This window comes from Poecilia reticulata, chromosome 11 (assembly GCF_904066995.2).
Source record: "Poecilia reticulata chromosome 11, P_reticulata-male-v2, whole genome shotgun sequence".
Taxonomy (NCBI): domain Eukaryota; kingdom Metazoa; phylum Chordata; class Actinopteri; order Cyprinodontiformes; family Poeciliidae; genus Poecilia; species Poecilia reticulata.
Genome location: NC_088840.1, coordinates 29,620,590 through 29,892,422, shown reverse-complemented (window position 1 = coordinate 29,892,422; position 271,833 = coordinate 29,620,590). Strand labels below are relative to the sequence as shown.

General features: G+C 47.6%; 21 protein-coding genes and 3 long non-coding RNA genes across 45 annotated transcripts; 12 read left to right on the top strand and 12 right to left on the bottom strand.

The window, feature by feature from the left end:
- The first annotated feature begins 5,941 nt into the window (after positions 1–5,941).
- Positions 5,942–29,291, top strand: LOC103473095 (uncharacterized). 7 transcript variants are annotated; one of them, XM_081612388.1, is made up of 18 exons: positions 5,943–6,308; positions 11,133–11,345; positions 13,533–13,601; positions 13,723–13,743; positions 15,250–15,413; positions 15,781–15,889; positions 16,730–16,834; positions 22,263–22,382; positions 23,358–23,479; positions 23,952–24,357; positions 24,974–25,235; positions 25,625–25,805; positions 26,750–26,854; positions 26,925–26,975; positions 27,052–27,106; positions 28,098–28,295; positions 28,376–28,405; positions 28,488–29,291. In XM_081612388.1, exons 1-17 carry the CDS (start codon positions 6,251–6,253, stop codon positions 28,384–28,386), a joined length of 2,250 nt encoding a protein of 749 aa, XP_081468514.1. In that variant the 5' UTR covers positions 5,943–6,250; the 3' UTR covers positions 28,387–28,405; positions 28,488–29,291. The 7 variants fall into 7 exon arrangements, with proteins under 7 accessions (XP_081468518.1, XP_081468519.1, XP_081468514.1 ...); XM_081612391.1 differs by having other exon boundaries at positions 5,944–6,308; positions 23,952–24,079; positions 24,149–24,357; positions 28,376–29,290; XM_081612387.1 differs by having other exon boundaries at positions 28,376–29,291.
- A 7,101-nt stretch (positions 29,292–36,392) lies between these two features.
- On the top strand, positions 36,393–48,549 carry thrap3b (thyroid hormone receptor associated protein 3b). 2 transcript variants are annotated; one of them, XM_081612301.1, is made up of 11 exons: positions 36,393–36,760; positions 39,469–39,614; positions 41,684–42,484; positions 42,561–43,160; positions 44,649–44,815; positions 44,903–45,014; positions 45,083–45,158; positions 45,578–45,753; positions 46,829–47,060; positions 47,124–47,270; positions 47,697–48,549. In XM_081612301.1, the coding sequence occupies exons 2-11, from the start codon at positions 39,493–39,495 to the stop codon at positions 47,925–47,927; spliced, it is 2,664 nt and encodes an 887-aa protein (XP_081468427.1). In that variant the 5' UTR covers positions 36,393–36,760; positions 39,469–39,492; the 3' UTR covers positions 47,928–48,549. The 2 variants fall into 2 exon arrangements, with proteins under 2 accessions (XP_081468427.1, XP_081468426.1); XM_081612300.1 differs by having other exon boundaries at positions 39,464–39,614.
- Positions 48,550–49,680: 1,131 nt separating this feature from the next.
- Positions 49,681–62,106, bottom strand: eva1bb (eva-1 homolog Bb (C. elegans)). The gene is made up of 3 exons (XM_081612302.1): positions 61,387–62,106; positions 58,160–58,256; positions 49,681–51,712 (listed from the first exon to the last, which is right to left on the bottom strand). The coding sequence occupies exons 2-3, from the start codon at positions 58,224–58,226 to the stop codon at positions 51,306–51,308; spliced, it is 474 nt and encodes a 157-aa protein (XP_081468428.1). The 5' UTR covers positions 58,227–58,256; positions 61,387–62,106; the 3' UTR covers positions 49,681–51,305.
- On the top strand, positions 58,845–60,467 carry LOC145553594 (uncharacterized). The gene has a single exon (XM_081612245.1). The coding sequence runs from the start codon at positions 58,845–58,847 to the stop codon at positions 60,081–60,083; it is 1,239 nt and encodes a 412-aa protein (XP_081468371.1). The 3' UTR covers positions 60,084–60,467.
- Positions 62,107–62,142: 36 nt separating the features above from the next.
- On the bottom strand, positions 62,143–65,672 carry lsm10 (LSM10, U7 small nuclear RNA associated). 2 transcript variants are annotated; one of them, XM_008423009.3, is made up of 2 exons: positions 65,535–65,672; positions 62,143–64,613 (listed from the first exon to the last, which is right to left on the bottom strand). In XM_008423009.3, the coding sequence occupies exon 2, from the start codon at positions 64,525–64,527 to the stop codon at positions 64,132–64,134; it is 396 nt and encodes a 131-aa protein (XP_008421231.1). In that variant the 5' UTR covers positions 64,528–64,613; positions 65,535–65,672; the 3' UTR covers positions 62,143–64,131. The 2 variants fall into 2 exon arrangements, with proteins under 2 accessions (XP_008421231.1, XP_008421232.1); XM_008423010.3 differs by having other exon boundaries at positions 62,143–64,588; positions 65,535–65,659.
- Positions 65,673–67,112: 1,440 nt separating this feature from the next.
- Positions 67,113–72,122, bottom strand: oscp1a (organic solute carrier partner 1a). Its single transcript, XM_008423004.2, has 11 exons — positions 71,783–72,122; positions 71,657–71,686; positions 70,762–70,916; positions 69,808–69,975; positions 69,646–69,726; positions 69,466–69,569; positions 68,254–68,382; positions 68,130–68,184; positions 67,908–68,053; positions 67,777–67,834; positions 67,113–67,375 (listed from the first exon to the last, which is right to left on the bottom strand). Exons 1-11 carry the CDS (start codon positions 71,892–71,894, stop codon positions 67,253–67,255), a joined length of 1,161 nt encoding a protein of 386 aa, XP_008421226.2. The 5' UTR covers positions 71,895–72,122; the 3' UTR covers positions 67,113–67,252.
- A 3,201-nt stretch (positions 72,123–75,323) lies between these two features.
- Positions 75,324–77,056, top strand: LOC103473094 (1-phosphatidylinositol phosphodiesterase-like; the record flags this gene model as incomplete). The annotated part of the gene is made up of 1 exon (XM_081612244.1): positions 75,324–77,056. A coding segment is annotated over exon 1 (705 nt), but the record flags the coding sequence as incomplete, so codon positions are not given.
- Positions 77,057–84,258: 7,202 nt separating this feature from the next.
- LOC103473093 (XK-related protein 8-like) lies at positions 84,259–89,447 on the bottom strand. Its single transcript, XM_017307610.2, has 3 exons — positions 86,985–89,447; positions 86,587–86,783; positions 84,259–86,336 (listed from the first exon to the last, which is right to left on the bottom strand). Exons 1-3 carry the CDS (start codon positions 87,404–87,406, stop codon positions 85,435–85,437), a joined length of 1,521 nt encoding a protein of 506 aa, XP_017163099.2. The 5' UTR covers positions 87,407–89,447; the 3' UTR covers positions 84,259–85,434.
- Positions 89,448–89,579: 132 nt separating this feature from the next.
- On the bottom strand, positions 89,580–101,635 carry eya3 (EYA transcriptional coactivator and phosphatase 3). 4 transcript variants are annotated; one of them, XR_014089651.1, is made up of 20 exons: positions 101,163–101,635; positions 99,047–99,141; positions 98,723–98,772; positions 98,558–98,667; positions 98,352–98,432; positions 98,232–98,283; positions 97,611–97,708; positions 97,388–97,525; positions 96,378–96,463; positions 95,733–95,913; positions 95,482–95,618; positions 95,327–95,410; positions 95,168–95,257; positions 94,876–94,934; positions 94,636–94,799; positions 93,169–93,283; positions 92,971–93,092; positions 92,791–92,891; positions 90,339–91,321; positions 89,580–90,070 (listed from the first exon to the last, which is right to left on the bottom strand). XR_014089651.1 is itself a non-coding variant. In XM_081612270.1 (19 exons), exons 2-19 carry the CDS (start codon positions 99,068–99,070, stop codon positions 91,241–91,243), a joined length of 1,773 nt encoding a protein of 590 aa, XP_081468396.1. In that variant the 5' UTR covers positions 99,071–99,144; positions 101,163–101,635; the 3' UTR covers positions 89,580–91,240. The 4 variants fall into 4 exon arrangements, 3 of the variants coding, with proteins under 3 accessions (XP_081468396.1, XP_081468395.1, XP_081468397.1); XM_081612270.1 differs by having other exon boundaries at positions 89,580–91,321; positions 99,047–99,144; XM_081612269.1 differs by having other exon boundaries at positions 89,580–91,321.
- Positions 101,636–103,083: 1,448 nt separating this feature from the next.
- LOC103473069 (serine/threonine-protein kinase Sgk1) lies at positions 103,084–110,406 on the bottom strand. Of its 2 annotated transcripts, none has more exons than XM_081612272.1 (13): positions 110,082–110,406; positions 108,266–108,341; positions 107,557–107,620; positions 107,034–107,074; positions 106,899–106,956; positions 106,741–106,824; positions 106,533–106,664; positions 106,308–106,420; positions 106,111–106,234; positions 105,219–105,314; positions 104,982–105,137; positions 104,820–104,909; positions 103,084–104,269 (listed from the first exon to the last, which is right to left on the bottom strand). In XM_081612272.1, exons 1-13 carry the CDS (start codon positions 110,107–110,109, stop codon positions 104,105–104,107), a joined length of 1,227 nt encoding a protein of 408 aa, XP_081468398.1. In that variant the 5' UTR covers positions 110,110–110,406; the 3' UTR covers positions 103,084–104,104. The 2 variants fall into 2 exon arrangements, with proteins under 2 accessions (XP_081468398.1, XP_008421224.1); XM_008423002.3 differs by lacking the exon at positions 110,082–110,406 and adding an exon at positions 108,699–108,925.
- A 6,932-nt stretch (positions 110,407–117,338) lies between these two features.
- LOC145553579 (uncharacterized) lies at positions 117,339–129,643 on the top strand. The gene is made up of 2 exons (XR_014089614.1): positions 117,339–117,606; positions 125,456–129,643. It is a non-coding gene; the product is annotated as an uncharacterized LOC145553579 (long non-coding RNA).
- Positions 129,644–134,591: 4,948 nt separating this feature from the next.
- On the top strand, positions 134,592–137,396 carry LOC103473068 (uncharacterized). The gene is made up of 2 exons (XR_534970.3): positions 134,592–136,179; positions 136,960–137,396. It is a non-coding gene; the product is annotated as an uncharacterized LOC103473068 (long non-coding RNA).
- A 506-nt stretch (positions 137,397–137,902) lies between these two features.
- Positions 137,903–139,395, bottom strand: smim13 (small integral membrane protein 13). Its single transcript, XM_008423001.3, has 2 exons — positions 139,257–139,395; positions 137,903–138,458 (listed from the first exon to the last, which is right to left on the bottom strand). Exons 1-2 carry the CDS (start codon positions 139,330–139,332, stop codon positions 138,283–138,285), a joined length of 252 nt encoding a protein of 83 aa, XP_008421223.1. The 5' UTR covers positions 139,333–139,395; the 3' UTR covers positions 137,903–138,282.
- Positions 139,396–139,528: 133 nt separating this feature from the next.
- Positions 139,529–154,972, top strand: zc3h12ab (zinc finger CCCH-type containing 12Ab). 4 transcript variants are annotated; one of them, XM_081612199.1, is made up of 7 exons: positions 139,529–139,664; positions 141,835–142,025; positions 142,726–143,123; positions 149,209–149,348; positions 151,751–151,985; positions 152,052–152,152; positions 152,595–154,972. In XM_081612199.1, the coding sequence occupies exons 3-7, from the start codon at positions 142,747–142,749 to the stop codon at positions 153,371–153,373; spliced, it is 1,632 nt and encodes a 543-aa protein (XP_081468325.1). In that variant the 5' UTR covers positions 139,529–139,664; positions 141,835–142,025; positions 142,726–142,746; the 3' UTR covers positions 153,374–154,972. The 4 variants fall into 4 exon arrangements, with proteins under 4 accessions (XP_081468325.1, XP_081468323.1, XP_081468324.1 ...); XM_081612197.1 differs by having other exon boundaries at positions 139,574–139,664; positions 139,793–142,025; XM_081612198.1 differs by having other exon boundaries at positions 139,574–139,664; positions 139,793–142,127.
- A 4,585-nt stretch (positions 154,973–159,557) lies between these two features.
- On the bottom strand, positions 159,558–173,909 carry LOC103473065 (XK-related protein 8-like). Its single transcript, XM_008422999.3, has 3 exons — positions 173,211–173,909; positions 163,575–163,759; positions 159,558–161,344 (listed from the first exon to the last, which is right to left on the bottom strand). The coding sequence occupies exons 1-3, from the start codon at positions 173,777–173,779 to the stop codon at positions 160,593–160,595; spliced, it is 1,506 nt and encodes a 501-aa protein (XP_008421221.3). The 5' UTR covers positions 173,780–173,909; the 3' UTR covers positions 159,558–160,592.
- Positions 173,910–174,092: 183 nt separating this feature from the next.
- Positions 174,093–178,448, bottom strand: xkr8.3 (XK related 8, tandem duplicate 3). Its single transcript, XM_008422998.3, has 3 exons — positions 177,841–178,448; positions 177,018–177,205; positions 174,093–175,815 (listed from the first exon to the last, which is right to left on the bottom strand). Exons 1-3 carry the CDS (start codon positions 178,167–178,169, stop codon positions 175,100–175,102), a joined length of 1,233 nt encoding a protein of 410 aa, XP_008421220.2. The 5' UTR covers positions 178,170–178,448; the 3' UTR covers positions 174,093–175,099.
- A 1,408-nt stretch (positions 178,449–179,856) lies between these two features.
- On the top strand, positions 179,857–186,027 carry srsf4 (serine and arginine rich splicing factor 4). Its single transcript, XM_008422997.3, has 6 exons — positions 179,857–180,060; positions 180,960–181,102; positions 182,338–182,447; positions 182,522–182,730; positions 182,810–182,887; positions 185,272–186,027. Exons 1-6 carry the CDS (start codon positions 179,954–179,956, stop codon positions 185,738–185,740), a joined length of 1,116 nt encoding a protein of 371 aa, XP_008421219.3. The 5' UTR covers positions 179,857–179,953; the 3' UTR covers positions 185,741–186,027.
- A 795-nt stretch (positions 186,028–186,822) lies between these two features.
- msto1 (misato mitochondrial distribution and morphology regulator 1) lies at positions 186,823–191,854 on the bottom strand. The gene is made up of 14 exons (XM_081612194.1): positions 191,669–191,854; positions 191,192–191,321; positions 191,037–191,109; positions 190,461–190,536; positions 190,324–190,381; positions 190,077–190,227; positions 189,851–189,965; positions 189,647–189,781; positions 189,423–189,575; positions 188,783–188,914; positions 188,524–188,708; positions 187,727–187,831; positions 187,542–187,654; positions 186,823–187,477 (listed from the first exon to the last, which is right to left on the bottom strand). Exons 1-14 carry the CDS (start codon positions 191,750–191,752, stop codon positions 187,230–187,232), a joined length of 1,758 nt encoding a protein of 585 aa, XP_081468320.1. The 5' UTR covers positions 191,753–191,854; the 3' UTR covers positions 186,823–187,229.
- A 3,368-nt stretch (positions 191,855–195,222) lies between these two features.
- Positions 195,223–205,222, top strand: LOC103473089 (dpy-19 like 4). Of its 3 annotated transcripts, none has more exons than XM_081612192.1 (19): positions 195,223–195,544; positions 195,625–195,723; positions 196,518–196,669; positions 196,734–196,824; positions 196,897–197,018; positions 197,419–197,564; positions 197,637–197,760; positions 197,833–197,967; positions 198,070–198,201; positions 198,279–198,389; positions 199,257–199,327; positions 199,406–199,564; positions 199,972–200,091; positions 200,357–200,477; positions 200,823–200,879; positions 201,465–201,547; positions 201,626–201,752; positions 202,604–202,762; positions 202,837–205,222. In XM_081612192.1, exons 1-19 carry the CDS (start codon positions 195,481–195,483, stop codon positions 202,993–202,995), a joined length of 2,232 nt encoding a protein of 743 aa, XP_081468318.1. In that variant the 5' UTR covers positions 195,223–195,480; the 3' UTR covers positions 202,996–205,222. The 3 variants fall into 3 exon arrangements, with proteins under 3 accessions (XP_081468318.1, XP_081468317.1, XP_081468319.1); XM_081612191.1 differs by having other exon boundaries at positions 195,224–195,544; positions 199,254–199,327; XM_081612193.1 differs by having other exon boundaries at positions 195,225–195,544; positions 196,545–196,669; positions 199,254–199,327.
- A 263-nt stretch (positions 205,223–205,485) lies between these two features.
- ints8 (integrator complex subunit 8) lies at positions 205,486–216,628 on the top strand. Of its 4 annotated transcripts, XM_081612190.1 has the most exons (29): positions 205,486–205,645; positions 207,043–207,196; positions 207,623–207,761; positions 207,837–208,014; positions 208,100–208,240; positions 208,571–208,642; positions 209,548–209,599; positions 209,661–209,843; positions 209,912–210,019; positions 210,087–210,239; positions 210,306–210,406; positions 210,633–210,774; positions 210,851–210,915; positions 211,160–211,332; positions 211,400–211,530; positions 211,609–211,719; positions 211,794–211,992; positions 212,503–212,624; positions 212,704–212,888; positions 212,960–212,993; positions 213,060–213,119; positions 213,196–213,257; positions 213,357–213,475; positions 214,120–214,223; positions 214,835–214,885; positions 214,964–215,037; positions 215,098–215,162; positions 215,233–215,276; positions 216,466–216,628. In XM_081612190.1, exons 3-29 carry the CDS (start codon positions 207,629–207,631, stop codon positions 216,580–216,582), a joined length of 2,979 nt encoding a protein of 992 aa, XP_081468316.1. In that variant the 5' UTR covers positions 205,486–205,645; positions 207,043–207,196; positions 207,623–207,628; the 3' UTR covers positions 216,583–216,628. The 4 variants fall into 4 exon arrangements, with proteins under 4 accessions (XP_081468316.1, XP_017163051.2, XP_017163054.1 ...); XM_017307562.2 differs by lacking the exon at positions 207,043–207,196; XM_017307565.2 differs by lacking the exon at positions 207,043–207,196 and having other exon boundaries at positions 207,620–207,761; positions 207,840–208,014.
- A 598-nt stretch (positions 216,629–217,226) lies between these two features.
- Positions 217,227–242,619, top strand: LOC103473059 (CD5 antigen-like). Its single transcript, XM_081612207.1, has 9 exons — positions 217,227–217,439; positions 217,726–217,916; positions 218,264–218,323; positions 226,018–226,299; positions 226,927–227,241; positions 240,571–240,885; positions 242,068–242,100; positions 242,209–242,340; positions 242,424–242,619. The coding sequence occupies exons 2-9, from the start codon at positions 217,865–217,867 to the stop codon at positions 242,462–242,464; spliced, it is 1,230 nt and encodes a 409-aa protein (XP_081468333.1). The 5' UTR covers positions 217,227–217,439; positions 217,726–217,864; the 3' UTR covers positions 242,465–242,619.
- Positions 218,432–233,328, bottom strand: LOC145553575 (uncharacterized). The gene is made up of 3 exons (XR_014089610.1): positions 233,254–233,328; positions 219,429–219,757; positions 218,432–218,631 (listed from the first exon to the last, which is right to left on the bottom strand). It is a non-coding gene; the product is annotated as an uncharacterized LOC145553575 (long non-coding RNA).
- Positions 242,620–244,830: 2,211 nt separating the features above from the next.
- LOC103473060 (T-cell differentiation antigen CD6-like) lies at positions 244,831–254,821 on the top strand. Its single transcript, XM_008422991.2, has 8 exons — positions 244,831–244,955; positions 246,397–246,587; positions 247,821–247,880; positions 253,240–253,521; positions 253,771–254,085; positions 254,339–254,371; positions 254,441–254,566; positions 254,663–254,821. The coding sequence occupies exons 2-8, from the start codon at positions 246,536–246,538 to the stop codon at positions 254,722–254,724; spliced, it is 930 nt and encodes a 309-aa protein (XP_008421213.2). The 5' UTR covers positions 244,831–244,955; positions 246,397–246,535; the 3' UTR covers positions 254,725–254,821.
- Positions 254,822–258,733: 3,912 nt separating this feature from the next.
- LOC103473058 (scavenger receptor cysteine-rich type 1 protein M130-like) lies at positions 258,734–266,906 on the bottom strand. 2 transcript variants are annotated; one of them, XM_081612205.1, is made up of 8 exons: positions 266,677–266,906; positions 266,204–266,390; positions 265,797–265,856; positions 263,236–263,517; positions 260,134–260,448; positions 259,265–259,297; positions 259,064–259,186; positions 258,734–258,967 (listed from the first exon to the last, which is right to left on the bottom strand). In XM_081612205.1, the coding sequence occupies exons 2-8, from the start codon at positions 266,253–266,255 to the stop codon at positions 258,885–258,887; spliced, it is 948 nt and encodes a 315-aa protein (XP_081468331.1). In that variant the 5' UTR covers positions 266,256–266,390; positions 266,677–266,906; the 3' UTR covers positions 258,734–258,884. The 2 variants fall into 2 exon arrangements, with proteins under 2 accessions (XP_081468331.1, XP_081468332.1); XM_081612206.1 differs by lacking the exons at positions 259,265–259,297; positions 266,677–266,906.
- Between the last annotated feature and the right edge of the window lie 4,927 nt (positions 266,907–271,833).

Below are 271,833 nucleotides of genomic sequence, written 5' to 3'. Positions count from 1 at the left end.
ATGACTTGTGGAGCTCGAGAACAACCAGGAAATGTTTTCCGCTGCATTCAGAAATATTCTCAATCTCCACGCGGATATGGAGCCAAAAGCAGCGAAAGTTTACCAGAAGGAAAACATCACGTCAAAGTGAAGCAGCATCAGAAACCCTGACTCCTCTTCCTCCTCCTTCATCAGATGAAGGTAGAGGAAACGCTGCCAGAGCTGGAGGTTCATGGACTGTTCTTCAGTCACACGTTCAGGAACATTTCAGCTTCAGAAAAAGGACTGAATTGACCTCGTGTTGTGACCCAGGCCAGCCTGAAGCCTCACACATTCCTGCAGCTCCTCCTGCCTCACATGACTTATAAATTACATTTTCCATTACGGGGATTCTTTGTTTGCGCCAACATTCCCTGTCCCCATGTTTTGCTTACAATTATTATTTGTAAAATGTGCCAAATATTTACAACAAAGTATTTTAATTATTATTATTCAAATTTAAATGAAAAGCCTTTTAAATATATATTTTGTTCTTTACACGTCTTTTTGGTGACCAACATGCTCATTTTCATTGTGTCCCCAGTGCAGCGTAATAAACTTCCTCATGAAGTTTAAACTATAATATATATCTTTATGTTTTTCTTCAATAAGTTGATTGACTGGACTAAATATTTTAATATGCAACTGAATCTGTTGAAACTATTTTCTCATTTGATATTTTCTTCATATTATGCATGTCCCAGTAACTTTTGCCTTCAAAAAGTCTAAATTCCATAAAAACCATTTCATGTAAGTGACATAAACTGGTTATGATGTAAATTCAACCATGGAAAACAAAGTAGCTTCAACTGTCACCATCTCTGTACTTTTTATGATCTTAAACATGTAAAACCTGTAAAGCTTAAAGTTCCACCCTGTTAGGAAAGATTGTGAAAAATGTTTATTCAGCAGAATTTAAAAAACCTAATGTTATATTTAGTCCTTAAAGGTTAGTTATCCTGTTGAAGGTTAACTAGCTAAATGTTGACCACATGAAGAGCTTCAGGTAGATTAGTTAGAAAAGTTCCACCCTGTTGGGTTCATGAACCAAATAAGGTGGAAATTAGGGTGAAAAGTAATAATTATAAGTCAAATAAAAACATTTCAGATGATGGAATCGAGCTGCAGTCTGAGGTTTTATCAGATGTCTTTGCTATTTGTCTGTTTTCATTTCACTAGTTTCCCCCATTGACTCCTGAGGGGAACAACGAGCTCCTGTCCTGGAAAATCCACTACAGGGATGTCACCTGTTTTCCCAAACAGAACCAGGACAAACACTCCACCTGTACTTTGACTGGGCCAATCCTGCAACTAATGATGAAAATCATCAGGTTTTAGAATCAAACACTTTGATTTTCCACCCTGTTATGGGACAATAACAGGGTGTGATGCTCCATTCCACATGTTTTTATTAAATATTGTTACAGAAACTTTAAGTTCTGTGAATTTTTCTGAGCCATGTTGGGAGTTGAAGACCAATAAATGCAAATATTGGTATAAGTTTTTAAAATTATCAATATTCTCAATGCTGTCAGTAATAATGATTAAAAAAACAGTTTTTTCTTTACAATACAGTCATAAATGATTCGTAACTTCATGATGTTACAATTTAAAAATAAAACATTGTAAATGGACCCCCTCTTTAAGAAAAGTCTTTTTTTTCTAAATGTAAATGTTTAATATTTGTGGTCTATAAATGTTAATAACAGGTTGAACACATTCAGAGACAATGGTGAAAAAAACACATGTAATTATTAATTTATCCAATCCTGAACTTGCCCTTTATTAATTTCTTATTGTTAAACATGTCAGTGTTGTTACAAAATATTTAAAACTTAAAACATTAATACTTTTTTTTTTCAAATGTCCTGAAGCCGAAATGTTGCTGCAACAAAAGAATCAGCCATTGATCAGCCATTGATCAGCCATTGATCAGCCATTGATCCTTTATTATGTATTAGTGTGAGAAAGAATCAGCTGCTGTGGAAGGTCAGCTGGTTTCTGACTGATGGTCATGTTGCAGCAGCTGCTGGTCCAGGAACAGCTGAGAGGAGAAACTCTGCCAACTGCTGCAGGGCAGGACGGGGTGTGTGTGTGTGTGTGTGTGTGTGTGTGTGTGTGTGTGTGTGTGTGTGTGTGTGTGTGTGTGTGTGTGTGTGTGTGTGTGTGTGTGTGTGTGTGTGTGTGTCATGTGACTGAGTGGAAACAGACCCAGGCTGTTTTGCACAATGAGTCTGGCTTCATTCCACCAGTCAGAGCTGCTTCAGATTTAAAGGCTCGCTGGCTAAGAGAGGGTGACATCTAGTGGTCACAGTGAGACATAGCAGCTACGCTTAACGTTGCTAACCTGAACTCATCCTGGCTTCACTGGCAACCAGCAGCCCGAAAATGTTCAGGTGCAAGTTTGTCCAAAAAAAAACTCAGAAGGTCTGGAAAACTGTTGATCATACAGGAAAAATGAGATTTTAGTAGAAATCTAAAGTTTACAGGTGCTAAATAAATATTTAGCCGAATAAATATTTAGCTTGCTAGCTAGCTACTTAGTTTGGAGCTAAATATTTAGTTGGTATACCTGATATTTAGCTTGATACTGTAATATCTATAAATAAATGAATACAGTGAAAATATAATTTGGAATGTTTTTTCTCTTTAACGGACTAAACAACCCAAATTATTGTTAATTTTTGATTGTAACTGCACTCCATAGGAGGCTGTATGATATGTGAATCATCATCCGCCTCATTCAGATCCAGTTTTTCCTTTTGCTCATTCCCTGCATGCTGCCTGATGTGATTCATCTCATCCACATATTTCCCGGTCTTTCCTCCTCTGACGCGGCGCTTCCCCTCCAGCACAGCTCGGGTTTAACAAGGGGGGCAGGGGGGGGGGGGCATCGGTTTATTTTGGGGGGACAAATGAATCTACGTAGCTGAACAGACCACAGCACCAGCAGCCTACAGGCTTGTTCAGCTTAAGGTGCTGTATTGATAAAGCTAGTCATCCTTTAGCTAACATCACCTGCATCCAGCAGCTTTTCGGTTAGTTTAGGGGGAAAAACTGTGAAAAGTTCTTTGCGTTTTGCTGCCATGATCCTAACACACCTGAGCATCTCCACACAGCAGCTGCTCTCCTTCACGGCGCACAGGTGTGAACCCAGCGCGAGCGTTGCGTTTTAAGGCGGCTGGGAAAGAAAAGTTACGACGTGTTAACAACGGATTAAACAGATTTAACTGCTGATAAACAGTGACAGAGGACACAGATATGGGAAGTGCGGAAGCCCCAAATGTATCTAATTGATATAGGAATAACAGAGAGTTGGCCATTCAGAGGTAAAACAACAAGCAGCTTCCAGTCCAGGGGGGCACGGCTGATTCTGTGGGCGGCCAAAGCCCCCCAAAACCCCCCAATGCCCGCCCATGCCGCCGGGCTGCTTCAGCAGCTGCTGAAGCACAGAATGGACGCAGGGACAGAAAACGTTACTCAGAAAGCAGCAGCAGCAGCAGCAGCAGCAGCAGCAGCATTTCCTCCCCGCAGCTCGCAGGCTGTGGGAGTTTTCCTGCTTCTGCTTCTTTGTCTGGCTGCAGCAGCTGCAGCAGCTGCAGCAGCTGGACTCCTGCTGCAGGCTGGAGAGCAGCTCACCGCAGAGACAGAGCTGCTCCCAGGCAGGAGAAGAGATGCTTCCTGCTGGAGCGGTGAGTCTGGACATGCATCACTGATCTGCATCACTCAGTGAAACCAGCAGCTGCAGCACAAACAGAACCACGTCTGTCCTCTGCATCATCAACACCAGCAGCTGCTGCAGTTAGTTCATTTTGATGAAAACAAATAAATATGACAAATGAAACTGAAATGTTGTTGGAGAAGCTGCAGCAGTTTGAGGTCAGATGATGTTATATTGGGTCAGAGTTCAGGGATCAACGTAACGTCCAGTGAATGTTCAGACAACGTCCACGGACGCCGTGCGGACATTTGCTATATTTCTGGAATTGATTCATGTACATTTGATATTAATTCATATTAAAAATGCAAATAAATTCCATCCATTTTCTAACACCTGGACCCTCAGAGGGTCAGGAGGAGCTGCTGCCTCTCCAGCTGACGTTCCAGGCGAGAGGTCACCTGGACAGGTCACCTGGACGGGTCACCTGGACAGGTCATCAGTCTGTCGCAGGGCAACACAGAGACACACACACACCTAGGGGCAATTTAGACAGACCAATTAACCTGACAGTCATGTTTTTGGACTGTGGGAGGAAACCGGAGTACCTGGAGAAAAGACTGGGAATCGAACCCAGAACCTTCTTGCTGCAAGGCAGCAGCTCTACCCACTGCACCACTGTGCAGCCCTGCAAATAAATTATTCAATTAATTTTAAGTAAGAAAACAAAAGTTTTATTGTCCAAAAGCCAGAAACTTGATTCCTTTAGAGCACAGGTGTCAGGGCTGCTGCCCTGCAACGTTTAGATGTGCCTCTGCTGCACCACCTGAATAAAATAATCAGGTCATTAGCAAGGCTCTGGAAAACGTATCTACACAACAAAGAGGTAATTAAGCCATTTCATTCCAGTGTTTTGTACCTGTGGCACAGGACAGCGGCCCTTCAGGAGTTTGACACCCCTGCTTTAGAGGAAGTTTGAATATTTGATCTGCAGCTAAAAATCCTTCTGACATCAGCAGAAATGATGATTATTTATAGATTAACGGATTAATAACTGGATGCAAAAGTCAAGTTAAGTTTATTTTATGGAGCATTTCAGCAACCAGGAGCTCAAAGTGCTTCACATCATAAAACGTCATCAAATACGAAACATTTTGCCTCCAGAATCAAACGAATATGAGCAAAATGTTCATAATTACATGTCATTTTTAACATGTTGTTTAACTTTACACACTTTTGTGATGTTATAATTATTATCTCTTCTCTGTGTTGGGTTGAGTTTGCGGCCTGCAGCCCGTCCGGCCTGCGCGGCTCGACTCGCCGCTTTCAGCTGCTCTGAATCATCTGGCGGACCGAACCATTCAGGGTCCGAACCGCAGCAGAACCTCCCGGCTCTGGGGCTCGACATGAGCAGAACCGCCGTCAGGAGAACCGGTTCGGTTCGTCAGGGTTCCCCAGAAGTGACCTGAGGTCCGCTTCGGCCAGAAAACCCGGTTCTGCTCAGGTTCCAGTTGGTTCCGTCCATTTGTCCGGCATGAAGGTTTTGGCTGCGATACGAAAAAAGTCAAGGCAGCGGCAGAGAGACAGAGAGCGGAAATGAGGTGTTCAAGCCTTCAAAATAAAATAAATGGAACAAGCGAAAATTAAAGTCAATCATAAGTTTTACTTAAAAACGGAATAAAATTTTAATTTAATTTAATTTAGAAAGTTCACTGTGAAGGGAAGGAGAAAACCCCTCAGTATTAACATGAGAGATCAACCAGCTTCTTATTTATTCAATTATTAACAACTCAGAGGAATATCGTGTTTGAGGTTTGGATTGGCCTCTTTTAAAAATTATTAGCATTAAAATATTATATTAATTCAAAGAACCATTTTGTTTCACATCATTTTAAAACATGCCAAAGATTATTAAACTTACTGACTTTTATTTATTTTTTTCAATTTTACTTTATCATTAATTACATTTTTCTTTTTAATTTAATCATATTTTTTAAATTTCTATATTAAATCATTTTTAGTGGTAATTAAACTCACAAAATTACATTTTGGGTCATTTATTGATATTGATTTAATTTAGTCTCATGTTTTTCTATTTTCATTTTGATCCACTTTATTATCTATTTTACTTTGTTTTACTATTTTATTTTTTATTGTATTTAATTTAATTTAGTTTGTTATTTTGATTTGCTTAATTTATTATTATTATTATTAGTAGTAATAGTAGCATTTGTTTTATTTTGAAGTGCGTGACCGGAAGTGTGACCTTCCTCTCGGGAACTTGACCTCCTCGGTTTTCAGTCTCTCCCTGAAGATTCCTCAGTGAAGACCTTCACACCGCAGAACCGAACCGAACCTCTGTGTTTCAGAACTGACCTCGCGGTTCCGGTTCGGAAACCAGATTTGAACACTTTTTATATTCCCGGCGTTGGTTCTGTTCGGATCCGATTCTTCCCCCCGAACCGTCCGTGGTTCCGTTCCTTCCTCTGCAGCTGGGTGTGTTAGGCAGAACTGGACCGGAGTTCGGCTGGTTCTGAGGAATGAACCCGTCTGGACCCGGACTGGACCGACACCATGGATTATAAAGAGCTGGGGGTTCGTCTGGAGGAGAAGCTGACCCTGACAGAGAAGAGTGAGTAACCAGAACCCGTCCTGGCCCGGTCCGGTCCGGTCCGCGGCACCGGTCCGGTTATCACGTCCATCACCTGCAGAGAGTCAGCCAATCAGATCAGTCCTTCCAGCTGCGCTGCAGCTGATTGGAAGCCGCCCAGGCAGGCCGGCAGCTCTGCTGGTTCTGCCCAGGGCGGTTCGGCAGGTCCAGAAGGAAAGTTCTGGTTCTGGTGGTCCATTTGAGGCAGATGATGGTTGCAGGTTTGGTTCTGATGTTGTGAAGAATCTCCAGATGTTTCTGCTGGGTTCTGAGGTGGAACCATCTCTGTGCGGGTCAGAACCTCCTGCTGCTGGTTCTCCAGAACCTCCTGCTGGTTCTCCAGAACCTCCTGCTGGTTCTTCTGGATGTGTGATGGAGGCGGAGGACTGGACCAGCTGCAGAGGAAGGTTCTGTTCGCTGCACCAGAGGATGGTACCGCCGGTACCGCCATGGGCCGGGTCAGAAGCCCGGTTTGAGTGGTTCTGCTGCAGAGGCGGTCCAACGTTTATCTTCTGGGTCGGGTTGGTTCTGACATCTGCTGGGTTCTGGTTCTGGTCCAGCAGCTCCAACCTGCGGCTCTTTGGTTCTTAGTAACTTTGGCTAAAAGTGATAAATAATAACAACAACATTATTATTATTATTATTATTATTATTATTATTATTTTTATTATTATTATTATTTTATTATTGTTGTTATATAATACAATAATATATAATAGATTATTATTTGTTATTATAATATGATATACATATAATTTATTATTATTATAATAATTTTTTATTGTTTATATTATTATTATTTTATTATTTTTTTGTTTATAATTAATATAATTATAAAGTGATTTCATGATTCATTCGGTTTCATTCCGCAGATTGAATGAAAACATTTATTAAATATTATTTTATTAAGAAAATGTTTCCATCACTGATCTGTGAGACTCCGGTTCTGGTTCTGGTTCTGGTTCTGGATCCGGTTCTGGTTCTGGTTCTGGATCCGGTTCTGGTTCTGGATCCGGTTCCGGTTCTGTTGGTCCAGTTGACGACCAGTGGAACCAGCAGTCCGCTGGGATTAGCACTTGGACTAGGACGTTTTCTTCCGACGGGCGGTTTGTTCTAGAGCTGAACTGATTATCGATTATATGCCAACTAATTTAGTTATTGATTAATCGCTTACAGACTAAGAGCAAATAATCTGACATTTTGCATCTGAGATGAGAACTTTGTCCAGAACCTGGTTCACTTTCTATAACATATCAGCTGCTATGTATTAATCATCATCAATATCATAGATCTGCAGATGATTATTTACCAAATGATCAATGTTCAGTAGATCAAGCTGTTATTGACTTTTATTTTTATATTTAAATAAATTAATTTGTTTGCATTTAACGTATAATCTGCAGAATGTAAAGTTAAAAATCTGATTAATCGATCAGTCAGAATAATTGATGACTAACGGATTTCGCTGCAGTTTGTTCGGTTCTGCTCAGCTGAGGACTGAGTTAGCTGGTTAGGCGGACCGAACCGGACCGGACCAGAACCTGAACCAGAACCAGACCGGACCTGTGAGGTGAAGTGGGATCACAGGAATGGGTTTTTTCCTGGCTCTGTAGCTCCGATCATTGACAGTTTTCCGGAGCCTCTGGAAGGTTCTGGGTGATCGGAAAGATCCGATCATCTGCAGCCGGTTCAGGAATCGTTCAGGAATCGTTCAGGAATCGTCCGCGATCAGCTGGAATCGCAGCAGATTCCTGAACGGCTGGATGTTCCGAGGAGAACAGGCCACAGGCGCCGGAACAGGGGGCCACAGGAGGCCCAGGAGGTCCAGGGGCCCACAGGAGGTCCAGGGGGCCCCGGGGGCTGGTGGGCCCGGGGGCCCAGGAGGTCCAGGGGCCCATTGGCCCCCCTCTGTACGGCCCTGTCCGTCTGCTGGACCCAGACATTTACAGACTGGACTCTGATAATCTGTGTTTATATGCAGACAGAACCTGCAGCACTGAGACCAAAAGGCTCCAGATCACAACAGCCACCCAACGGGTCGGGTCGGGTCGGGTCGGGTCGGGTCGGGTCGGGATCAGGAACCGCTGCATAATGTCTGAACCAGTCTTGACCAAAAATGAATAAGATTGTGTGTTTGTGCTGCATCCGGGCCGCGTGCAGCGTTTCCAGAACCGTTTTCTTTCCAACGCGCGTTGAGCCGCTAGCTTCACCGGCGGCGGCCATCTTGGCTCTGGTCAGGCTGAAAGCTGCCAGCCTCGGAGGAAGACGACCAGCGACTCTTCATCGTCTGTCTGTGACTCATGGAGCAGCTGATGTTTACCAGCAGAGGCTCCGCAGCGTCATCTGACCCGGTTCACCGCTCCGATCAGAACCTCTCATCACAAACTGGATTCTTCAGTTTCAAAACGTTTCAATGATGTAAAGCAGGAAGTGAAACTCAGGCAGCCGTTCATGTCCAAGTCGGAGGAAACCTGCTGCATCCAAGCATATGGGTGGAAAGTTGAGTGGAAGGAAGAAAATCAGTGAAGTGAAGACAGCCAGAAGCTGCTGAGAGTCTGGTTCTGTTCACTTTGGTTTGGATCAGTTCTGGGTTTCTCTGGGTTCTACCAGGTCTCTGGTCCAAACTCCACTGGTTCTGATCTGACTGGTTCTCCCTCGGTTCTGATGGATATAACAGACTCAAATGGTCTGGTTCTTCTGGTTCTGGTTCTGACCCAGAGCACCTTTCAGGTCCTCTGTCCTAAACATCTGCACCAGACCCAGAGCAGAACCAGAACAGAACCAGACCCAGAGCAGAACCAGACCCAGAGCAGAACCAGAACAGAACCAGAGCAGAACCAGACCCAGAGCAGAACCAGAGCAGAACCAGAACAGAACCAGACCCAGAGCAGAACCAGAACAGAACCAGACAGAACCAGAGCAGAACCAGACCCAGAGCAGAACCAGAACCAGACTGGTACTGCTGTTGGCGGACAGCCGGGTCCGTCAGAAGAACTTGTGTGAATCTGAACCCGGTCCAGTTGGGCTCAGCTGGACCAGGTTTGAGTTTGAATGGTTTTAGAATCTGAAGAGTTCAGGAAGTGATGTCACGATGAGGTCATGGAAAACAGGAAGTGAAACTCAAGATGGACGTCTTGATTTCCTCCATTTCCGTTTGGCCTCCTTCGGCAGGCGGTTGCCGTGGAGACCAGGGGAACGGAAGTGGACTGTAAAGGAATCAGTTCTGGCCCGGTTCTGGTTCTGTTTAGACTGGACCTAATCTCTAACTAACGACCCAGTTTCAGTTCAGTAGCAGATTTTTGTTTTCAGCTGATCCCGGCGGAGTCTGGACTTTGTTTTTCCTCTCTGAGATCAGGAAAGGTTCTGGTCGGGTTCTGCATGCCGTCTGCTTGTCCTCGGTTCTGCTGGCTGTGAGGAGGAGCATGCGGGCCGTGCTGCGACACAGACTGCAGCGTTGTGCTCCAGGAATGTGCTTCCTGTGCCGGGCGCCCCGCTGTCCCGCTGCGCTTCCGGCCCTGAAGGAGGCGGAGGAGGAGGAGCGGGGGAGGAGGAGCGGGGGTCCGCCGGGCTCCAGGGGTTTCCAGGACAAATCCTGGGATTTCAGGAGAAATCCAGGTTTCTCCAGGTCTTCCTGTGTTGTCATCCTGCAGCAGCAGCTGGTTTGTGGTGTTGAGGCGTCGGCTGCTCAGAAACATGCCACAGATTCCTGACCCAGATCCAACATGTCCGCACAGGAATGTTTTCCTGTCAGAACCCTGAAAACGGGCCGACCCGCTTCACTGGAACTCAGAACCTTTTCTGCTTTTAATGACCTGAAAATGATCTGATCCCAGTTTAGATCATAATAAATGAAGTGACGTCTCAGACTTCCTGCTGCAGACGCTCTGCGGTCGGGTCGCCGCCCTGAGGAGCCTCGGCTGCAGCCAGAACCTTTTATGGGCCACATTCTCTCCAGCTAATAATATCCTGCAGCAGGCGGAGGAGCTTTCTGGGAAATGGAGGCGTCATGATGGCAGCATCATGTGATGCTGCAGCCTGGAGGCGGAAATCTGAAATATCTTCCATCCTCATTCAGTTGTTGACTCTGCAGCAGCTGCAGCCTCCAGGAGGTTCATGAACCGGACCGGATCCAGAATTGATCAGAGGATCTGGACCTGACCTGAAACTCGGTTCCTCCCAGAAGGTTTTCAGATTCCTGCTGCAAACCAGAACCGCAGCCCGACGTCCATTTACTGAGGATTAATGGGTCATAAAATACATTCTGCAGTTTTTTATTTAACCACGAAACCCTTCAGAAGAATTAGGAGTCTCCAGCTAGCTCTGTGGCTAGCTCTGTGGCTAGCTCTGCGGCTAGCTCTGTGGCTAGCTCTGTGGCTAGCTCTGTGGCTAGCTCTGCGGCTAGCTCTGTGGCTAGCTCTGCGGCTAGCTCTGTGGCTACACAGCCTTTGACTGATGAAGCCTCTGGTGTCAACGTGTTTTGATGGGGCCCAGATGAAAATGTGCTTAGGGCCCCAAAAAGGCTTGGACCGGCCCTGCTGCAGAAATCAGCCGATTATCAGGAGCGGCTGACAAACCGAGCCACAGAACCCCATCAGAACCACATCAGAACATTAGAACCCCATCAGAACCACATCAGAACCACATCAGAACATCAGAACCCCATCAGAACCACATCAGTGTTTTCGTTCCTCTGCAGGATCTTCAGCTGCAGCTAATTAGGATTTAAATGCACCAACCCTGCAGTCGGGTCTCCTCTGCTTTCAGCGCATGTCAAGTTTGACCTCTGACCTGTCTTCTGTCCTGCAGCCCTGCCTCTGCTGTCAGATTCTCCGTCCCTCCAGAACAGAGACCAGAACCCAGAGAAAGACCTGCTGACCCCGGACGACTCGGCCGTGTCAGATCTGTCCCCTAACACAGACTCCAGGACGGAGACGCCGTCCAGGACGGAGACCTCCCTGAAGACGGACGGCCGACCTCTGACCCCGGCCTCCGGCAGCTGCAGCCCGCAGCCCAAGAAAGGTACGGCGATGGCTGCATGATCCTGGGAAGCTGCCCTCATTGTGGTTCAGCTTAAATAAAGAAGAACTTTGTTTATAAAACTAAAACTAGACAGAAGAACATGGGAAACGTTTCTCAGTGTTCTTAAAGACACACACACACACATACACACACACAGACACACGCACACACACAGACACACACACACACACACACACACACACACACACACACACACACACACACACACACAGACACACACACACACACAGACACACACACACAGAGACACACACAGACACACACACACACAGACACACACACACACACACACACACACACACACACACACACACACACACACACACACACACAGACAGACTTGCGTTCTCCTCAGGTGACAGAAACATCACCTCTGCTCTCGTCGTCGTTTCTGAATCTTTTCTCTTCATTTAACTTCCATAATTTTACGCCATGAATTGAAAACCTGGTTCTTGTTATTTATCTCATTTTTTCACTTCTTGCTCTTATTTTTTATAAAACAATAACAGAGATGATCAAACTGCTGCCTCATCCGTGTTGCCATGGAAACAACATCTTTATCTGCTGATAGTCACGTTTTCATCCCCAGACCTGCTTCATGCAGCGGCTACCGGGTCAAACCGGGTCGCTCAGCCAGAACCAGGGTCCATAATGAACTGGACCACTAAATATTTTTGATGGTTTGTGACATCTTCAGGGCGTTCAGCTGCAGACAGCGTGTCAGAACCGGAACCAGAACCGGAACCAGAACCAGAACCGTGCGATCCGCTCCCAGCTGCTGCAGCCGGACTGGGACCAGTCTGCCCCTCCCAGTACCTGCTGGTCTGTCAGCCGGTCGGCTGGATGTGGAGGCGATCTGGGTGGGATGCAGGTTGCCATGGAGACAGAGCAGAGAAGTGCTGCAGGGAGCTCTGATTGGTCGATGATGTTAGCACACATGTTCAGGAAGAGAAGAGAGGCCCAGGTCTGCTGAGCAGGTTCTGGTTCTGGTTCTGAACAAAAACATTTATTTGTCCCAGAGGGAAATGAAATGCTGTCGTCTGGATGGTGGGCAGGAAGGCTCTCCACTAGCAGTCAGTGTCGCAGTGTGTCTGAAGAGGCCTCTGACTGAGGACTGTTGCTGCCTCACATTCTAGCAGCTCAGCATCCAGGCAGCAAAGTCGATTCTCCACAGTCGCTTCCTGGATGAGTGGATCTGCTGATCCACCTCCTTTGCTGTTGCTGTATAAATCTGTCTGCTTAGAGGGACGTTGGCGTCGGGGACAACGTGGACAACGTGGACCTCTGAACGACGTGGTGCTGCGGCTGGGTGTTTGTTTGGACCTGAAGCTCATCATGACGGATGGAAGAGAACCCTCCTGGTCATCTCTGGGGTTTGGGGTCATAGGTCAGGTGTTACTGGAGCTTTTGAGATGATAATCAGCTGAAAACACCTTGTTGCCATGGCTACGCATCAGGGCCGTTCATGCAGAGGGAACAAAGTGGGTCCTGGTCCGCGGCATCCTGCAGGTTCAGGTTCTGTCCCTGGTGGCAGCAAGAACCTTTTCAGAAGGTCAAAGTTCATCTCAGGCCTCTGATGATCCATCAGCTGATCCAGGTGAAACCAGGGAGAGACTGAAACACGCAGGACGAGTCCAGGACCCACTTTGGGCTCCACTGGTCTAAACATTCAACCAGAGAATGATGAACTAAACGTCTGGAAACAGAACCATCCTGCTGCCACCAGGCGGCGCTGTTCTGGATCATTCCATCCTGCTGCCACCAGGCGGCGCTGTTCTGGATCATTTCAGCTCCATCCTGCTGCCACCAGGCGGCGCTGTTCTGGATCATTCCATCCTGCAGCCACCAGGCGGCGCTGTTCTGGATCATTCCATCCTGCTGCCACCAGGCGGCGCTGTTCTGGATCATTCCATCCTGCTGCCACCAGGCGGCGCTGTTCTGGATCATTCCATCCTGCTGCCACCAGGCGGCGCTGTTCTGGATCATTCCAGCTGCTGCCACCAGGCGGCGCTGTTCTGGATCATTCCATCCTGCTGCCACCAGGCGGCGCTGTTCTGGATCATTCCAGCTGCTGCCACCAGGCGGCGCTGTTTTGGATCGTTCCTGTTTTCCTTCTCCTGCTCATTCTCAGATTTTTAATTCGTCTTTTCATCGTTTTCCTTTCAGACTCCATGAACTCAGAGCAGCGGCAGAAACTGGCCAAGGAGCGCAGAGAGGAGCGCGCTCGCTACATCGGTAAGAACCGCCCGGTAACCACGGTAACCACGGTAACCGCCGACTCTCTGGTGCATGAAGCCGGGTTCAGTCAGGAACTCACTTCAGTTTCTCACGTTTGTCGTTGTTTCCCTGCTGTCAGAGCAACAGACCCAGCTGCAAGGTAAGCTGCTACGCTAGCATCCAACCGTCCATCCAACCGTCCATCCAACCGTCCATCCAACCGTCCATCCAACCGTCCATCCATCCATCCATCCAACCGTCCATCCAACCGTCCATCCAACCGTCCATCCATCCATCCATCCATCCATCCATCCATCCATCCAACCAACCATCCATCCATCATCCATCCATCCATCCATCCATCCATCCATCCATCCATCCATCCATCCATCCATCCAACCGTCCATCCATCCATCCATCCATCCAACCGTCCATCCATCCATCCATCCATCCATCCATCCAACCGTCCATCCAACCATCCATCCATCCAACCGTCCATCCATCCATCCATCCAACCGTCCATCCAACTGTCCATCCATCCATCCATCCATCCATCCATCCAACCATCCATCCATCCATCCATCCATCCAACCGTCCGTCCATCCATCCATCCAACCGTCCATCCGTCCATCCATCCAACCATCCATCCAACCGTCCGTCCATCAATCCATCCAACCGTCCGTCCAACCATCCATCCATCCAACCGTCCGTCCGTCCAACCATCCATCTATCCATCCATCCAACCATCCATCCATCCATCCAACCGTCCATCCATCCATCCATCCACCATCCATCCCCATCCATCCATCCCTCCATCCATCCATCCATCCATCCATCCAACCGTCCATCCATCCATCCATCCACCTCCATCCAACCGTCCATCCATCCATCCATCCATCCATCCATCCATCCATCCATCCACCCACCGTCCATCCAACCATCCATCCATCCATCCATCCATCCATCCAACCGTCCATCCAACCGTCCATCCAACCGTCCATCCAACCGTCCATCCATCCATCCATCCATCCCTCCTCCCCATCTGCTTCCCTCTTGTTTCTGTTTACAGTTCACTAAGTCTGACTCCAGCAGCAGCCAATCAGATCACGGTAAACCGAGGCCTTCAGCCAGACCAGATTGATTATTGATTGGTTGGCAGCTGCTCTGGGGTCCGCCCCCTGCCCTGATTGGCTGCTCTGGGGTCCGCCCCCTGCCCTGATTGGCTGCTCTGGGGTCAGTTGACCAATAATTAATTCGCTGTATTGATGTTAGATTGGCTTTTTTAAATAAAATGAAATGAAGGCAGATTGTTTTAGTGCAGAACCATCATCAGGCTGCAATGTTTCCTGTCAGTTACAACATGTTTTATTCTGAAAGGTCCACAGTTAGAAGCCACTTCCTTTCCTCTGTGTGTTAATCAGCAGCTGGATGGATTCATGACATCAGCTGCAGCTGATGATGGCTGTCAGTGAATCATGGTTTTGGTTCTGATTCTGCAGAATTTCCCTAAAAATGTAGAAACCCAACCAGATTATTTTAATGTGGATCAGCTGGGATCAGCTGGGATCAGCTGGGATCAGCTGGAATCAGCTGGGATCAGCTGGGATCAGACCCTCAGGTGGCTTCCTGGTTGTCATGACGGTGTGTCTGTGTGCCGACGCTGCAGCTGCCAAGAAGGCCCAGTGGCTGGAGAAGGAGGAGAAGGCGCGGCGGCTGAGGGAGAGCCAGCTGGAGGAGCGGCGCCGGAGGCTGGAGGAGCAGCGGCTGAAGGCGGAGAAACGCCGCGCAGTGCTGGAGGAGAAGCAGCGGCAGAAGCTGGAGAAGAACAAGGTGGAAGCTAACGGCTCATCAGGATCCAATAACCACCTCAACAAAATCAGCAACACTCTCAATTCAGAACCTTTTAACGATAAATTATTGAATCCGTGCACATCAGAACTCAATAAACATGTTTATAGATCGAATCTGTTCCTCAGATTGGAGCAAAGTTCACCTTTCCAGAGTTTCTCTGATCATTCATGGAGCTTTTATAGACGCCACATTAGCATTAGCTGCTACATGTTTAGCATTAGCTGCTATGTTAGGCTAGCATAGCTTTGCTGATAGGCTAACTCCTTTTAGCACAACTTAAACACAACAGAAACTAAAAAAGATTTAAACTGGCTGGCACATTAAACTGGGCTGCTGGTTTCCATAGGAACGGTACGAGGCGGCCATCAAGAGGTCGACGAAGAAGACGTGGGCGGAGATCCGGCAGCAGCGCTGGTCCTGGGCCGGCGGCCTCAACCAGACGTCCCGCAGAGAGAGTGAGTCTCAGAAACCTGCCGGTAACCTGGCGCCGCAGCCGATGCTGCAGCCGATGCTGATGCAGCAGCCGATGCTGCAGCCGATGCAGCAGCCGATGCTGATGCTGCAGCCGATGCTGATGCTGCAGCCGATGCTGATGCTGCAGCCGATGCTGCAACCGATGCTGCAGCCGATGCTGATGCTGCAGCCGATGCTGCAGCCGATGCAGATGCTGCAGCCGATGCTGATGCTGCAGCCGATGCTGATGCTGCAGCCGATGCTGCAACCGATGCTGATGCAGCAGCCGATGCTGCAGCCGATGCTGATGCTGCAGTCGATGCTGATGCAGCAGCCGATGCTGATGCTGCAGCCGATGCTGATGCAGCAGCCGATGCTGCAGCCGATGCAGCAGCCGATGCTGATGCTGCAGTCGATGCTGATGCAGCAGCCGATGCTGCAGCCGATGCTGATGCTGCAGCCGATGCAACCCCAGGAAACGGCGCATCATGAGGGCGGCGTGCCAGGCGCTGGTGGCCCACTGTTATTTCTCCTGCTAACTCTCAGAATCCCAGAATGCTTTTGGGCATCAGCTGGTTGAGTTTGAGTCCATCAGAGAGCGGAGACGCTGACCTTCACCAGCTGCTGTCCCTCAGAGACGAATTCAGATTCTGAATTTGGTGAAATCAGGTTTTTATTCCCAAACTTTCCCAAACTTTCCCAAACTTCCCTCCCAGCTTCCACAGCCGAGTCCAGATTGGCTGAAACACGGTGGGGGTTCCGGACCCCGGCTGGAGGTGGGCCGGGGGTTCTGGCCCCGCCCCATGTGATCAGCTGTCTGTGTTGCGTTCTCTCCGGTGCAGGCAGATGCTCGGCCTCCACGGTCAACCTGCCCCGACAGGCGGAGCCTGTCATTAACAACAGGCTGTCCAAGTCCTCTGCCACCCTGTGGAACTCCCCCAACAGAAGTAAGGACGAGTCGACGCCAGCATCCACCAGGCCTTCCTCCTCTCCTCCTCCTCATCCCCACCCTGACCCGGTCTCAGTGCTCGCTGTCGTCTGGTGGCCTGCCTGCCTGCCTGCCTGCCTGCCTGCGCTTGGTGACTGGTCATTTACCACCTGCTCCCTCCCGTCACGCTCTCGTGTGCATCGTGGGTTTTACTTTGAGTTGGTGGTTTGTCTTGATTTGAGTCCTTTGCATTTTTGATCACCTCTACATCTTGATTGGTGCGTCTGTCTCATGGGTCTATGAGGTCACATCCTGCTTGTCACTGATGGTGCTGCTGGGTGGTGTTGTGTTTACAGAGCACATTGTTTAAGATGGTAGATATCATCATATGTTCCTGTTAGTTGGGCATCGTGTTGTTTTGTGAAGCCTTTCCGTTATATTAAAGTTAATAACTCGGATTTTCTCCACTGTTCTCTGAGCAAAGCAAAGTTTGACCTTTTAAACAGCTGTGAACTTTTTAACTGAATCACTTTGAAAACAACAAGCTGCTTTTTTCCTGAGGTTTTATGGCTCTGCAGTTCTTTAAAGTAATGCTGACTGGTAATAATATCTTACATTGGCCATGTTTCTCATTCAGTTACACACTTCATATGAAATTAACACATAATTTGGAATTAAAACAAGAAACTTGGCTTTTGGAGGTTCCTTCTGGCTCCAACTAGAGCCAAGCTAAAGTAGTAGCAGGCTAAGTGGATATATACAATTCAGCCTTTGGCTCAAAGAAATGTTTTGAGCTTTAAAGAGCTCAGATTAAAGTATTTTAGATTTAACTGTTTAACCAAATCACTTTAAAAACAGGAACCTGCTCTTGAGTTTTCATGGCTCTGCGACACACGGGAGTAAATGAAAACCCGCCATCTTTAACAGGGCAACATGTTTATTTCAAACCACTGTTGTAACAAAGTTAAACATATTTTATACGGTGATTAGGGTTAAAACAAGAGAGCTGCCTGCTGTAAGTCAGCTGCTAGAAACAACCAGCTTTGAGCTACTGCAGCATGCTAACAGGCTAGCTCTGAAAGCTACGAGCTGGATGTGATCATCAATAGACGGTTGGTTGGTTGGTTGTAGTGCAGCTCCAGCAAACTGACATGGTGTCCTGAACCAGTGGAGCCACAGTGGGTCCTGGAGGCCCGGCGTCCTGCACGGCCCGGTTCTGTCTCACCTGGATCCAATGACGGCTCATTGGAGGAACTTTGACCTGCTGAGGAGGAAGTTACCGCCAGCAGGCAGGAAGTGGAACATGCAGGACCCGCTGCGGCTCCACTGACCTAAACTAACTTCTTACTATTGTCTATTTTATTTTAAATATTTTTGAAGTTGTATTTCAACAACTGCTAATTGAGGATGCTTTAAACTTCATAAAGTCTAAAAGGCCAAGATGCTAAACCAAATCTCTAGTTCGACTTGGAAAAGTAGTCAGATTTAAAACTGAATTGGAAAAAAAACACAACATATTTTTATTCTGCAATAAGAAGCTGCAAATTTACCATTAAAGCTTCTTCAATTTGGACCAAAGGGTTTGTTTTAGATATGAGAATGATCTAAAACAGTCACGATATAAAAACGTTTGGAATAAGCTCATTTAATTATGGTTAATATTACAGCTAAAATCCCATGTAATGAGGCACCTGGCATGGGACCATCGACCATTAGCTGCTTTTAATTAGGCTGCCTTGTTACCAGTTTTTACACGCAGATTTGTCTCATTTAGTCTCATTTGGACTGATTTCTTTGCCAGCTTAGGGAGCCGTTTGAACAGCACAAAGGTGCAGCTGGTTCTTCTCACGCCTTCAGTCTAAAAGCTGCTAAACTGTCATTAGGCTCATTAATTCAGCAGCTGAGTTGCTACATAAATTAGCATCGTTTTTTATTTCAGACTGTTTGGTTTCTGATCAGCGGGTTAACGTTAGCATATATAGCTAGCATAGTTAGTTCATTTCTCAAGGCCACACATTATCGATCAATTATCCCTAATTAATAATAATGATAAAGCTTATTATTCATTAGCTTAATCATCGCTAGCTAACTTCTCTAGCGTAGGACTTTGGTTTATTTATTCAGCTTCTCCAGCTCGTCTCCATAACTTCTCCTTCCGCCTCTCGTAACACGGAACGTCCGGCTACATTTCAAAATAAGAGCATCAACATAACTCGCCATTAGTTTTACCAGTAGCGATTTTCAGACGTTTGAAAACAGGGAGGGCTAAATGTTTATACCTTAATAAAATCCGTTTTGGTTACTGAAATAACGTGAAACTAACATAAGTAGTAAAAAACAAATAATTATAAAAATAATTATTTTTATAATTAAAAATAATTAAGCGGAAGAAAATGGATGGATAAAAATAATGTTACTTAACCGGGCCTTGCGACAAAGTATTGTACCCTCAAATCTTATTTTGTGGTTGAACGTTTTGAAGCGCTTCCTGCAGATGAGTGATTTCTGTCAGTGAACGTAATATTTCTGCTGCTGGAACTAAACAATCAGTGATGAAGATAAACTTCCTGTGAATACAGCAGAACCACAATCACATGAAAACACAGAGCCGTCAGTTCTGGACATAACCAGACAGGAGGATGGATGGATGAAGGATGGATGGATGGATGAAGGATGGATGGATGGATGAAGGATGGATGGATGATGGATGGATGAAGGATGGATGAAGGATGGATGGATGATGGATGATGGATGGATGGATGGATGGATGAAGGATGGATGGATGATGGATGGATGATGGATGGATGAAGGATGGATGATGGATGGATGAAGGATGGATGAAGGATGGATGGATGATGGATGGATGATGGATGGATGGATGGATGATGGATGGATGGATGAAGGATGGATGATGGATGGATGAAGGATGGATGATGGATGGATGAAGGATGGATGAAGGATGGATGGATGATGGATGGATGATGGATGGATGGATGGATGAAGGATGGATGAAGGATGGATGGATGATGGATGATGGATGATGGATGGATGATGGATGGATGATGGATGGATGAAGGATGGATGATGGATGGATGGAGGATGGATGATGGATGGATGGATGGATGGATGAAGGATGGATGGATGATGGATGGATGATGGATGGATGAAGGATGGATGGATGATGGATGGATGAAGGATGGATGGATGGATGATGGATGGATGGATGATGGATGGATGAAGGATGGATGATGGATGGATGAAGGATGGATGGATGGATGAAGGATGGATGAAGGATGGATGGATGATGGATGATGGATGGATGGATGGATGAAGGATGGAGGAAGGATGGATGGATGAAGGAAGGATGGATGAAGGATGGATGAAGGATGGATGATGGATGGATGGATGAAGGATGGATGAAGGATGGATGATGGATGGATGTGGATGGATGAAGGATGGATGAAGGATGGATGGATGATGGATGGATGGATGATGGATGGATGATGGATGGATGATGGATGGATGAAGGATGGATGGAGGATGGATGGATGATGGATGGATGAAGGATGGATGGATGATGGATGATGGATGGATGATGGATGGATGAGGATGGATGGATGAAGGATGGATGATGGATGGATGGATGATGGATGGATGGATGAAGGATGGATGGATGGATGATGGATGGATGATGGATGATGGATGGATGAAGGATGGATGAAGGATGGATGGATGATGGATGGATGATGGATGGATGATGGATGGATGGATGGGATGGATGGATGAAGGATGGATGGATGATGGATGGATGATGGATGGATGAAGGATGGATGGATGATGGATGGATGATGGATGGATGATGGATGGATGGATGATGGATGGATGAAGGATGGATGTCTCGCTCCAGAACGATAAACAGTCCTTCAGCATCTCAGCCTCGTCCTGCTGCATGGTGGGAGGAGGGGGGGGGGGTCTGTATCCTAGCAACAGGAGGTGTAGAGCTGACTCTGGTCCTGCTGGTTTCTGGCTCCTTCTGTCTCTCAGAGAGTTTAAAGGTGTTTCAGTTCAGATTGTATCTGCCCCAGAAACAACCCTGGATCAGACATGATGAACACAAAGGTCAAACTGCTTGAAGGATTCTTACCCAGAACTTCATCTCAGGTGTCAAACTTTATTTAACTGGAAGTTTATAAACCAACAAAGTAATTTAGACATTTAGAGTTTATCCAGATAAACTAATTTAGGAGAACCGAGGCGCTAACCGTGGTCAAAGAGACGACAGGAAGAAACCAGCTTCAGGGGGAGACGTTTCCCTGGTTTCTTCAACTGTTGGGATGATTGTGAAGGGATGAATGATTGTGAAGGGATGAATGATTGTGAAGGGATGAATGATTGTGAAGGGATGAATGATTGTGAAGGGATGAATGATTGTGAAGGGATGAATGATTGGAAGCTGTAGACTGACAGCAGAGATCCATCACCAACCTCATCATCCTGCTCAGTGGTTCATGTGTTCATCTATTTATAACACATGAAGGCAGCAGAAGCACATCAGCAGTGTGTGTTTCTGTGTGTGTGTGTGTGTGTGTGTCTGTGTGTGTTTCTGTGTGTGTGTGTGTGTTTCTGTGTGTGTTTCTGTGTGTGTTTCTGTGTGTGTGTGTGTGTGTGTGTGTTTCTGTGTGTGTGTGTGTGTGTGTGTGTGTTTCTGTGTGTGTTTCTGTGTGTGTTTCTGTGTGTGTGTGTGTTTCTGTGTGTGTTTCTCTGTGTGTGTTTCTGTGTGTGTTTCTGTGTGTTTCTCTGTGTGTGTTTCTGTGTGTGTGTGTTTCTGTGTGTGTGTGTGTTTCTGTGTGTGTTTCTGTGTGTGTGTGTGTGTTTCTCTGTGTGTCTGTGTGTGTGTGTGTTTCTGTGTGTGTGTGTTTCTCTGTGTGTGTGTGTGTTTCTGTGTGTTTCTCTGTGTGTGTTTCTGTGTGTGTGTTTCTGTGTGTGTGTGTGTGTGTGTTTCTCTGTGTGTGTTTGTGTGTGTGTGTTTCTCTGTGTGTGTTTGTGTGTGTGTGTTTCTGTGTGTTTCTGTGTGTTTCTGTGTGTTTCTCTGTGTGTGTTTGTGTGTGTGTTTCTCTGTGTGTGTGTGTTTGTGTGTGTGTGTTTGTGTGTGTGTGTCTCTGTGTGTGTGTGTGTTTCTGTGTGTTTCTCTGTGTGTGTTTCTGTGTGTGTGTTTCTGTGTGTGTGTGTGTGTGTGTGTTTCTCTGTGTGTGTTTGTGTGTGTGTGTTTCTCTGTGTGTGTTTGTGTGTGTGTGTTTCTGTGTGTGTGTTTCTGTGTGTTTCTGTGTGTGTTTCTCTGTGTGTGTTTGTGTGTGTGTGTGTGTTTCTCTGTGTGTTTCTGTGTGTGTGTGTTTCTCTGTGTGTGTGTGTGGCGCTGAGCAGTCAGTGACGGCGCCCTCTTGTGTCAGCCCGCAGCCTGCGCCTCAGCCCGTGGGAGAGCCGCATCGTGGAGCGGCTCATGACGCCGACGCTCTCCTTCCTGGCTCGCAGCCGCAGCGCCGCCACGCTGCTAAACAGCAGCGACTCCGGTGAGTATAGAGACGACGGGGTTCTGGTTCTGGTTCTGGTTCTGGTTTAAGACCTGCAGGTTATTCCTGTTTACATCAGAAAAGTAGATTTTAAACTAGAAATATTTCACAGTTTGGACTCATTTTAGTCAGAGGAAGAGCTGGGAGTGTGTGTATCAGTGTACCAGTGTGTGTCAGTGTGTGTCAGTGTGTATCAGTGTGTATCAGTGTGTGTCAGTGTGTGTCAGTGTGTGTCAGTGTGTGTCAGTGTGTATCAGTGTGTATCAGTGTGTGTCAGTGTGTATCAGTGTGTATCAGTGTGTATCAGTGTGTATCAGTGTGTATCAGTGTGTGTCAGTGTGTATCAGTGTGTATCAGTGTGTATCAGTGTGTGTCAGTGTGTATCAGTGTGTATCAGTGTGTATCAGTGTGTATCAGTGTGTATCAGTGTGTACCAGTGTGTACCAGTGTGTATCAGTGTGTATCAGTGTGTATCAGTGTGTGTCAGTGTGTGTCAGTGTGTGTCAGTGTGTGTCAGTGTGTATCAGTGTGTATCAGTGTGTGTCAGTGTGTGTCAGTGTGTGTCAGTGTGTATCAGTGTGTATCAGTGTGTATCAGTGTGTATCAGTGTGTATCAGTGTGTATCAGTGTGTATCAGTGTGTATCAGTGTGTGTCAGTGTGTCAGTGTGTATCAGTGTGTATCAGTGTGTATCAGTGTGTATCAGTGTGTATCAGTGTGTATCAGTGTGTACCAGTGTGTATCAGTGTGTATCAGTGTGTATCAGTGTGTATCAGTGTGTACCAGTGTGTATCAGTGTGTGTCAGTGTGTGTCAGTGTGTATCAGTGTGTATCAGTGTGTGTCAGTGTGTATCAGTGTGTATCAGTGTGTATCAGTGTGTATCAGTGTGTATCAGTGTGTACCAGTGTGTACCAGTGTGTCAGTGTGTATCACTGTGTGTATCACAGTGTGTGTGACCTTCCTGTTCCCCCCCAGCCTCCTTCAGCCCGTTCTCCCAGAGCTCCCAGCAGCCCCAGAGCTCCGCTGAGCGTTGGAGGGTTTCGTCCTGCAGCACGCCCGACATCACGCAGAGGCAGCGGCGACGCAACTCCACGCCGGTGAGCCGGGGGTCAGAGGTCATTTCTAACCTGTTGGAAGTTCCTGTTACTTGAATAATTAGAAGCTGCAACTTTCTGACAACTCAGAACGTGTTGTCAGCTGTTGCTATGGCGACACACAAATCGCCATTAAACCGATTGAGATCAATAATTTCTGTTCTGATTATTAATATTTTTTGAAGGACATTTTTGCTAACAGATTAAATAATCTATTTTATTTATGTTTGATTTTTATTTCAGTTTGATTTATTAGTTTTGCTTGTTTTATTTTGGATATATTTAAAATTGTTTCAGTGATGAGAGTTTATTTCAAAGTTACATTTTATTAGTCATATTTCACTGGAGAGTGAGAACCTGCATTATTAAATCATTATCAATATACGAACTGAAAATGATCTCAAAAAACCACATTTATTGTTAATCACAATAATGACTGGGTCAGTTCATCCGCGCTCGCTGCTGCCCCCTGCAGGTGGAGAAGAAGAAGAAGGAGAAGAAGGACAAGGAGAGAGAGAACGAGAAGGAGAAGAGCGCGCTCGCCAAGGAGAGAGTGCAGAAGAAGAGACAGATGACATCATCAGCGAGCGCCGGCGTCTCCAGGTCCAGACAGGAGGCCAGGTACCGACCGGATCCGGAACGTCTCCTTTCATCCTCCTCTCTGGTCCGTAGCGCCCCGCGGGCCAGGAACCGGCCCCCGTCTCCGGCCCCCAGGAGCCGCCCGCTGTCCCCTCTGGTGCCGGCCTCCAAGCCGCCCCCGGGCCAGAAGACGCCCTCAGCCGCCGCCAAGCCCCGCCCCAAACGGGCCCAGACGCCCGCCAGAGTGCAGCCGCAGGCTGTGGCCGCCGTTACCGTGGAAACCAGAGAGGAGGAGAAAAACAGTAGGTTGCCACGGCGATATACACTGTAAACACAGATACGTTAGCAGAACTCAAACTCAGAGTTTCTACACTTAAAATCACAAGTTTATTTAATTTTTATTAAACTTTCACATTTTTATTCCATTTTAAAAACATTTCAGAACAACCATTTAAAGTTTTTAGATATATAAATTCAAACATTTTCACCTTTCAACAGAACTCGAATAATAATGATAAAATGTTTCTATTGTTTTAAGAACAGAAATTAAAATATTCTGACTTTCATCAAAGCACAAAATGTAACGTAAAGTAAAAATGACGGTTATAAAGACTGAGAAGCTGAATGTTTTAAAAGAAAAGTGAAAATAAAACCTACAGTTTGAGTTGGATGGACTTAAAAACTAATATTTTACACTAACTCAACACTTTTAAGTTTGTAGAATATTTTTTAGAGAATATTGAGTTTCTGCTGTTGAATCTAATGGATTCAGTTGATGGTTCGGGTTTACAGTGTCAGGTGGGCTCAGAACAGCCAATCAGGGAGCTCCAGAGCCTCCCGTGTTTTTACAGGATCCAGTCGGACCCGACCAGAGAGGAGGAGTTTTCCTCCGACATCATTTCCTGTGTTTCTCCTCAGGCTGCAGCGCCGTTCCTGCCATCGTGGTTTCCTCCGCCCCGCTCACGCCTCCGTCCCTCAGCCCGCCCGTCGTAGCGTCGCAGCCCGCTGCTGCCGCCGTCGGGTCCGGGTCCGCCCCGGCTGCGGCGCCGCCCAGCAAGCCGTCGGCCGGCACCAACGACCCGGAGGAGGCGGCGCGCGCTCTGGCAGAGAAACGGCGTCAGGCCCGGGAGCAGCGGGAGCGGGAGGAGCAGGAACGGCTGGAGCAGGAGCGCCGCAACAGGTGAGGATGACATCAGCAGGTCTGGACTGACCCGGGTGGTGTTCATTTGTGGCTTCAGAAACTCTGACTAGGACAGGAAGGAAAACTATGTTAATGTTGCATGTCGTGTTTATCAGCTCATGCTACTTTCAAATAGTTAAAATAATATGAAACATTTAATAACTGCATTTAACATCCAGATATTTTTTAAAGTTTGCTGCTCCTGTACGGTTAAATTCATTCACTATGACAACTGATACAACGTAAGCTAATCCCAAATGGTGCTAATGCTAGTGATGGGGCCCGGATGAAAATCTGCCCAGGGCCCCAGAGCGGTTTGGGCCGGCCCTGCCAGAGCGGAGGTCAGGGTTCATTCCAGCGTTAGCCTGACGCCGCTCTCTGCTCCTCAGGCTCCTGCGGGAGGAAGCGGCGGCCCGCGACGCCGAGGAGAGGAGGCGGCGCGAAGAGGAGGCGCGCTTCATGGAGGAGCAGCAGCGCCTCCGGGATGAAGCTCAGCGCACCGAGGAAGAGGAGGAGGCGCAGAGGAAGGCCAAGGCCGAGCAGGAGGAGAACGAGAAGCTGCAGAGGCAGGTGGGTCACTGCCGAGGTGCTGCCCCCTGCTGGCTGTGGAAGCTACTGGAGGATGTTTTCCACCAAGAACCACTGAAGGAAACGACACAGAAACCTCTGAAGACACTGAGAGCAACTTCCTTCTTCACCAGATGGAAACAAGATGGAGGATTTTAGCGGCTGGAGGATTTCTCTTTAGGCTAAAGACCAGGAGACATTTCTGCTGCTAGCGCAGGATGTGGCGATCCAGATCCTGGAGGGCCGTTGTCCTGCGGCTCTTAATGTTGAACCTGCTTCAGTCAAACAGTGACTCTCCTCCTTAGAGCAGTCGGGTTCTCCAGGTCGTGCTAATGACCTCTTTATTTGACTCGGGTGTGTTGAAGCAGGTCACATCTAAAGGTTGCAGGACACGAGTTGCTCACCCTGTGCTAGCGCTAGGCTAGCATGTTGGTTTTGGTTGTATTTACCCAGAATGCCGAGGTTCGGAGGACCAGAGTTTGATTTCTCCATTTTAATCCGACTCCAGTCCATTTGCCCAGAAAGTCCGGTTTGGTTGGTGAGGTGTGAACGCTAGTCGACCTCTGACCTCTGACCTCTGGTCCTCCAAACCTCGGTCTGGGTTCGGTTGAAGTGAACTCTGGTTTGGTTTGAATGTGAGCGGTGGAGCGGAAACCGCTCCAAAAGCAGGAAGTGGACTACAGCGCAGGGCATTCTGGGTAAATGCAACCAAAGCTAACATGCTAGCCTAGCGCTAGCAGCAGAAACGGCTCCTGGTCTTTAGCCTAAAGAGAAATCCTCCAACCGCTAAAATCTGACGCCGGAGCATCAGGCGTTGATCAAGGATTTAAGGATTTCAGTTTATGTTTCTGAGCTGCAGGGGGTAAAAACACGGCAGACTCAGCCTCTGCTGCCCCCTGCTGGCTGCAGGCTGAGCTGGTCAGAGCGTTTGTGTCTCTGTCCTGCAGAGGGACGAGGCAGAGGCCAAGGCCCGCGAGGAGGCGGAGCGTCAGCGCGAGGAGAGGGAGAAGCACTTCCTGAAGGAGGAGCAGGAGCGGCTGGAGAGGAAGAAGGTGAGGGAAAGTTCATGTAGTCACGGCGCGGCGCTGTGAGCGCTGAGCTGATGTGATCTGGTGTTGGCAGCGCCTGGAGGAGATCATGAAGCGGACCCGCAGGAGCGACGCCGGAGAAAAGGTTGGTGTGATCCGCCCAGAGTCGCCGCTCGTTGTTGAGGCGTAAAAACACAACGCTGCTGTTGTTCCGTCCTCAGAAGGACGTCAGAGCGCCGCCGCAGGTCAACGGCTCCGAGCCCAACCAAGGTCACGGTAAGGTCGCTGCATGACACCGCGGTGCAGGAAGATTCCTCCTGTTTGGTTTCCGAAACAAAAAAAACAAAACTGAACTCAGCAAATTAACCTGGAAAAGATCAGCAGCTGGACGCAACAGAGCTGAAAGCAAACAGTATCTTACCTCCAACAAAACGACACAGAAACTGGTAAAGACTTTTCAGGATTCGATTAAATCCACAAGAAAAACGGTAAAAATGATTATTAAAACGACCAAAAACGAAACACAATCAATCACAATAAGTAATAGTTTGACTGAAAACTAAAACTTTAGTCTTGGATTTCCTGGATTTTTAAAAACTCACTAAAATAAACCAAAAAACACAACATGCAGTAAATACAGAGAAATACTATATTTAGTAAAAGTCATGGAAGCAAAATAAGATATTACTAACATGATAATAAAGAAACTAACATTCATTATATAAAAATAAATATATATCAGTGTGACGTATGGCAAGACGAGTTTATTTTTATATCACAGTAAAGATTAGAAACGCAAAAATAAAAATATTCAGGTTTCAACTGAATAATTTTACAGTTGAAACCTTAAACAAAAAAACAGTGAAATGTTCAATCTGACGTCATAAAACATGTTTATTAAATATTACACGTCATTTTAGGTGTTTCAGGTCAAAAAGGAAATTATTTAAAAACAGTCAAATTAAAAGCTGCATTTATTTCTGCCATCTGTGTTTCGGCATAAAAATACATAAAACACAAAGTTCCTATAAATATGTTTTTTTTTTTAAACATATGAACTTTATGTTACGACATTTATGAAGTTTTCCTTCAACTAAAGGGATTTTACAATTTTCTCATTTTAGTACATCAGTATTATTATTGGAGTTAATTATAATAAATGATAAAAATAAAAAATAATTTATAAATAATAGTAATAAATTGTTTTATTAAGGATAAATGTATAACTATGAATAATTAATAGTAATAATAATAATTGATGTCTCAGCAGCTGCTGCCCCCCTGCTGGGCCCCGGGCCCCCCGCCCCTGGCCCCCCTCTGACCGGCCCTGTGGCCATTAATGGCGTCCAGCCCGCCTCGCATCAGAACGGCGTCTCGGCCAACGGCGAGCTGGACCGCCGTGCCTTTGAGGGGGCGGAGCCTTACCTGAGGAAGGCGGGTGCCATGAAGCCGCAGCATGTGGCAGGTAGCCAATCAGAGCGCAGCTTTCACCAGGTGAAGGAAAAAGTGACCAAACTCATTATCCTCTCTGCTGTCTACCTGCAGAGGTTCTGTGAATCGCCATGGAGACCACCTGTAGGCCACGCCCCTCAGACCAGCAGAGTGCCAAACATGGAGGAACTGAAACTTTAAAACTTTGCGTCACTTCCTGTTCCAGCGCCGAACCGGGAGAGGTTTTCCTTCCTGCTGCAGCCGATTGGCCGAAACCCGACGGAACGGCTGCAGCTGATTGGCCGAAACCCGACGGAACGGCTGCAGCTGATTGGCCGAAACCCGACGGAACGGCTGCAGCTGATTGGCCGAAACCCGACGGAACGGCTGCAGCTGATTGGCCGAAACCCGACGGAACGGCTGCAGCTGATTGGCCGAAACCCGACGGAACGGCTGCAGCTGATTGGCCGAAACCCGACGGAACGGCTGCAGCTGATTGGCCGAAACCCGACGGAACGGCTGCAGCTGATTGGCCGAAACCCGACGGAACGGCTGCAGCTGATTGGCCGAAACCCGACGGAACGGCTGCAGCTGATTGGCCGGCTTGCCCCTCCTGATCTGACCCTGGAGCAGCGACAGTGACTCTTGTTATTATTCTGCTGTTGTTCCTGTCTTCTTCAGTTCTACTGTGTGTGTGTGTGTGTGTGAGTGAGTGAGTGAGTGAGTGAGTGTGTGTGTGAGTGTGTGAGTGAGTGAGTGTGTGTGTGAGTGAGTGAGTGAGTGAGTGTGTGTGTGTGTGTGTGTGTGTGTGTGTGTGAGTGAGTGAGTGAGTGAGTGAGTGAGTGAGTGAGTGAGTGAGTGAGTGAGTGAGTGAGTGAGTGTGTGAGTGTGTGTGTGTGTGTGTGTGTGTGTGTGTGAGTGAGTGAGTGAGTGAGTGAGTGAGTGTGTGTGTGTGTGTGTGTGTGTGTTCTTGTTTTTGTCGTTATTTAAGCCGCTCCTGTAAATGTCAAACTGCTTCCTGTTCAGGACAAATAAAGCTTTGAGGAAACGGAGCAAACTGCCTGGTTCTGTTCTCAGACTGGTGATGTCATCGTGGTGACGTCATCACTGTGACGTCATCATGTCCAGGTGGTTCTGAAGCAGAGCTGCTCGTCATTCTGGTGGTCAGCAGGAACCCGGCGGTCGATCACGCACGGGCGACAGTGGAGAGGAAACAGGAAGGAGCCTCCAGCAGAACCAGAACCGATCAGAGTTTAGAGCGGACAGAACCAGAACCACAGAACCAGGTGCAGCTTCATCAACTGATGTGTTAAATATAGATATAATAATAAATAGCAACTGATGCTAATGTGATTCTCAGTTTTACTGGAATAAATTAGTTGAATTTCCACAACAGAGCGAGCAGAAAATCAGAAATATAGTTTCTGATATTTCATCAGGTTGGAATCAAACTTTTCTTATTTAAACCTGAACATAGAAATAAAATGCGGCTCTACAGACACCAACCAGAAATGAAGTCTGGTGACATCAGCGTTCTGGTCGGTTCATTCAGCCGGACTGGGAAGTTTCAGAACCCCGACACAGGACAACCTGAAGCAGCAGCGGAACAGCTGATTGGCTCCTCCCCGATGACGTCACACTCTGATCATGAAACTTCCCAGTTTCAATTAAAATCGTTTCACATTCATGCTGTCAGCTGTAGTGTAATGAAACCTCCAGCAGGTGCAGCACCAGCCTGAGAATCCTCCAAACTGCTCTAGAACACAGATGCTTCAGTCAGAAGCTTCTTCAAACCGCGTGATACAGACTGCTACAGGAGAGAATTACCGCAATATTTAAATTAAATTCTCTTTGGGATCAATCATTTCTTAATAAAAAATAGAACAGAAATGTGTTCATTGCCCCACTGTGAGGCATTTCATCAGTGCTTGACCCAAAAAGCAACGTTTGAGGAAGTTAAGTTTTAAAGTTTAAAATGCATTTATTAAGCCATAGATGCGTAAACATTTAGATTTATTGATGAACTTATAAGTTCTTGTGGACCAACAGAACCGCAGCAGAACCGAAAACAGAAGTCCAGAACCTGAAAACGATTCTTCACTGAAGCAAACGACCAAGACGCTTTCAGCACCAATGTTAACTTATTTTACTGCAAAGACATCAGTACTTTTATCTGTAAACTAGAACGGATCCGACCAGAACCGGAGACGCTGCTTCCTGTTCAAACAGTGAGCTGTGTTTGCATCGTTCATGGAATCTGCTGATCCATCTTACTCTGACAGGAAACATTTACATGATTTTCAGGAATAAATCCTGAGAGTCTGTTCAGTTCAGAGCAGCTGGCGAAACCGGCTGGAAGAGAAAAGTTTATTATAAATACAGTTTATTATAAATACATTCAGTTTATTTAAAATACAGTTTATTATAAATACAGTTTATTATAAATACAGTTTATTATAAATACAGTTTATTATAAATACATTCAGTTTATATAATACAGTTTATTATAAATACATTCAGTTTATCATAAATACAGTTTATTATAAATACATTCAGTTTATTATAAATACAGTTTATTATAAATACAGTTTATTATAAATACATTCAGTTTATTATAAATTCAGTTTATCATAAATAAATTCAGTTATCATAAATACAGTTTATTAAAATACAGTTTATTATAAATACAGTTTAATATAAATAGAGAATATTATAAATACATTCAGATTAGTATAAATAAAGTTATTATAAATACAGTTTATTATAAATACATTTCAGTTTATTATAAATACATTCAGTTATCATAAATAAATCAGTTTATCATAAATAAATTCATTATCAAAATACATTCATTTATCATAAATAAATTCAGTTTATCATAAATAAATTCAGTTTATCATAGGGTTAGGGTTAGGGGTTAGTCTAGTCGCTGACCTGACGTAACTCTGGATGCGGTTTGTGATGTTTTCTCCTTTCAGGTTCTTGCTTGTGTTCTGAAGCTGCAGCAGCTGAAGGATTCACTCCTCTTCCTCCTCCAGGTGAGGTCACGCTGACCTCTGACCTCATTCAGAACGCTGACTCTGCAGACGTTTTAATGCTTGGAGGCAAACGGCTGAAAGCCTCACAGCTTCATTCAACACGTTGCTCCGGTTCCCCACAGAGGCTGCAGCTCTGAACAGCTCAGCAGCCGCAGACGAAACTTCCTGTCATGTTAATCATTCATTCAGAAATGTTGAAGTTTTGAACGAAAAATTTAGCATGAAAAATATTTAATTTGAAGCTATGAATGTAGCTCCAAGCTACATATTTCGCTAGCAAGTTTGTTATTTAGCTTGCTAACAATGATTTAGCCTGCTAACAATGATTTAGCTTGCTAACAATGATTTAACCTGCTAACAATGATTTAGCTTGCTAACGATTATTTAGCTTGCTAACAATGATTTAGCTTGCTAACAATGATTTAGGCTGCTAACAATGATTTAGCTTGCTAACGATTAGTTAGCTTGCTAACAATGATTTAGCCTGCTAACAATGATTTAGCTTGCTAACAATGATTTAGGCTGCTAACAATGATTTAGCTTGCTAACAATGATTTAGCTTGCTAACAATGATTTAACCTGCTAACAATGATTTAGCTTGCTAACGATTATTTAGCTTGCTAACAATGATTTAGCTTGCTAACAATGATTTAGCCTGCTAACAATGATTTAGCTTGCTAACAATGATTTAGCTTGCTAACAATGATTTAACCTGCTAACAATGATTTAGCTTGCTAACGATTATTTAGCTTGCTAACAATGATTTAGCTTGCTAACAATGATTTAGGCTGCTAACAATGATTTAGCTTGCTAACGATTAGTTAGCTTGCTAACAATGATTTAGCCTGCTAACAATGATTTAGCCTGCTAACTGAATATTTAATTAGTAGGCTAAATATTTAGCTCCACATAAATATTAAGTTAGTAAGTTTGAAGATGAATATTTAACTTCAGACTAAGTATTTAGCTTGCTAACTACATTTTTAGTTTGAAACTTGACATTTATAAGTAAATTAATTTCACTGTGATAAATAAAACATGTAGTTTTTTCTTATAGCTGAACAGAAACAAAACTGAAGTTATTATCTTTGGACCTAAAGAGGAGCGAACCAGAATCAATGCACAGCTTCAGTTATTACAACTGAAAACCAGCGATCAGCCCGAAACCTGGGAGCAGTGATGACCTCTGACCTCTGACCTGAACCTTCAGAGCCACATTAAGACAGTCACAAAGTCGGCCTTCTATCACCTGAAGAATCTCCAGGATTAGAGGACTGATGTCTCAGATCTAGAGAAACTCATCCATGTGTTTATCTTTAGCCGCATTGATTCCTGCAGCAGCGTCTTCACAGGTCTGACTGATAAATCAATCAAACAGCTGCAGCCGATCCAGAAGCTGCTGCAGCCGATCCAGGAGCTGCTGCAGCCGATCCAGAAGCTGCTGCAGCTGATCCAGGAGCTGCTGCAGCCGATCCAGAAGCTGCTGCAGCCGATCCAGGAGCTGCTGCAGCCGATCCAGAAGATGCTGCAGCCGATCCAGGAGCAGCTGCAGCCGATCCAGAAGATGCTGCAGCCGATCCGGAAGCTGCTGCAGCCGATCCGGAAGCTGCTGCAGCTGATACAGAAGCTGCTGCAGCTGATCCGGAAGCTGCTGCAGCCGATCCGGAAGCTGCTGCAGCCGATCCAGAAGCTGCTGCAGCCGATCCAGAAGCTGCTGCTGCAGCCGATCCAGAAGCTGCTGCAGCCGATCCAGAAGCTGCTGCAGCCGATCCAGAAGCTGCTGCAGCCGATCCAGAAGCACCACAATACATTAAAGATCTGTTATTACTGTACCAACCGTCTGGACCCCTCAGGTTCTGGTTCTGGTTCTGCTCTGCATCCAGAACCAGAACCAAACCAGGAGAAGCAGCATTCAGCTTCTATGCACCACAGATCTGGAACAAACTTCCAGAAAACTGTAAAACAGCTGAAACACTGAGAGCCTTTAAATCTCAACTTAAAACCAGCTGGTTAGAGTTGATTATGGCTAAATTAGGGTTTTGATGTTTTTGATGTTTTTATCTTTACTTTTCATCTAGTTATTAACTTCTTTTATTTCTCTTTCACACTGTTTATGTAAATCCCCCCGGAAAACGTCCCAGTTAAACAAATCTAAATCTACGGCTGTGAGAATCCAAGTTAAATGACGTTTTAACTAAAACTCTGAGACGTTTAACTGAAGTACAAGGAGTTTTAATGTTTTTATCTTTTTTTAACCTTTTTTTTCTTTTTCTAAATAAAAATTCTCTCTTTCTCACTGTTTATTTAATGTGAAATGCCTGGCTGCTGAAATGTGCTATACAAATGAAATTTGATTGATTGATTGATTGATTGATTGATTGATTGATTGATTGATTGATTGATTGATTGATTGATTGATTGATTGATTGATTGATTGATTGATTGATTGATTGATTGATTGATTGATTGATTGATTGATTGATTGATTGATTGATTGATTGATTGATTGACCCGTCTCTGCTTCAGCTGTTCCCTGGAGCCAGACTCTTCCTCCCAGGCTCCCAGCAGAGTCTTCCTCTGCAGCCTCAGAAACGCGGCGTTGGCGGCTGGTGAGACCAGATCTGGTGATGCTGCATTAACGCCTCATAAGAGCCGCATGTGGCCTCGCATTGTGCTGGAAAGGAGGATCTGCTGCAGTTCATTTTAACCTCGGCATGAACAACTGGCTGCAGAGGACAGCAGGAGATGTTTCAGCAGAAGGTCAAAGGGCAGCTGGGGGCCGAGGCGGGGCGATCCGGCGACCGGTGTTCCTCTAAAGCCGCCACCATGTGGGGACAGTTAAGGCACGCAGAGATGTTTTATGTTATAATCCAGTGACTGTGTTACTTCCAGTTGTTACAAAATTCTATTTATATTAAATCTGACATAAAAAAATGTGACTTCCTGATTTAACTCCTTGAAATTGAAGCTCCGCCTCCAGGAAGTCGTCCCATCAGGGCTCCTCTGTTAAACTTCAACGTTTTTCCCAGCGTTGCTCTGAGCAGCAGCTCCTACAATGAGCTCAGCAGCTGTTTGCTAATTGCTGCTGGCTAGTCTGAAGGAGCTCAGGGGGGAGGAGCTGCGCCTCGAAGGCGGGGCTAGGTCCACCCAGGTGAACAGTTGCCATGGAAATTAAAGATTTCTCAAACATGAAAGAATCAAAGCAACACTGCAGGAAAAACATGATTAAAAAAACTAATTTATTTTACATGTTACTGGCCCTTTAAAAGAAGAAGAGGGCGGGGCTTAGAGGAAGAGGAAACAGAAAAATCATTTGGAGGATTTCTTCCATAATCGGAGGTCAGGATCAGGAAACCTGATCCATCAGTGATCAGCTGAGATTTTCAGAGCAGATCCAGTTTGACATGAAAAATAAAGTTCTTCATGACACGCAGGAAGAACTTAATAAATGCAATAAAGCTGATTTAAAAAAGTCAGAAAATCCATTAAATGTGAGAAATCTCAGTGTTTCTTTTATTTTTAGATTTTTGCATTAATTTTGAGAGAATTTGAATAAATATTAAACTTTTAAATGATGATTATATGAGAATAAAACAGTTTAAACTGTAAACCTGCAGGAAAATGATGCAGACCAATCATTGATTGGACGTTTCCATGGAGATGAAGGTCAATAACATTTACTGTCCGCTTGAACAGAAACAATAATTACATTTTTACAGTTAATTATTGTACCAACAGTATCACTTTCAGAGATGAACTCTTTAACCACTGTTTAAAATGAAATGATTTTAGGAAGCAGATAGAAATGAACCTCTAAACGAGCCAAACCGGTGGATCCTCCGTGGGCTGCAGGCTGAAGCTGGTGGATTTTTCTGGCATCGTCCTGCAGGTCTGTCGTTGGTTTCAGGGCCATTTTAGCCGAAACTCTGAGCTCTCTGCAGGTTTCTGTCACTCTGTTAGTGAAACAGTAGAAAACAGCTTACATACAGTTTTAAGTTTATTATAAATGTGAAATAGTTACTCCTGCTGGTTTAGATTTTTGTTTTTGGATCTGAGCTTTTGAAAAACAAAGAGTTTATTCCCTTAATCAGATGGAACTAAATTGATATTAAATGAGTCTCATTTATTTTGACCTGTTCCTTTAATAACATTCTGCTGCATCCCAGGCGCACAAAAGAGATTTATAGGAGATCCTTCCTCTCATCCGGTCAGACTAATCATCACTGCAACACAATCAGTAAATACATACATGGCGGCATTTTTACAACCCATTATTCTGTTTTTGCTATTTGTTTGAAATAACTATGGAGAGCCATTTCAGCCAAAATTAAATAAATGGGTGAAATAAATAAAAGATTTGTTAAATAAATGATATAGCTTTTTCATTAACCCAATTTTTCATTTATTTATTTTTCATATTATGAATTTCTCAATTTGCCATTTTTCATTAATCTATTTTTCATTTACCCATTTTTCATTAATCTATTTTTCATTTACCCATTTTTCATTAATCTATTTTTCATTTAACCATTTTTAATGTAGCATTTTCATTAACCCAATTTTTCATTTATTTATTTTTCATATCAGCTTCTCAATTTCTCTTTTTCATTTATCTATTTTTCATTTATCCCTTTATCCAACATCTCTGCTGTTACTGAATATCTGTTTCTATGTACTGATATATTGTACTGTAAATAGCCTGTTGTCTTCTTAATGTTCAATACACACATTAAGTATTTAAAAAAGTCACCCCGTCAGGATATTTTTTCTGTTTCTGTTAACTTAAGGGCATTTTTAAATTTATTACCTTTTACAATACTGTTAATCTTAATATTTTACCCCACTTAATATTTTTAACACCTTTTTAATCTTTTGTCTAAATATTTTGATGCTGCTGTTAAAGCTGAATTTCCCCTCTGTAGGACAATAAAGGTTATATCTCTGTTCTACTTTAGTTTTTGCTTCTTTTGACCTTACTGGCGTTTGTCAGACTAATTTAGCTGCGTGACCTCCGGGGTGTTTGGCACTAAAATGTCTCCCGTCTCTTTCTTCCCGCTCTGTTTGTGTTTCAGGCTGCGCTCACACAAAGTCTCGCGTGAATTGGCCAGACCGCCTGTTACCGTCAGCTAGCGTCAGTTCGCTGTTTCGAAGCCGTTGAACTTCGCTGCGACCAGAACCGAGCTTTTTGCTACAGTTTCCCAACAGATACAACGTTTGGTTTATGTTTATGGGCCGTAACACAGCAGTAGACCTCCGGGTTTCCTGTTTTTACCTTCGGCTGTTTATCGGGGCTGCCAACGGCTGACCCGACAGCAGCTAGCCTATTAGCATCGTTAGCTTCGGCTGCAGAGGAACCAGGAAGGAGACGGTGGAGCTGCAGGCGTTTGGGCCCGAACCTTCCGCGGCTCCCCAGAACTCTCATCCGGATCAACAGAACCAGAACATCCGCAGAAGGAGAAAGGTAGAGCGAGTCTATTTTGTAGCCGGGCGAGCAGCTGGTTAAATTCAGAACCTGGTTGATATTGATCGGTTTAACGGTTAAAGGTTCGGCCGCGGAGACGAACCGAACTCCCTGGGGTGGATCTGGTTCATTTAATCTGGATTTGCTGGGATTTCAGTTTTCATTGTGGAACATTTTCCAGACTTCCTGTTTCAATGTGGAAAACTGGAAGTTTGAACTGGTTTCAGGTTCTGGATGTTCAGACGTTGTAAAGCTGATCTCTGAGCCAGTTTAAGCTCCTGGATCAGAACCGAAACTTAGAAATGCTGGCCTGGGTTGATGAATATTCTGACATTTTTATAGTTGAGAACAAAGTCAGTTAATCTGATAATCCTGTTGTTATGCCTAAACTTAATACAGTAATGCGTTTTGCTTTATGAACCGTTTACATGAAGACTTTCTGCCTTTAGCCTTGTTGGTTTTCACATATGATCATCTTTGGTTAAAGCTAGTTGTAAATACTGACTTGCTGACTATCTGGTTCTGGTAAATGAAACGGTTTTAACCAAAATCTAAACAATAATCTTCATTTCTGTCTGGAATGAGGGAAATAATGTTAAAGCTGATCAGGATCGCCCAACATGATCACAGTTTTATGGGTCCAATAATCCAGAACTGGGTCAGAATATTAACAGATTGAAGGTGAGATTATATTTCTAATTTGGTTGGATTATCTTAGTTTGATCCGGTTTAAAATTGATCAGAATATAAACATAGACCCTGAATGTGTTTGGAAAAGGAGGCAATTCAAGATGGCTTCCTGCCACAGATCACTGAGTGGAGCTCAGAGAGGCGGTTCTGATGGTTCTGTTGGGTCAGGTGTCCATCTGCAGACTCTAGGAGCCGCATGTTCTGATCATAAAGCAGTTTTAGATCCAACATGGCAGATCTGACGATGAAATGGAAAAGTGCTGCCTGTAAACCTGTGCAGCACCAACGGTCATTAATTTGTAGATATTTTGTATTTTTGAATCTGACTCTGTGATTATCAGATGTTTAAATTAGCATCATGTGACCTTTTATTTTCATGAAATCCTTCTCCTGTGTGCTGCATGTAAATAAATGGTCTCATTACTGATGGACAGAAACCATTATGGCTGCCTACTTGGCACATAGCAACTGTTGCTAGGCAGACCTAAAACAGACCAACAATGCAGGCAGAGGCTGGTTTATGGGTCGCTAAGGAAGACGGAGCTGCAGCAGCAGTTTGGTGTCGTTCACAGGAGGAACGCTACTTCCTGCTTCTTCCTGCTATTTCCTGCTTCTTCCTGCTACTTCCTGTTCCTTCCTGCTACTTCCTGTTACTTTCTGTTCCTCCCTGCTACTTCCTGTTCCTTCCTGCTACTTCCTGTTCCTTCCTGCTACTTCCTGTTACTTTCTGTTCCTCCCTGCTACTTCCTGTTCCTTCCTGCTACTTCCTGTTCCTCCCTGCTACTTCCTGTTACTTTCTGTTCCTCCCTGTTGCTTCCTGTTCCACCCTGCTACTTCCTGTTCTTCCCTGTTACTCCATGTGACTTCCTGTTCCTCCTTGCTACTTCCTTTTCCTCCCTGCTACTTCCTGTTCCTCCCTGCTACTTCCTTTTCCTCCCTGCTACTTCCTGTTCCTCCCTGCTACTTCCTTTTCCTCCCTGCTACTTCCTTTTCCTTGCTGCTACTTCCTTTTCCTTCCTGCTACTTCCTGTTCCTCCCTGTGACTTCCTGTTGCTCCCTGCTCCGGGTCGGATGTAGAGGTTTCCATTTGGTTTTTAAATATCACAAAAAATAGTAGAATGTGAAATGGCAGCTTGATGATTACATTAATTAAATAATGGGACCCGACCCCGGATAAGTGGCAGAAAATGGATGGATGGAAATAATTAATAATAATTATTATTAATAATAAATAATAATAATAATTAATCTCATGACTCGATTATTGAAATAATTGTCAACGAATTGAGTCATTTATTATGTGTCAACTGGAATACACAGATTATTTCTTTTACTTGGAAATTTAATTCAATTATTTTAGTTTCATTTTGTTCATCTGCATAATGCCACTTTTTTACCCTAATAGATTTCTAAATGAATCTTTAACTGCAGCGTCTGCAGCGCCTCATGCAGCGTCTGCAGCGCCTCATGCAGCGTCTGCAGCAACTCATGCAGCGTCTGCAGCGCCTCATGCAGCGTCTGCAGCGCCTCATGCAGCGTCTGCAGCGCCTCATGCAGCGTCTGCAGCGCCTCATGCAGCGTCTGCAGCGCCTCATGCAGCGTCTGCAGCGCCTCATGCAGCGTCTGCAGCGCCTCATGCAGCGTCTGCAGCGCCTCATGCAGCGTCTGCAGCGCCTCATGCAGCGTCTGCAGCGCCTCATGCAGCGTCTGCAGCGCCTCATGCAGCGTCTGCAGCAACTCATGCAGCGTCTGCAGCGCCTCATGCAGCGTCTGCAGCGCCTCATGCAGCGTCTGCAGCAACTCATGCAGTGCAGAGCCTCCTGCATGTGCCTCTGATTCTCCTGTAGCCTCAGATCTCTTTCCCTTCCAGCTCCATCTGAAGGTTCTGCTGTTGGACTGGGTTCTGGTTAAGGTCCACTCTGGTTCCTGCTCCTCTGGCCGAGTTGGATCGGACCCAGGCCCCCCGGTACCGCCGGTATTGCTCTCACCCTGATGGCTCTGTTTGTTCCTCAGGACAGAATCGAGCTGGTCTGACTGCAGACATGTCCAAGGTTCTGGATTCTCCGTCCCGACCCAGATCCCGGTCCAGATCCAGATCCAGGTCCTACTCCAGGTCCAGGTCTCGAAGCCACTCCCGCTCCAGATCCAGGAAGCGCCACTACAGGTAGAACCCGTTTACCGACCCGGTTCTGGACCTCAGGACGGATCCACTGAACTCCTACAGGCTCTGATAAACCGGATGGCTTCATATGTGGAGGAGTTCTGATGGGCTGGTTCTGATCCGGTGGTTCTGTCTGTCTCCATGTTGGCTCTAACGGGTTAAACAGATCTTCCCTGCTGTTGGTCGATGATTGGCCGAACTGCCTAGTTGCCCTTTGCCCTCTTCCCTCCCCCGCTGTGGGGGGTGATTGACCTCATGATTCTGGATAGTTCAGCAGTTAAACGTCTTGGTGCCGTCCGACCCGTGCAGCAGCAGAATCGCAGCGGTTCTGTTGGGCCCGGTTTAAAACCAGGAACTCTGCTGCACTGTAAAACATTCAGCTGGCCAATGACTGACTCAAGTTTTAGATTTTTAACTTAAACATGAGTTTGTGAAAGATAAACTTACAGTAGTAATAATTTACTACTGTATTACTTCTACAAACAAGGCCGTTGCCATGGTTACTGCTTCACGTGGCGGCTGACCTCCAGGTTATTTATACTAATTTACGTTGAGATGTTTTCATGGAGGCGACAGGCGGAGCAGCAGCGGCTCTGGTTCCTGTAAGTCAGGATTTCTAAAGGAAAGGTGAGCAGCCAGGTGCGAATGCTCAGCTTTAGATATCTGGACTTTTTTGTGCATCACAGTTTTCTAAATTTGTCAGTGCACTCAGCTTTAGTGTGAAACCTGCACAATGTTTTATACTTTGTGCAGTATAAAGTATACTTTATACTTTATACTGCATCATGGGTATAAAGTATACTTTATACTTTATACCCATGATGTATTTTAAACATCATGGGTATAAAATACCCATGATGTAAAACATCATGGGTATTTTATACCCATGATGTTTTACAGCGCACAGAGCTGTGGTGGCGCCTCCAGCTGGTCAGAGCGCAGAATGATCAGGGTGTTTAATGAGTTCTTCCTGAGCAGGTGACTCAGATCAGCTGATGAAGGAACTTTAAAATAAATCTGCTTCTATCTCCCGCTCAGAAAACGGCAGGAAGGGTTACTGTCCTGCCGGGACAAACGTTCCCGTCTCCGCTGGCTGCTTCCAGTCGTTTCTCTCACTCTGAGCATTTCCCATCTTCCCCCCTGCTGGTCTGAGCAGGTGACTTGTAAACAGATATTCTATGGATGATTCTTACCATTAATCGAGTAATCGGACCAACTTGTTTTGATAAAATAAAACATTGGTAGATCTAACGTAACAGCAGAGTTACCATCAGACATCAACACAGTCCAATTTTTCATACATGTGAAAATAACTGATAACTTTTCTGTAGCTTAGAAAATTAACTTGCAACAATAATGACTCATTTTCTAAGTTAACCTGCAGAAAAGTTACACAAAAATCTGAAATTATATTCAATTCAATAATAAATACGCTTATAAAACATGTCTACACTCCAGCTTTTGGTCAGTTTAAATGAATTTTAATAGATGAACTCTCACCTTGCCCACCAGCCATTTAAAGCTTTGTGTCCATGGGAGCGGCGACTCCACCAGCTCTGTGCCGCCACGATGGCTCCGACACACACTTTCATTTTCCGGTTCTTCCATAAAGCTTTGCATCTAAAGCACAGCTTCTATCGGTCGTCCCGCCGTTCGCTCTGAGCACCGGCCACCAGGAAGCAGCTCTCGGAGCAGAAAAGCCGCCGTACGCCAGGCATCACGCCAGTTATCTTAGGAGCTGATTGGTTCCCTGAAAAACAACAAAGCCTGGACATTATCATCAATCAGCAAAATCCTCCCAGGCCGAACTTTAAAATTCTACGTTATGCTGCCAACACTTAGTTTTCATCAGCATGTCAGAGGCGGAAGTCAGAGCCTGGAGCACGGTGCGCTAAACATAAAACTTATTAATGAAGCTTCGAGGCAGATACATTTTCCTCGAGGTATTTTACCAATAGAGGTACTCGAATCGTTAGAGCTCTACATTTGACCTGTTGGAGGGCTTTGATTGGTCCGATCAGCTGAAGCGTGTCCGGTTGGTCCTGACTGTCCGTCTCTCTTCCCGTTTCCAGCTCCCGGTCCCGTTCCCGCTCCCATTCCCCGGGCTACAGGAACTACCCGTCCCGGGACTACCAGGGCAACAACAGAGGCTTCCGGGGTTACAATCGCGGCTACCGCCGGCCGTACTACTACCGCGGCCGCAACCGCGGCTACTACCCGCGCGGCCACTACCAGAACCGAGGAAGAGGAGGCTACGGCTACAAGTCCAACTGGCAGGGCGGCGGCGGCGGCGGTGGCGGTGGAGGTGGCGGAGGCGGAGGCGGCGGAGGCTGGCACGACCGGCAGGAGCACCACAGCCCCAGGAGGCCGTACTCGCGCTCCCGCACGCCCAAGAAGCGCTCAGGAAGCCGCAGCCGCTCCCGCTACTCCGACCGCTCGTCCTCCGGCCGGTCCCGCCAGTCCCGCCACTCCAGCTACTCGTCCCGCTCCCGTTCCCGATCTTCGTCCCGACGCCATGACAGCAAAAGTCGGAAGAAGTCCAAGGATTCTAAAGACAAGCAGCCGGAGAGTCAGCCAGAGAAATCGGCAACAGCCACCGACGGCACCGTCATCGCTAAAACGTCTGGTGGGAAGTGGATCGACTATGATGCCAGCCCCAAGAGACGCAGTCCGGACTCCAAGAAGGAGGACACTTCGGACCCGGAGGCCAAAGGCGGCGGCGGTCAGATGTGGAAGACCGTCGGCTCCGTCTCGCCTCCGGGAAAGACCCCCTCCAAGTCCGGACAGACGGCCTCCTTCAGCGGTTTCGGCTTCTTCTCCAAGGATGACGCCAAACCTGGAGACAGCGCTGGGATCTCCGCAGCTTTTAAGAAGTATGTCCTTTTCCAACAAGCTTTCATCCAATCAGCTTCCTCCTGACTGTTGACCTCACCTGAGTCTCTGTTCCAGGTTCCTGGCTGAGAAGCAGCTGAAGAAGCAAGCAGCTGAGAAGGAGAGCAGCCGGGAGAAGGACGCCGACCCCGAGAAAAGCTCCAAGTCCTCCGACATCTTCAGCATCTCCGCGTCTCCGTACGCCGATCCCAAAGACGACAAGACTATGCCCTTCTTTGACCCGGGGGAGGAGGAGTTCCTGGAGTCGCAGGGCCTGAAGGACCGGATCATCAACGAAGACGCCGATGGCAAACCCGTCCTTACAGAGCGCGACATCTTCGGCAAATGGGGCGACGAGCCAAACTACTCCTCATCCTATCAGTCGGCCAAAGAGAAAGGCCGCAGAGATGCAGAAGAAGAGGCTGTGGATGAAGCGGAGGAAGAGCTGTACCGGAGCCGCAAGCACTCATCCAAGAAGGAGGAGAAGTCCAAGAAGAAGGAGAAGAAGGAGAAGGAGAAGACCAAGAGGAGCCTGAGTCCTCCGACGACATCCAAGGAGAAGGACCGGCCGCTGTTCCCTGGAGCGTTCCCCGCTCTGGAGCCGTCTCCTCCGCACCGCCTGTCCGCCTCCAGGGAGGAGTTCGAGCTGAAGATGAGCTGCTTAGAGGAGACAGCCAGGTAACCTCTGCTGCCCCTGCAGGAGAACAGCAGCATTACAGAACACTGAGACTCACATGCTCTCTGCTGCCCCTGCAGGAGAACAGCAGCATTACAGAACACTGACACTAGACTCACATGCTCTCTGCTGCCCCTGCAGGAGAACAGCAGCATTACAGAACACTGAGACTCACATGCTCTCTGCTGCCCCTGCAGGAGAACAGCAGCATTACAGAACACTGAGACTCACATGCTCTCTGCTGCCCCTGCAGGAGAACAGCAGCATTACAGAACACTGACACTAGACTCACATGCTCTCTGCTGCCCCTGCAGGAGAACAGCAGCATTACAGAACACTGACACTAGACTCACATGCTCTCTGCTGCCCCTGCAGGAGAACAGCAGCATTACAGAACACTGAGACTCACATGCTCTCTGCTGCCCCTGCAGGAGAACAGCAGCATTACAGAACACTGACACTAGACTCACATGCTCTCTGCTGCCCCTGCAGGAGAACAGCAGCATTACAGAACACTGACACTAGACTCACATGCTCTCTGCTGCCCCTGCAGGAGAACAGCAGCATTTCAGAACACTGAGACTCACATGCTCTCTGCTGCCTCTGCAGGAGAACAGCAGCATTACAGAACACTGACACTAGACTCACATGCTCTCTGCTGCCCCTGCAGGAGAACAGCAGCATTACAGAACACTGACATTAGACTTATTTCTCGTTTCCTGTACAGTTGACACAATTCAGAGCAGAAACACGGTAAAAATCACAGAATACATCAAGGTTATTAAATATTTTATAAAGAGCTTTAAAGGACAATCCGAATTACTGATATGTTAAATAAAAAAAGAGAATTTTACATGAAGGTACAATATTTTTCTCCAGTCGTCTGAGAATCTTGAGTCATTTTTATAGACTCAACAGAGTAAAAGATTTAAATCTTTTATTTCTTGTAGTTTTAATAATTCCAGGTAAATTCATAATTCAGTGTCTCACATTGACCATAATTAAAAGATAAACTGCATAAATTAAGACAGAATTAAAACTTAAATCAAAATCTACTCACAAAGATTTTAGGTGCAAGCTGTCGAGCATCTTCTGGTTTCCTTCTGTTGTCACGGTAACTTGGACCACATCTACTCACCTGGGAGCACCAAGATCTGCTTTTTCAATAGGTTGGATACAGGAAGTGTTTTCAGATGAAGACCCCCCCCCTCCCCCACCTCCTGTTTTCATTTATTTATTAATGGACCAGAATGATAGAAACTGGAAGCCTTTCATTAACAGAAAACCATTTAAAGTTTTGGTTCCTACAAGACAAATGTGATGATTTCATTTAAAAAGTTCCTGTTTGGTTAATTGTTGAGTAGATTAAAAGGTTTTTTCCTCAGTCCTTGATTCTCCTGGTTCAAAGCCCAGCAGCTCCTCTGAGTGACTGTGATGAGTTTCAGTGTGAATACTGTGATGTTGTCACCAGTGAATCTGTCTCCTCTCAGCTCGTCCGTGTCGAAGGAGCGCCTGGCGCAGCGCGACCTGCTGCTCTCCTCCAAGAAGGATCCAGAGTTTCGCTCCATCTTCCAGCACATCCAGTCGGCCCAGCTGCGCCGCAGCCCGTCCGAGCTCTTCGCCCAGCACATCGTCTCCATCGTTCACTACATCAAAGGTAGCTGTGGCGGCGGCGGCTCGGCGGGGCCTCCGTCCGTCCGTGTGTGTGTGTGTGTGTGTGTCTCTAACTGCTGTGTGTTTGCAGCTCAACACTTCCCCTCCTCAGACATGACTTTAAGTGAGCGCTTTGCCATGTACCAAAGAAAAGCTGCAGAGGCAGAAATGATGAAGCCAAGGAAGAGCCCAGAAATCCACAGGTATGGCTCCGCCGCTCACCTTTGACCCCACCGCCGCCCCCTGCTGACCGCTGCTCTTCCCCCTGCAGGAGAATCGATGTTTCCCCCAGTGCCTTTAAGAGGCACCCTCACCTGTTTGAGGAGGTGGACGAGTCGAGCTACAAGGTGACGAGCGTTTAGAAATTTGCCGTTGTTGGAGTCTGAGGCAGTCCTGAGCAGCAGTGTTCAGCTTTGTGCTTTTCTTTCAAAGGATGCATATTTCTATATCAAAAGAGCCCAAATGTGTTTAATAAGTGCCAAGAAAGCCCCAGCCTATGAGATATGGTAATTGATTGGGTTTAAACGAACCGAGCAAAGGCTTAAAGGAATTATGATCCAGATCAACATCAGTGCCTTTACCTTGTAAGTATCTTTCCTGTCAGAAAAACCATCCAGCCTCAAACTGACAGTGTCACTTTGTTTCTGAGCTACTGCATGTTTCTGCCTGACAACGTTCAGATTTACTGCATTCATGTGATTATCAGTCCCACTGCGGCCGCCGCTAACGGCTAACGGACAGCCGCTAACCGCTCTCCTCCCTGCAGGACAAACGGTTCAAAGGAGACATCATGGACCTGCGGCTGGATATTGAAAGACGAAAGAGGTTTGCTGGGAAGGAGCGCGACTACAAGCGGGATGGAGGCCGGAGCCCCGCGGGCTCCCGGGGGCCCAGCCGCGAGCGCTCCTCCGACAAATCTGGGAAGCACCACAAAAAGTCCAAGTAGGTCCTGCTGCTTTGTCCTGCTGCTCCAGAACCAGAACCAGAACCAGAGGAGGATCTGGGTCCAGCTCAGAGGCAACAACCAGGAACCTTTGATTTCAGATCTGAAGACTTTCCAAAGCTTTGACGGTTCGGTCCGATCCTGGATCATCTGTCAGAACCAACCATGAATATGAGCCGATGCTAGTGTGTGTGTGTGTGTGTGTGTGTGTGTGTGTGTGTGTGTGTGTGTGTGTGTGTGTGTGTGTGTGTGTGTGTGTGTGTGTGTGTGTGTGTGTGTGTGTGTGTGTGTGTGTGTGTGTGTGTGTGTGTGTGAGAGGGAGGAGGAGGAGGAAGAGTGTTTCTGTGTTTTAATTGATAAAATGTTCATCATTCAGATTTTGTTGTTAGCAACGTGATTAGCATCACAGCAGTTAGCATGGTTAGCATTGTTACCATAGAATGGTTAGCATCACAGCAGTTAGCATGGTTAGCATTGTTACCATAGAATGGTTAGCATCGAACCGCAGTGTTTTATGCTAACTTTAAGGGAACCCTAATATGTCATCAGAAGTCGACCAATCAGCTCAGTCTCTGTTCTTTTCAGGACTTTAGTAGAATCGTTTGGCTCGCGGCGCCGACCCAACCCGCCTGGCCGCAGGTCCTCCATCCTCCATTTTCATTTAGCGAAGCGTTCTCTTGGTTTCCAGCCTCTGGACGTTTTTAGAAATTTAACCATCTGTAGTTATTTAGAGTAAAGATTCCTCACGGCTCAGAGCGAATCAGACTGCTGGAGGAGAAACATTCCTGGATAGACCTGCAATCTGACCAATCACACGACGTCAGTGTGAGCCGCCATTACGGCTTCCTGTGTGGATCAGGGGAGACGTCACACTGTGAGAGAGAGCCGGGTTTTAATGGGTACAAAGTTGAACCGGCTTAGATTTTAACTGAGGGCAGCTAATGTTAGCATCATGAAGCAGCAGTATGTTGATCCTTACTTTAACTGTTCCAAAGCGCTGCCAGTTTTCCCCGATAGCTGAAGGAGACATGGAGGAGCGTAACCATGACGACAGCTGCTGGTTTGTTCTCACAGGAAGAGTAAGAAGAAGCGTGACCGCTCTCCGTCCTCCTCTTCCTCCTCCTCCTCTCCGTCGCCCTTCCCCCCCCACTACAGAGGGAAGGAGTACCTGGCGGAGGGGGCGGAGCATCTGGAGGAGGGCTACGGCCCCCCCCGCTACCCGCCGCGGGACTACGGCGGCCCCTCCGACCGGGGGCCGCGGGATTACGAGGGCCACTTCCCAGACAGAGGAAGAGGCCGAGGATTTGTAAGTTTCTGTGCTCTTCCTCCTCATGAGGATGATGATGATGACGAGCTGTTCTCCTTTCAGTTTCCCAGGATGAGAGGAAGAGGCTGGAGCCGAGGGAATTATCCCGGGAACAGCAACGGAAACCCGGCCAACATGAACGCTCCGGTGCGCCCCCCGGAGGAGGACTGGGACCCCGAGTACACGCCCAAGAGCAGGAAGTACTACCTGGTGGGTTTCCTGTTTGTTCCTGCGGCGGCCAGCAGAGGGCAGCAGGGAGCTTCAGTCAGAAATACAAACATTTATGAACTGAACAGATTTAAAACCAGGTAGAATCAGAAAATACAACAATCTGCAGCGAAGCTCTTTACTGGGTTTATATGGGAGAAGAAGCTACGCCCTGTCAGGGTCAAAGGGTCAAAGGTCAGGGCTGAATCGTTTGGGGGATTTTGTTAAGTTAGTGAAAAAGTAACAGCAATACTTTATTTGGTGCCAGTTTTATTTTCACCATGTTACTTACACTAAATATTTATCCTGATGTTTGAAACCGACGTGTCTAATAAATCGTCAACCTGGATAAAATTATTGCTGTTAAGTTTTGATTGTTTAACCTTTTAACCCGGTGATCTTCCTCACCTCCTCCTCTTCCTCTTCCAGCACGACGATCGTGACGGAGAGAAGACCTGGGTGGAGAGCCGGGGCCGGGGGCGGGGCTCCTTCCCGGCGCGCCGCGGCCGCTTCGTGTACCGTAAGGGCGGCGGCGGCGGCGGCAGCCCGAAGTGGACCCACGACATGTTCCAGGGCGGCGAGGAGGGCGAGCTGCCGGACGACGCCATGGAGGCGGAGCACAAGGAGCCCAAGGCCTCCGGCGACGGCTCCCCCAAGTAGAGAAGCCATCTTCCAGCTAACGGTTGACATGTTTCTGTTTTATGTCTTTTTAAGGGAGAACTTTAAGCTTCATGTTCTGCAGCAAATCAAAGCGTTTTGTGCCTTAGAGGAGAATAAAAGCTGCTGACCAGTGAAAACGCGGCTCATGATTCTGTTAGCACGGCGCCGCTCAACGGGACCAATCAGCAGCGACCCGGGCGCCGCCGACAGCTGGGCCAGATCCACATAGGAGTTTATCTGCTGTAGAGGTTTAGCTTAAAGTTCTGATGAGATCCTGTTTCAGGCTGTTTGGACCCGACCTGCATGTTCTGAACCAACCGTCTGACATCTGCTGCAGCCTGAACCTTTTTTACTTTAAACTCGTTTTATTTTCAATAAATGTTCCTTTGAGTCGGAGCGTTTCTGGGTTTCCTGGTCATTTCTAGAACTCCAGCTGCAGGAGGAACATCTGGATTCACACCGACCTGCGTCGGGTCGGATCACATTCACGCCCAGAACATGTTCCTGAAACACAAAGTCATCTTGATTTCTGTAAACCTGTTGATTCACATAGAGCTTTGATTTCTGGAAACCTTTTATTAGAGAAAACTCAGAAAAACAAAATAAAACCTGGAAAATCCTGTTTCCTGAGCGATGGCTGTTTTTTCTCTGTTGGTCTGCCTGAGGAACGAGTTTCTGACAGAACCAGTCAGAACCTGGTGCTCCGTTCCGGTTCCGTCTTTATCCTGGTAAACTAACATTTGGAAAAGCTGCAGGAACCTTGACCCTGTTCTCTGAGGGGCTTTATGAAAACTGAACAGAAATAATCTGGATTATCAGCCTGTCGGAGAAAACGGCCTTAAATTCTTACCTAATATTTTCTGCTAGCCAATTAAATATTTAGCTACAAACTAAATAAAGAGTTTGAATCTTACTAATTAGCTTGATGGCTAAATATTTATCTTGCTAATTAAATATTTAGTTGAAACTTACAGATTTATAAATGAGAAACGGTGAAAATATTACTGAATAAATGATCCTCCATTTCCTGGATCTTTGCTCTGAGACCCCAGAGGCTCCTGAGAAACATCTGACCCAGGAGGCCCGGGTCAGAACTGGAACACAGGAAGTGATGCGGTAAACAAACTGCAGTCAGAAAGTTGCTCAGTGCCAATGATTCCCAGGAAGCAGCTTCAGTCTCACTGCAGCAGCAGAAGAAAATCATTCTGGACCAGCGGTTCTCAACGTGGGCGGTACCGCCCCCCAGGGGGCGTTCAGAGGACAGCAGGGGGCGCTGGCGGACATTTTTACAAAAGGGGGCGCTGGGATTCCTTTGGGGGGCGTTTGGTCGAAGGTAAACTTTACACCTTAAATGAACAACAATACCAGTTTAGACTTTGAGCAACTTGGTAAAACTGTATTGTGTAACATTAAAACATGCTTGGCTGCAACTGTATCGATGGCAGCTCTTCTTCTATTCAGTGTTTTTAGCTTCTATTAGCTTCTGTTAGCTTCTGTTAGCTTCTTGGCGCAGCTCCGTTCTCCTGCTACTGGTAGCTAAAATCACGACACCCTCACTTTGTGTCCCTCTGAAAAATGAACCTATTTAAATAAAGACATAAAGAAATCCCTCCATGGTGATACCACGATAGAGAGCGTTCATTTTATAGCGTTAACACGGAGCTGTAAGTTGTCCGGTATGAAACGGGTTTGATAGAACAACACAGCACTTTAACATTTCAATAATCAGGATGCAGAAATTGTTTCCGTTGTTTTAAAAGGTTTATGTCAGTCTGCCTTTTCCCCATCGATACGCTTCCCCACCGCCCTGCACCTTAGGGGTTAAAAACATGACGCTCACATTGCGCAAAACTCTGAAACAGGAGAAGCGGGACATAAAACGGAGCGACGAACTAGATGTGAATTATGGCATAAAAACAGAGAATCTGATGCTGAACAGTGAAAAATCAACACATGATGTGAAACATGACGATTAGGCGGCGCAGCAGGTGGTGAGTGAAGATTATTGATGGTCAATAAACGATAAAATAAATGTAGCAACAGGAAAGAAACTAAAGTGGACATAGCAATAAACCAAGAGAGGATAAAACTAATCAAATGAAACTAAATGGAAATGAATGAAGAACAAAATGCAAGAATAAACTAAGAAACTAAAGTAAATACAGAGGAATAAACTGGTATGGCAAGACCTTTAGAGCAATAATTAATACAGAGACTGTATGGCAAGAATAAACAGACACTATTTCAGATAAAAGGTAAAATAATATTGTTTTAGTGCCATGGGTTTGTTGAGACCACATCTAGTACTGAGAATAAATATATCTTACAGACATTAACAGTAAAGAACTGATCACTTATTTATGTTTTAATTAGATTTGATATATTTATTTCTTCAATATTATTGTTCATGTCAGTGTTAATGTCATGAGGCTGATGACTCCATGACACTTTGACTCATTAGGATTTGATTAAGAACCAGATTTGTTCTTTGTAATTTCTGCCCAGTAAAACTATTAATCTATAATCAATAGTCAGGTCAATATAAAGATATAATCCATGTTTCTGTCTCATATGGCATTAAAAGGAACTTTAGTTTTTCCACTGAAAGCTCTGGTTTGAACAATAAATGCCACATGAAGTTTTATGGATGATGCTCTGATGTCCCATTCTCCTGAAGGCAGCACAGAGCTGCACCACCAGAAACCCTGAAGAGAAGAAGAGCTTTGATTAATGTAGTTACAGTTCTATCCATGTTTTAATGCTGCAGCTCAGTCGGTTGCTAATAGATCAGAGTTTAAACTGGCATGTTGAACATCTTTAATCTGGTCATTTAGTGGAAGATTTAACACTAGAAAATGGAAAAGAATAAGAATATATTCTCCACTCTGATTGGCTGATAGGCCTACAGATTTTAACTTGAATGTTTATTACATTTTTCATAGACGCTGTGAAAATAATTTCTATTCTCATGACTTTTTGTTCTCTGGGAAATTATTTTTGATGATAAATACAGAAACAAGCATAAAAATCAAAACATCTACAATAGTGATAGTTAATATTAATGATAAAATAATAGTCAGTGTAAAGAAGCCTGCAGATTCTTTGGTGGGGGGGGTGGGGGGCTGGATAAAGGCTGGGGGGGCTGGATAAAGGCTGGGGGGGCTGGATAAAGGCTGGGGGGGCTGGATAGAGGCTGGGGGGGCTGGATAAAGGCTGGGGGGACGCTGGGCTGAAACAGGTTGAGAACCAGTGATCTAGACCCTGGAGGTTCTGGAGAACTTCATCTCCAGAACAGAACAGTGGTAATGGACCCGCCCAATCATTCTGGCTAGCGTTAGCGGTAAAGGACCCGTCCACTCGTTTTAGTCCCGGTTAGCGTTAGCGGTAATGGACCCGGCCGATGGTTCCTGTCCCGGTCACCATGACGTCCGGCTGTCCGTTCCTCCAGATCTCGCGGACGATCCGCTCCCGCTCCTCCAGGCGCCGGGCCTTCTCCAGCTCCTCTGCGGATGTGAAGACGTCGAGGCTCCTCAGGGTCCCGTTGGACTGGCTGCTGCGGTCCCTCCAGGGCCCCAGCGCCACCTTTTCGGACTCCGCCCCGTCTTCCTCAAACATGCTCTCTTCCTCGTCGCTGGACTCTTGGAGCTGCCGCCTGTCGGGGGACGGAGGAGGCCTGCGGCGGCGCCGGGTCCGGCAGGCGATGGCGGCCACCAGGAGGCAGAGCGCCATGAAGAGTCCGAACGAGACGCCCATCATGAAGTAAAGAGCAAAACTCTCTGGATTGGCTGAAACACAGGAAAAGATTCGGATCAGAACCATGTTCTGCTCTCAGATACCGTCCCTTTAAGAACTGCTCACTCTGCTCTGATTGGTCAGACATGCTGACGTCATAATTTCTGCTCCAGAGAAAACGATCCAATCTTTTCAGAACCTGCAAACGTTTCTAGACTGGAGATGTTTGACATCTAGAAGCTGAATAAAGTTAAAACTGTAAAAACTTTAAAGGTTCATTCAGAAACTTTAACTCCATTCTGGAGCAGAGAGGCTGCAAAGCTACAGCCAGAAACAGCCTGACTGACTGACTGACTGACTGACTGACTGACTGACTGACTGACTGACTGACTGACTGACTGACTGGCTGGCTGACTGACTGACTGGCTGACTGACTGACTGGCTGACTGACTGACTGACTGACTGACTGACTGACTGGCTGGCTGACTGACTGGCTGACTGACTGACTGGCTGACTGACTGACTGACTGACTGACTGACTGGCTGGCTGGCTGACTGACTGACTGACTGGCTGACTGACTGACTGGCTGGCTGACTGACTGGCTGGCTGGCTGGCTGACTGGCTGGCTGGCTGACTGACTGACTGGCTGGCTGGCTGGCTGGCTGACTGACTGGCTGGCTGGCTGACTGGCTGGCTGGCTGGCTGACTGACTGGCTGACTGACTGGCTGACTGACTGACTGGCTGGCTGGCTGACTGGCTGGCTGACTGACTGACTGGCTGGCTGACTGACTGGCTGGCTGGCTGGCTGGCTGGCTGGCTGGCTGACTGACTGGCTGACTGACTGACTGACTGGCTGGCTGGCTGGCTGGCTGACTGGCTGGCTGGCTGGCTGACTGGCTGACTGACTGGCTGGCTGGCTGGCTGGCTGACTGACTGACTGACTGACTGGCTGGCTGGCTGACTGGCTGGCTGGCTGGCTGGCTGACTGGCTGGCTGACTGGCTGGCTGACTGACTGACTGACTGGCTGACTGACTGACTGGCTGGCTGGCTGGCTGGCTGACTGACTGGCTGGCTGGCTGGCTGGCTGGCTGGCTGGCTGGCTGGCTGGCTGGCTGACTGACTGACTGGCTGGCTGGCTGACTGACTGACTGACTGACTGGCTGGGACATTTAGGAGGAAAATATGACATTTTCAAATCCATGTTTTTATGTTATCAATGTAATAATGTCACAGCTTCAAGATAATTATTTTAATAAGCTGAATATCTGGCCCCAAGTTAAATATTTATCTTACGTAGCATGCTAACTGACTGACTAAATAATTATGTTGCTAAATTAATATTTAGTTTAAATATTGAAACTAAATATTTATCTTACAAACTGTTGGAAATATCAGTTTAATGCTCGTTTTAATAGATGTTGGAATATCAGATGGATTCTGATTGTTTTGAGTCGGCATCAGTTCGATTTTCACTCATGATTTAATTAAAACGTAACTAAATCAGTAAAACATTTGATTAAAATGAGTCTAATCAGTAGTTTTTACAGTGGATCACATTCTTAAGAGTCTAAGTCATAAATTTATCTGAAAATGTTTCAGTTCATTAGAACTGATCAGAACTGATGTGTTGGTACAGAAACTGATCATGTCTGTTTTATCAGTTTGAAGATATTATATGAAACATACAAATTGTTATAATCAAATCTGCCGATTGATGCCCTGGGTCAGAGGTCAGAGGTCAGCAGAGCTCTGTGGGTTCAGGAACCAGTTTGAAATGAGAAACACGGACAGCTGATGAACTTTGGTTCAAATGTTTCCGTATGAAATTAACATTTATTGTTGTTTCTCTGGGAAAGGAAAATCAGACAGAGATGATCTGACCCTCGGCCTGCAGCATGTCTCTGGCTACAGACGGCAACGATGACCTGGTGCTGCCTGTCGGCAGGCAGAGACGCTCCAAACGTCTCCAAACGTCTCTAAATGCCTCTAAACGTCTCCAAACGTCTCCAAACGTCTCCAAACGTCTCTAAACGTCTCTAAACGTCTCCAAACGTCTCTAAACGTCTCCAAACGTCTCTAAACGTCTCTAAACGTCTCTAAATGCCTCTAAACGTCTCTAAACGTCTCTAAACGTCTCCAAACGTCTCTAAACGTCTCTAAACGTCTCTAAACGTCTCTAAACGCCTCTAAACGTCTCTAAATGCCTCTAAACGTCTCTAAACGTCTCCAAACGTCTCCAAACGTCTCTAAACGTCTCCAAACGTCTCTAAACGTCTCTAAACGTCTCTAAACGTCTCTAAACGTCTCTAAACGCCTCTAAACGTCTCTAAATGCCTCTAAACGTCTCTAAACGTCTCCAAACGTCTCCAAACGTCTCTAAACGTCTCCAAACGTCTCTAAACGTCTCCAAACGTCTCTAAACGTCTCTAAACGTCTCTAAACGTCTCTAAACGCCTCTAAACGTCTCTAAATGCCTCTAAACGTCTCTAAACGTCTCCAAACGTCTCCAAACGTCTCCAAACGTCTCTAAACGTCTCCAAACGTCTCTAAACGTCTCTAAACGTCTCTAAACGTCTCCAAACGTCTCTAAACGTCTCTAAATGCCTCTAAACGTCTCTAAACGTCTCTAAACGTCTCCAAACGTCTCTAAATGCCTCTAAACGTCTCCAAACGTCTCCAAACGTCTCTAAACGTCTCTAAATGCCTCTAAACGTCTCTAAACGTCTCCAAACGTCTCTAAACGTCTCTAAATGCCTCTAAACGTCTCTAAACGTCTCCAAACGTCTCCAAATGTCTCTAAACGTCTCTAAACGTCTCTAAACGTCTCTAAATGCCTCTAAACGTCTCTAAATGCCTCTAAACGTCTCCAAACGTCTCTAAACGTCTCTAAATGCCTCTAAACGTCTCTAAACGTCTCCAAACGTCTCTAAGTGCCTCTAAACATCTCCAAACGTCTCTAAATGCCTCTAAACGTCTCCAAACGTCTCTAAACGTCTCTAAATGCCTCTAAACGTCTCTAAACGTCTCCAAACGTCTCTAAATGCCTCTAAACGTCTCCAAACGTCTCCAAACGTCTCCAAACGTCTCTAAACGTCTCTAAATGCCTCTAAACGTCTCTAAACGTCTCCAAACGTCTCTAAATGCCTCTAAACGTCTCCAAACGTCTCCAAACGTCTCCAAACGTCTCTAAATGCCTCTAAACGTCTCCAAACGTCTCCAAACGTCTCTAAACGTCTCTAAACGTCTCTAAATGCCTCTAAATGCCTCTAAATTTAGAGGCATTTAGAGACGTTTGGAGACGTCTCTAAACGTCTCCAAACGTTTAGAGACGTTTGGAGACGTCTCTAAACGTCTCCAAACGTCTCTAAACGTCTCTAAATGCCTCTAAACGTCTCTAAACGTCTCCAAACGTCTCTAAACGTCTCTAAATGCCTCTAAACGTCTCTAAACGTCTCTAAATGCCTCTAAACGTCTCTAAAGGCCTCTAAACGTCTCCAAACGTCTCCAAACGTCTCTAAACGTCTCTAAACGCCTCTAAACGTCTCGAAACGTCTCCAAACGTCTCCAAACGTCTCCAAACGTCTCTAAATGCCTCTAAACGTCTCTAAACGTCTCTAAATGCCTCTAAACGTCTCTAAACGTCTCCAAACGTCTCTAAACGTCTCTAAACGTCTCTAAATGCCTCTAAACGTCTCCAAACGTCTCTAAACGTCTCTAAACGTCTCCAAACGTCTCTAAATGCCTCTAAACGTCTCCAAACGTCTCCAAACGTCTCCAAACGTCTCTAAACGTCTCTAAATGCCTCTAAACGTCTCTAAACGTCTCCAAACGTCTCCAAACGTCTCCAAACGTCTCTAAATGCCTCTAAACGTCTCTAAACGTCTCCAAACGTCTCTAAACGTCTCTAAATGCCTCTAAACGTCTCCAAACGTCTCTAAATGCCTCTAAACGTCTCTAAACGTCTCTAAATGCCTCTAAACGTCTCTAAAGGCCTCTAAACGTCTCCAAACGTCTCCAAACGTCTCTAAACGTCTCTAAACGCCTCTAAACGTCTCGAAACGTCTCCAAACGTCTCTAAATGCCTCTAAACGTCTCTAAACGTCTCTAAATGCCTCTAAACGTCTCTAAACGTCTCCAAACGTCTCTAAACGTCTCTAAACGTCTCTAAATGCCTCTAAACGTCTCTAAACGTCTCCAAACGTCTCCAAACGTCTCTAAACGTCTCTAAATGCCTCTAAACGTCTCTAAACGTCTCCAAACGTCTCTAAATGCCTCTAAACGTCTCCAAACGTCTCCAAACGTCTCTAAACGTCTCCAAATGCCTCTAAACGTCTCGAAACGTCTCCAAACGTCTCTAAACATCTCTAAATGCCTCTAAATGCCTCTAAACGTCTCCAAACGTCTCCGAACGTCTCCAAACGTCTCCAAACGTCTCTAAATGCCTCTAAACGTCTCTAAACGTCTCCAAACGTCTCTAAACGTCTCCAAACGTCTCCAAACGTCTCTAAACGTCTCTAAACGTCTCCAAACGTCTCCAAACGTCTCTAAACGCCTCTAAACGTCTCTAAACGTCTCTAAACGCCTCTAAACGTCTCCAAACGTCTCCAAAACGTCTCTAAACGTCTCCAAACGTCTCCAAACGTCTCTAAACGTCTCTAAATGCCTCTAAACGTCTCTAAACGTCTCTAAATGCCTCTAAACGTCTCTAAACGTCTCTAAACATCTCTAAATGCCTCTAAACGTCTCTAAACGTCTCCAAACGTCTCCAAACGTCTCTAAACGTCTCCAAACGTCTCCAAACGTCTCTAAACGTCTCTAAATGCCTCTAAACGTCTCTAAACGTCTCCAAACGTCTCCAAACGTCTCTAAATGCCTCTAAACGTCTCTAAACGTCTCTAAACGTCTCTAAATGCCTCTAAACGTCTCTAAACGTCTCCAAACGTCTCTAAACGTCTCTAAATGCCTCTAAACGTCTCTAAACGTCTCCAAACGTCTCCACGTCTCTAAACGTCTCCAAACGTCTCTAAACGTCTCTAAATGCCTCTAAACGTCTCTAAACGTCTCTAAACGTCTCTAAACGTCTCTAAACGTCTCCAAACGTCTCCAAACGTCTCTAAACGTCTCTAAACGCCTCTAAACGTCTCTAAACGTCTCCAAACGTCTCCAAACGTCTCTAAATGTCTCCAAACGTCTCCAAACGCCTCTAAATGTCTCCAAACGTCTCCAAACGTCTCTAAACGTCTCTAAACGCCTCTAAACGTCTCTAAACGTCTCCAAACGTCTCCAAACGTCTCTAAACGTCTCCAAACGTCTCCAAACGTCTCTAAACGTCTCCAAACGTCTCCAAACGTCTCCAAACGTCTCTAAACGTCTCCAAACGCCTCCAAACGTCTCTAAACGTCTCCAAACGCCTCTAAACGTCTCTAAACGTCTCCAAACGTCTCTAAACGTCTCTAAACGTCTCCAAACGCCTCCAAACGTCTCTAAACGTCTCCAAACGTCTCTAAACGCCTCCAAACGTCTCCAAACGTCTATAAACGTCTCCAAACGTCTCCAAACGTCCCACCAGACAGTAGAAACACGGCTGCGTATAGAAGCAATGGAGCTAAAACAGCCAATCAGATCGCAGGGTGGAGGAGCCATCTTAACTCGGTGCTCTCTGAAGGCGCGTCTTCGTATATTTGTATATTTCTCAGGTAATTAATGTTTCCTTCTTGGAATCTGACGACCACGTTTAGCTGTCGGTGTGACTTTATGCATTTGACTGTGAATAAATTCTGGTTGGTTGTGAAGTTGAACAGAGACTTTTGTCTTTTGGTTCCACTTTTACTTCTGGCTTTAACGAACCTGGAGAGACGAGAGAGCAACGAGCAGCAAACAGAAAATGTCCCGTTTCTCAACAAAACCTAAACCTGTTAGCATGCTAAATGGAGCTAAACTAAATGCTAAATGGAGCTAAGCTAAATGCTAAATGGAGCTAAACTAAATGTTAAATGGAGCTAAACTAAATGCTAAATGAAGCTAAACTAAATGCTAAATGGAGCTAAACTAAATGCTAAATGGAGCTAAATGGAGCTAAACTAAATGCTAACTGGAGCTAAGCTAAATGCTAAATGGAGCTAAACTAAATGCTAAATGGAGCTAAACTAAATGCTAAATGAAGCTAAACTAAATGCTAAATGGAGCTAAACTAAATGCTAAATGGAGCTAAACTAAATGCTAAATGGAGCTAAACTAAATGCTAAATGGAGCTAAACTAAATGCTAACTGAAGCTAAGCTAAATGCTAAATGGAGCTAAACTAAATGCTAAATGGAGCTAAACTAAATGCTAAATGGAGCTAAACTAAATGCTAAATGGAGCTAAGCTAAATGCTAAATGGAGCTAAACTAAATGCTAAATGGAGCTAAACTAAATGCTAACAGTAAAGTCAGACTAAACGTTGTGTAAACGTTTAGCTTTTAGCGCATGCTAACTGAATATTGGGTTCCTGTCTGACCTTTGATGTGAGCGAAGGCGGCCATGCTGTGGCTCAGCAGCTCCATGTCCGCCTTCACCGGATCCATCCGGGTTCCCAGCCGGTCCAGAACCAGAACCTGGAGGAGTGCAGAGAGCAGTGCTTGTAGGTCCAGAACCTGCTGCTGGTTCTGATAGAACCTGCTGCTGGTTCTGATGGGTACCATGCAGACCCAGCCCCGTTTGGACCTCCAAACCTTCCAGAACCTAGTCCAACCGGGTTACAGGAAGCTGGACCCGACCTGGTCATTATTCTGACCAATGAGAGTAGAGCTCATCTCACCTCTGATTGGTTCTGGAGAAACTGGACCTGAAGATCCACTGAGATGGTTCTGATATCAGGAACATGTTCACACTGAAACTGAAGTTCTGGATCAGAACCGGATCGAAGCTGAGCTCTTTGTCGGGATGTTTGGGCCAACCGGGCCTTCAGGTTCTGACGGTCCCTGGAAACATGATGACGTTGTTTCTCACGTTGGTTCTGTTTGGGTTCTGGTCCCAGCAGTGGGGAGCGTGGGAACTGAATGTTTTCTTTTCTGCTGCCGTCTCCATGGAGACGACCCGCGACCCCCACTGCCCCTCCCACCCTGATCCTTATCGCCCTCAGACCCTCTGCGCTTTAAAACTTTGGTTTGTTTGTTTTTGACGATAAGGCTGTGGGAGCCGCCATGATGGGAACCAGTCCGCCCGGCGGAACCAGTAAGCCCAGCGGAACCAGTCCGCCCAGCGGAACCAGTAAGCCCAGCGGAACCAGTAAGCCCAGCGGAACCAGTAAGCCCAGCGGAACCAGTAAGCCCAGCGGAACCAGTAAGCCCAGCGGAACCAGTAAGCCCAGTGGAACCAGTAAGCCCAGTGGAACCAGTAAGCCCAGCGGAACCAGCCCGCTCAGTGGAACCAGTCCGCCCAGCGGAACCAGTAAGCCCAGCGGAACCAGTAAGCCCAGCGGAACCAGCCCGCTCAGCGGAACCAGTAAACCCAGCGGAACCAGTAAGCCCAGTGGAACCAGTAAGCCCAGCGGAACCAGCCCGCTCAGCGGAACCAGTAAACCCAGCGGAACCAGTAAGCCCAGCGGAACCAGTAAGCCCAGCGGAACCAGCCCGCCCAGCGGAACCAGCCTGACCAGCGGAACCAGCCCGCCCAGCGGAACCAGTAAGCCCAGCGGAACCAGTCCGCTCAGTGGAACCAGCCCGCCCAGCGGAACCAGTAAGCCCAGCGGAACCAGCCCGCCCAGCGGAACCAGTAAGCCCAGCGGAACCAGCCCGCCCAGCGGAACCAGTAAGCCCAGCGGAACCAGTAAGCCCAGCGGAACCAGTAAGCCCAGCGGAACCAGTAAGCCCAGCGGAACCAGTCCGCTCAGTGGAACCAGCCTGACCAGCGGAACCAGCCCGCCCAGCGGAACCAGTAAGCCCAGCGGAACCAGTCCGCTCAGTGGAACCAGCCCGCCCAGCGGAACCAGTAAGCCCAGCGGAACCAGCCCGCCCAGCGGAACCAGTAAGCCCAGCGGAACCAGTAAGCCCAGCGGAACCAGTAAGCCCAGCGGAACCAGTAAGCCCAGCGGAACCAGTCCGCTCAGTGGAACCAGCCCGCCCAGCGGAACCAGTCCACTCAGTGGAACCAGCCTGACCAGCGGAACCAGCCCGCCCAGCGGAACCAGTAAGCCCAGCGGAACCAGCCCGCCCAGCGGAACCAGTAAGCCCAGCGGAACCAGTAAGCCCAGCGGAACCAGTAAGCCCAGCGGAACCAGTCCGCTCAGTGGAACCAGCCCGCCCAGCGGAACCAGTCTGCATGGCAGAACCAGCCCTCCCAACGGAACCAGCCCGCCCGGCGGAACCAGCCCGCCCAGCGGAACCAGTCCGCCCGGTGGAACCAGTCCGCACGGCCCAGACCCAACATCCTCACTGAGTTGAGCCTCAGACGGCTGCTTCAATCCATTAGCGGCTGAAAGCTTCAAGCAAGTTCTGCTGGGAACCAAAACCATCAGAACCAGGTTCTGGACCAGATAAACTTCTGGATCAGTGACATCACCCGGAGTCTGGATGTTCTGGGCGGATTCACCTGATACCATCTGGAGACCCGGCTAAAACGATCTGAGGGGGTTAAAACGGCTAACATGCTAATAACTTAGCGCTTCAGTGCTTTTGCTAACTTTTAAAACGTTTAGCGCACTTAGCTTCCCCTAAATAAAATGTTCTGGATAAACCCTGAAGCTCTAATTTACTTGGCGCTTTTGTAAACTTTCAGTTGAATAAAGTTAAACTTCTGCGTTGAAGTTTTGGTCAAGAATCCTTAAAGCTGATTCATGCTTTTATTTTGAAGTGTTTGTTACTGCAGCAGTTATACTTTTCTTCTCTTTTTTCTCCAAAAACATTTCAAACCCAAAACATGCAGGAACAAAAAAAGACGGACATTAGAGAACAAAACATTATTGAACAAATTATATTTAGACTGAAGTTTTAGCGTTTTAGCTAGCTGAGCTACTGTTCATAATTAGCGTGTATAGTTAGCGGTTTGAACCAGCGCTATTCAACCAAATGTAAGAAAATGAAATGTTCTTCTAATGATGAATTTAAATAATCCTAGTTAAAGTAAACCTGGCCCAGTCCAGCAGTGAACCAGCTTATCAAACTGACCCGATTCAAGCAGAACAGCAGAAATTAGACTTTAAATTACCACAAGACCAGGTTCTGTCACCGGACCGGACCGACCGGACCGGACCGGACAGCAGTCAGACGGCCGGATGGAAAACTTTTCTGCTGATATCTGGGAAGATGTTTAAAGTGTCCAGAGGTTAGATGCCGGGTCAGACGGAACCGGGTCAGACGGAACCGGGCCAGTTAGAATCCAGTTTTAGAACAAATTATAGAGTAGAAGTAGACAGAACCAGAACCCGAACCCGGTCAGTTAAAGCTGCAACACATCGCCTCATCTGAACTCTCCACAGGTTCGGTTCCTTTTTATCATCCGATCCGGTTCTGGTCCAGTCAGGTTCTGTTTAAATCAGCTGGTTCCTTTGGGTACTTCTAAAGTACCGGGAGGTCCAGTTGTGTTCTGGGTGACTGAGCCGGTTCCTCTAAGGTTCTGGACCGATCTGAAGTTCTTCAGGTTCGGATTAAAGCTCAGGATGTTTCCAGAACCACATGAGCCCAGTCAGGGTGGAACCAACCCGGATCGCCTGGTTCTGGGACTGACCCGGTTCTCCTTCTGACTCACCTGGTTCTGGTGGCGGTCCAGTCCGGTTCTGACCCGTCCGCTTAGAGAGGAGAACCGGGTCCAGCGATGCAGAGAAAAGTTTCTCCTGGTTGTCAAACTGGGCAGACCCTTCAAAATAAAAGCTTTAAACTGTAGGCTGAAGAGAGAGAGAGGCGACCCAGACCAGTCTGATCCCAGTCTGTTCCCAAACTGTTCCCAAACTGTTCCCAGTCTGTTCCCAGTCTGATCCCAGTCTGTTCCCAGTCTGATCCCAGTCTGATCCCAGTCTGTTCCCAGTCTGATCCCAGTCTGATCCCAGTCTGTTCCCAGTCTGATCCCAGTCTGATCCCAGTCTGTTCCCAGTCTGTTCCCAGTCTGATCCCAGTCTGTTCCCAGTCTGATCCCAGTCTGATCCCAGTCTGTTCCCACTCTGATCCCAGTCTGATCCCAGTCTGTTCCCAGTCTGTTCCCAGTCTGATCCCAGTCTGTTCCCAGTCTGTTCCCAGTCTGTTCCCAGTCTGTTCCCACTCTGATCCCAGTCTGATCCCAGTCTGTTCCCAGTCTGTTCCCAGTCTGATCCCAGTGTGCTCCCAGTCTGCTCCCAGTCTGATCCCACTCTGATCCCAGTCTGATCCCAGTCTGTTCCCAGTCTGATCCCAGTCTGTTCCCAGTCTGTTCCCAGTCTGATCCCAGTCTGATCCCAGTCTGTTCCCAGTCTGATCCCAGTGCCTCTGCTCTCGAGTCGATGGGTGGGACAGGAAATAACTGGGCGGCTGCTGGATTTTTTGTCCTGTTTTATTTAGACAGACATGAATGTTCAGCACAGTGGCGTCTGCCAGGGGGGGCAGCGGGGGCCACGGCCCCACTGGAACATACTGGTTCCGCCCTGAGAACCACAAATCATAAATGTAACACAGAGTAAATACATTTTAATTACCATATGCACACACACATATTAATTTATCAGATTTTTTGGGACCACCACAGGCTGTGGATGGGAATTAATTTACAAAACTAAAAAATGCTTTGACAGTAACTGATTATTCCTAAATGTTGGTAAAATAAAGTTTATGATTTTTTGTAAAAAAGATAAGAAAAATAAATTTTTGGGAGTTCTCATTAGTTACATATAGAAGAGATGAAACATTCTGTGTAGAAAGTCCTGCATGTTCTATTTAAATGTTTTTAAACATTTCAGTTGTTGCCGATCACACAAATATGAAACTGTTTGCTATAAAACGTACAAACAGATTCATAAGACAAGAAAAATTAGAGATCAGATAAAAGTTTATTCATGTAATTATTCATATAAAACCTGATATTTTGTGTTGTGGTTCTGCAGAACTTCGGCCCGTTTTCATGCTCAGGAACCATCTGCTGATGCTGCAGCGCTGCGGAGCGGAGCGGCGTTCCGGCCGGATTCCTCACATTCCCAGCTGCGTCCGGACCAAACGGCCTCCTCCTGCAGCCTGGCGTGTTTTCCTGACTCATTACTCAACAGCAGTCAGAACCGAACCCAAACGGGTCAGAATCATCCAAATGGAAAAATCACTAATGGTTTCACATTTAAAGGGCCAGTATCGTTTTAACAACATAATTTTAATAGAATAATCCAGTAACTATGTTGCATTCAGCTCTCATAAAAATGCTGCACATATGAAATGTGACTGAAGAGATGTGTCTTTGTAATTCAACTCCTTGAAATTGGGTCTCTGTCTCTTTAAAAGCTTCTGCTCTGTCTGAAGCTCCGCCTCCAGGAAGTCGTCCCAACATGGCTCCTCTCTTAACCCTTTAACATTTTTACGAGTGTCGCTCTGAGCAGCAGCTCTTACAATGAGCTCAGCAGCTGATGCTAATTGCTGCTGGCTAGTCTGAAGGAGCTGAGGGGGGAGGAGCTGCACCTCGAAGGCGGGGCTAGGTCCACCCAGGTGTTTATCAGCCGAATGGTTGTCATGGAGACTGAAGGATTTCTCAAACATTACAGAATCAAACCAATATGCCATGGAAAAACGTGAAAACATGATGGAAAGATAAAAATGGTTGATTTTACACGATACCGGCCCTTTAAAAGACGGAGAAACTGGAGTTAAACCTTCTGCATCAAACAGTGTGACTGTTTTCCTCCTTCAGTCCGGTCGACCCGGTTCTTCTGGACCCAGAACATCTGCTCCACCTCCAGCTGCTCTGAGTCAAACCAGCCTGTTCCCCTCCTGGCCTGTGGGGGCGCTGCACCAAGAACCACTGAAGGAAACGACACAAGAACCTCTGAAGACACTGAGAGCAACTTCCTTCTTCACCAGATGGAAACAAGATGGAGGATTTTAGCGGTTGGAGGATTTCTCTTTAGGCTAAAGACCAGGAGCCATTTCTGCTGCTAGCGCTAGGCTAGCATGTTAGCTTTGGTTGTATTTACCCAGAATGCCCTGCGCTGTAGTCCACTTCCTGCTTTTGGAGCGATCTCCGGTCCGCTTGGCGTTCAACCAAACCCAGACCGAGGTTTGGAGGACCAGAGGTCAGAGGTCGATTAGCGTTCACACCTCACCAACTAAACCGGACTTTGACTAGACTAACGGACTGGAGTTGGATTGATGAAAATCTGGATTTTTTGGACACTTTTATTATCAATAACAGTAAAAACCAGTCAGTTTTTAATCAGAACCCGGTTCTGAATCCTTCCAGAAGTTCTGGTTTCCGTCCAATGAGAACCAGGGATCTCCACGTCCAAACTGGATCACCTGGCAGAACCAGGTCCATAGTGGAACCGAGTCACTTGGCGTTCTTGCAGAACTCTCTCCTCCCGCCGCCGTGGCTGGCGAAGTTCCGGACCCTGTGGATCCGGGCCAGCTGGTTCTGGACGGTCTGCAGGATGTCCACGCGGTCGGGTACGTGCACATAGCGTACGTTGCGCCCGGTGACAAAGAGCTGCTGCAGGCGCACGGCGCGGCCCCGCCGGTCCCGGAAGACGACGTCCTCCAGCCGGATGTTCATGAAGGCGTCCACGCTCAGGACGCGTCCGCGCGCCGTCGACTCGTCCCGCAGCTCCACCGTGGTCACATGACCCTGCAGGCCCTGCAGCAGAACCACCAGGCTGTTCTCCGCGATGGTCTGCTCCCGGATGGAGCCCGCTGCATCGCCACATGGGCCGGGGTCACCGGGGTCCATGGAGGGACACAGAGGTCAGAGGTCAGGAGAATGACCCGGGTCTGGATGGAAATCTTCCGACCTTTCAGGATGAAAACCAGAAAGATCTGAACAGATAAGGTGAAGATTTTACTTTGACATTACAGCTGCAGTGTTTAACTTTAATAAAATGTTTTTACATGTTAATTAAATCTGTCATTATGTTCACAGTTTATGATACAGATCATCTGAACCTGTTGCTGTCTGAAGAAATGCACCAAAACAACCAATCAGAGCCAGGAGGCGGGGCATAGCGCTGTCAATAAGCCTCCTGTAACCTGCTAAATGTGCTAACTGCGGAGATACGGCTAACAGGAAAACTGTTTCTCCACTGCAACCAATGGCAATGCTAACTAGCTTTAACAGCAGGCTGTGCTAGCTGCAGACACAGAGTGATTAGCAGCACTAAGCCCCGCTTAAATACATACATACATATATATATATATGTGTGTGTGTGTGTGTGTGTGTGTGTGTGTGTGTGTGTGTGTGTGTGTGTGTGTGTGCGTGTCAGAGAGAGAGAGACGTGTTTCGTCGAAGTTGTCACTTTCACGTTGCAAAAACGTGAAAAAGTGACAACTTAGCCGAAACACGTTGTTTGAGCCTTCACGGTGTCCGTAGTTCTCTGGATAAGCGATGAAAACGCGCGTGCTTGTTGCGCGTTCATAACGCAGGGGAACCATATCTGAAGGGGAAACGGGGACCGACGTAACACCGGAACCTGCCGGGAGCGGAGAGGCTGGTTCTGACCAGCAGCTCTGGGCTCCTCCTCAGAACCCAGAACCGGATCGCTGAAGGTTCTAGTTCTTCTGGACCTTATTCAGAAAGTGATTCCTGGTTCAGAACCAGGACCTCAGCGGTTCCGACAGGATTCAGTTCTGACTGCAGTTTTTACATCTGGATCAGAACCAAGCAGAAATTTTAGTGATCCTGGTTTTCCGCCTGTATCGGTTCCGATCCAGAACAGAGCTGAAACCAGTTCGAACTCCTACCTGAACTGGTGGTTCTTGTTCTGGTTCTACTGGACCTTCTTCTCTTCAGTCAGGTTTAAATCCTCTCATCGGTCCTCTGCCGCCGCAAACAAACGACGCACAGCGTGATGACGTAAGATCCTGTGAGGTGCACCACCGCCACCCCGTGGTGGAACGGCAAACCGCAGTCTCTTGATTTTAGTTTAACCCTTTCATGCATAAATTATGATCCTTCAGGTGATCAGTTGTAATTTTCTCCAAATACAAAGTTGTTATTTGAAAAATACATGAGTAGTATTGTTCTTTAGGGGTTATTTATAACATTTATAACATAAAAATCCACAAAAAGCACAAGAAAATGGCTTTTAGACAGCTGTCCACTGTAGTGACCACCACTATGCATGAAGGGGTTAAAAGGCTGCTGTATCGAACACCTCCAGGAATAATCTCCAGCTGTCCCCATGTCTTCTACATCCCATAATAACCATTATAATCCTCCTGTCTGATTCCAGGATGATTACAGATTATTAAACTCTGGCGGTTTTTTAATCCCATTTCCAGATTAACTGCTACCTGATCACGTGATCAACTGGATTCCACTGCATGACTAGAATTAGATATAAATCTGTAATTCATTGGATTGGATGTTTCTGACTCTGGTGGAGGCGGATGCTGTTTCTCCCTTCCTTCCCATCTTCGCCCTGCTTGCTCTGCTCTGCCTTGTTTTTGTGCTGCTGGTTTGGAGGATCTGGTTAACTGGTCCCTAAGTAATTAATCACATTTTCCCAACAAGAAGACTGGGCAACATCAGGGTTACGTCCTGGATTTATTTGGATTCATGACAACAGGATTTTTGTGTTTGGAGCCTGCAGATCCCTGCATATCGACCATCAGCACCTCTGATTTCCTGGAGTTTAGGTCAACAGTCCGTGGTGCCACAAGGCTGAACGCCAAGGACTCTTAGATAATATCAGACCAAACACCTGATCTCAGCGCCTTCACTGCCTCACGTCTTTGTAATGTCTGGAATTTGCTACATCTGCATATTTTATCATGTCATTTCTGCCGTTTGTCTCTCTAGCCTTGTTTTATTTTATTACTTTCAGAAATTGTGGCGAACTCTCTCTTTGACCAATATTATACTTTTTATATTATTATGCAGAGAAACTCCTATTAGTTTTTCCAGCTTCTAGCTTATAAATGTAAAATTATGGAGAACTTATAATTATCTTGAATCCAGCGGAGCTGCAGCGGCTCATCAGGAATCCACAGAAACAATAAATCACACATTACTTATTCTTAAACTAATATTTTAGACTTTTTCTTCTTTTGCTCTTTCCTTTGGTTTGTTATTTTATTTCCTTCTAATTCATGTAAAGCACCTTGAATTGCCTTGTTGCTGAAAATGTGCTTTATAAATAAAATGAGCTCAACTGGACCTGGATGGTTCTGTTTGCTAGTTACCATCTGTATTCATATTCCATTTATTCTCACTTATTTTAGACTGGTTCTAGTTTAACTTGCATTTTAAAGCAACAAAAACACATTAAAGAAATAAATTCTCCAAATAATATAAATAAATAGAAATAATAATAGAAATCACTAATAAGTTCAGATTTTATTGGAAACATCCAGTTGAAGTTAAAGTAATAAAAATGTTTCTGATTCACTCAAACTTACATTTTCACCTCATATTTTATTGGTTTTCCGGGTTTTAAAGGAGATAACGTGTCCAGAGGTCAGAGGTCATCCATCATGGCCAGCAGGTCGTCTCCTTTACTGCCGCTGGGATTCTCCAGCTCCGCCTCCTCATCAGTAAACTGTCCGGCGATCCGGGCCAGCGCCGACGCCGCCTCTTCATCCTGGATCAAACAGAACCCGGGCCGGTCGGATCAGAACACCAGGACTTCTGACCCGGTCCGGATTCATCCCAGAACTCAGACAGAGTTAGTTTCTATTTGAGTAAATGGATCCACAGATTTCAGGTTTGATGAAGCTAAACGTCCCTCAGGCTCCGTTTTATACAGAAACATTAAAAATACTTTAGATCTGTTGTGGTTCTGGTTCTGGTTCTGGTTCAGCCCACTCAACATTTTTAAATGCTGCAATGGATTAAAATGATATTTAAAGGAAAAGTCCAACAAGCTGAGCGCAGAGCAGCCAGCAGAGGGCGATAAATCCAATCAGAACCAGTAAATGTTCTGGTCCAAATGGGCCTGGTGGAGCAGAACCAGCCAATCAGAGCTCAGCCATGTTGACCCACCTGCACAGCCTGGATGTTGATCACCTGGAAGATGGCCGCCTGCTCTGCTGGAGCGCCGCTGGGCAACAGACACAACGCCAGTCAGCGGGAACGACTCCGGATTTACCGGGAACTGAAGAGGAAGAACTCACCCCTCCTCTTCCTCCTCCGGGTCCGAGGGGAACAGGCTGATCCGGAACCGCGGCGCCGCGGCGGGAACCGACCCGGCCTTCATGCAGCCCATGAGCCGGGCCAGCAGGTTCAGCTCCTCCTTGGCCAGAGGGTTGGTTCTGTCCAGCTGCAGGGCGAAGAACGGACCACAGGGTTCAACCAGAACCAGAACCGCCTGGTCTGGACCAGCTCAGACCTGTTACCTGGGCTCCAGGTGTTCTGGACGTCTGGGTCTCCTCCGGACGCTCGGCCTGGTACCTGGAACAGGAAGCGGGGTCAGGCGGAGCGGCGTGCGGCCGCAGTATGTTACCGGCTCAGGGTTCTTACAGGTTCTGGCCCAGCCTGAGGACTCTGTCTCCGCTCAGCTCAAACGACCCTTCACCAACAGAACCGCTGTAAGTTCCTCCAGGCGGGAACTCACTCCGACCCACTTCCCTCCCTCTGGGGTCAAAGGTCCTGGAACGACGGCAGCTCATCAGATGGATCATGTTTTACTCAGGCATTCAAATGTCACAGTTTCAAACTTAATATTTCATTTCCAACCAAAAATATTTACCTTGAATTTCATTTTTATTGAACAAACTCATTTAGATCCAATTTAGCTCTGAGCTAGCTAAATATTTAGCTCACAAACTGCATAATTAGCTAGCTCAAAGCTAAATGGTTAGCTGATGTACAAATCCACTTACCAATAAGTGAAAGTGTACTATCAAAATAAAAGCTGGTAAACTGTAGATTTGTTGGTAAACATCCGTTTAGCCGTTAAAAGTTAATCGTTTGTTTTAAGCTGAAATGTTCAAGAAAAAAACAGAGATGAGATGAAACGGAATACCCAGCTTTTATTTTGATAGTACACTTCAAAATAAAAGCTAATGACTTTTCTTCAAACTAATATTTTGCTTATTAACTAAATATTTAACTTTCTAGGTTTTTTATTAGCCATGTAATTAATATTTAGTTAAAATGTGTCATTAGTTAATATTTAATAAGTTTTAGTTTCTCTTAGACTAAATAACTCAGATTATTATTATTATTATTCTGGCGGGTCAAACAGAACCTGCAGGTCCAGTTTCTCCTGAACCAATCAGAGGAGAGCTCTACTGGGAGAGAGTGGGCGTGTCTCTCTGCTCTCTGATTGGACAGAAAACAGGAAGTCCTGCAGCAGTGGGAGTCAGAGACAGTCAGAACGTTCTGGGTTCTAACCGGTCCTGCTGCAGAACCAAACAGAACCAGTTCAAAAACTGAAAAGCATAAAGATCCTGTTTGAGTCGGGTAAAACCCAACAAGCTTTAAATGATGGATCTGATGGACCGGATCAGACGTGGGGGTCCAGACAGAACCGGGTTCAGGTTGTTTTCATTTTAAAAGTCCCAGCAGACCTTCAGAACCGAGCCGTGTCGACCCAAACGGTTCTGAAAGGCCGTTGGATAAAACAGACGTTTTCAGATATTCATTTGATTCGTTAAGAAATGGAAAAGAAAAACCTGAAGAAATAATAATAATCATAACTTATGGAGACAGAACCGGCACCGGCCTCACCGGATCAGACCCGGTACATCGACTCCGGCCGGAACCGGACCGGACGTCATCAGGACAAACCGGCCGCTGGGGTTCTGGATCTGGTTCTTCAGGAAAACAGAAACCTGAAAACAGACGTTGGTCAGGAGCCGGGTGGTTCTGACCCGGTACTGACCCGGGTGGTTCTGACCCGGTACTGACCCGGGTGTGGACGTCCTGCAGGAACGTGAGCAGCGTCTGTCTGAGCAGCTGGAAATCTCCGTCTGATAATCTGGAGTAAACCTGCAGGAGGAGACAGCAGGAGTCACTCAGGGTTCACCGGGCCGGACAGAACCAGAACCAGAACCAGAACCAGCTGCGCACCTCGATGATTTTCCTGTGTGTCTCGTCCACCTGGTTGAGGACGGCCGGCGTGTCTCTGACGAAGGCCCTGGCGGCGTCCAGGTGGTTGTAGGAGACGAGCAGCAGGTCTCTGGGCCGCGGGCTGAGCAGAACCTGGTACTTGAAGGCCATGATCATCAGCTCATACAGCTGCAGGCCAGCAGGAAAAACAGATTCTGGGTCAGAACCACGGACCCGGCGGCTCAGAGAAACCTGCAGACTTCATTAAAAATAGAGCTGATAACAGATATGATCGGATAACCAGAATATGAAACCAGACCAGGAAATAAACAAACTTCTCCTCACTTCACTTCGTCTGGTAGAAGCTGTGCTGCCCCCTGGTGGCCAGGTAGGGGACATTTTTTAAACATCTGGCTGGACTGGACTCGCTCCTTAAACATTAAAGAGCTTTACCAAGATGGCCTTCAGCATAAGCTAAATGCTAAATGCTGTAGCAACATGGCGCTTAGCAGAAGGTAATGCTAATGAGCCATGTTGACACCCGCCAGGTGTCAAGGTGAGGCTCTCAGAACATTTCAGGTAAGTGGATTTTTTTAATGTGTTTGTTTAGTTAACACTCCCGGTTGTTTATTAATGTTTTCTTACAGTCATATTAATACTAACTGCCGTTTTCTCAAAGTTTCTTGAAGTAAAAAAAAGGAGAATGTGAGGAGAGGAATCATACTTCAAAATAAGAGCATGAATATAACAATTAACTATTTGAATAACTCTTAACGGTTAATAACCAAAACTTCAACACTGACGTCAAACTTTATTCAACTGAAAGTTTTAAAAACAGCCGATTAAATTGGCTCTTTAGAATTTATCCAGAATAATTCATTTAGCTAAACGATTTGAAAGTTAAAGAAATTAGCTCAACTGTTAGCGCATCAGCTGGAGTGTGATGAACTGTGACAGCTGCTGTTTGTGTCCCACCCTGTCCATGCTGGCCGGGTTCAGCCTCATGATGGAGGAGTGGGCCAGCCGGGTCAGAACCGTCTTCATGGTCCGGTGGGAATACAGCTGCTGAGGCTTCAGGAGTTCATCCATGAAGGATTTACCGAACATGGTGCCGACCACGTCGTTCAGAACTGAGCCACACGGAAACACAGGAAGTCCAGCAGCAACATTACAGGAGCGAAACAGGAAGTTCTGTTCTAGCCTCAACAGCTGACTTCCTCTAGGAGGCGGGACCTAAACAGGAAGTTCTGTTCTAGCCTCAACAGCCGACTTCCTCTAGGAGGCGGGACCTAAACAGGAAGTTCTGTTCTAGCCTCAACAGCCGACTTCCTCTAGGAGGCGGGACCTAAACAGGAAGTTCTGTTCTAGCCTGAACAGCCGACTTCCTCTAGGAGGCGGGACCTAAACAGGAAGTTCTGTTCTAGCCTCAACAGCTGACTTCCTCTAGGAGGCGGGAACTAAACAGGAAGTTCTGTTCTAGCCTGAACTGCCGACTTCCTCTAGGAGGCGGGACCTAAACAGGAAGTTCTGTTCTAGCCTCAACAGCTGACTTCCTCTAGGAGGCGGGAACTAAACAGGAAGTTCTGTTCTAGCCTCAACAGCTGACTTCCTCTAGGAGGCGGGAACTAAACAGGAAGTTCTGTTCTAGCCTGAACAGCCGACTTCCTCTAGGAGGCGGGAACTAAACAGGAAGTTCTGTTCTAGCCTGAACTGCCGACTTCCTCTAGGAGGCGGGAACTAAACAGGAAGTTCTGTTCTAGCCTGAACTGCCGACTTCCTCTAGGAGGCGGGAACTAAACAGGAAGTTCTGTTCTAGCCTGAACTGCCGACTTCCTCTAGGAGGCGGGAACTAAACAGGAAGTTCTGGTACCTCGTTTCCTGTCTCGTTCCGACCAAACTCCTGCGGAGCGCCAACAGTTCCGATGAAACAGAGGAAGACAGAGCAGTTACTGAAGAGGCTGTGGCCCCGCCCACCTCACCTGCCAGGTACGCCCACCTGTCTCTGATTGGTCCTCAGACGTGTTGAGCGCTCGCAGGCGCTGGTCCAGGATGTAGAGCATTTCTCCTCCCAGGTTAATGAAGACCAGCGGCAGCGTCCTCACCGACATCCTGCTGGTCCCGACCCACTTCCCAGAGCGGAGGTCAGAGGTCAGAGGTCAGAGCCAGCGGGGAGCTGCTGGCTGTTCCTGCTGGGAGTCGCCGCCATGTCTGCGTCTGAACTGATCCCGATCCTGCAGCTTCCCTCTAAGAGGCGACAGCTGGTGAGCAAGAGGATCAGAGGAGCAGCTCAAGCCGATTGGACGGGATAAAGACGCCAGAGTGACGCAGCAGGCAGAGCAGGGAGCTGGAACCAAACTGGGGCCAAACTGGAGCCAAACTGGGGCCAAACTGGAGCCAAACTGGAGCCAAACTGGAGCCAAACTGGGGCCGAACTGGAGCCAAACTGGAGCCAAACTGGAGCCAAACTGGAGCCAAACTGGAGCCAAACTGGGGCCAAACTGGAGCCAAACTGGAGCCAAACTGGGGCCAAACTGGAGCCAAACTGGAACCAAACTGGAACCAAACTGGGGCCAAACTGGGGCCAAACTGGAGCCAAACTGGGGCCAAACTGGAGCCAAACTGGGGCCAAACTGGGGCCAAACTGGAACCAAACTGGAACCAAACTGGGGCCAAACTGGGGCCAAACTGGGGCCAAACTGGAGCCAAACTGGAACCAAACTGGAACCAAACTGGGGCCAAACTGGGGCCAAACCGGAGCCGAACCGGGGCCAAACTGGGGCCAAACTGGGGCCAAACTGGAACCAAACTGGAACCAAACTGGAGCCAAACTGGGGCCAAACTGGAGCCAAACTGGGGCCAAACTGGGGCCAAACTGGGGCCAAACTGGAGCCAAACTGGAGCCAAACTGGGGCCAAACTGGAGCCAAACTGGGCCAAACTGGGGCCAAACTGGAGCCAAACTGGGGCCAAACTGGAGCCAAACTGGGGCCAAACTGGAGCCAAACTGGAGCCAAACTGGAGCCAAACTGGGGCCAAACTGGAGCCAAACTGGGGCCAAACTGGGGCCAAACTGGGGCCAAACTGGAGCCAAACTGGGGCCAAACTGGAGCCAAACTGGGGCCAAACTGGGGCCAAACTGGAGCCAAACTGGAGCCAAACTGGGCCAAACTGGGGCCAAACTGGAGCCAAACTGGGGCCAAACTGGAGCCAAACTGGGGCCAAACTGGAGCCAAACTGGAGCCAAACTGGAGCCAAACTGGGGCCAAACTGGAGCCAAACTGGAGCCAAACTGGAGCCAAACTGGGGCCAAACTGGAGCCAAACTGGGGCCAAACTGGGGCCAAACTGGGGCCAAACTGGGGCCAAACTGGGGCCAAACTGGGGCAAACTGGAGCCAAACTGGAGCCAAACTGGGGCCAAACTGGAACCAAACTGGGGCCAAACTGGAGCCAAACTGGGGCCAAACTGGGGCCAAACTGGGGCCAAACTGGGGCCAAACTGGAGCCAAACTGGAGCCAAACTGGAGCCAAACTGGGGCCAAACTGGGGCCAAACTGGGGCCAAACTGGGGCCAAACTGGAGCCAAACTGGGGCCAAACTGGGGCCAAACTGGAGCCAAACTGGAGCCAAACTGGAGCCAAACTGGAGCCAAACTGGGGCCAAACTGGAGCCAAACTGGGGCCAAACTGGGGCCAAACTGGGGCCAAACTGGAACCAAACTGGGGCCAAACTGGGGCCAAACTGGAGCCAAACTGGGGCCAAACTGGGACCAAAAATAAAAAAATTAAATTAAAATGTGCTTTACTTTATAACATAAGAATGGTTTGATGGTTCCCATAAACACCTAAAGTTTGACCTTTGACCTCCTCAAACTTTCTTGGACTGTTGATCAGGTCTAAGCATCAGAGCTCATATGTATTTGTTCCCCAGATTTCCGTCTACATCATATCTGATATTCAGTTTTTGCTCCTATTCGTGTTCCTGCTCATCTTAAGGAATCCGACTGTTTAATTAAAACAAAGCTTCGCCACGGCGCTGGGCGTCGACGCGACGTGATTTCTGCCCAGTGCTCTGAATGTCAAAGTGAAGAAAGTCAATGAAGTGCGGGTAAAACGCAGGAGTAACTTTAAAGGAGACTTGAACCGTCCCAAAGGAATCGTCTCTCGTTAGCGTCTCTGCTTGACCTGAAACCAAAACATGACAAGTTTTGCTACTGATGCTAAATCTGAGCTTGAAGAAGAAAGCCTCTTCTCTCCAAAAACAAGATGGCCGTTCATCAACGTTTAGCAGAGCTGCATCTGATGGAGGACGAGACTCCTGGGACAATGTCCTCTGGACATGTTGGACCAGGATGGAGGAAATCTAACAACAGACCAGCAGAAACATCCAATGACAATGGGTTTGGAAGACTTTTAGTCACTGAGTGGACCAGGGTGTCCTCTGACCAGAATGTCCTCTGACCAGAATGTCCCCTGACCAGGGTGTCCACTGAACAGGGTGTCCTCTGACCAGGATGTCCTCTGACCAGGGTGTCCACTGAACAGGGTGTCCTCTGACCAGGGTGTCCTCTGACCAGGGTGTCCACTGACCAGGGTGTCCCCTGACCAGGGTGTCCTCTGACCAGGGTGTCCACTGACCAGGGTGTCCTCTGACCAGGGTGTCCTCTGACCAGGGTGTCCACTGAACAGGGTGTCCCCTGACCAGGGTGTCCTCTGACCAGGGTGTCCACTGACCAGGGTGTCCCCTGACCAGGGTGTCTTCTGTAGACCAAGGTATACTAGAGTCAGATCTGAGTCCAACTGTCTCCTCCCCCCGGCCGCTGAGACACATTTTACTATTCAAACGGAGCCGTCCCTTTAGGACGTCCATCTCTGTCCTCCACGCTTAGAAGACCAGATTAGAGTAAAACATGCAAATGTCTGTTTATCTCTCGGCTCAGCAGACAATTACCTTTGTGAGACAGTTGGGTCACTAGAGACGGCTGCCAACACAATGTGAGGACATCGAGAGGACGAACCAGGACAAAGCCTGTCTAGAAACCAGCATGGAGATCCGGCTCTACCTCTGGCTCTTCTGCCTGTAAGTCTTCATCTTCGTTTTACCTTCCAGGTGCAGCAGGTCTCAGCAGCTACGGGGGAATTTTACTGCCAAAAGTCATGAGCTTACATTCTGAAATTGAAAGCAGTATTTTATGTCCCTAGCACAGTTGCTAGGTGACAATTGTCCTAGATTTGAGAGATAGTAAAAAGAATTGAAAACCAACCAAGAGGTTTGTGAAAGTTTGTGCATGAGGAGAAACGTCTGCAAGAAACAAAGCTGAGTGTGAAAACTAAGATTTGACGGAAAGCAGAGAATCTTTGAATGAGAACTCAGCAGCTACAGCGGACATTTACTGCCAAAAGTCAAGAGTTTATATTAGAGGTGTGCCGATCGATCAGCCACCAATCAAAATTGGCCGATTTACGGTGATTGCCGATCACGGCCTCTTGTTGCCGATCACCTGTGTCTCACTTCGCTGCCCGCATGTGCAGCTCTTCCTTCACATTATGCAGCAGAACCTAAGCTAGCAGCTACAAACACTCACCCGGATTAGCATGACGGTCAGAAAACTGAAAAACAATGTCAGTCTTCCAGCTGGAGGTGTAAGACGCTGGTTCTGCTCTCGTTGAGCCGCTGCTACGCTACAGGCGGTAATGTTTCACAGCCGGAGCGCCGCTTTGCTCCCCCTGGTGGCGACTCTCACACCGAACATGTTTAAAGCTGCAGCAAGTTAAACAGACAAAATATTTTGTATATGTATTAAAACTTTCACTAACATAAGACGGATAATCTCTGAAAAAATAATCGATCTCTTCTGCCTCCTCCTGGGTTCTGCAGAACTACTCAGCTCGGTCAGAACCAACCAATCAGAACAGAACAGCCATGTTCTCAGAAAGTTTTGATTTAGTAACTTAGGATTGTTTATTTTGATGTTTGACATTGAATTAATGTTTCCGTTTCTACATGACATTATTTGATGTAAGCAGCGTTATGAGATTGATTTGATTTCTGTATAATTCGGCTGTTGAGAGCCTTTGAGTTAAATATCGTTTTACTGACTGCAGGTTTTTCAGTTGTCCTTTTGACTGAGGAGCTTCTGTTTTGTGCCTGCAAGTATTTTGCATGTTTTATGTCTAAACTGTGTGAATTTATTGCCAGATCATTTTTCCACTGTGGAAGATCACATAGTAGCATTTACACCTAACGGCCAGATAGGTGATCGGTATCGGCAGCAGAAAACCTGATCGGTGCATCATAGTTCATATGTTCAGTTTGAGTGTAGGATTTTATATCTTTGCACTCAAAATTTCTCTCTTTCAAATATTCTCTGTTCTCCTTCAGATCTTAGTTCTGACTAAATTCAGATGTGGGTGCAGTCCTGCTCTCACATGGAAAATGTAAGCTGTTGACTTGTGGCAGTAACCACCTTCCGACCGTTCCCTCCTCCAGATTGCCCTCCTGTGTTTGCACATCGGTGGGTTTCAACGACAAGTCGGAGTTGGACTCTGGTCTCCTCAACAGGAAGTGGATGGCGTCCATCCCTGATGCGACTCTGGTCTCCGCCATCGCGGTTCCTGGAACCCATGAGAGCCTGACGCTGAGCGGAGGGCCGCTGGCTGTGACTCAGGTATGGACTCTGGAAAAGCAGCTGAACGTCGGGATCCGCTATCTGGACATCCACGCTGGGATCTGGTTTCCCACCAACAAGGAGGTGGGCATCCGAGACGCCAACTGGCTCTTCACCCAGGGCGTCACCTTTACCGCGGTGGTAGAGAAGGTTCTGGCGTTCCTGGACGAGAACGGGGGCGAGGCGGTGCTGATGAAGGTGACGCTACACGGCCTATACCAAGACCGAGCGGCGAGGATGGTGGAGCAGCAGCTGCAGAGGTTTGAGGGCAGAATCTGGAGGAAGGTGTCGGTACCAGAACTGGGCCAGGTCCGAGGGAAGATTGTCTTTCTGCAGAACAGGAAGTTCCCCTTGGGAACGGAGAACCACCGTTCCTACCTCTTTGAGTCCAACCAGCTGAAACACGTAGAGGAAAAACTCAGACACATCCGGTGGCATCTCTGCGGCCATTACATCCTGCTGACCCAAACGGCCGGCGCCGCGCTGCAGAGGCCCAAGGCGCTGGCCCGATCCGTCAACCGCCAGATCAGCGACCTGGTCCGCCGCCGTAGGGGCGGCGCCGGCTGCCTGGGCGTCATCAGCATGGACTTCCCCAGCGCCGAGCTGATCCACAACATCATCCAGCTGGGAACCTGCGACTGCGGGCCGAACGCGGGCCGGAAGGGAGGTCCGGAGGTACCGGGACCAGCACAACGAACAGAACCAGGAGAACCTGGAGAACCAACAGAACCTGGAGAACCAACAGAACCTGGAGAACCAACAGAACCTGGAGAACCAACAGAACCTGGAGAACCTGGAGAACCAACAGAACCTGGAGAACCAACAGAACCAACAGAACCAACAGAACCTGGAGAACCAACAGAACCAACAGAACCAACAGAACCTGGAGAACCAACAGAACCTGGAGAACCAACAGAACCAACAGAACCTGGAGAACCTGGAGAACCAACAGAACCTGGAGAACCAACAGAACCAGGAGAACCAACAGAACCTGGAGAACCAACAGAACCTGGAGAACCAACAGAACCAACAGAACCAGGAGAACCAACAGAACCAACAGAACCAACAGAACCTGCAGAACCAGGAGAACCTGGAGAACCAACAGAACCTGGAGAACCAACAGAACCTGGAGAACCAACAGAACCTGGAGAACCAACAGAACCAACAGAACCAGGAGAACCAACAGAACCAACAGAACCAACAGAACCTGGAGAACCTGGAGAACCTGGAGAACCAACAGAACCAACAGAACCTGGAGAACCAACAGAACCTGGAGAACCTGGAGAACCAACAGAACCTGGAGAACCAACAGAACCAGGAGAACCAACAGAACCAACAGAACCTGGAGAACCAACAGAACCAGGAGAACCAACAGAACCAACAGAACCTGGAGAACCTGGAGAACCAACAGAACCAGGAGAACCAACAGAACCTGGAGAACCAACAGAACCAACAGAACCTGGAGAACCAACAGAACCTGGAGAACCTGGAGAACCAACAGAACCTGGAGAACCAACAGAACCTGGAGAACCAACAGAACCTGGAGAACCAACAGAACCAGGAGAACCAACAGAACCAGGAGAACCTGGAGAACCAACAGAACCTGGAGAACCAACAGAACCAACAGAACCTGGAGAACCAACAGAACCAGGAGAACCAACAGAATCTGGAGAACCTGGAGAACCAACAGAACCTGGAGAACCAACAGAACCAACAGAACCTGGAGAACCAACAGAACCTGGAGAACCAACAGAACCTGGAGAACCAACAGAACCAGGAGAACCAACAGAACCTGGAGAACCAACAGAACCAGGAGAACCAACAGAACCAACAGAACCTGGAGAACCAACAGAACCTGGAGAACCAACAGAACCAGGAGAACCAACAGAACCAACAGAACCTGGAGAACCAACAGAACCTGGAGAACCAACAGAACCTGGAGAACCAACAGAACCTGGAGAACCAACAGAACCAACAGAACCTGGAGAACCAACAGAACCTGGAGAACCAACAGAACCTGGAGAACCTGGAGAACCAACAGAACCTGGAGAACCAACAGAACCAACAGAACCTGGAGAACCAACAGAACCTGGAGAACCAACAGAACCAACAGAACCTGGAGAACCAACAGAACCTGGAGAACCAACAGAACCAACAGAACCTGGAGAACCAACAGAACCAGGAGAACCAACAGAACCAACAGAACCTGGAGAACCAACAGAACCTGGAGAACCAACAGAACCTGGAGAACCAACAGAACCAGGAGAACCAACAGAACCAACAGAACCTGGAGAACCAACAGAACCTGGAGAACCAACAGAACCTGGAGAACCAACAGAACCTGGAGAACCAACAGAACCAGGAGAACCAACAGAACCAACAGAACCAGGAGAACCAACAGAACCTGGAGAACCAACAGAACCTGGAGAACCAACAGAACCAGGAGAACCAACAGAACCTGGAGAACCAACAGAACCTGGAGAACCAACAGAACCTGGAGAACCAACAGAACCTGGAGAACCAACAGAACCAACAGAACCTGGAGAACCAACAGAACCAACAGAACCTGGAGAACCAACAGAACCTGGAGAACCAACAGAACCTGGAGAACCAACAGAACCAACAGAACCTGGAGAACCAACAGAACCTGGAGAACCAACAGAACCTGGAGAACCAACAGAACCTGGAGAACCTGGAGAACCAACAGAACCAACAGAACCAGGAGAACCAACAGAACCTGGAGAACCTGGAGAACCAACAGAACCTGGAGAACCAACAGAACCAACAGAACCTGGAGAACCAACAGAACCTGGAGAACCAACAGAACCAACAGAACCAACAGAACCAGGAGAACCAACAGAACCTGGAGAACCAACAGAACCAGGAGAACCAACAGAACCAACAGAACCAGGAGAACCAACAGAACCTGGAGAACCAACAGAACCAGGAGAACCAACAGAACCTGGAGAACCAACAGAACCAGGAGAACCAACAGAACCAACAGAACCAGGAGAACCAACAGAACCTGGAGAACCAACAGAACCTGGAGAACCTGGAGAACCAACAGAACCTGGAGAACCAACAGAACCTGGAGAACCAACAGAACCTGGAGAACCAACAGAACCAACAGAACCTGGAGAACCAACAGAACCTGGAGAACCAACAGAACCAACAGAACCTGGAGAACCAACAGAACCTGGAGAACCAACAGAACCTGGAGAACCAACAGAACCTGGAGAACCAACAGAACCAACAGAACCAACAGAACCAACAGAACCTGGAGAACCAACAGAACCTGGAGAACCAACAGAACCTGGAGAACCAACAGAACCTGGAGAACCAACAGAACCTGGAGAACCAACAGAACCAACAGAACCTGGAGAACCAACAGAACCAACAGAACCTGGAGAACCAACAGAACCTGGAGAACCAACAGAACCAACAGAACCTGGAGAACCAACAGAACCTGGAGAACCAACAGAACCTGGAGAACCAACAGAACCTGGAGAACCTGGAGAACCTGGAGAACCAACAGAACCAACAGAACCAGGAGAACCAACAGAACCTGGAGAACCAACAGAACCTGGAGAACCAACAGAACCAACAGAACCTGGAGAACCAACAGAACCTGGAGAACCAACAGAACCAACAGAACCTGGAGAACCAACAGAACCTGGAGAACCTGGAGAACCTGGAGAACCTGGAGAACCAACAGAACCAACAGAACCAACAGAACCTGGAGAACCAACAGAACCTGGAGAACCAACAGAACCTGGAGAACCAACAGAACCTGGAGAACCAACAGAACCAACAGAACCTGGAGAACCTGGAGAACCAACAGAACCAACAGAACCTGGAGAACCAACAGAACCAACAGAACCTGGAGAACCAACAGAACCTGGAGAACCAACAGAACCTGGAGAACCAACAGAACCTGGAGAACCAACAGAACCAACAGAACCTGGAGAACCAACAGAACCAACAGAACCTGGAGAACCAACAGAACCTGGAGAACCAACAGAACCAACAGAACCTGGAGAACCAACAGAACCTGGAGAACCAACAGAACCTGGAGAACCAACAGAACCTGGAGAACCTGGAGAACCTGGAGAACCAACAGAACCAACAGAACCAGGAGAACCAACAGAACCTGGAGAACCAACAGAACCTGGAGAACCAACAGAACCAACAGAACCTGGAGAACCAACAGAACCTGGAGAACCAACAGAACCAACAGAACCTGGAGAACCAACAGAACCTGGAGAACCTGGAGAACCTGGAGAACCTGGAGAACCAACAGAACCAACAGAACCAACAGAACCTGGAGAACCAACAGAACCTGGAGAACCAACAGAACCAGGAGAACCAACAGAACCAACAGAACCTGGAGAACCTGGAGAACCAACAGAACCAACAGAACCTGGAGAACCAACAGAACCTGGAGAACCAACAGAACCAACAGAACCTGGAGAACCAACAGAACCTGGAGAACCAACAGAACCTGGAGAACCAACAGAACCTGGAGAACCAACAGAACCTGGAGAACCTGGAGAACCAACAGAACCTGGAGAACCAACAGAACCTGGAGAACCAACAGAACCTGGAGAACCAACAGAACCAGGAGAACCAACAGAACCAGGAGAACCAACAGAACCTGGAGAACCAACAGAACCTGGAGAACCTGGAGAACCAACAGAACCAGGAGAACCAACAGAACCAGGAGAACCAACAGAACCTGGAGAACCAACAGAACCAGGAGAACCAACAGAACCAACAGAACCAGGAGAACCAACAGAACCTGGAGAACCAACAGAACCAGGAGAACCAACAGAACCAACAGAACCAGGAGAACCAACAGAACCTGGAGAACCAACAGAACCAGGAGAACCAACAGAACCAACAGAACCAGGAGAACCAACAGAACCTGGAGAACCAACAGAACCTGGAGAACCTGGAGAACCAACAGAACCTGGAGAACCAACAGAACCTGGAGAACCAACAGAACCTGGAGAACCAACAGAACCAACAGAACCTGGAGAACCAACAGAACCTGGAGAACCAACAGAACCAACAGAACCAACAGAACCTGGAGAACCAACAGAACCTGGAGAACCAACAGAACCTGGAGAACCAACAGAACCAACAGAACCTGGAGAACCAACAGAACCTGGAGAACCAACAGAACCAACAGAACCAACAGAACCAACAGAACCTGGAGAACCAACAGAACCTGGAGAACCAACAGAACCAACAGAACCTGGAGAACCAACAGAACCAACAGAACCTGGAGAACCAACAGAACCTGGAGAACCAACAGAACCTGGAGAACCTGGAGAACCAACAGAACCTGGAGAACCAACAGAACCTGGAGAACCAACAGAACCAACAGAACCTGGAGAACCAACAGAACCTGGAGAACCAACAGAACCTGGAGAACCAACAGAACCAACAGAACCTGGAGAACCAACAGAACCTGGAGAACCAACAGAACCTGGAGAACAAACAGAACCTGGAGAACCAACAGAACCTGGAGAACCAACTGAACCTGGAGAACCTGGAGAACCAACAGAACCTGGAGAACCTGGAGAACCAACAGAACCAGGAGAACCTGGAGAACCAACAGAACCAGGAGAACCAACAGAACCAGAACCAGGAGAACCAACAGAACCAGAACCAGGAGTTCCCAGATCAGGACCCAGACCTGGAGTTCTGGGCCCCCACCCGGTGGTTCTTCCTGGAATACCTTTCAAAATAAAACACAAACAGGAACCACCATGGAGAGTGCGGAACTGCCACCGGGGGCGCTGAAGCGTCCTGTCAGCATCAGAGCCGCCACCTTTGATCCGCAGAATGAGAATTAATAAAAGACTAAAATCTGTGTTGTTTTCATTTAATAAGATGATCTGAATCAAATTAGGATTATTTTAATCTCAAAGTCCTAATCTGGAGATTTATCATTTGATTAACGCTTATCACTAATCATATTTTAAACTGGAAATATTTTAATAACTCAAACAGAAAAATCGCCACTGTCAGGTTTCTGGGAGACAAAACTAAAAGGCTCAGATCATTACAGAGAAAAATGTGATAATTTGGGATTATTTCCAGAATAAATTAATTAAAACTGGACAAAATTAACATTTGTCACATTCTCAAAAGTCATGGTTCCCAAAGGCTTTTAACATAACATTTAATGCAGTTCATATTTATAAATAATAAACAGCTGCTTTACGTTTGTCAGAACAAAATTACCCAAATTAACTTAAAACCGATTGTTTAGCAAAACTTTGTACTGAAAAATGTTCTGAAAAGATGTAAAAATCCAGTTTAAACATAAGACAGTAGTAATGAAAATATCTGACCTAACTGCTGATTATGTTTAAGAATTAAATGTTTCTTTAGTAAACTTGAGTAAACTTATGATTACTCAAATATTTTTAGTAGTTTGGACCCAAAAACATGAAATTACTTAAGCAACGGGCGCGCCACCTAGTGGCCGCAGTCATTACAACAGGTACAGCTTTTCAACACACATGTAATTTTCTCATTAACTGTTACTGTTTGTGATAAAAACTTTAAAAACTTATGATTACTTGAAAAAAAATGTGCATCTTTTGTTACATTTTTCACCTGTGAGTGTTGCCATTTTGTCATTAGCATGGTGGGTTAATGACGCAGTCAGGGACCCTCTGGACAGAGTGGGCTACCTTTAACAGTCATTTTTTTATTATGTCATGTTTGACCGATGTAAATTTAGACAGTGCCACACTGGTCACTGTTGGCGGGAATTTAAAAACAACAGCAAAACAAACAGAAATAGTGAGTCGAGTCTGCATCGCGTCCCACATGAAAGAAAGAGTGCAATGAGATAGAGCAGTTGGAAGAGCACAGCTTCTGAAGGACCCACAGCTGTGCTCTCAACATTTCTCTCCAGAAGACTTTGAGTCATTTGTAGGAGCAGATTGATGAAGGAGCTAATTGGTGGTTACCATCACAAGCTAAAACCAAATGCCTGCCAAAAACGTATCCAAAGAACCTAAACCTGACACCAGACCAGACACAGAGCCACAGAACCACTTACCGGATCACACAGTCCGACCAGAGGTAGGTGTCATTCATTGTTCCATTTATGAAGCTAGCAGCCGCACAGCTAGCTCTGTCCTCTTCCTCCGTTTGCTCCTCTTCATCTTCATTGTGATTTCTACATTCCCATTGATTTCAACGAGCTCCGGTTCAAATGGCAAAGGCTTAATGACGTTACCATTTACCTTACCGTATTTGGTTGTGACGTGCTCAATCAGACAGCGCATGTGTCATTTACCCAGAATGCACTGCAGCTTAAACAATATGGCCACAGTTGTGACAATATTTTGTTTAAATTTATTTTTTTTTAAAACTACTCAGCAGCCACTATTTTTACTGTAGTTTTTTATCTAATAAATATTTATGAATTAAAGTTTGCTGCAACTAATCATGGATCCTTTCTGAAGGCATTTCTGTCTGACATCCAGAGGAAAGTCGAACATGTTTGGAGACGTGCAGCAGCTTTCAGATGTATGAATCCCTGACTCCATTATGGAGGGAATTACAGTTATCCAGCCGAGTGGTAATAATAATAATCAATTTTATTATTGGAAATAAAATTATATAAATAATAAAGGTTGGTTACAAAGAGGTTGATTACAGTTTGTAAATGTTGATGAGAGAGAAAATGCTGCAGACGGATGGATGAACACAGTTCAGGTCGGACCGGTCTGAAGACTTTAGGAAAAGATGTTCAAGATTTCTCAGAGATTAAAACAATATCAATCAATCAAATCAAATTTTATTTGTATGGCACATTTCAGCAACAAGGCAGTTCAAAATGCTTTGGTCCCCAAAGTGGGTCCTGGTTCCCCGGCATCCTGCATGTTTTAGTCTCTCCCTGGTTTAATGCATCTGGATCAAATGAGGCTCGTTAGAGACCTAAGGAGAACATTGACCTGCTGAAAAGGTTGTTACTGCCACCAGGGAGAAAACTAAAACATGCAGGATGCCGGGGAACCAGGACCCACTTTGGGGACCACTGCTTTACATCATCAAAATACAAAGTCATAAAACACAGTTACATTTAGGCTGCGTTCACACCGCAGCCTGAAGTGACTCAATTCCGATTTTTTTGCCAGGGCCGTTCACACTGCCAGTAAATGCGACCTGTATGTGTTCTGCAGTGTAAACGACCTGAAAGTGTCCCGCATGCGCAGTAGAGGGCGCAATAGCGTCAGAGTTCTCTGTATTCTGCCAACCGCCATAGGAAGAAGAAGAAGAGCTCAGTGTTTGCGGAAGTAAACATGGAGGCTAACGGTGGAGCTTAGCTCATATATTTGAAGTTTTTATCCGGCCGGAGCAGCAAATTAACAACTTAATCCTCATATAGTCCGTCATAGTTGTTTTTCTTCCCGCTTGCGTGTATCAGGACGCAGGATAATGAGATTTGTTGAGAATCAGTGACGTTCAGTTCAGATGAATGCGACCTGAACTTAAGGTCGCATTTGAATGGGATACGTATCGGTTATGGGTCACATTCTAAAAGAATCCGACCTGAGCTGTTCACACTGCCATGAAAAGATCAGATACAGGTCGCATTACGTCAAAAAAATCGGAATTGAGTCACTTCTGGCTGCAGTGTGAACCCACCCTTAGTCAAGAGGCGTTGTTAAATGTTTCATTTATTCCGTTTCAAAAGCAGCTCCAACCAGCTGGATTTAGTCTGGATTTAAATGAACTCGGTGTTTCTCCAGCTGCAGCTTCTGCTTCGTCTCTCTGACCTGCTGCAGGAATCAAAGTTTCTCTGGTCTCAGACTTTCGTCCTCTGGGCCTGAAATGTTCTGCAGCTGCTGGAAGGTCCACTGTGGAACCGGCTTCATGTGGCTCTGGAGGGTCAGAGGTCAGAGGTCATCACTATAGTTGCATCTTGAGTCAGAGATGAACTTTCCTTTCGTCAGTCACCTGCAGTAGAAAACCTGCTGAGAATCCTCAAAGCCTTCGTCAGCTTGTTTTATGTAGAAACTCTTGGCCAGTTCCTCCATCCTCCTGTTGCTGCGAGGCGGTTCGCTGGGATCAGGTTCAGGGTTTTTAAAACATTTACTAAAGCCAGGCAACAAATAGAAGAGATAGAAGATGATTTTCGTAGAGATGAGTTGTTCTTGTTTCTTCACACACGTCCACTTATCTGGCTGGACATGTGTGAAGAGATGCATCTTATCCTTCTCCTCCTCCTCCTCCTTGTCTTCTTCCAGCTTCTTTTCCTCCACATCTGGATGGAGGCCATAAAAATAAATCCCCTTCCAAAACAATCCAATTAAATAAAAAACGGGCACACTTCCAGCAAAGATTGCAACGTTCAAAGATGAGATCTCTAAGTGAAGCGGATTTGAGCCAATTCCCGAGTACCACAACCCACAGAGGACCCAGATGTCCACCAGCATGTAGAGGTGGTAGAACAGCATCAGTTTGCTGGTCCTCCTCTTCACCACGCCGCTGAACCAGCTGAAGTACCAGATGAGGGCCACAGTGCCTCGGAACAGCCACTTCTCAACGGTAGACTGCCTGAAGACCGAGTCTTCTTGTTTCGTCTCGATGTAAGAGGCAACAAAGAACAGCAGCAGCCAGGAGCAGACGAAGTGGGTGAAGATGTAGCAGGGCTGCACGGAGGCGAAGAGGGCGAGGGCAACAAGGCGACTCAACACCAGGAGCAGCTTCCAGAGGAAGAAGAGCGCAAACCGCATCACTGTCGTACAAGAGCAGCACCAGCACCGGTCGGTCTCACTGAGGCAGGACATGACTGACTTGTAGTACTTGGCCTCAGAGAAGATGATGCTCACAAATGAGACCAGGATCTTACGCACTGAGGAGAAACAGAGACGATAACATTCAGAAAGGAGATGAAGCTGATGGTACGACACCAAGAACCCAACGGTCAAGAATCTGTTGGCATCAGAGCATGAAGGTCTGATAGTCACTGAAAACACTGGAGACTGACAAAAGTAATAACATTTACTGAAAATTAAGCCATATGTTGCTTTTGAAACATGGCTCAGTAGAATAAAATAAATGAATGAAACGGCTCCTGGACCTCCAGCTCTGAGGATCCGTACCTGTGAGGACAGTCGGTGTCCAGCCATCGTCACTCAGGGCGATGCTGAGCATGAGGACGACCTGAGGCGCGCTCTCCGAGTACGCCTCAAAGATCCCCAGAATTTTCTGATCCTGTTTACGGTACTTTATTATTTTCTTCAGTTTCTCGGACTGAAAGCGGACGTTTTCCATTGAAGCCGTTGCAACGGCTGCATGCCTGGAACAGAAACGGCGACACTGAGGTAAGAACATGCCGATGTTTAGGTCAGAACAGGAGCAAGCCTCGTTTAATGTCCTCAGACCAGGAAACTTTAAACGTTTCTGTCTAAAAACATTACAATTAAAACCAATGAAGGCAACTTAAAGCAGGTTTTGACTAAAAGACTGAGGAACCCAGTCCTGCTTGCATTGGACCCACCTGGTGTAGATTCCTAAATGGAAGATGTGCAGAAATCCAAGGTTGGGATACAGGATCCTCTCCAGGTTGGTCATCATGCCAAACTCATCATCCTTGTACCAGAGCCAGCTGAAAGTGTGTGTGAGCACGGCCGAGCCTACGAGCAGAACCAGCAGAACAGCCAGGTGCCCATACTCCCTATTCAAGCCGAACATCACCAGAGTCTTGAAGTCCAAAACGACGTCGAGAACAAACAGTAGGAGACCCAGAAGATCCAGGAAAAATGACCAAATGCTCTTGGGCTTTCCCATGCAACTCTTCATAAAACTACATCCAATAGGGGAGGAAGACTTTTCGTCTTGGTCTGGACTCTCCTCACTATGGGAAGGAGGCCTGTCATCTGAAAGCTCCTCGATAGACAAAGAAGGCCTGGCCTCCGCCATTGCAGCAGCTGAAATGCCAGAACAACTGACAGTAAAAGGTGAGGCTTCTGCAGAAACTCCACCCACTCCTGGTCCAACCTGTCAGACTGGAGGGCGGCTCCTCCCAGGCCTACAGGTTCAACTCTGCTGCTCACCTGAGTATCTGAACCATCTGCAGCAAATGTTCTGCTCTGGTCGCTTCCCGTCTCTACCGACCCGCTAAGCCAACCAATCCCACAAAGTGGGGAGGAAACCTGAGGAGGAGATCCATTTTTCCTTAAGTAGCGGTGGAATCCAGCTCAATCAGTCGTGTCTGAACTTGAGCAAACCATGATAAAACCTCCTAATCTAAAAAAAATTACTCTAAAGGGAAACTAAGCCAACTTTCTTCAGAGTTGTGTAGATGCTGTGGGCAGGAAGCATCTCCTGTAGAGGTCAGTGTTACGGTGAGTATTAGGAAGCCTCTGAAGAATGAAGAGCATTTTCACAGTTATCTATTATTCCTCATTTCCTGAAGAATCCTGTTTTGATCAGCATGTTGAAGTCAGTGGTTCTGATGCTGCAGAAGAGATTAGTCTCCACAACAGACTGATAGAAGATCCGAAGCATCACATTGAACTGTTTTTATAAAACTCTGGTTTGGTTCTGGCAACGCTTGAAGTTCATCTATTTAGTTTCCCAGATCTCAGGTCATGATCGATGGAGAAGGTTTAACTTCCTTCTCTCTGCTCTGCATGAACATCTCAACTCTTCTGATATTAACGTAGTCGATGATACCAGGTGTGGAAACACCTCGTTTCTATGTCTGCACATCATAACTGTCTAAAAATAGAAAAACAAAAATCCTCTTAGCTGCACGGCATCCAGCACCACATGAGGTAATCACCTGAAAAAACTGTCTCTAAAACAGACAGTTTTATGTATTTTAGTTCCATTTTATAGCACAATCAAGTATTTATGTTACTGCTCACTTGTCTTAACTTTGATATTTATTTTAACGACTGTATTGTGTTTTATATATTGTTCAGTTCCTAGTGCTCGCTATTTTTAAAGTCTGGTTAGCTTAAAAGCTACTGTTGTGTGACGTCATCGGGAAACGGCATTCTGCCTTTTCCAACTGAACAGCGCTAGAACTCCCTCTGGTGGTGGTTTTGAGACATTGTTTGGTTGAGCTGGAAAAACCAGAGAATGCGGATGGATCCAAGATGGCGGAACGTGAAGCCGGAGAGCTCCTAAATTAAACTGATATCAACGTTGATGCGTTGCTGGTTTGGACAACATTTGTCCGTGAGTATCGGTTAATGAGGAAATGTATAATTATCCCTTTGTTTTGTGGAACAGTGGTGTGATAAATTAGTTTATTTCAGTCGTTTCTGAAACCGTTAGCTTGCAGTTAGCATGCATCAGGCTAGTCTGCAGTGTTGGCTGATACTACGCCTTGTTGCCTTCAGCTTTAGAGAAGGCAAAGGTCAGAGGTCACGCTTCAATAAATCGTTAAAAAGAAAGAAACATCGTTTTCTCGCTGGTAAAACTAGGAGAGCAGACAGCATTAACTCTACATCACCACGTCTCCTGGTGACCTTTGACCCATTAATGACGTTTTTAACTGAGCTTCAGATATAAACTTTCAATAAATCAGAACCAAACTGGAGAGAAAATCTGGAAACGGATCAGAATCGGATCCGATTGACACAGAAGTTTCATAAACCAGATTAAGATATTTAATCTCTAGCTGGATGGACGAATCCTCCAGAATCTCTGGGTCAGCAGGGATCAGAACCGGATCAGAACCGGGAGTTCTGCCCATGTCAGCCGCATCTGGAGCGCAGGCGTCCGTCCCACCAGAACCATCAGCTGGACTCAGTAGAACCTCAAGGAACCGTTCTGATTTGTTTTGATGAGAAATATTCAGTTTTTGTAGAAATCTCTAAATGTCTTCAGGACCGCTGCTGCGTTCAGGGACTGTGGGAATTGTTACCTTTCCTCCAGGAATTTCCTAGACTAACTTCAGTTCTGTGCTTGTCGGGTCCAGATTTTGCCTCCAGTTTTGGGTTTTAATCAGAACCTTTCCTAAAGCCTCAGTGTTGCTGCAGGATGAACCGACAGCAGAACCTGGACGGGTTGAATTCCTCTCCTGTTTGGACCTGAAGCACCAGGAGCTGAACGTGGAGGAAAATCACAAACATGAGCCAGAAAAGGTTTAAAATGTATTTACAGTCCCGGACGGTTCCAGAACCGGAGCGGCCCGAGTTTACAGAACCACATTCCGGTTCTGCTCGGCTCCGAAGTGAGATGAACAGAAAGAAACGCTGAGGAGGAAACGGAGCAGCGGGTCCATCAGAACCGCTGCTTCTTGAGAACTGATGCACGACTGGAGCCGAGCCGGGTCAGAACCGGGCCGGGTCAGCACCGGGCTTGAGGTCAGAACCGGGCCTGAGGTCAGAACCAGGGCCGAGTTCAGAACCAGGATTGAGTTCAGAACCAAGATGGGTCAGAACCGGGCCTGGTCAGAACCAAGATGGGTCAGAACCAGGACTGAGTTCAGAACCAAGACGGGTCAGAACCGGGCCTGGTCAGAACCAGGACTGAGTTCAGAACCAAGATGGGTCAGAACCGGGCCTGGTCAGAACTAAGATGGGTCAGAACCAGGACTGAGTTCAGAACCAAGACGGGTCAGAACCGGGCCTGGTCAGAACCAGGACTGAGTTCAGAACCAAGATGGGTCAGAACCGGGCCTGGTCAGAACTAAGATGGGTCAGAACCAGGACTGAGTTCAGAACCAAGACGGGTCAGAACCAGCACTGAGTTCAGAACCGGGCGTGGTCAGAACCGGGCCTGGTCAGAACCAAGATGGGTCAGAACCAGGACTGAGTTCAGAACCAAGACGGGTCAGAACCAGCACTGAGTTCAGAACCAAGACGGGTCAGAACCGGGACCGGGGTCAGAACCGGGCCTGAGGTCTGACTGGTTTCCATAGATTTCAGGAGATTTCCTGTCAACCTGCAGGTTCTGACCAAAATGTCTCAAAGTTCTCCAGAACCGGAGGTTCTGTCGTGATTTCCTGCCGCAGTTTTCCCGCAGTAACCTGACCTGTGATTGTCGCAGCAACTAAGCGACGCTCCTGACCAAAGGAGCGTCTGGTGAGACGAACCGAAACACGGAGAGACTTTATCGGAGCCGCGTTCGGGTCGGCGCCGGACGGAGAGCCTCCGGGTCTCAATGCCGGCAGAACGGGGAAATGAAGAAGCGTCTGAATGGAAAAATAACACTTTGATACGAAGAAGCTGCAGATAGAGGAGCGACGCTTAAAGGCACAGGACATAAATACGCCGAGTCACCGGGTCCACATTCCTCACGGTCCAATCAGAACATCCGCTCCACTTCCTGTTCATGTCTGAAGGACAAATCTGTCTGATTCGGTCTGGTCTGCAGCAGCTGGAGCTCAGTTGCTGGTTCTGGTTGCCATGGTGAAGTTCTGATAAAGTTCTGCTGTGTTGAGGGAAAGCGACGTTGGAATCCAGACCTTCACAGGGATTTTAGGAGATGTTCCGGTTCTTTGGGATTAAAGACGACCCGAGTGTTCATCGTCTCGGTTCGGATCGGGTCGGGTCGGGTCGGAGCATGCAGGACCGGTTCGCAGAGCACAGCGACCCAGAAGCAGAACTTTCTGGGTCCAGGCTAAAACACATTGAACCGAACGGACGTCTCCAGGACTGGGAGTCCTCCGCAGGACGTCCAGGTGGAGACGGGGGAAGTGAAGCGTGAGTCAGTCTGAGCGGCGGTGAGTTTAGCTGCCATAGAGGGCGGGGCGGACTCAGACTCCGCCCCCAAACATGGCCGCCAGGCGCAGGATGTCTACAGGAAGTCCAGCTCCAGCGCCTGGTGGAGGGAGACGAGGTCGCCGTGGGTGGAGATCCTCCAGAAAGGCATGTTGTGCTGCAGGAGGAGACGCCATGTTAGCTCACAGATTAGCTTCACTGCCTGTTTTCCCTGTCAAAGCTGAATAATCCATTTTAATTATTGCTGTTTTGCTTGTTTATTCTGTATATTTAAAATGTCTTCCAGTACCAGGGTTAAATATTCTTTAGCAGTTAACATTTATAATCTCATGTAGAAACACACAGTCATCCCTCGCCATAACGCGGTTCACCTTTCGCGGTTCTGCATCCTGATTGGCTAAAATATACGGATATGGATTGGCCATTCAGGAGATGGAAGCTGAAACTTTGAATGCCTGCTGAAAAAAACTGGCCAGAATCGGCGCCAAACCCGACCGGAGGCTTGATGAGACGACTCCGGATCAGACTGATGGACATCCGCTGACCTGAAAACTGGTTTTGTTCTTTGGGTTCAATGTAGAGGATTTAATTATGCTGTAATTGTAAAAACAATAAAGGTAACTACTTCACGAATTTCACTGATTGCAGGTTATTTTCAGAACGCAACCCCTAATATAATAAAAACGAGGGATCACTGTATATACGTATACTTCCATTATTATTATTATATTGACTATTATTGTTTACTGCAGCCATTTCTGGACAACTGATCATCCAGTAAAGTTTGTTATGACAACATTACAGTTTAAGCAGTGAAACTGCGCCGCCTGCTGACAGAACCGGTAACTACACTGTAACCTGGAGCCATTAAACTTGACGTCATACAAAATCCACTCTTTTATCCCATAAATATTTCTTTTGTACTTTGAGTGTCCAGGAATGCTGCATAAACGTCTTTCTATCCTTTTTGGGTTATATTTTTCATTTTCTCTGTTGCCTGTAACCTGTTCTCGTCTGTGATGTCACCAGTTGCTGTGGAAACGCTGAACCAGGTCACGACTTCCAGATAACCAGTTTTGAGAATCGGCCATTTTTTTTCCTGGCGGTGATTTTGTATCGGTCCTGGCCGCTGGTCAGCAGTGAGCCTCCGGTTAGCGCTGTGTGCTAGCTGCTAGCTGCTAGCTGAGGATTCAGCTGCTCCGCATGCTTTGGATATAATTATTAGTTTTTGCTGTTTTTGTCTCGGGGAACAGAAATGATCCAGTTCGGTGACGTTAGCTAACTCCTTCATTATGCCGAGGCTTCGTTTAATGCATTCATATTGTGGTAGCATGAATATTTGAACGTTATCTGACATGCATGGCCTGTAGGTAAACTAGGCTCCATGTTGTAGGTAGTTGGTCTGGATGCAGAGGCAGTAAATCCAGTTACACCATCACTGCCAGGCGTTCATGTGAATGCGCGGTTCTGCTGCTGTTTTCTATGAATTTACTGGAGGTCAAAGGTTAAATAAAGCGGCTGGAGGGAGACGGACGGTTAATGAAACATGGAGAAAAACAGTTGGTTCCTTTTCCATCACTATCCGGACCTGGAAATTGTCTCCAGAACATCTCCAGAACCTCGTACCTGCTTTGCTGCGAACTCCTCGTCTCGGCCGTCTCCGATCACCACATAGGTCACCTTCTTCCCAAAGCGAGAGACGATCCTCTCAAAGCAGCTCTCCTTCCCTGGGAGGAGAGGAGACCATGAGGCTGGGCAGGCCTGGACCGGGCCTGGAGCGGGTCCACCATGCCGGGTCATACCCACCGATCTTTGTGGCGCTGTAGATGTTCTCGATGGGGAAGACGTCTCCCAGGCCGTACAGCAGAACCTTGGCCAGCGCTGGGACCAGCTGGGTCGTGGTCACCAACACGTTCATGCACTTCCCTCTGCAGAACAGTAAAACAACATGAGTGGGATGGGAAGACCGGAACCGGGTCCGGGTCGAACGGATCTGGGTCGGACCTGGACTGGATGAGCAGCAGGGACTTGAGAGCGGTGGTGAGCCAGGAGTCTGTGACGTTCTCGATCTCCGACTGCAGCCGCAGCAGCAGCTCCCTCTTTATGGGGTTCAGGAGACCTGCAGCGAGACGACAGCACCGGGTCCAGGTTCTGGTTCCAGGCCCGGCTTCACAGCCAAGCCTGAAGTAGCTCTGAGTGACGTCAATTCATGAAAAATCTCTGAATATTTCCCTCGAGAAGATAAAAAGTTATTCACCAGGCATCTCAGGCCTGCAGAGCCGCTAACACGCTAAACGTTCAGATCCTCAGAGTCTGAACAGCCAACCTGGCAACACACCTAGCAACGGGGTCAACCTCACCTAGCAACGGGGTCAACCTCACCTAGCAACGGGGTCAACCTCACCTAGCAACACACCTAGCAACGGGGTCAACCTCACCTAGCAACGTGGTCAACCTCACATAGCAACATACCTAGCAACAGGGTCAACCACCCCTAGCAACGGGGTCAACCTCACCTAGCAACGGGGTCAACCTCACCTAGCAACGGGGTCAACCTCACCTAGCAACACACCTAGCAACGGGGTCAACCTCACCTAGCAACGCGGTCAACCTCACCTAGCAACGGGGTCAACCTCACCTAGCAACACACCTAGCAACGGGGTCAACCTCACCTAGCAACGGGGTCAACCTCACCTAGCAACGGGGTCAACCTCACCTAGCAACGCACCTAGCAACGGGGTCAACCTCACCTAGCAACACACCTAGCAACGGGGTCAACCTCACCTAGCAACGGGGTCAACCTCACCTAGCAACACACCTAGCAACGGGGTCAACCTCACCTAGCAACGGGGTCAACCTCACCTAGCAACGGGGTCAACCTCACCTAGCAACACACCTAGCAACGGGGTCAACCTCACCTAGCAACACAACTAGCAACGGGGTCAACCTCACCTAGCAACGGGGTCAACCTCACCTAGCAACGGGGTCAACCTCACCTAGCAACACACCTAGCAACGGGGTCAACCTCACCTAGCAACGGGGTCAACCTCACCTAGCAACACAACTAGCAACAGGGTCAACCTCACCTAGCAACAGGGTCAACCTCACCTAGCAACACACCTAGCAACGGGGTCAACCTCACCTAGCAACACACCTAGCAACGGGGTCAACCTCGCCTAGCAACACACCTAGCAACAGGGTCAACCACCCCTAGCAACACACCTAGCAACAGGGTCAACCACCCCTAGCAACACACCTAGCAACAGGGTCAACCACCCCTAGCAACACACCTAGCAACAGGGTCAACCACCCCTAGCAACACACCTAGCAACGGGGTCAACCACAGTTTGTCGTCTCCTCTCTGAAGCTGAGTGACTTCCTGTCAGGACGATTTGAGCTCTGACTCTCGGTGGTGCGTTTTGTCTCCAGCGTTCCTGTGAACTCCGGAGCCGCTCTGCGGTCCAAACTCACCCCCCACGTTCCCCTTGTAGCTGCTGTAGATCTCTTTTAGGCGCCGGTACCGAAAGGCCAACTTCCGCATCCACTCCACCCCCCCCTGCACCCCTGTGGCGGCCCCCGCCGCTCCACCGGCGCCGCCCGAACCGTTGAAGCCGTCGGCCATGAAGTTGTAGTTACTGAGGAGGAAAAACACGGAGAGACTTCAGACGAGGGAAACCGGGCCGACGGTTCTGGGTGAGTGACTGAACCGACCTCAGGTCCTGGCCGTTGTCATCAGACGCCACGTCCTCGATATGGACCTGATCACATTCCTAGAAGAAACCCGGAGAAACATCATTTACATAAATAACTAATCAGGTGGGTTATCTGAGGTTCTGGTGGTGATCTGAGGTTCTGATTGGTTATCTGAGGTTCTGGTGGTGATCTGAGGTTCTGATTGGTTATCTGAGGTTCTGGTGGTGATCTGAGGTTCTGATTGGTTATCTGAGGTTCTGGTGGTTATCTGAGGTTCTGATTGGTTATCTGAGGTTCTGTTGGACCGTACCTCCAGGTCGTTGAAGAACAGGTGAGTGTCTGCCAGCTCGAAGATCAGCTCCTCCATCTGCAGGCCGAGGTTCAGCATGGTCGCCGGGTCCTATGCAACCAGAACCGTGTTAAAATGCTGGTTCTGGTCCGGAACCGGAGCTTCGGATCAGAACCTCACCTTGCCGAACTTCTGTGCGTATGTTCCGGTGAGCAGAGAGTGGAAGATGATGATGGTCTCGTCCAGATCCCACAGGAAGACACGCTGGAAGCAGCAGAGGTGAACAATGAGGCTCCGCCCCCTTCCAGCAGGTGGGCAGCAGCAGGTGAACTTACCTCCAGGTCGCTGCTGGCGGGCGGCGAGCCGTCAGACTTCTTGGCCTTGGCTTTGGACTTTCCCACCGAGTTCCTGCGGCCGACCTCGTCCTGATCTCTGGCGCCCCCCGCTGGCGGGTTCTCAGGCGGCGACGCATCTGCAGCAGAACAGGCAAACAGATTGATGATCCTGACCCGGCCCTGTGCAGACCGCCAGGGTTCTGACTGGGTCAGGAAGTTCTGCAGAACCTCCAGGTGAACAGAACCAGCACCTATGGGCGGTCCGGCTGAGGCGGCCTCTTCTGACTTCACTGCTGAGTACCCCACGGCGCCGGCGCCGGTACCGGAGCCGTGCTCGTCAGCGCTGGGCGGCGTGGCGGACGTGTAGTTGGGAGGAAGGTGGTAATACTGGGAGAACTGGTTCTGTCCCAGTGAGCTGTAGCTGCTGAACTCCTGGAGGAAGGAAGGAGGAAGAGGTTGACTGGAGAGACTGGACCGGGTCAGACACCAGAACCTGGTACCAGGTCATACTTTAAAAAGAAATCACCATAATACTGATCACATGATCAATGAGTGGATGAAACCTGGAATGAACCGATGATTGACCTTTGACCCAGAGGTAAGTTTGGTTTGTGGCTCTGCTGCTGTGAGACTCCATGAGAAAAATGTTTGTTTCAGATGCAAAGTTTAATTTAACTCCTAATGAAATGTGGACAACATGAACTCTGGCATTCAGGGATCAATTATTTAATCTTTATTTCTGACTCGCTTTGTGACAGATATGCTAACTGGAAACAGCATTTCTGATGGGAAATCTGGTTCTGGACCCCAGAGAACCGAAACCCAACATGTTCTGCAGGGATTCTGGTTCTGGTTCTGGACAGAGACGACAGTCCAGACGCTCGTTTTGTCCTCACCTGTGGTCCGGCGGCGGTGGCGCCGCCGCTGACGGCGGTTGATGAGGGGATGTTGGAGTAAACGCTGGACGTGGTGAAGCTGGAGGCTGAAGGCAGAAACGGCATCATTACACCTCAGAGGGAGGGAGGGTGTGTGTGTGTGTACGTGTGTGTGTTCGTGTGTGTTCGTGTGTGTGTGTTCGTGTGTGCGTGTGTGTGTGTGTGTGCGTGTGTGTGTGTGTGTGTGTGTGTGTGTATGTGTGTGTCTGTGTGTGTGTGTGCGCGTGTGTGTACGTGCGTGTACGTGTGTGTGTTTACGTGTGTGTGTACGTGCGTGTGTGTACGTGTGTGTGTGTGTGTGTGTGCGTGTGTGTGTGCGTGTGTGTGTGTGCGTGTGTGTGTGTGTGTGCGTGTGTGTGTGTGTGTGTGTGTGTGTGTGTGTGTGTGTGTGTGTGTGTGTGTGTGTGTGTGTGTGTGTGTGTGTACGTGCGTGTACGTGTGTGTGTTTACGTGTGTGTGTACGTGCGTGTGTGTACGTGTGTGTGTGTGCGTGTGTGTGTGTACGTGCGCGTGTGTGTGTGTGCGCGTGTGTGTGCGTGTGTGTGTGTACGTGTGTGTGTGTGTGTGTGTGTGCGTGTGTGTGTGTGTGCGCGTGTGTGTGTGTACGTGTGTGTTCGTGTGTATGTGTGTGTGTGTACGTGTGTATGTGTTCGTGTGTGTGTGTACGTGTGTGTGTGCGTATGTGTGTGTGTGTGTTCGTGTGTGTGTGTGTGTGTGTGCGTATGTGTGTGTGTGTGTGTTCGTGTGTGTGTGTGTGTGTGTGTGTGTACGTGTGTATGTGTGTGTGTGTGTGTGTGTGTGCGTATGTGTGTGTGTGTGTGTGCGTGTGTATGTGTGTGTGTGTGTGTGTACGTGTGTATGTGTGTGTGTGTGTGTGTGTGCGTGCGTATGTGTGTGTGTGTGTGTGCGTGTGTGTGTGTGTGTGCATGCGGGTGTGTGTGTGTGTGTGTGTGTGTGTGCGCACAGCTCGCCTTGGCTGGGGTAGGAGTAGTGCAGCTGGCCCGGCTGGGTGGAGGTGTAGGCTGTGCTGAAGCTGAGGAACCCCGTCTGGCCACTGGGGGGCGCCTCAGGCAGCCCCGTCTCCGTCTTCACACCTGGCCACAGCGCACCTGCAGGGGGCGCAGCAGGGTGGGGTCAGAGCACGGCGGAGGCATAGAGAGCCATGGTGCTGCGGGAGGAAGGGGCGGGGCTAACCAAAGGGCGGGAGGCCGTAAGTCTGACCGCTCTGAGGGAAGGAGGAGTAGACGGCGGACTGGAACGCCACCTGGCTGCTGAAGGACGTCACTGCAGGGCTGGAGCAGCATCGCCATGGCAACACAGAGGACAGCACAGTGAGATCAGAGACAAACTGGACCCGAGAGAGGTCCCCATGGCAACCAGCTGCAGGTGCCCCCTGCTGGACAGGAGCTCTGAAACCAAACTACACATCTCTCCTCAAGGGGGCGACCTGGAGTCTGAGGCTCTGGCCCGGCTGCGACCAGAACCCGACCAGAACCGCCTGAGCAGAGATGAGCTGTGACTGATTAAAATCCCATCAAACATTTTCTCAGAAGCTTCACTTTTACTTTATCACTATTTATTTAAATCCTCTGCAGTCATATCAGGATGAACCGATCGATATGATCGATAACCGATATATTGATCTCTTCTGTGTCAGTTAAACGTCCCACAATCCTTTGCTGCATCGCTGCCACCAAACAAACAGCAGCAGATTCATTCATCCTGATGTAAAACCGTTCAGAAACCAAATGTTAGCATGAACTCCCAGGACCGAAGTGGGCCTCCAGAACCGGGCCGGTTCTGTCAGAATCTCACCTGGCCTCCTGGTAAACCTGCTGACTGTAGTCGGACTGGGCCGAGTCGCCATCTGGAAGACAGAATAGGTTCTGAGTGAGTCCGGTCCAGACACGAGCTTCCTCAGCGCCGGCGCCGTACCTGGATGGGAGAACGAGTCGACGGCGTCGCCGATCGGCCGGTCCGATTCTCCTCTGGCGCCGCTCGCCTGATCCGGCTCCCCTGCAGGGAGAACGACGACATGCAGGCGTCTTTACACGCTGCAGCAACATGCTAACCACAGCAGGCTCAGAGAAAACGCCAAGAACATCTGGAAACAGGAAGGAAGAGGTTCTGGTTCTGCTCACCTGGGTCCATCCGGGCCGCAGACAGAGCGGAGAAGGAGCCGTCCTCCTCCGATGAAGCCAGAGCAGCAGCTGGAGTCCCGCCTGAGCTCAGACCCCTGAGAACAGAGACCCTTCATCTGAGTTACAGATTAATGCTAATCTGAGGAGAAATGATGATAATCCAACCTGAGCTGCGACTCCTGCCCCCCGTCGGCCTCCAGCTTCGCCTTCTTGGCCTGAACACACCGAACAAGCCGAGTCTCAGCATCGGAACGAAAACGTTTATTTTACGATCGTTCAGATTAACTGGAGATTACAGATTATTTGCTGTTCTCCAACTACTTTAAACCAGTTCTACGTGTTCAGATGTGAAATCGTTACATCACATCTCCAGAATAAAAGCATGAATGAGTCTTTGTGTCACCGGCTGCATTTCAAGCTGAAACCAGATTTAGTCAGATTAGAGCTGCGGTTGAAGGCTAACGCTACGTTAGCCGCGCTGCGACTCACCGGCAGCTCCTGCGGGTCGTCCATCTCTGCGGCGAGGCGCGCCGCCACGTCTCCAGGCTCAGCTACGCTCTGCAGTCGGACCGCCGCTCTGGACCCTGCTTCACACAAACACCGGCGCTGTGAGGCGGCTCCGCTCCTCCTGCCCCATAAATACCCAGCAGCCCCGCCTGGAGTCACAGGAAGTGCGGCGCCTCGCTCTGATCTGCAGCACGAGACCTGCAGGTGGGGCACGTGTGGACCTGGCGTTGACCAGCGTCTCCATCACGGCGGTGACCTGTGGATTAGGGGAGCGGGCCGCCTTACACGAGGCCTAACCCACATTCAGGGAAAACATCTCCACCCAGCATTATGAGCCCAGGTGCAGCGACACTCGCCTGGCCGGATAAGATCTAACCTGGATTTGTCCATCGGCCACAGCTGGAGGCGCCCAGCCGTTATCTCCCTGACATAATGCCGAGAGGCCCAAAGTGGGTCAGACGGCTCATTTAAAACCGCCAGACGTGTCGGCCGGCTCCTCGCCGAACACGTTCTGGGAGAGAAACGTGCCGCGTGAATCCGTCCGCTCAGCCACAGTCACTACTTACACAAGCTTTAGGTAACTGGACCACTAAACTCCACAACAGCTCGGAAAGGAGGCCAGAGCGGAAAAACCAGCTGAAAACAGATTCATCAAGTTCACCAGGGTTCAAGACAGCGAACCAGCTCAACAGAACCAGAACTGGACCAGCACCGGGTGACTGGGGAGAACTGGGCTGATGCTTCCAAGTCTTAGAAACTGGCAGAACGTCTCCAACCTCCAAACCCAACGCCAAGAAGGAAAGACATCAGCAATGACCTCAGAGGAAACTACTTCCTGTTTGACATCAGGACAACTCCGGATGGATGGAGGGACAAAAGGACGGACGGAGACGGACCGATGCATCCATCCAGTCTGAATGTAAACCATCAGGAGTCGGACGGTTTGGGTCGCCCTGTGGTTCAGTTCCAGCTGGTCCTGGTGTGGAAATGTTCTCCTCATGCGGGTTTGGGTTCTGTTCTCCTCATGCGGGTTCGGGTTCTGTTCTCCTCATGCGGGTTCGGGTTCTGTTCTCCTCATGCGGGTTCGGGTTCTGTTCTCCTCATGCGGGTTCGGGTTCTGTTCTCCTCATGCGGGTTCGGGTTCTGTCCAGGTACGTTGGTCTTTAGGGCGACTGGGCCCTGATCAGCGTCTCTGAGTCGCTGTAATTAAGTATGAGGACTGCATCTCACTAACCGCTGGGGGGGCCGGGTTCTGCGGGTTCTGCTGCCCCAGATGGGTCCAGATGTATAATGTGGACGTGTTTTAATAACGGTTCTGGTGAAAAAGGTTTCAGAAGATTTGAGAAAAACAAGACTAGTTATAAATAAATCAGCAGAGGTCATTCATGGTGGACTGAGGAGAGGAGTGAAGGTGTTATCAGCTCAGGAGATACAGAGCAGAACCGGTACCGGGCCCAGTCTGATGTGGGTCATAGTTGGTGGTTCTGACTGACTGTTGGATTGGATCGGAACCAGGTCTCCGCAGAACCGGATGATGTGGGAGAATCTGACTCAGGTGTTGAGCAGGGATAGAGGTTCTGGACCCGAACCTGTTTAAGCCCGGAACCGGCTCTGTTTACCTGGCCGCAGGTAAACATCCTGCTGCTAGACAGCTGGCTCCAGGAAATACACCCCACCGAGCACACAGTGAGGGTGCAGCCATGAACCCGGCTAATTCCTGGAAAGAAGCAGCTCATCTGAGGAAACCGGACCGACACATAGATCTGGACCGGAACACCGCTGACCGCGCCAGGAGTTAGTCTGCACCCAGCAACGGGAACGCAAAGTCCTGACGTCAGCCAGCTGAAGCTAACTTCCTTTCTGGCTCCTTCTGTCGGGCGAAGCTGCGCCGCTGGCGGCAGCCCGACGCTTCATGACTGGGAATAATTCAGACTCAACCACTCAATGCTCCGGCGGAACCAGGGTGGGAAAGTTTTCTGCTCCAGGGATTAGTCGGTCCCACCAGGCATCGTGTGTCAGCTTCTGAACCCCGGAGCGGGAAACCGTGACCCCTGGCTCCCAGGCAGCCCCCCGCCCGGACACCGCAGCCCGGCCTTACCATGGAAGGGGATCCGGGATCCTCGATCCACTCTCTCCCCGGGAATCCACGCAGGAAAGCTTTGTCTGTTGTTAGGGAGCACTATCTGGCAGGAAGGAGCTCCTACGGGATCCACAGCGCATGCGCAGAACGCTCACATCTCTGAGGTCGCTGTCGGGATGACGGCTGACAGGTGAGAGGGAACAGGAGCGAGGTCAGAGGTCAAATCCTGCCAGAAGGAAGCAACTGCTGCTGCTCATCAACCCGGGAAGACTTCCCAGACCTTCAGGAGACTCAAAGTAAAGAAAATGATCCTGAAAATGAACAAGAAAACCCAAACATGAGCAGTTTGAGATGTTTTATCGCTGCGATCAGGATCCTGTTGACGGATTTACAGCCATGGGGCCCGTGTGCCTGAAACCGATTTGGGGCCCGATCCACCAAAGAGGAGTTGTTCTGCCAACACAGAAGGTCATTCTGTGAATTCGGAGCATTTTGTAGAGCATGGAGAGCAGAACTGGTACCGGGTCTGTCAGCGTTTTGTGTCTCAGGTTTATCTCAGAGTTTCACATAATGCAAACCAGTTTTTGAGAAAATCAATAAATGGAAATATCCATGTGTCTTGGTAACGTAACATGCAAATATATTTTTAAAATGATGTTTAGAAAAACGTTATGGGCTGTTGAAGCGTAGAGGTCAGCCAACTGAGCAGGTCCGCTCTGACCAATGCTCATTTTTCACGGTCTTTGATTTTGCATAACAGATTTGAATTATGGGCTGCACAGTGGCGCAGTTGGTAGAGCTGTTGCCTTGCAGCAAGAAGGTTCTGGGTTCGATTCCCGGTCTTTCTGCATGGAGTCTCCATGTTCTCCCTGTGCATGGTGGGTTTTCTCCAGGTACTCCGGTTTCCTCCCACAGTCCAAAACATGACTGTCAGGTTAATTGGCCTCTCCAGATTGACCCTAGGTGTGTGTGTGTGTGTGTCTCTGTGTTGCCCTGTGACAGACTGGCGACCTGTCCAGGTGACCCCGCCTCTCGCCTGGCACGCCAGCTGGAGATACGCATTTGAATTATGTGAAAAACTGTCTTTAAACTCCATGTGTTTGGACTTTTAAAATAATGGATCTATGTGATAATAGTAGCCTTATTTTTACGGCTCATGTTTGTTAGAAAAACCTATTTGTGTTGAAACTAGCTCCACAACATTTCTACACTTTAGCACAAAACATGGAAGTATCAGTAAACTGTAAATGGGGCATTTTAACTAAGCAAATCTGTATAAAATGTCCAGTTTTAGAAAGTTTTCCCGTCATGTTTACTGCCTCCATGTTGGCTCCCAGGATCTTAGGATAAAACTCTTTCAATTAGGCTAAATCTCCGTTTGACATTTTTTAGCTTCTGAAACCATAAATGTAGTTTTATTCTTTAGAATATCTATTAATAACCACAGGACACACACAGACATCTCATCAGCCCACATCACCAACAAATGCGTCACTTCTCGTGTTTTTCTGGGACACTAACCGTCTTGTTGTCTGACGTCATTCCCGTCGGCAGCCTACGCCACTCCGTGTGACAAACGGTGCGGACCAACTAAAGATGATGTAATAATGACTAAAACTGCCCAAGTTAAGCTCCAATAGTTATTCTCTATTTTAAAAAGCATTTAAAAGATGTAATAAACATGAGATAACTGTAGACATGAGGCTGAACGTGGAGCCCCCTGGTGGCCAGGTGGAAGCAGCGCCTCTGAACTGAAGCGTGAACATGACGCCATCCATGACTGAACTCTTTCATTTCATCATCCATCAGCAGTCGGGTCGTTATGCTTTTAGCTGTTGATGAATGTCAGCATCTTGTGATGTTTGAAAATAATTTTTTTCATTTCCTCTGGAATGACGGGAACATTTTTTTCTGTGGGATTAAAGGAAACAGTCGGGTTGAGTTTGAAAGGTTTTATTTAGCATTTCTGATCCAGACCTCAGCTCAGAGTTTCACTTCAAGGAGCCAATTTTCTGCTTTACATAAAATAAAAACACAGAAAAACAAACAAACTTCCAAATATGGAAGAACTTCAGGACTGGTTTCATTCCGGGAACATTTCCTCTCCGAGTGACGATGCTCTCCAATCAGGAACAACCACGCGGGATCAGGAGATATTCTGTGGGAACATTTTATTGCACTTTCCAGAACCGAGCCGGATCCGGCTCCGGCCTGCGGTTCCTGTCCAACCAAACGAAGCACTTCTGTAAGACTAAAGTTCTAGAAGGTTCTGGAGGGACGGAGATATGTTTCAACACGGATCAGGCACAAGACGACACAGTTCTGCTCTACGTGACGCATAAACACAGACGCTACGGTGGTGGTGGACAGTACCGAGCGGTACCGGGTCACCGCTGGTTCTGACCCGACACGAGTCCATCAGAACCAGCTGGGAATATCCTCTATGATATGTACAGGTGGAAGAGCTGCAGGTCGTTCAAGGTGAACAGGGTCAGACCGTTTGCAGGTTTCCTCCTCGGGTCGAGGGCAAACGGGTCGAGGACAAACGGGTCGAGGGAAGCGTCGCTTTGGTCCCGGAACCGGAAGCAGAGACTTTTGGACCCTTCGGTTCCGGAGCTGCTCGGCTTCTCTTTGACCCTCGTTTCCTCGAGTGCAATTCAGCTTCTGCATGAAAACACCAATAGGACGAGCAGAACCGAACCGGTCCGGTAACGAAGGCGCCTCCTCTGAGGTCCAAACGGCGACACAGCTTCCTGGACCCGTCCCAACATCAGGCACTTCATGTCACGTCACCAGCGGCTCCAGAACCGGCCCAAACGGGCCTCGGGTCCGGAAACGCCTCCACTTGGCACATGTTCTCCTGTTGGGTCGGTTCGGCCCGTCGGTGCTGCAACATGAGTCCCTCCAGCCCAGATGCTTTTGAGTCGGCACCAGAGCTGCTCGTGTCCGGACCGGTCCGGTCACATGAAGGCGTGGTCGGACGGCGGTCCGTAGGAAAAGCCCGGGAAGGCTCCGGCCGCCTCCCGGACGCTGCCGGTCACCGCGGCCGAGTCGCTGCAGAGCGAGGCGGACACCGGCAGGTGGGTGAACTCCGGGTCGAAGTGCCGCAGGTCGGTGGGACCGGACTGGAGAACAGAGCGGACCGGAAGTCAGAACCGGGGCGAGAAATTCCAATTCATTAGCCCAACATTAAAAAATTTACCTTTATTCTTTTCTTTCATGTATAAATATCAGTTTCAAATGAACTAATTAGTTAGCATGCTAAATATTTAGCTCCAAACAAAACAAGCACATTGTTTAGTTAGCAAGTTAAATATTTAGTTAGCTGGTAATTAGCTCGTAGTTAACTTAGCAGCCAATTTCAATATTTAGCTTCAGGTTAAATAGGTGAGCTAAATGTTTAGTTTGGAGCCACATATTTTAATCTGAGATCAACATTTAGCTTGTGAATTAAATATTTAGTTTGAAACAGAAATTTATAAATAAACGTGATGAAAATATGACTTTTCAAAATGAACCTATTTTATACTCTTAAAACAAATTAAATTCTGATCATTTTTATGGCTCTCCAGTCAAAGACAGAGTGAATCATTCGCTGCTCAACGTCTAGCTGCTGGTTCTGACCCGGGTTCTGGGCTGGATCAGAACCAGCTGCAGATGTTGGTGTGACCGTACCACGGAGGGGACGAAGGGAGGCGCCACCTTCTTGGCCATCAGGTCGTCCCAGTTGATGGGGGAGAAGAAGGAGTGATGCTTGAGCTCCAGCTGCAGGGAAACACAACACTATGAGGTCCGGTCCCAGTCGGGACGGCGCCGCGGCGGGTCAGCCAGACTTACGAAGTCGTCCTGGGCCCCCAGCCGGCTGCAGCGCTCCTTCTGCAGCAGCCCCTCCAGCAGCTCCCTGCCGGCGTTGGACACGTTGGGCTTCAGCACCGGCGCCTTGTGCAGGATGTTGTTGTACATCTCCGCCGTGTTGCGGCTGTAGAACGGCGGCTGAGGGAGACGGTTAGCCCGTTAGCCGGTTAGCCGCCGGTTCAACAGAGAGCAGCAGAAACGCGACAGAGTGAGACTCACGAGTCCGTAGAGCATCTCGTACAGAACCGAGCCCAGACACCACCAGTCCACGGTCCGGTCGTACGCCTGCTTCTGCAGAACCTCTGGAGCCAGGTACTGGAACACAGAGCAACACAAACCTCCGTTTGATGCTTTACTACCAACAAACATAAAACATGCAAATATACATAAAGACAAACGCTGCAAAAACACTCATTTATAATTAGTTTAGTTTATAAAGCAAATGTCTCAGTAAACCTGAAATAAGAAATAAGAAATAACTCCAAGATATAAGAACTTTATGTAAATGAATCCTTAATATTGATTTAAATGACTAATTTTACTGGCAGATTCTGTCACTTATATGGCAAAAAAGAATCAGTATTAAGGATTAATTTACATAAAAAGCTCCTGTTTGTCTGATTTCAAGTGAAATGAGATATTTACACCAGAAACTAGACAAAAATACTGAGTGAGTTTTTACAGTGTCCAAAAAACCCAACGATGTTGTTGGCTACTGGATGAAGAAGTTTACACTGTTTTATACTTTATTCTTGAATAAACCCTTCAGATATAAAAATGTATTTTATATCAATCACTAGAAAACATCATTTTATGCTGTTTATATCTGAATATTTTGTATTATTTTGCGGTTTATGTGCCTCCATCTTCCTTAAAGCCATCCAGAAGCTTTTCTTTGATTTTACATTTATTCATTTCTTCATCCATGCAGCTTCATAAAGTCACTCCACAGGTTGATCATTCTTATTTTATGGTTTTTAAAATTCATATCTTCTCTTTCTGTAAACATGTTGAATATTTCCTGTTGATAGATTCTATTATTTTGAGTTTAACCGGACCCAGATGTGAAAACTAATTTAAAATGTGATATTAAATGTTTTGTGGCGTTTACCTCCGGCGTCCCGCAGAAGGTGGATGTGGTTCCGTTGGGCTCCAGGCCTTCCTTACAGAGTCCGAAGTCGGTCAGGACGATGTGGCCCTGCGAGTCCAGCAGGATGTTCTCAGGCTTCAGGTCCCTGAGGGACACCGGACAGCATTAGGACCTGTGACCCCCAGCGGCCACCGGAGGGCGCTGGGGCGCAGCCTCACCTGTACACGATGTGCAGAGAGTGAAGGTAGCCCAGAGCGCTGGCGATCTCGGCCGCGTAGAACCGGGCCCTGGGCTCCAGGAAGACCCGCTCCCTCTGCAGGTGGTAGAAGAGCTGCAGGGAACAGACGGAGTCAACATCTGGACCGGACTGGACCGGAGCGGAGCAGACCGGACCGGAGCGGACCGGACCGGAGCGGACCGGTCCCTCCCGGCTGCACACTGACCTCTCCTCCGTTGACGTAGTCCAGGACGAAGTAGAGCTTGTCGGTGGTCTGGAAGCTGTAGTGCAGCCCGACCAGGAAGGGGTGCTGGACGTTCTTCATCAACACGCTGCGCTCCGCCATGATGTGCTTTTGCTGGATCAGAACCGAACCAGAACCGTTACACTCTGTCCCACCAGGAGCCGCTCACCTGCCGCCGCCGCCGACTCACCTCCTTCTTCTTCAGGATGATCTTTTTCTGCAGAACCTTGACGGCGTAGTACCTGGTGGTCTCCCTGTGCCGGGCCAGCAGAACCTGAGCAGAACCAGGTCCAGAACCGTCAGAGGAGAAACAGAAACGACGCCAGGAGCAAAGCGCAGATCGCTCACCTTCCCAAAGCTGCCTTTCCCGATGATCTTGAGGTAGTCGAAGTCACACGGTTTGATCCTGACAGACAGAAAAAATCAGCTTCCTGTCTGACAACCGACTTCAGTTCATAAAACAGGAAATGAGCAGAAACTCACTGAGCGTCCTCAGCCAGCGACGAGCGCGGACTCAGGTACATCTGAAACACAAGCAGGAGAAATAAACCCTGGAGCCAAACAGACCCAGAACCAGCAGGTGGTCCAACCAGCTAAACATGATCAGAACCAGCAGCTCTGATGACGCCAACTCCCACCTGCAGGTGGCAGCGTTTCCCACCTCATGGGACGTCTGCAGCTTCTTCAGAGAATAAAAATGTTTCTGTTCATTCTGACAATAGTTGGTGGATTTTTTTATGTGGATTTTTTGGAAGAATTTAAATGAAGAAAAAAAAATATTGTTTTTACAGCAGATCCCAAAAATCAGTAAAACAGAAAAATCTGACAAACACCTGATCTAAAATATGGATAGTATTAAAGCCAGGAGTTTGATAATATATCAAACTCCTGGCTATCAGACAGCATAAGAATGTCAGCCTGAAGCCAGGTCATCAGTTACGGCTCAGCTCTGCTGGAGCAGCAGATTTACTTCAACTCAAGGTGGAAAGTGAAGAGATGAACTTACTGGACCTCCATCTTCAGCTTCGTTCTGATTCTCATCCATCTTCAGGAAGTGGTTCACCTCAGAGCTGCAGCACAGAAACATTTTAAAAATTAAACCTTAAAATGGTTTTTCTGATCAGACCACAGGATGTGCAGGTCAGGGGTCAGCAGGTGACCTCTGGCTGACCTCTGGCACCAGTCCAGCCTGTCCCGTCTGAGGATCGGCTTAGAGCCACCGCAGGATGTCTGACTTTCTCCCGCAGGCGGGTCTGTGTGAGTCACCGTAATCCCAACCAGATTTACCTCCAGAACATCAGGGATTAGAGACTATTCTGGCTTCCTGGAGGCAGATTAGCAGCGGGGGCAGGAAGCCTGACCCGGGGCAGTTATGGACCAGTTGCACCCCCTGACCGGGGCAGTTATGGACCAGTTGTAGCCCCTGACCCCCCGGGGCAGTTATGGACCAGTTGTAGCCCCTGACCCCCCGGGGCAGTTGTGGACCAGTTGTACCCCCTGACCCGGGGCAGTTATGGACCAGTTGCACCCCCTGACCGGGGCAGTTATGGACCAGTTGTAGCCCCTGACCCCCCGGGGCAGTTATGGACCAGTTGTAGCCCCTGACCCCCCGGGGCAGTTGTGGACCAGTTGTACCCCCTGACCCGGGGCAGTTATGGACCAGTTGTACCCCCTGACCGGGGCAGTTGTACCGCCTTTGCCCCTCAGATACTCACTGCTGGCAGATGTGCGGGGTCGCCGCCAGCTTCTGGATGAAATCGTTCAGACCCATTTTCCTCTCCTTGATAAAAGCTGCAGAGAAACAAAAAGAACCGGTCTGATTAAAAATGATCCGAACTGTGATCTGGACATCTGAACGTTCTTTCTGCGGTCAGTTGCGTGATTGTTAAAGATTTGTGCAAAGCTGCGGCTTATTAGTTACGCAACCAGCCGAGTTTCCATTCATGCAGAGCCCAGCGGCTTTTTCCATTCAGCCCGTCACACAGTCTTACTGCGCAGGCGCACTGGCTCCGCTATTTAAATTTACATTTTCCGTGAAAACAGACTAAAGTTCTGGTTAGAGTCCTGCTGTGTGGTGAAGGCGCCGGCCGGGTCCGGGCCTGGTGCCGGTACCGGTTCCGGTAGAGTGCGGGTTGCTGTGAGGCTCACCGGTCAGAACCGCAACGATCCCCCGCATCTTGCAGTAGGTCAGGTCGCATCCCGCCTCGGTCACCGCCATGTTGAGCGCTGCGCAGCGGGAACCCAGTTCGGACGGGAATCAAACCGAATCTCCAGAGGCAGAAAATAAACAGGAATCCTCCCGCGGTTCGGTTCCGACCCTGTTCCGACGGTCCGGTGAATCTCCTCTGATGCTGCGCGAGCCCGACGCGCCGCTTTATAAGGGACACGTGGTGCCCGCAGACCCCGCCCCCCCCTGCGTCACCGGTAACCACAGCAACTGGGCCGTGACGTCACGGGATTCCGCTGCAGCAGCAGCAGGGAGGACGGTGATGAAAAGGAGGAAGATGATGAAGTTTCTGTCCTTCCTCCTCTCCCTCAGACTGCGCCACCACGCGCTGCAACCTTTGACCCCGGAACCTCTACGGAACCAGAAGCCCAGATGTTCCGCCGGTTCTGACCCAGAGCGGCTTATGGACCAGCGGTTACGTAAGGCTGGAGCTCTGACGTCCAGCTGCTCCACTAACCTGCAGTTACATAACTGAGTCATAATGCAGAAGATCCGCAGCGGGAGGATCCGGAACCGGTCCAGTTCAGTTCGGAACCGGAGCCCAAACATGCAGCTGCGCCTGAAACTGATGGAAATCTTGAAACATGAACCACATTTTCTCCTACAGTGGATTAAATAACTCAAATTGTTGCTGCTATTTTTTTTACTGTGTAACAACTTGTTGCCATGGAGACCAGCAGGAGTCTCCATGTTGGACAGCAGCAGCAGAACCGACTGAACCGGTCCGATACTTGAGCCCAGACTCGGCGCCGGCTCCGTTTTCACTGCGGCTCTGATTGCATGAGTCCGGCTCGTCTCCCAGGTTCTGTTCAGGCCCGATCCAACCTCACCTGCTCTGAGAGTGAATAATTCATGTTCTCCTGGGCTGTCAAACCGGGTCAGAACCAGAACCGACTGAGTTCAGTTTGTTCAGGTTTTGTTCTGTTTGCAGCATTAAACTGCAGAACTGTTCTGGTTCTGGTCCAGATGAACCAGCAGACAGTTTGGACCCGCAGTCTCTGATTGGACCATGAAGTGTTCTAGAGTCTAATGTGAACCAAACCGGGTCGTCATCAGAACCATGATCCAAACCCAGCAGCAGATCGCTTAAACAGAGTCAAGGTTCTGCAATGGCCTAGTCAAAGTCCAGATTGATTGAAATGCTGTGGAGGAGCCAAGCAGAACCTCAAGGAACCAAAGGAACGCTGGGAATATCGGAGCAAAGTTCCTCCTCTGGATCCGGTTCTGGAGGTTCTGGACTAAAGCCGACACCGTTGTGGTGACTCAGCAGTTTTTATCGTCTGTGGAAGGAAAGCAGAACGTACCGATGAAGGATCGCTTCCCGCTCTTCATGTCCAGATGGCAGGGGATCTGGAGGATCTGATGGATCTGGAGGATCTGATGGATCTGGAGGATCTGATCCGCAGCTGCAGAGCGTCCAGCCGATGCGCCGCATGGAAAGCTGCAGCTCTATCTGAACAGGTCTAACTTTCCTCTCAGCTCTGACTCACCTGTTCCCTCCTCCACCTGGGGAGCTGATCAGCAGGTGTCTGGTTGCAGCTTCTCGCCCCAGAGTCGGTCTCCATGACGCTGGATCCACCTGGGGAAGCAGCGGAGGCTCCTGATTGGCTGGCAGCAATGAAGAGCTGAACATGCTGATCTGGTTGCTCATCCCTCTGAGGATTCCTGATGCGCTCGCTGCATTAGCTGCATTAGCTGTGTTAGCTGCATTAGCTGTTAGCTGTGTTAGCTGTATTAGCTGTTAGCTGTGTTAGCTGCATTAGCTGTGTTAGCTGTATTAGCTGTGTTAGCTGTATTAGCTGTTAGCTGTGTTAGCTGTATTAGCTGTTAGCTGTATTAGCTGCATTAGCTGTGCTAGCTGTATTAACTGTTAGCTGTATTAGCTGTGTTAGCTGCATTAGCTGTATTAGCTGTGTTAGCTGTATTAGCTGTGTTAGCTGCATTAGCTGTATTAGCTGTGTAGCTGTATTAGCTGTGTTAGCTGTATTAGCTGTTAGTTGTATTAGCTGTTAGCTGTATTAGCTGCATTAGCTGTTAGCTGTATTAGCTGTGTTAGCTATTAGCTGCATTAGCTGTGTTAGCTGTATTAGCTGTTAGCTGTATTAGCTGTGTTAGCTGCATTAGCTGTATTAGCTGCATTAGCTGTTAGCTGTATTAGCTGTGTTAGCTGTATTAGCTGTTAGTTGTATTAGCTGTTAGCTGTATTAGCTGCATTAGCTGTTAGTTGTATTGGCTGTGTTAGCTATTAGCTGAATTAGCTGCATTAGCTATTAGCTAAATTAGCTGCATTAGCTGCGTTAGCTCGACGCTTGAACCTGAGCGCAGCATTTCAGAGGAACCTCTGGAGATGCTCAATTAGTTTCTCTTCCTGATGATCACAAAATGTAAAATATTAATATTTATTCTTAAACTCAAACAGGCGTTACTCTTCAGTTTGTTTCTATTTAGACTTTTACTGTCAGTGACGTGCTGTGAGGTCATAGCTGGGAGGCACTGGTCGACTTACGATTTATAAATATAGACACCATGCATGTTAATTTAAGTACATAAATTTCGCGCATGCGTACAACGCTGGAGGGCAAAGACTAATCTTTTACCTGTCATCCATAGCCGCGTTAACTCAGTGAAACTTAGAAATGTGGGTATTAATTTGGCGCTATGATCCACAGCAAAGGGGAAAAACCACTTTCTCACTTTGTATCGGCCAAGCTACGCGCAGACCCGTTGCCATAGCAACTGACAACAATGCCACTTCATGTTTTAGGATTTAACAAAAAAATAAAATAAAGAATTTTGCACACAGAACAGAACATTCAGTCTGTTCTGAATGTTCTAATTGCTGTGGTGGATTAGCTACCGCTTCTACTTTACTGAATTATTTAAACATTAACTGTAGCCCACAAAACGCACATTTAATTAAAAACTAAACAAAAGCATCTTATTGCTGTCTTACCTTTACGTATCAATGAAATCCATGCGCCGCTAATTCTGTATAAAATATCCGTTCATCCAAAGCCAAGTTTATCCTCCATGTCTTTTCTACTCCGTCTGAGAATCAAACTGTCTGGAAGTAAAACTTTCAGCTCCGGTGTTGGTCTAACTTTAGTTATCATCTCCTGCTTCAGTTGAAAATCCACTTTAGAAAACTGTTAAAGTGTAGAAATGTAGTCGTTCATGTTGAAGAGAGAAGAAAACAAATATATCGCTGTACTTTACGTATTTACTGTGTGGCTAGCTCCATGGCTAGCTCACGATGTCTTACTCTGCAGTTGTACAGTCACAATATCTGGGATCATGAGCGCCCCCAGCGGTGAGGCAAGAGAACTATCTGCCTCACCTCGAACCTGTTCTCTGCCGTTTCTTATCGCTCCTCCGCACACAAAACACGATACACACACAGTTAATGACAAAAAACACTGTACATTATATACATAAGCTAAATTATGGAAAATCAGTCCATATATTAAATGTTTTTTAGCCATTTTATTGCCGGCGTACAGACAGGACGAACATGCTGTCATATAATGGCAGCCAGTGCAGTTAGCGAGAGGTTGATCAATCCCAGGTGAGGCTCAGCTGCTGCTGCCTCACCGGCTTCGCTTCAGAGCATTTGAATGGGAAAATGCGACAATACAGCGATTTTGAGGGAAAAATACGTGAAATATGTTAAGCTAAATGAAAAATAAGTACTTTATAATACAGACCACAGGGTGAAATTAGCAATATATATTAAGCTAACGAGGTCGCCGAGGTGGTCAAAAAGCTCCTCGGTGGCAGGGCCCTGGGGCTATACGGGCTGTCAGGTCCCTGTATGACCGGTGTCAGAGTCTGGTCCGCATTGCCGGCAGTAAGTCGGGCTCGTTTCCGGTGAGAGTTGGACTCCGCCAAGGCTGCCCTTTGTCACCGATTCTGTTCATTACCTTCATGGACAGAATCTCTGACCAGCCGAGGTGTTGAGGGGATCCGTTTTGGTGGCCTTAGGATCGCATCTCTGCTTTTTGCGGATGATGTGGTCCTGTTGGCTTCATCAGATCGTGATCTGCAGCTCTAATGGAGCGGTTCGCAGCCGGGATGAGGCTCAGTGCCTCCAAATCCGAGGCCATGGTCTTGAGCCGGAAAAGGGTAGAGTGCCTTCTCCGGGTCAGGGGGGTCGTCCTGCCTCAAGTGGAGGAGTTTAAGTATCTGGGGATCTTGTTCATAATGAGGGAAGAAGGGAGATCGACAGGCGGGTTGGGGCAGCGTCTGCCGTGAAGCGGGCGCTGTACCGGTCCGTCGTGGTGAAGAGAGAGCTGAGCCAAAAAGCGAAGCTCTCGATTTACCGGTCGATCTACGTTCCCACCCTCATCTATGGTCATGAGCTTTGGGTCATGACCGAAAGAACGAGATCACGGGTACAAGCGGCCGAAATGGGTTTCCTCCTCCGCAGGGTGGCTGGGCTCTCCCTTAGAGAGAGAAGCTCGGTCATCCGGGAGGGACTCAGAGTAGAGCCGCTGCTCCTCTGTTTCTCTTGTTTGGGAATTTTGGGGTTTGTTTTATTAGATTTAATATTCATTTCTGTTACAGGTTATGTTTCCATCCTACTGTCATGAAAATTTAAGCAAACTTTTAAAAAGTTAGTCGTGTTATTGTCTTTTATTTTGAAGAGAATCAACCAGGTGACGCAGAGCGTGATGTCATCAGACAATGACACTCCGCATGAGATAAACAGAAAGTACAGGCTAACAGGAAGTGCAGGCTGCTAACAGGAAGTACAGGTTGCTAACAGGAAGTACAGGTTGCTAACATGAAGTACAGGCTGCTAACAGGAAGTACAGGCTGCTAACAGGAAGTACAGGTTGCTAACAGGAAGTACAGGTTGCTAACAGGAAGTACAGGTTGCTAACAGGAAGTACAGGCTGCTAACAGGAAGTACAGGCTGCTAACAGGAAGTACAGGCTGCTAACAGGAAGTACAGGTTGCTAACAGAAAGTACAGGTTGCTAACAGGAAGTACAGGTTGCTAACAGAAAGTGCAGGCTGCTAACAGGAAGTACAGGTTGCTAACAGAAAGTGCAGGCTGCTAACAGGAAGTACAGGTTGCTAACATGAAGTACAGGCTGCTAACATGAAGTACAGGCTGCTCTGAATTTATAGTTTTGGTTTTCCTGTCAGACAGTTTTGAATAAACTCACAGACTGCAGGAGGATCCAACATGTCTAACATGTCCTCCTGTCCGTCCTCCAGTCTGTCCTCCAGTCTGTCCTCCAGCCTGCCCAGCAGGGGTCAGGGGTCAGGGATTGGGATCAGTCTGTCTGTACAGTGGGTCACTCTGTGAACAGCCTCTTGCTGCTTTAACAGGATTAGCAGCCGGCAGGCTAAATATGGAGCCGTGCGTCTCCATGGCAACAATTCACCTGCAGGAATAACTGAATGAACCACAGAGGCTCTGGAGGTTCTGGTGTTTGGGTCAGAACCAGCAGCCAGGAGCGGTCAGAGAGGATCTGGCGCCCCGGGGGCCAGGGAGACCAGAGGGGTCTGAGGGGCGAGAGGGGCCTGAGGGGTCTGAGGGACCAGAGGGGTCTGAGGGACCAGAGGGGCCTGAGGGGTCTGAGGGACCAGAGGGGTCTGAGGGACCAGAGGGGTCTGAGGGACCAGAGGGGTCTGAGGGACCAGAGGGGCCTGAGGGGCCAGAGGAGTCTGAGGGACCAGAGGGGTCTGAGGGACCAGAGGGGTCTGAGGGACCAGAGGGGTCTGAGGGACCAGAGGGGTCTGGGGGACCAGAGGGGCCTGGGGGACCAGAGGGGTCTGAGGGGTCTGGGGGACCAGAGGGGTCTGAGGGGAGAGAGGGGTCTGAGGGACCAGAGGGGTCTGAGGGACCAGAGGGGCCTGAGGGGTCTGGGGGACCAGAGGGGTCTGAGGGACCAGAGGGGCCTGAGGGGTCTGAGGGGCCTGAGGGACCAGAGGGGTCTGAGGGGCCTGGGGGACCAGAGGGGTCTGAGGGACCAGAGGGGTCTGGGGGACCAGAGGGGTCTGAGGGACCAGAGGGGTCTGAGGGGCCACCAGAGGGGTCTGAGGGACCAGAGGGACCAGAGGGGCCTGGGGGACCAGAGGGACCAGAGGGGCCTGGGGGACCAGAGGGGTCTGAGGGACCAGAGGGGACCAGAGGGACCAGAGGGGTCTGAGGGACCAGAGGGGTCTGAGGGACCAGAGTTACCTGGGGGTCTGAGGGGCCCGGTGCTCTGCTGACTCGCTGCAGCTTTTCGCTCTCGGCTGCAGAAATAGAAACGCTCTGATCCTCTTAGAACCGTGGGATCCTCAGCGGGAAGCGTTGAGTCACAGTTGGCATGGAAACGGCCACAAACCCAGATCAGTTTCAGGCTCGTGTGGAAAAGGAGGATGAGCTCAGTTTTATCTCCATTAGGAGTTTTAGAACCAGAACCAGACGGGCTGAACCCAGAACTATAGAACATTTCTTCTTTTCTTCTTCTATTTTCAGACATTTTTCTGGTAAAGTTGCGTCGTTGTTCTGACTTTATGCTCTTGTTTTAACGCCCAGCCTGGTGTCTGAATATCGATCAGAGGTATTGGTGATGTTTGTGAGCGGTTCTGGTACTGGTTCCCGTCAGCAGATAGAACCTGATACTGTGGTGACGTGGTTTTGGAGGCGGTCAGAAAGACGCTGGCAGGCTCAGGTAGACATGATGCAAAAGATGATTTAATGATAAGAACCACAGACTGACGACACGCTGACATGCGATGAGGAGCAAAGACCCCAGGAGGGAGATCAGGGAACGAGACACAGAACCACAGAACCCAACAGACACGAGATGAAAGGAGCGGAACATTCGGACCGTCTGCCCGACACGGGGCCTGACGAGGTAAGGTCAAAGGTCATGTGAGGAGCTGGTGCCAGACCCGGATGAGTGGTTCTGATGCCGGCTGCAGCGTGGCACATTTCCCAGAGGCCTCAGCTGGTGATGTAATCTGGGTTGAAGAGGAGAACCGGATCAGAACCGGAGGGTTCCTCCTCGTTTCTCTGCATTCAACCGATCGATTCCATCCAGAGGTTCCTGTGAGCCTGGAGACCTGGTACAGAAAAGCATTTAATTAGACTTTAACACATTAATTTATTGATTTTAGCAGAATTAATCGCTTTGATGTTTCCCATGAACAGGTTTTGGTGGGAACCTTTGTATGAGCTTGTTTCTGGTACAGCCGTAAATAAGGTAGCAGTGGCTGCTGACCGTCTAGTTGCTGCTGCTCTTCAGCTGCTGGGTTTGGATCATGGTTCTGATGACGACCCGGTTTGGTTCACATTAGACTCTAGAACACTTCATGGTCCAATCAGAGACTGCAGGTCCAAACTGTCTGCTGGTTCATCTGGACCAGAACCAGAACAGTTCTGCAGTTTAATGCTGTAAACAGAACAAAACCTGAACAAACTGAACATGAATTATTCACTCTCAGAGCAGGTGAGGTTGGAACGGGCCTGAACAGAACCTGGGAGACGAGCCGGACTCATGCAATCAGAGCCGCAGTGAAAACGGAGCCGGCGCCGAGTCTGGGCTCAAGTATCGGACCGGTTCAGTCGGTTCGGCTGCCTGTTCTGGTTCCGGACCGTCTCTGCTTCCCCTGAAGGAGGTTGGCTGTCATAACCCAGAGTTTCCCTCTCAGCGGATCAGAACCTCTGACCCAGAAGAACATCTCAGACCAAAACAGAGAAAATACAAGAAAACAAGACAGAAAGCAGCAGAGCTGATGCAGCTGGTTAAACCTGACCTGCTGGTTAAACCTGCTGGTTCAACCTGCTGGTTCAACCTGACCTGCTGGTTAAACCTGCTGGTTCAACCTGACCTGCTGGTTCAACCTGCTGGTTAAACCTGACCTGCTGGTTAAACCTGCTGGTTCAACCTGACCTGCTGGTTAAACCTGCTGGTTCAACCTGACCTGCTGGTTCAACCTGCTGGTTAAACCTGACCTGCTGGTTAAACCTGCTGGTTCAACCTGACCTGCTGGTTCAACCTGCTGGTTCAACCTAACCTGCTGGTTAAACCTGCTGGTTCAACCTGAACCTGCAGGTTGAACCTGCTGGTTCAACCTGAACCTGCTGGTTCAACCTGCTGGTTAAACCTGAACCTGCTGGTTAAACCTGCTGGTTCAACCTGCTGGTTCAACCTGCTGGTTCAACCTGCTGGTTCAACCTGAACCTGCTGGTTAAACCTGCTGGTTCAACCTGAACCTGCTGGTTCAACCTGCTGGTTCAACCTGACCTGCTGGTTCAACCTGCTGGTTCAACCTGACCTGCTGGTTAAACCTGGTGGTTAAACCTGACCTGCTGGTTCAACCTGCTGGTTAAACCTGAACCTGCTGGTTAAACCTGCTGGTTCAACCTGCTGGTTCAACCTGCTGGTTCAACCTGCTGGTTCAACCTGACCTGCTGGTTCAACCTGCTGGTTCAACCTGACCTGCTGGTTAAACCTGGTGGTTAAACCTGACCTGCTGGTTAAACCTGCTGGTTCAACCTGAACCTGCTGGTTAAACCTGCTGGTTCAACCTGCTGGTTCAGCCTCTGCGGCTCGAGGCTCAGCAGCGCTGATTCACCCGGAGCAGCGTTTTAATCCTGATGGCCAGATTAGACGGTCAGGAAGCTGCAGGACGGTTACGTCACCATGGAGACGGCTGATGGAGGAGAAGCTTCGCCGCTCATCAGAACGTTTACATAACACTCTGACAAGTTCCCTTCGTTCCCACAGAGGCAGGAAGCTTCACACAGGAAGGGACGGTGGTGGCAGCAGCATGATGTGGGAAGAACTGGAGCTGGAGACCAACTTCCTGTCGGCTGGAGAACAAGGTTGGTTGGTTGGTTGGTTGGTTGGTTGGTTGGTTGGTTGGTTGGTTGGTTGGTTGGTTGGTTGGTTGGTTGGTTGGTTGGTTGGTTGGTTGGTTGGTTGGTTGGTTGGTTGGTTGGTTGGTTGGTTGGTTGGTTGGTTGGTTGGTTGGTTGGATGGTTGGTTGGATCCTGTGTCGGCGTCTGAAGACCCGGTTTGCTCATCCGTCCTGGTTTCCTGGAACCTGAAGGTGGAAATGGAGCAAACAAACTGGGTCAACCAGTGACTGTATGCAAAGCAGCTTCCTGACCCAAACGGACCCGCCAGAACCAGCTGCTGTATGCAAAGTGGGTTAGGTTATCAGCGAGTTGCCTAGAAACAGAGATTTGAATATGACATCATCAACAAAGCAGCTTCTGACCCAAATGGACACAAACAGAACCAGGAGGGTTTGTTCCTGCAGCATCACAATGAAAAGCCTGGATGATGATGATGATGATGATGATGATGATGATGATGATGATGGTGGTCCAGACCAACATGGCTGCTGTGTCAACAGCCAATCAGATTGCTGTTTGGTTTAAGACAGATGAATTATTATTATGATAACTTTCAGTTCTTCCCTCAGACGTTTCCCAGTTAAACCAGTTAAACATCCTGACTAAACTCAGTCTGACTGGGAACAGATGTTCTGGTTCTGAACCATCAGAAGAAATAATCAGATCTGAACTCCTCCAGTTTAACCAGTTCAATAAATGACTAACTGGGATTTCTCCCAGTATAAACTGGACTGAGACGGAGGGTTCTGCTGGACCTGCTGGTTGCTGGCTGAGGGTTGCTGGTTGCTGGTTGCTGGTTGAGGGTTGCTGGTTGAGGGTTGCTGGTTGAGGGTTGCTGGTTGCTGGTTGAGGGTTGCTGGTTGAGGGTTGCTGGTTGAGGGTTGCTGGTTGCTGGTTGAGGGTTGAGGGTTGCTGGTTGAGGGTTGCTGGTTGAGGGTTGCTGGTTGAGGGTTGCTGGTTGAGGGTTGCTGGTTGAGGGTTGCTGGTTGCTGGCTGAGTGTTGCTGGTTGAGGGTTGAGGGTTGCTGGTTGAGGGTTGCTGGTTGCTGGCTGAGGGTTGCTGGTTGAGGGTTGCTGGTTGAGGGTTGCTGGTTGAGGGTTGCTGGTTGCTGGTTGCTGGCTGAGGGTTGCTGGTTGAGGGTTGCTGGTTGAGGGTTGCTGGTTGATGGTTGAGGGTTACTGGTTGCTGGTTTCTGGCTGAGGGTTGCTGGTTGCTGGTTGAGGGTTGCTGGTTGCTGGTTGAGGGTTGCTGGTTGAGGGTTGCTGGTTGAGGGTTGCTGGTTTCTGGCTGAGGGTTGCTGGTTGCTGGTTGAGGGTTGCTGGTTGAGGGTTGCTGGTTGCTGGTTGAGGGTTGCTGGTTGAGGGTTGCTGGTTGCTGGTTGCTGGCTGAGGGTTGCTGGTTGCTGGTTGAGGGTTGCTGGTTGAGGGTTGCTGGTTGCTGGTTGAGGGTTGCTGGTTGCTGGTTGAGGGTTGCTGGTAGAGGGTTGCTGGTTGCTGGCTGAGTGTTGCTGGTTGCTGGTTGAGGGTTGCTGGTTGAGGGTTGAGGGTTGCTGGTTGCTGGTTGAGGGTTGCTGGTTGAGGGTTGAGGGTTGCTGGTTGCTGGTTGAGTGTTGCTGGTTGCTGGTTGAGGGTTGCTGGTTGAGGGTTGAGGGTTGCTGGTTGCTGGTTGAGGGTTGCTGGTTGCTGGTTGAGGGTTGCTGGTTGAGGGTTGCTGGTTGCTGGTTGAGGGTTGCTGGTTTCTGGCTGAGGGTTGCTGGTTTCTGGCTGAGGGTTGCTGGTTGCTGGTTGAGTGTTGCTGGTTGCTGGCTGAGTGTTGCTGGTTGCTGGCTGAGTGTTGCTGGTTGCTGGCTGAGTGTTGCTGGTTGCTGGCTGAGGGTTGCTGGTTGCTGGCTGAGTGTTGCTGGTTGCTGGTTGCTGGCTGAGGGTTGCTGGTTGAGGGTTGCTGGTTGCTGGTTTCTGGCTGAGGGTTGCTGGTTGCTGGTTGCTGGTTGAGGGTTGCTGGTTGAGGGTTGCTGGTTTCTGGCTGAGGGTTGCTGGTTGAGGGTTGCTGGTTTCTGGCTGAGGGTTGCTGGTTGCTGGTTGCGGGTTGAGGGTTGCTGGTTGCTGGTTTCTGGCTGAGGGTTGCTGGTTGCTGGCTGAGGGTTGCTGGTTGCTGGCTGAGGGTTGCTGGTTGCTGGTTGAGGGTTGCTGGTTGCTGGCTGAGGGTTGCTGGTTGCTGGCTGAGGGTTGCTGGTTGAGGGTTGAGGGTTGCTGGTTGCTGGTTCTGGCTGAGGGTTGCTGGTTGCTGGCTGAGGGTTGCTGGTTGCTGGCTGAGGGTTGCTGGTTGAGGGTTGAGGGTTGCTGGTTGCTGATTGAGGGTTGCTGGTTGCTGGTTGAGGGTTGCTGGTTGAGGGTTGCTGGTTGCTGGTTGAGGGTTGCTGGTTGCTGGTTTCTGGCTGAGGGTTGCTGGTTGCTGGCTGAGGGTTGCTGGTTGCTGGTTGAGGGTTGCTGGTTGAGGGTTGAGGGTTGCTGGTTGCTGGTTGAGTGTTGCTGGTTGCTGATTGAGGGTTGCTGGTTGAGGGTTGAGGGTTGCTGGTTGCTGGTTGAGGGTTGCTGGTTGAGGGTTGCTGGTTGCTGGTTGAGGGTTGCTGGTTGAGGGTTGCTGGTTGCTGGTTGAGGGTTGCTGGTTGCTGGTTGAGGGTTGCTGGTTGAGGGTTGCTGGTTGCTGGTTGAGGGTTGCTGGTTGAGGGTTGCTGGTTGCTGGTTGAGGGTTGCTGGTTGAGGGTTGCTGGTTGCTGGCTGAGGGTTGCTGGTTGCTGGTTGAGTGTTGCTGGTTGCTGGCTGAGTGTTGCTGGTTGCTGGCTGAGTGTTGCTGGTTGCTGGCTGAGTGTTGCTGGTTGCTGGCTGAGTGTTGCTGGTTGCTGGCTGAGTGTTGCTGGTTGCTGGTTGCTGGCTGAGGGTTGCTGGTTGAGGGTTGCTGGTTGCTGGTTTCTGGCTGAGGGTTGCTGGTTGCTGGTTGCTGGTTGAGGGTTGCTGGTTGAGGGTTGCTGGTTTCTGGCTGAGGGTTGCTGGTTGAGGGTTGCTGGTTTCTGGCTGAGGGTTGCTGGTTGCTGGTTGCTGGTTGAGGGTTGCTGGTTGCTGGTTTCTGGCTGAGGGTTGCTGGTTGCTGGCTGAGGGTTGCTGGTTGCTGGCTGAGGGTTGATGGTTGCTGGTTGCGGCTGTAGTTGCAGAAGCAGTTTTTCCTGGTTAATGCAGCCGGACTGGAACAGCTCTCAGATCAGCTGCGACTTGGTTCCAGTCCGGTTCTGACCCGGTACTGACCCGGTTCTGACCCGGTTCTGACCCGGTACTGACCCGGTTCTGACCCGGTTCTGACCCGGTTCTGACCCGGTTCTGACCCGGTTCTCCGACTGGATCACGATTGGTTCATATTTCAGGATTGAATCTGCGGCTCCAGATCCGGCCCAGGTTTTCTGCTGACGTCACAAACAGATGGAAACAGAAACAGAGAAGAAACTTTTTCTGTTGTTGGTTTTCTAGTTATTTTAATTTATTTTCATCCAAAGCAGGAAAACAAACCGAGACTTAAAAACATTTTTCTTTTCCTGTCTGTAGAAATTAAAGAACTGATCATTTTTTGCGCATCATATTTATTTACACTCATCTAAAATAAAAACTTAAATATTTTAATCTATTTTTCCTGGTTTCTGTTCTGATCCAGATGTGAGAAATTCTGCTGCTTCCTGCTGAACGTTTCTGTTTCTCTCAGAGCTGCTTATGTAACCGTTCAACACAGTAATTAAATCATCCGTGTTCTGACGGCACCGCGGGCTGGGCCGGGCCGGGCCGGTGTCCAGAACTCCCAGCTTCCTGTCATCAGCCATGATTTAGCTCATTAACCTTCAGGTGGCGCTGGACTCGTCCATTATTCATCCATCACAGAGCAGAGGTCCAGTTCTGGTTCTGATCCGACTCTAAACTGAAGAGAGTTCATGTTTATGTCTGCAGGACCTGAAGGTCCAGTTTAAAACCGGTTCTGTAGTCAGAGAGAACCGATAGCGAGACAGAAAACATCCAATGTTCCTTTAAAATCAGAAGATTAAAATCTTTAGAGAACCTGAGAATGAAGAACCTGGAGGAACCGGCAGAAAATACCGAGCAGCAGGAGAGGAGCTGCAGCCGCGGAGCGAAGTCTGAAACAGGACGGGAAGGCAGGAACGGATCAGAACCAAGAACCAAGAACCAAGAACCTGAGAATGAAGAACCTGGAGGAACCGGCAGAAAATACCGAGCAGCAGGAGAGGAGCTGCAGCCGCGGAGCGAAGTCTGAAACAGGACGGGAAGGCAGGAGACGGATCAGAACCAAGAACCTGAGAGTAACAAACCAAAGATGATCAAAATGAAGCTAAAACTGAAAAACAGAAAAAGTTCTGATCTAGAGACGATTTCTACGCTACACTTTGTACTGCTAAATTAGCATCTTCCAGAGGTCAAGGGTCAACCATCTGCCCCAGTTTTATTAAGAATGTGATCATTGTAAAGAAGTTAAAGTTGAACAGGCCTCTTCACAGGTCAAAGGTTAGCGCTGCTTTTAGGGGGGAACGGAGAGCTGCAGCGTTTCCCTCCAGGTGAGTGCAAAGTGACTGCTGTGAGTCCTGCAGACAGGAAGTACCTGCTCTGGTACTTCCTGTCTGCAGGTACTCAGGAAGTACCTGCAGACAGGAAGTACCTGCTCTGGTACTTCCTGTCTGCAGGTACTCAGGAAGTACCTGCAGACAGGAAGTACCTGCTCCGGTACTTCCTGTCTGCAGGTACTTCCTGTCTGCAGGTGTTCCAGGAAGCGTCTTCCTCCGCTTCCAGATGTTTGAAGTGAAACACAAAGTGATGTGACTCAGACTCACCTGTGTGTCCCTGCAGGTGCGTCTCCTCCACCTGCTACAGTTTTCCCAGAATCCTTTGTTTCATGACCAGCTTCCATCCATTCAGAAAATCTCTGTCACTGTTTGGATTCCAAACCTGAAGTAAAGTTTGGGATGAAAACGTCCTGCAGCTCGTTTCACTGCTGATGTTTCATGGAGGCCTGCATGGAAACAAAACCTCACCTGTCTTTGTCTCACCTGGTTTCCCAGGATCTGACCAACTGACATTTAAAGGGACAGTTCAGGATTTCTCTCTCCTGTTTGGTCTCTTTATTCAGAATAAATCCAGTTTGATTGGGAAACTTAGTTCATAAGCCTAACCCTAACCCTACAGCCTGGCGGGGGCTAGTACAGCCTGGCGGGGGCTAGTACAGCTTGGCGGGGGGCTAGTACAGCCTGGCGGGGGCTAGTACAGCCTGGCGGGCTGCCAGGCTTATAACACCCTGGGGGAAACCCTGGGCTAGCATAGCTTCACTGCTTTTAGCACAGCTTGAACACAATAACAGCTGTTTGTGGAGAAAAGAAGCAGAAATTAACCGGAGAAGCTGCCACATCGCTGCTGTTAGCGGATGCAGTTGTGCGTCAGATTTATAGGTGTACCAGAAACAAGTGAATATAAAAGTTCCGGCTCAGAACTTCTGTATGTAAAAAAACAAACTAAAATGCATTCAGTTCTGTCATAATTAAAAACTTTTCAGAATAAGTTATTTTATTGATTTTCACCCTTAGCTGGTTTTCTGGAGACACAAGTGTCCGTCTGTCCATCCACCATGGACGGACGGACAGGTCAGTGACTCTCTGTCCATGGATGGACGGACGGACAGGTCAGTGACTCTCTGTCCATCCACCATGGACGGACGGACAGGTCAGTGACTCTCTGTCCGTCCACCATGGACAGACGGACAGGTCAGTGACTCTCTGTCCGTCCACCATGGACGGACGGACAGGTCAGTGACTGTCTGTCCGTCCACCATGGACAGACGGACAGGTCAGTGACTCTCTGTCCGTCCACCATGGACAGACGGACAGGTCAGTGACTCTCTGTCCATGGATGGACGGACGGACAGGTCAGTGACTCTCTGTCCATGGATGGACAGACGGACAGGTCAGTGACTCTCTGTCCATCCACCATGGACAGACGGACAGGTCAGTGACTCTCTGTCCATGGATGGACGGACGGACAGGTCAGTGACTCTCTGTCCGTCCACCATGGACAGACGGACAGGTCAGTGACTCTCTGTCCATGGATGGACGGACGGACAGGTCAGTGACTCTCTGTCCATGGATGGACAGACGGACAGGTCAGTGACTCTCTGTCCATGGATGGACGGACGGACAGGTCAGTGACTCTCTGTCCGTCCACCATGGACAGACGGACAGGTCAGTGACTCTCTGTCCGTCCACCATGGACAGACGGACAGGTCAGTGACTCTCTGTCCATGGATGGACGGACGGACAGGTCAGTGACTCTCTGTCCATCCGCCATGGACAGACGGACAGGTCAGTGACTCTCTGTCCATCCGCCATGGACAGACGGACAGGTCAGTGACTCTCTGTCCGTCCACCATGGACAGACGGACAGGTCAGTGACTCTCTGTCCGTCCACCATGGACAGACGGACAGGTCAGTGACTCTCTGTCCGTCCACCATGGACAGACGGACAGGTCAGTGACTCTCTGTCCATGGATGGACGGACGGACAGGTCAGTGACTCTCTGTCCATGGATGGACAGACGGACAGGTCAGTGACTCTCTGTCCGTCCACCATGGACAGACGGACAGGTCAGTGACTCTCTGTCCATCCACCATGGACAGACGGACAGGTCAGTGACTCTCTGGTTCTCAGCAGCTCGTCTTCGTTCACTGGATTGGATCCGAACTCTCAACATGATGACGACGTTGTTCTGTTTCTGTTTTCTTCCTTCAGCTCAGCTGGTGGCTGAGCCGCTGAGAAGGTTTGGGGTTTGAATCCCAGCCTTCCTCCCAGTGGGTTCTCTCTGGGTTCTCCACCTTCCTCCTGCAGTCCACTCACTCTTCTCCTGATCAATGATTCTCTGCGTTCAGCTTAATGATTATTGATTATTTCTCCCTGTTGATCGCTGGTCATAATTTCATCCCTAAAACGTTGTTTTAAAGGTTTGTAGCTAATAATAGATGGTTGTGTGTGTGATGAGAGTAGAGGACGATCGGCTCCAGTTACAGGATGGAGGTTCTGTAAATAGCTGCAGCTTTGTTTAACCGGGCTGTTGGGTCGAGTTCAGAGCAGATTACACAACAGAGTCTCTCTAAGGTTTATCCTTTAGAAAGACCAGAGCGGCAGCTCTGATTTATATATGTAATACGCACACACACACACACACACACACACACACACACACACACACACACACACACACACACACACACACACACACACACACACACACACACACACACACACACACACACACACACACACACACACACACACACACACGCACACACACACACACACACACACACACACACACACACACACATGCTACTCGTTTCCTCCCAGAGGCAGAACTTTCCACTCCTGTTTCCAGGTGGAAAAGTGTCACTGCAGCGACTTTCATTCAGAATAAAATCAGGATAATAAACCAGGCTGGGACGTTTCTGCCTCTGCTCCGGTTTGCAGGACAAAGACATGAACTGATTTCTGTTTAATGAACTGATTTCTGTTTAATGAACTGATTTCTGTTTTATGAACGACTGAAGATTCTTTTCTCCTCTGACGTTTCATCCACGTCTCATTTCATTCTGCATTTTTCTGCTCTCATTTACAACAACCAGTCCATGGCTGGTAAAAATAGCTGAGTGTGTGTGTGTGTGTGTGTGTGTGTGTGTGTGTGTGTGTGTGTGTGTGTGTGTGTGTGTGTGTGTGTGTGTGAGATAGATCGCTCTGACGCAGCTTTCAGTCGATCAGCTGCCTCACCCAGCTGGTTTTCTGCAGAGGAAGTGAGACTGACACAGGAGCCAATCAGGTTCCAGCTGGTGGAGGACGCTCCATGGTGGACGGTCCATCCGTCCATCTGTCCATCCGTCCTGCAGAGACGCCAACACACATCCATCCTCTCTGCAGCTGATTGTTCAGACTGAACTGAGGGGAACACCAGTGAGCCCAGCCGGCCCAAAGCAGATGTGAGTTAAGCTCCTGTTTCAACAAGAATACCAAGCTAGCATGATCAGATAAATGTAGTAATACAAAATCATATTGTTTTTATGATTTTATGATGTTGCACAAATAATAAAACACAACCTGTTCCTGCTGCCTCTGCTGGGGAAATAGAAGAAATGTAACCAGTTAACTAGTAGTCCGACCTGCGCAGCGACAGGAAGCGGCTCGCAGCTGGACCGGTGAGACGCTAACGGACGGCTGGTCATGTGACGCTAAAACCACGCGATCAGACGCACTGATCAGGGTTTGCTCCTGTTTGCTTTATTTTCGTGCTGAAATGGACTTAAGGAAAGGAGGACTCTTAAATAAATCTTTAATTAAATAAAATCTAACAGAAATGGAAGGAGTTACCCTGGTTACGTGCAGATTTGATCTTTAAAGATTCGTTTCTTTTATCATTTTCATTATTCAGTTTTAATTTACATAATCTGGATCTACGGTGTTAGCACATCTAGCGCAGAATTCTCCAGGTTTGATTTGGACCCGACCATTTATTTCCACCTGATTCTGATTGGCTGACCGCAGCCAATCAGTGGCAGCCTGATCTGAGCGCGCTCAGTTACGCTCTGATCCTCTGGCACGTTTCCACCGCACAGATTAGATTAGATTAGATTAGATTAGATTAGATTAGAGCTCTCCTTCAGAGACACCGTCTATGATCTGTAGAGCAGTGAGTTCTCAGAACCGTGTCCCGGTCCGACCCACAGAACCGGATCAGAACCAGATAAGGTCCGTCATGAAGGACGAATCCAGCAGAGGAAGCGACTCTGTGTTCCCATTAGTCAGCATTAACAGAACTTCCTGTTCCTCTGGCCCACTGTGTGACCCCTGACCTCTGGTGAGGGGATCCAGGACAGGATCAGAACATCCTGTCCTGGATCCCCTCACCGACCCTGTTTATACACACACACACACACACACACACCTCCAGCTGCTTCCTCACTTCATCATTATTGACGACTCAGCCAACCCGATCAGAACCAATCAGAACCTCCCTGTGGTTCTGAGTACACTGGTCCATCAGAACCAATCAGCTTGCAGAACTTTCTCATTGTACAACCACTAGATAAAAAGCTAGCTGCGCTAACCCTGCAGCGCTAATTATGAACAGTAATTACGCTAACGTGCTACATGTACACAGCGGAAGCTAATGCTAAAATGCTAACTTTAGCCATGTTGACACCAGATGATTCACATGTTCACCTGTAGATATTTTTATTTCATGTTTTTTGTTTTGTTTCGGGTTTTAAATAAACTCATTAGGAAAAAGAGAGAAAGTGAAGAGAGGAAACGGCGCTGCTGCGTAAACAGACTTCAAAATAAGAGCATAAATGAATCCTTCAGGCTAATTACCTGAGGATTAAAAACCAGTTCTTCCAACCCAGAACAGGAAGTAGACCAGTGAACACTCAGCTGATGTTGGATCTGATTATTGTTTGTGTTTCCGTTTGATTCCTTTAAAGCTCTTTGCACGCCGTGTTGCTGAAAACGTGCCGTTTAAATAAAACCTGTTCGTAATGAAGATTTGACATTAGCTGAATGTTGTTCAGTGTTTTCTGGATCACATCAGATGCAACATGGTTGCCGGTTTGAATCCCCTGAGAAATAAAACCTTTATCAGATGTTTGTGTTTTTCCTGTGGGATCAACTGGATCCACTTCCCACTGTGGGTTTTCCCACTGCCACGTTCCCAGCATGGAGCCATAAATCCTGCTTATTCTCCATCACGATGAAGACGAAGATGAAGACGAAGATGAAGACGAAGATGAAGACGAAGATGAAGACGACTCTGGTATTTCTAGATCTAGTTAAAGCTGCTGAGTGGTGGGGAAACGTTCTGCAGCTGAAACTGCTGCTGTGGACAGCAGGAGGAAGAGGAGGGTGGTGAGGAAGAGGAAGAGGAGCGCTGAGTCACAGTGAGGAAGAACATCCTGCATCAGGCCAGAGCGGCTAAGACGCTGACTCAGCAGATCAGGTTCTGCAAAACGTCTTAGAGATTCACGTGTCGAACGCCAGGAGAGGGTTCTGACCCGTCCGCAGAGGGTTCTGACCCGTCCGTAGAGGGTTCTGACCCGTCCGCTGAGGGTTCTGACCCGTCCGTAGAGGGTTCTGTCCCTGGGCTGGGTCCAGGGACAGCTGCCTGTCATGGAGGTCTGCTACCATCTAGTGGCCGGAGTCTGAACTACACGTGGCTCCCGGAGGTTTTATTGATAAACTCAGTAAATAATATTAATCCTGTGGGTGAAATGTTGAACTTTATAACTACAGTAACTTAAAATGTGATTAACAACAAAAACTTTTTAAAAGTACTTTTTAAAGTTTAGGTATAAGTTCGGGAATCTCTGGAACCCAAACTAGATGAATGGATTTAAAATATTCTGAAACTCAATAAGGGCTGCACAGTGGTGCAGTGGGTAGAGCTGCAAGGCAGCAAGAAGGTTCTGGGTTCGATTCCCGGTCTTTCTGCATGGAGTCTCCATGTTCTCCCTGTGCATGGTGGGTTTTCTCCAGGTACTCTGGTTTCCTCCCACAGTCCAGAAACATGACTGTCAGGTTAATTGGTCTGATAAATTCTCCCTAGGTGTGAGTGTGTGTGTGCATGATTGTTTCTGTGTGTCTGTGTGTTGCCCTGCGACAGACTGGCGACCTGTCCAGGTGACCCCGTTTCCATGGTGATCTGAGGGTCAACGTGATGAAGGATTTATTGATCACCTGAAGCTGTTTTTTCATTTGGAGCTTCATCTGATCTGAACGACTCGTTTCTGTTACAATGAGATCATTTAGAGTTGAAATCTGCAGATTATTTAAACCGTCAGACGTCCAGTGGTGGAGGAAGTACTCAAAAAATGTACTTAAGTAAAAGTCAAAGTACCACATTAACATTTTACTTAAGTAAAAGTAAAAAAGTACTGGTTTTTAAAAATACTTAAGTATTAAAAGTAAAAGTACTTGTTGAATGGATTGCCTAATCGCTAATATCATTAAGTGAACTGATCAGATGATCATATGCCACAGATAAAACATGTTTTTATTGAGTTTACTCTGTAACATAGGTTAGACTTAGATATGTGATTCTATGCATCATAATTTCAGGGATGGAAACATCTCGTCTCCTGTCCTAACATAACATGAACTTCACTTTTTTTGCCACACATTTATTTTGAAAGAAATCCAACTGGCAGAGGAGGACATGGAACCAAGGAGCCACGTAGCAGAGTTTTAGTCTGGACCACTGAACCCAAGACCAAATCAGAACCAGCACCCCGTGCTACATGACAATAAAATTAAGTGCACCTATCAAAACTGCTTCTCAAATTGATCTGGAAGATTCACTTTCCCACCTAGATATTAAATACTTAGAGCTGAAATAAATTATCCAGTGACAATTCAAACTCTTCTTCATTCTGTTTTGCTTTCATCTCTGTGCCACAATACACAGAGGTCTCCTGCCATCCCTAAAGAAATAACACCCTGGGCGGTTGCCCATATTGCCAATGTCAGAAATAATAATTGTCTGCACCATTAAACATAGCAATTAACAACGCTCAACTATGAACACTGTCCAAGGCCCAATAAGCAAGAAGTAACCAAGCAGGAGGAGCACCGTGACTGTTCTCATCCTCCCTCCTGCTGCAACATCTGCCACCATGACAGGAGACGAAAACAAAGAGCAATGAGCATGCTCTGCGTTCTTATGTTCTTGTTTTATTTATTCACCAATTAAATATAAAGATATTTTAATGAAATAAAATAGCTACTGCAGTGTACGCAGAGCATTACAAGAACAAAGAACGGCTCTCAGTGAAGCTTCAGCACTATAGGACTTGGTCAAGATCCGTCCAGAAGAATCGGATCGTTCCTGAATGTCATATCACTATATTGCACTTTGGTCACAGCGTTGTCCCATATCTGCGACATGTCAGTCATCGCAGATGCAACATGTGTCTCAGTCAATACAGCTAGCTTTGCTAGCATCACGTCCACAGAGCTTACCTTTCTTTAAGCTTTCCTTCCAAGTGACGTTAAAAATTGGACGAAGTCCCACCGTCTGTGAAAGCGAAGCGCTGCTGATTTTACATGTCGCCATATATTATGATTTATGCAGCCATTATATTACTGACGCTCAGAGGAAACCACTGCGCATGTCTGGAGCTCCGCAGCGAGTAAAGGTGGAGCCGATGGGTGACAACAGACACTACGTCACGTTATTGCTGGGATTTTACGGCGCCACCTTAAATCCCTGAACTTCACATTTTAACGGAAAAAAAACACAACGCGACTTGGATGTAACGAGTAACGAGACACTTTGTAGAAATGTAGTTGTTAGCAGAATCGCTTTTCGGCACAGCGTTCAACGTGACATCATGAGACTCAAACCGTTTTGCTTTCGTGTTGTTCCCCTTCTTTCAGTTGTTTGAAGGACACACCCTTTATTATACACGAGTGTGTTCAATTAGACAGGTCACGTGATGTGACATACAATAATCCAATAATGAGAAAAACAACAACAAATGAGAGCACAAAAACATTCATAATGTCAACACCCCCACTTGCTCACATTTGGGTAACTTCCTGACCCTTAACATTTCAACCCAAATACATTCATGATACACCAAACATAAACACTTCATACTTCTTTAACTTAGTCTTTGTTGCTGGTTTCGTTAATACATCTGCAACCATTTCATTAGTTGGACAGTACTCTAGAGAGACTTTTCCTTCATTTACAACTGATCTGACAAAATGATATTTAATATCAATATGTTTACATCTTTGTCTATACACTGGATTTTTGGCTAAGGATATGGTACCCTGATTGTCCTCATAAATCTTAGCTAAGTAATCCATACCATCCATGTTGAACAACAGTTGTTTCAAGTATAAGCATTCCTGTACAGTAGCAGCTAGTGCCATGTACTCTGCTTCACATGTAGATAGAGCTACTGTAGGCTGTCTTTTAGTCTTCCATGAGACTAACGGACCGTCTTTATTTAGACTCATACAGTAACCTGTTGTACTTCTTCGATCTGATGCGTCACCTGCCCAATCTGCATCACTGTATGCATGTATAAGGTTATCACAGGCACCCCTTTTAAAACATAGTTCTTTATCTTGTGTGCATTTTAGATACCTGAAAACATGCTTTACAGTATTCCACTGCTCTGTGGTTGGGTTTGCAAAGTACTGTGCCAGTTTACTTACTACATAGCTTAAATCTGGTCTTGTACATGTTGACAAATAGATTAAGCTTCCTACTACCTCTCTGTATTTTCTGGCATCACTCATTATTTCAGCATTATCAGCATAGTTAAGTTTCTGCTCACAAGGGGTAGTTCGCGGCTTACAGTTCTGCATGTCAAACTTTTCCAGTATTTTCCTCACATACTTCGATTGTGACATTTTAATACTGTCAGCATTTTTCTCAAAATCAATGCCAAGAAAATGTGTCAACTTTCCTAAGTCCTTCATCCTAAATTTGGATGCAAGTTTCTCTTTTACATCTCTAAGGATATTCGTATCACTGGCAGCAATAATCAAATCATCGACCCATATAATGATAAACACAGTTTCAGTATCAGTAATCTTTGTGTAAACACAATGATCAGCAGGGTTTTGAACAAATTTGTTTTCACATAGGTAGTCATGCAGCATTTTGTTCCAGTTTCTGCCTGACTGTTTAAGTCCATAAAGAGATTTTTGCAGTTTATACACCAGTCTCTCTTTTTCTTGGGATTCCTTCTTGTAGCCCTCTGGTTGTTCAATATAAAGTTCACATTCAATTGGGGCATGTAAATATGCTGTCTTTACATCCATCTGGTGAACAAACATGTTCTCCTGTGCCACCTTTTGCATCAGCACTCTGATGCTCGTCATGCTAGCAGTTGGTGAAAAGGTTTCATCATAGTTCACACCTTTCTTTTGACTGAATCCTTTAGCAACATATCTAGCCTTGTATTTGTCTGATCCATCACTGTTCCTTTTGATTGCATAAACCCATTTACCCCCACTACAGCTTTACCCTCAGGTAAGTTGGTCAGGGAAAAAGTAACATTGTCCTTTAATGACTGCATTTCCTCATCCATGGCTGTAACCCATTCTTTTGCATTCACAGATGTTACAGCTTCTTTGAAGGTTTGAGGTACTCCACTTATCAGTCTGTAACAATAATCAATGTTACCCATCTGCTCTTCATCAATGCTACATACATAGTCATCTAAATAACCAGGTTTCTTTCTCTCTCTGACAGGGCCTCGCCTCTCAGGTTCTTCACGTTTTGTTGTTTGACTGGTACTCGCTATTGGTTCTTCTTCTGTCCTCAGTTTATGGTCAGAAACATTTACTGGATCAGCATCTGAACTTTTGGTTGCTCTAGAACCAATTCTAATATCATCATCATCATCCAAAGTTACATCCGTCTCATTTTTCTCTTTGGATACAAATTCCACAAGCCTGTGTTTCTGGATTTTCCTGCTGTTTGGATAGTAGACCATATAGCCTGGACTATTCTTGTCATACCCTATAAAAATGCCTTTTTCACACCTTGAATCCAGCTTCCCTTTCTCTCGTTTATAAGTGTAACAAACACATCCAAACTTGTGCATCCTAGAAATGTTAGGCTTCCTGCCTGTCAACATAAAGTAGGGCGTTTGCTTTGTGCGATTATTAAAACATCTGTTTCGCACTACAGCAGCTGTCTGAACTGCATATGGCCATAACATTTTTGGTAACTCACCATCGATCAACATACATCTAGCCATGTCAAATAGAGTTCTCCAGTTTCGTTCTGCCGTACCATTTTGATGTGGAGAATATGGTGCTGAGGTCTCGTGTCTGATACCATTTCTGCTCAGTAATGACTGGTACTCTTTTCCTGTGAATTCTGTACCATTGTCTGACCTCATGCATTTAACCTTTCCATGTGGGGCCATGTCAGCAATAAACTTTTCAGTAGCTTGTACTGTGTCACTCTTGTTTTTCAAAAAGTATACAAAGACTGCACTGGAATAATCATCTGTGAAGGATAATGCATATCTGTGACCACCTTTAGACATTGGGTCTATAGGTCCTGCTAAATCTGTGTGGACCATTGCTAGTGGTTCTGTAGCTCTTGCATCTGGTCCCTTATTCCTAGTTTGAACAAATTTTCCTTTTGTGCAGACTTCACAATATGGCTCACCTCTCCCTTTAATTTCCATGCCATGAACAACATTTTCTAGCTTCAGTACATCTCTGTAATTGCAATGTCCAAGAATCTCATGCCAACTTTGTAAGTCATAGCATTTTTTACACTGATCACCACATTCATTGTCCATCGTTTGCAAGTAATACAGTTTGTTACATACGTGAATGGGGAACTGGGTGTCGTCTCTGAGAAGAACGTTCTTTCCTTCTTTGAAAATCACCGTTGCTCCGCTGGATGTTGCAGCTTTCACTGAGAAGATGTCTTGCGGGTATGAAGGGATGTACAGTGCGTTCCTCAGCACTGTTTTAAGACGTCGACCTCTGCTGTCGATCAAACACACTTCCGCGTCTCCTCGTTGCTTAGCAACTCCAAAACACCTGGATCCATCAGCCAATTCCACGCAGTGCGTCTCGGCCTGGAAACTTTCATCAAACTTCCGAAACTTACTGATGTCAGTGATTATGTGCGATGTCGCACCAGCGTCCACCATCAGACCTCTCCTCTTGATGCCGTCCACTCGCGTGTCCGCGTCGCTCACCCGGAAAGCAAACTCTTTGTCGCCGCCCGTCTCTTCGGCTACTTTCCGCGCGTTGTCCCGTTGTTTTCTCCGTCTGCAGGTCGCGTTGCTGTGACTGTTATTCTTACAGCAACTGCACCACTGCTTCCGCTGGCAGGTTCTGCTTATGTGGCCTTTCATCCCACATTTAAAACATACGATCTCAGAACTTCCTGCTCCAGGATCATTTACGCCTCTTGGTGCGCATTTGGAGCCAGAATGTGCTTTAGCTTTCATCACGTTGTCCTCAGATACTGTGCCACGCATATTTTCAATGTCTTCAAAACTTCTGAGTTTAGTCTTAAACTCTGCAAAAGTCAATTTATCACCATCTTCGCTTTGAGTAGTATAAACAGCAAATGGCTTGAATGTCTCTGGAAGTCCTTTCAGAACCATGGCGATCAGAAGTCCGTCGCTCAGCTGCTCACCTGCACTCCTTAAAGCGGTGATCGCGGTTTCAGCTCTGATGATGAACTCGGTAACCGACTCACAGGGTGATTTCTGCAGTGAAGTCAGCTCAGTATACAGGTTAATCACTCTGGGCTTTCCTTTGCCGGCGTAATGGGCCCGCAGGATTCCAAGCGCCGCACGTCCGTCATCTGCCGCGTCATGCATGACTAGTGATAGACTCTTGTCATCCAAAAACTGAATGAGCTCTGCATAAGCCTCGGCGTTTTTCTGTGCGTCTTCCTCTTCATCATCTTCATCAGAGGGGCTTGTCAAAATTGTCTGTTTCAGCCCTTGCAATCGAAGGTGTCCTAGAAACTTTGTTTCCCACAGTTCGTAATTTTTCTCGTCTCCATCAAAGAGAAGTCTTGACCAGCGGCTGTGTGCCATGTCCTTTTCTCGTGTGTTCATTTTCTTTGTTTCATTCTGGGCCCATAACCTGTTAGCAGAATCGCTTTTCGGCACAGCGTTCAACGTGACATCATGAGACTCAAACCGTTTTGCTTTCGTGTTGTTCCCCTTCTTTCAGTTGTTTGAAGGACACACCCTTTATTATACACGAGTGTGTTCAATTAGACAGGTCACGTGATGTGACATACAATAATCCAATAATGAGAAAAACAACAACAAATGAGAGCACAAAAACATTCATAATGTCAACAGTAGTGAAGTAGAAAGTACAGATACTTACTGTAAAATGTAGTGGAGTAAAAGTAGAAAGTATCCATTATTAAATCTACTTAAGTAAAGTACAGATACACGAAAATTGTACTTAAGTACGGTAACGACGTACTTGTACTTGGTTACTTCCTACCACTGCAGACGTCCCACCAGGGGTCAGAGGTCAGCCTCACTGTGAGCAGAGCTGCAATTCATCCTGCTGCAGGCTGGTTGGGTGTAACCTCCAACCTACCAACACCGGACCGGAACCAATACCAGCTGTTTACTGGGACCAGAACCAATCGGAACCGACCATCTCTCTTCTTCATCTATGAAGGAATAAAACTTCTGCGATATAAATCGCAATATCGATATTATTACACAGCCCTAAATGGAAGATTAATATATGAAAACTAAGACTTGTATCGTCTTAAAGTGGCTTCAGGAGAGGGAGAAGTTCAATGGATCCAGTTTTACGTTTAGAGCTACTGTAACATAGATAATAATGTATAGAAATCCACTTGTCATCACTGTGTAACGGGTGAAACAGCACCTCCTCCTGGTGGTTGGCAGGATTGAGTAATGGGTGAAACAGCTCCCCCTCCTGGTGGTTGGCAGGATTGAGTAATGGGTGAAACAGCACCCCCTCCTGGTGGTTGGCAGGATTGAGTAATGGGTGAAACAGCACCCCCTCCTGGTGGTTGGCAGTATTGTGAACACAGACATCTCAATGGGCGCGAGGCAGGTTCCGGTAAAACGTCATGTTAGCTTGTTGCTAACATGAAACCCGCTGTGATGAACCTGATTCCTGATCAGTCCACATTCTGCTCCGCACTGATGAACAACGTTTCATCTCATCCTGCCTCCTGGTCCTTATTCACACAAGAATGGGTGTAAATGGTTGTATGTTTAGATGGATTAAAAACTTTACAATTTTGGAAATAATAAAAAAAAAAATGTGAAAGAGGTGGCAAACGTTATGGGTAGAAGAAAGGAAAGGACGGTGGTTTCATAAAATCCAAAAGAGAATTGGACAAATGAGAAGAACACGAAGAAACAGGAGAGAAGAGATAATTATTCACAACTTGGGATCAGACGCACTGCGCTGAGTAGCTCATTATTTCTGGTAGGGAAACATCCGAGCGGGAAAACGAGACAGTGCGACATGTTATCTTGCATTGCAGGAATTACTGGATTCAGAGAAACAAGTTAATTAGGTGCCTTGGTAATAAATGAAGTTTGGCTTTGTTGATTTACTGCAAAAGGATTCAGGAAGCAGAGGATATCAGGCTATATTTGATTTTTTTAAGCAGTGTAAGTTGTATAATAGGATCTAGTTTTTTTCTGTTTTATTTTATGTCATGTGGTTCACTGTTCTTACCGGTTGATGGCGGTAATGCTCACCTATCGCTTCTTGCCAACCGCCTATAAATTTCAAGAAGAAGAAGAAGTAGTAGAAGAAGAAGTAGAAGAAGACAACAACTGCAGTTGCAGTTACGGGTCAGACATGGCTGCGTGTGAGACGTTAACCCGCTGCCATCCTCATCTGCGGTTCTAAATCTGAACTTTGTAACGACCTGACTTGTTTGCAGGAAGGTGAGTTTTGTTCCTGACCGGTTTTGTTCGGTGGATGTTATTTGAAATCCGGAGTTTTTAACGCATGATCAGCAGCGTGTTGCTTCTCGTCTCCTGTAAAGATGGCGCCGTTCTCAGCGGTAAACGGATGGCTTTTAAACGCCAGTTAGTGGTTTTCAGTGACTGCTGCATCCGTTTCCAGCGAGGCTGAACCTGCCGTGGTTCTGGCCTTTCCTACACGGTTTGCTACAGAGAAGTGAGGCAGTTTGAGGCCCTGCTGCGGCTTTTCCCGGCAGGGTTTTAGGTAAGCCTCCAACAGAAACAATTTGTTTTCATCATAAACATTTTATATGTTCTGTTGTCGGTGGGTCAGAACCACATGGAGGGTCTTTCTCCTGTCTGGGTTCAAACTCACTCAGAACCGTCAGTGTAGTTCTGCTGATGGCCTGCAGGGGGCGCATTTCACCACTTCTCTGAAGTTGGGAGTTTTCCTGTTGAGCTGCAGCTTTTACGGTTCGTCAAACCGGTTTTCCGGCCTGACAGGAAAGTTCTGAATTAGTTTTTTATATTTCAGATATGAGAAAAGATGTCGAACCAGTCAGAGCTCTTATAAAGCTGATTTATTGTCAGGATGGGCCGAAAATATGGAAATCTGAGTTATTGAAGGTGCAGCATAATAATCGGCATCAGATATAATTTCCTCCCTTCTGTATAATTAAATCTGATGGATGTAAAAAACTGAGTTTTAATGTTTATTTCTAAATTCAGCTGGTGAACTGACATGTAATCTGTTTAACTCAGGTGATTGTGTCGGAGTCGGCTGAGATGATGGCGGATGAACTGGTAAGGCTCTTCTTCCTCCATGCAGCTGCTGTGGTTCTGTGCTGCGGCGCCACCTGCAGGCTGATTGGCTTTCTGCAGGAGGAGCTTCTTTCTGATTGGCCGGCTGCTCTGGCAGCGGCTGATCGGGTCTGACTTCCTGCTGAAACATCAGACCTGATCCAACGATCTGGATAAATACAGTATAAATAAAGTTTATATGTAAATGTGATGTAGATGTTTATGGACAAAGCTGCATTAAACTGATCATATTATGTATTTTAATATAAAACTGGAAGAATAATAAATGGTGGGGAATAAAAAGCTGAAATGATGGATTTTTATGTTGAAAAACATGTTTGTACTCCTGTATGTTTATATATTTCTATACTTGTTTGAAATAAAGAATCTAAACTGAATGTTTTTTCGGGGTTTTTCTATAACAGCGTCTGTGTTGTGATGGGCAGCATGGAAGGGATTATAAAACAATATTTAATTATAAAACATTTATACCTTTTTGTCTGCATGTAGAGACAAAAATGAACTCTGAGGTAAAATATTTTTATAGGCGTCATGATTTACATAACAGGGAATTTGTCAGGTTGCACATGGTTGCTGCATTAAGTCATTTTCCAAGTTAAATATATAATGGAACTGATGAAGATATACATTTTATTAGATCAAAAATCAATGATTGATGCTGGGATTGATAATTTGTCATTAGTTTTCTCTGCATATCTTAAATGTTATTATCCGTAGCCAACCAGAACATTTTCGGTAAATAATCATGCTGTGCAGATAATAAACTTGAATAAATGTTTTAAAATCCAGAGCCTGACTCCGTTTTCCATGTAATGCTGCTAATGTCCACTGGGGGGCGTGTTAGCATAGTTTTTAGGAACTTTTCCACAAAAGACTCGCTTCATTTCCTGTTTGGCATTAATTTATTTACTTTAAACTAAAGTTTCATCTCAATAAAGAGCCCCTCCCCCCAAGCTGATTAAAAGCCGCAGGAAGTGATGAAATACTGATGAGGTCAGCTGGCAGCAGCTGATTGGATACAGGAGAGACACGTGACTTCCTGAAGACGACGGTTTCTAACAGCATGATGTTGGACACGTCCAGGTCCGTTAACCGATTAGCAGTTTGAGGTCATGGAGGTCATCTACGCTCAGAAGCCCCGCCCCCTAGCTGGCGGCAGGAAGCAGCTGGATCATCCGGACCGGACCGGACCGGACCGTCCTCACAGGACTTCCCTTGGACCGGCTGGTTCCTGTAAACCGTCCTGTGAGGAGCGACGACCCGCTACGAGTTGCTCTCCGGGAAGGAGACTCTTTGGCGTGCGGTCCGGTTCCTGGTTCTGGTGGCCGGGTGTTCGGGTTCTGACGGCCGGGTCTCGGCCTGCGGCGTCCCGGCGTCACCGACCAGTTCCCGCAGGAACTTGAACTTGGACAGGAAGAGCTGCCACACGACGTACCAACCTGAGGACGAAGACAGCGAACCGTGACTGACAGACCCAATCCGTCCAGAACCAGAACCTTTAGTTCACCTCCTGACCTCAGCTGGACCCAATCTGATGCCCGGAACGGGACTAATCTGGGTCGGAACCGTTCCTGTTTCCTGTATTCTGAACATTAACTAAAATCAGTGATGGACCAGGTTCTGGTTCTGGTTCTGTTGGAGTTTTCCTCTCTACTGTCGCCACACAGCAACAACTTGACAAATCAGAAACTTTTAACCAAACAGAGAAACAACCAGAACCGTTTCGGAACCGGACCAGACCTTATTCTGAAAGGTCCAAAGTCTCTTTCAGAATAAAGTTTTCATTTAACCTGGAGATCCAGAACCTGGAGAGTGACCTGGGTCATCTGCTGGTTCTGGTTCAGGTCCACTGGGTTTTGTCCTGATTATTGATCTGATCCAATATTCTGAGGTTCTGGACTTTTGGGTTTTATTCTCTGAGAACCAGAACCATCAGAGCCAAATAAATAAAGTCTGAAACATTCCGCTGCGTGACGGATCTGAGAAAAGATTCTCTAGGTTCTGGAGCGATTTCAGAACCAGAATCAGAACCAGAACCAGAATCAGGACCAGCCAGAATCAGGACCAGAACCAGAACCAGAACCAGAACCAGAACCCGCTAACTCCTGTTGCTTCTTTTCTCATTTCAAGCTTTACGGATCAGAGAACCGGAAGCAGCAGCCATGACGGTCAGCCTCCGGTCCGACATTTCTGCGGGGTTCGGGCTCGGTTCGGGCCGGTTCTGAGAGTGAGCTCACCGAACAGCATGAACAGCAGCACGCAGAGCAGCGTGGCCACGATGACCAGCAGGGTGAGGCCGAGGCTCTGCCACATGTCTGCGGGGGTTCGGCGCTCCGGCGGCGGCCCTCTCACTCAGCTGACCCCGGGCTGGAGCACCAGCAGCGGGTCATCTCACGCTCCACGCCGGCCTGTGGGTTCGTTAGCCCGCTGACTAGCTCAGTCGAGCCTCGCAGACGGTCTGGATCGGACCAGGAGGACCATGAGCGGACACGAACCGGTTCCGGCTGGTCTCAGAAGGGCCAAGCTCCGCTGCTGGGTCTGGATCCCGAACTTTATTCAGCGACACGGAGCAGGACTGTGACCCGGTTAGACAACAACACCAGCAGAGGTCAACTGAGGCTGCGCAGCTTCCCGCTGACTTCTGGGTACTGTAGTTACATCATTCTCACTCATTCTATGGAGGACTGATCCTGCCATAATTACCATTTTAAAAAAGTGAGGAAATAACAAATTACAATCCATCCATCCATTTTCTTACACCCTTGTCCCTCAGTGGGTCAGGAGGTGCTGCTGCCTCTCCAGCTAATGTTCCGGGTGAGAGGCGGGGTCACCTGGACAGGTCACCTGGACAGGTCGCCAGTCTGTCGCAGGGCAACACAGAGACAAACAGGACACACAACCAAATACACACACACACACACCTAGGGAGAATTTATCAGACCAGTTAACCTGTCAGTCATGTTTCTGGACTGTGGGAGGAAACCGGAGTACCTGGAGAAAACCCACCATGCAGGGAGAACATGGAGACTCCATGCAGAAAGACTGGGAATCGAACCCAGAACCTTCTTGCTGCAAGGCAGCAGCTCTACCCACTGCACCACTGTGCAGCCCCCCATTCCAATACATTTATTACCAAATTAATTAATTTTCAATTATATTCCCCATTTTGCTCATTATTCATTTAGTTTTACTTCTTGATTAATTTGTTTATTTGATGTCATTTTTATTTTCTAATGTTTTTTAAATTTATTTCCAAATGAATTAATTGCCATTTTTATTTCCTTGTTTTCTTAATTATTTAATCGTAGTTTTTCTTCTTTATTAGAAATTGCTTTGGGTTTATTTCATATGTAATGACACGTAAATAAAACAGAAAAGGAGAATATAAGAGAGCAGGACAGAAAGAAGCAGAGAGGATACAGGAAGTCTGCTTTGACAGAAAAACTAAATAATATGTATCTGTCTGCTTGTTTATTTATTCATTATAAATTCTGGCAGCATTAGTTGTCCATAGATTCCTGCCTCTGATAGTAAACAACTATTTTACAGCTGTTTAGGTTTGTGAACAGGTTCTCCTGCAGAAGGAAAGTGGAGGCTGGTTGTGATCCTAATAAACCAGCTGAGTCGGGGCGGCCGGCCGCAGTGACCGCTCGGTTCCTGCTGGACTCTAACGGAGGTTCAGGTCTGCAGCTTCATGGTGGTTTGACTGGACCAGAGAAGATTTAGTTTGTTACGACCTTCAACCTGCTGGTTCTTTCTCCTCCATGTTGGATCAGCAGTTTAATATTTATCACTATTCAGTTTCCAGCTGATTCGTTTCACCAGACAGAAACTTTATAGTTATTTTATTTAATATTCTTTCATCACTGCTGGAAGCCCTCAGAGACGTGTCCTCTCACCACTTTCATTCATTCATTTTGGAAACATTGGAGCCTTTTTTCATTTTAAATCAGCTGAAACATGAATTTATAACCTGAGGATTCAGTTCAGATGTTTTGGTTGTGAATCTTTAGTGGTCAGCTGGGATCTGACCGGCGCCTCGTTCTGCTACGTCACGTTGAGCCTCGGTCTGCTACGTCACGTTGAGCCTCGTTCTGCTACGTCACGTTGAGCCTCGTTCTGCTACGTCACGTTGAGCCTCGTTCTGCTACGTCACGTTGAGCCTCGTTCTCGTCGCTCACGTTTCATCACCTGCTGCTGCTGCATAATTTGCATATTGCAGTGAAATTGTGCTGCAGGCTGAATCTGAGTTATGCAACCTGCTCACTGGAACCTGATCGTGGAACCGGTGTGAATCTGGAACCAGATGCTTTGATTGGTTCTGATCAGAACACATTGATCTGATTGATCTGATGAATTTTCTCCTCCAGCTCAGCGAATCCCAACAACCTGCAAACAGGAAGTTCCAGAGAAAAACTCGTTGATTCTGTTTCTCTGAAGATTTTCAGCAAAGACTCGATCAGATGAATCAACAGCAAGAATCACACAGAGAAACCGTCGTCATGGTTACCAATGATACAACTACAGAAAATCAAACATTATGAAGCAAATTCAGATAGAAATTAGATTAAACTACAGTCTGGTACAGAATGTCTCATTATTATTATTATTATTATTATTATTATTATTATTATTATTATTATTAATGCGTTTTCAAACCTGTTTTCTAGAAAATATTTCCTGAGCCTATCTGAACATGTTCGTTCGTTTTGTGATTTTCTTCATGTTCAGGAGAAATGAACGTTCTGGTGAAGAGAACTTTGAATGGTTCTGGTAGTTTTTGTGGCTCTAAACTGTTTTTTCCTCCGTTTTAAGGCAGCGGCCCCCCGGACAGCGAGGGGCCCCCGGACGCCCCGCGGAGCTTTCTGTGGCTCCGCCCCTGCATCACGTGACCTCCGCCTGTTGCTGCGCAGCGCAGAAGAAGAAGAAGAGCGGCGCTCCTTCCGCGTTCCTCCCAGATCCGACAGAGACGCGGACCTGGAGGGACAGACACACCTGAGGAGCAGGTGAGCTGGAGGCGGCGGGTTCGGCCCGGTTCGGTTCGGTACCGAAACTTTCTATCCGCTGTCTGTCCGGAACCGGACCGGAACCTTTACTGCTGGCAGCTGGTGAGACTTTTAGATCCAGAAACTCCTCAGAAAGTTAAGGTGGAGTCACGAATGAGCAGGAAAGATGATAATTAATGTTAATAATTATTATTAAAGTATTAACATAAGATGAAGTTTTTCCTTTATTTAACCCGTTAAACCCCGTTGAGATCTAAATCTCATTTTCAAGAGGGACCTGCTGAAACCTGCAACACACCCACACCGACCAGGTTACAAAATAAAACTAATCAACACATGTCAACACATTTAAAACAGTTTAAAACAATTTAAAAACAGTTTAAAACCATTAAAAACAATTTAAAAACAGTTTAAAACAGTGACGCTGTTTAACATTAAAGGAGTTTTTCTCTTCTCTAAAAGTCTGAAACCTTTTAGTTCATCAGGAAATGAACAAACATCAGAATTAAGATTAAAACTGAGTTTAATTATTAATAAAACTCATTATTAATATTGATCATTATTTTATTCAGTTTTCTCTGTAATCTCTGATCAGATTATAATCAGTAATAACTGAAGATAAAACGTTACAGACGTTTTGCTTCCTGCAGATTGACCCCTGACCCCTGACCTCTGACCCTGACCAGCTGTTTTCCGGCAGGTCGGCCATGACGGTTCTGTTATGAAAGCCGATGCGGGTCCAGTTCCAGCTGCCGAGCCGTGGAGCAGAACCACCGCCACGCAGCCGGACGAGGGGACGATGACCTCTGACCCCCAGCTGGACTTCTTCCATAAGCTGGGCTTCTCCACGGCTCAGGTCCGGGCCGTCCAGAGGAAGTTCGGCACCGACACCGACAAGGTTCTGGGAGAGCTGGTCCGGGTCGGAGCCGGCCCACGGACCGCCGTGTCGGTCCTGGTGCCGCGAGGCGACGCCGAGGCCCCGGGCCCCGAGCTGCTGGTCCCCGTTCCCGACCCGCTGACCCGGAACCAGAACCGGGACGTGGAGGACAGAGACGCCCTGAGGGCCGTGGTGATCGACGGCAGCAACGTCGCCATGAGGTGAGAGCCAGGAGGTCAGAGGTCAGAGGTCAGGTAGTTCACTCTGTAGCTCACTAGTACTGAATGAATGAATGAACTTCATTCATTCATTCATTCATTCATTCATTCGTCTCCTCAGGATTCATCTTCATGAAAATCAGAAACTTTTCCTCCTTTTGATTGATTAAACAGAACCAAAGAGTTCTGGTTCTGACCCGGTTCTGGTTCTGGCTGCTTTCATTAATAAGTCAAAAGGTTCCGGAGGAAACTTCCAGAACCCGTAAAAGTTTTCACACCCTGCAGCTCCAAACTCACTAGTAGGAATCTGAAAAGTGTGGCCTGCAGCTGCATTTAGCCCCTCTGTGGCTGCGGGTTTCAGTTTTCTGACTTTGACTAGGCCGTTCTAAGACCTGAATCTGCTCCGATCTAACCGGGCCCAGCGGCTCTGATCCGATTCAAACCGGGCCTGAGCCAAACGTTTTACTGAAAACTGAGTTTATTTTAAATCTGTTTCATTCAGCAAATTTATTTTCATAATTCCAATTTAGAGACTTTATGGACAGAAGCAGCAGCAGGAAGCTGAAAACCAGAGGCAGAGCGATTCCTCCTGGGCTTCATGATGAGGTTCTGATGAGGTTCTGATGAGGCTCTGATGAGGTTCTGATGAGGTTCTGATGAGGTTCTGATGAGGTTCTGATGAGGTTCTGATGAGGTTCTGATGAGGTTCTGATGAGGCTCTGATGAGGTTCTGATGAGGTTCTGATGAGGTTCTGATGAGGTTCTGATGAGGTTCTGATGAGGCTCTGATGAGGTTCTGATGAGGTTCGGTTCTGAGGAGGTTCTGATGAGGTTCTGATGAGGCTCTCAGGAGGTTCTGATGAGGTTCTGATGAGGTTCTGATGAGGTTCTGATGTGGTTCTGATGAGGTTCTGATGAGGTTCTGATGAGGTTCTGAGGAGGTTCTGATGAGGTTCTGATGAGGTTCTGATGAGGTTCTGATGTGGTTCTGATGAGGTTCTGATGAGGTTCTGATGAGGTTCTCAGGAGGTTCTGATGAGGTTCTGAGGAGGTTCTGATGAGGCTCTCAGGAGGTTCTGATGAGGTTCTGAGGAGGTTCTGATGAGGTTCTGATGAGGTTCTGATGAGGTTCTGATGAGGCTCTCAGGAGGTTCTGATGAGGTTCTGAGGAGGTTCTGATGAGGCTCTCAGGAGGTTCCCAGGAGGTTCTGATGAGGTTCTGAGGAGGTTCTGATGAGGTTCTGATGAGGTTCTGATGAGGCTCTCAGGAGGTTCTGATGAGGTTCTGATGAGGCTCTGATGAGGTACTGATGAGGTTCTGATGAGGCTCTGATGAGGCTCTGATGAGGCTCTCAGGAGGTTCCCAGGAGGTTCTGATGAGGTTCTGATGTGGTTCTGATTAGGCTCTGATGAGGTTCTGATGTGGTTCTGATTAGGCTCTGATGAGGTACTGATGAGGTACTGATGAGGCTCTGATGAGGTTCTGATGTGGTTCTGATGAGGTTCTGATGAGGTTCTGATGAGGTTCTGATGAGGTTCTGATGAGGTTCTGATGAGGCTCTCAGGAGGTTCCCAGGAGGTTCTGATGAGGTTCTGAGGAGGTTCTGATGAGGCTCTCAGGAGGTTCCCAGGAGGTTCTGATGAGGTTCTGATGAGGTTCTGATGAGGTTCTGATGAGGTTCTGATGAGGCTCTCAGGAGGTTCCCAGGAGGTTCTGATGAGGTTCTGATGAGGTTCTGATGAGGTTCTGATGAGGTTCTGGATCTCCTGAACTCTGCAGCATCGCAGACAGAAACTGTGGAAGTTGGTGAGAACGTATCTACAGAACAGTGTGAAGTTTTCACTGCAGACGCTGAACCAGAACCAGAACCAGAACCAGAACCTGATCTGAACCAAAATTAGATCTTGTTCAGATCAGGTTAATTTCTGGTTCTGGTTCTGCAGCCCGTCTGGTTTGGACCTGGGTTGTTTCCAGAGGTTTCCTGATGAGCCAGAGAGCCAGTCAGCCGACTGGGGGCTGCAGGTCAGAGGTCATCGGCTCTCCGTAGAAAGCCGGCTTCTTAAAGAGACGGTAACCTGAACTCTGCTCAGCCTCTCCATGCAGGCTCTGACACGCCCCGGCTTCTTCTGCTTTATGCAAATCTGATGTGTCTGTTCGGAGCGCGGCAGGAACCGGCCCGGCGGCAGGAACCGGCCCGGCGGCCTCCTCAGAAGGCCCGCCCATCGGGCCCATCGGGCCCATCGGGCCCATCGGGACGTTTCCCAGCGACCGGCTGGCAGGAGGAGACGATTCTCCTGAAGCGGCTCTTTATCTCACCGGGTTCAGAAACGAGACGTTCCTGCTTCAAACATCCAAACCATCTAAAGGCTGATCACTAGAATAAGAAGCAGATCGTCACACAAACTGGTGCAGTTTCTGGAGTTCCTCAGGGCTGAGGCTCCACTACCTTTACTTTTATCCTTCACTCTGATTATTCTGCTCAAAAATCCAGGATCTGTGTTTTAAAGTGTTCAGATGATTTTATTTTTTAAATATTCCTGTTTGACTCATGTAAACTGGACCTGCTCAGCATGGACTGAAAACAGCGATTATTGATTATTGATCAGGGCTGAAAATCACATTTGATCATTGATAAAAGCAGAAACTTGTTATTGTAATAACAGTTATTGTTTCGTTCCTGTTTGTATTCAAACATGAAGCAGTGAAATAATTATGAATATTGATATATTGATAAGTTGTCCTGTCTGCGTTAATCTGCTTTTATTGAATATGTTTGATGTTTTCTGCAGCGTATGGAGCTCTAATAGTGCCCAACATTCATCCACAAAGCTTTGCTTCAGTTTTTTGCTTTTTCTCTGATGTGATCCATGACTTGGTCCAGTCCGGTCCAGTCCAGTCCAGTCTGGTCCGGCCCGGTCCAGTCCGGTCCAGTCCAGTCCGGTCTGGCCGGTCCAGTCTGGTCCAGTCCGGTCTGGTCAAGTCCAGTCCTGTCCGGTCTGGTGCAGTCCGGTCCAGTCCGGTCTGGTCCGGTCCGGTCCAGTCCGGTCTGGTCCGGTCCAGTCCGGTCTGGTCCGGTCCGGTCTGGTCTGGTCCGGTCCAGTCCGGTCCGGTCCAGTCCGGTCTGGTCCGGTCCGGTCCGGTCCGGTCCAGTCCGGTCTGGTCCAGTCCGGTCCGGTCCGGTCTGGTCCAGTCCGGTCCAGTCCGGTCTGGTCCAGTCCGGTCCAGTCCAGTCCGGTCCGGTTCTGTCCGGTCTGGTTCGGTCCAGTCCGGCCCAGTCCAGTCTGGTCAAGTCCAGTCCTGTCCGGTCCGGTCCAGTCCAGTCCAGTCTGGTCCGGCCCGGTCCAGTCCGGTCCAGTCCAGTCCGGTCTGGCCGGTCCGGCTGGTTCTGATGCTTCAGGCTGAATGAATCCTGGATGTTGGGCTTCATGAAAAGCTCTGGGCTCTTTTCTGAGAGTTGGGAGCTTTCAGAGGTTCTGACACATCAGAACCAGATCACTTCCTCTGGACTTCGCTCAGGTCTGGTGGCAATGGCTGCTGATCCATGCTACGGTCTAGTTAAAGCCCGTCAGACAGGCTGCGGAGATTAATGGAGCGATATCCAGAACCCAAAACAGAACAACCAGAACCAGAACCGACCTACAGTCCGAACATCAACCCTGATTTCTGATTGGCTAACCGTCACCATAAGAAGAGTCTAGTCCAATCACGTCTAACTTTAAGCCCCGCCTGTTTCTACTGTCGAGATTCAAAACATGAAAATCTGATGACATTTTTACTTTAATATGAAATCATTCAAATGAACAACAAACATGTAGTTAGTTCATTATTAACTACATGTTTGTTGTTAATAATAAACATGTAGTTAGTTCATTATTAACTACATGTTTGTTGTTTAACTTAGATTTTTAATAATTTTTTCCAGCAGAGCAAAGTACAATCATACTTCAGTGGTACATAATACAAATGTTGACAATATGATGTTTTCCATACAATAAACATCTTGGAATAACAATTTACAGCTACAGCATGTTTATAGACTCATCACTGTACACCATTTAAATAAGAATGGACTCTGGAAGAGAAAACCAAACGACATGAGGCAAAAGACAAATCCATTAGGTTTAACTAAATCAACAGGGCCTTTGCAGGTCATACTTGGATTTTTGAAGTCTGAGTGAGTAGGTTATCTTTTCCATTGTATGCAATTCCTTTACTTTTTGAACCCATAAGTCGTAAGAAGGCGGCTCCAATTGCATCCACCTAATTGTAATGCATTTCAGGGCTGCTGTAAAAAGAACATTTAACAAATACATTTTGGGCCGCCCTTGCAAACCATCAGGAATAATACCGAGTAAGGCAACAGTAACATCCCTTGGGATGACCCCAGAAAAGATACGGTTTATAGCTCTATACACCTCATCCCAAAAGTTTTTGAGTTTGGGGCAGGACCAAAAAACGTGTGTGTGGTTGGGAATCCTTGAACCACAATTTCTCCAACACAAGCTCGGGACCTTAGGATCCATTTTAGCAACTACCTCAGGGGTCCTGAAATATCTGCTAATAATTTTCCATTTAAATTCCCTCCATGTATTTGAGTTAGTAACTCGGTGAGCCTCAGAGCAGATATCCTCCCATGTTTTGTCCGAAATTATTTTGGCCATCTCTGCCTCCCATCTTTGTTTTGTCCAGGAGGGCTTGTTAATGTTCATTGACAAAAATACCCTATATAATTTGGCTATCAATTTTTTGTCCTCTCCCCCTTTCTGGAAATGGACTATAAGATTTTCTATTGGTGTGGGATTTAGTACTCTTTCCCAGTCTTTGTGTGCAAACAAAAAGAGCGCAACTGTAAATATCGAAAGAAATCACTTTTCTGGAGAAGGAATTTCCTACTTAATTCTTCAAACGATAAGAGGTTGTTTCTGTCGATCAATTGATGAAGAAATGTGAGCCCCTTTTCAGTCCACTTAGCAAAATTTTTGTCCAAGGAATTAGGTGTAAAGGATTTAATATGTCCTATGCTTGTTAATATTGATAAACCTCTTGGAAGCTTGAACGAGATACGCACCTTGATCCAAATGTTAAGAGTGACTTTAGTCCACAGTGGCAGATCCTTAACTGGAATATCTAAAAAAGGCAATACCCTCAATGGTACTGAGCACTGTGCTTGCTCTATACTCAACCATCTTGTTTGGGAATCCTGTTGAATCCATGAAATCAAAGGTCTTAACTGAGCTGCCCAATAATAATATTTTAAATCAGGAAGATTAAGACCCCCATCTGTCTTACTTTTTTGAAGTGTTTTATATTTTATACGAGGACGCTTGCCTTGCCATATAAATTTTGATATAATTTTATCCAGTTCAACGAATGTGGGTTTAGGTATAGCAATTGGTACCATTTGGAACAAATACAATAATCTGGGTAATACATTCATCCGAATGGTTTCAACGCGGCCAAGGAGAGATAAAGGTAATGCTGACCATCGCTCTAGGTCTTTTTTAATTATATCCAGAGTTTTATTAACTACATGTTTGTTGTTAATAATAAACATGTAGTTAGTTCATTATTAACTACATGTTTGTTGTTAATAATAAACATGTAGTTAGTTCATTATTAACTACATGTTTGTTGTTAATAATAAACATGTAGTTAGTTCATTATTAACTACATGTTTATTGTTCATAATAAACATGTAGTTAATAAATGTTGGCGTTTAGGGGGCGGGGCTAACTCTGCTGCAGGTGGAGCTCGACCAATCAGATTCAACTCAAAGTATGGAGCCACTTAAATACTAAAAATCTGATTTCAGCAGGAAGAGGAAGTTAAATTAATTTACTGATGGATAAATGTATTTATGGATCTGTTTCATCGGTTATTGGAATGTGATTATTTCTGATTGAGTTCATTGGGTTAAGTTCAAATCGGGCCGACTCCGGGTCCAGGATGTTCTGGTTCTGGTCCAGGCTCTGAGTTCTGGAGGCTCGTTGGATCCGGGTCCAGTATGGGCAGCACCAGAACCAACATGCTGGGCTTCTAACACCGGGCTCTTTGTTCTGAACCGGCTCTTTTCCTGGTTTCCCGTAGCCATGGCAACAAGGACGTTTTCTCCTGCCTGGGGATCCAGCTGGCCGTCGACTTCTTCCTGGACCGGGGCCACAGCGACGTCACCGTGTTCGTCCCGTCCTGGAGGAAGGAGCAGCCCAGACCGGACGTCCCCATCACAGGTAGGACTCCAGGTGGGGCCCGGCTGGGGGCCCCCGGCGCTGCAGGGCCCGGCGGGGGGCCCGGCGGGGAGCCCGGCTGGGGGCCCGGCGGGGGGCCGCTGCAGGGACCTTAAGGTTGATTCTTTTCTCTGCAATGAGTCGCTATCACATGACTAAACTGATTTTTCCAAGGAAATGAAATAAGATAAACTAGGTGAGTTCGTCAGAAAGCTCAAATTGTATAAAAATGTAAATAATTTAACTAAGACAAACTGTAAATTACAGCATAGGCTCCCGCATTGGGGCGTTGCGGCGCGGTGGTTAGCGCGGCGCGGCGCCTCGTATACAGAGACTTCAGCCACGGTGGTCAGGAGTCCGACTCCCGTCCTCCATGCGCTGGACCCATCAGGCCTCTCTCTGCTCTCTCTGCTCTCTCTGCCCCTTACAGTCAGATTGCTGTCAAATAAACTAGTGCAGAAAACAACATTAAAAATAAATAAATAATCTACCGGAGTGAAGTGGGACAACGCGTCATGATGTCAGGCTTTTTATCAAACAGCTGATCAGCGTCATCCTGGTACTGAAGCTTCTAACCTGGCAGCTTTTCGCTCTTATAAAATATGGTTTGACTGCATCTGTAAACTAAGTCCAAGCTTCACCCTGAGGGTCAGATAGAGGTCATCTCTGCCGCCGTCTGCATGTCGGTTCAGAGCCGCTGCTGAGTCAGCAGAGCTTCCCGCTGCGCATCGGGCGGAGGAGCAGCGGGAAGCTCTGCTGGATTCAGCTGTAACCAGACGGGATCCGTTCATAGTAAGTTTGGTTTGTGAGGATCCAGAAGCGCCACGTGGTCAGTGAGGTAACTGGACTCCTACAGGAGCAGCTGTCCAGAGATCATCAGCACCAGCAGGAAAAGAAAAGTCAGACCGACTTTGTACAACGAACTTTTCTCTGCTGCTCACGAAGAGTGATCAGTTTATTGCTCTTTTAATTCTGTATAATAGACTTAGCAGCTATGCATTGCTGTAGTTCAGCAATAAACAGTTTAAAATCCATGGGCTCCTCCCTTTAGGCCTCCTGGTGAAACGCTGTCCGCATTTTGGTTCCGTTTTTTTTCTTTTTGATTTAACGGTATTTTGGTCCATTTCAATCTAAAACATGTATAATACACAGGAATACTAATCATTTTGTGACTCTTACTCTTATATAAACAAGTGATGATTAAAATCTCCCATTTTATGGGAGGCTAACATAAGCTAACGTTAGCCTCCCATCCTTTTATCTGCAGTCACTTCATGATGATTTTCTCATGGTTGGTGTCAGACTGGATGTCCTCTGGTTGTCATGGAAACCCGGTGATATCACCTGCTTCACGTCTTCACCAAACTTCAAACGGTCCCAGTCTTCATCCCGGCAGAATGAAACCGCTGGGTTTGTTGCTCTGTGGGCAGAGGGAGCGGCGGTGCTGAGCGCAGTTTGGTTCCGCAGCAGGACGTGGTTAACTCTGACGTTCTGATGGGAAAAACCCTCAGGGTCACTTCTTCGTTTTCTTTCCAGGCTCCGAGCGAAGAGCTTTATCTGCTCTCCTTCTTACTGAAGTCGTGAAGATAAAAATGTTGTTTTTTCCGCTGGTTGACACCAAAAACACGAGCGTGTGCCGCAGCTTCATCTGGTTTGCATCATGAAAATGAACAGATTGCTCATGCAGATAAGCTCCGGCTGCAGGATGTGAATGTAACGAACCAGGCTGCAGAGGAAAACCTGATTCTAGAAGAAACAGCAGCTTCCTGGAAACAGCAGCGCGGCGTCATGGAGGGTCGGACCCAGAGTCCTGCGACTGGTTTGAGTCCCAGCTTTAGGACCAGATGAAAGCCTGAGGTCAAACATGACAACTGAGATTCTTTCCTTTAGTTTCATCAAGCCTGTGAAGAACCGGACGGGTTCTGATCCAAACTGTTTCAGTGGAGACTTCTGAGTTTATAACTTCAGCTGAATGCAGCTATGAACCCCGAGGTCAAAGGTCAGAGTCAGGACAACCAACTGGAGCAGGTCGCAGGAAGAAGCAGCTGATGCTGACCAACCGTTGACTCAGAAATCCAACATGGCCGCCACCGGTGGAGAAGAATGTGGAAATTCTCATTTCATTTTCATTAATCATGTGATTTAATTGATTATGTGACTTATTGGGGCAGATTTCCACGGTTCCAACGAGGTTGATCATTTATCGATCGTTTGATTGTGAAAACATATTTTTAATAAGACTTTTGATTTATTGCTCAGTTAATGTTAAAAGAAACTGACACAACATTTTTACTGTTTTTAACTTTTATTTTCATCCTCCACATGAAACCATGACGAGGTGTTGCCCCCTGGTGGCGGTGCAGGAAGCCGAGCTAACGGCGCTAACGTTCTGCCCCTCTGAGCAGATCAGCACATCCTGCGGGAGCTGGAGAAGAAGAAGATCCTGGTGTTCACGCCGTCCCGCCGCGTCGCAGGGAAACGCGTCGTCTGCAACGATGACTGCTTCATCGTGAAGCACGCCTTCGAGTCGGACGGCGTCGTCGTGTCCAACGACCTTTACCGCGACCTGCAGGGCGACAAGCCCGAGTGGCGCCGCTTCATCGAGGAGCGGCTGCTCATGTACTCCTTCGTCAACAACAAGTAAGCCCCGCCCCCTCCGCCAACGACCGGCCGCCATTTCACTGACGGCTCGCTTCGACCCGACAGGTTCATGCCGCCAGACGACCCGCTGGGCCGACACGGACCCGACCTGGAGAACTTCCTGCGGAAGTTCCCGAAGACGCAGAAGAAGCCGGCGTGTCCCTACGGTGAGACGTCACTTCCTGCTGCGGCAGGAAGTCCTCCAGGCTCCACAAACAGGAAGCAGAAACATTCTGTCAGCTCAGGGTCCAATAGGAGAGCAGAACACTGGTCTGGTTCTACCGGGTTCAGATCGGACCTTCACCAACCCAGACAGCCAGAACCGATCAGAACCGGATCAGATCAGAACCGGATCCTCTCTGTCTCTCCTTCCAGGTAACCAGGTCCGGTTTTGGCCGGGTTCTGCTGATCCAACTGGGCCTTGCTGACCGGGCCCAGTAGAACCCTTAGACAGCAGAACCGGGTCTGGGTTCTGGACGGGTTCTGTCAGAGGAAATGTTTTAGTTTGAGGATATAAACTATAAATTTGAATTGAGTTCTGATGAGGTTCTGTGAGGCCCGGTTCTGGACGGGTCGGTTCTGACAGAACCTTCTGGTTTCTGCTTCCAGGGAAGAAATGTACGTACGGCACCAAATGCAAGTTCCACCATCCGGAGCGGTCCAAACAGAACCCCGGCCCGGTTCCGGACCCGAACCCGCCTCTGGTGGACGACCTGGCCCGCAAGCTGACTCTGGCACACGGCAGCAGTTCTGGAAGGAAGCCGGAACCGGTCCGGTCCGGACACCGCTCCGGCAGAAAGTCCCAGTCCAGGAAGGAGAAGGCGGGCCTGCAACCGGACCGCGGACCCGTCCGGAACCAGGGCTCCCAGGACCAGCTGGACTCCGGCCTGGGATCCATAGACAGTCAGAACCCGTGGAGTCTCCCCGACCCGAAGTACGGCACGCCGTACGGAACCGGGCCGGTACTGTACTGCAGCTGCTGCTCACACGGCCCGTCCCGGATGGTTCCGACCGACCCGGTCCGCTACAGCCCGGCCCGGTACCCCAGCTGTGGCCCGGTTCCGCTCAGCAGACCCGCCTACAGCCAGCCTCCGGACTTCCAGCACCGCAGAGTCCAAACCCACCAGCACCAGCACCGGTACTGGTCCGACCCGTTCGGACGGATCCCCGAGGCTCACGGCCCGGCATTGGACCGGGCCGCATGGGAGACTGGTCCGGGTCCAGAACCGGGTCCGGAGCAGAGGGAGGTGGTCCGGAAGAAGCTCCTGGCCATCTTCAGCGCCCAGCTGGTGGACTCGGCCATGGACCGGTTCCCCCAGGTTCTGGACCCGCAGGTTCTGGTGGCAGAGATCCTGGCCCTCCAGAGTCAGAACCGGTCCCTGAGGTGAGTCGGGTCGGGTCGGGTCGTCCCTCAGACCAGCATCAGTCGGTGTGTTTTGGTATCGTGGTATCCACCTGGGAATAATCCCAACGCTCTGGATCCGGACCGGGTCAGACCGGGTTGAACCGGGTCGGTCAGACCGGGTCAGGAACCAGCGCTGGTCATCTGATACAAATTGTATCTTTATTTAATTAAAGTAACCAAACGGGCCTGAGCTCGGCCCGTTTAGAGCGTTACCGGGTCAGAACCTCCAGAACCTTTTCCTCCACGATGTTCTCATTCAGACAGAAACACCTCGACCTTTGACCTCAGTCATAATAATTTTTATAAAATAAATTAATGTGAAAATTAATCTAATTATTTTAGGCTGTGTGGTCCGGTCCAGATGAACAGAACCATGAGGTTCTGACCAAGCAGAACCGGACCTCTGAACCGGCTTCATGTCGCTTGAATCTCAATCATTTTAATCATTTTAGAGCCAAAATATGGAAGTATTGTTACATCTGGCCAGAGGGGGCAGTAGTGAGCTGCAGTGCTGGTTCTGAGTGTGACGTAGCCTCTGCCATGGAAACCATGGCAACGGCTTGTAAAATCTGTCTGTCTCTGTTTCTTCACCTCTGGAACCGTTTGAATCTGAGCCGGTTTAGACCAGACAGGTTAGCTTGTTAGCTTGTTAGCTTGTTAGCTTGTTAGCGTGAGCTAATCCTGGACGGGAACAGATTCACCTTTATGAGGTTCAGTTCTGCTGCTGACTGGGAATTATTTTTGATTTTCCTGTTTTTATTTTCTGCCTTTGATTATTTGTGAATTGTCCTGTTTTATTTTTAAAACCCTTTAAGGCCTTGATGTGTTCACATGGATGTAAAACCAAGTTCTAAAAACCAACATCTTAATAAAACTCCATATTTTACATTAACGTTGTGAATCTGTGTAAAGCTTTGAATTCTCTGAAAACGTCTTTAATTTTCCCATTTTTACCTTTTTCTCCCGTTTCTTCTTGACTTTTGCTCCTTGGAGGTTTTGTGTTATGCTTACCTGTGAGCGCCCCCTGGAGGTGACACAGCAGCAGTGGTGGGACTAAATTCATGCCAAAAGTCCCAAAGGGAAGACTACAGTGTGATTTATGACATGTTCACCAGATGGCGCCATTGCCTTGGTGTCTGTTTGCTGCTTGGGGGTATCTGAGTATCTGAGGCTGGGTAGGATTCAGGATGGAGGCCAGCAAGGCCCAAATGAACCACACACCCTGTTGGCACACAGTTAGCCTACATCAGCTTTCGGCCATCTTTGTCAGCCATGTTGGGCCAAAATGGAACCGTGGCTGATTGTTATTTTCTTTAATTTCTTTCAGGTGAAATTTATGGAAAACATTAAAAGTTTGTGTTTCATTGACATCATATGATGACAGTCGGACATTTCAGCAGAAACACAAAGTGACCTGGTATCACCTGTAAGTTTGTATTATTTGTCAGGTAAAATACATAAATGAACATCTAGTCCTGTTTCTACGTTGCTTCTGATTAATAGTTTCTTCAATACGACTAAAGCAAGAACTTCTTGTCTCGAGTCCAGCTGAGAGAAGTTTCTTCAACAAAATGGGATTTTGAAACTACAACCACTGATTTCTAATTATGTGACTAAACTGTGATATTCACTCTGATGCACATATATATATATATATATATATATATATATATATATATATATATATATATATATATATATATATATATATGTATATCAGTTCTCAGAAATTCTGTGTCCAGCTGCTTCCTTCATCAGGAAAAGATGAAGAATCTCACAGACGACGGTCGGCCATGAGAGGAGTCGGGTCAACGGAGCCGCCGCTGGTCCTGATGTCCTCTGGTTGGTTCTGGACCTGGACTGTCCCTGCAGTGGAGACAGAGGACAGACAGAGGACAGATAAACAAACTGGGACACATTAATAAATAGATATTAGGGGTGAATAAGACTGACATGACTCTGTTATAAACATGAATAAGTCTTCATAAATATTTATGACTGTTGTCATAAAAGCGTCATTCAGTAAATAATGACATGTTTAATACAAAGTTGACATTATTCAAAATGTCTTATGACAACGTGACATTATAACTTGTCATGAATGTCATACAGGTGAATTTTAAAATGTCCTTATTAGACGTTAACAAGTCTCGTTAACAAGTCTCTTTTGCTGTCATGAGACATTAATAACTGATATTATCCTCTTAAAGTGAACTAGTCATGAAGTCATTAATCTATCGCTCTACTGAGACATGGACATTTACAGTTACCTCAAAGTTAACTTAACTTGAGGTAACTGGAAATGTTCATGACTTGTTAAAGCTGTTTTATGAGGATATAAGCCAATAAATTCACCTGTTATTACATTCATGACAAGTTAGAATTTCTTGCTTAATGTAATGTTGTCATAAGACATTTTGAATAATGTCAACTTTGTATTAAAAGTGTCATAATTTACCGAATGACGCTTTATGACAACAGTCATAAACATTCATGAAGGCTTATTCATGTTTATGAAATGTTTATGACAGTGTTATGACATGTTTATGACATGTTTATGACAGTGTTATGACATGTTTATGACATGTTTATGACATGTTTATGACAGTGTTATGACATGTTTATGACAGTGTTATGACAATGTTTATGACATGTTTATGACATGTTTATGACAGTGTTATGACAATGTTTATGACAGTGTTATGACATGTTTATGACAGTGTTATGACAGTGTTATGACATGTTTATGACATGTTTGACATGTTTATGACATGTTTATGACAGTGTTATGACATGTTTATGACAGTGTTATGACATGTTTATGACATGTTTATGACATGTTTATGACAGTGTTATGACATGTTTATGACATGTTTGACATGTTTATGACAGTGTTATGACATGTTTATGACAGTGTTATGACAATGTTTATGACATGTTTATGACATGTTTATGACAGTGTTATGACATGTTTATGACATGTTTATGACAATGTTTATGACATGTTTATGACATGTTTATGACAGTGTTATGACATGTTTATGACATGTTTATGACAGTGTTATGACAATGTTTATGACATGTTTATGACAGTGTTATGACATGTTTATGACATGTTTATGACATGTTTATGACAGTGTTATGACATGTTTATGACAGTGTTATGACAATGTTTATGACATGTTTATGACATGTTTATGACATGTTTATGACATGTTTATGACATGTTTATGACATGTTTATGACATGTTTATGACATGTTTATGACATGTTTATGACAGTGTTATGACATGTTTATGACATGTTTATGACATGTTTATGACAGTGTTATGACATGTTTATGACATGTTTATGACATGTTTATGACATGTTTATGACAGTGTTATGACATGTTTATGACATGTTTATGACATGTTTATGACAGTGTTATGACATGTTTATGACATGTTTATGACATGTTTATGACAGTGTTATGACATGTTTATGACAGTGTTATGACAATGTTTATGACATGTTTATGACATGTTTATGACAGTGTTATGACATGTTTATGACATGTTTATGACATGTTTATGACAGTGTTATGACATGTTTATGACATGTTTATGACATGTTTATGACATGTTTATGACATGTTTATGACATGTTTATGACATGTTTATGACATGTTTATGACAGTGTTATGACATGTTTATGACAGTGTTATGACAATGTTTATGACATGTTTATGACATGTTTATGACAGTGTTATGACATGTTTATGACATGTTTATGACATGTTTATGACAGTGTTATGACATGTTTATGACATGTTTATGACATGTTTATGACATGTTTATGACAGTGTTATGACATGTTTATGACATGTTTATGACATGTTTATGACAGTGTTATGACATGTTTATGACATGTTTATGACAGTGTTATGACATGTTTATGACAGTGTTATGACAATGTTTATGACATGTTTATGACATGTTTATGACAGTGTTATGACATGTTTATGACATGTTTATGACAGTGTTATGACATGTTTATGACAGTGTTATGACATGTTTATGACATGTTTATGACATGTTTATGACATGTTTATGACAGTGTTATGACATGTTTATGACATGTTTATGACAGTGTTATGACATGTTTATGACATGTTTGACAGTGTTATGACATGTTTATGACATGTTTATGACATGTTTATGACATGTTTATGACATGTTTATGACAGTGTTATTACATGTTTATAACATGTTTATTACATGTTTATAACATGTTTATGACAGTGTCATGTCCGTCTTATTCACCCCTTCAAATAAAGTGAAATTTACTCACCTTTCATTTGAACTTGAACCGTTTTCTCTTGCAGGATCCTTTCATGCTTTCCATAAATGATACATTTATATTTCCCTGAATCGTCCTCTGTGAAGTTTTCCAAGGTCAGACTGAGGTCTCCGGATTCAATCGGGTTTCCTTTCATGCTGGTTTCTTCCCTAAACGCCCGTGTTTGTCCTCCAGGTTGGTCAGATCCATTCTCCCACTCATGAATGATTCTGTATTTGGGTTCAACCTGCAGCCACACCACTTTGCAGTCTTCCAGCAGCTCAGCCGTTGTCCTGAAGGGAAGCTGGACATTCGTGTCCTGCACCTCCACCTGATGCTCTGAAACAAGAAATCAAGATGTTTCATTATGGGAGACAGAGGCGGCGGGTATAGGGGGCGCTGCTCTCCCAGCTGTGGAAGGAGAAAAAACCTAAGAATGATTATTTAAAAATGGTTCTGTCAAAGCCAGTTTTCTCTAGCGTTGTGTCTAAATGTAATCTAAATTATATTTCCACCACCTGACTCTCATTCATCCGTAAATTTTCCCGACAGACTCAAATTCTGGGCGACAGCAGTGGAGCTAATTAGCCAATGAGCTGCGGTTGCTAGGGTAAAACGCTTCATTTTCTGTCCATTCAGCAACCTGAGGTTTGTGTTCTGTTGTATTTTACTAACGTGGTTAAGTTTAATAATGTGAGAAAATCACAATATTCTTTTTATCCTGTTTTAATACAGCAGACATAACAAAATGTTCAAATGTCATTATGTCTTTACTAAATTTAGCAAATGAAACGTTTTGCCGTTCATGTCATGGAAAGGTGGTTGGCCTTCTCGATAAGAGAAAACGCTGGTTTTTAATGCAACGCTCACACATCAGATCCTTTCTCCATGTTGTAAATGTGACCAGCGTGGCGTCAGGTTTTCAGATTTCACATAAGTGCAAAAGAACGTAGATTTATTTGAATTTAAATTTTTGAGTCTCTATAATTGTGTCTTCCAGTAACATAATTACCCGTTAATATGTTAGACTTCCTGTCAAACCTCCGGGTTTATCTGGTTTCTGGGGAAACTCTGGATCAACCTGCAGATTCTGTGGTTCGGGTTTCGGCCAGAGTGAAGAACGCAGACAGAAAACTGGTTACATGAGCAAAATGATGCTTTAAAGCTGAAAACTGAATTCTTTAGCAGTATTTTACTATTTTTATCAGGATTGGAGTCCAGTAAGATTCCAACAAATTTCACCGTATCGCTTACATTCAGACACTAGTTTGTTTTATATTTAAAAGCTTGAGGGATGCAACTAACAACATTTTTATACTAAGTCATTAAATTTAAATTTTCCAAATTGATACATCACACAGAAATTTGGAAAAAAAAAACTAACATTTTGTATGTGTGTGTAACATAATGTTCATAAATCGGATCCGTCCAGCAGAAACCTGATTCTCTTGTTCCGGATCAACTTCCTGTCTAACCAGACAGGAAGTGATGTCACATCCTGCAGTTACCTTCCCCTGAAAACATTTTTCAGGGGAAGGTAAATGTCTGGACGTTCAGCTGGAAGTTGAACTTTGACCCCAGTCCCAGCTCTTCTGCAGCCTCCAACAGGTTTTCCTTCAGGATTGTCCTGATTTAGCTCCACCCACCCGTCTCCCTGGTCCCACAGCATGATGCTGCCACCACCGTGTGGATGTCATTTTCAGGTTCAGCTTCCTGCCAGTTTGTGACGAGCAGCAGCTGGTGTTGAAAAGCTGGACGGGACCTGGAGGCGGACAGAACCAAGCGGGTTTCGTCCCGGTTCTCTGCTGCGGAGCAGGAAGCTCAACGGAACAGAAACAAACTCCAGAAACGTTTCCAGTCTGACTTTATTCTATAAAAATAGTTTACATAAAAAACATTTCAGATATAAAAGAAGCAGAAATGAATTGAGTTTGGAGCAGACAGCCGGTGGGCAGACGTCCGAGCTCTGAGCTCCATCGTTTCATTTTATTTTACAGTCTGCGGCAAAAATAAGAAGTTTTTCCATGAAAATCCAACCTGCAGCTGGTTTGTCCTGTAAACACGTCGACTAACAGGATGAAACGCTGAACCTCGATGGTTCATCGGCCCGTTTCACTGCAAACCGGGTTCTAAACCAGGAAACATGTTTCTGCTCCTGATGGGATCAAATCTGCCTGAAATGATGGGAATCAGTTTATTCTCTGCTTCCACCAGGTGGTGAACTTTGACCTCAACGAGGCCGAAACTGAATCTGAATGTTCAGCAGTCAGAGAAGCGGTTACTGGGGATGCTAACGCTAACGCTAACATCCACCGCAGGCCTGGAGCTTCTGGCTGCTGAACACAAAGAAACTAAATCCGATCCGTCGGTGAGTCGGATCCGCCTCCATCATCTGTGATCAGGAATAATCGGGTTCATCTGACGACGATTAGCTTCATGAACGTTTATCTGCTTTACAACTAGAATAAAACTGACAGAAAACATTTGATCTTTTATAAATTTATCCACAACAGAAAACAAGATTAATAAATTATTCCATTTTATATTTCTAAGCCCGGCTGGGAGCCCGTGGTTCCGACCCGCCTCCAGACACCGAGACGGGTCGGAACCGGTCCGGCTGAACGCTGCAGGAACGACCGACGAGAGAGAACCTAATGTAGCACCAGAACCAGAACCCTGAGCAGAACCAGAACCAGAACCCTGAGCAGAACCAGAACCAGAACATTTGTCCTGGATGTGATGGACTTTCTTCTCCTGGGATTTAAAGCAGCAGGTCGGGTTCTGGTTCTGAGGAGCAGGACGGGTTCAGGACGGGTCTCTGAGGCTGATCCTGGAGGAGAAACGGCCTAGTTAAAGTCCAGTTCAACCCGATGCTGCAGGTTTCAGACCTCAGCCCCATCAGCGGATGAAGAGTAGAAGTTCTCAGCCAGTTTCTTCATCCTCTTGTTGCGGAGCGGCGGGCGGCTCGGCCCGGTGGGGGTTCTGGCCGCTGAACGAAACATGGCATCATCATGAGGGGCGTCCATTTCATCGGCCTGCGTCTTCGCGCTGCCTCCTATCAGCTCGTCTTTGCTCAACTTTGGGTGGAAGAAGGCGTAGTAAACGATCCTCAGAACCAAACCCACGGCGTATCCGGCGACCACGGCGCCCCAAACGACGGCCGCCTGCAGACTGGACAGCTCAAAGTCAGGAGGATCCCAGCTCATCTTCCAGAACCACAGTCCACAGAGGACAAGGATGTCCAGCAGGATCCAGCCGTGGTACAAGATGGCCCAGTTCCTGGTCTTCCCGTCCACCACGTTGAACCAGTCGAAGTACCAGATGAGACCCACGGTGGCCCGGTACAGCCGCTCCCCCCCCACGCTCTCCATGAAGTGTGTGTCGACCCACCAGGCGAAGTAGCAGAAGAGCAGCCAGGAGCAGACGAAGTGTGAGAAGATGAAGCAGGGAAACACGGAGGCGAAGAGGGCGAGCGCCACGACGCGGGCGGCCAGGAGCAGCAGGTTCCAGGTGAAGAAGACGAGCGAGGACAGGATGGACTGCTCCTCCTTGTCCGGCAGGAAGGAGCGCAAGCAGCGGTGGTAGGTGGTCACGCAGTACGCCACGGCCGACAGCGAGCCGACGGTCTTCAACACTGAGGGAAGAGATGACAGAGGGTTCAGAGGTCATCACACACAAAGCTGCCTTCACACACACCCAACATGAGACCAGCAGCCGCTGCACAGGACCGTCTTGTTTCCAGTCTAGTCCAGGATTCCCTTTTACATGTAGTTCTTATTTCCGCCACCAGGTGGCTATCAGAGTGATGAGCCGTTTAATCCAGCTGTCCAGCAGTGTGCGTCTGTTGGAAGTAAGTCATATGATTTGTGCTTCACCCTTTTGCCTTAGAGATGAATCTACGCACCGTTTGGTCAAGGATTATGAATGTTTGATGGTCATTTAACCTCTATTCACAGCAATGCATAATTATGATCTGTTTCATGTAATTCTTGGCTTTGCCAAATAAAAACTTGGTCATTTTTATTGTGAGACTATTTTCAGGAGCTGCGGTTAATATTTATCTGTATAATTTTCATTTTTATATAACTTAGTTATTTACTTTGTGGTAGAATTTGGTCAGAAACGATTCAAGGCAAACATCATCTGAGGCAGCGACGCCCCCTGCTGGGCCCCAGCCCACCAGCAGGTAAGGTTTAACGACACCATCAGAGGCAGACAGAGCGAGAATCGAACCGTCGACTCACCTGCAGGACAAACTGCTACCGCCGTCGTCCTACAAGTCACAAAGATCTCTGGCTGCTCATCAGATCAAATCAAACTTTATTCTTATGCTCATGGAAACATCAGGCTTCCTGGTGGAACCTCAAAGCATCATGGGAGAGGAAGCATCTGGACATCCTGCTGGTTAGTCCCAGCCAAACGACTGCAGCAGCTGAGGAGCCTCGTGATTCAGACTCTACATTGATCAGCCAGAAGCAGCAACTGGAGACCAGATCACATAATGCTGGGATGCATCCAGCCGGGACCTTCAGGAGGAGCCTGGAGATCTCCCTCCACACAGTTCAGCAAGAAGCTGCATCATCCATGGTGGTTTCTCTACTGCATCACAACCTACCTGGTCTTCCTACCACAAACGTTCACAGCTAAACTGTCCAGCTGAGGCTCTGCAGTAGAAATGTTGTCGTGTCAGAGACGTTCCACTGCCATCCACTAAAGACGTTTAATGTTCCTGCTGATTGGCTCAGATCACCACAGGACACCTCAGTGTCCCTGGTGGACCTGCAGCAGCTCACAGGCTGGGATGGACTTTACAAGGCCGAGTTTGTTACGCCACCAACTGTCCCCACAGCAGAGCCTCGCGACTAGAGTGACCCTCCAGCTACGTCACATGGAGAAGCTGTGGCAGCTGAAAATGCTGCCAAACAGAAGTGAGCAGTTGATCACCAGCTCGAGACAAAACATGGAGGCATACAAGAGGAGGAGACTAATGGCTGATGGTGTGAACAGGTACGGAAACTAACCTGTTCTTTAACCCTAACCCTGGAGTACAGGGAGCTGGAGCAGCTGGAGCAGCTGGAGCAGCTGGAGCAGCTGGAGCAGCTGCATGGAGTACAGGGAGCGGCCCTGTACTCCATGCAGCTGGCTGGAGCAGCTGTCCTGCTCCTGCTGCTCCAGAGAAACGGCCGGTACAGAAAGTTTCCATTTACTCCAAAGACGTCCACAAGCTCACAGACGGGTTACGTCAAACCATTTCCCCAGCCGGCAAAGGAGAGTAACTACTCATGGTTCATTACGCAGCACATTGTAGGGCTGGTGGATATGAGGAACATCTAATATCCTGATATATTTTTGCTATATCACGATAGACGATATATATCACGATATCCTTACATGAGCTCCAATGTTACTTTAAACTGGACTCCTTGTACTATGATGTCACTAATGCAGGTTCCCGCCTCCAGTTCTCTGCTAGACTTAAATATAAGCTCTATAAAAAGGAACGCAGTGTTTTGCTGTGAACCATCTACACCATGACTAGATAACCAGGTGAGAAATAAGTTAGGGAAAACAGCGAAGGAGAGGGAAGTAGCTTAGTTAGCTTGACTTTGACAAACTTAAATAGATGCTGTGGAATAAGGTGTGTTTTGGTTCAGCCTACAAATAAAAAGGGCGACCTGCACGAACTGACAGGTCGATAGTAAAGCAGGTGTTTAAATTAGATAAAGGCTGGGGGGGAGGGGGGACGAACAGGGTGAGAAACACTAAACTAGATTAATCTAAATGCCATTTTTATCAACAGAGTGACTCATTTTCTGGTTGATGACCAGATTTTACTGGTGATGCTGGTGAAGGTCAGAGGAAACCTTGGAACGGCTCCAGCGACCCGTCCTGCAGGAGGACGGCGAGCAGCAGGACGATCTGAGGCGCGCTTTCTGAGAAGGTCTCGATGATCCGCAGCATGCTCAGGTCCTGGGTCAGGAACGCCGCCGTGTCTTCCTCCTGGCTGGAGCAGCAGCTCTTCACAGACGTCTCCATGACGGCTGCATGTCTGAAATGAAACCAGTTCCACCGAGTTAGTAACCAGCTGGATTTCATAAGAATCATCCTCCGGTTTCCTCAGAGCGCAGCAGCATGACTCAGGAGACGAGGCGTCACGTTTCCTCCATGCGGAGGTTCCCATGACGCAACAGGAGCCGGTAGCAAATGTAGCGGTTGACACAATGACGACGAAGGATCAGGAATCAGGCTAATTTTATTCCTGTTTAAAACAAAAAATGTCACTGCAGCAGCTCCTGGGCTTCAGCTTCCGCACACACACGCCTCTCCTCAGCGCAGCTAGGCGCGAACTGAGCGAAATACATTAAACAAAACCAAAGTTCTGAGATTCACTAGCATTAAAATAAATCTACAGTCTTACAAAACAATTAAAGTGAAACCTAAACAGAAATAATCAATTCTATAATTACAATTTCCCACCATAACATTGAAATACACTAAATACGTTAATCTAACATCCAAATAAGGTTTTAAACAGCACACATACCTGTTTAAAACAAAAAAATGTCACTGCAGCAGCTCCTGGGCTTCAGCTTCCGCACACACACGCCTTAACCAACCAGAAAAAAAAAGACACAAAACAATCACCTTGGCGAAGAAAACCCAACAGATGCTACAACCGTGGGAACCAAAGGCCCAGTAAGGTGCTGCTCCAACCATAAAACAACCAAACAACAATATATATATGAAAACTTATGAGTTTACAACATTTTCAACACTTCAATACACAAACAGAAAAACGCTCACCTCTCCTCAGCGCAGCTAGGCGCGAACTGAGGAGGCGCGGCGGGAACACACAGGATATGACGCAAAAACAGGAAGTAAGAAAATAAAAGCTTCCCCACCAAAATAAAATACAATTAAAAAGCAAAGAAAAACTAATATTCATAGATGAAGATTCTACATACTGGAGACCAAAAATAAAAGCAATATAAACAAATAATACATAACAGACATATCAATTCTAAAAAATTGAGTTTTGAGAAGGTTCATAAAGAAAATTAAATAAATAAATAAAATTGACTCTGCTACATACTCCCCCCTGAACTTCTCAAAACCGTCCCAACATTAATCAAGACTGGACACAGAATAACATTCTCGCCATCTGACAAACAGTGACCACATGCACCTGAGCAACATTAAAGGTCTCCCTCTAAAAAGGAAAAGCAACATTGGAAAGTTGGCCAGACTCAACAATGTCTGCTTGCTAAAAGATTGTGCCGTAAACACAACCTCACAGTCAGTGGCTGTTACTCTCCCATACACTTTAACTAATGGGTGTTGACGTATTTACAGAGGTGTAATACTACCATACTCTATTCACAAACAAAAGTTGATTACTCTTACAAAAATAAACTCCTTGCAAATTCAGAGACTACATTACGTGTCTGTGTGTTCCTTTGTGCCATGTTTTGTATCAGTCTGTTAACTGGTTTGATTATCCTGCCGGCCCTGGATCTGACAAGACTTACAGCACCAGTTGTTGGAGTTGTTGGCCTACCAGGACTTATAACAACTTTTTCTTCATCAGTTTCTGGCTGTTTATGTGGCAAGTCTGGGCCCTTAGCAGTGTTGTTTTCGATCTCTCCAATACTTTCAGCATCACTTGCTTCTGTTTGAAGATTCCCGACACAACTTTTAGCATCCTGGAGGTCTTCAGGATTTGAGGAAACCGTATTGGCCACCCAGTCAGCAGTGCGGTCCAATCCATTACTCTCCGAACACACAACTGAGACATCCTGGTCACCACTGTTAACAGTACTTGGATCTGGGGTGATGTCAGAGGAAAACACCGACTCTTGATCTTTGTCCAACTCAAGCGGCAGGAAGTTTGCTGACAGGAGTAAGTTACGATGGACTACTTTCTCTTGTCCAGTTGCTGTGTCTTTGATGTGGTAAGTATGGCATCTGGGATCATGAGACACAACAATGTAGATGGTAGAAGACCACTTGTCTGCAAGCTTCCTACGGCCACGTTCCCCTTTATTAGCCAAAAGTACTTGATCCCCTTCAGCTATGTCCGTGCCCCTTGTTTTTAGATTGTACAACCGGGCCTGACGCTGCTGGCTGGAGTAGGCATTATCCTGAGCAGCAGCTAAAGCCTCTTTAAGGTCCTCTCTGACTCTTTTTGTGTAGCTGTGGTAATCCATGACTTCATTATCTCTTTCCACATTTTGGAACATGACATCTACTGGGAGGCGAGGAATCCGGCCAAACATCAAATAGAAAGGCGCATAACCAGTTGACTCATGGGCAGTGCAATTGTAAGCAAAAGTCAATGTTTGTAACATCTGTGGCCACATGCACTTATCACGGGGTGGCAAGGCTCTGATCATATTACCAAGGGTTCTGTTAAACCTCTCAGCCTGGCCGTTGCCCATTGGGTGATATGGAGTGGTCCTCGACTTTTTTACCCCTGCCACTTGAAGCAGCTCTTGGATCAACTGACTCTCGAAGTTTGCCCCCTGGTCCGAATGGATTCTTTGAGGAAAGCCATAAATACAGAAGTATCTGTCCCATAGCTTGCGGGCCACTTGTTTGGCAGTTTGGTCAGAGCACTGGAAAGCGTGAGCCATCTTGGTAAAATGGTCGGTTACCACCAACACATCAACAGTCCGACCCCTTGCATCTTCTGCGGACCAGAAGTCGAGACACACCAACTCCAGAGGGCTTGTTGTTTTTATGCTCTCTAGTGGAGCTCGACCCTCGGGTTCAGGGGTTTTGCTCACAACACAACGTTTGCAGCATTTGACATACTCGCGGACACTGTGCTCCATACTGAGCCAAAAGAATCGTTGCCTGGCTAGGTGTAATGTCCGGTGTTGGCCTTGATGTCCAGCCTCATTGTGGACGCCATGAAGTGCTTGGCCTATCAGAGACAAGGGGGTTACAAACTGGTGTCGTTTCTTGCCAGTACTTAGATCTTTACACACCCGATATAGAATGTTGTCAAGCATCCTTAGCTTCTCCCACTGTTTCAGGAGCTTCAAAGCCTTTGGCAGCAGGCTGCATTTTTCTCTCCTGGATGGTCTTCTGCCTCGCATGACAAACGGGATGACCTGAGATAGTACAGGGTCATTCTGTTGTGCCTCCTGGAGGGTCTGAAGGGAGAGCATAGGTAGAGGTACCAAACCAGTCGGCACCAGCCCCTCTACGTCTTGAGCCAGCCAAGTCAACACCCTTTGCTCGTGACTGAGGTCCCACCTTGCATGTCCCAGCAGAACTGCAGATACCTCTTCTTCACTCAGCGACTGACGTTCCGGGCGTTGGAGAGACTGGAGGTATTCATCCCCTTGATGGTCTGTACTGACCCGAAAGACCTCCTGAACTGCATCTTGCCTCACTTGTTGTGACTCCTCCAATAAAGCTTCATAAGACTCAGTCACCAGCCTTTGGGAGACTCTGTTCTTGACGAATGGTTGTCTGCTCAAAGCGTCAGCGACTACATTTTTACTTCCAGGTATGTATTTGATGCTGAAGCTGTAAGGGGACAACTTTGCCACCCATCTTTGCTCACATGCGTCGAGTTTAGGCTTAGTGAGGATATACGTCAAGGGGTTGTTATCTGTCCAAACAGTGAATGTGTGTCCTTTGAGCCAATGACTAAACTTATCACAAACCGACCATTTCAGTGCAAGGAACTCTAACCGATGGGCAGGGTATTTGCTCTGGGCACGGGTCAGCGCTTTACTAGCAAAAGCGACCGGTCGGGCTTTGCTCTCCCCTTCCTGAACCTGGGATAACACAGCCCCGAGACCATCAGTAGAGGCATCAGTTGAGAGGATGAACGGCTTGTTAAAATCAGGATGGGCAAGGACAACAGATTTCAAAAGTGCAGACTTCAGCAGCTCAAATGAGTCTTCATGCTCTTGCTTCCAGTCACTTGCATGCAGTTTTTTGAATGAAGCGACGCCACGTGGGTTGCCTTTCCTCCCTCTCGGAGCAGCTGTAAGAGCAAAAAGGGGTTTGGCTAGCTTGGAACAGTCCTGAATAAACTGCTGATAGTACATTATCATGCCCAAGAATGATTTGACTTTCCTTTGAGAGGGTGTCACTCCGTCCTCCATCATAAGATCTGCAACTTGCATTGATGTTATAGCCTTGATCTTGTCTGGATCAGTCGAGACACCATTACTGTCCACAATGTGTCCGAGGAACTTTACGCTCCTTCTGAGGAACTGACATTTTTTAGGGGCTAACTTTAGTCCATGGTCTCTCAGTCTGCTGAAGACCATTTCCAGCCTTCTCAGGGCCTCGGCCTCATTGGATGCATAGACTAGAACATCATCCAAGTAGCAGAGAAGAGTCAGGAAGTTTTGATCTCCAAATATACTCATCATTAGTCGCATGAAGCTGGCTGGACTATTGCACAATCCCTGGGGAAGGCGGTTGAACTCATAAAGACCCATGGGTGTTGTGAAAGCTGTCAACTTCTTGTCCTCTTCTGCCACAGCAATATTATAGAAGCCGGAGGTGAGATCCATAGCACTGAATATAGTGCTACCACCCAAAGCTGCGAGACAGTCTGCTTGGTGTGGCAAAGGATGGGCGTCCTTTATTGTGCGGGCATTTAACCATCGATAATCTACACAGATCCTCAGGTCCCCATTCTTTTTCCACACAAGGACCAGTGGTGATGCCCATTCACTCTTTGACTTGCGGATTATCTCGAGTTCTTCCATCTCTGAGAGCACCTGTCGGAGTTTATGGTAATGTCCAGGTGGCACACGGCGGTATGGGAGCCTGAAGGGTCGAGAGTCAGACAGATGAATCCTGTGAACAACATCCTTCGCTGAGCCGCAGTCAAGCTTAGTTTTTGAAAAGACAGCCTCATACTTTCGGACGAGTTGCAACAACCGGCCCTTCCAATAGTCTGACACCTCACAGGATTTAATGTCCAAACTCTCAAGTCCAAGTTTGACTAAGGACTCTTGGTAGTTTGATGAGTCAAGGTCTTGTGCGTCACCAGTCAGTTCACTGTGCAGTGCCTGGTTTTTTACCTTAAATGAGTTAGCTTCAGTCAGCTCAGAAGTCTCGTCCAGATCCTCCACAGCAATGCAAGCCGACACCTCTGCCACCTTTGTATTGCGTCTCAGAGTTACTGGCTTACTTGAAGTATTTAGGACTCTGACTGGAACCAATCTCTCACCGTTCATAGTGGCAATGGATCTACAAACCATTATGTCATTCTTATGGATCATTGCTTTGGTTGGTTCAATCAAGACAGCGCTGCCTTCAGAACAGGATGAGGCTGCCGGCAACTTGCTCCAGACTAAATGTTCCTGCCTGGGCAGAAGAGTAACAGCCTGCATTAATTTGGCTGTCCCAATAACATCAGGGATAGTTTCTCCATTCCATCTCTTAATGCCAGACAGCATGTTGAGGAATTGCATTACTTCGGGTGCTTCTTCTGAATCAGGCTTACTCAGAACCTGCCAAAACTGTTTAGATTGTTTAAACTGCTTAAGAAGGTACTTGATAACATTTGTTCCAAGAATCAGCTCATCTTGCTGCCCAGGAACAACCAGTGCAGGGACTCTGAAGGTGCAGCCATACACTTTCATCTTTAGGTCATAAATGCATTTAGGCTTAACTTTCACTCCACCACAACCAACAAGTGTGATGTCAGGGCAAATGTCTTTAGACATGGAGACTGAATCTGCACAAATTAACGTTTGTTCAGCTTCTTCACTGATAGTACATGTCATTGAGCCAGTGTCAAGCAGGGCTTTCAACGACACTTCATCCTCCACCTCAGCATCTGCATAGAACAGACTGTCAGCTTTGTCAAGCCTATTTATGTTCTGGAATAGAACAGTAGTATTAGACGGAACGGAATTTACACACTCAGAGTATACGGTCTGTGCATCATCTTCAAGTTTGAGGGTTTTGTCTCTATCACTCACACTATCCCCTCCCTCATGTGAGTGTTTTAGTTTCCCTGATGCAGTAAAGTGTTGCCTGGTTGATTTGAAGACCCCTTAGGACAGTCCTTTCTTTGATGCCCAGTCTCTAAGCATTCCAGACATCTTTTCTCCCGCATACAATGGGTACGTGTGGAATGCGAGGTCTGTCTGCAGACCCTGCAGGGGGAACCATTGCTGAATGGAGCAGCCTCTGGTCGAACAGCAAAAGGACCAGGCTGGTTTGTACGCTCCAGTACTCTTTCTAGCATGCTAAGTACTCTCTCCAAAGCATTTGACTCTGAAATAACAGCTGTACTTGGTTTAGCAGGTTCAGATAGCTTGGCTGTGTTTATATTGGTGTACTCTGCGTTATTTTCTAGGGGTTCACTGGCTGTTACAGCGGCAGCTACACGGAGAGCATGTGCATTGGGCAGAGCTGTGGTTGTTTTTTTAGCTTGGTATTCCCTCTGATGCTCGTCAATAGCTTCTTGCACATCAGCCAGGGACCATTTACTTGTAGGCTTACATTTAAAAACACTAGCAAGATTGGTATCTGGACAATTCCTGACGAACATAATGGCTATTTCTGAGTCCATGTTGTCCATTTTACCCCCCTGGCACTTTAGATGCCTGTCTGCCACTTCTGCAGCAGTGTTTAATCTGATCCAATAGTCTACAGGCGTTTCTTTAGCTTTTGGCTGGGTGGCGTAGAAATCGGCCAAAGGTAGACATGAGCCAGGAGTATCACTGAAGTAGCGCCTCAGAATATTGTATATTGTCTCTGGTGCTACTGGGGTGTTGCTGGTTGAGCTACTCTTCAGGCCCACTTTGACAATACTTTTAGCTTTGCCACAGAGATGGTTTAAAACTTCCTCTGCTTGTTCACAAGGTGGGGGGTCTCGTTTCTGTAAGTACACTTCAACCGTGTCTATCCACTCATGAATGGAGTACTTGTCTGTGCCATCACCACGGAACATGGATGGGTCTTTAATATCAGGTCTGACTATTAGACTTATTCTGGAGGTGTCAGCAGTTGCTGTGAATGTTTCAGCTCTAGGTGATTTGTTGGGAGGAGCCTGTGAGCTAAGAGCTGGCTGGCAGGCTAGGAGGCGGCTAGCTATGGATTCGCCGATTTGACTTCCTAATTCCCCAATAAGTTCACGTAACTGATGTGTAGTGCTGCTCTCACTGGAATCAGTGGGTGTTGAATGCAATGGTTCATGTCTGTCTCTACCATCATCCAATGCACACTGCATTGTGGAGGTAGCTCCCGGAGTGTCATTATCAAAGGTTTTCTCTGGGCTAAGTAAACCTCTTCCTCTTCCAACAGGGGATAAAAATACATCATATGTTTTTTGATTTTTCTCTGCCATAGTATATAAAACAAAACACAGAAAACAATCTTGCTATGAAAAAATGTCCCTTAACAAAATGTAAATATGCAGGAGGCAGCAGACACAGTTTTTTTTTTTTTTTTTTTTAGGTTATTAACCTGAAACCTTGAGATCCAGTTTTGTGCTTTGAAACCGTCGCAGGATAGCAACCAAAATGGAATCCAACAGAACCCACTAGTCCACCAACTTGAGTATTCGACGTTCCAAGCACACAGCAGAACCTCGGTGATCGGCCGCGGCTGATCTAGGCATCCGGGTCACGGCACCAGATGTAGCGGTTGACACAATGACGACGAAGGATCAGGAATCAGGCTAATTTTATTCCTGTTTAAAACAAAAAAATGTCACTGCAGCAGCTCCTGGGCTTCAGCTTCCGCACACACACGCCTCTCCTCAGCGCAGCTAGGCGCGAACTGAGCGAAATACATTAAACAAAACCAAAGTTCTGAGATTCACTAGCATTAAAATAAATCTACAGTCTTACAAAACAATTAAAGTGAAACCTAAACAGAAATAATCAATTCTATAATTACAATTTCCCACCATAACATTGAAATACACTAAATACGTTAATCTAACATCCAAATAAGGTTTTAAACAGCACACATACCTGTTTAAAACAAAAAAATGTCACTGCAGCAGCTCCTGGGCTTCAGCTTCCGCACACACACGCCTTAACCAACCAGAAAAAAAAAGACACAAAACAATCACCTTGGCGAAGAAAACCCAACAGATGCTACAACCGTGGGAACCAAAGGCCCAGTAAGGTGCTGCTCCAACCATAAAACAACCAAACAACAATATATATATGAAAACTTATGAGTTTACAACATTTTCAACACTTCAATACACAAACAGAAAAACGCTCACCTCTCCTCAGCGCAGCTAGGCGCGAACTGAGGAGGCGCGGCGGGAACACACAGGATATGACGCAAAAACAGGAAGTAAGAAAATAAAAGCTTCCCCACCAAAATAAAATACAATTAAAAAGCAAAGAAAAACTAATATTCATAGATGAAGATTCTACATACTGGAGACCAAAAATAAAAGCAATATAAACAAATAATACATAACAGACATATCAATTCTAAAAAATTGAGTTTTGAGAAGGTTCATAAAGAAAATTAAATAAATAAATAAAATTGACTCTGCTACACAAACACCTGACTGGCTGTGTGTGTGTGTGTGTGTGTGTGTGTGTGTCAGGCCATAACATGACTGCATGTCACTCCAACACATGATTAAGTTCAGAAACCACAACTCAGAAAACATCTCAGCCAGATGAGATGGAGAGGAATAAAATCATTATTTTCACTCTTCATTTTAAACATTAAACTCAAAGATTCACTCCTGGAAGGTTTGTGGCCTAAAAATGTACTTTAATCATCAGGTTCAGCCCGTCAGTGTAGATGAGATCAGGGTGATGGTGCGGGGGCCTCAGAGGCCATCACTGCACCTCAGGAGGAGAAATGAGCCATAAAAACATGAAACATTGTTGACATTAATAAATGTTATTTCAGACATTCTGGGTTTATTCCATCAGACTAACTTCTGGGTAAAATAAAAATGAAAATCTGATGCAGGTTTTACTGTAATTGTTATTTAAACTTTACTAAGATATGGATCCAGTACTTTAAGGTTTTTTATGTTATCATAACTTATTCATAAACCCATCTGTATTTTTATACACCTTGTTTGAATCGAAATAAATGTGATTAAAAAAATTTGTATTTTAAGTTCGGCGAGTTTTTTATTTTAAAATATTAGGAAACATTTAAAGTTTTATTTTGAATTAATTCCGCGCGTTTCTCTGGATGAAGACAAAAACTGAAGGTAAAAATCTTCACTCTGCTGGTTTGGAGCAGAACCTGAAGCTCTGCGGTTCGGTTCGGTTCGCCTGGTATCGGACCGGTTCGGGTTTTCCTCCTGCTTTTTTACGGAGCAGGACTTCAGCTGCCATTTCCTGTAAAGTGAAGGTTTTACAGACGGACAGACGGACAGACAGACAGACAGACAGACAGACAGACAGACAGACAGACAGACAGACAGACAGACAGACAGACAGACAGACAGACAGACAGAGGTCCTCCTCCCTCTGGTTACATAAAGCTCCTGCTGAGCTCTGGAGGAACTTTGGACGCACCTGACGTAGATCCCCAGCTGGACCCAGTGCAGAACCCCGAGGCCGGACTTCGCGGACTCCTCCACTCTGGTCCTCATCTCAAAATGATCGTAGCTGTACCAGAGCCAGCTGTAGAGCTGCACCAGCACCGAGGAGCCCATGAGCAGCACCAGCAGCACCCCGAGGCACAGGTACGATCCCTCCCTGTAAAACTCCACAGCAGCCAGGACGTCCAGGACGATGTCGACCAGGAACAGCGGCAGCCCGGCGGTGGTCAGCAGACAGTCCACTCGAAGCGTCATGTTTGGTCCGTGAAATGCTGCATCACTAAACTGACAGTCTGTTGAATTCAAGACCGAAAGGAAGAGCCGAAGTTCAAAAGAAGTCACTAACTCCGCCCACAGAGGCGGCGCCTTACAGGGATCCGGAAGCTCCACTGAAACGATCTGCCGACAGGAGTATGGAGCTACATTGGAGCCATAAAGGTCGTTCAGAGTTTGTAAAACAAATAAATGAACATTTAAATTGAAAAAGGGAGAAGACTTGCCACTTCCAATATGGCGGACTAGCTGACGTGTCGCAGTGACCATCAGTAATAAATCTTATTTATAAAGCAGCCTTCATACTAAACGCAGCTCAAAGTCAGTAAAAACAAACTGTTCCCACATGGAAACACAGACTGAGCAGAAATGACCCCATTCAGGACCTGCGGTAAAAAGTCGGGTGTTGAGCTGCGGCAGCGTTTGCTGCAGCCCTCAGGTTCTCCAGTTCAGCCCACCGGGCCACGGGAACCAGCCGCACCGTCAGGGAGCTCCGACTCACGTTTATTACCGGAAACAAGATAACATCTCCAAACCAGAGCAGCACAGAAAGTTTACATGACTGATCAACAAACATCGCAGGTAATTGACACCAATTTGGTTTTATTTCCATTGTTTGAAGCACTTGTGAGATTTTCCTGTCAGATTATCAGGAAAATTACAGCAACATGCTCAACTAGCCGTGGATCCATTTTAACACGTTTCTACTTCCTGAGTGGGAATATTTTGTCCTGAAACTGAAACCTTAAAATTAGAATCTGACACTGAGAAAACAAAGCACTTCAATCTGTAAAGCAGTTCTGAACGTTTTTCATTTCAGTCTTATTTAAATTTCTGAAGCTTTATGGAGCGAATTTAGTTCCATACCAGGAGAAACAGCAGCAGGAGGAACTCTGGAAAACCTGGAAAACATTTTCATGTAACTCGACATTTACTGTAGAAAACACAAACCAGATTCACCCAGAGAAAACCGAGCGACGCAAAGTTCAGGGATCAGCTGGTCCAGCGTGGCGACCAGCGTCGTCTCCATAGCGACGCTGGTCGCCATGGCGACGCATCATTCAGCAGGCTGCCTTGCAGTCAGACGCTTCGTCAAAACAACCAGTTTTTACTCATCAGCTGGTCGTTAGTCCCCGTCTCTATGGCAACCAGACCCGGAGCTGGAGCCTTTCCTTCAGAACCAGAACCAGTGGTCCGGTCCAGTCCGGTCCGGTCCATCCTGAGGTAGCTTATTGGATGTTTCTGGCTGGTAAAGGGAGACCAGAACCAGAACCAGAACCACTGGTTCTGGTTCTGGTTCTGGTCTCTAAATGTTCCTGAGACGTCCAGATGTTGGAAACTCTTTGAAGTTTCCTGGAACCCGATGAGCCGAGCCGGAAGAGCCAATCAGAGCCCAGCCTGAAGTCTGACCCGGTTCTGGTTCCGACCCGGGAGCAGAAAGCACTGGATGAGTCTGATGTGTGTCTGAGGTGCAAACAGCCCCCCCTAGTGTCCAGCAGAGGGACGCTCACTGAAGGAAGCTTCAGGAAAGCAGGATCATTCCGATCAATCAGCCGGAATATCGGGATAAAACCGAAGCTTCCGGAAAGATCAGGTTCCTGACCGAGCCGCCCGGCCGCGGCGCCGGTCGGTGTAGAAATGCGCGGCATGGCAGGCCATGCGCTGGTTGAGCAGCGGGGCGGCCGGCGCTCCGTCCTGGATGGGGGCGGCCCTGGAGGCCACGTCGGAGTCGGGCAGGTCGCGGCCCAGCGGCCGCGGCAGCAGCCTGGGGTGGAAGCGGCAGTAGTACAGCGTTTTGAGCAGCAGCCCCAGCAGGTAGCAGAGCGGCAGGGCGAGCAGCAGCGCCGCGCCGTACGCCGCCGTCTGGACCGGGTCTCTGTAGCTCCACCAGGTGGCGAGGAGGACGGCCACGTCGGCCGTGACGAAGGCGTGGTAGATGAGGCTGCGGCCCAGCGTCCGGCCCTCGGCCACGTTGAACCAGCTGAAGTACCAGATGAGGCCCACGGTGGCGCGGTACAGCCGCTCGCCGCCGGCGCTGTCCATGAAGCCGGTGCCCTGCCGCCACGCCCACAGAACCAGCGCCGGCCACAGCAGCAGGAAGTGGAGGGCGATGAAGCCGGGCAGGACGGAGGAGAAGAGGGCGAGGGCGGCGACCCGCGGGCCAATCAGCAGCAGGTTCCACAGGAAGTAGACGATGGAGGAACCCCAGCGCTGCTCGGCCTTGTCTGGCAGGAAGGAGCGCAGAGAGCGGTGGTAGTCCACCACCATCCAGGCCACGGAGGCGGCGGAGGCCGCCACGCTCACAACTACACACACACAGAGACACAGAGAGACACACACACACAGAGACACACACAGAGACACACACACACACACACACACAGAGACACACACACAGACACACACACACACACACACACACACACACACACAGAGACACACACACACACACACACACAGAGACACACACACAGACACACACACACACACACACACACACACACACACACACAGTCAGATGATGTAACTTCGGTTCTATCAATCCAGTGAATCACAGCTTTGACTTTCATCAGATAAATTAAGTGGATTTAACTTATTGTTATAGTTTGATGTAAATCACTGGGAGCCTTTTGAGGTAAAAACACTAAAAATTAAGTTTGTTAATTTGAAATAAGGTGGACGGTTTGTGATTGGACAGCCAGGTATCCCACAATGCATTGTTCCAGCAGCAGCTCATTAAAACACCTAAAACCAACTTAAAGATGTTTAATCTGTAAACTCCATCAATCAGCTGCTGTTTGGTTTTACAGTGTTAACTGAACGTTTATGAACTTTAACTTTGATCATTTTACTGAAAAACTGAGCAAATTATTATTATAATAATAACCAGGCTCGTCCCATTGGGATCAATGGTTTTGGTTTTGAAGTGACTATTTGTCCAAAACTCAAATCCAAAAATAACAAAACTTAAGACTAAATTATTCTAATTATTCATTCTCCTAATGTTAGTACACCCTGTGCTCCTAATGTTAGTGCACCCTGTGCTCCTAATGTTAGTACACCCTGTGCTCCTAATGTTAGTACACCCTGTGCTCCTAATGTTAGTACACCCTGTGCTCCTAATGTTAGTGCACCCTGTGCTCCTAATGTTAGTACACCCTGTGCTCCTAATGTTAGTACACCCTGTGCTCCTAATGTTAGTACACCCTGTGCTCCTAATGTTAGTACACCCTGTGCTCCTAATGTTAGTACACCCTGTGCTCCTAATGTTAGTACACCCTGTGCTCCTAATGTTAGTACACCCTGTGCTCCTAATGTTAGTACACCCTGTGCTCTGTGAAACGCTAACGGCTGAGCTAACTACCAAGCTAACTGCTACACCAAAAATAAAAGCATGCAGCTAAAAAACGATTCAGGATTTTAATAAGCATCAGAATCAAAACGTTAAGTTTGTGCTGACAACAGCTGGTTTTGTTTACTGGGAGGTTCTGGGCGAACCGGGACTCACACTGGACGGTCCTGGCCCGGTTGGTGCGCAGCATGACGTAGACCATCAGGACCAGCTGGGGGGCGCTCTCACAGAACGTCTCGATCAGACGGAGCATGCTCAGATCGTGCGTCAGGTAGACGGCGTACTCTGACCCCGCCTCCTTCCTCCACCACACCCTGAAGCCCTGACGGATGGCCGACACGTGTCTGCAGGGGGAGAAGGTCCGATGGGTCAGAACCACACCGCAACACCACCCCAACACCACCCTAACACCACCCTCCCTAACACCACCCTAACACCACCCTCCCTAACACCACCCTAACACCACCCTCCCCAACACCACCCTAACACCACCCTCCCAAACACCACCCTAACACCACCCCCCCCAACACCACCCTAACACCACCCTAACACCACCCTCCCCAACACCACCCTAACACCACCCCAACACCACCCCAACACCACCCCAACACCACCCCAACACCACCCCAATATATATCTAACACCACCCTCCCCAACACCACCCTGATATATATCTAACACCACCCTGACGACCGCTCAGAGATACAACCTGACTGGAGGAGGAGGAAGAGAAAGAGGAGGAGATAATAATAATAATAATAACTTATTATTGTTATAGTAATATTACTATTGTTATCATCATAATAACTTATTGTAATAAAGGCTCTCTGAAGACGCCATCCCACTGTGAGACATGGTGAGGGCAGTATCATGCTGAGAGGAAGCTTTGAGGTAAACAGACCTGATTAGGAAGCTGCAGAGCAGCAGGAAGTGTCAGGATGTTACTAAACTGGTTCGGAACCAGAACCAGGACCGGTACCTGCAGAGGAAGCCCAGCTGAAGAACATGCAACAGGCAGAACAGCTTGGCTCGGTCCCCGCAGAACACGCTCCCTGTCCCGGTGGTCTGCTCACTGAACCCCGGCAGCACCCGGTCGTACTGGAACCAGAACCAGCTGAACATTTGGACCACGACAGAGGACAGAACCATGAGGCCGACCAGCACCCCGAACCAGAACAAGTCCCCCCGGCAGTAGAACTCCTTGGCCAGCCACAGGTCGGAGCCCCAGTCCAGCAGGAAGGTGCAAACTCCCACCACCGAGAAGGCAAAGTCGATCCAGGAGTACCTGGAGGCGGTTCTGCTCTCCATCTGGACCGGGCAGTTCGTAGAACCGGACCTGTTGCAGCGAGGCTAGCAGCAGCCGGGCTAACATCGGACCGTTACCGGGCGGAGCATCTCCGGCGTCCCTGCGGGGGAAGAACCACCAACTTCCCACAACTTCCTCATTCCTGGGGTCTCTTCCGGGAGAAGTCGGAAACTGTCGGGGGGAGAAATTGGGCGGAACCAGTCCGCTTCAGAAGTTCGACCAGAACGTGGAAGATATTTCTTTGTAATGATCTCCGCCTTTAGTAGCTCCGCCCCCCGCCCTGTCAGACCGGGACAGCACGGTGATGAGTTCAAACCTCTGCGTTGTCTCTGAACCTGATTATGCCAATAGTTCCACATAAATATTGAAATAAATGAGCACAGAGAGGATTTTTCTGCTTGACTGGGATTTCAGTGTCTTTATATGTTATCAGCTGGAGTTTCTGTACATTTATTCTCTCTGGTTCTTCCTGGTTTTCCACTCAATTTGATCCCAGCTCAGATTTCTGTTCTGGTTTTATCACAAATTTCTTCTTGTGTTATAAATTCTTTAATGTTATAAATTCTTTATTGGTCAGAATGGATTTGAGTCCGTTTTTACTGGCTCAAATTCATTCTGACCTTATTTAGCTGATTTTACTGGCTGTATTAGCTGCATTTATTCTTGCTGTATACATCTGAAATAGTTATTTTTGTTCCTATTTTATTCTGGTTCCATACATCCATGTATCACAGTGGTGTCAAACTCATTTTTATTTTGGGCCGAATCAAAAATCTGAATGTTCTTAAAGAGCCGGTTGCACCAGAATCTATTGATAAAACCAATAAAACTGTTAAAATATCAATAAATAGCTGTTCCTCTGGGATTTGTGATTATTTTAGTGTTTATTTTTGCAATCAAAATGACAGATTTTGTGGTGAATATTAAGAAATATTTGTAATCATTATTTTTTTACAATATTTACGCTAATGTATGATGTCAAATGTGACTCTATCACTCGTATCAGTTACGGATTCAACGTTTTTGACCAATTCTGAGAAAATTAGCAGTAAAATCAGGAAAAAATGTGGAAATTTGTTGATTTTGTGTGATTTTTGCAGATTTGTGAAAAACTGGAAGGACTTATTGATGTAATTTGGAGTCCAGAGGGCCACATAAAAAGCTGCGGCGGGCCAGATTTGCCCCCGGGCCTTGAGTTTGACACCTGTGATGTATCAGATCAGAAAATGCTCCGTTTCTGATAATTGTGCATCCAGCAGCTGGATAAACTCTCCAGCTGCGTCCGAGGCCAGAAGTTATCTGGATCTCCGTCGGTTTTTCTGGCTCCTCCTGCTGGATTTCTCCTAATGTTCCTCTGTTTCAGTTTGATTTTATTGAGGTTTTGTTCTGGTTGTCAAGTTATGACGGCAGCAGCTGAACATCAACCTGGGAAGCGTCAAAGATCGTCTCCAAACCATCTGAAGTCCAACATCCTGCAGGCCTCAGGCGGATCTGTAAAGGTTAAAGTTCGTGAGAGGACAGTTAGAAAAGAACAATGGAGCAGTGGGGCGTTCAGAGAGCTTTCAAAGTTATTTTTCTATTTCTTCGTATTGATGAAGTATTTAATTGAATTTACTGATTACTTGTTTTTTGCGCCATAAGATCTGCTTCTGTTTTCTAAACCCTTGTTTAAGCCCCGCCCCTCGTCCTCTAGCAGCCAATCAGATCAGAGGTCCTCCGCGTCGCGCGCCCTCCTGTTGTTCTCTTTCTTTTTGCAGCTCACAGGCTAGCTTACAGGTTCAGAAACATGTCCCGGGTCTACATCGGTCGGCTGAGCTACAGAGCCAGAGAGAAGGACGTGGAGAGGTTCTTCAAGGGTTATGGGAAGATTCTGGAAGTGGACCTGAAAAATGGGTAAGGAACCGAGCGATCGGCGGCTCGGGCCTGGTTGGCGTGGACGGGCCTGCGGTGCTAATGCTAGTTAGCATATTTTAGACAAAGAACCTGCACTGTTTGGGTCACCTGGAAGCCATTAAAGTCTCTTTAATGTCACCTTTGCTTCACGTTGGTGCTAAGCTGGCGTTTCTAACCGGCCTGCGGGCTGAAGGGGCCGAACACGGGGCTGCGTGGCTCCGTGGCTCCGGTAGCCGCGGCTAGGCTAATGTTAGACGTGGCAGAGGAAAGGAGGGGGAACCGTTAAACCGAACCGGTCCCGTTAAAAGTATTATTAACACCAGTTCTGTTATAGTTGGATAAATGAGAAAAATTAGCAAAATAACAACAGTTATTTTTATCTACAAAAAAAAAAAATTACATTTAATTTTCCTTTGGGATCAATAAAGTGTTTCTGAATATGATTGTAAATAAAAATAGATTTATATCTTCATAGAATCAGAGGGGAATAAAAAAAGAAATTTGCTTTAAAATGATGTTTTATAGGCCTTATACAACGGGGAACACTGAAATGAATAATTTTATAATCGTGCGAAACAATAAAGTAATTCTACTTTTAAAATATGTGTCTTTTATAATGAATTTAAGAAAAGAGCAATAAATGGGTACAAACTTTAAAACCATGGCAGGTTATTGATAACGGTGCTAAAATAACTCAAATAAATGTAAAAATGAACTTCCTAAGATAAAATGTCATTAATGTGGTTAGTTACAAACTTATTTTAATGACTTTAGGGTCCAACAGAAGATATTTGTCCCAAAGACCCTAAAACCTTGTTTGTTTGTTTGAGTGCATTTTTCTGTGTAACGTCGTTGATTGTTCAGGATGATTCTGTCTAAATGTTCTTGTTCCTGCGCAGCTACGGCTTTGTAGAGTTCGATGACCCTCGTGACGCAGACGATGCCGTGTACGACCTGAACGGCAAAGAGCTGTGTGGGGAGAGGGTCATCGTGGAGCACACCAAGGGGCCGCGGCGGGACGGGGGCTACACCGGGGGCCGCAGTGAGTCCTCACCGCCGTTCGCTCTCATCATGGTGATCTGATCAGAACCCGACAGAAGCTGAGGCTGGTTCTTGGTGGATGATGTCTCTTTGTTAATGTTCTGGTTGGATCTGTTTGGTCCTCAGGGAGCCTCTCAGAGCTGGGGGGTCATGGCAGAAAGGCGTAACCTTTGACCTTTCAACTCCAGAGTAAAGCGTCTAGCTAGGTTAGAAATGGAGTTAAACTGCAAAGTCGTTGATTATTCTGATGATTAATCTGATTAAAATGATTAGGCACTTAAAATAAAGCCAAGTTTGTTTTTTAAATAAGAAAATAAACATTTTATTCCCTAAAACGCTCTAAAATTATTCCTCTAGAGAAGTAGAAACACACGAGAGAAGCTGCAGCCTTTCTTTTAGCCTCCTGACCTCTGACCTGGAGCTGGAGCCAGGATCGTCCAGGTGAGCCTCCTCACCTGGACGATAACAGGAAGTGCCCCCCCCCCCCCAGCTGTTTGAGGTTCTGGTGATTTTCTGTCATCAGATCCACCAACTACTGAGCGAAGTCCAGATCGAAGCTTGATGGTAACATGATGATGATGTGAATATGGGAATGACATAAATAATACTGCTAAATGAAATATTGTGTAATATTTGCTAAATATGATGTGATAAATTTCTTGCTGTTTATTGAGTTTGATTCATTTCAAATGACTGTGAATTTAAAGGTAAAGATTTAACAAAGAACCTCAATGTTTTAATTGAAAGAGTCCTTTGCTGACTGCCTGCCCTATTGCTGGCCATGGTGTCCCCCTTTCCAAGAGGTTGGTTTGACCATTCTGGGCCCCTGGGCAGACCAAAAAAGGGAGCCATTGTGAATGAAGACCGCTTTTCCCATTAGGCCCAGGCCGGGTGGTGAGGATGCCATGGGGTTAGGAGCAGATGTGGGTCGGCTCTCATAGGTGCCTAAAAAACCAACATGTTTTCTACCAGTTGATGTTGTTACATAGGCTAGCTATGTTTTTCTGATTAACGCAGGACCAGAGTTTAGCCTGTGCAGTTAAATTTAACTTGATTTTAGTCATTTAGGGACTTTTAGGATTGAATTGTTTAAAGTCTTTTCTCCTTTTTCTTTTCCCCTCTGTTTCTTTTTCCCACCTGCTTATTGATATGTTAGCGTGTAGCTTAGGCTGATTGCTGGCGGTGCGTTCCCTTCTCCTGCTCACTGCGCCCTGTGTGTGCTTGTTGCCTTGAAAGGTGGCTATGGGCGCTGGGGAGGCAGGGACAGGTACGGCCCACCTGTCCGCACCGATTACCGCCTCATAGTGGAGAATCTGTCCAGCCGCTGCAGCTGGCAGGACCTGAAGGTGAGAGCCCCGCCCCCGATCCGTCCTGTAGCCCCGCCCACACCGTGTCGTCACCACTTCCTGTTTCCTCCCAGGACTACATGAGGCAGGCGGGTGAGGTGACGTACGCCGACACCCACAAAGGCCGTAAGAACGAAGGCGTGATCGAGTTCCGGCAGTACTCGGACATGAAGCGGGCCCTGGAGAAGCTGGACGGAACCGAGGTCAACGGCAGGAAGATCCGGCTCATCGAGGACCGGCCCGGCGCCCGCCGCCGCCGCTCATACTCCCGCAGCCACTCCAGGTGAGGCGCGCCGTCCGGCCGGGGTCAGAGGTCACGCACCCGGCTGGAAGGTCGCTGACGCTCCGCTCTGGTCCTACAGGTCCCGGTCCAGGAGCCGCCGGTCCCACAAGAGCCGCAGCCGCAGCGACAGCAGCAGCCGGTCCCGGTCCCGCTCCAGGTGAGAACCAGGAACAGGAATCTCTCCTGCTGCTCCTCTAAATCAGGGGCATCAAATGGAGAGAGAAATGAAAAAAATAAATCAATAAGAAATGTTGGTATGAAGTAGAAGAGCTTTGAGACCAGATAGTTTTCATTATTGATTATAGAAAGCTTAATGCCTCATGATGATCCCAGGGCTTGAAGAGATCCAGCCGGATTCCCAGCTTTGGACCAAACGACCCGCCTCAACCAAACTGTAGATAATAGACAAAGATGTCAGCCAATCAGAGTCCCAGCTCCCGTGTTCTTGACCAGTGACTGTAAAACGGTTTGTAGAAAAGAAGCTCATGCGTTCGGTTCGGCGGTTAAATCAGATGCGATATGAAAGAAGATGGAGTTTGTCTGACCCGGTAAAGAAACACGTTTAGTTGAGAAAGGAATTAAAAACAAGTGGCGCCGGGCATGGCTAGAGGAGAGAGGACATGAAGCTGGCGGACATTTTTACAAAAGGGAGGCGCTGGGACAGTGGCGCAACTACATATTATTCAGGTGGATGCAAAAACATAAATCGGGCTCCCCTCCCCCCCCCGGAAGGAAGGTACACCAGGTCAGGGCTAAGAACCTCCTCCGACGCTGAACAGTGAAAAATCAACACATGATGTGAAACATGACGATTAGGCGGCGCAGCAGGTGATGAGTGAAGATTACTGATGGTCAATAAACGATAAAATAAATGTAGCAACAGGAAAGAAACTAAAGTGGACATAGCAATAAACCAAGAGAGGATAAAACTAATCAAATGAAACTAAATGGAAATGAATGAAGAACAAAATGCAAGAATAAACTAAGAAACTAAAGTAAATACAGAGGAATAAACTGGTATGGCAAGACCTTTAGAGCAATAATTAATACAGAGACTGTATGGCATTAAAAGGAACTTTAGTTTTTCCACTGAAAGCTCTGGTTTGAACAATAAATGCCACATGAAGTTTTATGGATGATGCTCTGATGTCCCATTCTCCTGAAGGCAGCACAGAGCTGCACCACCAGAAACCCTGAAGAGAAGAAGAGCTTTGATTAATGTAGTTACAGTTCTATCCATGTTTTAATGCTGCAGCTCAGTCGGTTGCTAATAGATCAGAGTTTAAACTGGCATGTTGAACATCTTTAATCTGGTCATTTAGTGGAAGATTTAACACTAGAAAATGGAAAAGAGTAAGAATATATTCTCCACTCTGATTGGCTGTTAGGCCTACAGATTTTAACTTGAATGTTTATTACATTTTTCATAGACGCTGTGAAAATAATTTCTATTCCCATGGTTTTTTTGTTCTCTGGGAAATTATTTTGATGATAAATACAGAAACAAGCATAAAAATCAAAACATCTACAATAGTGATGGTAATATTAATAAAATAATAGTCAGTGTAAAGAAGCCTGTAATGCTTTTGGGGCGCTGGGCTGAAAAAACCCAGATCTAGTTGCTAATGTTTCATGTTCTAAGTTACTTTGACTGAAAGGCTCTTATTTAATGTTCAGGGATACAAGTCGAACCTTTAGGACTCAGACATTTTACATTTTGTTTTGAGTTGAAATGAACTGAAGTCTTATTTAAGTTGGAGTGTTTAGCTAATTGTATTGTTAGAAGTAATTGTTCACTATTCAAAGACACTTTGTATTAAACTGTGACCATAGCAACGGCATAGTTAATGTATATCATCACTATAAGTTTCAGGCTCAGGGTTTTTAACTTTAAGTCCTGTGATCCACTAAAATAATAAAATCTGTTTCTCCATAAAATTCTTTACTTATTGAATATTGTCTGTCTCAGATGAATCACAGCGTCTTGCAGCAGATGGATTCCTGCTGTTATTCCTCACGTTATAAGTGGGAAACATTGAAACAATTATTTCATGTTCATTAATATTCATTAATATCTAAACACTCATTATTAAAATCATCAGCTAAATGCATATCATGTCTACAGCATGAACCAGTGTTTTCAGTAAAAATGTTTCAAACATGCATCATGTTCTCCAAAAACCTCAAATTCACCAAAATATGAAACTGGGACGTTACGAACCTCCTGGTGGACAAACACGGTACAACAGGCTGAATGTTCCACGAATTAAAATATTTATGATCCTAAAAATCAGTTCAAAACATTTTAATTCATATTTTTTATCACCAGACATTATTTGACAGATTGCAGCTGTAATAAGGAAAAGTCCTGATTTTTAAAATAATTTCATATTGTATTGTTTGTGCATAACGTTTAGTCTACATTTACATTTTAAGGTCTAGAGGTGAAACGTATCGATACCAACAGGTTTTAAGACAAATGTAAATATTCCTGATGACGGGTTGAGCTGATTCACCCTAAACGCCTCTGTGTCTCTGCAGAGCCGCGTCCCGCAGCCGCAGCCGCAGCCACAGCAAGAAGAGCAAGAGCAAGAAGGACGAGGAAGAGCGCAACGGCGCCGCCAAGGACGACGAGCGCAGCCCGAGCCGCAGCCGCAGCCCCAGGAGCAAAAAGAGCAAGAAGGACGGCAAGTCTGCCAAGAAGGACGAGTCCCGGTCCCGCTCCAGGTCCGCCTCCCGCTCCAGGTCTCGCTCCAGGTCCCGCTCCAGGTCCGGCTCCAAGGACCGGCCCAGGAAGTCCGGCTCCCAGGACGGCGAGCCGCCCAAGAGCGACGTGGAGGCGGCGGAGGCCGAGCGGCCGTCCCGCTCCCCCGAGGGGCCCAGAGCCGGATCCAAGTCCAAGTCCAAGTCCCGGTCCGCGTCGCCGGCCAAAGCCGGCTCCAGGTCCCGCTCCGCCTCCCGCTCCGAGTCCCGCTCCAAGTCTCGGTCCCGGTCCCGTTCCCGCTCCTAGTCCCGGACTCCTGGTGACCTCCGACCCCCGGCTCGTATTTACATTCCCTCTGACCCCCGACCCCGCCGCGTCCGGTTTTTGATAAGTAGAGCAGCAGGCACTCGGACCGACCCGTCAGCTCCGCCTCGTTTCCCTCTGATCCGCATATTTTCCACTAGATGTTTGTAAAATTCCAGGATGGATCCGAGTTCTTTGATGCGTCTTTGTGTTTTTTTAATCCAGTAGAAGCAAATCGCCGGGAATCAGATTCCCAAAACCTTTGTTTCACATTAAACCGTCTGTTCTGAGCTGCTGCCCTCCGACTGGTTTGTTCCAGTGACAGGAAGTCTCCCTTTCACAGTAAGAGTCTGGAAACCAAACATTTATTGTGAAGTGAAAACAGGAAACTGGGTCGGTTTAGTCAGAATATTTCACAGTAAATGATTTTATTTGATATTAATGTTCTGGTGGCTGAAGAGGTTCAAGTTATTTGGCTTTCAGGTGAAGTTTAAGAAAAACGACAAGTTTCCACTTCAGTGGTGATTAATGAGTTTCCAGCAGCTGAACGATTCATCAGATTCTCCTTCATAATCTGCAGATTAGACATAAAGTTTAATCCAAATGAGTTTTATCAGAGCTTCACATCCCCAGTGATTCTGGGAATTTCTGTTTATCCAGGTTTATTCCTGAATGTTTAAGTTTCAACTTGCAGAAAACCAACTGGAAACTTCCCATCATCCTCTCTGCTCCCCTGACCTGAGTTCACAGTGATGAGGTCCGGGGGGCGGAGACGGGTTACCTGAACTCGCCTTCCTGTAACCAACACCTGAACTTTTGACCCTTTTATCCAGGTACATTTTAAATCGCATCCAGAAAAGTGGCTTACAGCGCCCCCTCTGGTGCAGCAGGTCGTCCTGAGTGTTGCCATGGTAACCAGCTCTGAATCAAGCCAGTTTCCCTGAACTCGGGTTCAACTCGACCTGCTGCCTGGTCTAGCTAACCTGGAGCTGAGCCGTCAGCTCATCCAGGTGTTTGTGGGCGTGTTCAGGTAAAACAGCTGAGGACCAATCAGAATGAAGCAGGAAACTGACCAATCAGATGAATCCAGAGTGGATCCTGAAAACTGATCCCAGATTTATTGGTTTTATTCAATAACTTTACACCTTTATTCTCTGCTGATCCGTCCAGCCTCTGATTGGCCGTTTTGAACCGTCTCTGTCCAATCAGAGTGAAGGTGGGTCAACGACCTCTCTGCTGTTAATCTGTAAATTTAATCTTCATCCAGTTCTTCCCTGAACTTCATGCTGAATCTTCCAGCAGATTATTTCATTTATGGCCCGTGGACCCGAAGACGACCCAGTCCAGGTCCGGTCCGTTCAGACAGCAGTTGGTGGGTGGAGACGGATCCGTCTCTGGTTGTGTAGGACATGCAGGAAGCCGACCCGTCTGGACCGGTTCTGATCCGACCTGCGACCCCCGTGGACGACCTTCACCAGTCGGAGCGCGCTCCTCAGTCATCGTCGTCCTCAGAGGACGTGGTGCCGCCGCCGCTGTCGTCATGGTAACAGCGGCCCAGCAGGCGCAGCTCCTCCAGCGCCTCCTGGTAGTCGGCCATCTCGGGCCCCTGGGACAGGAAGCTGGGGGCCCGGCGGCGCACGTCGAAGGTGGCGGCGGCGCGCTGCAGCTCAGACAGAAACGGGCGCAGGGCGGTCCCGGACTGCAGCGACGTCAGGATGGGGACGGATGAGACCGGCGGCGCTGCAGAGGACAGACGGTTCAGACACAGACGGCGTCCACACCGACAAAGGACCGGGACACTCACCGCCTGCAGGGGGCGCCCCACCGCGCATGAAGCCCTGGGCATCCAGCGCCGGGCTGAAGATCTGAGGGAAGGGCGGAGTCAGTTTGCTGGGGGCGGAGACCAGCTGCAGCGCCCTGTGGAGGAAGACCGATGAAGACTACGGCTAGTTACAACAGAACACCAGCAGGGGGCAGCAGGAGACTCACAGAGGAGCTGAGGGGTAGAAGGAGGAGATGTAGGCAGCCAGGACGTCCTCCCCGCTGTGGAGGCCGTGCAGAGGAGTCGATGGTTCGATTCCTGGAGAGAGGCAGCTGGAGGAGAAACGACGGCTGAGTCAGAGACGCTGGAGACCAGAGTTAATCCAGATTAATCCGAGTTAATCTGAATTAAACTGAGTTAATCCAGATTAATCCGAGTTAATCCGAATTAAACTGAGTTAATCCAGATTAATCCGAGTTAATTTAAACTGAGTTAATCCAGATTAATCCGAGTTAAACTGAGTTAATCCGGATTAGTTAGCATTAGCAACACAACTGATCAACAGCTGGATGCTTCTCTGCATGAAGCTGGCAGAAAACTGAAATAAAAGTATCTAATAAATTTAACAAACTTCATAACTTTCTGTAAAACCTGAGATTCAGAAAGCTAAAAGTAAAACCGACGGTGGCAGAGGACGACATGTGGATGATTAGCTCAGGTTGGACGTCACGTGACCACCATATGACAACCGGTGTCACGTTCGCTAATCTGCACGGCTAATATTCACGCGATCGCTAATCAATAATCAGAAATGTGAACATAAAACTGACTGACTGTTCTGATCACTGTAAAAAATGGTTTTGAAGTTGAATCCTCTGTGTGTGTGGAGCTGTTGTCAGTCGGTTGCCATGGCAACCGGTGTTTGAGGCGTGTCCGGCATGGAGATTGAGAAAATGGAGCAAGTCTTTAGTTTTGTGCGTTATTTATGTTTACAAACGTAATTTCTCTGAGGATGACCTCTGACCTGATGAGCTTCTGGCCCTCGTAGCCTCTGAGCGTGCTCCACTGTCCGTAGCATCGACCCCCGGCCGCCTCGGGGCAAGCAGACAGAGGTTTCCATGGCAGCGTGGCAGCGCAGGCGCTCAGGGCGTCGGGCAGGGAGCCGCCAGGCATCATGGGAAACGGGACAGCGCCGTAGGCGGCCACGACCTGGGAGGAGCAGGACCGGGTCATCGACACGCCGGAGGCTTCATCGGCCGGTAGGAGGACGAAGAGGAGCCTACCTTCCTCCCAGCCACGGCCAGCGAGTCCGCCACCTGCCACATGGGGGCGCTGTTGTTCCTGAGCCGGTAGGGCACGGTGAGGGCGTCCAGGGCCAGAGCCAAGATGGCGCTGGAGTGGTACCACAGGGCGGGCTGCAGCAGGACAAAGGTTCGCTTCGTTTATGTGGACATAATGCAGCAAAGACTCGCTGCTCTTTCACGTCCAACATGGGAAAATATCCAATAAGTGAAAATCTGCCAGAGGAACTATTGGAAATCAATAATGAAGAACTACGGATTTAAAGCAGGCGCCTCCATCTGGCTCAAAGCTGCTTGTTAGATGTTTTTATTATTTCAAGTGTCGATGTTTACAGTAGGAAATGCACCTTTTGGATCCGCTTGGCGTTCACTTCAACCAAACCCAGACTGAGGTTTGGAGGACCAGAGGTCAGAGGTCGACTAGCATTCACTCCTCACCAACTAAACCGGACTTTGACTAGGCAAACAGACTGGAGTTGGATTAAAGCGGTTAAATCTGAGTCAGATGGAAAGAACCGGATCAGTTCTGACTGGATCACCTGGACCTGATGCGAGGTGGATAAATGAAGGGGTCCGAGGGCGGAGCCCTGAGGCCCGCCAGCGCCTGGCCCAGGTTACTCACATCGTAGGACAGCAGGGGGAAAAGCGGCGGGGGCGGCGGCCGCCCGCCCAGCCCGCCCCGCAGCGTCAGCGGGCAGAACAGCGAGCTGTGGGCGGCCATGTTGACGGTGCCCAGCGCGGCGTTCAGCAGGTGGTACCGGTCCCTGGCTGGAGTCTGGGTCAGAGCAGAACCAGGTTAAAACAGAGCTTCTGATTGGCTCAGATCGACCAATCAGAGCCACTCACCGAGTCCCGGTGGACAACCGGAGCCAAGCCCCACGTCAGGATGCCCCGCCCACCGTAGGAGTCCTGCAGCAGTTCCGTGACCTTTGACCCCAGCCCCGCGAACCCGTCCTCCAGGTCACACAGAACCTGGAAACCCTGAGAGACACGAGGCCAGTGAGGAAGACGAGGAGGAGGAAGAGGACGAAGAGGAGGAAAAGGAGGAACCTGCAGGTAATCGCATTCCTCCACGAAGAAGTGCAGCCTGTCCTCCAGCTCGTCCAGCAGCGCCCCCTGCAGGGCCGACTCTCCCTGGCCGAAGGTCTCCAGGCGATGAGCCTCGCTGGAAAAACAAGATTCCTTTCCATCAGCGGACAGGCCGCACATCCAATCATTACTAATTACTAAATGCAGACATTGATGCTCCCAGTGTTCCCATGGCAACCCGGTTTACCCGTCATGGTTGAACTGGTGCATGACGACAACGGAGCGGGGGTGCAGGTGGAGCCGCAGGAAGTCGGACCAGACCGTCACGCTGCCCTCCAGACGGTAGTTCTTCTGGACTCGGGTCAGCTGGCTGTTGAACGAGTCCATGCCCAGCGGACCTGGAGGGGCGGGGCATGAGAGGGGCGGGGCATCAGAGGGGCGGGTTATGAGAGGAGCGGGGCATCAGAGGGAAGAGGGGGTTTGTCTGATCTTACCGGAGCGCTGCAGCTGCGACGCCGAGCAGAACTCTGCCTCAGCCAGGATCTGTCCCTTCTGGAGACAAACACCAGATCAGAACCAGAATCAGACCCGGGTCGGGTTCTGATCCAGGTTCTGGTTCTCCAGCACTTACGTCCAGCTTCTCCAGATCCTCCAGGAAGCAGTTCTTCTCCGGTGGGCTGTGCTTGTGCACGGTGACGCTCCCCGCCCTGACAATGACAGGAAGGAATCAACACAGGGGCCACCGGGGGGCGCTGTGGACACAGGGGGCGCTGTGTACACCGGGGTGTGGGGCTGCGGCCACCAGGGGGTGCTGTGGACACAGGGGGCGCTGTGTACACCGGGGGGTGGGGGGTGGGGCTGCGGCCACCGGGGTTCGCTATGGCCACCGGGGGCGCTGTGGACACCGGGGTGTGAGGGGGTGGGGGCTGTGGACACCGGGGGGTGGGGGCTGTGGACACCGGGGTGTGGGGGTGTGGACACCGGGGGGTGGGGGGGGGGGGGCTGTGGACACCGGGGTGTGAGGGGGTGGGGGCTGTGGACACCGGGGTGTGGGGGGTGTGGACACCGGGGTGGGGGGGGGGTGGACACCGGGGGGTGGGGGGGTGGGGGCTGCGGACACCGGGGTGTGGGGGGGTGGGAGGGGACTGCGGCCACCGTGGTGTGGGGGGGTGGGGGCTGTGGACACTGGGGGCGCTGTGGTTTTTACCAGGTGACCGCTGACGCTGAGGCTCCTCCAGGGTCGTACAGACTGCCTTCCTGCCGCAGCGTCCGGAGACTTCCTGCAGAGACAGACAAACGGGTCGGACCGGGCTCCTGGTTCTGGTTCTGGTTCTGGCTGAGCAAAACCGGAGCGCGCCGTACCTTTAAGGTCCATGGCGATGAGTCGGGGCGTGTAGGTGACGCTGCCGCCTGGAGTCTGTCCTTCCCGGAACACGGAGTCGCTCTGGACCTCCGGCGGCGCCGACACGGGGTCGTAGCACAGAGACGCATCCTGTCAACGAGACACCGCAACACGCAGGAAGAATTACAGCATCTGTAAGGAGTATTCAGACCTGGGATGGTTTTAAAATCAGTCATGAGCAACAAAAAGCCCTTTAACATCAAAATGAAAACTAATTTCAGCTAAATAATGATAAAAAATGTAGCAGAAACCACGCAGGGCTCGTGTTTTAACCACGGAAAATAAACTTATACCAAAACAACTAAAGTTTTCTGAAGGGTCCATCAGCGATTTTCTTCTTCTTCTTCTTCTTCTTCTTCTTGTGAGCAGCTCAGTGGAGCCCATGCAGTTCCACGCTAACGGAGCGGCTAGCCCCTTTAGCCGCTCCGTTTCCTCACCTGTAAATTCCACCAGTGGGTTCCCACAAAGTTGGAATAATGTCCGAGTTGCAGCGTGATGACTTCCCTGCACACTCCGGTCATCGTGACGGGATCAACACGCAGGACAGAACCACGGACACCGCAGAACTCCACGCATGACGAGCGTGCTGCTTAACTGACAACACCGAACGCAGCGGCCGCTTCCTATTGGCTGGACGGAGGAGCAAGGTGGAATGTGATTGGAGGAGCCGGAGCCTCGTAGTTTGGTTTCACTTCACCGAAGATTCACGTGAAACTAAAATGATTATTCACACAACAGAAACAACGATGATAAGAACATCAACAAACAAACAAATAAATATCAAAAGTAAAACTAAATATATTAATAAATAGTTTTAACAAAAGAACTACAGATAGAATCATATTAAATAAAAATGTGTTGAATATTTTTAAATTAAACACGAGATTTAAAAAAAAAACTGCATTAAAATAAATAAGTAAATAACATCCAAATATAAACAGAAAATAATGGAAAACAGAGAACTAACAAATTACTTTTATATTTAAAGAATTAAACAATGAACTAAAAAAAAGCTGAAAATTAAAGAACCAAGTTCAAATTTAATTTTTAAATGGGATCAGTTAAAATATGAAAGTCTTAAATATAGGTGAAATTATAGGTGAATATAGGTCAGGGGTGAAAGTAGTTTTAAATTCTTGGGGGTTCTATGACAAATATATATATATATATATATATATATATATATATATATATATATATATATATATATATATATATATATATATATATATATATATATATATATATATATATTGCTTCTATGTGTGTTTTGGAGTTTCTGTGCTGATAATTTTTTTGAAGCGATAAAAGCTGGTATCTCTTGAACTGCTACAAAATAAAGCTGTATTTCCTCCTTCAGCCCACTGGCTGCCATGTTGACACCTTGAGATGCCATGAGACCTAAATCCTGAACATCATGGCATGGAGAGCATCCCAGTTTTCCATGTTTTCATATAACCATTCATTTTATCTGTTAAACTGGTTCTACTGGTCCTGTGTCCAGACAGAGGGATAATCAGTAGCCCAGCATCATGACCTGTTTGTTCTGAAGATCCTGCAGCTTCTCTTCCTAACATGGCGCCTCCTCACCCTGACTCTCATACTGACAGGAGGAACCACAGAGCTCTGTTAGGTTAAAGCTCATCTTCTGAAGTCGGGATGTTTTTCCTCCAACAGGTTCCAGAGGAATCACCTCAAACCAGATGTTGGACTGGATTTTATTTCACTGTCATTTGTGAATGTTAAGCCTCATTTTCAACAGTGGAGCTATAAAGGAGCGCGTCCCGATGGAGGAGACAGACTCTATTTTCTACCAACACAGGCCTCACTCATGTCAATTAATTTTTCATTGATGAGAAGGAATCTTTTGACCCGAATGCGACGTCACGAATCTTTCTGACTCAGAAAAGTGTGAGTCAGAAAGATTCACACGATGATCTGGCGGTACGTGCACTGCGCTACATGCACGCGCAGCCAAACGGCTGGTACTGATGGCTTTGAACGTCAGAAGTGAATATCCGGATGGAGACGCCTGGCTTGGCCCTGGTGGGTGGAGCAGCTACTCCGCCTCTGGAGAGTGGCCCGTCTCCCATCATGGCACCAGATTAGAGGTGGATCATCAGGGACAGGAATCTGCTCCGCTCCTGATGTAGATGCTGCTGAAAATAGGACTTCAGATCCAACACCACAGGCAGGACGTTCAAAGCGGTCCTGCAAAACCACATCAATCAAAGAGAGAGAGATTTGCAGACGACTGTCTGCCGTCGGCGGCAGTTATACAGTTTGGTTTAATTTCATGAGTTTAAATTGGTGTAGATAAAATGATGTAAAATATTTTATGTTTATTATAAGTTGTGCAAAGGTTTCCGGAGTGGAACCAATGTTTAATTTGTTGTTTCATTTAGGCACATATTTTTAGTTACACGCCGCACTTTGTAGAGGGAAGCATCCTTTATTTTTTTTAATTGATGGAGAGATTTGATGAGGCACTGTGAAGTTATTAAATATGGCAGCAATCTGTTAGCCTCATCAGGAGCTGCAGCGCCACCTCCAGGCTCATTTTATCATGACTGCGTTCAGAGTCCTGGAGAAAATACTCATTATAGTTTTTTAAACTTCTTCTTCTCTCTCTGTACTAAAGATAATTTCCTCTGCAGGTCAGCAGCAGTCAGTCCAACAACATAAAACAAGACAAGATGTTTTAATGGGTTCTATCATTCAAATAGCACACATCTTTATGTTATCAGTAAATACCCTAATGTCTCACTTTATCACACACACACACACACACAGACACACACACACACACACACACACACACACACACACACACACACACACACACACACACACTTTCCCGTCTCCTCACACCTGCTTTCAACATCAGGCTTTACTAGCCTTACAAAAATATATCCACAGTTTTATACTTGCATTCAAATGCATAATTAAGCTGTTCAGAATAAAGCAGCCCACTAAGTTTATGAATCTGCTCAGGTGGGTAACATTACCTGGTGTGATGTTGAATAATTGTGATATTTTCCCTGCTGCATCAGAGGATTTAGTGCAAAAATCAACAACTCTGCTGACCTGCATCTTCAGGAAATGAACATAAAACACAAGATTTATGAGAACTTTATGATAATCTTATTACATGTGTAAACCCAGGAGGAAATGAAGCTGCAGGTTATTTTTTAAATAAAATATTATATTTAATATAATGACATGTAGCATAGGGAATTAATAACATTTTTGTTTTGTTTATTCCTCCCATGTCTAAAGTATCAAACCATCTTGTGTTGTAAAACTAAATTCATTACCATATCAGTTCATATTTATGGGGTCAAAAATAATTTAATTTAGTTAATGAACAAAGTTATTAAAGAATTAAATTGCAAGTCTGAAAAGACAATTCAATGCGATTCTTATTAAAATGAAACATGTTTAATGAGACACATCAAGTCTTTGTTATCTTGAAGCAGAGGAGAAAATAAAACATATGCTTGATTATAGAAAGATCATAAACTACACAGCACGGGCGAGATTATTAACTATCCATCCATCCATTTTCTTTCACCCTTGTCCCTCAGTGGGTTGGGAGGTGCTGGTGCCTCTCCAGCTAACGTACCAGGTGGGAGGCGGGGTCACCTGGACAGGTCACCTGGACAGGTCGCCAGTCTGTCGCAGGGCAACACAGAGACACACACACACACACACACACACACCTAGGTGCAATTTAGAGAGGCCAGTTAACCTGACAGTCATGTTTCTGGACTGTGGGAGGAAACCGGAGTACCTGGAGAAAACCCACCATGCACAGGGAGAACATGGAGACTCCATGCAGAAAGACCGGGAATCGAACCCAGAGCCTTCTTGCTGCAAGGCAACAGCTCTACCAACTGCGCCACTGTGCAGCCCTTTTATTGATTAACTAATAAAACTATTAATCAAACAGCAGCAGCTGCTCCACCCAGCCGCCAGGGGGCGGCAGAGCGCCGCTGTCAGCTCGGTGGTGAAACTCGGAGCAGAAGCAGAGCAGCAGGCTGATGTTGGTAAAAGCTCCGGTAGTTTGATTCCAGCTTGCTGCGAGATTACAGCGGCCTGGAATCCCACCGGAGTCCCGCGTTAGGCTGGAATAACCTGGAATAACCTGGAATATCCCGGTTTGTCCCGGAATATCCGGTTTGTCCCGCTGGCTGCTGGAATGCCTCCGCAGCTCCTTCTCCTCTTCCTGGACTGACTTCCTGCCATCATGGCTGAGATCAGATGCAGAAAGTCTGCGGCTCTGGAGGGAGAAGCTGCAGAAGAGAGCAGGAGTGAGTTACAGAGACCTCCAGAACCTCCAGAACCTCCTTCCTGCTTCCGGTTTCCTGTTCTGACTCTGTCACCTGAGCAGGTGTGGCCGCAGAGGAAGAGGAGGAGAGGAGGGAGTCCAGAGGTGATGAAGATGGTCAGGAGGGGAGAGTCCAGCCATCCACGCGGAAATCTGCTGCAGGTAAAGAAACTACGGGTCCAAACCCCTGGTCCGGTCCGGTCCGGTCCAGTCCGGTCCGGTCCAAACTCCTTCATGTTTACCTGGTTTTGATCCAGAAATGATTTCAGGTTCTTCAGTTTTTTTAATAAGAAGCTTAAATTCATGAGCGACACTGAGAAAAACCACCAGAAGTCATTTTATCTGCAGGAGCTGAAGATGCAGATTCACTTAAAGAAATAAGTTTAATTACTAGGAAATAAAATAAAATGATCTTATTTTAATGGTTGTAAAAACTAATAATGACATATTGTGAAATTAAGACAAAATGCTAATTAATATTATTATTAAACATGTTTTTGGGCTGAGACAATAAAAGGTGAACGAGATAAAGTTGGGCAGTTATCCTGGACTGGCAGACTGGGTGGTGGACCAGGTGGTCCCCCTGGACCACCTGGACCCCCTGGACCCCCTGGACCACCACCCGTTCATAAAGGGGGACCGGAGGGTGTGCTCCAATTACAGGGGGGTCACACTCTTAAGCCTCCTTGCTAAGGTCAATTCAGGGGTCCTGGAGAGGAGGGTCCATCGGACAGTCGAACCTCGGATTCAGGAAGAGCAGTGTGGTCCTGGTCCTGGTCCTGGTCCAGGTCCAGGTCCAGGTCCAGGTCCTGGTCCAGGTTCAGGTTCAGGTCCTGGTCCTGGTCCTGGTCCAGGTCCAGGTCCAGGTCCTGGTCCAGGTTCAGGTTCAGGTCCTGGTCCTGGTCCTGGTCCCGGTCCAGAAGTGTTTGTTTCTGATGTCCTCTGTTATTGTCCAGTTTTCTGTGTTGTGTCTCCGTCCTCAGCCAGCTGGCTGCAGGCTGTGCTCAGGATGTTCTTCGGGGCGATGGCAGCAGTGGCCTGCGGGATGCTGTACGCCGGGTACCTGTCTGGGTTCCACGACAGGAAGTTCTGGTTTTCTAGCAGGCAGGTGGGTGGCGCCGGGCTGTCTGTGCTGCGTGTGCGGCGCCGGCTCAAGCTGCTCTGTGCTGCAGGAGCTGGAGCGGGAAGCGTCGTTCCCGGGCGGCAGCGGCCTCTACTACCACTACTACAAGCGCCTGCTGGCGGCGCCGTCCTTCAGCTCAGGTACCGCCGCCGCCGCCTCACCTGAGGCCGGCCGGCGCCGCCGCCGTGACCGGCTGTGATTGGTGCTTTCAGGGTTCTACGAGCTGACGGAGGATAACGGCACCGTGTCGGGCCGGACCATCAACGCCGTGAAGCAGCTGTTCCTCTACCCAGAACTCATCACCAGCTTCCTGTACCGGGTCACAGGCAGCCAGGTGAGGAAATCACCTGAGACACCTGCAACCATCTGAGTCACTGGCACAGAGAACCGGGTCGGTACCAGCTGCAACCTGAACCAAGAACCACTGGAAACACGCTGGGAGGCCTCTGATTGGCTCACTGGCTCCACTGGGAGGCCTCTGATTGGCCCACTGGCTCCACTGGGAGGCCTCTGATTGGCCCAGATATTAATGTACCGCCTCTTTATGGAGCGTTTCTTAAAATCTAAATTAGTCATAAACCAGTAAAATATGAACTGAGGATGAAAAAGTTTCACATTAAGGAGCAAAAATGTGAATCTGTTAAACCAGAGGTTAAAGGTCGTCTTTCCTTCAGCTCTGATTGGGACCGGTCTGACCCGTCCTGACCCAGAACCCGTCCCCTGTGTCCCTCCAGAACCGGGTGGAGCCCGTCTCCTTCTACCTGGGCTCGGTGTTCGGCCTGCAGGCCGTCTGCGTCTCGGCGCTGTTCGTGTGCAGCTGGGCCCTGAGCGGTACCTGCGTGGCCGGCATGCTGGCCGTGTCCTGGTTCGTCATCAACAGGTGAGCGGGCCGGGCCGGAGCCGGGCCGCAGCCGGGCCGGACCCGGCTGTGACGCCCCGTGTGGTTCTGCAGGCAGGACGCCAGCAGAGTGGAGCAGGGCGTTCCTCTGAGGGAGAACTGGGCCCTGCCGTTCTTCTCCTGCCAGGTGGCGGCGCTGACCGGCTTCCTGAGCCGCAGCACCGGTTCTGCTTCCGAGGTGGGTTCTGGTTCTGACCTGGCCGCTGTGGACCGGAACCCCAGCGTGGTTCTGACCCGTGTTTCCCTGCAGATGTTCTGCTACCTGATGCTGAGCGCCTGCAGCTTCAGCTTCCTGCTGCTGTGGGAACTCGGACACTACTTCCTGTTCGTCCAGGGCGTCTGCCTGGTTCTGCTGGACTCACTGGACCTGGTACCGCCGCGCAAGGTAAGGACCGGACCGGGTCTCTGCCTGGTTCCCGTCATCAAGTAATATTGAATTAGTCTGAGGTTCTGACGGTTCGGGTCGACCCGGTCCGTTTCCCCCCAGACGGCCGACGTCTACAGGGCGTACCTGGGCTCGCTGGTTCTGGTCTACCTGGCCCAGTTCCAGAACGCCTCCCTGCTCGGCTCTCCTCTGCTCAGCCTCCTGATTGGCTCGGTGCCGGCCAGGTACTTCCAGGTAGAGTTAGCTCCGCCCCCCACGGCACGGCTGACGTGATTGGCTGCTTTGATGTGGACTGAGTGTTTGTGCTGCAGAGGAAGATGAAGATGAAGATGAAGGTGGGTCGTCTGGGAGCCAGAGTGATGAAGCTGCTGCAGGTTCACCTGGTTGTCAGCTGCGTTTTCACCTGCAGCTTCCTGGTGAAGGTGAGCTCAGCGCGGAGACCCTATTGCCCCCTGCTGCCCCTTACTGCCTCCTGCTGCCCCTTACTGCCTCCTGCTGCCCCTTACTGCCCCCTGCTGCCTCCTACTGCCCCCTGCTGCCCCCTACTGCCTCCTGCTGCCCCTTACTGCCCCCTGCTGCCTCCTACTGCCCTCTGCTGCCTCCTACTGCCCTCTGCTGCCCCTTACTGCCTCCTGCTGCCCCTTACTGCCTCCTGCTGCCCCTTACTGCCTCCTGCTGCCCCCTACTGCCCCCTGCTGCCCCTTACTGCCTCCTGCTGCCCCTTACTGCCTCCTGCTGCCCCTTACTGCCTCCTACTGCCCCTTACTGCCTCCTGCTGCCCCTTACTGCCCCCTGCTGCCTCCTACTGCCCCCTGCTGCCCCCTACTGCCCCCTGCTGCCTCCTGCTGCCTCCTACTGCCCCCTGCTGCCTCCTACTGCCCCCTGCTGCCTCCTACTGCCCCCTGCTGCCTCCTACTGCCCTCTGCTGCCTCCTACTGCCCTCTGCTGCCTCCTACTGCCCTCTGCTGCCTCCTACTGCCCCCTGCTGCCTCCTACTGCCCCTGCTGCCTCCTACTCCCCCTGCTGCCTCCTACTCCCCCCTGCTGCCTCCTACTCCCCCTGCTGCCTCCTACTGCCCCCTACTGCCTCCTACTGCCCCCTTCTTTCCCCTACTTCCTCCACTGCCCCTTGCTGCCTCCTGCTGCCTCCTACTGCCCCCCGCTGCCTCCTACTGCCCCCTTCTTTCCCCAACTTCCTCCACTGCCCCCTGCTGCCCCCTACTGCCCCCCGCTGCCCCCTATATTACCTCCTGCTGCTCTCATTCACATGGTCTCTCTCCCCTCCAGAAGCTCTTTCCGGCCAGCGGCGCCGATTTCACCCTGCAGCTCCTGGAGGCCAAGTTGGGTCTGAACTCGACGGCGTGAGTCGGACACTTCCTGTTGACCCATCCAACATGGCGTCCGTCTTCTCTCACGCCGTTTCTGCTCTTCCTCCTCAGAGACTTTGTCACCAACTTCCTGCTGTGCCAGGAGGCGCTGCGGGCGCCGGGGCAGGACCTCTTCCTGCGACTGACCCAAACCTCGCTGCTGCCCTTCTATGTCCTGGTTCTGACCGTCTGCCTGCTGTCGGCCCTGCAGGCCGCCTTCAGGAGGCTCAGGTGAGCCGGGCCGGAGCCAGAACCTTTTAGCAGGGGGGGTTTGTCCAACATGGAGGCTGCTGGTTGTTTCAGATTGTAAAGGGGAACCTGCAGCTTTGGGTCGACGACATCACAGCAGGTAGGAGGATCATCATTCCATCTGGTTCTGATCCGGGTTTCCAGAGAGGAAACGCCTCCAACAGGCAGTTTAGTAGAATTTAAAAGCTCTCTGCCTCCTGTGATGTCATCAGTGATGTCATCAGAAACGTTTGTGAGGAGGAATCTTGTTTGGAGATTTTAAATCTGGTTTTCCAGCAGAATAAATCGGCTTCCTGCTGCGATGTTGTTCTGTTGGTGACAAAATGCACAGCAAGACTTTTTGGTTGAGTTTCCTGTGAAGTCGACCTTTAACCTGTCTGCCTGCCCAGCGGCCAGCCAATCAGCAGCAGCCTCAGGCTGGAGGACGGGCGAATCGGAGAGCAGCCTGCCGTCGCCTATCACCTCCTCCACACCCTGCTGCTCGGCGTCCTGACGCTGCTGTTTGACGGGTCAGTCTGTCCTGGTGTCTGTCCTGATGTCTCTGTCCTGGTGTCTCTGTCCTCTTTCTGTCCTGGTGTCTGTCCTGGTGTCTCTGTCCTGATGTCTCTGTCCTCTTTCTGTCCTGGTGTCTCTGTCCTGATGTCTCTGTCCTGATGTCTGTCCTGATGTCTCTGTCCTCTTTCTGTCCTGATGTCTCTGTCCTGGTGTCTCTGTCCTGATGTCTCTGTCCTGATGTCTCTGTCCTGGTGTCTCTGTCCTCTTTCTGTCCTGCAGGGTGAAGTATTTGTGGACGCCGTCCGTCTGCATGTTCACGGCGTTCGGCGTGTGTTCTCCTGACCTCTGGATGACCTTGTTCAAGTGGCTCCGGCTGAAGTCCGTCCATCCGGTCGTGTTGGTCAGTATCGACCAATCAGGATGAGTAAATATTCATTATTTCATTATGATGCTTTCAGGCTCAGTGATATATTTATAGGATTGTTTAATGCAACAAAAGTAAAGGAGCTGAAGTCTTTTGGAAAACTTGCTTCTCTAAAACACTTGGTTATTCTTTGTTGTCATGGCAACATGTTGTTAAAATGCTGAGACGGGTCGTAGAAGGCTGTGTTGTTTCTTCATAATAACGTCTGAGGACGGCTGTGAGTCCGACTTCCTGTTTCAGCTGTTGGCGCTTGGCGCCGTGCTGAGGATCCACGAACGGTCCGGTTCTGGTTCTGAGCCTCCGCTGTTGTTTTCTGTCCAGTCTCTGATCCTGAGCACGGCGGTTCCGACCATCATCGGCTTCAGCTTGTGGAGAGAGGTGAGAATCCGGCACGATCCGGTTCTGTTCATGAAAGGTCCGCCTGGTTCTGGATCCGCCCGGGTCCAACGGTTCCACCCAGATCCCCTCACTGAGGCCATTTTCCAAGATGGTCATCAACGGCCAACATTTATCACAGATGAATACTTTTGCTGTCAAACATTTGGACCCATAGAAATAATATTTACAGGTAATGTTTTGCTTTTTCAAGATGGCCGCCCTCGCTCTCGGGACTGAAATTTCCAACTAGATGGATGTGTTTGGTCCCAAAAAGATGGCCGACATGTAATGGAGAATATATGGACGCACTAAAATCGGCTGTAAACAAGAATCTTTGCTTTGCTAAAGCTAAACTGCTAACAGATAAAATGAATGAAGATGAAAACCAAAGCAGAAAACAAATGAAGTTCAGCCAAGTCATGAGAATGGGCAACATTTATGGCAATGACTGGCTTAAAAGGCTCAAAAACACCAGCCATCTTGGAAAATGGCCGTCATTCTGAAATTCCAGTGGCTGATGGGAAATATAAATCTGACCTGAGGGGTTAGCATGCTAATGCTAATGCTGGATGTTTCCCGTTGCAGTTCTACCCGCGGGTTCTGGCGGAGCTGGCCGACCTGCAGGAGTTCTACGACCCGGACCTGATGGAGCTGATCGCCTGGATCAGGTGCTTCCTTTGGACTCTGTGTACGGCGGTCCTGGTTCCGGTCCAGGTTCTGGTTCCAGTAACCCAGTCTCTCTGCAGGTCTCAGGCTCCAGCTGTGTTCGCCGGCAGCCCTGTTCTACTGGGAACCATCAAACTGTGTTCTGGTTCTGTCGTCACCAGTTTACCCGTTTACTCCGACTTGGACCTGCTGAGGAGAACCGAAGACGTGAGTTCAGATTATTTTATAATCTAGAGCCAGAAAATCTGGATTAAACTGGAGAAAGAAGCCGCTGCTGACGACTTCCTGTCTGTGGCTCCTACTTCCTGTTTTATACAGATCAACATGTTTCTGCCCTGATAGAATGAGATGTTTTCCTGTCTTTCATGTCTGGAAATGTTTTTTTATAATCATAATGGTCTCCATGTTGAAACGGTTTCAACTGAGCTACTATTGACAAAATGCTCCAAAAACAACCAATCAGAGCCAGGAGGCGGGGCTTAGGGCTGTCAGTCAACCTCATGCACTCTAGATCAGGGGTGTCAAACTCCAGTCCTTGAGGCCCGGTGTCCTGCAACTTTTAGAAGTGCCTCTGCTGCACCACACCTGAATAGAATAATTAGGTCATTAGCAAGACTCTGGAGAACTGAGGAGGTAATTAAGCCATTTGATTCAGGTGTTTTGTACCTGTGGCACATCTAAAAACTGCAGGACAGCGGCCCTTCAGGACTGGAGTTTGACACCCCTGGTCTAGACCATTTACCCGGCGTCATCGGTTTCCATGCTAACTAGCCTTAGCATGCGTGATAGGCTATGCTAGCTGCAGTGTAGCAGAGAGGGTGATGAGCAGCGCCACACAAGATTGTGATTGACAGCACTAAGACCTGCCTCCTGGCTCTGATTGGTGGTTTCTAGTTCACGCTGGGAGAAGATGGAGGAACTTGATATTTTCAGATTATCTGTCACCTAAACTGTCACAGCATGTTTGAACGTTGTTTCTAAAGGTTAGCTGTGGTTTAAGTGCGAAGCGTCCTGCAGACAGCAGCAGGTGATAAACGCTTCGATGGTGTGACCCTCAGACCTTCCAGGTGTACGCCATGATGTCTGCCGAGGACGTCTACAAGCGGCTGGCGGCCCACAGAACCGCCTTCGTCATCGTGGAGGAGTCCATCTGCAGCGACGTCCAGCTGAGGACGGGCTGCCGGGTCAAAGACCTGCTGGACGCCGCCAACAGACAGGTGAGTCCCGCCGCTGGCCCGGCCCGCCGCGACGCCTTCTGGTGCTCACCGACTGCGTGTTCTGACCCGTTCAGGCGGCCCGGTCCCAGATGGACTCCTTCTCCAAGCACGGCCGCTTCTGCCAGGAGGTCAAGATGAACTACTCCCCCTACACCAACTACTTCACCCGGGTGTTCTGGAACCGCTCGTACCACGTCTACAGGGTGAACCCCGTCATTTCCTTCCAGTACTGACCGCTGGACGGCTCTGGACCGGCTCTGGACTCTGCAGTCCTGGCTGCAGTACTGCTGATGGCCACCTGGTGGCTGAAGAGGCGCTTCGGTCCTCGCTCCAGTCACAGCTGGTTCTGATTGTCTGAAGCTCTGAGTCGGTCAGGTTCTGCATTGTGAATGTCCTGCACAGACGTGGTTCTGTGCAAAAGTTATAGGTCAGAAAAAAAAAAAAAACAGACCTGAAGATGGCAAAGAACTGGACTGAGGTCCAACGAGACGATCTTCAGAAAACCTGAGGATCTGCTGACCTGGAACATTTAAAGGACGGACGGACGGACGGACGGACGGACGGAGTGGCTCCTGTCTGCATCCTTCTTCTTCCTCACGGAGAAATCCTGCTCCAGTGATTCTGCCCTGCAGGAATGGAGTCATGTGATCATTTGGTCACTTCGTTCATTTGGTCATTCGTTCATTTGGTCATTCGTTCATTTGGTCATTCGTTCATTTGGTCATTTGGTCATTCGTTCATTTGGTCATTCGTTCATTTGGTCATTCGTTCATTTGGTCATGTGATCATTTGGTCATTTGTTCATTTGGTCATTCGTTCATTTGGTCATTCGTTCATTTGGTCATGTGATCATTTGGTCATTCGTTCATTTGTTCATTTGGTCATTCGTTCATTTGGTCATTCGTTCATTTGGTCATTCGTTCATTTGGTCATGTGATCATTTGGTCATTCGTTCATTTGGTCATTCGTTCATTTGGTCATTCGTTCATTTGGTCATGTGTTCATTTGGTCATTCGTTCATTTGGTCATTCGTTCATTTGGTCATTCGTTCATTTGGTCATTCGTTCATTTGGTCATGTGATCATTTGGTCATTCGTTCATTTGGTCATGCGATCATTTGGTCATTCGTTCATTTGGTCATGTGATCATTTGGTCATGTGATCATTTGGTCATGTGATCATTTGGTCATTCGTTCATTTGGTCATTCGTTCATTTGGTCATTCGTTCATTTGGTCATGTGATCATTTGGTCATTTGTTCATTTGGTCATTCGTTCATTTGGTCATTCGTTCATTTGGTCATGTGATCATTTGGTCATTCGTTCATTTGGTCATGCGATCATTTGGTCATTCGTTCATTTGGTCATGTGATCATTTGGTCATGTGATCATTTGGTCATGTGATCATTTGGTCATGTGATCATTTGGTCATTCGTTCATTTGGTCATTCGTTCATTTGGTCATTCGTTCATTTGGTCATTCGTTCATTTGGTCATGTGATCATTTGGTCATTTGTTCATTTGGTCATTCGTTCATTTGGTCATTCGTTCATTTGGTCATGTGATCATTTGGTCATTCGTTCATTTGGTCATGTGATCATTTGGTCATTTGTTCATTTGGTCATTCGTTCATTTGGTCATTCGTTCATTTGGTCATGTGATCATTTGGTCATTCGTTCATTTGGTCATGCGATCATTTGGTCATTCGTTCATTTGGTCATGTGATCATTTGGTCATGTGATCATTTGGTCATGTGATCATTTGGTCATGTGATCCAGTGGATGTCGTATTTATTTGGCCGTCATTTTGTTTTTCCTCCGTCCTTCGCAGACTTCCTGAATGTTTCAGCCACCGTTACCGCGGTAACAGCGGAGAGATCTGAAGGAGGTTCTGGTTCTGGTTCTGGTTCTGGTTCCTCGTCTCATCATTGTTTAAATTAGAACCCATTCAGTCCCGAAACCCAAAGTGGGCGTGGCGGTTCTGTTTGCCCCAGGAAAGGAGGGCGTCGCCATGGCAACCCTGTTGTTTTTATCTCCTGTTGCTGTCGGTGGTTTTAGCCTGCAGGTTTTATCAGGAGCTACTGAGAAAAATGAAACAATATTATAAATGATTTTTTATTTCTTTTATATATTTTATAAAAGAAATAAAAACCTTTTATTTCTGTCTTTGCTTCACAAATTCAAACAGTGAACATTTTGTCCCTTTAATCAGTTTAGCAGCAGATTTTCCTCTGGAATGTTTTGTTTCCATGCAGTTTGTTGGACAGAAAACCATTTTCTGAATGTTTTGCTGTTTTCTGGATCTGCTGCTTCGCCTACAGCGCTGCTGCTGCATGAACAGTCTGCTTTCAGGGATTTTTATATTAATATTATTTTAAGCTGCTTGTATCACACAGCGACGGTCCTTCTGCCTTAGTGACATTTCAGCTGAGAAGCTCAGAATTAAATGACTGATCTGATCACAATGTTTGTGTTTCTGGTTCTTCTGCAGTTATGATCAGAAAGTTTTATCAGATTCCTGCTCAGAGTTTATCCGCCTTCTTCCTAACTCCAGCTGATATCGAAGAAATATTATCCGTTAATCATTTCAGCTCAGTTATGAAATTAGATAAATTTATTTTTCTTTATTCATATTATCTCTTCATTCCAGTTTATTATGAAACCGTCGCTGGAGCTGTTTTTAAAGTTTCCCGAGCGGCGCATAAATATGCGCAGAAGCTGCGCAGCCTGCGTCTCCTTGGTGACAGACCGGAACCGGAAGCACAGATGTCGAGCCGCACAATGAACCGTGAGAGTCAGATATTGTAGCTGCTCCAGCTCGTTATTTTATCATTTTTTCACACCTTTGGGATCTTTTAGGCCCTGGCTGTCCGGTCGGGTCCGCGGAGGTAAGGCGGAATGTTTCTGTTGGACTTTGGCAGAGAAAGTGAAGCATTTCGGCGCCATGTTGGCGAAACGAAGCTGCTGTTTCTCTTCTCTGTTCTTAAATATGCCCCTTAAAAATGAAGCCGAATTCCAGTTAATGCTGTTCTCATTCTGCTGACATCCGGTTTTAGAGTCAGACACAGAAATGAGGCAGAAAGTTTTATTTAAAAGTTTCCCGTAGAGCTGAACTGTCGATCCCTGCGGATAATAAAGCATCTCCAGCTGCGCTGCCATGAAAACATTCATTTTCTAAACAGACGTGGAAAAGCTTCTGCATATCCGAGTCATTTCGGCTACATGAACAATGAGGGAGACTTAAAAATGGCAATGTTTCTGTTTTTAAAAGGTGACCCAGAGAGCAGCCGTTCAGACATACAGCATCCAAAGTCAGATCATATCTTCACATGTTTAATTAAGCAAAGTGTAAAATGTATCTGGTGAACTGATCATAACACCTGATTTAATATTCAAAATGTGTCCTCAGACAGCCAAAAGTGTAAGTTATGTGAAAATTCTGGTTTTGTAAAGAATATTACTAAATATTTATACAGATGGATTTGGAGGCTGGTTCTAGAACAAGTTTACCACCAGGGGCAGTCGGTGCTTTTTCATGGGGACACTTAAAAAATGAAACAAAAGACAGAGCAATATTTCATCATTTGATATATGAAGTGAGCCAAAGAGCCACTTGTGTCTCCAGAGATCCAGGTTCAGATCCTGGCAGGTAGAAAGTGATTCTATGCAGCAGCTGAAAGTGCAGCACTATCATCTTTAATTCAACGTTAAAGTAAAATCGTGAAGGTTAAAAAATCCACCACAGAGCATTAAGACGTTTATTCAGCATCATTTCTTGGCCCCCGTTGGCCCCCATCTAGATCCGCCCCTGGGCTGCAGGTCTGGTGCATTAATAATACATTAAATGACCACTGAGTTCATTAAAGATGGCAACATTTCTTAATAAACCAAACAGAAACTCTAACCAACCTTTTAAAAGTAGGAAATATTCACTGTTAATCTCTCAGTATGATTTGTTCTCTAAATCACCATCTGTATTATTTGGCTGATGCGACTAAACGTTAGATTAATCAGCTCATAACAGTGACTAAAAGCACAATAAGAGGCTGAATAATAAAATGTTCTGCACCATATCAGCCTCAGGAGATGATTGAGGGATGAAGAGATGCTGATTTCTGGTTCTTCAGGTTCTGACGGGTCTGCGGTTCCTGTCCTGATCCATTCTGTCTATCATACAGCAGCATGATGGACACTTTCTGTTGTTTTTAATTCCCTCTGTTCGTCCTCACTAACATTATTCACCCTGGGATTTGCGTCTTCCCTCTCACGTCTGTGTCTTTGACAGGTTTTGGTTCTAAGGACGGTGGCGCATCGGGCTGAGGACGTTTTAAAAAGACGGGTTGATAGCAGCTCACCGTGGCTGCGTAGTGTCCGTCTCTAGGCAACAGCGTCGGTCCGTCTCTAGGCAACAGCGTCGGACCGTCTCTAGGCAACAGTCGGTCCGTCTCTAGGCAACAGCGTCGGTCCGTCTCTAGGCAACAGTCGGTCCGTCTCTAGGCAACAGTCGGTACGTAGCGTTCTGGGGTCCTTTTAACACCACAGTTATTCAGCTGACCTTCATATTTCCTGTTTTATTTTGGTCATTATTGTTACTCTTAGTGTTGACGTGTGTTAGGCGAGTCCATCAGACAGTTATAGAAATACGGAACAAATCGCGTCCCGTGTCGGTTCAATACGGGACATTTAACAGCCAAATATGGGACGAGTCCGTATTTTAGGGACGGAGGCAACAACTTTAAGGGAACCGTTTCATTTTGGGCCGGTTGTTTGTAGCGATGAGTTTCCCCTCCAGTCTGCTGGTTCTGGTTCTGCGGGTCGGACCGGACTCCTCCCAGGTCATTCCCATGTGTTGGTCGTCCCAGCAGGGCGGGATGAGCTCAGAGGCGGCGGACCGGGTCGCCGCGGTGACCGGCAGCCGGCCCGGCACGCCGCTGCAGGTGTCCTGGTTCGAGTTCCTGCTGGACGGCGGCCTGCTGGAGACGCACCTGCAGAAAGCCAGCCCAGGTCAGTGCTCCGCGCCGCAGCCGGTTCTGGTTCTGCCGGGTCCGAGGCTCACGCACGGCACCGTGTCTTGTCCAGCAGACCCGGCGCAGGTCCAGCTCATCGTCCAGTTCCTGGAGCAGGCCTCCAAGCCGTCGGTGAACGAACAGAACCAGGTGCAGCCGCCGGCAGACAACCGCAGGAACCGGACCCTGAAGCTGCTGGCGCTGAAAGTCGCCGCTCACATGAAGTGGGACCTGGACAGCCTGGAGAGAGGGTACGTTCTGGTTCTGGTTCTGGTTCTGGGGCCGGTTCTGGCCTGGTTCTGACTGACGGCCTGCGGTTCTGTTCCTCCGGGCCAGGCTGACCATCCCGGTGGTCAACATGCTGCTGAACGAGCTGCTGTGCGTCAGCAAGGTTCCGGCCGGCGTGAAGCACGTGGAGCTGGACCTGTCCACCCTGCCGCCCACCACCGCCATGGCCGTCATCATCTACAACCGCTGGTGAGGAGCCGCTGGTTTGCCGAGGAACGGCCGTCATGTGGGAGGGAAACGTTACAGAGCGGTTTCACCTTTTCTACGACCCGGATAATGACCGGGCCGGGGGGCGGGGCTAATGACCGGGCCGGGGGGCGGGGCTAGTGACCGGGCCCCTTATGCCAGGGGGCGGGGCTAATGACCGGGCCCTTTATACCGGGCCGGGGGGCGGGGCACCTTCTCCAGCTCTCATCAGAGTGATACAGACTTGGATCTCTATAGTCACATCCCCCCATAGCTCCGCCCCTCCGCTGCAGGCCATGCGTGTCGGATGAAATGTGTTCTGTTCTGGTGCAGGGCCATCAGGACCATCGTTCTGAGCAGCTTTCCAGAGAAGCAGAACAAACCAGGACCTCATCAGATGAACATGTAAGCGCCGCCGCATCACTTCCTGTCACTCGGTTTGTTTTTCCTGGTAGATGAACAAAACCCTTCAGCTGCAGCGTGTTTGGTTAGGTGATGCGTTCACTGACACTTGGAGAATCTGAGTGAAGCAGCAGATCATTTATAGTGATGCTGTTCACTTCAGGAACATTTGAATCTGCAGCGCTGCAGCTGATTGGCTCCCTGGTAACGACTTGGTAATTAAACTCACCTCTGACTGCAGCAGCTAAACCTCAGAGTATCAGGACCACAATAACAGATTTGTTTAAGTTTTTAAATTATGACAATAAATCATAATGACACATAGAAGATGTGAGAAGTTTGGTTGATCCACGTCTGAAAGAACCAAATCCTGACGGCGATTTGATGCCGATCTGGTGAAAGAAGAAATACTTCCTTAGTTTTAAAACCAAACTTCAAGGTTCTCAGCGTTTTAATTTACATTTTTTGTGAAGTTCTTCTAAGAATAAAACTTTATTTATTTGGGAATGGTTGAATGCGGATTGTAAAAAGAAGCAACGAAGTCCAGTAAAACGTTTTAATCTGAGATGAAACCAACCTGCAGATCCATCTGTTAATCACCAGCTACTAACCATTTAGTTAATCTGTATATTAACCTTTATGAACGACATGTTGATGTTGGGCCTGGACGGTCCAGAGCTCACTGACAGCTTTAGGCAGGAAAATGTTGTTTTTAATGTTGTATAAAACTAATTGAAGTGATTAAATGACACATTTTTATCCGATTGTCAGAATAACAAACAGAATAACTGATTTCTGAAAATGGTTCTGCTGCTCTAATAAAACATGTTTATTATGACGTTACTAAATGTAACAGCTGATCATGAGCTATGAGGCGCTGAGGATGATAAAGCTGCTGCCCCCTGCAGGCTGAGCGTGGTGCAGCAGGAGAAGGAGCTGACGGAGAACATCCTGGCGGTGGTGAGTAGCCGGTGGTGAGTGTGTGGGTCTGCTGGCTGCGGCTCAGGCTGTCTCCTGTCAGCTGAAGGAGCAGGCGGCCGACTCGGTCAGCGTGCTGGACGCCGCGCTGCGCCTCAAGAAGGACTTCTACGTCCACACGCTGCGGACGCTGGACCTGCTGGGCTCCGACGCCGCCGCCGCCAACGGGGAGACCGAGTCCTCCACCGCCGGCCTGCGGATCAGCGCCGACGAGCTGCACTGCCAGGTGAGCGACGGCCCGGCTGCCGCCGCTCCAGCCGGGGGGGCCGGGTTGACCTCTGACCTCTGTTCCAGGTGCACTACGACCTGGGAGCCATCTTCTTCCAGCGGGGCTGCACAGACCAGCCGGCCTATCAGAAGGCCCGGGACCACTTCAGGATGACCAAGGAGCTCCTGAAGAAGGTAGGCCGCCACACAGAGGTCCGTTCTCCGGAACCAGAACCAGAACCTGTCTCTGTCTCTGTCCCAGCTGGACCAGGCCGTCCACGTCCACCTGGACGAGAAGCGCCTGGCCGGCTACTGGAACGCCTGCAAGGCTCTGACCGGCGACTGCGACCCGGCCGACACGCACACGACCCGCTACGACCGGATCAACAGCCTGATCCGGAACCAGGACTACCAGGTGGGTTCTGCCGGGCCGGGCCAGCCGGGCCGGACTGGGACTCAGTCTGAACTGTTCTGCTTCCAGGCCGTGGTGGAGGCCTTCATCAGGGACAACGCTGCCCGCAGCTTACCGACCCACTTCAGGCGCTCGGTTCTGAGGGAGCTGCTGTACCGGGCCCAGCAGGGGTGAGTTCAGAACCGACCCGGCGCTTCCTCTGCCCGCCTGGCAGACAGAACCATCTGCTCCGGATCTGGAGGAATCCCAAACATTCTGCTGGGTTTGGGTTCTAACCGGTTCAGATTCAAAGGTTCTGTGGGTTTTTCTCACGGTTTGACTACATGTGATCACATCTGGGTCACACTGAGGTCCGGTCCGGTCCTGGTCCCGGTCCGACTCTGTGTGTCTCTGCAGGGAGCCGGGTCTGGACCCGCTGTGCCGCCAGCTGTGTGTGTGCAACGCGGTGCGAGACGCTCTGGACGGAGAGGTTCTGAGCGTCGGGTTCCAGCAGCTGCTGCTGAAGCCCGGGAAGCGGATCGTGGACTTCCTGCTGGAGGTAAGGAGCGCCGGGTTCGAACTCCCGTCCTTCGCTGGCGCACGGCGAGCCAACGCGCTGCTGTCTGCCGCTGCAGGTGTCGTCCCGCTCTCTGGACCGGGACCGGCCGTCGGCCAGGAGGAACACCGCCGCCTTCCTGAGGTGAGTCCAGAGACTGGACCGCTGCCGCTCCGCCGTTTCCATCAGAACCCTGAAAGCTTATCCCAGGGAGACCCGCCCCCTCTGTCCTGGGAATCACCATAGCAACCGGAGACTGGAATCACCATAGCAACCGGAGACGCTCTCCCTCCTGCTGGGCGCTGAGACTGGATCTGTTTGGAGGAACTAGAAGCAGTCAGAGCAGAACTTTGTGGCGGTTCTGACCGGGTCTCTGCTGTTCCTGCAGGACTCTGTGTGAGAACCTGGAGGACCGGGTTCTGGTTCTGACCGTCACGTCTCATCCGCTCTTCCTGGAGCTGCTGAGGGACGACGACCGCAAGGTTCTGATGGAGCAGACGAGGAAGAAGGGTGGCGTCAACCTGAGCGCCAAGCCGCTTCCGTCCTTCTACGACATCCCAGGTAGGGAGCCGGTTCTGGTTCTGTTCAGCCCGGTTCCGGTGCTGATCCGGTTCTGCTCGCTCTGCAGCTTCGGCCAGTGTGAACATCGGCCAGCTGGAGCAGCAGCTGATCCGGGCCTTGGACCCGCGCCGGATCCGACAGATCCTGATCGAGCTCCACGGCCTGGCGGAGCGACCTTTCTGGAGGGTCAACGGAAAGGTCAGTCCCCCCCCCCCCCGCCTGGTTGTTAACGGTAACCATGAAGCTCTGAACCAATCGGCTGCCGCCTGTCCGCAGTGGGAGGTTCCTCCAGATTACATCGGCGCCGTCCTCGCCATCAAAGACGGCCTGACCCGAGATCTGGTCTACATCCTGATGGCCAAAGCTCTGCACTGCATCTCCATAAAGGTTTAATCCCAAACACCCTGGATTACCCAGGATTAATCCGCCAGTTTTCCAGAACCGGTCCTGTGTCCCTGCAGGACTTCGGGCCGGCCCGCCAGCTGTTCGCCGCCTGCCTGGAGCTCGTCACAGAGTTTTCTCCGAAGCTGCGGCAGGTGATGCTCAACGAGACGCTGCTGCTGGACGTACGCGCTCACGAGGCCGCCGACGGCAGCCGGGAGCGGCCGCCGCCCGAGCTGGTGAGCCGGGTCAGAGGTTACCTGGAGATGAGGATCCACGGTGAGTTGGCGCCTCTGCAGGTTCTGGTTGTGGTTGGGTCCAGCTGTTTGCAACGGTTCAGGAGAGGAACAGAGATCCGTCTCAGTTTGGAAGATCTTGAAGATCTGGGTCAGAACAGAAACGTCCAGTCAGAGGGGCAAGATACCAGGACAGGCTCCTCCCCCTTTAGCCCGTCCTCTCTAGGCTACTCCCCCTCTAGGCTCCTCCTGCGTTAAGCCCCTCCCCTTTCAGACTCCTCCCCTTCTAAGCTCCTCCTCCTTTAGCCCCTCCCCCTCTAGGCTCCTCCTGCATTAAGCCCCTCCCCCTCTAAGCTCCTCCTCCTTTAGCCCCTCCCCCTCTAGGCTCCTCCTCCTTTAGCCCCTCCCACTCTAAGCCCCTCCTTAAGTCTCCTCCCCTGTAGACTCCTCCCCCTCTGTTTTTAACTGGATGAAAGATTGCGATCAGAACCAGAACCGGAGCAAACTGAGGACCGGGTCAGTGGTGACCTGAAGGTTCTCCTGGTTCTGTCAGACGTTCCCCTGCGCCAGGTGATTGGGGAGGAATGCGTCGCCTTCATGCTGAACTGGAGGGAGAACGACTACCTGACGCTGCAGGTGCCTCCGTCTCTGGTCATGAACAACCCGTACATCAAGGTAAACCGCCACGCGTTGCTGCTCCCTCCGGCTGAAGAAGGCCTCGGTGTCACAATGTTCTCTGGTTCTGGTTCTGAAGCTGGGCCAGCTCCTGGCCTCCACCTGCAAGGAGCTCCCAGGTCCTAAAGAGAGTCGGCGCACTGCCAAGGAGCTGTGGGAGGTGGTGGTGCAGATCTGCAGCGTCTCCGTCCAGCACAAGCGCAGCAGCGACGGCCGGCTGGGTCTGATCAAGCAGCGCGAGTCGTCTCTGGGCATCCTGCAGCGGTGAGTCGGCGGGTCCAAACGGCACTGCCCGGCCGTTTGGACCCGCCTCATTCTGCTCTGTTTCCCTTCAGGAGTAAATTCATCACCTTCACAAAGAAACTCAGAGTGAGTGACGACCTTCAGAAACATTTAGTGCGAAGCTCTGGGTTCTGACCGTCCTCTTCCTCCCAGGAGCCGCTGGTGCTGACCACTCTGATCTCGCTGTTTGTGAGACTCCACAGCATCGTTCGGGTGGGTCCCTGAACCTGCCGCCAGGTTCTGCTGAGTTCAAGGCGGTCAGTTGATGTTTCCAATCATTCCTCCTCAGGACGACATAGTGAACGAAGTGACAGCCGAGCATCTGTCCATCTGGCCATCCTCTCTTCCAAAGTGAGTTTCTGTAGCGGTTCAGCAGCGGGCGTGAAGCTGCAGCGCCCCCTGCTGCAGCTCAGTGCAGCTGTCAGTGACCAGAGTGTTTGTGTCGGGCAGCATCCAGGCGGTGGACGTGGAGGCGGTGGCTGTGACCGTCAAAGAGCTGGTGTCCTACGCGCTGACGCTGAACCCCAACAACCAGGCCTGGCTCGTCACGCAGGCAGACATCTACTTTGGTGAGGAACGCTCCTGCAGCTCTGGCAACCTGCAGCTCTGGCAACCTGCAGCTCTGGCAACCTGCAGCTCTGGCAACCAGCAGCTCTGGCAACCTGCAGCTCTGGCAACCAGCAGCTCTGGCAACCAGCAGCTCTGGCAACCTGCAGCTCTGGCAACCAGCAGCTCTGGCAACCAGCAGCTCTGGCAACCTGCAGCTCTGGCAACCTGCAGCTCTGGCAACCAGCAGCTCTGGCAACCAGCAGCTCTGGCAACCTGCAGCTCTGGCAACCAGCAGCTCTGGCAACCAGCAGCTCTGGCAACCTGCAGCTCTGGCAACCAGCAGCTCTGGCAACCAGCAGCTCTGGCAACCTGCAGCTCTGGCAACCAGCAGCTCTGGCAACCAGCAGCTCTGGCAACCAGCAGCTCTGGCAACCAGCAGCTCTGGCAACCAGCAGCTCTGGCAACCTGCAGCTCTGGCAACCAGCAGCTCTGGCAACCAGCAGCTCTGGCAACCTGCAGCTCTGGCAACCAGCAGCTCTGGCAACCAGCAGCTCTGGCAACCTGCAGCTCTGGCAACCAGCAGCTCTGGCAACCAGCAGCTCTGGCAACCTGCAGCTCCGGCAACCAGCAGCTAAGAGGAATCTGTGTTTTGATCTCTTTGCAGTGACCAATCAGTACTCGGCGGCGCTCAGCTTTTACCTGCAGGCTGGAGCCGTGTGCTCAGACTTCTTCACCAAACCTGTTCCTCCTGATGTCTACACAGACCAGGTGAAACGTCACACCTGTGGTAGCAGCTGCTGATGCCGGTGTCGGGCAGAAGCCTTGGGTGGAAGCATTGGTCACATCACAGAGGGCAAACCGTCTCCTTGGGGAACTCCTAGCCAGTCACTGTACCTGTGTGCCGATTGGCCGTGTGGTTGACAGTAGGGAACAATCAGGCTCTTCCTTATGGGCCCCCTTGGGCCCCCTACTGGGTCGGCCCCGGGGTTTGGCTGCAGGCTGCATGGCAGGTTTCTGGCAGGAAGTTCAACTCAAACTCTGTGGAAAAGTTTAGCAGGGTGGAGGACCTGTGATGCTGAGGGTCGGCTTCTCCTCCAGACCACACTGGGTCGTCCCAGGTCCAGAACTCCTGGTCCCGGTGGTTCAGGAGACGCAGCCGGCCTTCCTGCATGAACACGTCAGACATCCTGACTGAAGCTGGGTGGGTTTCAGGCAGCTGCAGTCTGGAGCGCGCTCAGTTGGCGTTCTTCCTGTAGAACATCAGGATGTTAAAGGGAAACCTGATCAGCTCAGCGCTGCCAGTAGGGGGCGCAGCTGTGGGAACAAAACCAGGCAGGTGGAAGAAGAGCCTGTCTGACCCGGCCCGCTGTCTCCTGCAGGTTCTGAAGAGGATGATCAAGTGCTGCTCCATGATGAACTGCCACACACAGGTCAGAGGTCACAGCAGCCTTCCACCTGCAGGTGCGATCAGGGTCAAAGTTCACTCCGTCTGTCCTTCTGGTCCCCAGGTCGCCGTTCTGTGCCAGTTTCTCCGGGAGGTCGACTACATGACGGCGTTCAAAGCTCTTCAGGAGCAGAACAGGTAAGGCTCACCTGGACCCGATGGGTCCCGCTGAGGCGTTTCTAACCCGTGTTCCCGCAGCCACGACGCCATGGACTCCTTCTACGACTACATCTGGGACGTCACCATCCTGGAGTACCTGACTCGTATCCTTTCTGCTGAAAGCGGCACCTGCCCTGCTGCCTCCGCTCGGTTTTCCTCCTGAGTTGAGCTCAGATATTCACCACAAACGCGGCGAGACGGAGAAGCGGCAGATCGCTGTAAGTCCTCCGGCTGCAGGAGTTTCACTCACTCAAACCGTCGCCCAGGATTTGAACTGGGGTCAAGCTCAGGTTTTTAAAACCAAGCGTACGCACACCAGCAGCCATTTTGCCTTGTGACCTCAGAGCTTGGTCAGGTTCTGCACACACATTTCACCATTAAGGTCGATGCAAAGCACCTTGGGAACCTCAGCGTTGGTTTACTGATGATCGGCCCTGCATCGTAACAACGCCACAGCTGATTAGCACGAACCGCAGGCAGCCTTCATCCTCATTGGCTGCTCCTGACCGCCAGCTCCGGCCCAGTCAGGTTTCCATGTTGGGTTTCCAGAGCTCGGTTCTGGGTCGGGCTCTTCAGAGCGCAGCCTGGTTTCTGGCTCGGAGCCGGTGGCGCCGTGGCGTCACCTGCTGCCATCTCAGACCGAGGCGCTGCAGTCCGAGCTGCACGCCACCTACTGGTCACAGTTATTACTGCATCTGCTGCCAGAGTACATGATCAGCGCAGCGCCACGGCCGCACAGCAGATGAATTAAAAAACAGAAGAAGAGAGTTGTAGAGGTCCAAATACCAGCAGGATCTGTCCTGATCCTCCGATGGGCCACAAACACGGAGGCTTTACAGAGTTACGCTGTTCCTACAGGCAGAGTCCATTCATCTGGACTAATCACTGGGAATGCTTCGCACATCGTCAGGATTTATTCCTAATCTGTGGCGATAAAATAAAGCTGGGGAGACGACGGTGAGAAACCGTTTAAATATTGACTTTGGTTTAAGACTCAGACCTTCTTTGTTCTCATGAAGTTGAGGCTCGGCAGCGAAGGCTCCTATCGCTCTGCGCTGTACATGATGAAGCGGATTTCTGGCTGGAGTCCGATATTTAACTAAATGTCTGAGGGAACCAAATGGTGGATTCACCTCCATCTGCCAACTCTTCCCTTTGCTTCCAAACAAGCCAGACGGTGTGCGTGCCTCAGCCTTGGACGCACATTTTCATGTTTTAAATCGGTACGTCTGCAGTGAAGGTTTCAGACGCCATTTTGTGCGTGTGCTAGCTTTAAGGATGAAACAAGTTTCTGATCATTTTCCCTGGTTTGTTCTGAACCTGGACAACGGGAATCTTTTAGCCGTGCTTTAGCTTTCCCCTGGCAGGCTGATTTAAATGTGATGGTGCTGTGCTCCACCTGTCCAGGTGAAGGCCATCGGACAGACGGAGCTGAACAGCAGCAACCCGGAGGAGGTTCTGCAGCTGGCGGCCCAGAAGAGGAAGAAGAGGTTCCTGCAGGCCATGGCCAAACTCTACTTCTGAAAACACGCAGCAGCAGTTTTATAAAATAAAGTGTTCAAACAAAGCAGCGACCAGCGTCTCATTGTTCTAAACCCATAAGTGTGTGTGTGTGTGTGTGTGTGTGAGCCTGTGTGTGTGTGTGTGTTCTCTCTGAACATACAAGTAAAAACTATTTTTCCTAAAAGCTTTGAAATCATTAGAGAAAAACATTTGATGACAAAAGAACAGAAGTTTGTATAAAGAAGAGACAAAATATATACATTTCTGATTGAAATGTTTAAGAAAAACGCAAAAGAAAATATTTTTAGCAGAAGTGCATGTATAAGGAAAAAAACAACACATTTCTAATGAAAAAAAATTTCTGCTTTTATTTTTAATTATGTCAGTGTTGGTCCTCCATAATTTTGGACGCGGCTGAGCCGCTAAAACCTGCTGGTCCTGAAATCCACCGCCCACCTGGCGCCCCCTGGCGTCCGGAGAGGAAAGTCAAAGCTTTGACTGAACAGAGACGGTAACAAAGGTCAAAGCTCTAGTAACTTATCAGCTGTAGCGTTTTGAACCAAAACTTCTTCTGTTGCTAGGAAACCGAACCTCTGCATTACTTTTCTTAAAATTATTCATTGTTGTTATTGTATAAACTAATCACTCATAAAACTGGTGGAATTGTAAATAACCATAAATTAATTAGCTGCTTTATTTGCTTGTATCCGTTTGTGCCCGTTTCATTTTGGTTCAACTGTTTGATGACCCTTTTATTGTGAAGGGGAAACTTCCGGTTTAACTGTTAACACAAAGGCAGCTTAACGACCAAAAGACCGAGGATAAATTGGAGCTAAAATGTTCGGTGCTGCTAGCAGCCCGGTTTATAGCAGCACACGGTAAGATGTTAGGAAGTACATGTTTAAGCATTATTTTACTAAAACTGCATCTGTTTAATTATATGTTAAAATAACCATTTATTTTTAGGTTGTAACCGTTCAAGTTGTAAATGTTATTTTTTAATTAGGTAAACAGTCAGACTGGGCTTAAGGATTTTACTTTACGGTATTTTTCTGCATACATTCCCAGCTCTTACGGTGAAACTAAAGGTTTATGGCTATTAAACCTGGATATTCACAGTAAAGTTTCCCTCATGATGCCAATGGTTTTATTTTTCCCGCTCAGCCGTTTTTGAAAGCAGAAGAAGAGAGTTGGAGCCTCTGATGTTTCACTTCCTGCTGCGATGCAGAGTTCAGTCTGAGAAGAAGAAGAAGAAGAAGAAGAGGAGGTTTATGTGGAGGATCCTCTCCTCTGTGACACCAAGATGAAGCTGCTTCAGTTCCTCTTCATCCTCCAGCTGAGCTCGCTCTCTCCAGGTAAACTTTACATCCACAGGCTGAAAGGCAGAGCTGGAAGCAGCAGGACTACAGCTGTTACCTCCAACATGAAGATGGTGCTTTGAGCTTCAAACTTCATTTGGAATCTGTTTTTATTCAGGATCAAATTCCCTCAACATCTGATTTCTGTTCAGGTTTGGTTTAGAGAACCAGAATAAAGACACTTTAAGGTGGAGGTCAGGTAGCTCTGATGGTTTCCCTCCGACCACAAACTGAATAATGAAGCTCAGCGTGTTGCTCCTGATTTAATGTTCTGGCTGTTTCTGGAGCTTATTGCTCCATGCTGCTCTGAAATGAAAAACTCGTCTCCCTTTTTGTCGTTTCAGTTCTTCGTGATGTTTTCGCTTCAGACCCTCTGACAACAGAGACGCCTGAAGAGTTTGACTGTGAGTAAAACTTTGGTGGGGTTGTTGGCCCACGGCGCCAAGCAGGCTAGCGCCGCCTCTGCCATCAGGTTTGGCGGTGAAGGGACAGAACCCATGTGCAGACAGCCATTGGTGAGAGGCATTATGGGAAATTTAATCAGCAAAACGTAGCAGCAGAAAAAACAGCATTGAAGAGAAAAAAGACCTGGACGCATACAGTATGCAGCGTACAGTCGGGCCTTTTGGATCCGACGCCATGCAGGGCCCGTGTCACTGATATCGATGCTTTTTCATATTTAATCTTCATAGATCCACAGGATCTAAAAGACCTGGAATAAAATATTGCCAAACAACAAAATACTTTATCATCACGATCAACAGAAACAATGGAACAGCATCAAAGATCTGCTGTTGCTGTATCAACCTTCCAGACCCCTCAGGTTCTGGTTCTGGTTCTGATCTGCATTCAGAACCAGAACCAAATGAGGAGAAGCAGCATTCAGCTTCTATTTACCACGAATCTGGAACAAACTTCCAGAAAGCTGTAAAACTGCTGAAACACCGAGCTCCTTTAAATCCAGACCAAAACCAGCTGGTTAGAGTTGCTATGGAAACCTGATCAGTGCTGAACGTAATGACTAAACGTCACGTTTTGATTGTTGGTTCTGTGCTGCATGACTGTGTTTTTATGGCGTAAAGCCCTGAAATGCCTTCCTGCTGAAATGAGCTGTGCAGATAAAATCTGACTGATAATAAACTCATCTTCTCTTTAGGAAAATAAATCGTTTAGGTAGAAAAGGAGAAACTACAAAAATAAAATACTCAATAGACGTCTCTATTAGTTCTTTCTTGTTTTTTTCAATTGTTCTTAGGAAAAAGATTCAAAAATAAGAAATCTTCTTCCTTTCAAGGCGATTCTGTTTTTCTTTCAATAAAGTGTAAAAGTATGTCAGCATAGCCTGAAGCTGTGGGTGGAGACTCTGTTCCTGCAGCGCTGCACAGTTTACTACAATAAGTAATAAATAAAGCCACATGGTGCTACAGACATTTGGATACTGCAGTGTCTGCGTGTAGTGAGGCTGTCGACTGGAGCAGCGCGCCGAGTGGGCGGGCCAGCGGAGCCTACCTGCATTCTGATTGGCTGGCGCCGCTGAGCCACGTGACGAGCGAAGGGGGGGGATGTGATGCTGCGTGAGCAGCGCAGCTCTGACAGACAGAATCTGCAGCAGTCTCTGCCTGCAGGAGAGAGAAAAACCTTGAGAGTCAATGTTTTTACAAGAGTTTTGTTCAAAATCAATTCCAGCGATGCTATCGGTCATTTCGATATGAGGACCGATCCGCCCACCTCTGGCGGGATACGCAGACCAGCTTCTACACGTACTGAAGAGTTCACCAGAGAAAGGAAATCCTCGGAGCTCTGGAGCGTCTGTTGGAGGCTGATATGGAGGACTTTTCCTGCCGTAATCCAAGAACACGCATGTTCAGTCTGGGAGCAGGATTTCATGTCTTTCTTCTCAAAACTTGTTACACTTGTACTCAAAACTTCTCCTGGCATCCAAACTTAGGCTGCGTTCACACTGCAGCCTAAAGTGACCCAATTCAGATTTTGTGACGTAATGCGACCTGTATCCGATCTTTTCATGGCAGTGTGAACAGCTCAGGTCGGATTCTTTTCGAATGCGACCCATAACCGATACTATCGGATTCAAATGCGACCATAACGTCCAGGCCGCATTCATCCGAACCGAACGTCACTGATTCTCAACAAATCTCACTATTCTGCGTCTTGATGCGCAAGAGGGCAGAAAAACGACAGCATGACGGACCATGTGAGGATTAAGCTGTTAATATGCTGGCCTGGTCAGACAACAACTTGAAATGTGTAAAGTCCAGTTCACACGATTTCAGAATTTTCAAACCCTGAGACTCGAGCCGATAAAAATCCCAGGTGTAGCGGTTTGATGTGACAGTTCTGTGTTTAGATTTTCTGTTGGATCCTTTAAGCTTCAGTTAATTAGTATTTGTTGTTTTAATGTTTACATTGAGAACAATAATGACTACAAGTTCAGTTAACTTGTTTTAAAACCAGGCATTAATCTGTGTTTTACTACAATCTACCTGCAATGCACGAAGCATCAGCGCCAAGCCCTGGCTGAATGAACATCTATGGAGGAATCCAGAGGTGCTGAATTAAGAGACGATACACAAACTCCATTCTCTCCGGCTCACAGGCAAACAGGAAGACATTTAATGCACATCTGCACAATCACACATTACATTTTCATCATCACATTTTCATCGTCTCAGTATCCAAAATGTCTTGCCTTTTGCTTCTGGCTTCGAGCATTTATACCGTTTCAGTTTGCTATTGTGATTTGGAAAGCGTCTGACCAATGGCGTTAGACTCGTTTCTGACTCCGTTTTACACTGAATGTGTGTTGGAAGTTCAGAGAGTTCTGGGTTTGACCTCGTGGAAGTTAAATCTGCTCCCTCAGAGACATTAGTCAATTTGTTAGTTCTTATCTGTCCAAACAGAGACTCCGGCCGAGTTCCTAGCACGCAAGCAGGAAAGGACGGTCGCCAGGAATTCCTTGCACAACAACTTACTGGGTCAGATTGACCCAGCACATTCGACATGATACATTCCTTTTCAGTAAAACATATCTTAATGTGAAGTAACGTAACTTTTAACTATTAACATAATTATATTCTTCTACATTCTCCCCTAAAATAAGTACGCTTATTTTCTAGTTAAATTGTATTGCATTGCTCTCCCATGGTCATAGGTTCCATCGAAAAACCCCGATCAGTAGCTGATCGAAAAACCCGATCAGCTACTGACCGCTGTCAGTAGCTGTTAGCGATCAGCAGCTGTTAGCAATCAGTAGGTTAGCTGTGTGCTAACCATCCGCCAGCACACAGCTGACAAATGGTTGGTGAACAACGGAGCAAAAAGCTGATGTTGTTTCTCCTACAGATTTCTAACCACAGTAGCATCCAGTGGGTGGTCCAGGTTGCTACAATCAGTAGTAGCCACACAGGCACATCCACTAGAAGGAAACAAACGCACCCAGTACAACACTTTCATTCTATTGGCTGAGAGGTTGCTAGGCGACTGTGCCAAAATGATTTCCAAAAGCAAGCAGAGTCTGAGCAGAGACTGAGTGTGAGTGCGAGAAGTTTTGAGTACAAGCGTTACAAGTTAAGATAAGAAAGATATGAAATCCTGCTCTCAGACTGAACATGTGTGCTCTTGGATTATGGCAGAAAAATTCCTCCATCGCTGAATCCAAAGATGAGGCTTTGGGATTCAGGTTTTGGTTTTGTGGTGAAGATCAGTTCTTAACTAATCGGCTCTGAGTTTAATAAATAATTCCCACAAAACCCAGAAGTGGTCCGCGCCATCTTGGTAGGCAAGCGAATCGCAAAGCACAAATGGACCATGACTTCGACACCAACAAAAGAAACTACATGGACACTCTTTACCAATGTGCAAGAGAAACATATATATATGAACAAAATAGCTGGTATCAGGATTATCCTGTATGAGACGGAGAAAGAAAACATGTCAGACGATGTGGACAAGTTGTAGTTCACTACTTGGTCAACCTGAAGTCTGAACAACATGGAGGAGCTTCACAGCCTGAAATCCATGGATGCATATAATCAATGTTTCAATGTTTTTGTAAAGGACATACAAACTCTTCGTGTGAATAGCACGGTTCTGGTCACTGGCAGAGTGAGTACATGTAGCTCAATGCTTCTCAATTCCAGAGCAGCTGATCCAAATGATTGCATGGCCTCTTCTGCAGCCATCAAGTCCTGCAGTCTGTTAATCACCCTCAGATTCAATCCAGGTGTGGCAGAAGGGAAACCCCTAAAACATGCAGGGCAGGGGGGCCTGAGGACTGGAACTGAGAAACGCTGCTGTGATTTACAGAGACCTGGCTGCACCCGGACATTCCTGATGCCAACGTTTCCACAAAGGACTACCGGACTGTTCGGATTGCACTGAGAGCGGTAAGCGGAAAGGAGATGGGCTTCCCATTCTAGCAAACAATCGTTGGTGCAATCCTGCTCATTTAACGGTTTAGGAGAGAATCTGCTGCCTGGACGTTGAACTGTTGGTGGTTGGTCTTCGTCCCGTCAATGTTGTCGTGGTGACTGCTTACATTCCTCCCTCTGCTGACCCCATGGTGGCCTGTGACATCATCCACTCCGCTGTAGCTCGCTTGCAGACTGAACATCCAACCGCATTCATGGTTGTCTCGGATGATTTTAACCATGTCACCATGGACAAAACCTGCCCAGCTTCACTCAGGATGTGAGCTGTCCCAACTCGGGACCTGCTAACGTTAAGGATGCATACAGTTCCTCTCCCCTCCTTCCACTCGGACGGTCCGATCATAACCTGGTGCGCTTCAGCCTATGTTATATACCTCTGATGAAGAGACAGCCTGCAACCACGGGGACTGTGAGAAGGGGGTCAATGGAGGTCACTGACTGGCAGGCACTCTGTGAGCCAAATGTGGAGGACATCGATGAGTTCACTGAGTGCATAACAGATTACATCAACTTCTGTGTTGACTCCATCATCCCGACTGAGACAGTTTACTGTTACCCACATAACAAGTCCTGGGTAACAAAGGAGATCAAGACCATCCTGAATCAGAAGAAGAGGCTTCCAGAGATGGCAACAGGGATGATGTGAGAGTAATTCAGAGGTGCTTGAAGGTGAAGGTCAGAAGAGCTAAGGAAGATTATAAGAGGAAGCTGGAGAGGAAAACATGAGAGGTCTGGATGAGAACTATCACCGGGTTCAGATCAACTGTGCAGCTCTTAAAGGAAACGTAGACGGAGCCAATGAACTCAGCCTGTTTTTCAACAGATGTGACACTGCAGCCCCTGCACCTCCTGCTCACACTCCCATCAATAACACTGCTGCTGTCCAACAACCCTCCCCTCCCACAGAGTCCTTCATCTCACCTCACTCCTCCTTTCCTCCTCTTCTATTCAGTGAGCATCCCTCCACCCCTCAGCTGGCCACCTCTACCTCTAGAGGATACATCACCGCCAAAGATGTTAGAAGACAATTGGTGAGACTCCACCATGGCAAGGCTGCAGGCCCTGACGGTGTCAGCCTGAGGTGCTCAAATCCTGTGCTATCCATCTGTTTAGTCCTCCAGCTTGTCTTCAACATGAGCCTGCATCCCTGTGAGTCCAAAGACTACAGGCCTGTGGCGCTGACCTCCCACATCATGAAGTCCCTGGAGAGACTCGTCCTGGAGCCACTCCGGACCCTGGTCCAACCTGGACTCCTTGCAGTTCACCTACCAGCCAAAACTTGGAGTTGAGGACACCATCATCTTCCTGCTGAACCGTGCATACGATGACCTGGACAAGCCAGTGAGCGCTGTGAGGATTATGTTGTTTGACTTCTCCAGAGCATTCAGCACCATCCGTCCATTTTTTGAGTGAGAAACTGACGGCGATGCAGATGGATCCCCCTTCTGAGGGGGATAGGGTGAATGGACTGTTGGCTACAAGAATGGCAAGAATGAGGGTTCACAAATGATTTTATTTTAAAAGAGTTTTCTTTTATTTCAGCTGTGTAGATTTTCTGTAAAGAAGAAAAAGAGAAATAAATACCCTCATTTCCCCGTGTCCGAAAAAATAAAACTCCAAAAGTTTAAACAGAAAGTTGGACCTGGTGAGCCGATCAAAAACAACAAAACGGTGCAGCAGGGGGCCGACCCAATACAGGCCCGTCGAAGCCCCTACTAGTACCGGACTAAAGCCCAAAAAGAGTCTACTGCAAATCGAGAATCGAAAACAGGACAACTGGTCCCACCAGGCCAAAATCACAACGAAAAATCAAACAGAGGCTAACAGAAACCACCGTATAGCAGGCTGGACGTCGGCTGCGGCCCACAGCCACTGGAGACGAGCGCCGTGTCAGGACGCGTCCCGGTGGTGGAACGGAAGGGCGGGTCTCACAAACATCGAAAACCAGCCTATTTATAGGCTGACCAACAGCCACAACTTGGCGTAATCAAATTAATTAACAAAACTAAGAAATGATCCAAACTCCAAACTATATTAAAAAACAAGTGTCACTCCACTAAAGTGTAGAAACAACACAATCTAGAAAAATAGACAAAAATAATCATAATGTGCCTGAAGCACATAACACCCGACCCGAAGTGCTCTAAAGCCAGGACCAACACCAATGCCTCCTGTTCGATGGTGGAGTACCACCTCTGACCTCTGATATTGGTCAAGTTTCTTTGAGAAATAAGAAACTGGATGTTCCACCCCATCCATCAGTCCCATCCTGGAGAAGGACGGCTCTGACGCCAGAATCACAGCCAACTGAAATGGCACATCAAACACTGCGGCGTTAACAAGCAATTTCTTAGTCTGCTCTAAAGCCGAGAGACACGGATCAGACCAAATAAAAGCCACTTTAGTAGGTCTCTTAAAGTGGCAGCTACAGAGGAAAAGTTCTTACAGAACCCCTTGTATAACCGGCCATTGCTAAATAGAATCGTAGCTCAGTACGACTGGTGGGTACAGGAACAGACAATATAGCCTCTACTGTAGCCACTGATCCATGTTAGGACTGTCTAAGTGGCAGAGCCCAGTTCTGTGGCACTGTGTGTCAGACAGGAGCTCCACAAGGGCCTGTCCTCTCTCCCTTCCTCTTCACACTCTATTCATCCGACTTCAGCGACTGAGACCTGTCATCTCCAGACGTTCTCGGATGACTCGGCTAAGGTTGGTCGTATCAGAGAGGGTGATGAGACTGATGTGGGCTGAACCACCTGCAGCTCAATGTGGATCTGAGGAGGAGGATCAGGACATCACTGACTCCTGTTACCATCCAGGGGTCAGTGTGGACATTGTGGACAACTGTAAATATCTGGGCGACCACATTGATAAAAAACTGGACTGGGTCAAGATCACTGATGCTGCGACAGGAAGGGCCAAAGTCACCTCTACTTCTGAGGCGGCTGAGGTCCTTCAACATCTGGTGGACTTTGCTCAGGACGTTTTATGAGCCTGTGGTTGCCAGGGCCATCCTGTATGCTGTGGTGTGCTGGGGCAGCAGGCTAAAGCTGGAGGCACCAACAGACTGAACAAACTGATCCGGAAGGAAAGTAACGACGTTGGAGTGTAGCTGGACTCTCTGGCAGTGCAGAGAAACATCCTGTCCAAGATGGAGGACGTGTTGGACAACGAATCTCATCCACTTCATGACCAAATACATAAATCGCTATGATCATATTTGTATTATTAATATTTAATATGTTAGATGGAGTACTTTGTCAAGGAATAAGCAATTTCCCCTTGGGGATCAAAGTATATTTCATCTGTCTGTCATGTAGCTACGTGTCCTAGCTAGTTCAGCAGTAAGTATTACACAGAGATGGATCAAGCGTTAAAAATTATCATTAATAGTTGTAATGTGTCAGAACCAGGCGAGAGCTCATTCTAAGCTTGTAGCTTGGTTATTGTCATTGTAGCAACTCCATAGAAACTGGCTACCAAGATGGCTGTCAGCTACAAAGTTCCCAGAAGTTATACGATTTAAAACCCTTCAGGTTGCTGCAGGTTTCTGGTCCAGATTTGTTCCTCAGTGGTTGATGTTTGAGTATTTTCTCCGTTTTCATCCTGCTGCTCATCCTCTGCTCTGTGACCCTCTGTGTCCTCAGACGACCCTTACGTTCATCACCTGGGCAGCACATGCAGGTGGACTCTCAGGATGCCTGGAAACGGGAGCAGGGAGGCGGTTCCACTCCAAGCGGACTATTTAAACACTCTGACTAAGCAGATATGCCAGGACCTGAAATGTGGAAAAGTTTATGATGTGAATAAAACCACGGCGCCTGCCAAAAGCAAGTGCTTCCATGACTGTTTGCTCCGGAACTGGCGTCTACAGAACTGCTTAAGGACGTTTACGGCAGGATGCATTGTGGCCACGGACGTGGCCTGTGGTGAGACTTTCCTGATTCTGCAAGAACATAATAAATCTGATCATAATAAGTCGGTTTGGATGCAAACTGAATGACCGTGGTGAACCGATTCACCTGCTATGTTATAAAACAGTAGCAACTACACTATATAACCAGCTGCACCTAAAATGCACTGATGCAGGTTTAGGTCCTGTTGACAATCACTGAGTTGCCGTGGTGGTTTGTGGTGTGTGCGACATGGGCAACCGCCCAGGACAGCATCATGTGGGGGGCTGCCCTCTCTGCCAATCCACTTCCAGTGCTAAATGTTCTTTCAAAATTAGTTTGACACCTTAGAGGGTGTGATTGCATTGTTAGACAATTTTTATGCTATTGGTGGACAATGGTCTCAAAATGACAATATTATCATTTATAGCAATAATTTCTGGGACCATTAATCACCCAGTAAAATGTTATCGTGACATGCCTGCAGGGAGAGCTGGAGCAGTGTTCACAGACTTATGCACAAAGCACACACACCTTTTTCAAGGCTATAAACACACACACACCCTCAACTCACTGGCTTCGCTGGCCACTTTTCAGTGAAATCATGGGATTGTTTTCAGGTGTGAACTTCCTGCTTTAACGTCCTGCTCATGTCGTCTTCAGGTCATCAGTCCGTTCGGCTGAAGGAAGGTGATGGCCAGTGTGCCGGGCGGGTGGAGGTGTGGAAGGACATGGTGTGGGGCACGGTGTGTGACGACAGATGGGACCTGAGAGAAGCCAAGGTGGTTTGCGCCCAGCTGGGCTGTGGGACCGCTCTCAGGGTGACGGGTCAGAACGGGTTGTTCCCTCCAGGGAGCGGACCGATTCACCTGGACGAGCTGAACTGCACCGGGAACGAGCAGAACCTGTGGGACTGTCCGGGTGTCCAGGAAAACTCCGACTGCGGACACAAAGAGGACGCTGGTGTGGTGTGTTCAGGTCAGTCTCCACCAAACATCTGGTCTGTTGGACATGAACTGTCCAAGCCGACGTCTGTCTCTGCCAGTGTCCACATTTGGACACAAACTCGTCTTGTGGATGATGAAGTTGAGCTTTTTGTAGAGCCCTGCTTAGGTTACGTTCACACTGCAGGCTGAAGTGACCCACATCTGGTTTATCTTAAAATGCGACCTGCTCCTGATCTTTTCATGACAGATCAGGTTTTTTCCAGTGTGACGCAGGTCGGTTGGATATGTGATTCAGAATCCGATACATCCATCCATCCAATTTCTTCCGCTTATCCGGGGTCGGGTCGTGGGGGCAGCAGCTTCAGAAGGGAGGCCCAGACTTCCCTCTCCCCAGCCACTTCATCCAGCTCCTCCTGGGGAACCCCAAGGCGTTCCCAGGCCAGCCGAGAGACATAGTCCCTCTCCAGCGTGTCCTGGGTCTCCCCTCCTCCCGGTGGGACATGCCCGGAACCCCTCACCAGGGAGGCGTCCAGGAGGCATCCTGACCAGATGCCCGAGCCTCAACTGGCTCCTCTGGACGTGGAGGAGCAGCGGCTCTACTCTGAGTCCCTCCCGGATGACCGAGCTTCTCTCTCTAAGGGAGAGCCCAGCCACCCTGCGGAGGAGGAAACCCATTTCGGCCGCTTGTACCCGTGATCTCGTTCTTTCGGTCATGACCCAAAGCTCATGACCATAGATGAGGGTGGGAACGTAGATCGACCGGTAAATCGAGAGCTTCGCTTTTTGGCTCAGCTCTCTCTTCACCACGACGGACCGGTACAGCGCCCGCTTCACGGCAGACGCTGCCCCAATCCGCCTGTCGATCTCCCGCTCCCTTCTTCCCTCATTCGTGAACAAGATCCCCAGATACTTAAACTCCTCCACTTGAGGCAGGACGACCCCCCTGACCCGGAGAAGGCACTCTACCCTTTTCCGGCTCAAGACCATGGCTTCGGATTTGGAGGCACTGAGCCTCATCCCGGCCGCTTCACACTCGGCTGCGAACCGCTCCAGTGAGAGCAGATCACGATCTGATGAAGCCAACACGACCACATCATCCGCAAAAAGCAGAGATGTGATCCTAAGGCCACCAAAACGGATCAACACCTCGGCTGGTCAGAGATTCTGTCCATGAAGGTAATGAACAGAATCGGTGACAAAGGGCAGCCTTGGCGGAGTCCAACTCTCACCGGAAACGAGCCCGACTTACTGCCGGCAATGCGGACCAGACTCTGACACCGGTCATACCGGGACCTGACAGCCCGTATCAAAGGGCCCGGTACCCCATACTCCCGGAGAACCCCCCACAATGCCCCTAGAGGGACACGGTCGAACGCCTTCTCCAAGTCCACAAGACACATGTAGACTGGTTGGGCGAACTCCCAGAACCCTCCAGGACCTGCTGAGGGTGTAGAGCTGGTCCAGTGTTCCACGACCAGAACCACTCTGCTCTTCCTGAATCCGAGGTTCGACTATCCGACGGACCCTCCTCTTCAGGACCCCTGAATAGACCTTACCAGGGAGGATTAAGAGTGTGACCCCCCTGTAATTGGAGCACACCCTCCGGTCCCCCTTTTTGAACAGGGGGACCACCACCCCAGTCTGCCAATCCAGGGGAACTGCCTCCGATGTCCATGCAATATTGCAGAGTCGCGTGAGCCAACACAACCCTACAACATCCAGAGCCTTAAGGAACTCCGGGTGGATCTCATCCACCCCCGGGGCCCTGCCACCGAGGAGCTTTTTGACCACCTCGGCGACCTCGTCCCCAGAGGTTGGAGAGCCAAACTCAGAGTCCTCAGGCTCAGCTTCCTCAACAGAAGGTATGTTGGTGGGATTGAGGAGGTCTTCAAAGTATTCCGCCCACCGGCCCACAACGTCCCGAGTTGAGGTCAGCAGCGCACCATCCCCACTGTAAACAGTGTTGGTGCTGCACTGCTTCCCCCTCCTGAGACGCCGGATGGTGGACCAGAATCGTCTCGAAGTCGTACTGAAGTCTTTCTCCATGGCCTCTTCAAACTCTTCCCACGTCCAAGTTTTTGCCTCAGCGACAACCCGAGCCGCATGCCACTTCGCTCGCCGGTACCCATCAGCTGCTTCTGGAGTCCCACAGGCCAAAAAGGCCCGATAGGACTCCTTCTTCAGCTTGACAGCATCCCTCACCGAAGGTGTCCACCAACGGGTTCGAGGGTTGCCTCCGATAACCCACCTCGGCAATGGAGGTACGGAACATGGTCCACTCAGACTCAATGTCCCCCACCTCCCCAGGAACGTGTTCGAAGTTCTGCCGGAGATGAGAGTTGAAGCTCCGTTTCACAGGGGACTCCACCAGACGTTCCCAGCAGACCCTCACTACACGTTTGGGCCTGCCAGGTCTGACCGGCTTCCTCCCTCACCACCGGAGCCAACTCACCCCCAGGTAGTGGTCAGTGGACAGCTCCGCACCTCTCTTCACCTGAGTGTCCAAGACATACGGCCGCAGATCCGATGACAAAATCGATCATTGAACTGCAGCCTAGGGCGTCCTGGTGCCAAGTGCACATATGGACGCCCTTATGCCTGAACATGGTGTTCGTGATGGACAATCCGTGACGAGCACAGAAGTCCAACAACAGAACACCACTCCAACCACGCCCCTCCAGGTCTCACTGTCATTGCCCACGTGAACGTTGAAGTCTCCCAGTAGAACAAGGGAGTTCCCAGGAGGGGCACTCTCCAGTACCCCCTCTAAGGACTCCAAGAAGGGTGGGTAATCTGAACTGTTGTTCAGCCCGTAAGCACAGACAGCAGTCAGAACCCGTCCCCCCACCCGTAGGCGGAGGGAGGCTACCCTCTCGTTCACCGGGGGAAACCCCAACGTATAGGCGCCGAGATGGGGGGCAACAAGTATGCCCACTCCAGCCCGGCGCCTCTCACAGTGGGCAACTCCAGAGTGGAAGTACGTCCAGCCCCTCTCAAGGAGACTGGTTCCAGAACCAGAGCCATGTGTCGAGGTGAGGCCGACTATTTCTAGCCGGAACCTCTCAGCCTCGCACACTAGCTCTGGTTTCTTCCCCACCAGAGAGGTGACGTTCCACGTCCCAAGAGCTTCTGCAGCCGAGGATCATACCGCCAGGGTCCCCTCCCTCAGCTGCCGCCCATAGCACAATGCACCCGACCCCTTTGGCCCCTCAGACAGATGGTGAGCCCATCGGAAGGGGGACCCACGTCTCCTCTTCGGGCTGAGCCCGGCCGGGCTCCGTGGGTAAAAGCCCGGCCACCAGGCGCTCGCCATCGTGCCCCACCTCCAGGCCTGGCTCCAGAGTGGGGCCCCTGTGGGAATGCTGGATCTAGCATTCCCTCCAGGTGAGGGAATGCTAGATCCAAGGTTGTTGTGCATCATAAGGGGTCTTCGGGCTGCGCTTTGTCTGGTTCCTCACCTAGGACCTGTCTGCCTTGGGTGACCCTATCAGGGGCATAAAGCCCCAGACAGTATAGCTCCTAGGATCATTGGGACACTCAAACCCCTCCACCACGATAAGGTGGCAGCCCAAGGAGAGGAATCCGATACATATGGGATCTTTTCAAATGTAACCCGTCTGTACGGGCAGGTCGCATTCATCCAACCCGAACGTCTTTGATACTCGACAAACGTCACTATTCTGCGTCCCGATACGCGCAAGCGGGAAAAAGGAAACGAGCAGCGTGGCGGACCGTAATGAGGATGGAGTTGCTGATGTGCTGCTCCAGTCGCACTGTAAGATTCGCTCCACCGTCAGCATCTAGGTTTACTTCCACAAACACTGAGCTCTTCTGTTTTCATGGCGGTTGGCTAAACGCTGCGCTTGTTCTCCTCGAGTGACGTTATTGCGCCCTCTACTGTGCATGTGGGAAACTTTCAGGTCGTTTGCAGCTCAATGAAGATCACATACAAACCGCTTTTCTCTGGAAGTGTGAACAGCCACGATGAAAATCAGATTGAGCATTAAGGTCTGCAGGGAGAACGAAGCCTTATTTCAGTTTCTGTTTCTTTAAAGTAATAAAGAATCTGAACTTTGAAGAAAATCCTTAAATCTGAATGTTACAGATTAACTTGAAACTTTTCTCTGCCTGTTTTTCCTGCAGTATCCAAGATGTCCTTCGGAGTCACCAAAACAGGTGTGACTGAGTTGTCGAGCACGGGGTTAAATGTTTAAGATCAGCTGTATCTGAATCTCTGATGTATCTGATGTCTGTCCGTTGCTCCCAGCTCCTCCTGCAGGCGCCCCTACTCCAGAACATCTCTGCATCATATCTCTGTCTATTGCGGTGTTTGCTCTTGCCATCCTGAATTTGGTTCTCTGCTGCATTTTCTGTCACAGCCACGGTAGGTCCTCCTCTCCTCACCTGGTAAACATCTGTAGGGAAAAGACCTGCAGTAAAGTTGGTTCTAACGTTGTTTGCAAAGATGCGGGCGGTGTGGTCAGAAGAGCCGTTGTTTTGAAGAACATGCTGATCAGTAGTCAGCGAAGTGGAAACACAGATGGACCAAAGCCTGAAGCATAGATTCTAAAATACTGATTTATAGATCACAAGTAATGTGGAATAAATATGAATCATAAAGTTTAACAATTAATAAAAATGTTAAAACAAAAATAAACCACTTCTCACTTCATATTTATTCTAAATATAATATCTAAAATATAGTAAGTGTATTGTGCTGTGTGTTATTAGCAATGATGCCATAATCATCTGGTCCAGGTGAGGAGCAGAGTTCATGTGAAGGTCAGCGGAGAGATGAGGTCACATGACCAGCAGCAGATCCACCCCATGATAACATTTCTCTCTGCTGTCGCTAGTGATGGGAAATGAAGCCTCATGAAGCAGTGAAGCTTTAAAACCTTTTGCTCTGCAAAAAGGTTCGTTACTCGATGCTTCATGACTCACTAGTGACACCTGCTGGTGAAACTAACAGCCTTGTCACTCAGGTGGATCATACTTCCAAAAACTACTAAATGCAATATTGTCACAAAGTTTTTATCAAACTCATGTTTAGTAACAGGAGAATCAATGAAACCATATTTAATCGTCATGTTTTAATTATTAAAATTATTTGTCTAATCCTGGTTTATGTTGAACGTCAGTGGTTGTGTTGGGTTTTATTTTATATCAGGATTTGACAATAAAGACATTTGATGTTTTAGTGTCTTGGGAGTGCAGTGCATGCTGGGACGTTCACTTTTTCTTGGATTTCTATTGGCTCTGGTCCCTTATATTTGGCTACATGTTGAATTTTAGTTCTGCAACAGGATTAAATCTGTTTCTGCTGTGAAACACTGATATATCTCTGCTAATCAAACTACAAATAAAGTGGAACTTTGCAAAAGGTGAGAAATTGGGAGGTGGAGGGTTAATTATTATCTAAGAATAATTTTATTGTGAGGATAATCTCAAAATATTCCCAGATGTCAGAGATTTTCCTCTTGCTGGCTCCATTTCAGACAATCAAGTTTATTTGTGTAGCACGTTTCAGCAGCAATGCAGTTCAAAGAGATTTACATCATGAAATCACAAAAATATAAAGTCATAAAAAAAAACATAATCTACAATTGAGAAAACCAGAAACAAACATTAGATTTAGATGAGCGCCATCATCAATACACATCAAATATGTTGGTCAATGTTCATTTTATTTTGGCCACTGAAGACAAATGGACAACAACCCATGATGCAGCGCGGCTCATCGGGCTTTTATTTTGAAAACGGACATGCAAAATGAAGCAGTCACGTGACCCAGGTGATGCGAGGCCATAGACATTCGACAGGTTCGCTGGTTAACGAATTCAACATGAAGACAGGCGAATATCACACAAGCCTAGTTTATGAACGTTACCCAGTGCTAACATTAGCTAGCACAATATGCTACCGGGGATCGCGGCAGACTAAATATGCGACTGTCGTCATAAGTTGTGTAAGATTTCTTCTTTGAAACCAGGTGGACACTTTAGTAGCTGCTAAACGGTTTAATGTTGTAAAGATTACTGACCTTCACATTCTGTGTCCCGCCACCGGAGCCCTGCAGTTCGGGACACAGTTCTGAGAGTCATCCGCTTTAGTCAGCGCTAACCAATCAGAACACGTTGCTCGTCCTTAAGCCCCGCCCCGGATGTTCATGTGAGATTCCCAAGCAAATAAAGTTCAACCAAAAAACAGGAGCTTCAAAAAAAACTTAGACTCAACCAAAAAATTCTGATATGCAAAAATAAAAGTTTCAAACAAAAATTTGTGATTTCAATTTTAAAAAGTTTTTAAACATTTTTTTTGTTTTGTAAAAAAAATATTTTTTATGATAAAAAGTTTTTAAGATTTGTTTTGTTTGAATTTTTTTTTATTGACTACTACTTTTTTGGTTGACATGCTTTTTTTATTGAATAATTGTGAAACAAATCTAACTCCATACAAAGTTCAAAGCTCTAGTAACTTATCAGCTGTAGCGTTTTGTACCAAAACCTCTTCTGTTGCTAGGAAACCGAACCTCTGCATTACTTTTCTTAAAATTATATATTGTTGTTATTGTATAAACTAATCACTCATGAAACTGGTGGAATTGTAAATAACCATAAATTAATTAACTGCTTTATTTGCTTGTATCCGTTTGTGCCCGTTTCATTTTGGTTCAACTGTTTGATGACCCTTTTATTGTGAAGGGGAAACTTCCGGTTTAACTGTTAACACAAAGGCAGCTTAACGACCAAAAGACCGAGGATAAATTGGAGCTAAAATGTTCGGTGCTGCTAGCAGCCCGGTTTATAGCAGCACACGGTAAGATGTTAGGAAGTACATGTTTAAGCATTATTTTACTAAAACTGCATCTGTTTAATTATATGTTAAAATAAACATTTATTTTTAGGTTGTAACCGTTCAAGTTGTAAATGTTATTTTTTAATTAGGTAAACGGTCAGACTGGGCTTAAGGATTTTACTTTACGGTATTTTTCTGCATACATTCCCAGCTCTTACGGTGAAACTAAAGGTTTATGGCTATTAAACCTGGATATTCACAGTAAAGTTTCCCTCATGATGCCAATGGTTTTATTTTTCCCGCTCAGCCGTTTTTGAAAGCAGAAGAAGAGAGTTGGAGCCTCTGATGTTTCACTTCCTGCTGCGATGCAGAGTTCAGTCTGAGAAGAAGAAGAAGAAGAAGAAGAGGAGGTTTATGTGGAGGATCCTCTCCTCTGTGACACCAAGATGAAGCTGCTTCAGTTCCTCTTCATCCTCCAGCTGAGCTCGCTCTCTCCAGGTAAACTTTACATCCACAGGCTGAAAGGCAGAGCTGGAAGCAGCAGGACTACAGCTGTTACCTCCAACATGAAGATGGTGCTTTGAGCTTCAAACTTCATTTGGAATCTGTTTTTATTCAGGATCAAATTCCCTCAACATCTGATTTCTGTTCAGGTTTGGTTTAGAGAACCAGAATAAAGACACTTTAAGGTGGAGGTCAGGTAGCTCTGATGGTTTCCCTCCGACCACAAACTGAATAATGAAGCTCAGCGTGTTGCTCCTGATTTAATGTTCTGGCTGTTTCTGGAGCTTATTGCTCCATGCTGCTCTGAAATGAAAAACTCGTCTCCCTTTTTGTCGTTTCAGTTCTTCGTGATGTTTTCGCTTCAGACCCTCTGACAACAGAGACGCCTGAAGAGTTTGACTGTGAGTAAAACTTTGGTCAGCAGCTTTTCCACTGGACAGACCCAAACTTCTGCTGCTCCGGCTCCAGTGGTTGGTGTCAATCATGTGAATCTCGTTAATTGTGTTTTCAGGGTGGATTGTTACTGCGGGGCCAGATTGAGACCTTTTTCAATAACAAGTTGTTGGGCTAGGATGAAGTGGCTTTTCACCGTCTTTAGCAGATGCAATGGAAACTCATTTTTTTCTACATCAACAGGATGTTACCAAACGCAAAAATGACAACGGGAAATGGTAGCATGCAGCATGATGGATAGGTTTATAGATCCATTTTCTGTTAATGGTTTTAAATGCATATTAGAAGGCTGAGGTTGCCAGGCGACGACGGTACTTTTCTGTTCCAACTGAGAGCAGAAAATGATCCAGAGCAGCGGCGTCTGCAAGCGGAGAAAAGTTTGAGAGCAGAGTGAATATTTGAGAGACAGCAGCAGTTTTGAGAGTAAAACTTTGAATGAAATCCTGCTTTCAGCCTGAAAATGTGTGCTCTGGAATTATGGCAGGAAAATCCCTCCATACGCTTCTCATAAAATGTTTTGCAGCGTTCCATCGTGTTGAATCCATCGCACTTCTGTAAAGTAGCCGACTACGGCCCGTTTACAGACAAAGATCCAGCGAAAATTGAGTTTTTCTTTTGTTTCTGTTAACACGTTTACATGAAGACTTTTAATTACAATCTTTGTTTACACAGAAATGGCATGAATCAAAAAGCTGCAATGCCTCTGCCACGCCACTAGTTGGTGCTAGGTTTGGACAAACGACAGTTTTCCCTCGTCATCGACCGCATTGTTGACAAAGTGATCCCGCCACTGGCTGGTTCTCCCGGGTCGCGTCCATTAGCGCCTCCCCCACGTGTTTCTTCGCCGTAAACCCGCTAATTAACGGAGTGGCGCAGAATGAGGTCCGTCTTCATGATTTAAGTACAGAGGCATAAAATGAGCTCCGAGCTGTGGTCAGATTTATAAGAGTCAGAAGCACCAATAATACTCCGGTATCTGGCATTTTCTGTAGTTTCTTCTTCTGTGGATTGTAGAAATGTGTCATAAAGATCCGTTTATTCTGTTCACAAGCCGATAGACACGTTTCAGAAACATCTGGATCCTCAAACTGCCGTTGTCAGAGAAAACATTCGCCATTTTGGTGTAAATGTAGTTCAAACGCAACGAAACGTCCATTTTCACCAGAAATAGTCGTCGTGTAAACGGGGCCAACATCTAGAGGTTTTTCCACGGACATCGGTCACGGACCGCTGTTCCTGTTGTTGCCGCCATTTTGGAGCTCAATGACGTATCGGCGCGTTGATCCACCGCAACTCGCTGAATAGAAACTGATGTTCAGGCTTTTTGCTCATTTTATTTCCTAATCTTATGCACACAGCTATAATGGCTGTGTGGATAAGAAAATATATTCAGTTTTTAAAAATACAAAATGTAGCCTGTCAGAGAGAAACTGAGTATTTATTTACTGTCATTTTTTCACCATGTTATTCATACATTTCTAAATGTTGGAGTTCTGAGCTAAATATTTAGTTCACCTGCTTTGCTGCTGTTTTTAATAATTCAATTCAATTTCTACTCCAGAAACTCTGGAAAAGCTCCACAGGAAGCGTCTTCGGCTTTTTCCTGCTCTGCTAGTAACCCTTGTGTTTGTGACGACTGAGGCAAATGAAACCAGTTTCACGGGTGTTGGACCCAGTGGCGCAAAAAGTGGGTATGCAGGGTATGCAACGCTTAGGGGCGCAGCACCAGAGGGGGCGCCAAAACCCCGTCTGGAGGGGGCGGCGCGCCGATGATGTTTTCCCGTACACTTCAGCGCCTTACGCTCCTTCACATCGCGCACATAACGAGGCGATTTTAGCAAACTTTACCCTTCACGTATCCTCGTCTCGGGGGGCTAGAGAGCTTTTGTTTCCTACGTTCCTTCACCCTGACGTACCTTCCCTGGGGGGGGGGGGCAGAGGGTCGGGGGCGCCGATTTATGTTTTCGCATCCACCTGAATAATGTGTAGCTGCGCTACTGGTTGGACCCCATTTGCAAACACAAGGTTAAGTGTTGCTTTAGATTGTTCTTGAAAAACTAATCGGTCTCGGCTGCACAGTGAACCAGTTGATTCTTTACAGCAGACAGCCGCTCCTCTTACTTTCACCCCTGGTTCTGGTCCAGATTTGTTCCTCAGTGGTTGATGTTTGAGTATTTTCTCCGTTTTCATCCTGCTGCTCATCCTCTGCTCTGTGACCCTCTGTGTCCTCAGACGACGACCCTTACGTTCATCACCTGGGCAGCACATGCAGGTGGACTCTCAGGATGCCTGGAAACAGGAGCGAGGAGGCGGTTCCACTCCATCCGGAGGTTATTGACACTCTGGCTGACCAGATCTGCCAGGACCTGAAATGTGGAAGAGTTTATGCTGTGAATAAAACCACGCCACCTCCCAACATCAAGTGCTACCATAAGTGTCATTTCCGGGATTGGCGTCTGCAGAAGTGCTTGCAGGCAGAGATGGCAGACTGCATCGTGACCACTGAAGTGGTCTGTGGTGAGACTTTCCTCATTCTTCAAGAAAACATTTATTGTTGTTGTTGCAAATGATCTTAAACCGAGGAAGACTGGGATGCTGTGGTGGTGCAGGGTAGAGCACAACCCACCTAGGAGGCCTCAGCCCTCGACGCGCCGTCAGACTCATGACCTGATGGCCTTTGGTGCTCGTCTTCCTCCTCTCTCAGTTCCCACTTTCCTGCCTGACCACTTTCAAATAAAGGCTACAAAACCTTTAAAGGGATCCACGATTAGTTGCAACAATACACTATTTTAGATGTAAAAGCAATACAGTAAGAATTCTGCGCGCTGTCTAGTTTTTATAAATTTTAATAAAATATTGTCACAGGAATGTCGCCATGTTGTTCACACTGCAATGCATTCTGGGTAAATAAGTGTAAAGGTCCAACTGCCTGGCTCCGTGTTTCAGATCAGTGTTTCTCACCCTGTTTCAGCTCAGCGCCCCCCCCCCCCCCCCCAGCCTTTATCCAGCCCCCCTCCTCCCCCCCCCCAAAAGAATCTGCAGGCTACTTTACACTGACTATTATTTTATCATTAATATTAACTATCACTATTGTAGATGTTTTTATTTTTATGCTTTTTCTGTATTTATCATCAAAAATAATTTCCAGGAGAACAAAAAGTCATGAGAATAGAAATTATTTTCACAGCGTCTATGAAAAATGTAATAAACATTCAAGTTAAAATCTGTAGGCCTATCAGCCAATCAGAGTGGAGAATATATTCTTATTCTTTTCCATTTTCTAGTGTTAAATCTTCCACTAAATGACCAGATTAAAGATGTTCAACATGCCAGTTTAAACTCTGATCTATTAGCAACCGACTGAGCTGCAGCATTAAAACATGGATAGAACTGTAACTACATTAATCAAAGCTCTTCTTCTCTTCAGGGTTTCTGGTGGTGCAGCTCTGTGCTGCCTTCAGGAGAATGGGACATCAGAGCATCATCCATAAAACTTCATGTGGCATTTATTGTGCAAACCAGAGCTTTCAGTGGAAAAACTAAAGTTCCTTTTAATGCCATACAAATATGAGACAGAAACATGGATTATATCTTTATATAGACCTGTCTATTGATTATAGATCAGCGGTTCTTAACCTTTTTTGAGGTACCGAGCCCCCCAGTTGCATATCCGCATTCACCGAACCCTTCTGATTCCCCCCCCTCCCGACACACAAAATACGTTGCAGTATTCTGATTTAGTAATGTAATTATATTAGCTGTGTTACCACCCCACACCACTAGTGGCAGTACCAACCCTGAAAAGATGTGACTAAGGAGCAGATTTAGATTATAGAATTTGGTAAAAACTGTGAGTTTTGCTGAAGTAAATAAAGACACAAGTTCAAATCCATGTTGAGAGTGGAGCTCCTTCAATCAGGGCTCCTCCGCAGCTCTGATTGGCTAAGCAATGTAACATGATCCTCTGATTGGCTAAGCAATGTAACTGATCCTCGGCAGCAAGTGATGTAAAGCGGGGCGTCATCACGACTTTACACAAGTGAGTCTTTACCTCCGCAGCAGAGGCTCCGCCAAACCCCTGGGGTTCGATCCAACCCAGGTTAAGAACCGCTGTTATAGATTAATAGTTTTACTACGATAAAGAAAAATCTGGTTCTTAATCAGATCCTAATGAGTCAAACTGAAAGTGTCATGGAGTCATCAGCCTCATGACATCGCAAATAATATTGAAGAAATAAATATATCAAATCTAATTTACAACATAAATAAGTGATCAGTTCTTTAATATACATTTATTCTCAGTACTAGATGTGGTCTCAACAAACCCATGACACTTCAACAATATTATTTTACCTTTTATCTGGAAATAGTGTCTATTTATTCTTGCCATACAGTCTCTGTATTAATTATTGCTCTAAAGGTCTTGCCATACCAGTTTATTCCTCTGTATTTACTAGAGGAGTGCCGATCGATCGGCAACCGATCATAATCGGCTGATTTTTGTGAAAAAGTGCATGATCGGCGATCATTGGCTCTTGTTCCCAATCACCTGCATCTCATTTCTCAGCCTGCCTGTGCAGCTGGTCTCCTCTTTCCTTCACTCTGCAAACGCGCAGCAACAAATCCTAAGCGATGTGGAACTATAACTATGACGCACTGAGTGAATGGGGACGTTTGGGTGTTGCGGCGGAAAATTGAAGCAGGTCAAAATGCATCAAAGTCTAAACTGGCATTATTGTGCATTTAGGGTGTAAAGTTTACCTTCAACCAAAGGCCCCAGAGGAATCCCTGTCAGTTTTGCTTGTACAAATGATTCAAAGTCTTCTGGAGAAAAATGTTGACACAAATGTAGCTGCTTCAGAAGTTGTTTGGATTCGGTGTCCTGTCAGATGAGCATACGCTGTCAGACTGTGCTCTTCTTTTTTCCTGTGGGAAGCAATCCAGATTGACTTAACTGTTCTGTTTTATTATTATTATTATTATTATTATTATTATTATTATTATTATAGCCAACAGTGACATCGTGTGGCATCATTTAAAATTACACCAGTCAAATGCAACATGATAAACTTGGAGAAGTTCCTGTTTACTCTACGTTACAGTGCAGAATGGACCAAACCGGCATCCATCGGTGAAAACGAGGCGACCGCCACGGATGAAAAATATAAGAAAAGATGTAAATTTTTTGAAGCAATTATGAGTTTTGTTGTATCACAAGCTGCAATTTTTTTAGTTAATAGGAAAATTAACTGCATGACGGAGAGTCTGAAGGGGGAGCAGTCCTTCCTGCAGCCTGGACCCTCTGGAACCACCTGGACAGGTGTGGACAGCTTCCACCACCAAGTCCACAGGGCTGACTGTCCTTCATCATGTTGATGCTCAGCTGACGTTTCATTCATCGGTTTAAATCTCAGCAGTGGGACCAGAATCCGAATGCGCTGATCTTTCATCGTCTTTACAAACGTCTCCGTCTCATTAGTCCCCCAAACAGGCGCTGATACAGATTTCACTCAACATGATTCATTAAAAGAATAATTAATTCAGTCATGGGATTGTTTTCAGGTGTGAACTTCCTGCTTTAACGTCCTGCTCATGTCGTCTTCAGGTCATGAGTTGATTCGGCTGAAGGGACATGAGGACCAGTGTGCCGGGCGGGTGGAGGTGTGGAAGGACGGGAACTGGGGCACGGTGTGTGACGACAGATGGGACCTGAATAACGGCGACGTGGTTTGCGACCAGCTGGACTGTGGGATCGCTCTCAGGGTGACGGGTGAGAACGGGTTGTTCCCTCCAGGGAGCGGACCGATTCACCTGGAAGAGCTGAACTGCACCGGGAACGAGCAGAACCTGTGGTTCTGTCCGGGTGTCCAGGAAAACTCCGACTGCGGACACAAAGAGGACGCTGGTGTGGTGTGTTCAGGTCAGTCTCCACCAAACATCTGGTCTGTTGGACATGAACTGTCCAAGCCGACGTCTGTCTCTGCCAGTGTCCACATTTGGACACAAACTCCAACCATCAAAACATTCAACATCCAACCGTCCTACCATCCATCCTACCATCAAATTATTAAACCATCCATCCATCCTACCATCAAATTTTCAAACTATCCAGCCATCCTACCATCAAATTATTAAACCATCCAGCCATCCTACCATCAAATTATTAAACCATCCATCCATCCTACCATCAAATTATTAAACCATCCATCCATCCTACCATCAAATTTTCAAACCATCCATCCATCCTACCATCAAATTTTCAAACAATCCAACCATCAAATTATTAAACCATCCATCCATCCTACCATCAAATTATTAAACCATCCATCCATCCTACCATAAAATTTTCAAACCATCCAGCCATCCTACCATCAAATTATTAAACCATCCAGCCATCCTACCATCAAATTATTAAACCATCCATCCATCCTACCATCAAATTATTAAACCATCCATCCATCCTACCATCAAATTATTAAACCATCCATCCATCCTACCATCAAATTATTAAACCATCCATCCATCCTACCATCAAATTATTAAACCATCCATCCATCCTACCATCAAATTTTCAAACCATCCATCCATCCTACCATCAAATTATTAAACCATCCATCCATCCTACCATCAAATTATTAAACCATCCAGCCATCCTACCATCAAATTTTCAAACCATCCATCCATCCTACCATCAAATTATTAAACCATCCATCCATCCTACCATCAAATTATTAAACCATCCATCCATCCTACCATCAAATTATTAAACCATCCATCCATCCTACCATCAAATTTTCAAACCATCCATCCATCCTACCATCAAATTTTCAAACAATCCAACCATCAAATTATCAAACCATCCATCCATCCTACCATCAAATAATCAAACCGTCCATCCATCCTACCATCAAACCGTCCTACCATCCATGCATCCTACCATCCTCTGTCTTTTCTCCATTTGTTTTAATGTTAGTTTTTGGATACTTTCATTCTAACCCATCAGTTTCTCTCTGTTTGCTTAAAGTAATAAAGAATCTGAAATATTTGACCTTAAACCTAAACATTATGGATTAGCTTGAATCGTTTCCTGTTTTCCCTGCAGATTCGAAGGCGTTTTTTGGAGCACCCACAGAAGGTGTGACTGACTCCATGACCACATCGTTCGTTCATACAAAAAAGGTTTTAGGCATATGAGGTGATTCTGTAAATCTTAATATATTTGATGTTTGTCCATTGCTGCCAGGTCCGAGATTCATTCGTCCTGATTCAGGCGTTCTGACTTCACAGCATTTCAGCATCATATTTCTGTCTATTGGGCTTCTTGTTCTTGTTCTGATCAGCATGGTTTTCTTCCGCGTTTACTGTAATTTGCACGGTAGGTCCTCATCTCCTCACCTGTAGGACTAAAGGTCAAATCTGCAGCAAATCTAACGGTAAAGTTGCTTTTAACGTCATTAGCAAAGCTGAGATCGGTGAGGACAACGGAGCAGACGGTTTGAACAACCTGCAGACGATGAGGAGGAGACGATGAAGATGGACCAAAGCGTGAAGACGTGTCGGCTCTAAAATACTCATTGTTAAAAATCGCTAGTCATAACATGTATAATAAATATTTATCATAAAGGGTAATTAAAAACTATAAAATGAAAACAAACCATTTCTCACTTCATGTTTATGTGCTGTGGATGCCAACGCCTCGTCCCCTGATCTGCTCAACTTCCACATGTTGATCATCTTCTGATTTGCTGACAGCTTTGATTGCTGCCGTTATCTGCTGGTAACTGTCGGAGCAGCCATGTGAGGAATATTAATCCCACACCTCTTCCCACTTCCAGCAGCAGGAAGACGAGGCGCTTCAGACGGAAACGCTGCAGGACCTGCTGCTTTCTGTAGCCGTGCCTCACCGGAGGACAGACGGCGCTTCCTCACTTTCACTTCATCCCTCTGCACAGCAACACAGCTGTGACCCAGACACTCAAATAAATAAGACGATATGTAATGAAGAAAAATATTGTCATGGAAAAAATACATTAACAAGAGTCTGGATGAGAAGAAATAAATGTATTAAAACCTTGCAAGCGAGAACAGAAATGGAGTCGAGGGGTCTGTCAGTGCTCTGACCAACTGGCTCTGACTTCCTTTTATAGGTTCTGGTCAGAACAGACCTGATTGGACAGTCCAATCAGACTGTCCCTTCTCCGTCTCCCTGTCCTCCCATCTTCCCTGCTCAGCGTCTGTGTTTTCAGAGTCTTTCTTTTGAATAACTTACAAAGTTCCAAATTATGGATCTGGTCAGCTGGTCTCTCAATGCAACTGATACAATATTTTCTCCACTGGGAAACCGGGTAAAGGGGATCCTCGTGTCCCGACGGGACATCCTTCACTGGATACACGATGGATTCTGGATGGAAGTGGAAAACCGTGTGTCTGACGATGTTGAAGATGTGTAGATGATTGGATTCATGATGGCAGGTTTCTGCTTATTGGAGTTGGCCGATACCTGGATTATCGGGAATGTGGGAAGATGCCGGCGGCAGTTTAGGCCACATCATGGCTGCCGGGTTGATGGGATCTGCAGGGCGATCAACACTCAGACTGAGACGATACGGGAGCTGAGCCGCAGACGGGGTCCGATCCTGGAACAGGACCGAGGCCGGGCAGCGGATCTCGGACTCAGAATGGATACGGTGACCTTGGAGAACGATGTTTGCTCAGCTGTCCTCCCCTGGTTGTTATGGCGACAGGAGGCTCTGCTCTGCTGCCCCCCTCCCTGGATCAGCTGCCCCCCTCCCTGGATCAGCTGTGGGCCTGAACGGATCAGCTGGTGGTGAACCGGTCATCATATTCCTGCTTCAGTCAGGGTTCCTGGTCTGACTCCCGGCTTGTTGTGTTTATATGTACTGAGGTTTTTCCTTCATCTCAGGGTGAGACAGGCTGAGTTTTCTTCTCGTTACCTGATGTTTCTCTCATTTGTCCTATTTCCTCCTGCAGGGCGGCGCCTGTCGGGCTGCAAGGCCTCAGCCCCCCCCCATCCCATTACCCCGCATGTTGTTGTGTAATGGATGGTTGTAGCTGAAACTGCAGTTTCATTGTCTTTGTGACAATGACAATAAAAATCTTCTGATTCTGGACTAGAGGTGTGAATCTGATTGTGATGCATCAGGGTTTCTGTGGAGCCCGACTCAGATGGTCTGGCCGTTTGGCTACTCTTAAGGATAGCAGGTTGTTCTTTCATGCTAAAGAGGGCAGATAAGTCCTGGGTTGGGGAAGCAACACTAGATAGTCTCCAGGATGAAGGACGTCTATGAAAGTCTATAGGAGAGCAGCTTGACCATCTGATGATGAGATCATCCAGACACGATGTCATCATCAGACACAATCTAAAGCACAAAAGGGGTGAAGAGCACATGATAAAAATGTCCATTACAATATCCAGTGACATAACTGCAACTGGCGAGAAACCAGACTTCGTCAGAAGAAAAAGAAAACGAACGTGTGCAAATTCTCAAGACCTTCAGAAAGAAGTCAAATCTCAACAGGAAATCCATGCCTCCAATTTTCCTAAATACCAGAGATGGGACAGCAAACCAGACCTCATGGTTACTTCTTAGGTAGCAGCCATTTTAGTCTTGAAGCATCTTTCATTGTTTCCAAATCTGTTGCTTTAATTCCTCCATCTTCATAACTTTTAACTGCATTTTTCCTTTTGAAAGAACAATGATGTTTCTTTCTCCAGATGAAGTTAAAGCTACACTTTTAAAAACAGTCAAATTGTTCTACTTGGAAATTTTCTTCACAAATGTTTCTAAATGTTTTAGCAGTGGTGGGAATAACATTTCAGGTTTTTTAGGTCTGATGCTTTTATTGTGAAGGGGAAACTTCCGGTTTAACTGTCGACACAGAGGCAGCTTAACGGCAACCGAAAGACGGAGGATAAGTTGGAGCTGAAATGTTCGGCGTTGCTAGCAGCCCGGTTTATAGCAGCACACGGTAAGATGTTGGGACGTTCAGCCATTTTGTCACTATAACTGCGATTTGCTCAAATGAAATGTTATTTTTAAGTAGCAAACATAAACGGCTGTGAGAGCAGCTCTGGGTTTTAGCCTGTTGGGTACATCCAGCTCTCACGGTGGAACCGGGGCTTCATGGGCGGGAATTCAGTTACATTATTAAACTGAATATTGTTCATCCATCAGTAAGGTGAAGGTGTCATCCTTCATTAAGCTGCGAGGATTTTATTTTTCATGTCCAACTGGTTTCGAAATGATTTTTAAAATGTGTTTGAGTCCATTCTGCAACCGGCCGTTAAAATGTGAACCAACAACTTCATTGACTAAACCAGAAAGTAGTTAAACGTTTTGAACAGATTTCTTTTCCTTTATGTTCTGAAAATGTTCCTGCAGTTTCTGTAATTCACTTAAAATCTCGTCTCTTTGGTTTTCTTTATTATTATTAGATTTTATTGCAGACTCAAAGTCCAAATCATTTTAAAAAGAAAAACAATAAAATAAGAGTAGAAAGTAGATGAGACCCAGAACCTTTCAGAGTCAGTCGTACCAAAGTCTCCCAAGGACAGATGAGCATCTTGCTGCACTATAATTAACGGGATAATTAACAGGATAATTCTGTTATTATTCTGGTTTAAACCACATATTAGTGAATTCATAATCTTCTTCAAACGGCCATCAAAGAGCTGATACAACCAGTTGACCGGCTCTGGTCCATCTGGGCCTTTTAACAGAACCTTAACGCTTCGTTACCAAGCACCTTGAGTCTCTGGAGCCTGGCTTCGTTACAGTTGCACCACTGATGTGCCGCATATATACAGTGATGTAGAATATGACCAAACAGGTTCAGGTTGACTCCAGCAGGACAGTCCAGACCTACGGACTGGACATTTGGCTGAGCACATTTGGACCTGACGGTAAATGTCCCCAGCATCAGACGGACGGTCTGCCAACACATGACCAAGATGTTTGACTTGATTTGAGACGTCCAGTAGGATCCCAGACAGCTGGACATCAGGGGACGCCCTGTTTTTGTCCTCTTGAGGGCGACGGACCAAATGAGACTTTAGGATGGATTGAATGGAACATCATGTCGTTCACCGTATGCTGAGACCAGCTGAACTTGGACTAAACCCACCAAGTCATCTGCAGACATGAACTGACTTGTACCTCCAACCATCCAGCCAGTTCTAACAGGCTCAGCTGCTTGGAGAGCTCATTCATACAAAGATGAATCAATGCAGGGGATCAAATGCTTCCTTGTCTGATCCATTACTGACAGAAGGGTGCAGACACACAGTTGTCCCATTTGACCTGCACAGTTTGGTCAGCACACCAACAGGACAGACATCTTACTATATATTAGGGCACAGCAGCTTGGCACATCATTTATTGCTTTAAATGGTTTTATTTTTCCCGCTCAGCCGTTTTTGAAAGCAGAAGAAGAGAGTTGGAGCCTCTGATGTTTCACTTCCTGCTGCGATGCAGAGTTCAGTCTGAGAAGAAGAAGAAGAAGAAGAAGAAGAGGTTTATGTGGAGGATCCTCTCCTCTGTGACACCAAGATGAAGCTGCTTCAGTTCCTCTTCATCCTCCAGCTGAGCTCGCTCTCTCCAGGTAAACTTTACATCCACAGGCTGAAAGGCAGAGCTACAAGGGACATGTTACACAAAATCCACTTTTTTATCCCATAAATATTTCTTTTGTACTTTTAGTGTCCAGGAATGCTGCATAAACGTCTTTCTATCCTTTTTGGGTTATATTTTTCATTTTGTAACCTGTTCTCGTCTGTGATGTCACCAGTTGCTGTGGAAACGCTGAACCAGGTCACGACTTCCAGCTAACCAGTTTTGAGAATCGGCCATTTTTTTTCCTGGCGGTGATTTTGTATGGGTCCTGGCCGCTGGTCAGCAGTGAGCCTCCGGTTAGCGCTGTGTGCTAGCTGCTAGCTGCTAGCTGCTAGCTGAGGATTCAGCTGCTCCGCATGCTTTGGATATAATTATTAGTTTTTGCTGTTTTTGTCTCGGGGAACAGAAATGATCCAGTTCGGTGACATTAGCTAACTCCTTCATTATGCCGAGGCTTCGTTTAATGCATTCATATTGTGGTAGCATGAATATTTGAACGTTATCTGACACGCATGGCCTGTAGGTAAACTAGGCTCCATGTTGTAGGTAGTTGGTCTGGATGCAGAGGCAGTAAATGCAGTTACACCATCACTGCCAGGCGTTCATGTGAATGCGCGGTTCTGCTGCTCAGTCAGACTCTGGATCCAACATGGAGAAAGTTTCTCTGCCGGTAGATAATCGCTGCTGCCGAACTACAGAAACGGCTGACGGGGTGGATGGAACCAGGAGGGTGGAAACGTCTCTTCACATTTAAAATGCTGAGTTTCTGTAAAACGGCTGAGAACAGCAGAAACGAGGAATTCAGCCTGAAGCTCTGAGGTTCTGCTGTCTACGACCAGAAGTGAAGGATTTCCATGTTAAAGCTTCAGACGCTCATTTTAAAAGAACTAGAGTCGTTCTCTCTGATCTCCATAGTTAAATACTGATCAGGAGTCTTTGTACATTTTTTTATTCAGGATAAATTTTCCAGTTTTTCCTTCCAGGATTGTATTTGTCTTGAAGTGTGTTTGGATTAAAAATCCACACTAAAGATGTGTGAAGGTGGAGGTGAGGCAGCTCTGATAGTTTCCCTCCATCAGCTGCAGACGGAAACGAATGAATCTCCCAGTCTGCGTGTTTTCAGTCCAGAATCCTGTTGTACATGTTCTGTGTTTCTGCAGCTCTTTGCTTCACGATGCTGCTCTGAAATGAAAAGCTAAACTCCCTTCATTCATCATTTCAGCTCCTCTTGATGCTTCCGCTCCAGATGCTGGGGTCCAAGCGGCACCTGAAGACCTGGACGGTGAGTAAGACGTTGATCTGCAGCCTTTCCTCCCGACACAGAGCCAAACTGGTGTCCTGCTGTTCTGGTGCCGGTGGTTCGGCCCGCATCAGGCGCAGCAGCATGCAGTGTGATGCTGCGGCGGTGGCAGGATGTGGGGTGACCTGCTGAGGAAGTGCCTCTGGGCCATGCAGCAGCTGCAGCGCTCCCACGCAGGCTGGCGTCAAACACGCTGCAGTTATTGAGACAAACAGCTTCAGGCTCAGATCCTCACTTTACCCGCAGAATCACAGGAAGGGAAACACATCACTACAGGAGAGGAAGCAGAATCGCACTCTGGCAAGGAAACCCAAATGTTCTGTCAAATGAAAGCAGGAGCTAATTTTACTTCAGTTTTCCGTCTTCAGGTCTGTTCTCCTTCGCTTGTCCTCCATCTCTCCCTGTTGGATTCACAGCAGCACCTTCTGACATCTGGATGTTTCTATTTGCTGCCCCTGAGGAACGTTGGGATATATTTTCTAGGAAACAGCTTGTTTATTGCTTTGTACAAAAGTGGTGCTGTTTGAAAGTGAACCAGGTCAAGAAATGTTCATGTCTTTGATCTGAAAAGCAACGTCTTGATTAGTACCTTTATAACCTTTGAACCCACCGCCTGTGGAACACCGGCGGTGGTTGATGCTATCAGGCTGGAGAAGGGGTCCTGTCGGGCCTTTCTGGCCGATGGGACCCCGGAAGCAGCTGATGGGTACCGGCAGACCATGTGGCTCGGGTGGCCGCTGAGGCAAAAACTCTGGGTGGGAGGAGTTTGAAGATGTCATAGAGAACGACTTCAACATGGCGCCTTGGGGGTGGAGCAGTACAGCACCAACACTGATCATAATGGGGTGGTGTGCTGCTGACCTCCACCCAGGACGTCTTGGGTCGGTGGGCAGAATACGTCCAAGTCCACCTCAGGCCCAACAGCACGTCTTCCACTGAGGACGCAGCGCCTGGAGACTTTGGGTCAATGTCTCCAGTCTCTGGTGCTGAGGGGGTTAAAAAGCTCCTCGGTCAGATTCACACAGAGTTCCTTAAGGCTCTGGATGCCGTAGGGTTGTGTTGGTTGACGTGACTCTGCGGTATTGCGTGGATTTCGGGGGCAGTTCCCCTGCATTGGCAGACCAGGGTGGTGTAGACCACAGAATGTGTCCAACTCCAGACGGATCTCACCCTGTGTGAGGAACCGAAGATTGAAAGTTGTGATTCTTCGGTCCATAGCTCCTTCTCCCAGTCTTAATAGTCCCATAGTGCTGTTGCATGGACCAGGCAAGTCTCTTTGTCATATTCTAAGATCTTAGCAATGGCTTTCTTGTTGCAACTTCCTTGGTCAAACCTGCAACTCCAACTATTCAAATCAGAAGTAATCGCAGTAATTTCAGTGGTTGCTGAAATTACTGCAACCACCATTAAGCTGTGCTAGAAGCTGTTGCCCTGTCCGCCACCCATCAGGCTAGCTGTTACCTCTCAGACACTTGTCCTTTGGTTCAGTCCTTGCTTTGGGTTGCCAGACCTCTTCCTGTGAGAGTTTACCCCACTGAGGGTAGATCTGCGTTTTTAAATGTCTGTTGTTGGAATCCATTTGTTTCTCTACCTGATCAGATCTATTTTCTAAGCATTCCTTGATGAAGACATGATGAAGGCAAACCTCGATGACAAACTTCTCCTTGCAATAAAGCTCAGAGCTGCAGATAAGGACTGATCCCCACTACAAAGACCTGAATCCCAAAGCCTTGTCTTTGGAGTCCACCTCCAAGAGAGACAGCAGAGCTCTGAATCTTTTCCTTCTAACCTTCTGGCCAGGAAGAAGATTTGTTTCAAAACCTTCAAAGTGTTCACTAGAAGGCAGTCTGCATACCCCACCTTTCTCCGTTCCCTGAGAGACGTGAAAGTCTCTTGATGCGTCTACCTGCTGAGGCCTGCCGTGGTAACCTCTATAGGGTCGGTTCTTGGGGTCAGCAGCCTAAGTAGGGAGACTCGGACTTCCCCAGCCTCCTGGTCCGGCTCCTTCAGGAATCCCAAGGCGTTCCCAGCAGGGAAACATCGTCCCTCCAGCCTGTCCAGGTTTTCTTCTGAGCCTCCTCCCAGAGCGACCTGAGCACCTCACCAGGAAGGCGTCCATCCCAACCAGATGCCCGAACCACCTCAACTGGCTCCTCTTGCCGTGGAGAAGCAGCGGATCTAATCCGAGTCCATCCAGGATGATTGAGCTTCTCTCTCTAACGGAGACCCCAGACCTCCTATGGAGAAAACTCTTTTTGGGCGCTTGTATCTATGATCTTATTTGTCCGGTCACGATAAAAAAGGACGTGACCATAGATGAGTTAAGGACTGTAGACTGACCAGCTCTCTTGACTCGGCTCTTTTCTCCACGACAGACCAATATAGCGCTTCACTGCACCCATCCACCGCTCCATTCTTCCCCGAGATACTTCAACTCTCCACCTGGGGCAGGACCTCTTTCCCGACCCAGAGAAGGCACTCTGCCATTTTTCAGCTTTAGACCCTTGGATTTGGAGGCACTGGTCCAAATCATCCCGGCCGCTTCACTCAGCTGCGAACCGCTCCAGTGAAAGCTGTAGATCACGACGGGGTGAAGCCAGTAGGAGCACATCAGCTGCAAAAAGCAGAGACGCGATCCTAAGGTCACCAAAACGGATCCCCTCCACACCTTGGCTGGTCTAGAAATTCTGTCCATAAATGTAATGAATCCAAGATTTGTTGGAGAGCAACTCTCACCGTAGACGAGTGTGACCTACTGCCAGCAATGCAGACAAAGCTCTGTCACGGTCCTACAGGGACCTAACAGCCAGATTCAAAGACTGTTCAGTCCGGTGTTCCACGGCCAGAACCAGAACCACTCTGCTCTGCCTGAATCCGAGGTCTGCCTATCCAACGGAGCATCCTCTTCAGAAACCCTGAGTAGACCTTACGGGGGCTTAGGGTTGACTTTGTATGCCTTCAGTAGGTAAAACGATGGTTCCACACTGTGTGGCACCAACTGCCAAACATGGAGGGGGAGGTGTGATGGTCAGGGGCTGCTCTGCTTGTACGGAGTGAGAGGCACCCTGAACCAAAATAGCTACCACACTAAGCAGTGCCATGCAGCACTCAGGGTCAGGGTTCACCCGTCAGCAAGATCGGGTGAACCAAAGAGCCAAAGCAGACGGCCAAGCTGTGCCAGAACCACCTCAGGAAAAAAGAACAAGTTGAGCTGAAAGGCCTGAGTGGCCAGCAGCGTCTCCAGACTTGAACCCCATGGAGCTCTGCATGGGAAACTGGACGCAAAGCAACGGGGACCACTCATTCATGGAAACTTTGCAACAGATATGAGAAGAACCATCTGATTCTTGTAGAAAGAATCCACCAGTTACATCTGTGGCTTCTTCGACGAGTAAGAAGTTTAAAATGGTAATTGGCTTGAAGTTGAGGCCTGCTGTGGTAAACTCTACAGGGTTATGAGGTAACCTCTACGAGGTTATGAGGTAACCTCTACGAGGTTGTGAGGTAACCTCTACGGGGTTATGAGGTAACCTCTACGGGGTTGTGAGGTAACCTCTACGGGGTTGTGAGGTAACCTCTACGGGGTTGTGAGGTAACCTCTACGGGGTTGTGAGGTAACCTCTACGGGGTTATGAGGTAACCTCTACGGGGTTGTGAGGTAACCTCTACGGGGTTGTGAGGTAACCTCTACGGGGTTGTGAGGTAACCTCTACGGGGTTGTGAGGTAACCTCTACGGGGTTGTGAGGCAACCTCTACGGGGTTGTGAGGCAACCTCTACGGGGTTGTGAGGTAACCTCTACGGGGTTATGAGGTAACCTCTATGGGGTTACCACATAACCCTGTAGAGGTTACGTGGGGTCCTATGGTCACATGAAGTTCATAGGACTCTAAAGCGCTTCTCACTACGTTCAGTCACTCTGTCATTCACATGGTAATGGTGGAGAGCTACTAGACGGTAGCTACAGCTGCCCTCAGGCTGCCATGCACCGGCGCCACCTGTTGGGTCCTCTGACAACCAGCAGCAGGCAAGGCAGCTGAAGGGTTTTGCCCAAGGACACAATGACAGAGGCGGACAGAGCGGGGCTCGAACCAGAAACCCACCAATTGTAAATAAGTAGAAGAGAAACAATTTGTAGTCTATAAATGGATTCCATAAATTTTTTTTACTCCTGCTGCTTATTTGTGCTGTGTTTTAACTTCAAAGTACCTGGCAGTTCATCGCTTTCAGTAAAAAGCCTGAAACATTAGGGTGTTCTCAAACCTTTGACTGGTAGTGAACGTTTCCCATCAATGGTTCCAGCCTAAGCCTCTAGGGCAGTGGTCCCCAAACTTTTTCCTGTGAGGGCCACATAACTATTCCCTTTTCTGGTGGGGGGCCGGAGTCGGGGGGAGGTTCTCGATTGATTTTTACCCAGAAAGCACATGGGCAAAAACCGTTAGTGAAACTGTCACTGGGACTGACTAGTATATATTCCATTGAGGGAAAGTAACTTTAACATATGAATTCCTCATAAAGGCTCGTTTTGAAGTATAAGCTGCTACTTACAGGCATTGCTTTGAAGAATTCGACCTGGAATGCGGCGTTCATAACAAACACGTGTTCATCTGCTCTACTGCTAGCAAACAACCGTACTGATTAAATAACATAAAAGTCAAGCAGTTCCCTAAAAGTCCAACAGATGGCAGCAATGCGCCATGCAAAACAAAAAACACCCAGTTTACAGGACACACTTCCTGCTAAAGAGCCCCCTGGTGGTTGAAGAAAAATCAACATATAAACTGGAAAATACATTATTGTTCAGGGGGCCGGAACAAAATGTGGAGGTGGGCCAGATCCGGCCCGCGGGCCGTGGTTTGGGGACCACTGCTCTAGGGGGAAATTACCTTTTTAGTTGATCTTTTTATGAACATTAACAGCTTTTACCTTCTTCCTGGTGGTTTTAGAGAACTTTATTGTGCAGAATAATCCTCTGACCGAGGTTCTGTCCTGTAGATGTTCTTGGCACGTTGGTCGCCTCTGATCACAGCGTCTTCCTGCATCGTTTCCACTGCTGTGTCTCTGAGGTCGTGACCTTTAACTGATCAGCTCTAAGTATCTGATCCACAAGCTTTGCTGCCGGTTAGGATAACCGCACATGTTCTGCAGCTCTGCTGAGACCATTCAACACCATCATCTGTTTATCAGGCTACGCTGATGACGCTCTGCTCTCTGTTTCTAAAACCCTTCAGGTTGCTGCAGGTTTCTGGTCCAGATTTGTTCCTCAGTGGTTGATGTTTGAGTATTTTCTCCGTTTTCATCCTGCTGCTCATCCTCTGCTCTGTGACCCTCTGTGTCCTCAGACGACCCTTACGTTCATCACCTGGGCAGCACATGCAGGTGGACTCTCAGGATGCCTGGAAACAGGAGTGGGGAGGCGGTTCCACTCCCACCGGACTATTTAGACACTCTGGCTGAGTGGATCTGCCAGGACCTGAAATGTGGAGGAGTTCATATTATGAAGGAAATCGTTGCGCCTGACGACAGCAAGTGCTTCCAGGACTGTAGGTACCAGGACCGCCGTCTACAGAACTGCTTAGAGACGTTTACGGCAGGATGCAACGTTACCACAGAAGTGGTTTGTGGTGAGACTTCCTGATTCCCCAAGACAAAAATACATTTATGCTTGAAACTGTTTTAAAATGAGGAAGATTGAGTGGTGAGGCTGCACCTTTAACTTTCTGAAATGAAACCATATAGATGTTGTAACAGTTGAGGAACTCTAGAGACTGAAGGTAAGAGTCTCTCATCTAGAATCTCTAGAACCAGTGATGTCAGTCGTGGTCTTCAGGTGTGAACTTCCTGCTTTAACGTCCTGCTCATGTCGTCTTCAGGTCATCAGTCCGTTCGGCTGAAGGGAGGTGATGGCCAGTGTGCCGGGCGGGTGGAGGTGTGGAAGGACATGGTGTGGGGCACGGTGTGTGACGACAGATGGGACCTGAGAGAAGCCAAGGTGGTTTGCGCCCAGCTGGGCTGTGGGACCGCTCTCAGGGTGACGGGTCAGAACGGGTTGTTCCCTCCAGGGAGCGGACCGATTCACCTGGACGAGCTGAACTGCACCGGGAACGAGCAGAACCTGTGGTTCTGTCCGGGTGTCCAGGAAAACTCCGACTGCGGACACAAAGAGGACGCTGGTGTGGTGTGTTCAGGTCAGTCTGATGGAGTTCACCCTGCAGTCAGTGGATCGCTGGTTTGATTTCCGTTCTGCAGCCCTTGTTTGTATTGTTGGCTAAGACTGGTGTTGGTCAGAAAAACTGATGGTGCCAAATTGGTGCCTTGCTCCTGCCAACCTGCCCCAGGCAGCTGTAGCTTCAATCCAGTATCCACTATCACCAGCATGTGAACTGAAATCTACGCTGTTCAGGTCAGCTTGAAACTTTTATCTTCCTGTTTTCCCTGCAGAATCTAAGATGTTGGTTAGAGCAACTACACCAGGTACGACGGAGTTGATGAATTTTCAGCCGAGTCTTGGAGTCTTTTAATGTATATGATGTTTGTCTGTAGCTCCAGCTCCTCCATCAGCAGCCGTGTATTCTCCAGAACATATCGCCATCATATTGCTGTCCATTCTAGTGTTTGTCTTTACCATCCTCAACATGTTTCTCTGCTGCTATTACTTCAAATGGCACAGTAGGTCCTCATCTGGTCAACATCTCAATCTGTAGCCAATCTGTCATATCTGCAGTGAATCCAGCAGTAAAGTTTGTTCTAATATTGTTTTCTAAGGTGAACGAGAGAAGAAGAGAGCCGACGCTGCTGTGAAGAACCAGGTGACTGAGAATGTGTAGAATCCTGAAGACGGCCCAAAGCTGGAAGAAGCACGGACTCCAACATCCTGATAATTTATTTTAGAAAACAAGTAATAAACGGAATGTATATAATAAACGCTGTAAAAAATGTTGCATTATCATCAGGGGTATAAACCTGTCCCTGATATTTGGGCCTAAAGAGAATGAAGATGATGATGATGCAGGATTTCCTGTATAATAAGTCTGGGGGGCCACCAGGCTACTTATTTACACTCAACCACCAGGCTTAGCAAGTTTTCTGGGGGGAAACTTGCTAAGCGCCTGGTGTCCAGGCTTAGCCCGAAGAGGAGACATTTGTCCCCCTTCCCCTGGGCTGTGGGAAGGATTAAGAGGGTTGGGTGCAGTGTGGGATCCTGACTATCTGTTCCTCGGCTACAGAAGCTGGCTCTGAGCTAGTGTGTGAGGCTGAGAGGTTCCAGCTAGAAATAGTTGATCTCACTTCAACTTATGGCTTGAGGTGCCTTAACACCTCGAGCCATGTGTCCTTTAGAGGGGCTGGACGTACTTCCACTCTGGAGTTGCCCCTGGTGAGAGTGGACATACTTGTTACCCCCATCTCTGTGCCTGTACGTTGGGGTTCACCCTGGTCTGAGTGGACCATGTTCCGTGCCTCCATTGCCGAGGCGGCCTATCGGAGCTGCGGCCACAAGGTTGTTGGTGCCTGTCGCGGCAGCAACCCCTCACCGAACAACTCCCTCACCAAAGGCGGCAAACCTGCCACCTTTGGTGAGGGATGCTGTCAAGCTGAAGAAGGAGTCCTATCGGGCCTTTTTGGCCTGTGGGACTCCAGAAGCAGCTGATAGGTACCGGCAGGCGAAGCAGCATGCGGCTCGGGTTGTCGCTGAGGCAAAAACTTGGACGTGGGAGGAGTTTGGAGAGGCCATGGAGAAAGACTTCCTTACGGCTTCGAGGCGATTCTGGTCCACCATCCGGCGTCTCAGGAGGGGGAAGCAGTGCAGCACCAACACTGTTTATAGTGGGGATGGTGTGCTGCTGACCTCAACTCGGGACGTTGTGGGCCGGTGGGCGGAATACTTTGAAGACCTCCTCAATCCCACCAACATGCCTTCTGTTGAGGAAGCTGAGCCTGGGGACTCTGGGCTGGGCTCTCCAATCTCTGGGGACGAGGTCGCCGAGGTGGTCAAAAAGCTCCTCGGTGGCAGGGCCCCGGGGGTGGATGAGATCCGCCCGGAGTTCCTTAAGGCTCTGGATGTTGTAGGGTTGTGTTGGCTCACACGACTCTGCAATATCGCATGGACATCGGGGGTAGTTCCCCTGGACTGGCAGACTGGGGTGGTGGTCCCCTTGTTTAAAAAGGGGGACCGGAAGGTGTGCTCCAATTACAGAGGGGTCACACTCTTAAGCCTCCCTGGTAAGGTCTATTCAGGGGTCCTGGAGAGGAGGGTCCGTCAGATAGTTGAACCACGGATTCAGAAAGGGTAGTGTGGTTCTGGTCGTGGAACACTGGACCAGCTCTACACCCTCAGCAGGGTCCTGGAAGATCCTGGGAGTTCGCCCAACCGGTCTACTGTTGTGGACTTGGAGAAGGCGTTGGACCGTGTCCCTAGGGGGGCCCTGTGGGGGGTTCTCTGGGAGTATGGGGTACCGGGCCTTTGATACGGGCTGTCAGCTCACTGTATGACCTGTGTCAGAGTCTGGTCCGCATTGCCGGCAGTAAGTCGGGCTCGTTTCCGGTGAGAGTTGGACTCCGCCAAGGCTGCCCTTTGTGACCGATTCTGTTCATTACCTTCATGGACAGAATCTCTGACCAGCTGAGGTGTTGAGGGGATCCGTTTTGGTAGCCTTAGGATCACATCTCTGCTTTTTGCGGATGATGTGGTCCTGTTGGCTTCATCAGATCGTGATCTGCAGCTCTCACTGGAGCGGTTCGCAGCCGAGTGTGAAGCGGCCGGGATGAGGCTCAGTGCCTCCAAATCCGAGGCCATGGTCTTGAGCCGGAAAAGGGTAGAGTGCCTTCTCCGGGTCAGGGGGGTCGTCCTGCCTCAAGTGGAGGAGTTTAAGTATCTGGGGATCTTGTTCATAATGAGGGAAGAAGGGAGATCGACAGGCGGATTGGGGCAGCGTCTGCCGTGAAGCGGGCGCTGTACCGGTCCGTCGTGGTGAAGAGAGAGCTGAGCCAAAAAGCGAAGCTCTCGATTTACCGGTCGATCTACGTTCCCACCCTCATCTATGGTCATGAGCTTTGGGTCATGACCGAAAGAACGAGATCACGGGTACAAGCGGCCGAAATGGGTTTCCTCCTCCGCAGGGTGGCTGGGCTCTCCCTTAGAGAGAGAAGCTCGGTCATCCGGGAGGGACTCAGAGTAGAGCCGCTGCTCCTCCACGTCCAGAGGAGCCAGTTGAGGCTCGGGCATCTGGTCAGGATGCCTCCTGGACGCCTCCCTGGTGAGGAGTTCAGGTCCCACCGGGAGGAGGGGAGACCCAGGACACGCTGGAGGGACGATGTCTCTCTATGGCCTGGAAACGCCTTGGGGTTCCTGGAGGAGCTGGAAGAGGCTGGGAGGGAAGTCTGGGCCTCCCTCCTGAGGCTGCTGCCCCCGAGACCCGACCCTGGATAAGCGGCAGAAAATGGATGGATGAATTTCTTCATTCACATACATTACTGGTTTGGACATCACCTGTTAGCTGCCAACACTAGCGACGCTCCATTACTGCGCAGTGAGTCTGTCCACTGAACCAGGCTGTTCCAATGTGGGATGAGCAGGAATCTGTCAAAATGATCGCAGCGTCTTTATTTCTTACCTGATTTCTATAAACGTGGCTTAAAGCTGAGGACAATGCTGATTGTAAATATTCTCCCTTAATATAAATCTAAGCAAATTGCGTTTATATTGGTGAATAATTACATAATTGCTGCAAATTTTAATTTGTCCAAAAGTAACAAACCATGACTCATATACTTTATGAAATATGTCATCCTATTGAATGATTGTTATTCAAATGAGATAAATATTTCAGAATTTCATTTATTAAAGGTTTTAAAATCACAGCAGCTGCAGAGCGAAAAACAGCAAAAGGAAAATAAGCTGATAAGTTAATCATTTATATTCTGCTTTTCCTCGCTCCGTTGGCATGTTCACCTGTTGCCATGGCAACTGACACTAAACCGAGAGCAGAGTAATATACTTCCCAGAATGCCCTGCGCTGTAGTTAGCTTCCTGCTTTTGGAGCGTTCTGCGATCCGCTTGCATTCTTCCTTCTAACCGCATCAGAGTTCACTTCAGCTGGACTAATAACCTGTTTACACGACAAAGATCCCAACGGAAATTTAATTTTTGTTTTTTCTGTTAACACATTTACATGAAGACGTTCTAATTACCATCTTTAAGTATGCAGTTTGCACACATCGACAAGGTGTAATGCTCTCGCCACGCCACTAGTTGGTGCTAGGTTCTTTGAAACTAAGTGCGCGTGTATTTATTTAAAAAAAAAAAAAAAAAAGATCTACTTGAAAGCACGTCGGTTCGACTCACGTTTCCCCATCAGGTTCCGTTCCCACAGATACTGGGGGAAAACTTTCACTATGTGTGTCTGATTAGGGCGCAGTTGGAAAAAAGTGGGATAACTTTTCTGAAGCATGTTTGGATCTTAGTTCTCTAGATAAGAGATGATCGCTGAAGAAGCACACGTGTATTTTGCCACCTGGGCAAAATGAGCTCTTGACAAGACAACGGGCAGCGGTACGTTTCAGAAACATGGAACTCTGGAACCCGTCAGAGAAAACATTCGGTGGTTTCATGTAAATGTACATTACCAACACAACAAAACTTCCATTTTCACCAGAAATCGTCGTGTAAAAGGTTTTTAGGCGGATCAGAGTTCACTTTTTTGGTCCAGTTTGGAATTCAAATTTCCATTCACACTCCCCAAACGAATCCGACTTTCTAGAAAAAAATGAGTCTGATTAAAGCGGACTAAACAGGGCTGGTGTGAACACACCCTGATTTTATATAATTTATTAGAAATATGGAGAGCAAAATGTAGTTTTTATTCATTCTTTTTAAATGAGAATATAACATGTATTCTTTATTACATGTATTACGGTTTAGACCTGATTATTGGTCTAAACCAATAATCAGGACGTTGGAGTCGGTGCTTCTTCCAGCTGTGGTCCATCTTCAGGATTTCCACCTCACGGTCCACAGATTCACAGTCACCTGGTTCTTCACACCAGCGCCGGCTCTCTTCTCACCTTGCTCATCTTTACAAACAATGTTGGAACAAAGTTTACTGCTGGATTCACTGCAGATATGACAGATTGGCTACAGATTCAGGTGTTGACCAGGTGAGGACCTACCATCCCGTCTGCAGTAATAGCAGCAGAGAAACATCACCAGGGTGGCAAAAAACCCCACCAGACTAGAGAGCCATAAGATGCTGAGATGTTCTGGAGAATACACGGCTGCTGATGGAGGAGGAGCTACAGACAAACACCAGATGCATTAAAAGAGTCAAAGACTCGGCTGAAATGGCTGAAAATGCATCGACTCAGTCATACCTGGTGTAGTTACTCTAACCAACATCTTAGATTCTGCAGGGAAAACAGGAAAAGTTTCAAGCTGACCTGAACAGCGTAGATTTCAGTTCACTACATAAACTAAAAGGAGGTTTTCTAGGTCTTGATCTGATATTAAAAGTAGCTAAATGTTGGTTTAAACAACGAGTACTCCACAATTTCAATACAATAAACAGAACAGACAGGGTGAAGAACTGACACATCGGGGAGGATAAGGCACAAAGCTAGCAGGAGTTATTGGTAATAAACAGCCGACATGAGGCCAGTGAAGGCGGTGAACTCAGGGATTCACCGGGCAGCCGGCTCTCCCAGGCTTTAGTCTCCGATATGCTGGTATTATTATCTAAGAGCAAGTCCTTGGGAGCGCTCTGCCCCACAACCGGCATGACGCCGTCCGCCCCATGCTGATGTAGAGCAATCCTCCCCCAATCATCACAGGACCCTGGTCAGCAACTGACCAATCAGCATTGCAAGTACACGGCCCTAATCTAGAGGAACTGACCTCCACAGTATCGATAATATCACAGCAAACATGCTGGAGTCAGAGATTTGGAGGAAAAGGGGCCTTCCCAAATTAAACTTTTTCTTGAATGGCTTGATGGTTTGATGGATGGTTGAGGGAAAGGAAGTGGAATCAGATGGGAATTTAACTTTGAGCCATTTTGATATTTGTGTATCTTTAGTTTTGATTCATTTTTGTGAAAAACATTTCAAATGATTGCAGCTCCTACAAATGAACCTCATCACCGCATCAACAAGACGAGTTTGTGTCCAAATGTGGACACTGGCAGAGACAGACGTCGGCTTGGACAGTTCATGTCCAACAGACCAGATGTTTGGTGGAGACTGACCTGAACACACCACACCAGCGTCCTCTTTGTGTCCGCAGTCGGAGTTTTTCTGGACACCCGGACAGTCCCACAGGTTCTGCTCGTTCCCGGTGCAGTTCAGCTCGTCCAGGTGAATCGGTCCGCTCCCTGGAGGGAACAACCCGTTCTGACCCGTCACCCTGAGAGCGGTCCCACAGCCCAGCTGGGCGCAAACCACCTTGGCTTCTCTCAGGTCCCATCTGTCGTCACACACCGTGCCCCACACCATGTCCTTCCACACCTCCACCCGCCCGGCACACTGGCCATCACCTCCCTTCAGCCGAACGGACTGATGACCTGAAGACGACATGAGCAGGACGTTAAAGCAGGAAGTTCACACCTGAAAACAATCCCATGATTTCACTGAAAAGTGGCCAGTGAAGCCAGTGAGTTGAGGGTGTGTGTGTGTTTATAGCCTTGAAAAAGGTGTGTGTGCTTTGTGCATAAGTCTGTGAACACTGCTCCAGCTCTCCCTGCAGGCATGTCACGATAACATTTTGCTGGGTGATTAATGGTCCCAGAAATGATAATATTGTCATTTTGAGACCATTGTCCACCAATAGCATAAAAATTGTCTAACAATGCAATCACACCCTCTAAGGTGTCAAACTAATTTTGAAAGAACATTTAGCACTGGAAGTGGATTGGCCTTTTAAATATGAAAAATGAGGGGATTTAGGGGCTTTGCATTAGGACTGTTCACTTTCAGATCCTCCAGCTGATGGCAGAGAGGGCAGCATCCGAGTCTGAGCATCCACTGTACTCCTTCACACTGGCCAGGCAACCTAATAATGGTCAGAACAGCTGCCGACATCTTATGCCAGGTAACCGCCAAGTCCAAAGCGCAGAAATCCAATTATGTTCACACCTTCTACAGTATGGACAGACACATATTCTTCCCCAGGAATCCATCATGCATGTAGCTGCATGTGGCCTGTCCCTTAAGCCATTGTTCTCGTCGAGAAAATTTTATCAGTTGCATTGAGAGACCCCCTCCATGGACTGCCACCTCATTGTGGTGGAGTGTCCCAGTTATGCTAGGAGCTATGCTGTCAGGGGCCCCTAGTAGGGTCACCCAAAGCAGACAGGTCTTAGGTCAGGAAACAGACAAAGTGTAGCTCAAAGACCCCTTGCGCGTGCAAGGGGTCTTTGAGCTGCACTTTGTCTGTCATTGGAAGCAGTGTTCCCAAGCCCGGACGCAGGTCACCGTGGGTCCCCCTTCCCATGGGGTCAACAGCTGTGGGAGGGTCCAAAGGGGTCAGGTGGTGGCCGAGGGCGGGGACCTTGACAATCCCATCCTTGGCTACAGAAACTGGCTCTCTGGAATGTCACCTGCCTAGTGGGGAAGGAGCCTGAGCTGGTGTGTGAGGTAAAGAGATTCCGGCTAGAAACAATAAGAACTGCCTCAACAAATGGGTTTGGTTCTGGAACCAGTCTCCTTGAGAGGGGTTGGACGTTCTTCCACTCTAGAGTTGCCCCTGGTGAGAGGTGCTGGGCAGGAGTGGGCATACTTGTTTGCCCCCCCCATTTTGGTGCCTGTACTTTGGGATTCACCCTGGTGAACAAGAGGGTAGCCTCCCTCTGCCTCTGAGTGGGTTCTGATTGTTGTTTGTGCTTACGCTCCGAACAGTAGTTCAGATTACGCAGCCTTTTGGAGAAATCTGAACAAAAGGACTCCTCCGCTGCTCCTCCACGTCTAGAGGAGCCAGTTGAGGCTCGGGCATCTGGTCAGGATGCCTCCTGGACGCCTCCCAGATGAGGAGTTCCAGAGGAAGACCCACAACATGCTGGAGGGACGATGTCTCTCAGTTGGCCTGGGAACGCCTTGGGGTTCCTCCCTTGTTCTGCTGGGATTTAAGTAACTGGGGATCTTGTTCACAAATGAGGGAAGAAGGGAGATCGACAGGCGGATTGGGGCATCGTCTACTGTGAAGCGGGCCCTGTACCGGTCCGTCAGGGTGAAGAGAGAGCTGAGCCAAAAAGCGAAGCTCTCGATTTACCGGTCGATCTACGTTCCCACCCTCATCTATGGTCATGAGCTTTGGGTCATGACCGAAAGAACGAGATCACGGGTACAAGCGGCCAAAATGGGTTTCCTCCTCCGCAGGGTGGCTGGGCTCTCCCTTAGAGAGAGAAGCTCGGTCATCCGGGAGGGACTCAGAGTAGAGCCGCTGCTCCTCCACGTCGAGAGGAGCCAGTTGAGGCTCGGGCATCTGGTCAGGATGCCTCCTGGACGCCTCCCTGGTGAGGAGTTCCAGAGGAAGACCCACAACATGCTGGAGGGACGATGTCTCTCAGTTGGCCTGGGAACGCCTTGGGGTTCCTGGTGGACCTGGAACAGAGGGTGAGGAGAGGGAAGTCTGGGCCTCCCTTCTTACGCTGCTGACCCCGCGATAAGAGGAAGAAGATGGATGGATGGACAGGCATTGAGAGACTAGTTGACCAGATGCATGATTTGCAATTCGGAAGATGTGCAAAGAGAGGCTCCAAAAGATTTATAAAGCTGAACACAGACCAAAGCTGGCCAGATAAAGGATGAAACACAGAGAAGGAAAAAGCCTCTGCAGTATTTTATGAGACGGAAAAGTTTGTAAAGACGATGAAAGATCACCACGTTCTGATTCTGTTGGAGATCATGGGCCTCATGTATAAAACATTGTGCAGGTGTGAAACCTGCACAATGTTTTATACATGAGGCCCCTGGTCCCACTGCTGGGATTTAAACTGATGAATGAAAAGGCGACACATGGAGTCCTGACTGACAATGTGGGACTTTGCTTCCATTGACGTCAGCTGAGCATCAACATGATGAGGGACACTCAGCCCTGTGGACTCGGTGGTGGAAGCTCAATGACTGCAGACTAAACAGGCCCAAATCATCATACCTCCCCCACCGTGCTTTACAGGCTCTGGTGGTTCTGTTTCTCCTGAGGTCTACAGTCTATGAATTGAAACCATGTTTATGCTGTTGAAACAATTGAACTCTAAAGTTAGAGCTGCTGTCTCACCACTCCATCCTCCTCATTTTAAAATCATTTCAAACATCAGATTTATTATGTTCTTGCAGAATCAGGAAAGTCTCACCACAGGCCACGTCCGTGGCCACGATGCATCCTGCCGTAAACGTCCTTAAGCAGTTCTGTAGACGCCAGTTCCGGAGCAAACAGTCATGGAAGCACTTGCTTTTGGCAGGCGCCGTGGTTTTATTCACATCATAAACTCTTCCACATTTCAGGTCCTGGCAGATCTGCTTAGTCAGAGTGTCTAAATAGTCCGCTTGGAGTGGAACCGCCTCCCCGCTCCTGTTTCCAGGAATCCTGAGAGTCCACCTGCATGTGCTGCCCAGGTGATGAACGTAAAGGTCGTCTGAGGACACAGAGGGTCACAGAGCAGAGGATGAGCAGCAGGATGAAAACGGAGAAAATACTCAAACATCAACCACTGAGGAACAAATCTGGACCAGAACCAGGGGTGAAAGTAAGAGGAGCGGCTGTCTGCTGTAAAGAATCAACGGGTTCACTGTGCAGCCGAGACCGATTAGTTTTTCAAGAACAATCTAAAGCAACACTTAACCTTGTGTTTGCAAATGGGGTCCAACCAGTAGCGCAGCTACACATTATTCAGGTGGATGCGAAAACATAAATCGGCGCCCCCCACCCTCTGCCCCCAGGGAAGGTACGTCAGGGTGAAGGAACGTAGGAAACAAAAGCTCTCTCTAGCCCCCCGAGACGAGGATACGTGAAGGGTAAAGTTTGCTAAAATCGCCTCGTTATGTGCGCGATGTGAAGGAGCGTAAGGCGCTGAAGTGTACGGGAAAACATCATCGGCGCGCCGCCCCCTCCAGACGGGGTTTTGGCGCCCCCTCTGGTGCTGCGCCCCTAAGCGTTGCATACCCTGCATACCCACTTTTTGCGCCACTGGGTCCAACACCCGTGAAACTGGTTTCATTTGCCTCAGTCGTCACAAACACAAGGGTTACTAGCAGAGCAGGAAAAAGCCGAAGACGCTTCCTGTGGAGCTTTTCCAGAGTTTCTGGAGTAGAAATTGAATTGAATTATTAAAAACAGCAGCAAAGCAGGTGAACTAAATATTTAGCTCAGAACTCCAACATTTAGAAATGTATGAATAACATGGTGAAAAAATGACAGTAAATGAATACTCAGTTTCTCTCTGACAGGCTACATTTTGTATTTTTAAAAACTGAATATATTTTCTTATCCACACAGCCATTATAGCTGTGTGGATAAGATTAGGAAATAAAATGAGCAAAAAGCCTGAACATCAGTTTCTATTCAGCGAGTTGCGGTGGATCAACGCGCCGATACGTCATTGAGCTCCAAAATGGCGGCAACAACAGGAACAGCGGTCCGTGACCGATGTCCGTGGAAAAACCTCTAGATGTTGGCCCCGTTTACACGACGACTATTTCTGGTGAAAATGGACGTTTCGTTGCGTTTGAACTACATTTACACCAAAATGGCGAATGTTTTCTCTGACAACGGCAGTTTGAGGATCCAGATGTTTCTGAAACGTGTCTATCGGCTTGTGAACAGAATAAACGGATCTTTATGACACATTTCTACAATCCACAGAAGAAGAAACTACAGAAAATGCCAGATACCGGAGTATTATTGGTGCTTCTGACTCTTATAAATCTGACCACAGCTCGGAGCTCATTTTATGCCTCTGTACTTAAATCATGAAGACGGACCTCATTCTGCGCCACTCCGTTAATTAGCGGGTTTACGACGAAGAAACACGTGGGGGAGGCGCTAATGGCCGCGACCCGGGAGAACCAGCCAGTGGCGGGATCACTTTGTCAACAATGCGGTCGATGACGAGGGAAAACTGTCGTTTGTCCAAACCTAGCACCAACTAGTGGCGTGGCAGAGGCATTGCAGCTTTTTGATTCATGCCATTTCTGTGTAAACAAAGATTGTAATTAAAAGTCTTCATGTAAACGTGTTAATAGAAACAAAAGAAAAACTCCATTTTCGCTGGATCTTTGTCTGTAAACGGGCCGTAGTCGGCTACTTTACAGAAGTGCGATGGATTCAACACGATGGAACGATGCAAAACATTTTATGAGAAGCGTATGGAGGGATTTTCCTGCCATAATTCCAGAGCACACATTTTCAGGCTGAAAGCAGGATTTCATTCAAAGTTTTACTCTCAAAACTGCTGCTGTCTCTCAAATATTCACTCTGCTCTCAAACTTTTCTCCGCTTGCAGACGCCGCTGCTCTGGATCATTTTCTGCTCTCAGTTGGAACAGAAAAGCACCGTCGTCGCCTGGCAACCTCAGCCTTCTAATATGCATTTAAAACCATTAACAGAAAATGGATCTATAAGCCTATCCATCATGCTGCATGCTACCATTTCCCGTTGTCATTTTTGCGTTTGGTAACATCCTGTTGATGTAGAAAAAAATGAGTTTCCATTGCATCTGCTAAAGACGGTGAAAAGCCACTTCATCCTAGCCCAACAACTTGTTATTGAAAAAGGTCTCAATCTGGCCCCGCAGTAACAATCCACCCTGAAAACACAATTAACGAGATTCACATGATTGACACCAACCACTGGAGCCGGAGCAGCAGAAGTTTGGGTCTGTCCAGTGGAAAAGCTGCTGACCAAAGTTTTACTCACAGTCAAACTCTTCAGGCGTCTCTGTTGTCAGAGGGTCTGAAGCGAAAACATCACGAAGAACTGAAACGACAAAAAGGGAGACGAGTTTTTCATTTCAGAGCAGCATGGAGCAATAAGCTCCAGAAACAGCCAGAACATTAAATCAGGAGCAACACGCTGAGCTTCATTATTCAGTTTGTGGTCGGAGGGAAACCATCAGAGCTACCTGACCTCCACCTTAAAGTGTCTTTATTCTGGTTCTCTAAACCAAACCTGAACAGAAATCAGATGTTGAGGGAATTTGATCCTGAATAAAAACAGATTCCAAATGAAGTTTGAAGCTCAAAGCACCATCTTCATGTTGGAGGTAACAGCTGTAGTCCTGCTGCTTCCAGCTCTGCCTTTCAGCCTGTGGATGTAAAGTTTACCTGGAGAGAGCGAGCTCAGCTGGAGGATGAAGAGGAACTGAAGCAGCTTCATCTTGGTGTCACAGAGGAGAGGATCCTCCACATAAACCTCTTCTTCTTCTTCTTCTTCTCCTCAGACTGAACTCTGCATCGCAGCAGGAAGTGAAACATCAGAGGCTCCAACTCTCTTCTTCTGCTTTCAAAACGGCTGAGCGGGAAAAATAAAACCATTGGCATCATGAGGGAAACTTTACTGTGAATATCCAGGTTTAATAGCCATAAACCTTTAGTTTCACCGTAAGAGCTGGGAATGTATGCAGAAAAATACCGTAAAGTAAAATCCTTAAGCCCAGTCTGACTGTTTACCTAATTAAAAAATAACATTTACAACTTGAACGGTTACAACCTAAAAATAAATGTTTATTTTAACATATAATTAAACAGATGCAGTTTTAGTAAAATAATGCTTAAACATGTACTTCCTAACATCTTACCGTGTGCTGCTATAAACCGGGCTGCTAGCAGCACCGAACATTTTAGCTCCAATTTATCCTCGGTCTTTTGGTCGTTAAGCTGCCTTTGTGTTAACAGTTAAACCGGAAGTTTCCCCTTCACAATAAAAGGGTCATCAAACAGTTGAACCAAAATGAAACAGGCACAAACGGATACAAGCAAATAAAGCAGTTAATTAATTTATGGTTATTTACAATTCCACCAGTTTCATGAGTGATTAGTTTATACAATAACAACAATATATAATTTTAAGAAAAGTAATGCAGAGGTTCGGTTTCCTAGCAACAGAAGAAGTTTTGGTTCAAAACGCTACAGCTGATAAGTTACTAGAGCTTTGATCTTTGTTACCGTCTCTGTTCAGTCAAAGCTTTGACTTTCCTCTCCGGACGCCAGGGGGCGCCAGGTGGGCGGTGGATTTCAGGACCAGCAGGTTTTAGGTTTTAGCGGCTCAGCCGCGTCCAAAATTATGGAGGACCAAAACTGACATAATTAAAAATAAAAGCAGAAATTTTTTTTCATCAGAAATGTGTTGTTTTTTTCCTTATACATGCACTTCTGCCAAAAATTATACTTTCTTTGAAATGTATATATTTTGTTTTGTTTTTTCCTTAGACAAGCTTTTGTTCTTTTGTCCTTTTGGGCCTTTTTGGCCTGTGGGACTCCAGAAGCAGCTGATGGGTACCGGCGGGCGAAGCGGCATGCGGCTCGGGTTGTCGCTGAGGCAAAAACTTGGACGTGGGAAGAGTTTGGAGAGGCCATGGAGACAGACTTCAGTACGACTTCGAGGCGATTCTGGTCCACCATCCGGCGTCTCAGGAGGGGGAAGCAGTGCAGCACCAACACTGTTTACAGTGGGGATGGTGCTGCTGACCTCAACTCGGGACGTTGTGGGCCGGTGGGCGGAATACTTTGAAGACCTCCTCAATCCCACCAACATGCCTTCTGTTGAGGAAGCTGAGCCTGGGGACTCTGGGCTGGGCTCTCCAATCTCTGGGGACGAGGTCACCGAGGTGGTCAAAAAGCTCCTCGGTGGCAGGGTCCCGGGGTGGCAGGGCCCCGGGGGTGGATGAGTGTTGAGGAATATAATTATGTTAATAGTTAAAAGTTGTGTTAATTCACATTAAGATATGTTTTACTGAAAAGGAATGTGTTATGTTGTGCTGGTTCAACACCAAATAAGGTGTTGTACGAGACATCCTAGCAGGCAAGGGACTCAGCCAGAGTCTCTGTTTGGACAGATAAGAACTAACAATCTGACTAATGGTCCTCTGAGGGAGCAGATTTAACTTCCACGAGGTCAGCCCAGAATTCTCGGAACTTCCAACACACACTCAATGTAAAACAGAGCCAGAAGCAAGATTCAGAATGCCATTGGTCAGATGGTTTCCAATACACAACAGCAGACTGAAAGCGGTATAAATGCTCGAAGCCAGAAGTAGAAGACAAGACATTTTGGATTCTGAGACGATGAAATGAGATGATGAAAATGTAATATGTGATTCCGCAGATGTGCATTAAATGTCTTCCTGGTTGTCAGTGAGCCGGAGAGAATGGAGTTTTGTGTATCGTCTCTTAATTCATGAGTTTAGCACCTTTGAATTCCTCCATAAAGTGGTGACACCCGACGTGCCGATTGAACTGATTCAAGTTAAGGAGGATGGAAGGTGACTCTTCGGACTGGCTGCAGAACAGAACCGCGGGCCCAGACACAAAAGAGGTGAGAATTTATCTCTTATCTCTTACTTATTAAATTGTAGAGCGGTTTCCTGTCTGCTGCCGGTTTGAAGAGCTAAAAAGAAATGAAGTTCTTTCCTGCTCATTGACAAACAGAACCTTGCGCAAGGTGGGGTTGTCACAAAACGTTAGACTCATAGGTATCTAGTACATTTTGGAAACACAGACAACCTAAAAAATAAGCACCTTAGTCAGTCTGGCACCGCCCGTTTGGCGATGGTAACATTTAGGAATTTTATTCCGCGTTATAAGTTACCACATATCAGCAAGCCTGGTGCAGCTCTTCTGAGCAGGCACTTTCGCGAGCTGACTAATTAATAATATATCACGATTTGTTAGATACGGCAGGAGGCCGTGAGTTAATAGTATGGCAAGAAGCCATGAGTTCAAAAGTACGGCAAGAGGCCGTGAGTTAATACTAAGCCAGCTGAATCTGCGAAGAGAGATTGGGATCTCTGTGAAAAGCGCTATAGAAATAATAAGAGGCCAGGAGGGACGTTTATTCTGCTGCGTGAAGACCATCGTGTCTCTCGGGAGACACGATGGTCTCCGTAGCGGACGAGCGTGTGTGTTTTTCCCTCCATGGAGTGAAAAAAAGCCTATTTTCCATTCATGACAGAGCAAAAGCCGTTTGGTGGAAGAGAAGCTGTAAAATCCTCCATGTAAGAATGAGTAGGCCTGAAGTTGAAAAATGAGAAATGAGAAGTTAAAGTGAATAAAATAGAGTTTTTACAGATTATTTTGTGAGTTAAACTGCAGTGATTGTTCTTTAATTTTTGTTTGAGATTTAGGTGAGGAGTTAAGGTATTTCTGTTAGCTAACTTAAGTTCTAATCTAATTAAATGTGTGCACACAAAAATTGGACAGTGGCTAGATCACAAGCAAACTACATTTATATACCTTATAAACGAGCATGCTAACAAATTGAGCTCATATTAACTAATTCCCCGGGGAAGAATGGAAGGAAGGGAGAAATAAAAATAATAAATAAATAAATGAATAAATGGCCTAAGCTGCAGTGAAATCTGAGATCTCTGAGTTAACTCAAATAAACAAAACTTGAAGTAATGATTTAATCAATTGTTCAAAAAGGAAAAAAAGGAAAAATTTCAATAATGTACATGCACAAATTAGGGAATGAATTAAACTTCCATGAGACTAAATTATGTGGATGTGTGTGAGATTAGGCCTATGTGAATGATGTGGATATGTGTGCGATGGGTGTATATTGAATATATGTATGAAAATATGTATGTCTGGATGAGTGTTGGATGAAATGTGGCTGCATATGAAGTTTGCATGTTTTGACTCTAAGCACTAAGAGCTTCGCTTGACATATATCAGCAGAACAGGTTTGAGTGTGTGAACGCCTGCAGTTAGTGTGTGACGCATGAATATAGTAGACATGTGCATGCTTTGGCTTGGCTGCATGAATAGCGGGTTGTGAGACTCAACTATCTCCATGAAGGGTTAAACTTAAGCAAAGCATAGTTAGGACAGGCAACGCATATACAAACTAAGACAGAAATGCACTGCCCTCGCTCTGTCTCCATCTCAGGAATAAAAATAAGGCAGCCTGAGAGCAGCCGACGATTGGAATTTTTGCTCGCTCTCTTGCTGGAGCGTGTGCCATAACCTTACACACACACACACAAACACACCCTGCCACGACCATGATTATATGTGCGAAGCAGTGGGATGAGTGTGAGCGAGATTATTTATGATATTGTTTCCATGTCGTCTGTCTAAGTGTTGATTTGTTGTCATAAGTACACACTTACACTTACAAATACAAATACACTTACAAATATCTGTACAAACCTGTATAGTTGGTTATATTGCTGAGGTACAATTTCAATTTCACTTTGACGGATCCACATGAAACTACAATTTTAAATATGTTTCAAGGCCTTTAGTCATCCACACAGGCCTGATTTCGCAGTACTCAAAAGTCCGGACTGTAGAGCAGGTTGGCAGGACACCTTTAAGATTCTGCAATTGATCATTTCAAACCTGTATGAGTACTGGGTCGACAGAGTCAAATGTGTGGATCTAAATTGTTTCCTATTTCAATAATTATTATCAAGGTTTTGGGGAAAAATGGGCATAAAGCGTACGGAATGTGAAAGAATGTGTTGTATATTGAGCTGTGAAAAATGCTGAATATTGAGCTGTATATTGAGCAAAGAGAATTATTTTATTTTTATGATTTATGATCATGAGACCCAAATGTGTACATTTATATTTTCGCATTTTGGATGAGTCGAAAGTGTTTGTTATGTTGAGTTAATTGTCATGTGAAAGTGTAATGTGTCTTATGAATTGTGTTTCAGTCTCTGCGCCTCTACGTCACACGAGGCAACAGGCCAGCAGCTGCACACAGGACGCAGCTCAGGCTGAGAGAGAAAAGCAGAGAAAGCAAGAAGGGGGGCTTAGCACCAGCTGCATCACGGGCGATCCAAAGGAAAACAGGGCCCTCACCTACCCATTCTGTTAGAGGGAATCGGAATATAGATTCTTAATTATAAGAAATACATTCAACAATTTAAAACAACTAACTGGCAAATGACTGTTGATTACGTAAAAATTAGTTAATGGAACAGCATACACTATTAGGAATTTGTTGCTCATGATTACCATTACTCATTAATATACACAGGAAACACAGTGAATTATTGAGGAATTGAAGGGTGGCTACTCTCAAATATATAAGTAAGGAAAATAATACCATACCAACAAATCTCTCCTAAGTCTCAAATTCAGCAGTCTTTTTCAACCAATAGGGAAAGGGTGCTGTTTCTGCCAACAAACTCTCAGCTTGTTTTTCTACAGTGTTTGTTGGCCGACCTTTAATACGAGTCCAAATAGGGACATAAGACCTCATGATTTCAATAGACCTAGTCATCTGCTCCTTCTCAGAAGTACCAAATAGACCAACTTGTTGATGCTATCCGTCGAGACCGCATTCCTTCCAAGTCCATCTGTGCACTTTGTGCACGGTTGGAGGAAAGGGGGTTAGGTCAGTTTGAACTGGAGAATTGCCAAGAGTCCTTTCGCAAAAACAACCCCTTAGATGGTATTTCAGCACCAACATAATCAGTGCAATAATAGCTAATAATAGGTTATGGAAAACATATTCTGGATAGAAAAATAAGACTTTCTGTAATAAACTACTTACTGCTTTTTAAATTATAGTTAATATGAGGGTGAATTGTTTTGTTATGGGGGACCTCTGCAGTTTGGAACATAAAGACATGGACAAAGCAACAATTATAATTGATCAAAATTAAGTGTGGCAGTGAATAAAATTTAATAAAACAATTAATTGATCACAGGTGGAATACAACAACTCAAATAGTTACAATATTACTCACTCATCACTAAGAGATGGAACTGTTGGCCAT

What these genes read in the sequence shown, in the direction of transcription:
- LOC103473095 (XM_081612388.1), top strand. Translation starts at nt 6,251, where the DNA reads ATGGATTATAAAGAGCTGGGGGTTCGTCTGGAGGAGAAGCTGACCCTG. An exon ending in CAGAGAGGAGGAGAAAAACA is followed by an intron (nt 24,358 to 24,973) that starts GTAGGTTGCCAC and finishes GTTTCTCCTCAG; the next exon opens with GCTGCAGCGCCGTTCCTGCC. An exon ending in GAGCAGGAGCGCCGCAACAG is followed by an intron (nt 25,236 to 25,624) that starts GTGAGGATGACA and finishes TCTGCTCCTCAG; the next exon opens with GCTCCTGCGGGAGGAAGCGG.
- thrap3b (XM_081612301.1), top strand. Translation starts at nt 39,493, where the DNA reads ATGTCCAAGGTTCTGGATTCTCCGTCCCGACCCAGATCCCGGTCCAGA. An exon ending in TGCTTAGAGGAGACAGCCAG is followed by an intron (nt 43,161 to 44,648) that starts GTAACCTCTGCT and finishes GTCTCCTCTCAG; the next exon opens with CTCGTCCGTGTCGAAGGAGC. An exon ending in AGAGCAGGAAGTACTACCTG is followed by an intron (nt 47,271 to 47,696) that starts GTGGGTTTCCTG and finishes TTCCTCTTCCAG; the next exon opens with CACGACGATCGTGACGGAGA.
- eva1bb (XM_081612302.1), bottom strand. Translation starts at nt 58,226, where the DNA reads ATGGATCCGGTGAAGGCGGACATGGAGCTGCTGAGCCACAGCATGGCC. An exon ending in CGCCTTCGCTCACATCAAAG is followed by an intron (nt 51,713 to 58,159) that starts GTCAGACAGGAA and finishes CCTGTGTTTCAG; the next exon opens with CCAATCCAGAGAGTTTTGCT.
- LOC145553594 (XM_081612245.1), top strand. Translation starts at nt 58,845, where the DNA reads ATGATGGGAACCAGTCCGCCCGGCGGAACCAGTAAGCCCAGCGGAACC.
- lsm10 (XM_008423009.3), bottom strand. Translation starts at nt 64,527, where the DNA reads ATGGACCCCGGTGACCCCGGCCCATGTGGCGATGCAGCGGGCTCCATC.
- oscp1a (XM_008423004.2), bottom strand. Translation starts at nt 71,894, where the DNA reads ATGTCGGTGAGGACGCTGCCGCTGGTCTTCATTAACCTGGGAGGAGAA. An exon ending in ACCCGGCCAGCATGGACAGG is followed by an intron (nt 69,976 to 70,761) that starts GTGGGACACAAA and finishes GCTGGCCTGCAG; the next exon opens with CTGTATGAGCTGATGATCAT. An exon ending in CTCAGGCTGGGCCAGAACCT is followed by an intron (nt 68,185 to 68,253) that starts GTAAGAACCCTG and finishes TTCCTGTTCCAG; the next exon opens with GTACCAGGCCGAGCGTCCGG.
- LOC103473093 (XM_017307610.2), bottom strand. Translation starts at nt 87,406, where the DNA reads ATGGCGGAGGCCAGGCCTTCTTTGTCTATCGAGGAGCTTTCAGATGAC. An exon ending in CATTTAGGAATCTACACCAG is followed by an intron (nt 86,784 to 86,984) that starts GTGGGTCCAATG and finishes TTTCTGTTCCAG; the next exon opens with GCATGCAGCCGTTGCAACGG. An exon ending in GACACCGACTGTCCTCACAG is followed by an intron (nt 86,337 to 86,586) that starts GTACGGATCCTC and finishes GTTTCTCCTCAG; the next exon opens with TGCGTAAGATCCTGGTCTCA.
- eya3 (XM_081612270.1), bottom strand. Translation starts at nt 99,070, where the DNA reads ATGGACGACCCGCAGGAGCTGCCG. An exon ending in GGGCAGGAGTCGCAGCTCAG is followed by an intron (nt 98,668 to 98,722) that starts GTTGGATTATCA and finishes ACTCAGATGAAG; the next exon opens with GGTCTCTGTTCTCAGGGGTC. An exon ending in CGACTCGTTCTCCCATCCAG is followed by an intron (nt 98,284 to 98,351) that starts GTACGGCGCCGG and finishes TCTGTCTTCCAG; the next exon opens with ATGGCGACTCGGCCCAGTCC.
- LOC103473069 (XM_008423002.3), bottom strand. Translation starts at nt 108,768, where the DNA reads ATGGCGGTGACCGAGGCGGGATGCGACCTGACCTACTGCAAGATGCGG. An exon ending in ACTACGTCAACGGAGGAGAG is followed by an intron (nt 106,421 to 106,532) that starts GTCAGTGTGCAG and finishes TGTTCCCTGCAG; the next exon opens with CTCTTCTACCACCTGCAGAG. An exon ending in TGGGGGCCCAGGACGACTTC is followed by an intron (nt 104,910 to 104,981) that starts GTAAGTCTGGCT and finishes GTTTCCCTGCAG; the next exon opens with CTGGAGCTCAAGCATCACTC.
- smim13 (XM_008423001.3), bottom strand. Translation starts at nt 139,332, where the DNA reads ATGTGGCAGAGCCTCGGCCTCACCCTGCTGGTCATCGTGGCCACGCTG. An exon ending in GCTGCTGTTCATGCTGTTCG is followed by an intron (nt 138,459 to 139,256) that starts GTGAGCTCACTC and finishes CTTCGTCCTCAG; the next exon opens with GTTGGTACGTCGTGTGGCAG.
- zc3h12ab (XM_081612199.1), top strand. Translation starts at nt 142,747, where the DNA reads ATGAAAGCCGATGCGGGTCCAGTTCCAGCTGCCGAGCCGTGGAGCAGA. An exon ending in GGCAGCAACGTCGCCATGAG is followed by an intron (nt 143,124 to 149,208) that starts GTGAGAGCCAGG and finishes GGTTTCCCGTAG; the next exon opens with CCATGGCAACAAGGACGTTT. An exon ending in TACTCCTTCGTCAACAACAA is followed by an intron (nt 151,986 to 152,051) that starts GTAAGCCCCGCC and finishes TCGACCCGACAG; the next exon opens with GTTCATGCCGCCAGACGACC.
- LOC103473065 (XM_008422999.3), bottom strand. Translation starts at nt 173,779, where the DNA reads ATGGTCACTGCGACACGTCAGCTAGTCCGCCATATTGGAAGTGGCAAG. An exon ending in CAGCTGGGGATCTACGTCAG is followed by an intron (nt 163,760 to 173,210) that starts GTGCGTCCAAAG and finishes GTTTCATTTCAG; the next exon opens with ACATGCAGCCGTCATGGAGA. An exon ending in GTCGCTGGAGCCGTTCCAAG is followed by an intron (nt 161,345 to 163,574) that starts GTTTCCTCTGAC and finishes CTCTTCCCTCAG; the next exon opens with TGTTGAAGACCGTCGGCTCG.
- xkr8.3 (XM_008422998.3), bottom strand. Translation starts at nt 178,169, where the DNA reads ATGGAGAGCAGAACCGCCTCCAGGTACTCCTGGATCGACTTTGCCTTC. An exon ending in CAGCTGGGCTTCCTCTGCAG is followed by an intron (nt 177,206 to 177,840) that starts GTACCGGTCCTG and finishes CTCCCCCTGCAG; the next exon opens with ACACGTGTCGGCCATCCGTC. An exon ending in CCGGGCCAGGACCGTCCAGT is followed by an intron (nt 175,816 to 177,017) that starts GTGAGTCCCGGT and finishes GTGTGTGTGTAG; the next exon opens with TTGTGAGCGTGGCGGCCTCC.
- srsf4 (XM_008422997.3), top strand. Translation starts at nt 179,954, where the DNA reads ATGTCCCGGGTCTACATCGGTCGGCTGAGCTACAGAGCCAGAGAGAAG. An exon ending in GAAGTGGACCTGAAAAATGG is followed by an intron (nt 180,061 to 180,959) that starts GTAAGGAACCGA and finishes GTTCCTGCGCAG; the next exon opens with CTACGGCTTTGTAGAGTTCG. An exon ending in TACTCCCGCAGCCACTCCAG is followed by an intron (nt 182,731 to 182,809) that starts GTGAGGCGCGCC and finishes CTGGTCCTACAG; the next exon opens with GTCCCGGTCCAGGAGCCGCC.
- msto1 (XM_081612194.1), bottom strand. Translation starts at nt 191,752, where the DNA reads ATGACCGGAGTGTGCAGGGAAGTCATCACGCTGCAACTCGGACATTAT. An exon ending in TTCTACCCCTCAGCTCCTCT is followed by an intron (nt 187,655 to 187,726) that starts GTGAGTCTCCTG and finishes CTTCCTCCACAG; the next exon opens with GGCGCTGCAGCTGGTCTCCG. An exon ending in TGGGGCGCCCCCTGCAGGCG is followed by an intron (nt 187,478 to 187,541) that starts GTGAGTGTCCCG and finishes TGTCCTCTGCAG; the next exon opens with CGCCGCCGGTCTCATCCGTC.
- LOC103473089 (XM_081612191.1), top strand. Translation starts at nt 195,481, where the DNA reads ATGGCTGAGATCAGATGCAGAAAGTCTGCGGCTCTGGAGGGAGAAGCT. An exon ending in GCACCGGTTCTGCTTCCGAG is followed by an intron (nt 197,761 to 197,832) that starts GTGGGTTCTGGT and finishes GTTTCCCTGCAG; the next exon opens with ATGTTCTGCTACCTGATGCT. An exon ending in GAGCTGATCGCCTGGATCAG is followed by an intron (nt 201,548 to 201,625) that starts GTGCTTCCTTTG and finishes GTCTCTCTGCAG; the next exon opens with GTCTCAGGCTCCAGCTGTGT.
- ints8 (XM_017307562.2), top strand. Translation starts at nt 207,629, where the DNA reads ATGAGCTCAGAGGCGGCGGACCGGGTCGCCGCGGTGACCGGCAGCCGG. An exon ending in CCTGCAGAAAGCCAGCCCAG is followed by an intron (nt 207,762 to 207,836) that starts GTCAGTGCTCCG and finishes TGTCTTGTCCAG; the next exon opens with CAGACCCGGCGCAGGTCCAG. An exon ending in TCGTGGACTTCCTGCTGGAG is followed by an intron (nt 210,775 to 210,850) that starts GTAAGGAGCGCC and finishes CTGCCGCTGCAG; the next exon opens with GTGTCGTCCCGCTCTCTGGA.
- LOC103473059 (XM_081612207.1), top strand. Translation starts at nt 217,865, where the DNA reads ATGAAGCTGCTTCAGTTCCTCTTCATCCTCCAGCTGAGCTCGCTCTCT. An exon ending in CGCTGGTGTGGTGTGTTCAG is followed by an intron (nt 240,886 to 242,067) that starts GTCAGTCTCCAC and finishes TTTTCCCTGCAG; the next exon opens with ATTCGAAGGCGTTTTTTGGA. An exon ending in CGTTTACTGTAATTTGCACG is followed by an intron (nt 242,341 to 242,423) that starts GTAGGTCCTCAT and finishes TAACGTCATTAG; the next exon opens with CAAAGCTGAGATCGGTGAGG.
- LOC103473060 (XM_008422991.2), top strand. Translation starts at nt 246,536, where the DNA reads ATGAAGCTGCTTCAGTTCCTCTTCATCCTCCAGCTGAGCTCGCTCTCT. An exon ending in GGCACCTGAAGACCTGGACG is followed by an intron (nt 247,881 to 253,239) that starts GTGAGTAAGACG and finishes CTGTGTCCTCAG; the next exon opens with ACGACCCTTACGTTCATCAC. An exon ending in CGCTGGTGTGGTGTGTTCAG is followed by an intron (nt 254,086 to 254,338) that starts GTCAGTCTGATG and finishes TTTTCCCTGCAG; the next exon opens with AATCTAAGATGTTGGTTAGA.
- LOC103473058 (XM_081612205.1), bottom strand. Translation starts at nt 266,255, where the DNA reads ATGAAGCTGCTTCAGTTCCTCTTCATCCTCCAGCTGAGCTCGCTCTCT. An exon ending in GCTGAGCTCGCTCTCTCCAG is followed by an intron (nt 265,857 to 266,203) that starts GTAAACTTTACA and finishes TTGTCGTTTCAG; the next exon opens with TTCTTCGTGATGTTTTCGCT. An exon ending in GACGCCTGAAGAGTTTGACT is followed by an intron (nt 263,518 to 265,796) that starts GTGAGTAAAACT and finishes CTGTGTCCTCAG; the next exon opens with ACGACCTTTACGTTCATCAC.